At 42.6% G+C, this 288,358-nt stretch overlaps 4 protein-coding genes and 1 pseudogene across 6 annotated transcripts; 2 read left to right on the forward strand and 3 right to left on the reverse strand.

The window, feature by feature from the left end:
• Window positions 1-3,212: 3,212 nt before the first annotated feature.
• On the reverse strand, window positions 3,213-83,306 carry LOC137095395 (ubiquitin carboxyl-terminal hydrolase 7-like). 2 transcript variants are annotated; one of them, XM_067462013.1, is made up of 31 exons: window positions 82,464-83,306; window positions 62,761-62,865; window positions 62,378-62,576; window positions 61,241-61,379; window positions 60,417-60,505; window positions 59,518-59,626; window positions 52,852-52,982; window positions 52,044-52,098; window positions 51,634-51,714; window positions 51,456-51,546; window positions 51,263-51,345; window positions 51,021-51,130; window positions 50,488-50,644; window positions 48,220-48,364; window positions 46,644-46,774; window positions 37,692-37,826; window positions 37,480-37,581; window positions 36,243-36,348; window positions 36,029-36,121; window positions 35,446-35,513; window positions 32,676-32,776; window positions 31,596-31,749; window positions 20,584-20,651; window positions 14,180-14,282; window positions 13,646-13,723; window positions 12,811-12,911; window positions 12,177-12,276; window positions 11,904-12,023; window positions 10,986-11,057; window positions 5,821-5,911; window positions 3,213-4,940 (listed from the first exon to the last, which is right to left on the reverse strand). In XM_067462013.1, the coding sequence occupies exons 1-31, from the start codon at window positions 82,555-82,557 to the stop codon at window positions 4,834-4,836; spliced, it is 3,318 nt and encodes a 1,105-aa protein (XP_067318114.1). In that variant the 5' UTR covers window positions 82,558-83,306; the 3' UTR covers window positions 3,213-4,833. The 2 variants fall into 2 exon arrangements, with proteins under 2 accessions (XP_067318114.1, XP_067318113.1); XM_067462012.1 differs by having other exon boundaries at window positions 14,180-14,288.
• A 28,816-nt stretch (window positions 83,307-112,122) lies between these two features.
• Window positions 112,123-150,408, forward strand: LOC137095139 (HUWE1-associated protein modifying stress responses 1-like). Of its 2 annotated transcripts, none has more exons than XM_067461439.1 (4): window positions 112,123-112,561; window positions 115,848-115,928; window positions 134,883-135,170; window positions 147,115-150,408. In XM_067461439.1, the coding sequence occupies exons 1-4, from the start codon at window positions 112,279-112,281 to the stop codon at window positions 147,357-147,359; spliced, it is 897 nt and encodes a 298-aa protein (XP_067317540.1). In that variant the 5' UTR covers window positions 112,123-112,278; the 3' UTR covers window positions 147,360-150,408. The 2 variants fall into 2 exon arrangements, with proteins under 2 accessions (XP_067317540.1, XP_067317541.1); XM_067461440.1 differs by having other exon boundaries at window positions 112,124-112,561; window positions 134,883-135,158.
• Window positions 150,409-153,731: 3,323 nt separating this feature from the next.
• LOC137095565 (tektin-4-like) lies at window positions 153,732-216,872 on the forward strand. The gene is made up of 7 exons (XM_067462349.1): window positions 153,732-154,265; window positions 167,020-167,083; window positions 177,868-178,015; window positions 180,497-180,719; window positions 206,361-206,514; window positions 206,785-206,909; window positions 216,648-216,872. Exons 1-7 carry the CDS (start codon window positions 153,732-153,734, stop codon window positions 216,870-216,872), a joined length of 1,473 nt encoding a protein of 490 aa, XP_067318450.1.
• Window positions 216,873-253,283: 36,411 nt separating this feature from the next.
• On the reverse strand, window positions 253,284-254,841 carry LOC137095333 (uncharacterized). The gene has a single exon (XM_067461850.1). It carries the CDS (start codon window positions 254,643-254,645, stop codon window positions 253,284-253,286), a length of 1,362 nt encoding a protein of 453 aa, XP_067317951.1. The 5' UTR covers window positions 254,646-254,841.
• Window positions 254,842-259,744: 4,903 nt separating this feature from the next.
• Window positions 259,745-277,978, reverse strand: LOC137095566 (somatostatin receptor type 5-like; annotated as a pseudogene).
• Between the last annotated feature and the right edge of the window lie 10,380 nt (window positions 277,979-288,358).

Consider the following 288,358-nt stretch of genomic DNA (forward strand, 5'->3'; position numbering starts at 1 on the left):
AAGCCATTGAAATCCACAAGCATGTGGACAATTTCAACAGAAAGGAAGAGACCATGAAAATGAACAAAATCTGGCTACCAGTATTAAAAAACTCTAAAATTACAACAGCAAAACAACCAGGCACAGATTAACACCTCCCAGCAAGAGATTTTCCCAGGCTCAGGCAGGCCTTCAAATGCTAATGAAGGTGATCAGCTGAAACATTCACACCTAACTGCAGCAGGGAAGAGCTCCTTGCCCCACCCCAGGCATTCCACAGATATATAAACCCATTGTCCTAATTCCAACAGACCTCACTACCTCTGAGGATGCTTGCCATAGATGCAGGTGAAATGTCAGGAGAAATGCCTCTAGAACATGGCTCTATAGCCCGAAAAAACCCACAAGAACCTAGTCTCCCCTCTGTTTGAAGATAGGCTATTCCCATTCCGTCAGGCCTGGTCTAGTATCACCACAGATGGCTGGGTACTTTCCATCATTACTCAAGGTTATGCAATTGAGTTCTTTGACCTACCCAGGGTGGGCCATGTCCGGCATATGGTGCCATCGGGTCCCCTGTTGGATGAAGTTAAAATGTTATTGGACAAAGAGGCGATTTCCCCCCTGTATCCTTCAATGTTCCTGTACTGTTTCTTCTCCAGTTATTTTCTGGTCGCTAAACGCGGAGGTGGACTGCGTCCCATCCTCAATCTCAGACACTTGAATAAACATATTCGACCAAAAAAGTTCAGAATGGTCACTCTTGCGTCCATCTTACCTTTATTGTCTAAGGGTGTATGGTTTGCCACTGTTGACTTAAAGGACGCATACTTCCATTTATCAATTGCATATCACCACCGCAGATTCCTCGCCTTCATGGTGGGGAACAAGGCATACTGTTTCCATGTCCTCCCCTTTGGGCTGTCCACAGCCCCTGGGTGTTCACGAAATGTCAGTGGTGGCCGCATACTTGCACAAAGGGGGCCCATCTGCCAGAACCCTGGGCAGGGAGGAGGGGCCATAGAGGGACGATGCCAGCGGGAGGACCTGGAAGCCCGAGATCGTCTGCTCCGCCTGGAGTAAGCTGAGGAGCAGGAGGATGAGGAGGATGAGGTCGAGGAGGTGCGCGAACATCTGGAGGCTGACCGACGGCGGCGGCGAAGTAATCTCCCACTCCTCCTAGATGGAGACCTCGACCGCCTAGGCCTCACGCTGTGGCGATGCAGGGAGCGCTGTGGCCAAGGTTGGTTGGGGGGCACTGGTACTGGCACAGCGGGAGCTCCTTTCCCAACAAGCTCGCCCCCTCCGGGGGTATCCCCATTATCCAGCTGGGCGCGATGGAGATTCCCCTCGGCCGCTTCACCCAACCCCGACGGGGGTGGAGTGGTGAGGGCTCCCTCAGACAGGGGAACCAGCAGGAGGGGTAAAGGCACTGGAGCCGCAGCAGCAGCCCCTGCCAACGCCGGTGGCATCGGGGACTCCCGAGCTCGGCTCAGAGGTGGGGGCGAGAAGATCGGCATCGGCGCAGCGGGCAGCGTCTGGCAAGCCTGCGCCATGGTGGGCGCATGCGCGGACAGAGGAGTCGACATCGAGAGCACCGCCAGGGGTATCTCAGCCGCTTGTAGGGGGAGCACGGCTTCAGTCAGGCCCTCCGGAGTCAGCAGAGGCGCAACGGCACAACGGGCCTCCAGCGCTCTTCCCACTCTTTCTTCCAAAGTTTTCTCCTGAGCAGAGTCCTGGCGGCCATCTTGAGCCCCTTTGGGCTTGGGCCTCTTGGCCTTTTTCTTGGCCGGGCTAGTGGAGGAAGCCAGAAAAGGTAAGTCCGGACGCTCGATGGGCTGTCCTGGGGGGAGGGCGGCATGAGGGCCCTCTCATAGAGGGCCGCCCTGAGCCTAGACACCCTGTTTTTCCTCGTTTGAGGAGTAAACGAGAGGCATATGGCACAGGATTGGGTCAGATGGGCCTCTCCTAGGCAAGTGAGGCAAAGGGTGTGGCCATCGGTGTCTGGTAAAATATTTGGACATCTAATACACTTCTTGAATGATGTGGTCATCATAACTGAAGGCTTGTTGAGGGAGGGTAGTCGATTCCGGTCTGGGGTCAAAATACCTCAAAAATCAGTCCAATCCAGATCTTAGCAAGAGGGTTTAGCAGAAGAATCATCAAGAAACAGTCCAAGTTCAAAAAACCAATAGCAGAGATAAGATAGAAGATCGCAAGTCACAGAAGGTTCTGAAAGCTGCTCAACACGCGAGCGGATTAAGAGAACTGTCGGCTAGTCCCGCCCACGGGCTATATATACTTGGGAGGAGGGGGGGGCGGGCCTAGCTGAGGGCTGAAAGTGTTCTTACTTTCTAGAAGGTTCCGAAATGTACGATTCACAGTGACTATGACAGGAAATTATCATCATCATCATCATCATCATCATCATATACAAATATAGCAACCTCTATAGCAGTGGTTCCCAACCTATGGTCCACCAATGGTCCACAAGAACTAAAATATGGTCCGCGGTTTCACTGTTACTACACTGTTGCAACAAGAGCAATTGGTCTCGCAAAATCCTCTTATAACAAAATCCATGGAGAATAACACAGCCCAAACAAAAAACCTTTTTTTCTTGGTATCCTTGTTTTTAGGCCTGCTCCTGGGGTTATCTGGGGAGCTGATTCAGAGAATTGCATTGGATAGTCCTTGAATTGACTGGATTGACCTTGAAGGAGCTGGGGGCGGTGACAACCGACAGGGAACTCTGGCGTGGGCTGGTCCATGAAGTCATGAAGAGTCGGAAATGACTGAATGAACAAACAACAACAAGTCCACATGAGCTCTAGATTATTAAATATGTTTTCTATGGGCAAGCGGATGGCCGCTATGGGATGGTATATGTTCTTTATTGAAAACTAGAGCTGATATGGTCTATCCAATGCAATTTTCTGAATCAGCACCTCAAATAACAAAACCAAATCTAAAGTTGACCAAAAACTGATTCGGAACCCTTTTGGTACTAATGTTGGAGAGTGATCCCTGATCAAAGTGATCCCTGGTCAAAAAAAGCTTGGGAACCACTACACTATAGTTTCAGATAAAAATAGCAGATGACTTTTACCCATTGTCCTTTAAGTCAAACCCACATTTCACAACTGGATAGTGGCCAGATGAAAAGTCCTATCTTCAGAAACCTTGCAAGGAGAAGAGTCTTCTTCAACACCCAGGCTATCAACTCACCGAAGTACAATTTTATAGAAATTTTTTATTCAACATACAACATTTCTTTTTTTTTCCAGCAAAAAAGGCAATATACAGGAAGAATCATTGCACAGGGAGCTACAGAAACAAAAACAAAAAAAAAATTTAAGTACTGAGGGGAAGAAGATAAAGAATGTGAAAATTTTTAAAAAAGGAAAAGAAAGGGGAGTGTAAACTGCAGGTTCTATAGTTTTACTGCACTCCAAAAGGGGGAAAGAAAACCTGATATAGACACAAATGGGCTGCCATTAGCTCCAAACTAAAATGGGGGGAGGGGGGAGAGCCGCCTGGGGAACTACACACAATGAATAGGAATATTGACATCTGTGAAATCCGCTTGCAGGCAATGGCACCCCCTCAACACCCCCCGCCCCCCCAAACACCGCCTCTGAGCATCCAATTGTACACATCCTCCCTTAAATATACATTTTCTGTGCCCCCCCAAGCCCCTTGCTCTCATTATTTTATACAAAGTCAACAACTTACTAAAACACTAGTGAAAATCATGCCTTCAGTGCTAAAAAGGCCTGTGTCGCTTCTCCCATTCCCAGATTTGCTAATTTCCACTATGAAGCAAATCTTCAGAGGTGTCAGGTTCATCTTTATCCTCAGGGGCTATTAATGCATAAACCCAAAGTCTTTTTATACATAACACCTCAAGGGCTTTCAATGCACAACCCCAAGGGTTTTTAATATAAAACCTCAAGGGTTTTCAATGCATGACCTCAAGGGTTTTAAATGTTTCGCCATCTCTAAAAGGGAATTCAAAAGACCACGGATCTTCCTCCTTCCCTCTTTGAGGATTCTGACTTATTTCCTCAGGGAAAAAAAGTGAGGTGTGGGAGGGAAAAAGAAAGCCCAATGGTGACTCCAACTCCACTTATTTTAAAATTAATAATAATGGTATTTTTTAAAGGAGATAATCCACCCAAAACGCAACAAAACGTGTCCGAATAAGTGCCAACAGTGTACATCATGAAGTAGAGATTGCTATTTATTGATGATGTTGAGTTTTGTCTTTTCTCTCTCTCTGTTTGCATTTACAAAGGCGCCCCCCCCCCCCTCAAAAGAAATCAAAGGATATAACAGGAGGAAACAAAACAGGAAGGGAATGTGAGCCTAACCATAGTCATACTGCAGTTGATGGCAGGGGGAAAGGGAACTGCGGGGGAAAGGGAAGGCCAGCCCATTCAACGCATTACGGGTTGAGTCCACCGTCGATAACATTGCCTCGCCTCTCCGCCCCTTTGTGACGCCTCCTTTCGATCCCCCATTAAAAACTCTCGTTGGCACCCAAAGCTTGATCGTTTTGTTTTATAAAACACCTTCATTTTTTTTGCTCAAAAAACAAAACAGAAAAAAGAGGGCAGTCAATAAAAGATACAGAGAAGCCAAAGGGAGCAGCCTCCAAATAAAATTAATTCCACCGGCAGCGAAGCTCCTCTCGCTGGAGACGCCGGGTCGTGTGCATGTGTGCCGGAAAAATCCTACAGTTGGTTGTTAAAAAGGTGCGCACACACACACGCCACACACACACACACACTTATGGTTGCCTCCCCCCCCTCTTTTTTTCCTCGTCTCAAACAAACTTGGGAGAGGGGTAAGTCAGTTATGGATTTTAATAGCTTTTTCAAGGTACGTGTAGCGACTTCTCTTTGGAGCTTTGTTGAAATGGTCAAGTCCTAGCCATGGCCTTGGGTGAGACATGTTGCCTAGAAAGAGAGAAAGAAAGAGAGAAGGGGAAAAAGAAAGAATGAATACACAACTAAGATGTGGAGAAACAAATGCAAGAGCTGCCTGTCTGCCTGAAGTGTCTGCAACTGACAAGCTTGACCTCTGCCTTGGGATGCTGGGAACTGGAGTCCAATGACAACCTAAGAATAGCTCCATAATCTTGTCTCTAAACCTTTTGCAACCCCTTTTACACTAGAGAATTATTTGTTCATAACCCCAGACATAAAGGTATATTAAAAAGTTATAAAAGAAATAAACATCTACTGATATAAACAAGCATCCACAAGTCATGATAAAAAGGGACTGCCCCATTTCCTCCCCTTTTATGGAGTACAGTTCAAGCATCTTCTGCAGAGTTAGCTGTAAATCCTACACAAAAGATTCATGTAATCCCTAAAGTGGTCACTAGGTGGCAATCAGAAACCTTTTTCCTGTTGTCATTTTCTTTTTGGTGAAGGGGACCCCCATTTTGGAGTCAGGACTTTGAATCACTTCCTGTTGTGGGAGGAGTGAATGTAGCCCCTTCCCTTGGTTTCTGTCATTCTTGAACCAGAACCCATCTTCCAAAGCAGGAAAGCGAACCATGTGGCCCCTTGGGACCTCCCTTCACCAAAACAGCAATTCAACCCCCTTCTCTGTGTCCAAATTAAAATTAAACACCTTGAAATGATGTGACCTTGCCTATGGTTGTCCAAAATGGGACCTATGAGGATGCAAAGCGATCCTATGGAGATGCGGCAACATCAAAAATGGGGTAGGCTTCATTTGGCTGACCTAAACCCTAAATAGCATTATGACATGGCCGTCCCACTGAGATCGAAAGGGGAAAAAAAAACAAAGCCAATGGACGATACTCACCGGGTTGGGGTTCGAAATCTTTTAAGTTCACTTCATATTCGTCTTCGTTTAGATATTGGTGCCGACCCATCATTACAATGGCAAATTTAAACTTTGGGGAGAAGAAATTGAGAGATATGAATTTTAAAAAAGAACCCAGAGTTCAAGTACACATTTATCAAGGAATTTACAAAAAAAAAATATTCCTGTGGAACTTCAATCTTGCCTCAGCTGGAATTTTCCTTGCTTCACAATCTTTCATGGGAAATGGCCTCTTGTATCCATCAGGTAATTAGTGCATTATCATCATCATCATCATCATCATCATCATCATCATCATCATCATCACCACCACCAACATTATAGTTATTAATAGGTTTTTAATCCATTTACCATTTTGAGTCTCTTTTGGGGGTGTGTGGAAAAAAGTGGGATATCTATATCTATATCTATATCTATACATATAATAAAAGTCAAAACTTGTATGCTGAGGACAAAAGTGTGGCGGTGTATGTGCCAGCATTCTGATTGGCCAGCCTGAAAGTTCCAACATTCTGATTGGCTGCCGCAGTGGTGCTATTTGCATATGGTCTCTGATTGGCCAGCTTCAATAGGAGCCCCTGGTGGAGAAAAGAGTTCGTGGCAGAAACGGGGACATGAGAAGGAAATTTGCATATGGTCTCTGCTTGGCCAGCCTCAATTCCAAGATTCTGAGATGACAAAAGAGGAAAGGAAAAGGCCAGAGGGGGCTGAGTCAGACAATTACCAATACAGACCAGTCTTGGCACACAGAGCCTGCAAGACCCACTCGACATCCTACTGCAGTTTGGAGGAGGATGAACCATGGATGATGGGACTTGCGGTATCATCACTCACATTCTGAGACAGCTGTTAACCTCATCCAGTGACTGATCAGGACCAAACTTGGCACATAGACCTCTCATAACCCACTTGGTCCTGGTGTAGTTTGGCCGGGAATGGACCATGGATTATGGGACTTGCAGTACCTTTGCTCAATTCTTGAGACCACTGCAACCCTCATCCAATTACCGATAAAGACCAAACTTGGCACACTGAGTCTCCATGACCAACTCTACATCCTGGTGCGGCTTGGAGGAGGATGCACCATGGACGATGGGACTTCCAATACCTGCACTCCCTTCCTAAGACCATTACAACTGCCAGCAATGATGGATCAGGACGACAATTTACACAGAGAGCCCACATGAACCACTCTACATCCTGGTGCGGTTTGGAAGAATTTGACAATGGATGATGGGACTTGCAGTCACTTCACTTACTTCCTGAGACCACTGAGACCCACGCCAATGACTGATCAAGACTAAACTTGGCACACAGAGTCCCCATGACCCACTCTACATCCTGGTGCACTTTTGAGGAGGACAGACCATGGATGATGGGACTTCAAGTACTTCCACTCCCTTCCCAAGATGGCTGCAACCCTCATCTAATGTCCGATCAAGACCAAACGTGGCACACAGAGCCCCCATGACCCACTCTACATCCCAATGCTGTTTGGAGGAGGATGGACGATGGATGATGGGATTTCCAGTACCTTCACTCACTTCCTGAAACCACAGTGACACTTATCCAAATACCAAGAAAGACCAAACTTGACACAGAGAGCCCCTTGGCCAACCCTCCACAATGACTGAACAACACCAAACTTGGGACATAGACCTCTCATGACCCACTTTACGCCATGGTGTGGTTTGACTGTGGATCGAGCATGGATTATGGGACTTGCAGTCTCTTCGCTCAATTCCTGAGACAACTGCAACTATCATCCAATTTCCGGTAAGGACCAAACTTGGCACACCGGGTCTCCATGATGCACTCTACATCCTGGTGCGGTTTGGAGGATGATGCACCATGGACGATGGGACTTGCACTTCCTTCACTCACTTAGTGAAACTACTGAGACCCTCATCCAATGACTGATGAAGACCAAACTTGGCACACAGAACCCCCATGGCCAACTCAACATTCTGGTGAGGTTTGGGGGAGAACAGACTATGGATGATGGGATTTCAAGTACCTCCACACACTTCCCAAGACTGCTGCAACCCTCATCTAATGACCAATCAAGACCAAACTTGGCACACAGAGCCCCCATGAGAGACTCTACATCCTGGTGCTGTTTGGAGGAGGAAAGACAGTGGATGATGGGACTTGCAGTACCTTGACTCACTTCCTGAAACCACAATGACATTCATCCAAATACCAATAAAGACCAAACTTGGCACAGAGAGCCCCCATGGCCAACTCAACATTCTGGTGATGTTTGAGGGAGACTATGGATGATGGGACTTGCAGTACCTTAACTCACTTTCTGAGACTGCTGTGACCCTCATCCAATGACTGATCAAGACCAAACTTAGCACACAGAGCCCCCATGACCCTCTCTCCATCCTGGTGCAGTTTGGAAGACGATGGACCACAGATGATGGGACTCACAGTACCTTCACTAACTTCCTGAGACCACTGCGAGCCATATAAATAATTGATAAACACCAACCTTGATATAGAATTCGTTTCTCTAATAACCCGGGCAGCGCCGGGTCCCCAAGCTAGTATATAATAAAGGTGAAAGTTTATATGTGGAGGACAAAAGTGTGGCGGTGTATGTGCCAGCATTCTGATTGGCCAGCCTGAAAGTTCCAACATTCGGATTGGCTGCCGCAGTGGTGCTATTTGCATATGGTCTCCGATTGGCTAGCATCAATAGGAGCCCCTGGTGGAGAAAAGAGTTCATGGCAGAAACGGGGACATGAGAAGGAAATTTGCATATGGTCTCTGCTTGGCCAGCCTCAATTCCAAGATTCTGAGATGACAAAGAGAGGAAAGGAAAAGGCCAGAGGGGGCCAGAGGGGGCTGAGTCAGACAATTACCAATACAGACCAGACTTGGCATCAAAGCCCCCATGACCCACTCGACATCCTACTGCAGTTTGGAGGAGGATGAACCATGGATGATGGGACTTGAGGTACCATCACTCACATTCTGAGACCGCTGTTAATCTCATCCAATGACTGATCAGGACCAAACTTGGCACATAGACCTCTCATGGCCCACTTTCTTAGTGTGGTTTGGCGGGGGATGGACCATGGATTATGGGACTTGCAGTACCTTTGCTCAATTCTTGAGACCACTGCAACCCTCATCCAATTACCGATAAAGACCAAACTTGGCACACTGAGTCTCCATGATGCACTCTACATCCTGGTGCAGTTTGGAGGAGGATGCACCATGGACGATGGGACTTGCAATACCTGCACTCCCTTCCTAAGACCATTATAATGATGGATCAGGACCACAATTTACACAGAAAGCCCGCATAACCCACTCTACATCCTGGTGCGGTTTGGAAGAATTTGACAATGGATGATGGGACTTGCAGTCACTTCACTCACTTCCTGAGACCACTGAGACCCTTGCCAATGACTGATCAAGACCAAACTTGGCACACGGAGTCCCCATGACCCACTCTACATCCTGGTGCAGTTTGGAGTACAGACCATGGATGATGGGACTTCAAGTACCTCCACTCCCTTCCCAAGATTGCTGCAACCCTCATCTAATGACCGATCAAAACCAAAGTTGGCACACACAGCCCCCATGACCCACTCTACATCCCGGTGCTGTTTGATGGATGGACGATGGATGATGGGACTTGCAGTACGTTCACTCACTTCCTTAAACCTTAGCGACACTCATTCAAAAACCAATAAAGACCAAACTTGGAACATAGAGCCCCCATGGCCAACTCAACATTCTGGTGAGGTTTGGGGGAGTACAGACTATGGATGATGGGACTTCAAGTACCTCCACTCACTTCCCAAGACCTCTGCAACACTCATCTAATGACCGATCAAGTCCAAACTTGTCACACAAAACCCCCATGACCAACTCTCCATCCTGGAGCAGTTTGGGGGGGGGGGGGGATGGACCACAGATAATGGGACTCACAGTAACTTCACTAACTTTCTGAGACAACTGCGAGTCATATAAATAACTGATAAAGACCAACCTTAATACACAATTCTTTTCTCAAATAACACGGGTAGCGCCTGGTCCCCAAGCTAGTAAATAAATAAAAGTAATAATAAATAGTATTAACTTTATTGATGCTGCAAGTCACTTCTGGTGTGACAGAAACGGCGGTCTACAAAGATGTCCAGGGGATGCTCAGATGTGTTATGATCCTGCAAAGGAGGGAGCTTTCACTCTAACAGCTCTCAGAAGCTTTAGGTGCTCTTACTGCCTATTACAGGGAAAACCAGCTGATTCCAAATCCATCTAAAATGCAGACGTGTGCTTTCCACCTTAAAAATAGATAAGCATCTCATGTTCTGAGGATTACCAGGGAAGGCATCCCACTGGAGCACTGCAGCATACCCAAATACCTGGCAGTCACTCTGGAGCGTGCTCTGACTTATAAGAAGCACTGCTTGAGTATCAAGGGAAAAGTGGGTGCTAGAAATACTATTGTACAAAAGCTGACTGGCACAACCTGAGGAACACAACCAGACACAGTGAAGACATCTGTCCGTGTGCTTTGCTATTCCCCTGTGTAAGCCGCATCGAATCCCTTGGGGAGATGCTAGCGGGGTACAAATAAAGTTATAATAATAATAATAATAATAATGCATGCCCAGTGTGGAATACATCTCACCATGTTAGAACAGTGGGTGTGGCCCTTAATGAGACATGCCGCATTATCACAGGATGTCTATGCCCAACATTGCTGGAGAAATTATACTGTTTAGCCGGTATTGCATCTGCCAGCTGCAGAAGGCCACCTTACTGGGATCTGCATGCATTATTCGCCAATACATCACACAATCCTAGACACTTGGGAAGTGTCTGATGTGTGATCCAATTCAACAGCCAGCAGGGTGACCTTGTTTGCTGTGGATTCATCTTGTGTTTCAAATAATAGTAGTACTAATAATTTATTACCAGCCTCTCTTCATAGCTCGTGATGAGATACATATAATAGATATACACAGGAAATTTAAAAGCAAGGCACTGTCATTGAGTTTTAGGTTGAGATGGTCTGCTATGATGGTTTCTTCATAGCAATAATACAAACACAACCATCTATTCAATTCAAAAGCTACATTGTGCTGAGCATGACATCTGCCCTGGCCCCAGAGCCATACCTTTTCAAATTCCTTCTCCTGAATGTCCAGAACAACTTGAATCCTCTTCATCACCTCTCGAAAGTGTTCACCCTACAAAAGGAAGAAAAAGGAGAGGACTTCAGGTATGCTGAAAACAAAAGTCAATGGGGTTCTGAAAAGGCTGGCCCTGAACCCTTATGGGACACTGAACAAGGCAAGCAGAGCAAAGAAAGATGTGACAGACTCTGCTAACCCAAGACAACAACACCAACTGCAGCAGCATTGTTTACTGTCACCATGCCCTAAGAATTAGCCTACCAAAGCTCAAAAGGCACAAGAAGAAATTTTAATAATAATAATAATAATATATTTATATACTGCCCTAGCTCTCCAGGGCAGTATATAAGAGTGGTTTACAACAAAAGTAACTGAGTGACAAACAGGGTGGTTTACAACAAAAGTAACTGAGTGACAAACATTCAATGCCAAATTCAATGAGACCACTTAAGATTGTAGGGAAAAAAGACAGAGAAAAGGGGACATGAAATCATGTTTAAATATCTAAAAGGAGAGGCTAAAGAAGAGACTGAAGTGGCCATCTATTGGGAAGGCTTTGACTGTGTCTTATGGCACAAGGGAGTTGGACTGCATGGCCTTTGGGGTCCCTTCCAACTCTAAGATTCTATAGTTTTATTATCTATCTATCTAGTATCTATCTATCTATCTATCTATCTATCTCTGAAAGGGTTGGATGGCCCTTGGGGTCCCTTCCAATTCTAGGATTCTAGGTTTTATCATTTTATCATCTATCTACATATCTATCTATCTATCTATCTATCTCTGAAGGGGTTGAACTGGATGGCCCTTGGGGTCCCTTCCAGCTATAGGATTTTATGATCATATAATCCAATGCTGCGTACTTCCAGAACGACATTTCCGAGGCACAATGGGACGCACCTGGTGTATCCTTAGCAAGAAAGGAATGCCAAATGTCCCAAAGACCTCTTTCTGGAAGTGAGCCACTGTAATAAGCATCTCGTTCTCCTTATCGAGGTCAACCTGGTCCAGAGGGATTTCCTGCAACGCAAATAGGGGCATCAGGCAGATATTAGAAAGAAGGGGAGAGAAATTGTTTGTTATGGGGGGGGGGGGGGGGACTTAAAAAATATGAAGGCACCCAGCAACTCACCAGGGAAGGGGGAAATGTAAATTCAAAAAAATCCCGCTTACCTCTATTCGAAACGTTCGACTTGTCGCTGGCGATAAACACTCTAACAATTCATCTTCCTGATGGACCCCGATTATTTTGTAACTTACAATTTCTAGCAGCCTGAACAAGAGGAAAAAGGGGGTGTAAAAAGCTTTATAACAACATGCAAAAACAAGAGAGGGAGGTGGTCCTTTAAAAAGGCAATTGTGTCCATGTTAACTTCCTTTTGCTTTTAGTGGAAAGCCAGTAGAATGGGGCAGTTTGGGTTTTGCATGGGGTCTCTGGGAGACAAAGGCAGGAAAAGCACAATCAGAGCCCTCCCAAGAGATGGCTATTGAGCCTCACAGACATCAGCAAGTTCATGGAGAAAACGTCTATAGAATCTCAGGATCCCAGAGTTGAAAGAGATAGCTAAATGCCATCCAGTCCAACCTATGCCTGCCTTCATGCAGGAAAAGCACAATCCAAGCCCTTCCGACAGGCAGGATGTTCTTCCTAATGTTCAGGAGGAATGCTGGGAAAGTTCCTCAAACTTAAAATACTTTCTCAGACCTTCTGTTTTCATTTCTCCTCCAACTAATTCAAGTTGGCAAATGACTGGGATTTGCTTTCAAGAAATGCTGCACACCTAAATAAGCAAAATCAAATACTTGCCTTAGTTTCCCTGAACCTCTCTCGGCAAGTTCTACAGCTTTTTTACATTCATCTAATAGATCCCGGACGCATCCATGCTTGTCTGGATATAGTGTTATTTCCTGAACAGAGGCCAAAAGGGAAAGACAGGAAAATTAAATAAAATGAAATGAGTAAGACAAGCAAATGAAGGTGCGAATTCCTGTTACACGCCTGGCCTGAAATGTACAAACTTTGCTCTCTGTCCCTCTATGAACAAACATCAGCTTCCATTATTTTCAGTGGGGCTAATAATAATCACCATCATCATAATCATAGTAATATCATAGATGTTGGGGGGGGGGGGGGGGGGGAGGGAGGTTGTTGTGTAATTACGCCAGTGGAAGAACTCATACAAAAACCATGCAATTGCAGCAGTAATAGATAATAACAAGGCAAGTAAATAATTTAACCAGCAAGTTATTGGTCCTGGTAATATTGTGTAATGAGATGTCAGGATCTGATTATTTTCTCATCTCTGCCCTCTACAATTCTTAAATGGAGAGGTTTTTATGTGTGATTAAATCTGAACTAACCAAATAATAATAATAATAATAATAATAATAACAATAATAGTTAATTAATTTATTTCCCTCCTGTCCTTGTGGTTCGAGATGGGGGTACAACATGGCGAAATCAGCGAAAGCAAAACACTGCTAAAATACACAGGGGAAATGCAGACTGAAGTTCACAGATAAAATGCAGATTAAAATTCACAAGTTAAAAATGGACTGGAAATTAATACAGCTTCTGCCAGTCTAAGAAGCTCCACAGTTTTCCCATCATTGTCTTCTCTTGACATGCAAAGTTAACTTACCTCTTCCCTAAACTGGCTGTTCAGCCATATGCACTTGAAACTCCTCCGGTTTTCAAAGTCCGTGATTTTCATTTTGAGCTATAGAGATGTTTGAGGAAGGAAAGAGATTTGATTTAGTCCTTCTGCAAATACACCGAAGCCCTTCCCTCCCTGCATCATCCCCTTATATTGCTATCATATTATTATTATATACAGTATTACATTATTATCTTATAAATGATTACTATATGGTCATTATAATTTGTATTCCACATATTATTCTTATTTTATATTATTTTATTATTGGCCATCTGTCAGGGGTGCTTTGAATGCAATATTCCTGCTTCTTGGCAGGGGGTTGGACTGGATGGCCCATGAGGCCTCTTCCAACTCTTATGATTCTATTCTTATTTTATATTCTTCTTCTTCTTCTTCTTCTTCTTCTTCTTCTTCTTACTACTACTACTACTACTACTACTAACTATTATTATTATTATTACTATTATTATTATGTCTACTTTTCTTTTTTCTCTCTCTCTAAAGAACACCCCTTACCTGCTGATAGTACAGTTTCTTAGGTTGCCTCGGCTTGAAGAATTGCAGGAGATCCCTCAATGTCCCATCGTAATTATGTCTAAGTGGGTTGCCTGGGCCATCTCTGTAACTGAACAAGAAGAGAAATGAGGGAGGAATTGCATTCTCCAACATACATCGATGTATACAATCACCACTGTAAAAGCCATGGTGAATTTAAATCACCAAATGCTCAGGAAATATTGTGGAGTTAATAAACACATAACAATAACAACACATAAAGGATAAAACTAGAATCACGAAGAAGTCATAGAAATATAGGTTGCTTACCTGTAAACATAGTTTCCCGAGTGGTAGCCTGTGAATTCACACATTTGGTAACTCCTGCGCGTGCACAGGCAGCAACAGACCCTCATGAGCTTGTTCACTCCAACTGACCGTTAGAGCAGCCCCGCCCTTTTCTCCCCACTCCTATAAATAGCCCAACCGCGGGGCTGCGATCCAGTTCTTCCGCCTCAAAAAGCAGCCTGAAGTCCTGGGCATGACCATATGAGTGGGGAAGATGGGCGGGGATGTGTGAATTCACAGGCTACCACTCGGGAAACTATGTTTACAGGTAAGCAACCTATATTTTCCCCGCGTGGCTAGCCTGTGAATCGCACATTTGGTAGAGTGAGCTTTCACCTGCAAAGGTAAGTCCCTTCCTGCCAAATTATAAGCTTTATGAATTGTCAAAACTATCCACGATGATAAGCGCTGGGATGAGTGAGCTTTCATCTGCAAAGGTAAGTCCCTTCCTGCCAAATTATAAGCTTTATGAATTGTCAAAACTATCCACGATGATAAGCGCTGGGATGACACTGGGAGACCTAAGGAGTTCCTCTGGTATTTTAAGAATAATCTCGGGGATTTCCTATTACCCGATGTTCTATCTAAATAAAAGGTGAGAGCCCTCCTAACATCTAATAAATGCAAAACCTTTTCCAAAGGTGAGGTCGGATTTTGAAAAAGGGCTGGCAGCACTATCTCCTGGGAGAGATGGAACCTCGTAGCCACCTTAGGCAGGAAAGCTAGATCTGTCCTTAGGACAACTCTGTCCTTATGCATCCGTAAATGCGGCTCATAACACCTCAATGCGCAGAGCTCACCCGCCCTACGGGCCGAAGTGATTGCCACTAGAAAAGCTGTCTTCCAGGACACAAAGGATAAGTCCACTGTTGCCCTCAGCTCGAAAGGTGGCTTCGTCAGTGCCGCAAGCACTATTTCAAGATTCCAAGCTGAAACGACCGGTGCAATTGAGGGCCTGATGTTCTTAAAACCCTTCGTGAATTGAGTCACTAGAGGATCACTAAAACAAGAAGGTAAGCCTGCTCTCCTGCGGAACCAAGTCAAAGCTGCCAGGTAGCACTTTAAAGATGATAGGGCTAGACCCTGGTTGGCAAGGTGCATAAGAAATTCTAATACTACTATGGTGGAGGCCGTACATGGGTCCGCATCCCTGTCCTGGGCAAATTTTGTAAATTTCGACCATTTATAAAGATATGATTTTTTCGTGGAGGCCCTCTGGGCGGCCTCCAAAACATACCTCACGTCTTTTGATAAAGCCAGGTCTAAACATCCTGGAGCGGGAATATCCTCCACGCAGTCAGTCTTAGATCCCGGACATCTGGGTAAAAGTCACAGTCGTTCTGTGTCAACAAGAGATCCGTTCTGAACGGAAGCCGTCTGTACTCCCCCCTGGACAACTGCAGAACCAGCGCAAACCATGGTTGATGAGGCCACCAAGGAGTGATCAGAATCCCTCTGGCCCTCTCTCGGCACAGCTTCGACACTACTCTCAATATCAGGGGGAACGGTGGGAACGCATACACTTCCTGAGTCCCCCAATGTATTGAGAAAGCGTCCCCCATGCAGTTCTGTGCTAAGTTCTCCTCCTGTCTTGCACAAAAAAGGTGACACTTCTTGTTGACCTGCGACGCAAACAGATCTATCGTGGGAGTCGACTACTCCCCAAAAAGTCGTGATGCTACTTCCACGTTCAAAGACCACTCGTGATGACCTAGTGGACTTCTGCTTAGGAAGTCTGCTAGAGTGTTTTGTTTTCCTGGCAGGTGGACAGCAATGAAATGAATGTTTCTGTCCACACACCAGCGCCATATCTTCAGTGTCAGAGTCAGTAATGTGGGGGAGTGTGTGCCACCGTTTGTTGATGTAAAACATGACAGTGGTGTTGTCTGTGAGAATCTGAACGACCCTGTTGGTGAGCACTAACTCGAAAGCTTTCAATGACTTCCCGACTGCTAGTAATTCCAACTGATTTATGTGTAGAATGGACTCTAGAGGAGACCACCTTCCCTGGGCTGTGAAGCCGTCTACATGCGCTCCCCACCCCATGAGTGATGAGTCTGTTGTTATGGTCTTGGTAGCAGCAACTTCTTGGAATGGCAATCCCGCACAGACATTGCTGCGCTCCAACCACCAAAGTAGGGAGGTCCGCACTTCTCCAGGTATCATTGGGAGTATGTGAGGTTTGCGTGTTAGTGGGTCGAATAACGAAAGGAACCATGACTGTAGCAATCACATGTTCAGTCTCGCAAGCAGGGTCACCACTGTAGTGGATGCCATGTGCCCTAGAATGACTTGGATAGTCCTGGCTTGTACACTTTTTTCCTGAATAATTTGAAGAATCATTTTCCTTAGATTTTCAAAACCCGAGGTCGTCGGGTAGGTACACCCTCTCCAACTCCAAATCCAGTATTGCGCCAATAAATTGAATTCTTCTTGTCGGCGTGAGCTGGGATTTTCCCCAATTCACGATGACACCTAGGGACTGGAGAAAACAGGGTTTTTTTGACATAGTCTTGTAAAATTTCCTTAGATCTTGCTACACCAATCATCTATGTACAGATAAACCGTAATCCCTGAGGTATGCAGGTAAGCTGCAACTACTGCCATACACTTAGTAAATACTCATGGCGCAGTAGCCAATACGAACGCCAATACATTGAAAGTGCAGGCCTTATCACCTACCATGAAAGCTAGATATTTCCTATGTTGCTTATTAATTGAAATATGGAAATAAGCTTCCTTAAGATTCACCGTTGCGAACCAATCACCTTTATTTAGTAACGGTAACAGGATTTTCAACGACAACATTCGAAACTTCTTAGGTTCTATGTAAGAATTAACATCTCTCAGATCTAAAATTGGTCGTTGACCTCCTCCTTTCTTAGATACCAAAAAGTACTTTGAGTAAAAGCAAAACTTTTGATCTCCTGGATGCAACGGGGAAATGGCCCCTTTTGAAAGGAGTTTGTCAATCTCTTCCTGCAGCAAAGGGGATTGAGCTGTAACTTTAACTCTCCCAACAGGAGGCAATTGCCTAAACTCAATGAAGTAACCGTATTTTATAATTTTCAAAACCCACTTATCGGTTGTTATACCGGCCCAACTATTGAAAAACGGGGCCAAACGATCGCCAAACGTGGCAGAACCATTACGTACTCTCTCATTCTCTTCATAAGTGAAACATTCAACATGTTTAACATCAACAACTTTACATAATGATTCAACCGCGGTTGTTTTGCCCGCTGAGTTATCATCAAAAACGCTGCTTCGGACCCCCAGGGCGGTTAGGTTTACTTTGATACGGTTGAAAACGATTCTTCACTCCATAACCCTGCTTCTTCGACACAAATGGTCTAGAATATTGTGTGGTATATTGGCGTTGTTGCATGTTTACATAGTTTCCAAAGCCTCTTCTGTAGTATGGTGAGGTGTTCTGCTATCTCGGTCGTTGCTGGTTTGTGTTCTGCTTTGGAAAACCATATATCTGTATTGTCTTCTTCATCTCTTGGTTATGTTTTAACTTCTCATCCGTGGCTGTGTTGAATAAACCGTCATGGAGCATGGGCAGTTCTTCTGCTAAGGATCTTCCTTCTTCAGACAGGTCTGATGCTCTCAGCCAAGCATGACGCCTAGTTGATGTTGCGATTGCGAACATTTTCCCTGCTGACTCCGCTAGATGTTTCGCAAAGTCTTTTTGATATTTCGATAGGAGCAGAGCCTCCATTGCAAAAGCTCTAGGTAAACGTTGCTCTTCATCTGGTAATATATGTACATATGGCATTACTTTGTTCCATAAGAAAATCTGATATGTGCTCATATGGGTCGCGTAATGAGCCATTCTTGTAATTAGGCCTGCTGCCATGTGCATCTTTTTTCCCATGGTATCAAGTTTCCTTCCTTCTTTATCAGCAGGTGTTGTTGCTGTTTTCCTAGACTTCTTCCCTTGCCCCACTTCTGCTATAACAGTGTTTGGTTTGAAAGGGCGAACCAACCAATCTGCATTAGTTAAGTCGATTCTATAAAGGCTATCTGCTTTCCTGGGCATGGCAGGTGCTGCCGCTGGTGACCCTTCTGGTACTTTAGTAAGTTTCAATAGATAAGGCAAAGAAGGCAATGCTGTAGTGGTAGGAACATCTTGTTCATCAGTAGGAAACATTGGGTCTTCCGCTGTTTCCTGTGGTTTGGCTGTTGGCAGGTCTAATGCTTTTATCATCCTGGACAATATGGCATTAAATCTTTTATATTCTTCAGCATTTGATTTATCCTGGTCTTTGTCTTTAGCTGCTTCCTGAAATAATGGGTTCTCATCTGATGAATCAGATAAGTCCATAAAAGTCTCTTGGTTTTCAGTAACGCTTAGTCTTGAGTGTGGTGTAGAGGGACCCTCCAAGGGATCCTCATATTCATCTCCAACCTGGCTTATTTGCCTTATGTTATGATTGCCCCTACTACTTGTCTTCATCACATATGGATTGGGGCCTGCACAATAAATCATTTGGCCCTGAGGCGTAAGTTGCCATAGCCTACACTAGGAGGCTTGGGGGGCCGCCAATGCTGGCCAGCATTCATCACTGAAGGAGCTTTGTTGCTGTGTTTCCTGCTCCTGTGCTTTCTTCCCCTTTTGGGAGAAGGGGAGGAACTAGAGGAGGAGTCGGAACTAGAGGAGGAGTTTGAGGAGGAGCTCTTCGAAAGGGACTGCCTCCCACGTCGGCGGCGTCCCGCTCTGTCAATCGGGCTGCGGGACGGAGGACGCGCCCTTGCGTGCCTAGGAGAGATTGTTCCACGTGGTTTGCCCAGCTTTACTGATACTGAGGACGTCGATATCGAGACCTCCACTGGATCGTGGACTCCATTCAAGGCCTTAGTTAAGGTAGGAGGGGAATCGGTGGACTCTGATTCAGCCACCTGGCCCTTTTTATTTTGTATATTGGGCATTGGAAGGGTCGCCCCTTCAGCCCGTTTGGCTTTCTTCCTGCACAGATGCTTCCTTTGCTGCGTGATTCCTATCAATCGCTGCCTGCGGCGCCATGTTTTCCTCCCGTGAGGGAAGTTGCGATTTGACTTTTTTCTTTTTCTTAAGTGCGGTTTGCAACTCCTTGGGTTGCATCACCACTTGCAATTTCTTTAAAGTCTTCATATTTGGTGTCCTCTCTGCTTCCTTCTGAGCAGGGAGAAGGGCCTGTTCATATAATGCGGCCTTTAGTCTCAGCTCTCTATTTTTCTTTGTTTGAGGAGCGAAGGCTCGACATATCTCACAAGCCTGGGAGAGGTGAATCTCCCACAGACAGGCCACACATTGCAAATGAGAGTCATTGTCCGGTATTTTAATTGGACAGGAAATGCATTTCTTAAAAGATGTAGTCATATTATCTTTAAAGTTTATCCTTTGCTGTCTTTATTGAGGCGGATTTAATGAACTGGATCGCAGCCCCGCGGTTGGGCTATTTATAGGAGTGGGAAGAAAAGGGCGGGGCTGTTCTAACGGTAAGTTGGAGTGAGCAAGCTCGTGAGTGTCCGTTGCTGCCTGCGCGCGCGCAGGAGTTACCAAATGTGTGAATTCACAGGCTAGCCACGTGGGGAAACTGACATAATACTATGTGATTAATGGGAGGTTTGAGGGGAAGAGTCAAGATGTGGAAAAAGAAGATGTGATAAGACAATTGTATTATGTTTTAAAATGTTTTGGAATTTTCAAAATAATTAAACAAAGAAACATTTAAAAAGTCAGAAAAATTAAAATTTTAAAATAAAAAGGAATTAAAAAAAGAATCGCAGGTGATCTCTCAAAGTCCCATCGTAATTATTTATGCCTTAAGAGAGTTTCCTGGGCCATCTCTGTAATGAGGGAGGGATTGCATTGTCCCTGGATTGACAAGATCTGAATTGGATTTACACTGTCCTTTGTGCTACAAATCCCGTTTTTAACCACATGTGAAGAGAGACGGTTATGAAGAATGGGTATCACATGGCTTTTTGGAAGACTTCAAACTACAACACTCAGCAAAGGGCCAACACCATTAGGGGCCCATTAAGTGTCTCTTCGTGATAAAGGATTCATTCTGACGAATGTCTCTTACCCTTGTGACTTGAAAAACTGTAGGAGCATAGGATCAGTATTAAGCCTCTGGGCGACAGTCTTGGCAACCTAAAGAGAGCAAAACGGAAGGTGAAAGATTACAACTTGCATTTCTGGTGTAAAGAGTGGCCCAACTCAGGGTTTCAAACCTGAGCAGCCTGAATCGAGCAAAACTTCACATTTGCTTGTTTGAAAGAAGACATGCTCCTACAAAATAAACCTTCTTTCACTAGAAATACACACACACACACGCATATACACAGGTGTTGGAAAAGTTGTTTTCCAAATTGACAGCCCCCAGATTCCACTATTCCACTACTGGCATTGAAAAAAGAGGAACCTTTCCCAAGTTTTAAGAAAGGAATGCTACCAGGAAAGTGCAGCTGACAATGATCTTACATTTATTTGATCTTACACTGCGGGGGGAGTTATCTGGTGGTAGCGTTTCATTACAGATATTTATTTCAGGACACCTGAGAGATGAGGCAACAGTCTTCAGTTACCGTATTTACTTGAGTCTAATGCGCCATCAACTCTAATGTGCACCTCAATTTTCAAAATGCTGAAATCAAAAAAAGTATTTGCTGCTGAATGTAAGGCACAGCAGCAAACAGTGTGTAACTGAGCCATTAAAGTTGCTGCCTGCTTAGAACTGCTTCCTTAAAGTATTTGCTAACTAATGTAATGTGCATCAGCAAAAAGCATGCTCTTAGTAATTTGTCCAAAAAAGGTGCGCATTACAGTTGCTGCCTGCTTAAAATTAGAGATAGCACCCCTAAAAAAAAAGGAGCTCTAGGTGTTCCTGAAGTGGCTTCCCTCTTGCCTTGGCTCAGCAATACAATTACTGTATGATGCAAATCTAATGTGCACCCTAATTTTTGCAATATTATTTAATGAAAAAAAATGTCAGCATTACATTTGTGTAAATAGGGTATCTATGAGGCAGGTGGAGGCAGATTTAACTACTGTATATACTCAAGTATAAGCAGAGTTTTTCAGCTCTTTTTCAAGGCTGAAAAAGCCCCCCTTGGCTTATACTTGAGTCAAAGTTTTTATTATCTCAATGTTATTATTTTTATTATTTTACATTTATTATTTTACTCTATTTATTATTATTACATTTATTGTTTTATTATCATTATTACATTTATTATTTTACTCTATTTGTTATTATTACATTTGTTATTTTACTTTGTTAATTCTGTTACTTTTACATTTCCATTATTTTATTCTATTATTATTATTATTATTATTATTACATTTATTATTTGTATTATTATTGGGAGGATAAGTAAGCACATTTACATTGAAGAAGGTTAGAATAATGGTTTAATCAGAGTTGGACAGTCTTATCTTAAAATACAGTTTTATGTAAAAATTGGAAAAGATTTAAACTACTGATGTCTCAAGAAATGTAATTGGATTAGTATCTATTTTTATTTTGAAATTTACCTGTAGCTGCTGCATTTCTCACCCTCTTCAATACATTTCTCCATTGGGGGGGGGGGGGAGGGGGTAAAATTAGGTGCCTCGGCTTATATTTGGGTCAGTTTATATCCGAGTATATACGGTAAATCATAGAATCATAGAAACAAAGAGTTTGAAGAGACCTCATGGGCCATCCAGTCCAACCCCCTGCCAAGAAGCAGGAATATTGCATTCAAATCACCCCTGACAAATGGCCATCCAGCCTCTGCTTAAAAGCTTCCAAAGAAGGAGCCTCCACCACACTCCGGGGCAGAGAGTTCCACTGCTGAACGGCTCTCAGTCAGGAAGTTCTTCCTAATGTTCAGATGGAATCTCCTCTCTTGTAGTTTGAAGCCATTGTTCCACGTCCTAGTCTCCAAGGAAGCAGAAAACAAGCTTGCTCCCTCCTCCCTGTGGCTTCCTCTCACATATTTATACATGGCTATCATATCTCCTCTCAGCCTTCTCTTCTTCAGGCTAAACATGCCCAGTTCCCTAAGCCGCTCCTCATAGGGCTTGTTCTCCAGACCCTTGATCATTTTAGTCGCCCTCCTCTGGACACATTCCAGCTTGTCAATATCTCTCTTGAATTGTGGTGCCCAGAATTGGACACAATATTCCAGATGTGGTCTAACCAAAGCAGAATAGAGGGGTAGCATTACTTCCTTAGATCTAGACACTATGCTCCTATTGATGCAGGCTAAAATCCCATTGGCTTTTTTTGCCGCCACATCACATTGTTGGCTCATGTTTAATTTGTTGTCCACGAGGACTCCAAGATCTTTTTCACACGTACTGCTCTCGATCCAGGCGTCACCCATTCTGTATCTTTGCATTTCATTTTTTCTGCCAAAGTGGAGTATCTTGCATTTGTCACTGTTGAACTTCATTTTGTTAGTTTTGGCCCATCTCTCTAATCTGTCAAGATCGTTTTGAATTCTGCTCCTATCCTCTGGACTATTGACTATCCCTCCCAATTTGGTGTCGTCTGCAAACTTGATGATCATGCCTTCTAGCCCTTCATCTAAGTCATTAATAAAGATGTTGAACAGGACCGGGCCCAGGACGGAACCCTGTGGCACTCCACTTGTCACTTCTTTCCAAGATGAAGAGGAAGCATTAGTGAGCACTCTCTGTGTTCGTCCACTTAACCAATTACAGATCCACCTCACCGTAGTTTTGCCTAGCCCACATTGGACTAGTTTCCTTGCCAGAAGGTCATGGGGGACCTTGTCGAAGGCCTTACTGAAATCCAGGTACGCTACATCCACGGCATTCCCCGCATCTACCCAGCTTGTAGCTCTATCAAAGAAAGAGATCAGATTAGTCTGGCATGACTTGTTTTTGATAAATCCATGTTGACTATTAGCGAGGATTGCATCTGTTTCTAAGTGTTTGCAGACCACTTCCTTAACTATCTTTTCCAGAATCTTGCCCGGCATCGACGTGAGGCTGACTGGACGGTAGTTGTTTGGGTCATCCCTTTTTCCCTTCTTGAAGATTGGGACCACATTGGCCCTCCTCCAATCTGCTGGAACTTCTCCCGTTCTCCAAGAACTTTCAAAGATGGTTGCCAATGGTTTCGAAATGACTTCCACTAGTTCCTTCAATACTCTGGGGTGTAGTTGATCTGGCCCTGGGGACTTGGAACTCATTAAGAGCGGCCAGGTATTCCTGGATGCCTTCTTTCCCAATTTGGGGTTGGATGTCCTCCAATCCCTCATCCACTCCGTCTTGCTGAGGTTGAAGACTCTCTTTTTGTGAGAAGACTGAGGCAAAGAAGGCATTAAGTAGTTCTGCCTTTTCCCTATCCCCTGTCAGCATTGCCCCATCTTCTCCTCGAAGAGGTCCTATCGCCTCCTTGTTTTTCCTTTTTCTACTGACATAAGAACAGAAGCCCTTTTTATTGTTTTTAATGTCCCTGGCAAGTCTGAGCTCGTTTTTTGCTTTAGCCTTGCGGACCTTTTCCCTACAGGAGTTGGCTATTTGTTTGAATTCTTCTTTGGTGATTTCTCCCTTTTTCCACTTCTTGTGCATGTCTCTTTTGTGTCTTAGCACAGTTAGTAGTTCTTTGGACATCCATTCTGGCTTCTTTGCACTTGTCCTATTTTTTCTCTTTGTTGGCACGGTTTGCAATTGCGCCTTGAGTATTTCACTCTTGAGAAATTCCCATCCATCCGTAACTCCCTTGTCTTTTAGTATCTGTGTCCACGGAATGCTGCTCAGCGTTTCCTTCATTTTTTGGAAATCAGCTCTCCTAAAGTCCAAAATGCGGGTTTGACTTGTCTTAGTTTCGGCCTTCCTTTGTACCTCAAATTGCAGGAGCACATGGTCACTTGCCCCTAAGGATCCTACTACTTCGACCGCATCGATCAGGTCCTCCGCATTTGTTAGGATGAGATCAAGAGTAGCCAATCCCCTTGTTGCCTCTTCTACCTTCTGGACCATGAAATTGTCTGCAAAGCAAGCGAGGAATTTGTTGCACCTTGTACTCTTGGCCGAGTTTGTTTTCCAGCAAATATCGGGATAGTTGAAATCGCCCATGACTACTACATCTCTTCTCTGTGCCTGTTTGGTCAACTGTTGGCAGAAGACTTCATCAAGTTCTTCCTCCTGGCTTGGGGGTCTGTAGTAGACGCCTACAACGACATCTTTTTGAGTCCCAGTTCCCTTGATTCTTATCCAGATGATTTCAAGCTGGTTTCCCAGATTGCTGTCTTGAATCTCTTCTGCAGCATAAGAGTTTTTGACATATAAGGCTACTCCGCCTCCTCTCCCCTTTGTTCGGTTTCTGTGAAAGAGGTTATACCCCTTGATACCTACATTCCAGCGATAGGAGTCATCCCACCAGGTTTCAGTGATCCCTATGATATCATATTTGTGGTGTTGTGCTAAAAGTTGGAGTTCGTCTTGTTTATTTTCCATGCTCTGTGCATTAGTGTAAAGACATGTGAGCCCGTGAGATCTTCCCTTGAGCTGTTTAATTGGGATTATTGTGCTTTTGGTACTTGGTCCTTGTGTTTGTGCAGCCCTCCGTTTAACCTTCTGGCGATTCCCAGACATTATGGGTAAAGTAGTATTCACAAGGCTGTTGTCCCCCTCCCCCCGTGGACCTAGTTTAAAGTGCGTCTAATGAGGTTTGCGAGTCTGTGAGCAAAAAAATGCAGGTTGCTTACCTGTAACTGCGTTTGAGTGATAGTCTGTGAAATTCGCACATAATGGGTTTTATTCTGTGCATGCGCGGCTGTTCGGAACCTTCTAGAATTCTAAAATAGAAACTTTTTGGCGGACACCCCACCCATTATCCCCAATACTGTAAGTACCCAAGGCGGGAGCCTCGGCTCAGTTTCGCAGCCGCCATCAGCAGCTGTAGAAACGAGCATGACCATTGCGGGGAGGACGGGTGGGGATGTGCAAATTTCACAGACTATCACTCATGAAAATGCAGTTACAGGTAAACAACCTGTAGTCTGTGAAAGACGCATATAATGGGTGACTAGCAAGCTACCAACCTTTGGAGGTGGGGTCATGCGATGCAGGAAAACAACACCACTTCACCGAAGGCAGCATCCTTTCTCGCCCTGGCATCCAGCCTGTAGTGGGTAGCGAATGTCGAAGGATTGGACCAAGTTGCTGCCTTGCAGATGTCGTCAAAAGGGATACCCCTCAGGAAGGCCTGCGACGTTGACACTGCCCTCGTAGAGTGGGCATGGATCTGTTGAGGTGGATGTTTCTTTTCAAGAAAGTAAGCTAGTCTGATGGTTGAGACGATCTATGAAGCAAGGCGTTGGGATGACACAGGTAAGCCTAGGGAGTCTTTATAATATTTTAAAAATAATTTTACCAACTTCCTATGAGGAGCCGTTCTATTGGTGTAGAAGGCTAGGGCATGTCTAACATCCAGCAAATGCAGAATGGCTTCCAGTGGAGAAGACGGATTCTGGAAGAAAGCTGGGAGTGAGATATCCTGTGACAAATGAAATTTAGAAACAACCTTTGGCAGGAATGCAGTGTCCGGTCGAAGGACCACTTTCTCCTTGTAAAATTGCAGGTATGGTAGGTCAGCTCTCAAGGCACAGATTTCACTCACTCTCCTGGCCGATGTGATGGCCACAAGGAATGCGGTCTTCCATGAAAGATGTGACAAGTCACAGGTGGCCATTGGCTCAAATGGTGGTTTGGAGAGTTGCGATACAACCAGCTCCAGGCCGGGGGGGGGGGGGCATGACGGGTGGGTGTAAGTTAGCGTATTCTTTAAGAAAAAGCCGGATCATAGGGTCGTGGAAGCATGACGGTCTTCCTGCCTGCCTCCAGCGCCACGAAAGTGCTGCCAGGTAGCATTTGATCGATGACAGGGACAGTCCTTTGCTGGGGAGGTGTACCAAAAAGTCAAGGATTATCTAAGTCGGGGCTTTCAAAGGGTCAACATTTTGTGGTTTGAGATATTCAATGAAACGTGACCACTTGTAATTGTAGGCTCTCTTGGTCGTAGATTTTTGCGCTGCTGCAATTATGAGCTGCACCTCCTCCAAAAGTGGAGCTTGGGCCGAATTCTCCATGCTGTGAGCCTCAGCGAGGCTAGGTCAGGATGGTGCACCTGGCCCTCCTGGATGGATAGGAGGTCTGGTCTGTTCCGCAAGTGGAGATACTCGTTGCCAGAGGTCTTGAGGAGGGGGGCAAACCAGTGCTGGCGTGGCCACCATGGAGCAATTAGTATGGCGTCCGTGTTGTCCTCGATCATCTTGGCCAGTACTCTGGGGATCAATGGGATTGGAGGAAAGGCGTATAGCAGGCCCAAGTGAATAAGAAGGCGTCTCCCATGCAGCCCGGTGCTGATTTGGGGTGAAGTCTGGCACAGAACATGTCGCACTGTCTGTTCTTTGGTGACGCAAACAGATCCAATCTTGGCCGGCCCCAGTGACGAGTTAGGAACTGGAACTCGTCCTGATGGAGCCACCATTCGTGTGTCGATGACTGAGTCCGGCTGAGAGCGTCGAGAAGAGTGTTGTCGTCTCCTGGAAGGTGTATCGCTGTGAGGAGGATCTCTCGTGGAATGCACCATTCTCAAATCTCTGTGGACAGGTGGAGGAGATCGGAGGAGTGTGTCCCACCCTGCTTGTTGACATAACATTTCACCGCCATATTGTCTGTTATGAGTTGGACGGTGTGTCCGCTGACTTGGGACTCGAATGCTCACAGGGCGTTTTGGACAGCTAAAAGTTCAAGATAGTTGATGTGATAGGTTGCTTCCTCCTGGGACCACTTTCCGTGTATCGTCAGGTCTCTGAGGTGGGCCCCCCATCCTTGCATGGATGCATCCGTCGTAAGACAATGGGACGGGTGCGGATGTCTGAACGGCATGCCTGCAAGGACATGCTGTTCTCTTGCCCACCATCGGAGGGATGAGAGTACATGACGTGTGGGGGGGGGGCATAGCTGGGTGTTTTGACTGTTCCAGTGGGGCTTGAAAAAAACCGAGGAACCAGTGTTGAAGCGGGCGCATATTTATTCTCGCGAACATGACTGATGTTGTCAAGGCCATGTGTCCAAGCAGAGACTGAATGACCCATGCAGTGGCTTTCTCTTGCGTGCAGATGTCGTCTATAAGAGATTTGATGGCGTGGAAGCAGTCTTCTGGCAGGAAGGCTCTCTCTTCGATGGAGTCTATGGTAGCACCGATGAATTGGATGCGTTTCGATGGAGTCAGGTTGGATTTTTTGAAGTTGACTATGAGGCCAAGGCTCTGTAAGAGACAGAGTGAGGGTAAGATCTGATTGGAGTTGAGATCTCGATTCTGAAGTAATCATCCAATCGTCCAGGTACGGAAGGATTGTCACCCCCCCCCTCTGTCTCAAGTGAGCAGCTACTACTGCTATGCATTTTGTGAAAACACAAGGCGCTGAGGCCAGTCCGAATAGGAGTACGTTGTAAGAGTACAGTTGGTTGCCTAACACAAAACTGAGGAATCTGCGATGATCTGCCCTGATTGAAAAATGAAAGTATGCATCTCGGAGGTCCAGTGTCACAAACCACGTTCCTGGTCTCAGGAGCGGGAGAATGGAGGCTAAGGTCACCATGCGGAATTTGCGGGGCTTTATAAAGTAGTTCATGTCTCTTAAGTCCAATATGGGGCGGAGGCCACCGCCCCTTTTCGAGATCAGAAAATATCTTGAGAAGAAGCAACGTCCCGCTTCCGCAGGGTGGATTCTGGAGATGGCTCCCTTCTGTAAGAGGGTGGTAATTTCCTCTTGCAGTTGTGGGGAGGATGGTGTAAATTTCAACACCCCCACGGGGGGGGGGGGGTGAGTCAAATTCTATGGCATAGCCATGCTCCACGATGGAAAGGACCCAAAAATCTGTGGTTATTCTTCTCCAAGCATGCACGAAAGGGGCTAACCGGTCCCGGAAGATGCCCTGGGAATGTTGTGGCAGGTAACTATTGCAGGATAAGGAAGCATCAAACAACGAACTTAGCTCAACGGAGCCAACTGTGGAACTTTGAAACTGTAGAACTGATGAGGTAACTGGTGATTAGCTTCTAGCCTGGGGGGTAGAAGCAGCGCTTCTGGCGCTCTGGCTGTTTACCTCCACCACGCTGCTGGTTCTTGCATGGCAGAGATGGTTTTCTGGTAGATGCTGGTGGAGCAGTAGGGCGTTGATGTCCTCTGAAGTTTGGAGGGCTATACTGTCTACGATGTTGTTGAAAACGATTCATCCAGTACTGCGACAGGTAGGGAGAGAAGCCATATTTGTGAGCTGTCTGTCTCATTTTCTGGGTGTGTTTGAATTGTGAGTCCGTCTCCGGGTTAAAGAGACCCGACTCATCCATCGGGAGGTCTTCTATCACTGTTCTGGCCGACTGCGATAGGCCAGAGGCCCTAAGCCACGCATGACGACGCAAAGCAACAGCCGTTGCTAGGAGTTTGCCCGCTGTGTCTGCGGTGTGCTTGGCTAGGTCTTTCTGAAAGGAGGCCAATAGTGAAGCTTCTTGGTGAAAAGCTCTTGCTAGCATCTGTTCATTTGGTGGGAGCATGCCCAGGTATCCAGCTACCTTGCTCCATAGGTACTCTTGGTAGCCTGCCATATATGCTCCATAGTGCGCCATTCTGGACGCAAGGCAGGCCAAAGCATAGATCTTTTCCCCTAGATTCTCTAGCTTTTTGCCTTCTTTGTCAGAGGGGGTGCTTTGAGACCTTTGAGAGGGTCGAGGTTGGCTGACATCTACTACGATAGAATTTGGCTTAGGTTGTTTGGCCAGCCACGGGGCAGCGGAGAGGTCCACTTTGTATAGATTCTTTGCCCTTCTAGGTGTCGCAGGCACCGCTGATGGTGCTAAGCCTTCAGCTTTGCCGAGTTGGAGCAGAAAGGGGGGAAGGTAGAATAGTCACTGGAGGATCATGTTGTTTAGAAGAGGGGAACATCGGGTCCTCCACTATCTTTGCTGGTTTTGGCAGCGCTAGCTGAAGGGCCTTAGACAATCTGAAGATTGGAGATGAGAATCCTCCCATGTCTTCCGTAGGGAGTGCCTCCGATTCAGGCTGAGGGTCAGAGGGGGAGAGAGGGCGGTCCTCTGAGTCTGAGGGGCCCGAAAGATGGTTTGCGTCAGCCACTGGGGTTGCCATTCTCGGTGCCAAGCCATTTTGTGTTGGAACCGAGGGCCCAGCAGTAGGTGGCGCTGTTGCGGTGCTGGAATGAGTTGTCTGCACCAGTGCCAACTCGAGCCTCGGGGGCTGGCTGACGGATCTAAGCTGGAGAGGGGCCGGAGTAGCAGCCTCTGGATGGACGTGGCCGCCGTGGCTCCTGGGAGAGGGTGGGTGTGGTCAGCGTACCGGCAGCATTCAACATGGCGGCAACAGCCTCTCTCAGCGTGAGGCATGGCATATTTGTATTGGGTATAATCCCTATAGTATCTGGAGTGGTGGCGCTCCGGGGAGTAGTCTTCCTCATAACAGGATCCCACCAGGCTTCAGGAGCGAGAGCTCCAAGAGCTAATAGAAGGGGACCTACGTCAGTGCCATGGCACGTGGCGCGATCGGCGGTCTCGGGAGCGACCTCTGCCCTCTTTTCTTCTTTGCATGGCCGTTGCTGAGGGCAAATTTTGGGATTGTTAGGGCAATCCTGGTGGAGTAGAGGAGCTCGTCATGCCCTGAGCTCCCGCAGATAAGTTTTCTGGCGAGAGAAATCCCATGGCTGCTGGCTGGGCGCGAAGGGTGGGCCGCTTGGGCGAACGTTCTCTGCGGGGGAGAGTGTTGGCAGGTTTAAGCGCCATTTCCTCTGGTTGGGCAGTTACGAGTCGTCATTTGCTGAGCTTCCCCCAGCTCTGTTGATTCCTCAGGGCAGGCTTGGGCTGGTCCTTCTTGGGCCGTGCCCCTTGTGGAATGGGGACTCGGGGGCGAGTTACCGCCGAGTTGCCCCTTCTTTTTCCCTCTTTTAAGCCCTTCCTTATGCTTATGGGAAGCCTTTCCCCGCTTGGGAGGCTTGGGTTTTTTTGTGGGCCCCGGCTGAGGCTCGTCCTCCACCTCCCTCTCAGGAGGAGGGAGATGGGAGGAAGCTAACCCCTCTTCTTGAGGGTTGGAGAGCCCATCAGGGTTAGGGCGCTTCTCCACTTGGCTGGTGTTTGGGACTAGCGCTCTCTCATAGAGAAGGGCCTTAAGCCTAGACTCCCTGTCCTTGCGGGCCCTGGGAGTGAACGCCAAGCACACTTGGCAGGATTGAGGGCGATGGGATTCCCCCAGGCAGAGCAAGCACATTTGCTGAGGGCAAATTTTGGGATTGTTAGGGCAATCCTGGTGGAGTAGAGGAGCTCGCCATGCCCTGAGCTCCCACAGATAAGTTTTCTGGCGAGAGAGATCCCATGGCTGCTGGCTGGGCGCCAGCAGCCATGGGATCTCTCTCGCCAGAAAACTGTCAGAGTCGGGCACCTTGCCACCACAAGAGCCGCATTTCTTAAAAAAAGAGGTGCTCATACCGAAAGGAAAAACTGGCCTGAGAGAAGTCAAAAGGCAATCCGAGGTCGTGGGTAGGAGAAAGTCCGGTAGTGGATGGGATTTCCAAGTCAAAAACCAAGTCCGTCCGTTAGAAAAAAACTCGCTAGTAGAGAGGTTCCAAACGCTGCTGATTGCGGAAAAAGGAACTGAGCCGAGGCTCCCGCCTTGGGTATTTATAGTATTGGGGAGTATTGGCGGGGCGTCCACCAAAAAGTTTCTATTTTAGAATTCTAGAAGGTTCCGAACAGCTGCGCATGCGCAGAATAAAACCCATTATGTGCATCTTTCACAGACTACACAAAGGGGAAACGCTAAATGCCTGTTTGTATGCACTGCTTTATACAGTGGAACAAATTGCCTTGGAAAGCGAAGGCCAACCTGTCACCCAAAGCAGAGGCCAAACAGTCATCTGTTAGCGACGTGTCTGTTTTTCCCAAAGCAGGTCCACTAGAAGGCCTCAGAAGTTGTGTTCAACTGTTGTTGCCCTTTTCAAAAAGACATTGTTGCCCTGTCAATCTGGCCCTGGCTGCTGACAGGACATTTGAAGCAGAGGAGGCACCTGGAAATAGTTCATCCTGTTGGACAGCGTGACCACGAAGCCGGGATCATTCAGGATGGTTTTGTCGCAGAAGATGACGTCGACACGGTGGTACAAGTCTCGGAAGTACTCTTTTGCCGTGGGTAGTTCGCTGTTGTCATTCTCGGGGTCATCTCTATTCAGAGGAAAAGACCAAAGAGGAATTAGGTTGATGGCAAAAGGGCCATGAAAGGGTATGGATAGTTTCTGCGCATATAAGAAAGAGAAAGAAGGAAAAGAAAGAGGAGAAATAAGAAGCCACAATGGAGGGAAGATGACTTGAGTTTTGTTTAGGGTGGCAATTGGCCAGCCCTTCAAAACAGCTGCATAATCAGCAATGGCATGGGTTCAAAGTGCCCCTTTGGGTGCTTTAGGACAACCATGATCCACAGGCTGCAAAATCTGGGGTTTGAAGTTTAGTGAAGCCCAGGACCACTCTGGCTGAGCATTTTAAAAGACCCTTCTTAAACTAAACTAAATCCTGGTAGCACAGCGGGGAAAACCGTTGAGCTGCTGAACCTGCTGACTGAAAGATCAGTGGTTCAAATCCAGGGAGCAGAGCGAGCTCTCAGCTTCTGTCAACCTAGAACTTTGAAAACATGCATAAGTAGATCAATAGGCACCACTTCTGTGGGAAGATAACGGTGCTACGTGCAATCATGCTGGCCACGTAGCACAGACTCTTCGCCTTAGAAATGGAGTGTTGGACACAAATACTTAATATCCTTTACCTTCAAACTATAAAACTAACAATTCTGAAGACAGCAAAAAGGATTTAAAGTGGACAGATGTGCTAGTGCAGGCATGGACAAACTTTGGCCCTCCAGGTGTTTTAGACTTCAACTACCACAATTCCTAACAACCTGTTAGGAATTGTGGTAGTTGGTAGTCCAAAACACCAGGAGGGCCAAAATTTGCCTATGATGTCTCTAGTGTGCTGAGGTCCTAAGAATGGTATCAAAGGATTTATTTTAGGATAATTATAATTATGATTATGGTTTATCTGTACCCCACTTTTTCTCTTAAAACATGAGACTCAAAGCGGCTCAGTGGGTTGCCTACTTCTGAAACACGATGATGTCGCCGTCCATGAGTTCGTCCAGAGCTTTGTCGAGGGAAACGTCGTAGTCTTGAATCCGCTCCGTTAAATTCGGTTTAACTTCCTGAATCCAAATTTGGGGGGGGGGGGGGGGGGGAGAGAAGAACTCAGGAGGAACAGACAGGAACAAAATGTCTTTCCAATCCAAAAATACAATTCATTATGTAGCTTTCATTCAGGGAGTCATATACAGAGGAAGACAGCTTTGTTTGACTCTTGGCCATGGAAACCACCAGACTGGCCTCAGGCAGGTCACACTCTCTCAGCTGCAAAGTGGAAGAGGAGGAAAAACCAGGCCAAGAACAACCTCATAGCTACAGCTTAAGGTCAGCCTATTAATTTACTATACTTGTATACTGCCTTTCTCAGCCTTATCAGTGACTCAAAGCAGTTAACAACAAGTCAGTACACATAACAAAATACAAATTAAATAGGTCAGAAAAGGCCTGAACACATCGAAACAGGCTTGACTATCCAACATGTCTACCCAGCAAACACTGCAAACGACAGCCATTATGAAGAGTGCAGATACAGTTTGCAGGAGCCAAACCAATTTGCATTTAATGTATTTATTACCCCCAAAGGGGCCAAAGTATGGAAGCATGTGAGCAACAGATAGATTTAGGCCTGCCTCCGGAATAATTGCCCGTCCTGGACAACTGCTCCCCCTTCTCAAACACATGCATTTACTGTGTTGGATGGAAACAAATGCTGGAAAGGTTACCCAAATGACAGACATCCTGTGCAATGCATGAAGCAGAAAGAATCCCTTTGGCTGCCATGTAATGCATGGGACTGAGCTGGCCGATTCTGAGCAGCAGTCCACAAGTAAGAATGAAGAAGGCTTGCTATGCATTTCTCATACAGACCCCATAAATGCATAACACAGAAACATTACTAGATTGTTAAACAACCCAAAACAGACCCCCCCCCCATTTTTTTTTACTTTGTCAAGCTGCCTTTAAAGGAATCCAATTCCAACCAACTTTCTCCACTCCTTCGCTTAAGATGTTACAGATTCGGGAATGTTTCTTTCTTTCCTTCCACGAATCATTTCTTTCATTAAATATTAGACCTCAAAGGCACTTGAAATGATTTATTTCAAAAGGAAATGTGCATGCATCTAATTCAAAGTCATGCTGTTGCAGACTTTTGATTGCAACTATCTATGGGTTTAATGCAATGCATTTGAAAGCAATGTATACCCAAGAGTTTGCATAATTTGAGACTATGTTGTGCATATCTCACAGCAATATTATAGTAGAGACATTATTTGATATATTTTACATTGTACTGTCGGAGGTTTTCATAGATAGAATCACTGGGATGCTGTGAGTTTTCTTGGCTGTATGACCATGTTCCAGCAGCTTTCTCTCCTGACATTTCGCCCACATCTATGGCAGGCATCCTCAGGGGTTGTGAGGTCTGTTGGAAACTAGGCAAGTGGGTTTAAATATCTGTGGAATGTCCAGGGTGGGAGAAAGCACTCTCACTTGAGACAAGTGTGCATGTTGCAATTGGCTAGCTTAATTAGCATTGAATAGCCTTGCAGCTTCAACGCCTGGCTGCATCCTGCCTTGGGGAATCCTTTGTGTGTGTGTGTGTGTGGGGGGGGGGGGGGGGGTATTAGCTGGCCCTGATTGTTTCCTGTCTGGAATTCTCCTGTTTTCTGAGTGTTGTTCTTTATTTACTGTCCTGATTTTAGAGAATGTGGACAATTTCTACAGTAAGGAGAAAACCATGAAAATGAACAAAATCTGGCTACAGTATTTAAAAAACTCTAAAATCATGACAGTATCATAAAGAAGAACCCTCTGAAAGCAGAGGAATTCCAGACAGGAAACAATCAGGGCCAGCCAGAAGATTCCTCCAGGCTGGATTCAGCCAGGCTTTGAAGCTGCAAGGCTATTCAATGCTATTAAAAGTGGCAAACTGCAACATTCACACTTGCCTCAAACAGGCAAGAGTTCTTTCTCCCACTTTGGACATTATTTCACAGATATATAAGTCCCACTTGCCTACTTTCCAACAGACCTCACCACCTCTGATGATGTGGGCGGAACATTAAGAAAGAATGCTTCTGGAATATGGCCATACAGCCCAGAAAACTCACAGCAAGCCAATAATTTACATTGTATCTTCTTCCTGGAAAGTTTGCTAAATGATTGGCTATTGCAAAGATAATCTAACTTTTATTTCCTATTTTAAAAGTTTTTAATTATATTATAAGTCTTCCTTAATTTACAGATGTATTTATTCAATCCCTTCTCCTTCCCACCCACAATCTGAGTTAATAAACCCTATCTATCTACCTACCTATCTACCCATCCATCCATCTACCTATGAATGTGTTATCACAGTACAAAGAATGCATCTTCATAATCCTAACAATTGGGATATATGATACTGTGAAAACCCAAAATACATTTCTTCAAATGGAAGTTCAAACAGAGTTAAATCCTGCATTTGCAAAAGCAAAATAAAGTTTCTGGTTGTTTCCTATGATTTCTCTAATGCGAATTACCTATGAAGTCTCTAATGATTTCAAACCTGCGTGATGTAAACAATGTTTTATTAATTTTACGTTTTAATTACTTTTATCATTTATTGCCTGTTGTGAAGCCGCCCTGAGTCCCCCCTTCCGGGGGTGAGAAGGACGGGTTACAAATATGCAAAATAAATAATCTGGTAAAAGAATGACAGAAAGCTTAAAGAACAAGAAGTGCTCCAAACCTCATAGAGGATAAGATTAGATTCTTGGGGAAATCCTGCTCTTTCACACATAACTGGCAGCAAGTCACCTTTGAAGAAAGAACAGGTAAACGAACATCATTATTGCTTTGGTAATGACTCCAAAAGATTGCTTCTAGAAATCTTTCCAAACATGGCACCTTATCATGATTGCAGAAATTACATAATGAAATTACCCAGTTATCGGAATTTGGGATGCTGGGAGATAGAAGAACACTAGACATAAAATAGTGGAGTACTTTCCACAACCTTAAAGAACTAATGCACAAATACTGCTTTTTCCAGAATCTGGATTCAGTGCCACATGCTGCTGTTGACACTTTGTGCTAAAATGAATCTAGGTAGACTTTCAAACAATTATATTTATTATTACCATTACCATTATGATTATTATGATTACTCCACTTTTCTCTCCAAAAAAGAGGCTTAACAGTAAAACCAATACAACACAATTCAAAACCCCCCAAAAACATACCAACATTAGAATTTATACAGACTCCCTTTGAGGACATATAAAAACTATCCATGGCACAACTCTCTAATGTAGTTGATCTCAGGACCTTACGTATTTTGCAGGATATAGGTGTGTAGATATGTCCACAGTAGTTCAAACTCCGAGTCTTTGGGTCATACATTTTCAAGAATAGCATGACATCATCTGAAACAGTGAAAAAACAAGATGTGTTTTTTCTCTCCATAGAAGAAAGCCGGTCCCCAGATCCCTCACTTTGCAAGCTCCTCCTCTGGAGCCACATCGACATCCTTAAGCGCCTACTTACGGTCTTTGTCAAATTTGGGCAATGTTGCTCCTGTTGCAGCCATTTCTGGGTCGACTGTCTCCAGGAATATTGTCCATGGATTTTCATTGTCACTGAGTTCAATCATCTGCATGATCAAAGAAGGGACTCTACATAATTACTCAATCCCAAACACAGTACAACCAATCAAGACTACCTGTATTTCACTGCACAATAGCTGCTACCATATCATAGTTGCACCACCATTTTTGGAGGTGGCAAAAACTGTATTTTTGTCGTCTCCAGACATTTGGGGCTGATTACCCCTTCCTTCCTTCTCTGAAGGCCAGGCAGTTTAAAAAACCTGGAGGTTCCTGGAGCTGTTTTTCCCTTCTTCCACCTTTCTCCAAAGAGCTCCATTTAAGATTTTGTAAAATGTCTTTTCTTTGGAGAAGGAAGGAAGGAAGGACCTTCCCCTTTCTTCTTCCTAGACAAAAAAACAAAGACTTTGGATCCTCCCCCTCCTTGTCCTTCTGTCTTCAAGGTAAAACTGGAAAATCAATGTGGCAGATTTTTTATTCCTCATATAATAGTCCCTTTTCTGGTTAGTTAAGAGGGAGACAAAAAGTGTGATGATAATGTCATCAAATATGGTATCAATACAAACAGTTTTTTTAAATAGTTCTAATTACATTTTGCCCCTGGTGGCACAGCAGGTTAAACAGCAGAGCTGTTGAGCTTGCTGACTGAAAGGTTGAATCCAGGAAGTGGGGTGAGCTCCCGCTGTTAGCCCCAGCTCCTGCCAACCTAGCAGTTCGAAAACATACAAATGTGAGTAGATGAATAGATACTACTTCTGTGGGAAGGTAACAGTGCTCCATGCAGTCATGCTGGCCACATGACCTTGGAGGTGTCTATGGACAATACCAGATCTTCAGTTGAGAAATGTAGATATGCACCACCACCCCCAGAGTCAGACACGACTAGACTTAACAACAGGGGAAAACTTTACTTTAATCACATTTTGAAGTGGAAGATAAAATGGGATGACAATCCAATTAAACCGTACAGTTAAGCTAAAAGTTTGTTTAAAGTTTTATGCTAACATGACTTGACTGAAATCTGCAGTGAGAAATGGGCCTTAAGCAGGCCAAGTTGGGGACCCTAAGCTGAGCAACTAAATCCTTATATGGAAGCACGTATTTCATTGGCAGCTGTTTACATCAGAATGCAAAACCCCACACTGAAATGTGAGAATATCCCCCTAATGCACACTCACGGTTTTATTGCCATCAGCTTCGTTGTCTAACATAGCCGGTCTCTTTGTCCCATTGCTTCGTGCCTGCATGGGCCACAGTCGTATTTGATCTTGCGGAAAGCCCTGCAAAAAAGGAGGTCAGGGAGAAACCCTAGTTAAAAGCACATGGAAAAGAAATGGCATCACACAAAGGGAACACAAGCAGAAGGCAGAGCCGCACAGAAAACACTCACCGTGGTTTGAGAAAGATTCTGGACAAACTCTGCAAGTGTTGAGTTCTTCAAGATTTTGAACACAGTATATTTCACTTTTTCTTCATCATACATGTCGTTGCCTTGGTGGCCACAGAACTGGTCCTCTGTTATGATCTGGAAGAAGATGGGCTTTTTGTTAATGGAATTGCTAAGGAATGAACGTGGCTTCACAAGTGGGAGTTTTACTCACCATCCTTAAAATACTTGGCCTAAGAGCCGCCGCAAACTAGGTTCCTGCGGGAGAAAACCTTGCTAGCACGTCCCTGACGTCATGAGCCTGCGCCTCTCTCCCCGCCCCTTTCTCCGCCCCTTTCTCTTTGCCCGTGTGGTTTTTCCTTTGCTAGGGCAGCATTGCCCGCATTTTCTCTCAGTTGAATTCTGCCAACTGAGAGAGTACGCTGGCAATGCTGCCCCAGCAAAGGAAAAACCACTCTCGCACGGAGAAAGGGGCGGAGAAAGGGGCGGGGCGAGAGGCGGAGTCTCGTGACATCAGGGACGTGCTAGCAAGGTTTTCTCCCGCAGGAACCTAGTTTGCGACAGGTCTTACAGCCACTATTTACACCAATCCAATGCTCACCATTTTTGGCTAAACAACCTCGCCAAAATTAGGGTGTGCATTAGATTCGCATCACACAGTAATCTTAGTGCTGAGCCAAACCAAAGGGAAGCTGCTTCAAGAGCTGTACTTGGAGCTCCTCTTTGAGGGACCTTATCTCAAGTTAAATGCCCAGAGCTCAATGCTATGGAACCCTGTGATTTGTAATTTAGTGAGGCATCAGCCTTCTTTGGCAAAGAGGACTCAAGGACTTGTAAAACTACAGCCCCCATGACTCCATAGCATTGAACCAAGGCAATAAAAGTGGATTAATTCCTAGATGCATCCCAACGTTTTCCTATCCATTGTTGGAAGCTTTAGTGCTATAACACTTTTGTTTTTAAAGAAGGAATTCTAAACAGGCAACAACTGTAATGGCCATATGATAAAGAGCGCACTTTTTGCCGCTGCAAATTACGTTAGGCAGCAATTACCTTTTTTTGGTTTCAGGGTTTTAAAAATTGAATGGTGCATTAGATTCGATGACATATGAGACTCCAGTCAATGTGGTATATATACCACTAAGTACATAAGTACTAACAGTACTAATTAAGAGGAGCCAGAATGGCACTGTGGCTTGTGTGGTGGACCCAGGCTTTGGGGGCCAGGGTTTGAATCCTCACTCAGCCATGGGTATCTAACTAGGTGGCCTTTGGCAAGTTACATTCTCTCAGGGTAACTTCCATCTGAAAAAATCTTGCCAAGAAAACCCAACAATTTCCCACTCAATCTCTCAGAAGCTGAAAATGACATGATGACACACCACAGCAATAAGGCTTTGAGGGTCAACAAGGTGCTTGGAAAGGACTCCAAAACAAACCTCCATGACTGGTTAAATGCATTGTAAAGTAGCACCAACACAAACCAGGAGAAAATGGATAAAGGATTCTTGGCAGCACATTTTGGAACATTGAAGTCTTCTGCCACTCATTCTTGAGTTTGGAATAGAGCAACTGCTTTGGGAGATGGTGGTCAGGCATCTGGACAATGTGGCCGGTCCAGCAGAGTTGATGGCGGAGGACCATCACTTCAATGCTGGTGGTCTTTGCTTCTATGGAGGGCGGTGAGCTGTAATTCAGTATTTCTCATCATTGGCTCTGCTGGGAGTTGCATCCCAACACCTAAAAGGCCTGACAATCCTAACCCTAACTGTAGTAACACATATCACCATACTAATGTATATAGTGTTATGTTCATGATCCATATGGTTTGAGGCTTCAGCTGTCATTGTTAACAAGAACATGGTACCATACTAACACAATACCAGAGAGATGTACTTTGAAAGGAGGACTAAGCACTTCATCACACTAGAGAAAAAATCCACTTAAAATCTAGTTCTGCCTCCTGTAGAATTCTGGGGTTTGTAGTTTAGAGAGGCTGTTAAAGGCTCCTCCCTAAACTAGAAACCCCAAAATTCTGCAGGAGGCAGCAACCAGTGGATTTTTTATTTATTTTAAACATTTATACCCCGTCCTTCTTGACCTCTGCGGAGGGACTCAGAATGGCTTCCAAACAGGCAACAATTTGCTACCAAACATAATATAAAATACAGGGTTAGTCAAAATGAATAGGCCAATAAGAAAATTAATTGTACCCGAATGTATGTTTACTGTAACCAAACCACAGCTACGTAGCGACAGATAAACTATCAAAGTTTTTTTTGAGCAACACACATGTACGTTAATGCCGCTAGGCGTCGCTAGGAGTCGCTGTTTTCAAAATGGCGGAATCAGGCAAAGAGAAGGCGTTTTGTGTGATGACATTTGCTAAAACAATGTCAGTAATTACGGTCCAGTGAGAATTTCGAGCCAAGTATGGCAAGGAACCACCTCATCGACATTCCATTGCGAGGTGGGTAAAGCAATTTGAGGAGATGGGCTGCTTATGCAAGGGTAAAACCACAGGACGACCGCGTGTCTCCGAAGACACAGTGGAATCCATTCGTGCATCCTTTCAACGAAGTCCCCAGAAGTTGACAAATCGTGTTTACATGGAATTGAACGTTCCGCAAAAAACTGTGTGGCGCGTGTTACGCAAACGTTTGCAGTTCAAGCCGTATAAATTGCAAATGGTGCAGGCTTTGAAAAAAGGTGACTATTCGAAACGACACGATTTTTGCGAATCAATGCAGCGAAGACTAGAGGAGGAAGGCTTTGCCAACAGACTGGTCTTCAGTGACGAGGCAACGTTTCACCTGTGCGGGAAGGTCAATAGGCATAATCTCCGCTTTTGGGGATCTGAAAATCCTCATGCCGTATTGGAACATGTAAGGGATTCGCCGAAGGTAAACGTTTTCTGTGCAATAACCAACCGTCACGTGTTTGGCCCATTCTTTTTCGCGGAGAAAACCGTAACAGGCATAGTGTACGCTGACATGTTGTCTGAATGGTTGATGCCACAGTTAGAAGAGAAAGTGCCCGATTTCGTATTCCAACAGGACGGTGCCCCTCCGCATTGGCACAACAGTGTACGCGAGTACCTCAACGAACACCTTCCCAGACGTTGGATTGGTCGTGCTGGAGTGACTGATCTTCCATTCCTCCTGTGGCCCCCCAGGTCCCCCGACCTCACACCATGCGACTTTTCTCTCTGGGGGTATGTGAAAGACACTGTGTTCCGACCTCCATTACCGCTGACCTTGGACGACTTAAAACAGCGCATATGTGCTGCATTCGATGCCATTACGTCGGATGTGCTGCAACGGATGTGGAATGAACTGGACTATCGCTTGGACGTCTGCCGTGTCACACGGGACGCCCATATCGAACATCTCTGAAGGTGAGACAAAACTTTGATAGTTTATCTGTCGATACGTAGCTGTAGTTTGGTTACAATAAACATACATTCGTCTAAAATTAATTTTCTTATTGGCCTATTCATTTTGACTAACCCTGTACATAATAAATACATCCACAAAATTAAAATAATTCTAAATATGCATTAAGAATCTGCTCGCCAGATTAAAATCACCAGATTTTTTTCTCTATTGTGACGAGGCCCTAAGAAAGAACACAGAGCTCCCAAACTCAGTGATGTCAATCACCGCCAACAGGGAATAGAACAGCATCATGATTTAATTGAATAACATTGGTTATAATTGAAGAGACAACTTGGTTTTTAGCACAAAAGGATCCTTGGCTTTGGCCTAAGTCTTGGGTTAATAAAATGTTTCAGTCCTTTTAGATACAGCATGTCAGGATGTGGCCTTCGAGTTATGAAAACACAGCCAGAGCCTCGAAGCCTGCCTCCTGACAGAGTGGTGGTTTATGGTTTGATTAGGGGAGCCATCTGGCAGAAGAGGATCCTTTGTAGATGTGGGAATGGAATGTAGCCACAACTTGAGATAAGGGGGGAAGAAGGGGGGAGGAACCCAGGGAGATGTATCACTGGACTTTGGCCGGAAACCTTCAGATCTCTCTTTCTCTGAACCCTGTAAGGACTAAATAAACCCGTATTCAAGAAATCTGTCTTGTGAGCGTGGCTTTGTTCTAAGATCCAGCAGGAACTGACATAGAGATCTCACAAACTTCTTGCTCAATCCGTGAGGAGCAATCTATCCGGGAAGCAAGCTATGTTCGGGGACGAGCCATTCATGGGGGCCGAGGCCAACGCGGATGCCTCCCCACCGGCGGGGCTCGCGGACGAGTTAGAGGACGAGCCATTCCCCAGAGAGGAGAACCTGGAGGAAGGGGCCCCTGCTGCTTGGCCACCGATGACCTCCACGCAGATGCCGGCTCGGAAAGACATGATGGTGATGCGCAAGCTGCCCATGTCGGGGCTTCAAGAACCCTTCGGGGCGCCCTCGTCAGATACGAAGCGACGAGAGGAAAAGGTCGATGCCATGGAGCGAATGCTGCAGACCTTCTCCTTCCAGCTGGATGAAATGCGAAAGGAAGTAGCGGCGTCATGGAAAGCAGCCCTAACGGAGAGAGAGCAGAGGCGCTCACAGACGCAAGGTACAGGCTATCGACCCTCGGGGAGAGTAGGGTTTGTAGCAGAGGGAGAGCAGCCTTACCCCCCTCCCAGGACATCAGCGTTCACCATGGGGCTACTGGGGAGAAGCCAGCTACCTAGTGGCCCCGGGAGAGGAGAGCTGCGCGTCAAGTTTAATGGCGACCCGAAGCAGCTGTCTTACTTTATAACTAATGTGAGACACTTTATGGAAGATTACGGGGATACCTTCCCCTCGGAGGGAGCCATGATCCACGCAGTGGGAGCCGACCTGAAAGACGCAGCAGCTGACTGGTTGATGCAGATGTATGACACTCGAGCGCCCGAGTTGAGGAGATTGAATGATTTTCTCAGAGCGCTCCGAGAGAGGTTCCAGGACCCTTTAGCTGAGGAGAAAGCGAAGGGGCAGCTAAAAAAGATTTACCAGGGAAACAAGACTGTGTCTGAGTATGCCCTGGAATTTAAGGCGATAGCCGGCAGAATCAGAGACTGGTCCGAAACCACCAAATTGGAATACTTCTGAGCCGGGCTACGCACCGACGTGTTGGAGTGGGCGATGCATAGAGACAACCCCGACAATTTAGAGGACTGGATCGTCTTGGCCGGGAGGGTCGAATGCGACCAAGAGCAGATGCCGCGTTGAGCTAGAGAGAGAGGGCGAACCCGACACCCTGCAGCAGGCCAACCCGGGGGAATGAGGCGCCCCTCACCCAGGGGAAGATCATCCAGCCACGAGAGGAGAGGAAATAGAGGGGCCTGCTTCACCTGCGGCCAAGAAGGACACAGAGCCGCAGAATGTCCCAGAGGGGCCAGCGCTCCCAAGGTCGACAGAGCCCTTCCCCAAAAAGCGACGCCGGGGACTAAAGCCACAAAAGGGAAAGCCTCCACCGCCGTGGAATCGGCGCTAGCCCTGTACCAGCTCCCTGCAGAGGAGGTTGAGCTGGAGGAAGCAGATGATGAATCTTACCCGGCGGGAAACGGTCGAGATCTCCTGTAGACGCCGCCAGCAGGCAGATCGAGGACTCCCAAAGCGGTGAGTTAAAAAAGCCCAATTGTGATGTAATTAAAATGGCCATTGCTTTAACCAACCCAGAGTCGGGACTGAGAATAGAGACTGAGGCCATGTTGGACTGTGGGTGCACCCGGTGCTTGATCACCCCAAGGCTAGCAGCCCAATTAGGAGTAAAGCACCAGCCCCTAAAAACTCCAGTTGTCTTGTCTCAGCTAGATGGGTCCTCCGCCCATGGGGTCCCTGTGAGAGAGAAGACGGGCTACTTGCACATGGAGATGGGGACCGATAGAGAGACTTTACAATTTGTGATATCTCCCAAGGGTCACCAGCCTGTCATCTTGGGAATCCCTTGGCTGAAATGGCAAAATCCCCAAATCAACTGGGCAGAAGGGACGTTCATCTTCACAGATGGGAGTTACAACCCCAGAGGCCCAGTACAGGCATCCCATGTACCCAATAACCGAGGGGCCCTAGCAGAGACCTCCCCTGAGGACCCGGGGGACAGCATCCCAAGCGTGTATCGGGAGTGGGCTGAGGTCTTTAGTGAGACTGAAGGCAACTAATTGCCGCCCCACCGGAAAACAGACTGTGCCATCGAGTTTGAACCAAATGCCAAGTTGCCAAGCCCAAAGCTATATACCATGTCAGAACCCGAGAAAAAGGTCCTCCGGGAATTTATTGACAAGAACCTGGAGAGGGGATTCATAGAGCCATCGAGCTCCCCCATGGCAGCACCGGTGCTATTTAGGCCCAAAGCTGATGGATCGTTAAGGCTGTGCGTAGACTACAGGGGCCTGAACGCCATTTGCACTTCAAACCAGTACCCTCTCCCCCTCATGACAGATATCTTGGCTCAGCTGGGCAAGGCACGCATCTTAACCAAACTGGACATCAGGGAAGCCTTCTATAGACTGCGGGTGAGAGATGAAGACTGCTGGAAAACGGCGTTTAATTGTCATCTCGGGCAGTTTCAATTTAGTGTGTGTCCTATGGGTTTAAAGGGCTCCCCCCGCGTATTCATGCAATTCATCAATGGCATCTTCCACGAACTGTTATATAAGGGGGTGTAGATTTATTTAGATGACCTTTTGATATACTCAGACTCCCTAGACCAGCACATAAAAACAACCCAAAAGGTGTTCCAAATATTGAGAGAGAATCAGCTATATGTCAAGCTCTCTAAATGTGAATTCCACCGAACTGAACTCAATTACCTGGGATTCCGTATATCCACTAGAGGGCTTGCTATGGATCCGGCTAAAGTACAAGATGTGTTGGCATGGGAGCCGCCCCGCACCAGGAAACAGCTTCAGGGTTTCCTGGGGTTTGCGAACTTTTACAGGCAGTTCATAAAAGACTTTGCCAAAATAGCCCTACCACTGACTGAACTGCTTAAAACTAAAGGGAAAGGGGAGACAAAAAAGGTAAAAACCCCTGGGGCTAGGTTACAGTGGTCACCTGAATGCCAGAAGGCTTTCGAAGAGTTAAAAATAAGATTCACTAGTCAGCCCATTTTGATTCATGCACAATTGGACAAGCCGTTTGTATTACAATGTGATGCCTCTGAGGCTGCTTATGGGGCAGTGCTGCTACAGGCGGACGAGAAAGGCCAGCTCAAGCCTTGCGCTTATTTGTCCAAAAAGTTTTCTGAGACTGAGCGGCGTTGGCACGTATGGGAGAAGGAATCCTTTGCCGTGCGGGCGGCACTAGCTCACTGGCGTCACTTCCTGGAGGGGACTACAATTCCCTTCGAGGTGTGGACAGACCACAAAAACTTGCAAGCCTTACAAACGCCACAGAGATTAAATGCCAAACAACTCAGATAGGCTCAGTTTTTCCAAAGGTTCAATTTCCGCCTCAAGTTTGTTCCGGGAAAAACAAACCAATTGGCGGACACCCTTTCACGTATGCCCGCAGCTGATTGTTCGGCGCCATCGGAAATGGGAACCGTGTTCTCCCAACAACAATTGGGGTTAGCTATATAGACAGGGGCCAAACTTAGAGAAAAGCCGGGGCCCGTCAGTCAGCCTCCTGATTTATTAAAGAAATTGCAGGAAGCTTCGGGAGAAGATGGATGGTTAAAGGAACATAAAGGTGACCTGACACAAAATGATGGGCTTTGGACATATGGGTCTAAGTATTATGTGCCTGCTCCCATGCGAAAGGAAATTATGAGGGCTGGACATGACTCTAGGTTGGCTGGACACTTTGGCTTCACGAAAACCCTTAAATTACTGGCCCGCCAATTTTGGTGGCCCTCTATACGCAAGGATGTGAGGGATATATACAGGAATGCCCCACCTGTGCTAAACACAAACAGAAAGTGGGAAAGCCCACAGGACTGTTGCAATCTCTAGCAAATCCTACACAGCCATGGACTGACATAGAGATGGATTTTGTGGTCGAGTTGCCGGACAGCCAGGGATACAATACCATTTGGACTATTATTGACCTGTTTTTCAAACAGGCCCACTTTATAGCCCTTAAGAGGCTTCCCTCCGCTCCGGAGCTGGCAAGACTGTTCCTGCACCATGTGTTCAGGCTGCACGGCTGTCCTCAAAGAATAATAACAGATAGAGGCACTCAATTCACCTCAAAATTCTGGAAATCTTTTCTGGCTGTGTTGGGGACAGAGCATGCACTGAGCACACCTTTCCATCCTGAAACTGATGGGGCCACAGAAAGGGTTCAAAAGACCCCACAGCAATTCCTGAAATGTTATTCTACATATCAACAAGATCAATGGGCCTCCCTCCTAGACATAGCAGAATACTGCTACAATAACAGTGACCACGCTTCCACCGGGGCCTCCCCTTTTAAAATAGTGGGAGGTAGAGATTTCCCTCCCTTCCCAGGTTTAACCCCACCCGGGCCGGGGAGTGATCCTCCGAACGAATGGGGGCAAAAGATTGCAGCATCCTGGCCTCAAATAAAAGAGACTCTTGACTCAGCGAAAAGGGAATACAAAAAGTTTGCTGACAAAAAACGGCCTGCACAGCCTACCCTGAAAGCGGGGGACATGGTTTATTTGTCTACCAAATACCTAAAGTCCACTCAGGCATCCCGGAAGTTGGCGGCTCGATTTGTAGGTCCGTTTCCGGTCCGGGAAGTGATAAACTTGGCTTTGTTCTAAGATCCAGCAGGAACTGACACAGCATTTCTTCTGGATGAAGACCCTATTCCCACCAGAGTGCAGGGCTTTGGCTGTAGAGACTGCTCAGGCACCCTGTCAGCCAGCCATTCTCTTCTGCTGACCTTTGTCCCTAACCATGAGCCACCCCATGCTTTGCAGATAATGGTTAGAAGGGAATTAAATCATTCAGAGGAAGCAATGCAGCATTTGGAAAATAGAAAACTCCTTGCCCAAGCTGACCTGCACTTGCATGTAGAGATGAGCCTCCTGCCTCTCCTTCCTCTTTTGAGCCTCTATTCGCTTCTCTTCCTGAAGCCGTTCCACAAGTTGCTGAGGAATATCATGGTCAGTGACAGCCTGCAAAACCTCACCTAGGAGAAATAAGCCATTAAAAAAAGAGTGGTATCCTTTGAAAAACCCTTCATCCCCATAAAGCCGAATTTTATGGAAGAAGGAGAGATGGGATGTTAACAGCAGTCAGGACTGACAGGATTACTACCCTAACGCAAAGGATGGTATCATTATTGAATTTTTGTTTCTTCCTGCATTTCTATTACTTTTGACCCATGGAATCATAAAGAAGTTGGAAAAGACTGCCTGGGCCATCCAATTCGACTCCAAGCCATGCAGGACAAGCACAATCAAAGCACCTCTGACAGATGGTCATCCAGCCTGTGCTTAAAAACCTCCAAGGAAGGAGCTTCCACCACATTCTGAGAATTCCACCGGTGAACCACTCTTCTTATGGTCAGGAAGTTTTTCGTAATGCTGAGGTAGAATCTCCTTTCTTTGTAATCCTAGCCCATTGCTCCATTGAGTCCTAGTCGCCAGGGAAGAAGAGAACATGACCTGCTCCCTCTTCCTTAGGACATATTTTCAAATATTTAGACATGGCTCTTATGTCTCCCCTCAACTTTCTCTCTTGTGGGCTAAACAGACCATTTTCTCATAAGGATTCATGGTCTCCAGACCATGAATCCTTTTAGTTGCCCTCTTCTGGACATGTTCCAGGTTAGGATCAATATTCCTCTTGAACTGTGGGACCCAGAACTGGACACAGGGCTATTATTGCAGGGTGTTTTGGGGGGGGGGGGGTAGAGAGTTCATGTCAGGAGTGACTTGAGAAACTGCAAGTCGCTTCTGGTGCAAGAGAATTAGATGTTGTCTGCAAGAACATTGCTCAGGAGATGCCCGGACGTTTTACCATCCTGTGGGAGGTTTCCCTCATGTCCCCACATCAGAAGCTGGAGCTAACAGACAGGCGCTCACCTCGCTCCTTGGATTTCAACCACCGACGTTTCAGTCAGCTGTCCTGCCGGCACAAGAGTGTAACTCACTACACCACCAGGGACTCCTATTACTGCAGGTGAGGTCTGACCAAAGCAGAAGAGAGTGGGACTCAATCTAGACACTATACTATTGATGCAGTCTAGGATTGCACTGAGTTTAGCTGCTGCATCACACTGTTGTCCACTATGATTCCAAGCTGTTGTCCACTAAGACTCCTTTCAAGCCAGGCATCACCCATCTTGTATCTGTGCATCTGTTCTAAGTGTAGCACCCTCTATTTCTTCCTGTTGAAATTTGTTTTATTAGTTTTGGGCAATCAGCTCTCTAATCTGTTACGGTCATCTCCAGGTAAACTGTTATCCTCTGGTTTTTACCCATATTTCAAACATCAACAGTTTTCCATGTAAACACTTATTAACAGAGGGTAGGAAGCATCTGCTAAACACATACATATACAACACTAAGACAGTTTGGTTTACATTTCAACAGACAAGCACATGCATATGTAGTTTATATGTATACGTACTTAATTTTGACTCCCTGATATAAACCAACATATATGCATTCGTACAGTGCCGTACAGATAGGTCATCATCGTGGCCTCCATAGTTATGCTCAATGGCTTCTTCTTTTGTACACCGAGACACGACGTCGTCATCAAATTTACACCACTGTGGGGGGGGGGGGGGGGGAAGGCAGAGTTGATATTGTACCTCAACTACAGATACAATACACTGCTGAAATAAAGTCCTGACCTGGATACTTCCACCCTGGTAGTGACATTTATGACATTTATTACCGCACCTCTAGCTGGAAGGAGAGCTGGATATAAATTTTATTTTTCTTATTATTAATTACAACAATAAAATTAATAATGGCAACATGTAATTATGTTGTTGTTTCTATATTTAACATGGTTTAATTTAATTTATAGTTATATGTTACAATTGCTTTTATACTAGTTTTTTATATGTTGTAAGGCATTGAATTTTTGCAATGAATTTACTGGAAACCACTTTGTGTCCCCCTACCCAGAACCATTCAGTTGGCTACAAAATAGTCTCCAGGTTGGAGAAGAGTGCTGCTGAATTAGACAGCGAATAGACCTGATTGATTGTGTGTTACGTGTTGTTTTAATGTCTTATAATTTGTAAAATAAGTAAACAAATAATAACAAATTAATTATGATGATAATGATAGTATAACAACAACAACAGTGATATAATGATGGTATAATACTAAATACTACTACTGTACAGGAGTTGATTATAAATTGTATGATTTTAACTGTATTTGTGTTTAGATTGGCTGCAGTAATGCTGGAGCGGCCTAAGTCAGAGGAGTCCTCCATGTGCATTGCCATGGAGACCGATGCTGGAGAGAGGGAAGTGGGAGGAGCTTAGAGGGGAGAGTTTGAAGAAAACGACAGTTAAAAATCAGTTAGGGTTTAGGTTTAGAGGAGTGAGCAGTCAGGAATTAGGTTCAGAGGAGTGAGGAGTTAGGAGAGAAGGAAAGGAAAGGTGGCGGAGTGACTTGTGAAGCAAAGCTTTGAGGCTTTGAAAAGCTGGGTTTGGCTATTGGAAGTTTCTCAGGCTAGTGCAGCCGAATGGTGAAACATAGCTGGAATTCTTTTAGTCTAAGGAGAGGCTAAAGAATAGTTTACTTAGTATTTGATCTAGGGAGGATCAACTAAGGGAAACATCCCTGTATGGAAACTTTGTCTGAAACAAGTGCTCTACGTCAGAAAGATACTGTGTTACTTGAAATAATGAACTGTTAAAGTTACAAGTATTATTCCAAGTGCAACAAGGAAAAGTTATGTCTTGCAACCACACGCTGTGTACTTAATAAAATTGTTAACTTTTATTTGAAGATTGCCTCAGCTCCATCTATTCTGTGTACAAAGTGCCATTTCTCACAATATTACAACTTACCTTACGTGGTGGCAGAAACGTAGGGAAAAGTAACCAAATAAATCTACATTCTTCTCTCCAGTCACGCTACAGTATATACAGTGTAATTACTACTAAGTTATTACTTTCTTAATAAAGGAGGAGGTGCAATTGAACAGCCTCCCTTCTAACTTGATGGTATATTTGGTTCCTAATCGGCAACCTCCATTGCAAATCGGCTAAGTCTTTTTAAAATTGGGAACTGGGGTAAAATCTCCTGAATATTGGTTCCTTTCAAATTGGTGGCAACAATAAATCATCCCTCAGCTCCCCTGCTTCTTTTCAACTACTACTACTACTACTAATAATACCTTCTATCAAGAATAACAACAACTATTTTCCCTGGTATGCTTGACCAAATGGTAAAAAAATATCTACCAAATGGTAAAATAAATTACAGAATTCTACACAAACTCTTCAGTAGTGATTTCAATTCTGACATTTCAGAGATCACCTATTCAATGCCGCTTTGCAATTTCAGAATCAGCTTCGGTTTTGAAACTCAAGTTAATTCATTTGAGATAGAGAGTGTGTGAGAGAAAATCAAACTTTCCTCTTGTTGACTGAAAAAGGAATAAGAAGAGTGTCCTTTTGTTCCTTTTAATGTTTTTGATTTTAAATGGGAATGGCCACTTTTGAAGGTCAAACTTCTTTTAAGAAGTGTCGAAGTTGGCCTGGAGGATCCAGAGATTCCAAAACAGGTGATCTCTCAGGCTTTTTAAATTTGGGTTTTTCCATTGTTGTGGGTATCCTGCATTCCTAAGTGGTGGTCCTACTGTATTAAGGAAGCATATAAGTCAAATCCCACAAGGAACATGGCTTTCTCCTTCTTCAACACTTACTTTTCCATCCCCTTTGGGGTTCAAGTACACGACGTAATGTCCACCATGGTTATCCCCGCTGTGTACAAGCACAGCGTGAAGGATGTAGTTTGCAGCATCTTTCGGATCTGTTTTTTGCAAGAACTCATCCAGAGGCAACTGGTCTGGAAATTCAAACCTGAAAAGAGGAAAAAACAAAACAGAAAAGAAAGTAGAATGTAAGAATAAGGCTTTCATGAGGCTACTATCAGGTATGGGTAAGTAGTGGAAGTAGAAGTCCAAAACACCTGGAGGGCTGAAGTTTACCAATGCCTGGGTTACTTGATATCTCAAAGAGAAAATAGGTTGGAAGGGGTCTCCAACGACCACCTAGTCCAACCCCAATCTCGCAAGCAGGAAAAGTATAATCAAAGCACCACAAGAGATGGCCATTCAGCTTCTGATTAAAAGCCTCTACAGAATAAACTGAAATACCCTGATTTTAAATGGCAGCCATCTGTTAGATTTTCAAAATATCTTGTTTTGGGCTGCAAAACAATATGGCATTTATTTACCTGTCATTTATCTTGATGTTCTGGTCGGTCTGGGGATCGTACATGAACCTCATGAGTTGCAGATGCAACACCGGTGGCAGTGTTATGAACTTGACGCCTTTCTCAGCTTCCTGCGTGAGATTAGGGGGAGGGGGGGAAAAAACCATCGACAACTGAACTCCTGTTAGCCAATATACTTTAGTCTCAAAATTGCAATGTAGTTCATTTAACAAGAGAGAGACTGGTAATTAGGCACATCCCACCTGCAAACCGTGTTCCCCTGCGTCGTATTTGTTGTCTCCATCCAGCTGTTCCACCGCTACGTAATCGATGAAGGACTCAAATACTGAAAGAGAGAGAGCAAGATACATTTTAGTTACTTGGAAATATCAAAAAGAAATGGTGCTGCAATATAAGGAAGGCAAAAAGGCTCCCAATAGAGGAGGGTATACTTACTATTCTTCTTTCCCTTTATACTTAATTGGATGTCATAATAATCCTCTATTCGTTCAGACCGGTAGTCTACATGTTTGCACTGGATGTAAGACTACAAATCAAATAAAAAGAGCAAGGTATTTGTTGATGCCAACTAAAACCAGAGCATCTCTGTCCCCGAAGGCAATAAAAAACTTACCACCATTTTGCCCCGGAATAATTTTGGGATCGTGCCTTCGACACAGGTGCCTTTCATTTTATTTTCAACGTTGTCAAGCAGCTGGAAGAAAACACAAGGCTTGCATTAGTTAGGGAGATATGTGTTATGTCTGTATCTTTCTGTGTCCCTTTGAAAGCCCAGAGGAGGGAGAATCCAGTAAACTCCAGTTTCAAAGTAACTATAGTTTTGGCTGGTTTCGATATTTGGGCTGAAGAAAATTAAAATACAGTATTAGGGGTTTTTTTTAATGATTTAGTTGTGGGGTTTTTTTTAAATAATTTTGTTTTGTTTTTGCAGGGGATCTTCCCACTGGATTAATCTATTGCTGAAATGGGAGGCAGAAATACATAACAAAGAAAAATAGTGGAATGATAGGAAACAATACGTACCACTCGACAAAGCTCCTGGACGTCATGTTGCATGAAGCTGTCTAGCGTCTCCCATCTTTATTTAAAAACCGAAACAAAAATGGCCATTTAAGAAATAATCACATTTTGGGGGGAAACACTGAGAAGTATCAGAAACATTTGTTCAAAACTAAACAATGAAGGTGCAATTAACGAAAATGAGGAATTCTTTCTAGTGATAATTGTAATCGTTCCATAACTGGGTTTGTCTTCAGTGAAGCTGATAGTTCCCTAGAGTTCCCCCTTAAAAGAAAAAAAAAAGGGGGGCGGGCGGTAGGATAGAAATGAAGTAATATAGAATCTTGTGATTTAGGTTTTGTCAAAACACTTCACCATTTTTGTTTGTATGCCCCAAATATGATAAGATACGGATGAAACAGGTTATAAAATTCCATACCACCTGAACAACTCTGATGCATTCTTTTGCAAGACTGTTGCAAGTTTTATTCTCTAGATTAATAATTCTTAATCATGTTTTTCTTTTTGTATCTGTGGCCTCTTTTTGTTATACATATCAGTGTTGTGATCTTGTTAGTGTATGCCAGTAAAAGATGTTGTAATATAGAATCAAGAAAATGTACAGTGCTTCCTCAGGAATGGATTATACCTCTATGAAGACATAAAATGATTCGTAATCACAGAACAATTAACTAAAAATGGGCACTACTCAGAATAAAATGTAAACACAACGGAGTCCATACCTAAATTCAACTGCTACAAAAACTAGTTTTAAGATGCTCAGGTGAAACCTTTGCTCCAACCTGATATATCTTGCCATAAAAGTACTTACCCAAAAGATTTTGTTAGCTTCTTTGTTCCTACTGGCTTGTCGCTGTGCTGAAGCTCATAGAACACCCTTTGCAAGGCTAAAGGGACACTTTTTGATGAATCATCCCCTTCTGTGGGCATCATATACACAGCCTTTAAAAAGGATTGGTTCAATTAGAATGACTTGGGGGGGGGGGGGGCATCCCATACCTCCATTCGTTTCTTCCTGGATTCAAACAATGGTTGCACAGAACAACATCAGTTAAAATACTTTGCAATAACTGCCCAAAGATTCTTTTGAAGTCTGGCATAGAATACCTCAGAAAGAAATAGTGCATATAATGGAAAATTGCTTGGAAAAGAAGTGAGTGAGCGGCAGCCCCGCCTACTGACTATATATACTATCGGGGGAGCATGGGTGGGGCCACCATCAAAAAGTATCCTACTAAGATTCTAAAGAGTTCCGAAACTGTCTGCACAAGCTCAGAAAACCCATATGTGTGTATTTCACAGTGACCACGCAGAGGAAGCATGTGTTTTCCTTGGAAATATTTTTAAAAGCATGTTGCTCCACAAGAAAGGTTATGCGTTGAAATAGTGTACTTCTTGGGTCTGTGGAGGGACAGTCAGATTAAGCGTGCGCCTTATTTGTATTGGGTGGCTGTAGAGAAATGTTTATTATAGAGTGTTAAATGTACTGTGTTTTAAACTGTATTTATGTATTACATTTATTGCCATGGCCTAGCTGTGAGGGATAGGTTGCCATGGTGACAAGACAAAGCCTCAGAGGAGGTGGGCGGAGCTTAAGGAGGAAAAGGTTTGAAAGTGGCAGTTAAGCTCCAGTCCGGTGGAAGAGACCCGGGGAAGAGGATAGCCAGTTAGGGCTCTGTTGTGAAGCTGTGAGAATTCAGTAGTTCCTAGAATTTGTGAATATTTCTTCAGCAAGAGAGCTGAAGGTGTTACCTTGTTAGATTGCTTAGGTTAAAAGAATCTAACAGAGGGGGTCTTCAGGATTGCCAGTAAGGAAAGACTGGTGATCAGTGGTTTGTTCCGAGTATAGGGCAAACAGTGTGGACATTCACAATAGGGAACTCTGAAGTAGTATAAGCACTTCACTAAGAAGAAGTTTGTAGAATTGTATCATCAGAAGCATGTATCTCAAACCAGCCATTTTGTAACATCAAGCCTTGTGCCAAGTTCAAATTCTCAAAACTGCAACAATTACATTCTGTTAACAATAAAACTTGTTCTCTTTATATTTCAAACCTGCCTCTTCGATTGCTGTCATGCTTGGTGCATTCCACACTACCAAAGTCACCTCACAACACAACTAAAGATAAACAGAGACCTAAACCAGCGTCTCTAAACATATTGGTGGCAGCTTAATTGATATCTAAAAGAAGGTTCCTCACAGAATATTAGTGGCTATAAAGAAGATTAATACTTCCTCACATAATATTGTTGACAAGCGGTGGGATTAACGCTTCTTTACATAATTTGGTGGCAGACGACGGGATTCGTGTAACAACTAATCGAGTGCCTTAAGTTTAATTTTAAAATAAGTTGTGAGGTAAAAGTTGTTGAAAACATGGCTACCAGGCGGCAGAGAAAGCTGGCTGAGGAAAGAGAGGGAGACCAAGGGGAAAGCTCGAGCTCTGAGTCAGAGACAGAGCCAGTGCCTATGACAGAAATGGCTTATAAATACAAACTGGAAATGGAGGAAAAACGATTAGAGATGAAACGATTGGAGATGGAGAGAGAGGCGAAACAAAGAGAATTTGAGGAAAGACAAAGAGAGAGAGAACTGGAGATGGAAGAAAGACAAAGAGTGAGAGAATTAAAACAGGAGTTAGAATTGAAGAGAATGGAGTTTGAGCTAGAGAAACAAAGATTGGCTTTGTCTCAAACATCCAGTGATGTTCAGGAAGGGAGATCTGGAGGGGATACCCCAGATTTGATGAAGAAATTCCCAAAATATACCAAGGAGGATTGTCCAGAGAAATTCCTAATATCTTTTGAAAGATGTTGTCGTGATTTTGGAGTGGCTAAGGAAAAATGGATGACATACCTTAGGCCACAGATAAGTGGGAAACTTTTGCAGATTTATGGACAGATGCCGGAGGAGTCTTGTAGAGACTATGATCTGTTTAAGAAACAGGTTCAACAGGAATATAGATTGACTCCTGAATATTATAGATTTAAGTTCAGGACGTTGAAGAAAGATAAAACACAAAGTTTTGCTCAGGTGGCCTCTAGATTGTCTCAACTGTTCGATAGTTGGATAAAGACGTCTGAGGTAGAAGATTATCAACAGCTGAGGGAACTTTTGAAATTGGAACAATTTTTCCAATTAGTTCCTTATGAAATTCGTTGGGTGATTCAAGATCGCAAGCCATCCACGATTGTAGAGGCAGCGGGTATGGCAGATCAAATAACAACCTTGAAAGAAGGATTTAAAAGGGAAGATCTGCCAGGGGACAAAAGAACAAACAGGCAGCCATTTTATCCACAACAAACGCGCCCACAGCATGAAAAGGGCTCTGAGATAGAAAACACCATCTATAGGAGGCAGGGTGTAATAAGACCAAGTGCTCCTGAGGTAAAACGTCGGTGCTATCAATGTGGAAAATTGGATCATATAAAATATCAATGTCCTCTGTTAAGGAATGAGAAAACAACCCTCTTTGTGAATAAAATGAAAGAAACACCAAGGGCAGAAGCAGATACTGTTTCAAAGGAGAGTTCAAGCTCAGAGCCTCAAGAGAAACAATGTTTGTTCATCCTGTCAGGCAGCCCATCTAAGGACTATTTAGAAACCATTTCTATTGATCACAAAGACAGGAAAGGACTCAGAGATACAGGTTCCGAAGTATGCATCGCGCACCCTGAAATAATACCTCAGAAATTTCAACAGCCAACCTCTGAAATAAAATTAAAAGGTTTAGGTCCCGCGATCCCGACACCCGTGGTGACCTTGCCAATACAATATGAAGGATGGAAGGGTGTGTGGGATTTTGCAGTCAGTCCTGACATACCATACCAATGTTTAATTGGAAATGATTTGGCTGAGGAGATTAAATACTGTAAGATGGCGTGTGGGGAAAAAAAATGTATCAACAAAAGCCCTGAACAGGAAGCCCTGTGTTTTGCCATCCGACAAGATGGGGATGAGAGCCCAGAAGCCAGTGCTACAGTTGCTAAGGTTGTTAAGAAGACAGGAGGAGTTGAGGAAATTCAACAGGAACAAAGAGCAGAAGAACGACCCTATAGATTTATTGCTGGAGGTGGTGTTCCAAATATAAAGTCAGAAGTGTACAGCCAGGAGAGACCATGCAAACGAGGAACAAGCCCTGCAGCAGAGCCGATTCCAGTGGCTGTTTATTTGAGAACCTGTGAAGAGAGTATAGAAACAATAGGTCTGGAAAGACAAGTGATAAACTCTGAGGAGAAAGAGGAATCCTTGACCTTAAAAGATGTATTTCCTTCAGCTCCACATAAAGAAATTACCTCAGCCGAACTTTTCGACAAAAACAATAAAATAAAAGTAAAAGAGAAAGCTAAAGGAAAACAAACTCTGGATGTGACAGTAGGAGCTGATGCGAGTTCAGAATATCCAGGGGTCTTCTGTGAAACAAAGATCCATACATCTGAAGAGAAAGTGAACAGAAAAAGAAGATTTGGCCATGTGTCGGAAGAAAGATCTCCTTTATCCTTGAACGGAGAGGAAGGAGAGAGTGGAGGCCGAGCTGATGGACTGTCAGGAGAGCTGATGTACGCAGACTGTAATGGTGGTGATAAAAAGAAAAAGCTGCAATTTCTAGCTTTAGAAGTTTGTCCAGATAGCAGTGATGAGCTTGCCATGAAGAAGGACAATATTCGTGTTCGTTCTTCTAATGACAGTGAATTCTCTTCAGTGCCAAGAAAAGATGCTAGAGGAATTCCAGATTATTCACTACAACCTGATGCTTCATGGAAGCAAGCCATTGTTCAAGCCCTGAAAGTCGATGGAAACAGAACTGTTCCTGATAATTGGAAGGTTAGATTAAAAGAAGATACCCCAGCAACAAAAAAGAGAGGAGAAAAGACTTGCAGACATCGTGTGAGGAAGAAAACCATATCTCCAGGTAATCGAAAAGACATCAAGAGACAAAAGAAGAAACCTAAAAAGAAGAAACGAAAAAGTGGGAAAAAGAAGCTAAAAGATCATCATAAAGAGACATTGCTGTAGACAGTTGGTCCAGTACAACCGAGGTTGTGTTTGAACCATGGGACATTGGACACTAAGACATCTATGTCGATGATCAAATGTGGAAATTTAACTATTGTGTGGGCTATTAACAAATTGAGACCATATGTATGGAGAAAAGTTGTGGTATGATATATAGATAAATGTCTTATAAATTAACCAGACTAGGTAGAAGGTCAATTATATATGTTAATATAGAAAGGTAATAGATGTGTAATGTAGTGTAATATTTTAAAAATGGTTAACCTGTTTTAATTGCAGATTTGTGAAATGTATGATGTTATTACAGTGGTGAACTGTATATGTTTCATAGCATAGATATAAGATATAATCCCATTATAATAAAGTGTGGTAGGTATATATGTTTTACAATAGGCAATAAATATTTACAACTATATATATAAATATAGAAATGTTTAGATATATTGTTTATGTATAAATATAAAAATGTGAGACTTGGATACCACATCCATAGATGATATTAGAATTTCGTAGGTTAAAGGTTTGTATATATGTGTAATTGAAATGTATTTAACCCTAATATGTTTTCCTTTCAGAATTGGTGTATATGTATTTATTGTTAAATGATATGTAGGATTATTTTTGCCATTCTAGGATTAAGAAATGTGCAAAAATATATTTCTGGGGAGGAAGGTGTAGAGAAATGTTTATTATAGAGTGTTAAATGTACTGTGTTTTAAACTGTATTTATGTATTACATTTATTGCCATGGCCTAGCTGTGAGGGATAGGTTGCCATGGTGACAAGACAAAGCCTCAGAGGAGGTGGGCGGAGCTTAAGGAGGAAAAGGTTTGAAAGTGGCAGTTAAGCTCCAGTCCGGTGGAAGAGACCCGGGGAAGAGGATAGCCAGTTAGGGCTCTGTTGTGAAGCTGTGAGAATTCAGTAGTTCCTAGAATTTGTGAATATTTCTTCAGCAAGAGAGCTGAAGGTGTTACCTTGTTAGATTGCTTAGGTTAAAAGAATCTAACAGAGGGGGTCTTCAGGATTGCCAGTAAGGAAAGACTGGTGATCAGTGGTTTGTTCCGAGTATAGGGCAAACAGTGTGGACATTCACAATAGGGAACTCTGAAGTAGTATAAGCACTTCACTAAGAAGAAGTTTGTAGAATTGTATCATCAGAAGCATGTATCTCAAACCAGCCATTTTGTAACATCAAGCCTTGTGCCAAGTTCAAATTCTCAAAACTGCAACAATTACATTCTGTTAACAATAAAACTTGTTCTCTTTATATTTCAAACCTGCCTCCTCGATTGCTGTCATGCTTGGTGCATTCCACACTACCAAAGTCACCTCACAACACAACTAAAGATAAACAGAGACCTAAACCAGCGTCTCTAAACATATTGGTGGCAGCTTAATTGATATCTAAAAGAAGGTTCCTCACAGAATATTAGTGGCTATAAAGAAGATTAATACTTCCTCACATAATATTGTTGACAAGCGGTGGGATTAACGCTTCTTTACAGTGGCAAAGAAACAATGGCTGATTAAAATATGTATAAAAGACAATGGAACTGAATCGATTTTATTGCTCAGTGTCAGCCATTAGTGCTGGTAGAAAAACAGTTTGCTTGCCCCTTTTCTATGAGGCAGAGTGTGACTCAAGGCTGAGAGAGTGTGACTCCCTCAAGACAACAATTTATCAATAACTAGCTTTTGTACCCGGCGTTATCCGAGTATGCATTTTGCATTTTCTAATACCAATTATGAAAAACACTCATTATTAGCATGTTATGATGGCTACGCAGCACAAACCTGAATGCAATTTCCAGGTTTTTGTACTGTTTACATTTAGTAAAGAAGCCCCACATTTGGTTTTTTTCCACATGAATGTAATTTCATAATAAATAAAACATTTTAATTAATATTAATGGAAACTTCCCCTTTTTTATACACATTGTTTATTTACCCAATTGTTTATTCATTTATTATACTTTTACCTGGAAAATGATGTGCTAAAAACCCATCTGCGGCCTGAAGACTGTTTCACCTATTTGAATGTCATCCCCTTGCTGCTGCCAAGTCGTGCAGGATTGCTCTATGACGTTCTTTTGCTACTGTCAACGCTTGCCTTCCAGCACCTGGTCTAACCCTATGTGAGATCCTCCCAGAGCATGGGCTTTTGGCCCAGTAGCACAGCAGCAATGCACAACCATGGTCACAGCTGCAAAGGAAGGCACAGCCCAGCTAAAGGGAGATATAGCCTAGCTACTAGAAAGCAGCAGCAGCAACTAAATGAGAAAGCATCATTCTGACAATAAACCTGCACACACTGCAGGGAACTGGGAAGCCTGCTTTGGGGATAAAACACATTCCTTCCTGACTCAGGTCATATCATCTGTAAACCACTGCAGTTGAACAATAGCTAAAACAATTTAGTTGTATATTGAGAATAGGGGGATAAAAACCCTTCCTGCTTACCTTCCGTAGCTGGTTTGTGAAAAATAGAGTCTGTAACAAACTGTTCATGTAGCAGGTTGCTCCCTGGTTCTTCAGCCCCACGTAGCCTGTGTGCTTCTTGGAATCCCACCTACGACAAAAATGGGGTCGAATTACAAGAACGACAGATAGAATAATTTAAAACCTATTTCCAACAATGGGATTCACAAGCAGCTCAGAGTTTCCAGCTGTCTCTAACTGAAGTGATAAGAGAATCCTTGTCAGCCTCCTACCTATAGATTTCAACCTTTTTTTCTTATGCCATAGTTGTTCCTTTCTGCTTTCCTTGGCTAAAAGACTTCTAGCCATGGCAAAAGAGCTCTGGAGTGGAGCCTTGCCTCTAAAGGTGCAACGGTCACTACTGTTAGTTTTGTTCCTCATGAAGTCCTGGGATAAAGGAACTCTTCCCTGGCACTCTGAGGGCTGGGCTGTCCTCATCCGAGTTTGTAATGTTTAATGAAACCAGAGGGGGATACCACAGATTTATTTTCATCATTCTAGGAAGCTGTTAAAGGATTTCTGGAGCATTATACTGACTGGAAAGGATACTCTATTTTCTAAAATAGACCAATCCACATTGAGTAATGTTCAACATGGACAAAAATTCCAAAGCACTTATCTTCTCCACTTCATGTTTATTCTCCGTCCACAACAATTAAACTATGTGAACATGGAAAGAGTATGGGATCTTGGATTCAATGCAAAAGATTCTCGCTTTTCTAACATTCTAGGCAAAAACTAACAGCCAATTTGAGATTTTAGAAATATTTATAATCCAAGTAAAAGTGTAATTTCAACTACAACATATTAAAGCTGGACAGGGAAAATATAGCACCCATATAGTTGTCAGACCTATCTTTCCAAAAGCATATGCTACTTACGCCACACCATGCGGAGCGTCAGCTTGAACAGAAACTTCAAAAGTTACTTTATCATCTTCTGTATAACCTTTATCAGGGTCAGTAACTTCCTACAAAAGAAGAAAAATGGACAACAAGAGCATTACAACCAACTACAAAAACGTCTCTTGGCTCTGCATGCTTCTGTTCTATTTGCAAATCAAAACCTGACAGACTGGAAAGTCTTTCTGTGAAGCTTTCTGTTAAACCTTACAAAAGAATTTTATAAATTACTGACTGAATGATATCAACACGACTCAAGTGGCCAAACAAATCGCAATTAGATGTGAACTTGACAACTGTATACACATAAGGAGAGGGGAGAGACACATATTTGCTTCCCTACAGAAACGAATTGGAACTAACTCTCAATTTCTAAGACAAGTTGATATGATTGTGAAACTGGTAGAACAGTGGGCATATCTACATGCAAAGGCTGTATTTTTCCATGTAATCCTGTCCAAGTTTTGGGATTTGTTGTAGAAGTCCCTTTCTCAGTCTTGCAATCGTCAGAGGCATGTTTGGTGCAGATCCAGGAAAAGTGCCTTTTGGTGGTAGAATTAGGAGGACAATGCCTAAAAGCTTAATGCAATGACCATGGCTCTATACCATTTTTATGTGAATTTATTTTATTTTGGCGACACACTGTTCTCCCTCTTTTACACCCCTGTTGTCTTCATAAGAACCCTACGAAGTAAGAGGCTGAGGAGAGGGAGATCATTTGGCCTAACAAGTTGGAGCCCAGCCTTTTCTTCTGTTGGCAAATGTCACATAGACATTTCAAGAGGCTCAGCCCTATCACTTACGCTCCATGACATGAAGTTGGAAAAGCCCCAGTCATTCTCCTTGTGAAAGAACAAGTGGCTGATGCGGCGGCTGAAAGATTTCTCATCGTCCTTGTAATTGATGATCTTGAGCACCGCTTGGGCATGACAAGACCACGACCTGCAGCAATTAGGAGAGAGAACACTTGACATACAAGAAGCAGAAGGGGCTTTCGTAAACTACGCTCTGCCAAGCCCTGACTATTTTGCTTCTTGTCATATTTCAGGTTTAAAACTTTGCCTGCGCACTCCTGGGGGCATTAGTAATTATTAATACAGAAGAAGACATTTAGGAAGAAGTTCTGCCTCTCAAAGAGCTGCTTTTATGGATTGTTTCCCACAGAAATTTTCCATTCCATTGGACTGTGTCCTCTGAGATTCCAGAGAATACTGCAGCCCTGAAGCAATGAGGAATACTCTAGACGAGGCTTAGAAAGTTGTGGTTTTTCCCTCTGTAATTTGTTCTTGTTACAAAGCAGTGCCTTAAAGCAGGCTTCTTAAACTTTTCCCACTCACTCACAATGCCTTTCGACCTAAGAAATTTTTACATGACCCCAGTATACAGGTGTATAAAATGGATTAAAAACCAGTTGCTGGTGATAATACAGAAGCATGTGCAAGACTTGCTAAACAGGATGATTTCCTTGGATCGTATGGCTGAAGCCACTGTAAGGACGGCATGTTGTTGTTCACAGATTTGAGTAAATGGATGGCGTTCTAAACCTTGCAATATTGCTAAATTTTTGGTGGCCCCCACCACTGAGGGAACCCTATTTGGAATTGGGACCCACAGTTCAAAAAGCAGTAACTTAAAGGATAACAAGTTACTATGATTCATTACATTTTTTTTTTAAAAAAGTAATGTGTTACACTATTGCATTACAGGTGTCAGCAAGTCAATGGCCTCAAGCCAGGCCTACTCAGTCTTCCCAATGGGTCTCACAACCCATTTCTCCCCTCACCGCATTGGAACACACTCTAGGCTCTCCCACAATACTATTCCTAGCTACTGAAATTCCTCTCATGTTGTTTTATTATACAGGAATATGCATCTTAAGGAATTGGAATAGACAAAATGGAGGTAAAATAAAATACACAAATTGATCTGAAGGGTCTTACGTTGAATCAGATTCAGCATTGCACTGAAGAAAGAATCCTACACTTTTTTGGTGTGGCCGGTCTGGGTAAAGCCGCGGCATCACCATGATCTTCCAGGGCAGGTTTCGGACAAAGCAAGGGGGGCTCAGGACTGACTCGCTCAGCCGGTTAAAACGCTCGACTGTGAACTGAAAGGTTGCTTCTGACCGCCAACTTGTGTCTGTGGAAGAAAAAGAGAACCATGAAGCAGGTTGGTTCCCCCAAAACATCAAACCCTTGCCCCAGTATTGGGTTGGCAAAACAACCCAATAATACAAATGTACCAAAGGGCTTGCAAAACGCCTTTGGCAACAACGCACTGTTCATGGCAAAGGACAGGCAAAGGAAGCTGGAGGATGACTCACCGTCTTCCATGTCTTCTTCTGTGTTGTTGTGGCCATCAGCCATTGCTACATTCCCATTGATGACTGGATTTTGAGTAATTCTTGGTGGATCATCAGCATCTCCAGCTGGTGAAGTCAAGGGGAACAGGAGACATATAATTACCTAGTGCAGGGGTCCTCAAACTAAGGCCCGAGGGCCAAATACGGCCCTCCAAGGTCATTTACCCGGCCCTTACACAGGGTCAACCTAAGTCTGAAATGTCTTGAAAGCACACAACAACAACAACAACAACAACAACAACAATCATATCTCATCAGCCAAAAGCAGGGCCACATTTCCCATTGAAATATTAATAAGTTTATATTTGTTAAAATTGTTCTTCATTTTAATTATTGTATTGTTTTAAGTGGTTTTTTTACATTACAAATTAGATATTTGCAGTGCGCATAGGAATTCATTCATGCTTTTTTCAAATTATAATCTGGCCCTCCAACAGTTTGAGGGACTGTGACCTGGCCCTCGGTTTAAAAAGTTTGATGACCCCTGAGCTAGAGTATCCCCAGCAGCACAGAATGCCAAAACAGATTCAGAACATACCATTTAAAATGGCATTAAAAATAATACTCCAAACTAAGATGAGAATTCATCATACTGACCTAAATGAGGTACTTTGCCTCTTCACATCAGCCAATACAAGATGATGTATTGCATGCCAAATCAATCTACTGGTTAATATTTTATTTGCCTATTAAATTCTAATTCAGTCTGTTTTAATTGTTCTTTAGATCCCTGGTTTTTCTTTTCTTTTCCCATTAAACCGACAGAAGTAGATTTGAACGTTCTGCCACTCCTCTCATTTAATAGTGTTGTTATCATTTCAGGACAGTATTTGTTTATTGAGAAGCACTGATAACACTAAAATAACATCAAGTCACCTATCCACACCCGTTTCCCTTCTGACAGTGTGATCCAGCAACTGATATTAAAGAAGTTGTTACCTTTCCACAATTTACATGAACAATATGGCTTATTCAGCACCCAGGACAGAGCCTCAGCAGGACTAGTGCAGAAGCTACCACTAATTCATGGTACACTGATGGTGCTAAGACAGCGCTAAGATAGATGAAGTCTAATTGGATAAAATATCCAGAGAAATGGATGATAAAAGGAATATCTCCGGTCACAGAAACCAATTGTCAAGTGGCCTGAATCCTGCTATCGGTGAAAACTAGAGAAGACCTGTCAGATGTATAGAACTGATCTATATGTTGAATCAATGTTCAACAGTTGACTCAATGGGTTGACTCTATCCGGGGACTAACAAAAGTAATCAGATTTATGCCAAGCAGCAAACAACTGGGGCTCTCTGATCTGCTTCAAGGCTACAACACCAGTCCATCCTTGGAGTCCAATAGCAGTCCTAGGATCAATTTTCATCAGGATAGTAAAAAAGCAAGGAGTGAAGAATTCAAGTACGCTCTCCTCACGCTGCAGTCCTGATCCAGATTGGTCAGACATATGCACATATGACTCATTTGGGGTAGGGCATAAATTACTGTCCCCCACCCTTCACTTTAAAGGGAAGCAGCTGGAGTTTGACCATATACTGCACTTGCTTGATATAAGGTTTTAGCCATTGTGATCCACAGCGCCACAGCGCCAACATAACCTAGATCAGTCATAAACCAGGCCTCCAGAAGCATCAGTTTCAAAAGTCCAGTAAATACCATAGCTATGTCACTAACTCCATTACTATCATCATAATAAAATAATGTGAAAACTCTTCTGTAAATAATAAAAATTGCAATAAGAAAACCCTGAAATGTGAGTGAAGACGATAGCAACAAACATGAAAAGGAGAAGGATCCTTAACTTCAAAAACCCCACATATGACTTTTATATGTATCCCATCCACACTGCAAATGAATACAGAAACGCAGTGCTACTCACTGAGTGACACACACATTCAGGAAATTTTAGTAAAGGTGGGTACATATAGAGTGGAACACAAGTGGCATTATTGAGGCATAGGTTTGTAATCTGAGGGCGGATGTTGGTTTGCAACATCACAATTGTGTAACAACACAGAGCATGCCAAATAAAGGCCTTTCTTCATATGATGGTGCCTATACCTCCGAACATAGTGGGAGTGACATCTTTCACATCCAGCCATTTCAGTTCTGTTGAATTAAATTGTAGCTAGTGCATTTACATTTTACCCTTAGATTGGCACCAAGACAGGGGAAGCAATCATTTGAGAAACTTCCGGTTGTTGGGGAAAAGCAGAAGGCATAAGAGCTGAACTAGGCTCCTGCTGATTTAAAAAAAATAGCAAGTGCAATAATGAAGCAGTAAAAAATTGTATAACATCTATCAATTGTGTCCAACCAGCTGGATAATCAGCTACATTGTTGAGATTTGTACGAAAAATGATTAACCTACCCAAGCAATGGCCATGCTTCTCAAGATATAAAATAAGGTTCCTGAAGAATGCATTGTTTCATTATATAGATTTTTTCCCAGTATTAACTGGTCAGGCTGAGGGTGCTTTCTTCTAATTCAGTGCTACGCAAAATGCGTAGACTGATGCCGATCTATGAACTGCTGCCTGTCTTTAGATAAACTTGCAGGGAAGTAAGAAGTGATAGCCAATAGGTATGAATATGTTGCTAGTCCTTTGACACATTGAGTAAAAAAAGCCCTGTGGGCCATTCCTAGAGTATAATTTCCTTAAAGAAAGTTAACTCACATTTATATCTATCTGATCTTGTCTAGAACACAGCTTGCTTGTTTTCAATTTACCTGGTGCTTTCTCATAAAATTATATAAAATGATTAAATTTCTTACAAATAACAAAACTGCATGAACATCAATACCACATGAATATAAATATTTCATGCTACACAGTATCGTGGTTTTAAAAGGGACTGCTGCATAAAACAAATCCAACAACATTTAGGTTTGACATGCTAATATAGCTATGATTAACGTGTTATTGGTGCTCAAAGTAAGAAACAAATACCTCAGAATTCTCATAATGTATCCATCGGTAAAGGCTTGCTGTTTTGCATTAATTACAATACTTAACAAGCAACATAGCTTGCATCTTCTCCCCAATTAGGACATCCTTCAGAATCAATGTATTGACAGCCTTTGCTTTAAAAGCAACGCCTTGCAAAAAACATGAAGTGTCCCTATATTTCTCCTTCTGTCAGGAGGACCAGCTCAGAAAGCCTGTGCTCTAGCAAGATCAACGAAACAAGAAAAGCTCAGTTGAATAGCTAGACCAGGGCTGTGGTCACTTCTTCCAAGCAAGCCAAGGATACTACAAGAGCAATCTGTGTTGTGGCTTTGTTGGGAAGGGGTGCCAGCAGAGGCAAATGGGCTACATGTGTCTCCCGGGTGGTATCACATCTCTAGCCTGATTCTTACTTCTCTACTATATAGAATCATAAAGTTGGAAGAGACCTCATGGGCCATCCAGTCCAACCCCCTGCCAAGAAGCAGGAAAATTGCATTGCACCCCCGACAGATGGCCATCCAGCCTCTGTTTAAAAGCCTCAAAAAAAGGAGCCTCCACACTTCTTTATAAACCCTATTCAAATTTGTTTTTTCAAGTAATCTTTGCTAAAGTAACTATTCAAAAAATGTATACAACTTTCAGATTTATGTACTCAAGAGATTACAAACAAAATGAATTTATGAAGGTGCAAAATCTAACTATCTTCTTGTGGTACACGGATGAAAAAGTCTTTGAAGGGGAAGTGTTGAAATGTTTCAAGTGAAGCATAATATTTTTTGAAAAAATAATTGGAATGGCACGAAATTGCAAAAAAACATACAAGCAATAACATCTGGAGCGGGACGGGCCATCTATAATAGTTCTTCTGCTCTCTAACAAGAATTAGCATAAAAGAATGAATGCAGTAGGCCCTTGATATTCACTGGAATTTGGTTCCAGGGCTCCCAGTGGATCTCAAAATCTATAGATGCTCAAGTCCAATTATGCACAATGACATAGTAAAATGGCATCCTTATACAAAATGGAAAAATCAAGGTGTGTTCTTTTGGGTATTTTAACTTGTGGATGGCTGAATGAATGACTACAGAATCCATACATCCGAAGGGCCGGGGCATAGCTGGCAATATATTTTGGCTGTTCTGCACTTCTATAATAAAGTTTCAGAGCTTTTTAAAAGGTCAAACAGCCAAGAGCTCAATACAGACTCACCTCTTGCCTTAATTCCCAATCTGCTTCATTTCCAATTAGATTTATATCACAGCCCAAAGGTCAACAAGGCCTAAAATGAAGCACAACGGCCAACTTAACATAACCCAAATGAAGGCACCCGTCAATGCCCACAATGAGTACATTCACAGCCAACCTTTGCCCCCAGAAAACATTCTGAGCCAATGTTTGTACAGAAATCCCTCTGTTCTTTCTCTTAATGATCACCTATTAAAGGGCCTTATCTTTAAAAACACAAAGCCCCCTTCATTCACAAGCCAGAAACTATTCTTGCCTAAGTATGATATTGCCCGACATTAAAATTGTTATCCCAACAAGCAAAGGCTGCACGTGCATCTTTCACCAGCTGCATTTCTAGTTAATGAGTTTAATGAGTCATTTGCCTAAGTTTTCCTTCAAAATAATAGACAGCAAAATTAACATGAAGTGCAAAGGAGGAGCAGGAGAGATGGGATTTCAATTTAAAGGAGAGTTTCAAGCCAGAAGACATGGTCTTAAATAAGAAATGTTGCCATATGGCCATGAATATGTACACTCGTTATATTTACAGAACCTCTTTTGATAAATAAAATATGGGCAGTAGAATTATAGAGTTGAAATGAATCTCCAAAGACCATTCAGCCAATACCCTTACTACCACACAGGAACACACAATCAAAGCTCTCCTGATGGATGGCCATCGAATCCCTGCTTCAAAACTTCCAGAGAAGGAGACTCCCAGGCAGCATATTCCACTGTGGAACAGCTCTGACTATGAAAAAGTTCTTTCTAATATTTAGGTAAGGCCTCTTATCCTGCAGTTTGAATCCATTGCTCTGTGTCTTAGTCTCCAGAGCAAAAGAAACAAAGCTTGCTCTCTCCTCAATGGGACATCCTTTCAAGTACATAAAATGGTTATCAAGGGCCCTCTCAAACATCTGACTCCTAAACTGCTCCTCACCGAGATTTATTTGCACCCATTCCTGGAGAAGTCAGATCTGGCCACAGTGGTGCATGTCTTGATTACATCCTGGTTTGTCTACTATAATGTGCTCTATGTGGGGCTGCCTTTGAAAAGTGCTTATAAACTTCAGTTGATCCAAAGAGCAACAGCCAGACTGCTAACTGGGGCTGGCTACAGTCACAATTCAAAGTGCTAGTTTTGACCAACACAGTTCCATACAGCTTCAGTCCAGGTTATCTGAAGGAACGTATCTCTTTCTATGAATCTGGCAGACATCTAAAATCTACTGAGAAGGACCTTCTCTCTGTCCTACCACCCGCGGTTGGTGGAAATACAGAAGAGGGCCTTTTTGGTGGCTGCTCTCAGATTGTGGAACTCTCTCTCAAGGGAGACTAGGCCTCATCCCTGCTGGCCTTCCACTGGCAGGTCAAGGCCTTCTTCTACCAGCAGGCATTTGGATAAGGATAAGAGGCATGCTGCTGGGGAAGTGAGGGTGGGCTTCAGGGGGATGGGGGGGGGGGGCTATGAGTTTTAAAGGCTATTTTAAGTGTATTTTATGTTTTTACCACACTGTACTATTTCATAGTTTTTTTTTTACTTTTGTATTATGTTTTTTAAACTATTACTAAAATGTGGATTTGTTAGCCGTCTTGAGTCTCAACAGGGAGAAAGGTGGGATATAAATGAAATTAATAGCAGTAATAATTTACAGTTTTCAGACCTTTGACCATTTTGGTCACCCTTTCCAACTTGTCTGTTCTCTCTATTTCACCCTCATCACTTACAACAGGTAAGAACATGGCAAAGGGCCTTTTTGGTGTCTGCTTCCAGGCTCTGGACATTCCTTCCTAAAAAGGTCAAGCTGTTGTCTTTGTTGACATACCTTCTTAGGCACCTGAACATTTTATTGTTTCAGCAGGCCTTTGAGGACTAATCACTTAGGGGAGAAAGGACCTTTCATGTTGTCATTCTTCGTGTCAGAAGATACATTTTGATCAGCTTTTAATGTATTGATGCTCTAACTATATTTCAAGTTAGAGCATCTTGAAATTATACATCTGTTTGTGTGTGTTTATGTCTATGCCTGTGCATCACACACACAAGCAGATGTATAATTTCATTTGATTTAACTATTGCAAACTGTATTGTCGAAGGCTTTTTATTGCAAGCTGATTTGAGTCCTGACTGGAAAAAGTATGAGATACAGCTATACTGTATCTATGTCTATCTGTCTATCTATCTATCTATCTATCTATCTATCTACCTACCTATACACATAATAAAAAGTGAAAATGTGTATGTGTGTATAAGGCGGATGTGTCCACTTACACAGATAGCATCCCACCTCGACAAACAGCTTTAACCCACAGTACTGAAGATCTATCAAAGCTCTCCCTTCAAGGACATTTCAGGGTACAGAGAGCTACAGAGGACGCCATGAACATGTCTTCCAACCCCTGCTAATGCCTTCCTCAAACACCATACTGCCCATCACCCAAAAAATGCTTTCATTCAGGAAAAATTTCATCCTAGATCAGCATTTCTCAACCTGTGGGTCGGGACCCTTGGTGGAGGGGTCGCGAGGGGTGTCAGAGGGATCACCAAAGATCATCAGAAAACAGATTTTTCTGATGGTCTTAGGAAGGCCTTTTGCAGAGAAGGCTGAAGATCTCTTCATCTGTCCTTCTCTTCCTTTTTGGTTACAGATAGTGAATCTTCATTGTTTGAGTCTACAGTGCTTTCTGGATGTAGGTAAACTACAACTCCCAAACTCAAGGTCAATGCCCACCAAACCTTTCCAATATTGTCTGTTGGTCATGGGAGTTCTGTATGTTGGTCATGGGAGTTCTGCCACGTCGTCAACAAGTCCGATCTGAGTGGCAACTGAATGCAATAGCTGCCTGCAAGTTGGAGCAGAGTGACACACCATGGTGTGATGAGAATGCAATCGACCTGCTCTGCTTGAAGATGAGAGACCACTCTGGACAGCAGTGGCAGTAGTGGAAAGATGTACAGGAGGGCGGATGTCCAATCCAGAAGGAAGGCATCTCCCAAACAGCATGTCTGGTGGTGGTAAGATGTGCTCCAAAGAACTGGCACTTAATGTTGGCGGGGAGTTCTTGGGTCAAACTAATAGTTGTTTTAGGAGAGAACATCGAGTTTTTGCTGCTTTCGCGGACAAAAGGAACTAAGGCCTCAAGCCCCGCTGCCTGGCTTTATTACTGGAGTGGATGGGCGGGGCTGGAGTCTCTGATTTGGCAAAAGCTTTTCAATAAGGATCCGAATCAGCTGCGTGGACGCAGGAAATACCACAGGTGTGGGGATTTCACAGTGACCACGCTGAAGAAACAGGAATTGATCAGCAACTGAACAAGAAATTTGGGGGGAATTGACCTTGATTTACAGGCGTTGTTCAACGATGGATCTGCACCACACTTTCCACAGATGATGGGATTTGCAGTACGTTCACTCACTTCCTGAGACATTGTGACTCTATAAATGATGGACCTGGACCAAAGTTGCCACCCTCCCAATGACCCTGTTTACCTCCCGGTGCGGTTTGGGGGAGTACAGACCATGAATGATGAGATTTACAGTACCTTCATCCACATCCAGAGACTACTGCAACTGCCAAGGATGACAAACCTGGACCATACATTCCACACAGACCCCCATGACCCACTTTAAATCCTGATGCGGGTTTTGAGGGACCACGGGTGATGGGATTTGCAGTACATCCATCCACATCCAGACTACTGCAACCCCCACAAACGATGGACCTGGACCCATCTTGCCACATACTCTCCACTTTCTGTCCTGGTGAGGGTTGTAGTACAATGGACCACAGACAATAGAATTGAGGTACCTTCATCCACTTTCACAGACCACTTCAACCCTCATGAATGACAGGCCTGGATCAAACTTTGGATACAAAACCCCCATGACCAACAGAATATACTGCCGGATTTGTGGGGGGACCGGTCTACCCACGTGGGAGTTCACCCTGCATCCACAGCACTTTGAACCCCACCAATGATGGATCTGGATCAAACATGGCACACAGAACCCTGGTGACCAACACAACATACTAGAAGAGCTTGAGGGAGAACTAACTCACCCACGTGGGAGTTATAGTTCACCCTGCATGCAGAGAGCATTCCAAAGCCCCCAATGGCATATTTGGAACACACAGGGCACACAGGACTCTGGTGGCCAACAGAACATAGTGGAGGGGTGGGGAATGACTCACCTACGTGGGAGCTGTAGTTCACCCTGCATCTAGAGCACTCTGAACCCCAATAACGAATTTTGACCACACTTAACACACAGACCCAACATGCCTAACTTTGAATACAGACGGAGTTTGGGAGTGACTGCTCTCGGAATTTGGGAGTTGTAGTTCACCTGCATCCAGAGAAACTGTGACCCCCAATAACAATGGACCGGTACTACACTTGGCACAGATTAGTCTCATGATCAACTGAACATACTGCAGGGGTTGGTGGGAACTGACCTTGATTTTGGGAGTTGTACTACACCTGCACCCAGAGAGCACTGGACCCAGCCAACATTGGATCTGGACCAAACTTGGCACACAGACCCAACATGGCCAGCTATGCATACAGGGAGGGTTTGCGGAGGACTGACCCACGATTCTGGGAATTGTAATTAATCAACATTGTTACGTATTTTCTAATGGGAGTGTTCATAAACAACAAAATAAAAACTGGCTTTTTTCTAATAAATAGTGTTACTAATTAACTAAATGATATAAACTAACACCCCAAAAACAAACCATGCCTTTTTCAATAACCCAGACATTGTCGGGTACCCAAGTTAGTCTATAATAAAAGTGAAAATATGTATGTGGGTGGGTGGGTATGTATGCATCTGTTTGTGGGTCATTTCCAAGATGCCCCCCACTTTCGTAAAGTCCTGTGATTCCCACCAATGACAGATCTGAACCAAACTTGGCACACAGACCCCCCATGACCAACAGAAAATACTGAAGGGGTTGGGGGGGGGGGTGTTGACCCTGGATTTTGGCCATTATAGTTCATCCAAACCAGAGAGTCCTGCAATTTCCGCCAACAACAGATCTGTACCAACTTGGCACACATATCAAACATGACCAACTTTCAGTAATGGCCTGATCTGGAGGAATTGATCTTGGATGCAAGAAGTTCTAGTTCAGTCACATCCAGAGAACATTCTGAACCCAATTAACAATGGATCTGGATCAAACTTGGCATACCAACCTAACATGGCCAGCTTTAACAACTGATGTGGTTAGGGAACAATGACAGATTTGATGGGAGTTGCAGTTACACACTGTATGACATCGGCATGTCTATTTTTCTAGCCATCATACATGTTAATTTAAAAAAAATCCAGAGACAGGACAAGTTGGAGCTCATTCCCAGTTTACTCCTGCCTCTGCTGCAACTTCCAAACATCCTGCTGTGCTGCTGAAGCAAATCTAGCCAAACAGATTCAACTATTGCAATTCTGAGACACATCACACAGTTCAACTGGGACAGGATGAAACCAAAGGCCAGTTGCCCATGAGAAGGCCACAAGCGTTAACACATGGGCAACTGAACCTCCCCGGCAGATCCTGAGAGATAATATGCATCGGATACAGGTGGCAACATATAGTCATTGTGACTAGTAGCACTGAGAACTTTACCCTGCATGAATTAGTCTAATCCTCTTAAAACCATCCCAGTGCTGCGTCTGGCAGGAGAAAAACCCATAGTTTAACTATGCCCTGAATGAAGTATACCTTTTCTCCCTCAAGAGAGTTCATTTCAAAGTTTAGACCTGGCAAATAAAAGTTGCTTTGACCTCCAGTAACAACAATGCATGTAACCTTGAGGAACAGCAATGTAGTGTCAAAGGCTGCTACAATAAAACTGAATTTGACTGTACACTAAAATTTCAGTTTATTGTTAGCAGTGTGAGACTCAGTTTGCTATAGTCACAAGCTTCTGCCCTTTTCAAACAACTTCTTGCTGTGGTTATATAGGTCTCCAAATAAACTGTAATGCTTTTAATTGTTTACTAAATCATTTGACTAGAAAGCTTCGTAACACTTGGAACCAGAATAATTGTGTGCAAGACATGCAAGGCTGAAAAGTGATTTGGTTTCAGCTCTCAATAATAAATATTGAGTTGCAATATTTATTATTCACCTTTTGCCTAGTGATTAGGAGTGGGGTCCAAATCTAAGTGGAGAGCAAAGTTTTGCGATGATAGTATGAGTGATGTTCCTTCCTGCTTTCCCCCTACAATGCTACCTTGCTTTAATCCTCTCCCCCTTTAAAAAGTTCAACATGAAAGTAAAACTCTGGTTCTATTTTAAGGAAACATTTTACTTATTTCTAAAATGCAGCCACTTCAGTTGGTGCCACAAGGCGTCCAAGCAATACACATCTAGGGCCGAGCCAGCCAAAGATAATCTTTACGACCAGCACCACACACAAAAGCAGCAGAATCTATTTTTGACAGTTCAATCTAAAATAGGTTGTGAAACAAGAATAGAATAGTTTCCCCATAGTATTTTCACTTCAGCTGTGAAGTGAGGGGGTGCTACTGTTCTTGAAATGATGACATTAGTTTTGGAGGGTCAGACAACTCTCAGACATGTGTGGGATGAGAGGAGTCATTGCTGCAACACAGTGAGCCTTCCAGTGGGTGTCAATTCTGTGGGCTTTAGGATTTCTAGCAGTCAACTGTTTTGCTCTGATATGCCCCAAAACTATCTCTAAGAGTGTAGGATGTATATGTGTGTGTGGGGGGGGGGCAACTCCACTACGCTTGAAGCTCCCCTGCGTCAATTTTGAATCCCCCCGCCATGCCTTAAAGTCATCTGTGTATGGGTCTAAAAGACTCCAGAACATATCCCGTGTCTCTGAGGGCTAAACAGCAACAGGCATAACCAGGTGTAGTGAGAGGGCAAAGTCCTCCAAATTTGTTTGGAGGGCTAATATGCCCCAGTTCCCCAAGTTCAGTTCCTCTTTCGTGACCTAGAGATATGCACATGGTCAAATAGTACGAGAATTGTCAGATTATTACGCATGGTAGAGACTCCGGGGCCATCCTAGGAACACACAAACAAAGCATCCCTGACAGATGGCCACCCAGCCTCCAGAGAGGGACACTCCACTAGACTCCTAGGCAGCAAATTTTACTGTGGATCAGCTCTAACCATCAGGAAGTTCAAAACAATGCTACTGCCATAAGAACCATTCAAATTGAATTCTTTACAGTTAAGAAAAATTCTGCTTTTTTGACAGCATGTTCTACCTGTCATCAGCAAGACGAAGGCTAAAAGGTCTGACCTGTTGTTAGAAATCATTAGCTGATGTTCAACATTTGGTCTTTGTTCTAGGTATTCACTAATACTTTGTGGTGTTATTCTATTTTGTGGCACTGCAAATGTAAATTGCTAAATCAACAAACTGCCTCTTTATTTAAAGGTGAATTGAATGACAACAAGAAATTAAGGACATCAGATGCAGTCTAGAACTTGGCTGACACCTGACTGAGGATAGCATCAGGCCCTACAAAGTAAGGACCTCAGTGTCAAAAAGAAATTTCCTACTGTCCTAATGGGAAAAAGGAGTTTGAGAAAGATGTCCAGAAAAACATTAAAAATTTACTAGGCAAGCTTTGTAGTATAAACTGCAGGAAAACAGTGTGAAGATTCCTACATACTGTAGCAGTTTGAAATCCCAATGTATTCCATACTATGTATATTCTTTGATCTTTATAAAAGAAGTCCCAAATGTCATCAGGATGGATGACTTCTTAGTTTGTGTAGCACTCTCACATGAGATAAAAAGCCCTGATGAGCTCAGATGCAAATTATAAATGCCTTTACTCACTTCTTTGATGAAACTGAGAACTTTGTCTTGCCCAAACTCCTGTTTCACCCCACATCTCTGCAATCCTGCAATCTTCTCCCATCTTCTCCAGCTGTTTTTTCAATGTTTCATAGGATGAAGCCCTTCCTTTGCTTCTCCCTGCCTCATGCTACTCAAGTTCCTTGAAACTCTGTTCTTGGCAATTCTCTCTCTGTGCATTCTATGAAAAGCCCTTGTCCTAACCTGTTAAAATTAGCTACACTGCTATAACACTGCTACACTGCTATAACATACTATCACCCCTTCCTTTCCGCTCCCTCACCCATATTGTGCTTCAATAGTTATATTTATATTTTTAATGTACCAAACATACCAAGTTTGTTTGAAAACGTGACTCTATTTCCTGTACTGGTCAATGACCGAAATAAATGATTTGATTTGATACTATCACCAGATTCAGAAGAAAAGGCATGCAAAGGCAGTTATGACATATGAGAATTCATTGGCCCTAACATGAAGTCCAAAAGCTTTTTAAAAGGATTAGACAAATTCATGGCAGAATATTATTGCTATATAAAGAAACCTCTATGTTCTGAAGTTGTAAACCTGAATATCGCCCTTGACAACAACTAGCATATAGAAACTACATTCCATTTCAAGCCCTGCTCCAAGCACCCAAAGTCACCTGTACCTGACCCATATCTGGAGAGCCAATGCTGAATTGCCTGTGCCTTGACAGGGCCCAACTAAATGTCATTTTATCATTCACTACAAGCAACAGCTTAGAAATGGGCAAATAATATGTGTTCCCTAAATACACTTCTTGTTTACCAACTACACCTTTATAAGACTTACAGTAGAAATTCAAGTTGGAACACTTAGTTTCAGGCAAAAAAAAAAGTTTGTATAAGAACACAAGATGGAACTCTTGACATTTTACCATATGGCAGTGTCACCAGTGGATTCAGGGTCTGGAAACATGAGCCTAGATAAAAGTTGATGCTTCAAGATGCTCTGAACCTTTTTTCTTTAGCTATTAAAAGTATTAACCAAGCCACTCAACCCTACGTCCAGTAGAAAGGGAGGTGAGGAAGAATAACCCACTAAGGTCCCACTCTTTTTCTGGATAATATAAGGATATATTTATTTATTTCCTTACTTACTATATTTATATCTCACCTTTCTCAACCAAGACAGCTTACAATAGACTGCACAAATTGAGTCTACATTATCACACTATGTAAGAAATATCTTTGGACAATATCTCATACAAACCTCTGAATATGTTGCAAATTAGTGAAAGCCGAAGTCTAACTTGATACAGGGAAACTCCATCTTGGGGCAGAATCATTTCAGAACAGCTCATATGATAAAATGCTTCTCTAAACAAAACTCACTCCACACAGAGACAATTGAGTTGCCTCTTTCCCACATTATGGGAAAACTATTTTGTTTTAATGGGGAAGCATTTTATGACATGAGTCCACCACCCACCATTTAAAATGGTACAACCCACTTTTAGTTCTTTTAATCACACTACAAATATAAGTTCTCATTATATATAAACTCACATGTAACATTTCTACATACGATATGTAAAAACACATTTAAATCCAAACTTGATTAATAATAATGTTGATGATGGTTGCATTGTTGTGGTTTAAATAGAAAGAGTCACTGAAAAGTAGAAGTTTCACGTTTACAAAAGCATCCTAAAAGCTCTTGCACAAAGCCATATACTGCAGAATAACAAGGCAGAAAATCCCACAACATCTGCTTTGAACTGGGTTATCTGAGTCCATATTGTCATATATTCCAGTTCAAAGCAGATAATGTGGGATTTTATTCAGCTATGTGGAAAGGGCCTCATTTTTTCCAATAAGTGGCAAATGTTAGTTGGCCAGCCTGCAATTTGTAGAGCTTACCCTAACTGCACAAAAATTAACCAAGATATAATTCTTAAAGCCACTGCTAACCTATTGCTTTTACACAGGGATGCTTTTGATTTTCTGATCCCTCAAGTCTATAATCTTGTTACTGGACAACACAGATAAAGAACAGGAACTGATTTTAAAACCTGGCAGTTTCTAAGAAAGCAGCGGAGGCCTTCCCAGTGGGAAAAGAAAAGGAAAACAAACAAAATTTGTCAACACATTGGCTTTCTGTGGCAGTTGTAAAAAGCCAGAGGTGGTGGAATGGCTGGGAGGTCCAGCGTATATTTTAGGGAGGAGGGTTGTTCCCCCCTTTCTCCTCCTAGGATGACTGCGCAGGATCAGTGCCCTGGTGACTATTTAAGAGCATTACAGGCAGCTAGGATTTAGCCGACACCACCATCCCTTCCCCTCCCCACCAAAGGTGGATGCCTTCTCTGTAAATAACCCTGAGTATGAGGCACAGTTGTGCTGCTGCCCCAATTAAAAATGGCGATCTCATCCAACTGTCTTTCTGCAAGAAGATACAATGGGAACAAGAGGCTGGAGGCTTTACACAAAAAATGTTTTAAAAACTGCTGAGTGTGTGTGTGGGGAGGACATGTAGCAATCCTAAGCTATCAGCCTCCTTCCTATCAGAGGTTGCTCACATCAAGAGTCAACTCTCTTCAACAACGGCCCCCATACACAAACCTTTACTATTACAATTATACATCTACTGCATGCATCTCTCCTGCTCATTCCATTCTTAGATTGTCATGCAAAAAAGCAATCACCCCCCCCCCACCTCCCAAAGCACTCTCTATGGCTTTCTGCAATGGAAGTAACCCCCCAATTTTGAAAAGAGAGAGAACTGATGCTAACACAGCATTATTCAAAGTGGGAGTCAGTGGCCAAAGACTGGCCACTGAGTCTTTGGTTGTTACTCTTTTCTCCCATATACTTTCTTATTTACAAAGTCTCCAGCATATTAGCCTGCCTTTCATAGCCACACATGGCCAGGAACCATTGACAACAACCCAGCAAAACCCACCTACAGCATCCCAGAAAAGAAGAGGAATGTCATCTATTCTCTTAAAAAAAAACTTTTGCCTTCACTGGGTAGAGAGGGAGCCAAATAATAATGATGCTTCTCTGGGGGAAAATTAGCTGCAGGTTTCTCAAAAGACCCTTCAAGCAAGCAAACAAATAGACAGACTGGAAGAAGGTGGTCAAAAATGAAATTCAATTTTGATTCCGACTCAAGTAGCCCTGTTGCAATTCATGGGGTTTAAGTATGTGGGAATTAACAAATTCTCAGTAATTTCAATGGGATTTAGTTCTGTGGGAGGAGGCCCTCTCTTGCTTCTACCAACATGGCAGTGGGTTTTCTTCTCCAAAGAGAGGAAAACAGAATATTCTATGGCCCTAGACAAGGGGGCAATGAAGTATGATTTCAGCTACCTTAATTTATCTAGCTTGACCAGGAGAGTGGACATCAAACTGAGTCTTGTGATCTAAGCCTTACTTTAGTTTTACAATTTAAAGGGAGGTTTACCGAAGGGATTGCAGGGAATGATTAGTGCAGAACTAGAGTCATTAAAGATCAGAGACTGCCATGCTGCAATAGTATAGAAGAGTGCAATGAAAACTGAGAGGGTTTGAAAAAGGGAGGGCAGAAGCTACAAAAATGAGGAGAATTAGGAAGGAGAGCTCTTCATCCCATGAGGAAACCCACTGGGTGACCTTGGGCAAGTCGCAGTCCTCTAGCTAAGGAGAAGGGAATAGCCAAACCTTCTCTAAATAAATCCTGCCAAAAAAAAAAAAAAACCTCCAAGAGGATTGCCAGAAGTCAGCATCAATCTGAATGCAAAAAGATAGCAGAAATGTGGCTTCATTGGACCTATAAAAAGGACAATCTGCATAACATTCACCTATAAAGGTAAACAGAAGGAAGTGGCTGCGCGGTTCAGGCATGGGGCTGAATGGAGAGCTAAACATAGAGCTATGGTAAGATTACTGGGAAGGGACACTGTAAATTAAAAAAGGCGGAGGGACTTGCAGAGAAGGGATAATTGCATAGTCAAAGAACAAGTGTCTAAAATGCCTCCAAAATTGAGATGGTAGCAGAAGGGAGGAAGGACTGGGCCTCAGATTAGAGGTAGGGGCTACAAAGTTGGAAAATCCTAATCCTGAAGTAGGGCAAATGAAGAGGGGAAATATGCAGAGCTGGCAGTTGCCAGGCAAACGCTGGTGGTGACTGGAAGGAAGGAAATGCCATGAGAGAAAGACTGCAAAGTGAGAGGGGGGCTGGAAAGGATGTGAAAAGCCTCAAGGCAATCAATGCAAGGAGGAAGCAAAGCATTTACATATACACCATACAGAAGAGTGAAAACGCATAAGAAAGCAGACCACTATCAGATTTGGGGGAGTTGGTGGTGGAAGAGTAAAGACTGGAGCTGAAGGAAAAGAAACAAAGTCTAGTTTATAAGGAGACTGAAAGGATGTTGCAAGAATCAATGGAGGCAGAAGGGGCCTGCAAATGCAAGGTTGTTGGAGAGGCTTTTCCTGTGTTGGGAGAAGTGAAATTACAGTTTCAATTAGAAGGAAGACTGGGCTGTGAAAGGAAGAAAAGGGTCTGCAAGAAAGATCCTGGAAATTGGAGGGGAGGAGCCTGAAAGAAAGAAAGAAAGAAAGAAAGAAAGAAAGAAAGAAAGAAGCTATAGGGAAAAGGGGGAAAGTGGGTGTTGCAATATTGAACTGGAACAGGGGGCAGGAAAATAGGAGGGGGGTTAAGCTAGAGACTTGGAATGCTTTTGTAAGAATGAGGAGGGGAAAATGCAAAATCCAAAAGTAGGAGAAGAGGGTGAAGGGCTGGGAAAAGATGCTGGCGGTTGCAATATGGGGGAGGGGGGAGAGAAAATGTGAAATTGGGGTGCAGGGAGGAAGAAATTGTGGTAGTTAATGAGGAAACCCAGACATAGAGAAATGTGTAAGGGGAGTATGTGGGAAGGGGAAAGGGATGCTAAAATTAAGGCACGGGGAGGGAAGGAAGAAACTGCTGCAATTGATAAAAGAATTTCTCAAACTGTGCTCCTCCAGATGTTTTGGACCTCAGCTCCCACAATTCCTAACAGCTTGTAAACTGGCTGGGATTTCTGGGAGCTTTCAGTTTCTTTTGTAGAGCAATAAAGCAGACTAGAAACAAACACAAACATAATATAAGAGGTCGCCAAAAAGGGCTGGGGAAATGACTAGGAGCATGTAGTACAGAAAGAAACCAAAGGATGACAAGGAAGACATCACACTCGGGAGCCGGGATTGAAAAGGGAGGAGTGACTGCAGCAATCCATGAGGGGAAATCTAGGCCTGGAAGAAAAGTAGATGGGACAAGGAGGTACTGCGTTGGAGGGGAGAACTCAAAGAGAACCTGAAACCCATGTGCATGGGAAAGAGGAAACTATGGCAAGGGATGACAGAACATCCAGGCCTGGGAAACCAGGTAATATCCTGGGGAAAAAATAGACTGGGGGCAGCAAAAGATGGCCAAAGAGGGTCTGAAAGTAGAATGATGAGAGGGAAAGAGGGGGGCAGGGAGAAAAGAAGCTGCAGCAAGGATGAGAGGAAATCCAGGTCTGGAAAACAAGTGTATAAGGGGATGCACAGAGACTGGGGGCAAGAAGAGAAGAAGCTGAAAAGAGGTCTAAAATGGGGTGATGGGAGGAAAAGCCAGGAAGGGAAGACACTGCAGCAAGGGATGAGAAGAAACCTGGGACAGGGAAAGGAACGTATGTGAGATTTCAAGGAGGGGGGGAATTGGGAGCATTTGGGGGTGAGGAAGGTCTTAGGTCCCCTTTACACTGTCATATAATCTACACATTATCAAAACATATAATCCACACTATCTGCTTTGAACTGGGTCATATGAGTCTACTAGGCCTGGGTAACAACGGAAAAATTTGTTTCTAAACTCGTTTCATTTTTAGGGGGTCCATTGCATTTCGTTTTTTAAAAGAATTCCAAATTTTTCTTTTAAAAAATTTCGTTATTTATGAAATTTTGTAAATTTCAAATTGATTCGTTAATGGCGGACGCAATTGCGCAATATGCTAAAAAACCTCCAAATGGGACAGGGGGGAACTTCTGAAGCTTCCCTCTCCCTCTGTTGTTGACTGTTGGTGTGATAATTTATTTATTTTTTATCACTGATAAAACAAACAACAACTATAAAACTTGCACCAGACATATGGAAATAATAACGAAACAATTTTGAAACGATTGCGAAACTATTTCGAACCAATTACGAAATAAATTGAAAAATTTGTTTCGATTTTTAGTTGCTCCTGCATGGCTCAATATCAGATCGTAAGCTAATTTAAATACGAATCAATAACGAATTACGAAATTAACGAACGAAACCGCTCAGCCCTAGAGTCTACAGTTCCATCTAATCCAGTACAAAGTAGAGAATCTGGATTGTATTATGGCAGTACAGAAGGGGTCTAAAAAGTTGTAAACTTTTAGAGAGAAGGGAAACGTAGATGAGAGGACTTTTAGAGAGAAGGGAAACGTAGATGAGAGGAAACCAAGGCCTGGGAACTGAGGGCCCTTCTACGCTGCCATATAAAATCCAGATTTTCTGCTTTGAACTAGGGGCCCTTCCACTCAGTCCTATAGCCCAGAATATCAAGGCAGATATTGGAAGGGGTCCAGATTATATGGCAATGTAGACTCATATAATCCAGATCATGTGGACTATCTGCTTGATAATCTGGATGATATGGCTGTGTAGAAGGGGCCTGAATTTAAAAATCTGTGGTTGGGGGGGGGGGGGGGGGGAGAGAGAACAGCAGGCTGAAAGGAGGCTTAAAATGGGATGAGAGTAAAAGTGGCAGGGGGGACAAAACTGCACCCAGTGAATAAGAGTGTGAGGCCCCTTCCATCTGAATAAAATCTCGTATTATTTTCTTTGAGTACGGTTATATGGAAGTGTGGACTCTGATAATCCAGTTCAAAGCAAACATTGAGGATTAACTGCCTTGACATTCTGAGTGGTATGGCTGTGTGGGAGCCTCCCCCTCCCCCAGAGATTGGGAGCAGGAGGAAGAAGAAAAAAGAGCCAAAAGAGGACCTCAATTTGGGATGAGGGGAGGCAAAAGAGGGGAGGGAGGAAACTGCAGCCATGGCTGAAAAGAGTCAGCGAATAAGTGATTGGGAATCAGAAAGCGAGAAAATGGGGGTCTAACAAGGAGGGAAGATTCACTGTTAGTTGAAAGGATTAAGAAAGAGTTTTAAAGAAAACCTGAAATCTAGGGGGGGGGGGGGATCCATTGAGAGTTAAAAGGGTTAATTACTCTATTAATTTTATGTCAAACTAACCTTTGCTGTTTCTGTAAATTGTTCTCCATGTCAATGTTTTTTGTGTTGAGTTAAGTTACTTGATGGGCTATGTTATCATTGAATTGGAGGTTGGTTTATTTTGGGACTTGTTTGGATTGTTATTGTATTTGCAATGGTAGTTGAATTTATGGTCTTGTCAAGGCATGGAATGTTTGCCATTTTGTTTGTTGGAATCCTCCCTGAGTCCCCTTGGAGGAAATAAGACGGAATATAAATATAAAGTTTTGATTATTTTGATTTTATTTAAGGAAAAAACCTTTGGAAAGCGTGAAATGGGGGGGGGGGGGGGAGAGTTGAAAGGATTAAGACGTCTTAATGAGAAATGGGGGAGGGGGAGAGTTACAGGGCCCACCTTCCATCTCCATGTCCTCGGGCTCGCTTAGCTGCTGCTCCCCGGGCTTGGGCGGCGGCGGTGGGGGCTGGGGCTGCTGCTGGTGGTGGTTCATGGCGGGGAAAAGCTGCTCTTCCCCTCGAGGAGGGAGCGGCGGCGAGGAGCGGCGGAGGAGCAGTAGGAGAGGCGGCGGTGGCGGTGGGTGGAAACGGCGGGAAGGAGGCGGCGGCAAGGCCGAGGCCTGCTCCGGCGGCGGAACCTGCTGTCGACTCTCCTCTTCGGCCTGATGCTGCGGCGGCGGCGGGAGGGCGACGCGCACGTATTTGCTGGCTATTCGCCCAATGGCGGCGGGGGAGGGAGGGCGAGGGCGGGAAGTCGGGCCGGAGAGAAGGGCCTCCTCTTCCTCCTCACCGCTGCGGCCTACTCCTGACACTGAGGCCTCTCCTCCTCCGCCTCCTCCCGTGAGGAGGGCCGTTGAGGCAGGGCTTCCTTCCCTCCGTCTTTCGTCGGGCCTTCTCCTTCTCAAACGCCTCAGCTCTTCTGTTTCTCTCCCTCTCGCTCCGACGGCAGGCGTGCGGCCTAGTCCGCCGCCCTCCTGCGCATGCACCGCCTCCTCCTCTTCAGGGCTCTTCAAAATGGCCGTCCCAAGTGACACCGCCGCATGAGGGGAAATAGCAAGAGGCCGAAAAAGGAGAGGCACACGCAGGCGGGCCAGGAGGCCTTCTCTTTTTCCAGCCTCCCCTCGCCCCCTCCCTCCGCTCGTCCTGCAACGGAGGAGGAAAGCGACCAAAAAGAACGAGGAGAGAGGAAGGAAGCGACGCAGCGACAGCAGCCGCCGCCGCCGCCAGAGTGAAGGGGCGGGGCTTCCCATGCCAAGGGGAGGAGCTGGAACTAAGGGGCGGGGCTTCCCAGGCCGAGGGGGCGGGGCCATTGCGAATAATAATAATAATAATAATAATAATAATAATAATAATAATAATAATAATAATAATAAATGTGTTGTCGAAGGCTCTCATGGCCACAATCACTGAGTCGCTGTATGGTCATGTTCCAGAAGCATTCTCTTCTGACGTTTCGCCCACATCTGTGACAGGCATCCTCAGAGGTTGTGAGGTCTGTTGGAAAACTAGGCATGTGGGGTTTATATATCTGTGGAATGTTGTCCAGGGTGGGAGAAAGAACTCTTGTCTGCTTGAGGCAAGTGTGAATGTTGCCATTGTCCAGCTTGATAAGCATTGTGTGATGGTCAAAAAAGAAGCACAACCATCACCCAGGTTAAAAAAAAACCACAATTAAAGCCCTGGCACAACATGCAATAAGAATCTGCGAAGCCCACCTCCTCCAAGGTGAACTGAATCACCTAAACTGGGCTCTACAGGCCACAGACATCAGAAGAAGAAGCTGAAGACCTTTCTTTTTCTACCCCACCTCCATCTCCCCGAGGGGACTCGGGGCGGCTTACATAGGGCCAAGCCCAAGGCAACATAAAATTAAATAAAGAACAGGACGCGGACGCGGAACAATGGACGCGGAACAATGGCTTCAAACTACAAGAGAGGAGATTCCATCTGAACATTAGGAAGAACTTCCTGACTGTGAGAGCTGTTCAGCAGTGGAACTCTCTGCCCCGGAGTGTGGTGGAGGCTCCTTCTTTGGAAGCTTTTAAGCAGAGGCTGGATGGCCATTTGTCAGGGGTGATTTGAATGCAATATTCCTGCTTCTTGGCAGGGGGTTGGACTGGATGGCCCATGAGGTCTCTTCCAACTCTTTGATTCTATGATTCTATGTTAAAATAGCACAAATCAGCATAAATAATAATAAACAAGCTTCATAATCAACAAAGGAGATTCCATCTGAACATGAGGAAGAACTTCCTGACTGTGAGAGCCGTTCAGCAGTGGAACTCTCTGCCCTGGAGTGTGGTGGAGGCTCCTTCTTTGGAGGTTTTTAAATAGAAGCCAGATGGCCATCTGTCAGGGGTGCTTTGAATGCAATATTCCTGCTTGGCAGAGGGCTGGATGCCCATGAGGTCTCTTCCAACTCTAAGATTCTATTATTCTAACAGACTCATTTTGGGTGGGGAGGGAGGGGGCCAATATGCGAAACTAGTTAAAGGATAGGCTGGTCAATAAAGTGGATAGAACATATAGTAGCATAGGAATAGAGGAATTAAACAGGATCATTTCTTCGCTACCTCTGAGGATGCTTGCCATAGATGCAGGCGAAACATCAGGAGAGAATGCCTCTGGAACACGGCCATATAGCCTGAAAAAACCTATAACAACCCAGTGATTCCAGCCATGAAAGCCTTCGACAATACAAGGATCATTTCAGCTTAACTTAAAATGTGGTAATCAAATATAAGAAAATGGATTCAGGTCATGATTAGAGACCATCTGTCAAAGGAGTCATCAGTCAAATGCACAACAAAGCATCCACGTCTTTAGTTCCTTACAGAATGTGGATAGGGAGGGTACCAGCCTAATCTCCCTGGGTAGGGAGTTCCAGAGACGAGGGGCCACCACTGAGAATGCTCTTTCTCTCGTCTCCACCAACCATGCCTGAGATGGGGGTGGGAGCAAGAGAAGAGTATCCCTGGAAGATCTTAAGGACCATGTGGGCTCGTAGGGGAGGATGAGATCATGAAGAAGAGCTACAAGACCGAGAAAAAGCCATGAGAGTCAAGATCTACCCAGAGGAAAAATGTTCTTACCATACATCAAGGGAACCAGTGACCAAATAGGGAAGCTGATAAAGAAACACAACCTACAAACTATCTACAGACCCACTAAGAAAATCCAACAAATTCTACATTTAGTAAAGGACAAGAGGTATCCTCTCATATCTGCAGGACTCTGCCGTATACTGTGCAGCTGTGGGCAACTTTACATAGGGACCATCAAATGCAGCATTATCCAGACATGAATTAAGGAACATGAAAGGCACTGCAGACTAAGTCAACCTGAGAAGTCAGCCATAGCAGAGCACCTGATGAAGCAACCTGGACACAGCATATTATTTGAGAACACAGCAGTGCTGGACCACTCTGACAACCACCATGTCAAACTACACAATGGAGCCACTTAAATCCACAAGCATGTGAAGAATTTCAACAGAAAGAAGGAAACCATGAAAATGAACAAAATCTGCCTACCAGTATTTTAAAAACATCAGGACAATAAATAAAGAGCAACACTAAAAGAAAACAGGGGAATTCCAGAAATGAAAGAATCATGGCCGGCTAACACCTTCCCATAAAGGATTCCCCCAGGCACGAAGCAGCTAGGCTTTGAAGTTGCAATGGTATTCAATGCTAATCAAGCTGGCCAATGGCAACATTCCCACATGCGTCAAACAGACAAGAGCTTTCCCCCCCCCCCCCAAACCTGGGCATTCCACAGGTATATAAACCCCATTTGCCTAGTTTCCAACAGGCCTCACAATCTCTAAGGATGCCTGCCATAGATATAGGTGAAACATCAGAAGAGAATGCTTGTGGAATATGGTCATATAGCCCAGAAAACTCACAACAACCCAATAAATGCACAGGTTAATTTTTTTACTGGGTTTAAAAACATATTGCACTGCACTGGAGGCAAAACCAGTTAAAAATCAATAGGTATTTATAAGACCATTATCATAAAGAAAAGTAGCTAACCGATTTCCAAAGCCAGCTTCCACATCCAGGTTTTTAGTTCTTTCCTAAAGTTAGCTAAAGAGGGTGCCTGTCTGATTTCTTTAGGGAGAGCATTCCAACGCTGGGTATCCACCACAGAGAAGGCCCTTTCTCTCTTTCCCACCAGCTGTGCTTGTGAGGGTGGTGGGACTGTGAGAGGGGCCCGCCTAGAGGACCTTAAGGCCCAAGTTGGTTCATTGGGCAGGGGGACACGGTCACACAAATAGGCTGGACCCGGACAGTAAAGAGCTTTATAGGCTTCATGGGCTACTGAGGAAGGGGAGGATTAGGAGAGGGACAAGCATTGAAGACCGCACTTTGCAAACTCTGAAGATGCCTGTCATAGATGCAGCCTGCCAATGAAACTTTCAAGAGCGAATGCTTCTGCAACATGGCCAAACAGCCCAGAAAACTCACAGCAACACACTGTGTAAGAAATGCTTTCCTCCACAAACAAAGCTTACCCTGAGGAAGAAGAAGAGGGCTCTAGAGGGATAGCAGGGCTAAGGAAGGATGCTTGGCGTATTGATTCAGGAAGCAGAAAAGGGGATTAAGAATTAGGGGTCGAGGACAAGGAATTATGAAGGATGATAGTTAATGGGGGCAGAGGTCAGGGGCAAAAAGAGGTAATTAAAAGTGTTAAGAGGAGGTTAGGGACCTCTGGCCTTAGAGATGGAGATAATTGGAGTCCTCCTCTAGAGATTTAGATACTTCTTGGAGTACAGCCTCCTATAGAGATGGAGTTAGTTATGGCATCCCATAGAGCTGGAGTTAGATATGGAGTCTACGGCTTCCACTTGACATGGAGCAAGTTATAAGAATCTATGACCTCACTCAGAAATTGTGTCAGTTATGGTAACGTATGGCCTTCTCTAGATATGGAATTGGTTATGGTAATGTATGGCCTCCTCTAGATATGGAATTGGTTATGGGAATGTATAGCCTCCCCTTGAAATAGAGTAGGTTATGGGAATGTATGCCCTCCCCCCGAGATGGAGTTTGGTATGGGAATGTATGGCCTTCTATAGAGATGGATTCAGTTATGGAAATGTATGGCCTCCTTTAAAGATGAAGTTGGTTATGTACGGGAATGTATGGTCTCCTCTAGAGATGGAGTCGGTTATGGAATGTATGGCCTCATCTAGCAATGGAGTTGGTTATTGGAATGTATGGCCTCCTGTAGGGATGGAGTCAGTTATGGGCATGTATGGCCTCCTCTAAAGATGGTTGTGGGAATCAATGGTCTTCCCTAGAGATGGAGTTAATTATGGGAATCTATGGCTTCCCATAGAGATGGAGTCAGTTATGGAAATCTATGATCTTCCCTAGAGATGGAGTATGTTATTGGCAGAGGCGGCCCTAGGTAATTTTCAATGGTAAGCAAACAGTATTTTGCCCCCCCCCCCCCAAAACCAATCACTATCTATCTATCTATCTATCTATCTATGGGGGCATGGACAAATTTTGGCCCTCCAGGTATTTAGGACTTCCTACTGGCTGTTTGGAATTGTGGGAATTGAAGTCCAAAACACATGGAGGGCTGAAGTTGGCCCATGCCAGCCATACATACACACACACACACACACTAGTCATCCCCTGCCACGCGTTGCTGTGATCCAGTCTAGTGATCTTGAAAAGAAAGTAATAAGAAAGTTGGTTTCTAATATATGTAATTTCTTAATGCTTGTGGGTAAATAGTATTTCTTGTTATTTCTTTGTCAGTGTTGATGTAGTTCCAACACAAAATACTGAAGGGATTTGGGGAAAATAGACTCTGATACTGGAGGGGTTTTGGGGAAACATGTACAATAATTTAGATTTGCAGTACCTTCAGTCACTTCCGTTCATGAAGAGGCCTCCTTGCCGCCCTGAGAGGGGTGATGGCACAGCTGCCTGGAGAGGCACTTGCAATGCTGCCCCTCTTCACACAGGAGAAGAGGCCCTGTGCTCCATCGGCTCCTGGGTATGCGCTTTGCATTCTCTTCCCCCACACGCTTTGCAACTCCGGGAGAGGGACACGCGCCGGCATTACCAGGCGCACGGAAAAAGAGCCCTCATGCAGGGAGCATGCTCTCCCTCCATCCTTCCCTCACAAGTGCGCACGTTGTCCTCCTCTCCTCCTCCTCCTTGCAGGCCAAGGGAGACAACAACGCCAATGTGCATCCTTCTCCCAGCGTTAGGAAGTGCATGGAGAAGGAGGGCGATGCAGGGCGCACATTTCCTAATGCCGAGAGAGGGATGCGCAGCGGCATTGCCGGGCACGTGGGAAAAGAGGCCTCGTGCATGCCTCTTTTGTGTTTCATCTTGGGTGCTATCTTTGAAATGTGTCATTGTGTATGTAAACAGCTATCCCATGATCCCAAACATTTTTATTTATTTACAGTATTTGTATACCGCTTTTCTCACCCTCAGGAGGACTCAAAGTGATTTACACACTTCTAGTTCAAAGCACTTTGGATCAGGGATACTCAACCTGTATTACATTACAAACTGCTAGACCGGCTGTTAGGTATTGTGGGAGTTGAAGTCCGAAACACCTGGAGGGCTGAAGTTTGCTCTTGCATGTGCTTGACCCAGAAGCAGATGAAGAGCCCTCCTTCCATCCAACTGCCACTGCTTTGGCCTTGGAGAAACAGGTGGCATGTGAAGCCATGGAGCCCTTCCAGACAGGCCCTATGCCGCATTATCACAGGGTGTTTACGCCCTACACCACTGGAAAAATTATACTGCCTAGCCGGTATTGCGCCACCTGACATCCGCCGGGAAGTGGCGGCCAATAGTGAAAGGACCAAGGCAGAGACATCTCCAGCTCATCCTCTGTTTGGGTATCAGCCAGCACGTCAACGACTTAAATCTAGAAATAGTTTTCTAAGATCTACAGAGACACTCGCTGGAACACCTCAGCAAGCGAGAGTCCAAAAGTGGCAGCCTCAAACCCAGCACCTCAGCCCATGGCTGATACCAGATGAAAGACTCCCCCCTGGGCACACAGAGGACTGGGCGACTTGGAAGGCGCTGAACAGACTGCGCTCGGACACCACGAGATGCAGAGCCAACCTTCAGAAATGGGGCCACAAAGTGGAATCCTCGACGTGCGAGTGTGGAGAGGAGCAAACCACTGACCACCTGCTGCAATGAACCCTGAGCCCTGCCACATGCACAAGGGAGGACCTTCTTGCGGCAACACCAGAAGCACTCCAAGTGGCCAGATACTGATCAAAGGACATTTAATCAACTACCATACTCACAAATTTTGTAATCTGCTTGTTTTGCTTTGTTCTGTTAGAAATGTAACATAATTTGACTGGTTGTTCTGACATGACAAATAAATAAATAAATCCCAGGTTTTCAGCTTTAAACTGGATCATATGAGTCCACTCTGCCAGATAACCCAGGATAAACAGAAAACCTGCAATCACATCCTGGGATATAGGGCCTGTCTGGACAGGCCCTTCATCCCTTCCCACACTGGCATCCCTTTGCCTTTGTGTCATGTTTTAATTAAATTATACACCTAAGGGCAGGGGAGCATTTTGTTGTTGCTTTACTCGTACAGTGACAGTGTTACACAGTTGGTGTTCTGCAACCACTGCTTCAACCATCCATGGTTTGAAAACATTTTTTTTAAAAAAAAATCCCAAAGCAGTCTTTGATTTTGCCACTTTGTACTGTGGAAATATAAATATAGAGCTCCATAGTGTCTCGTCCAACAGCAGTTGGGATTGAGCCCTGGAACTGATGGAAGGATAAGTGGAAGGACAAGAGTTAGCAACCCAAAAGACACTGCTGCAAAATGTAATTGCTAAAATATCAAAGTCAAAATATTATCCAAATTTAAACTATTCGGCCAGCAATGAATCATAGAATCATAGAATCAAAGAGTTGGAAGAGACCTCATGGGCCATCCAGTCCAACCCCCTGCCAAGAAGCAGGAATATTGCATTCAAATCACCCCTGACAAATGGCCATCCAGCCTCTGCTTAAAAGCTTCCAAAGAAGGAGCTTCCACCACACTCCGGGGCAGAGAGTTCCACTGCTGAACGGCTCTCACAGTCAGGAAGTTCTTCCTAATGTTCAGATGGAATCTCCTCTCTTGTAGTTTGAAGCCATTGTTCCGCGTCCTAGTCTCCAAGGAAGCAGAAAACAAGCTTGCTCCCTCCTCCCTGTGGCTTCCTCTCACATATTTATACATGGCTATCATATCTCCTCTCAGCCTTCTCTTCTTCAGGCTAAACATGCCCAGTTCCCTAAGCCGCTCCTCATAGGGCTTGTTCTCCAGACCCTTGATTATTTTAGTCGCCCTCCTCTGGACACATTCCAGCTTGTCAACATCTCTCTTGAATTGTGGTGCCCAGAATTGGACACAATATTCCAGATGTGGTCTAACCAAAGCAGAATAGAGGGGTAGCATTACTTCCTTAGATCTAGACACTATGCTCCTATTGATGCAGGCCAAAATCCCATTGGCTTTTTTTGCCGCCACATCACATTGTTGGCTCATGTTTAACTTGTTGTCCACGAGGACTCCAAGATCTTTTTCACACGTACTGCTCTCGAGCCAGGCATCCCCCATTCTGTATCTTTGCATTTCATTTTTTCTGCCAAAGTGGAGTATCTTGCATTTGTTACTGTTGAACTTCATTTTGTTAGTCACACAGGATCATATTTTTGCAGTCCATTAAGTGTGTTGATGACAAATCAGATAAAGGAATACTGGGGAAATTAATATAAAGCAGTGTGTATGAAGGGACATTACATTTGGTAATCTAATGCAGGCTTTAAAAGGTTTTAAAGATCAAGTCAGGGTCTGCTGCAGTTTTTAGTTTTGGATATGTTTTTTATGGATTTTAACTGAATTTTTAAAATACCAATGATATTTAATTCCATTTTAATGTTTGCATATTTGTGGATTTTAAACTGTACTGAAATGTTTTTAATCTAAGCCAACTTGAGTCTTCTTGGGGAGAGAAAAAGCAGGGTATAAATAAACATAATAATGTGTTGTGGAAGGCTTTCATGGCCAGAATCACTGAGTTGCTGTGAGTTTTCTGGGCTGTATGGCCATGTTCCAGAAGCATTCTCTCCTGACATTTTCCCCACATCTATGGCAGGCAACCTCAGAGGAACAAAATCTGGCTACCAGTACCCTCTAAAATAACCCTCTAAAATCAGAACAATAAATAAAGAGCAACACTAAAAAAAGGGGGGGGGGGGAATTCCTGACATGAAGCAATCAGGGCCAGTTAACCGCTCCCAACAAAGGATTCCTGGGCAGCAACTAGCTCGGCTTCGAAGCTGCAAGGCCATTAAATACTCATCAAGATTACCAATTGCAACATTCACACTTACCTCAAGCAGACATGAGTTCTTTTTCCCACCCTGGACATTCCACAGATATACAAACCCCACTTGCCTAGTTACAAACAGACCTCACAGCCTCTTGAGGATGCCTGCCATAGATGTGGGTGAAACATCAGGTGAGAATGCTTCACCAAGCACCAAAGAGCATTCTGAACTCCACCAATAATAGAACTGAACCAAACTTGGCATACAGGACTTCCATGACTAACAGAAAATACTGGAGAGGGGGTTGGGAAAAATAGACCCTGACATTTGGGAATTGCAGTTTACCAAGCACCAGAGAACTTTCTGAGCTCCACCAACAATAGAATTGAACCAAGCTTGGCATATAGGACTTCCATTACCAAATACTAGAGGGGTTTGGGGGAGGCATGTACAAAAGATGACATCTGCAGTACCTTTTGACCAGGCCTCCTTGCTGCCCTGAGAGGGGTCCAGGCTCAGCTGCAGGGAAGGAAAGGGAAAGCGAAAGAGCCTGGCTGCCTCCCTCCTGGCAGCACGTGGAGGGAGGACTTCCCTCTCGCCTAGTGGGCGGGGCCTGCGCTTCTCCATTAGAAGGCTGTTGAGGGCGCATGGGGCCTGCAGGAGGAGGCGTGGCCTAAGGACAGAACAGTGCCCCCTGGCAAAAAAAGTATTCCGCCACCGCTTACTTCGAGTAATGGACGGGCCGCCCCTGGTTATTGGAGTCTCTAGCTGAAATGCAGTTAATTACTGGACTCAATGGCCTCCCTTTGAAATGGAGTTGTTATTGGAACCAATGGCATCACCTCAAGATAGTTATGGGAATCTATAGCTTCCCATAAAGATGGAATTATGGGGATTTCTAGATTCTCCTCAATGTGGAGTCAGTTATGCAAATTCATGACATCCTATAGAGATTCGGTTATACGTATGAATTGCCCACTATATTAGTCCCATTGTGGTCCCTTGTGGTACTGCACCTTTTTTTGTGCCGTACCTTTATGGACAAGTGGGAATTGGATGGATAATGGCTTCAGTTTATGTGTATTTAGTTTTAACTATATCCAAAGTGTTGAATATATTTTAATATGTAATGTGTTCTATTATGGTCTAACTGCTTTATTATGTTTCAATTGTATTGTTTATCCCTATGTACCATGTATGTTTTATGTCTTGTTGTTAGTGGCTTTGAAGCAGGGGAAAATTACAATGGAGCCTCTGCCTTCCCAATTTTTCAGCGGTTTTTAATGCATCCCAGTTTCTCTCTTCCCTTCCCTTCCTTCTTGACTGGTTTCCAAATTGCTGCAAAAGTTGTTTGCATTCAGTCCATTCTGACAATAACAATTTCTCCTCCTACACTATTGACTTACTTGATAGGACACCCTTAATGTCCCAGTCATCTGCAGAGAGGGCCATGTGGATCAATTTCCCAAACATGAGTACGCTATCCGCTTGTCATCCAGGAGGAAAGATTCCCTGCAAAGTTCAATAAGCAAATCAATGCAAGCCATCCCCTGCAGATAATAGAAGTCCTATATTTGAGTTGAATTAATGAGACCTAATAATTTGGGGCATCACTGAAAGGGGAATGGATAGTTTTTTCCAGTGACATTGGCCCTGTCTACACGGCCCATTTAATGCAGTTAGAAAATGCGGCATTCAGACAACTAACTCCCCACTAAAAGTGCAGCTTGCTCCAGGATTTCTTGTTTTCTTCAATATGGGTTCGAAACCGCATCAAATGGTTAGTGTAGATGGGGGCATTGCATTGTAGGGAAAGAGGAAAGGAGAGATTGGTATCTGCCACCTTGAGGCCATCTGAGGTAATGCAGCTGCTAGAGTCAATTCTATTGGCTTGAGTGTTGGACTTTGAAAGGTTGGGATTAGGTAATAATAATAATAATAATAATAATAATAACAATAATAATAATAACAACAACAACAACAACAACAACAAACAACAAATATAATAATTATAACAATTATAATTATAATAACAATAACAATAAATGTATTACCCACCTCTCCTTGCAGTTCTCAAACTACATCTCCCAGATCCCATAGCATTGAGCCATGGCTGTTAAAATGGTATCAAACTGCATTCATTCTATGGTGCGGATCCACCTTGGGTGTCCATAAGGCAAGCTATGCTCTGTCAGCCAAGCCAATAGCATGCCATAGCATAGTGCAAGAGATACGCCATTTTAGGACTAAATCTTGAATGTAAAGAGGTATCTCAACAACATCCATAGTGTACACGCAATGAAATTGAAAATTAAAAACTTTTACCATAATATCTTAATTTATTCTCAACTAAATGCTCATGATATTATCAAAACTTCACTGTAGATAAAAAGTCTTCCAAAGTTCAAGAAATCAAACCATTTGTGTTACAAAAGAACTAAAGGGCAACAGTAGACCTAAATTAAGACATACCATAAAATAACCTGCAAACCAGAGCTTTCCAAATGTTTCATTTTGCTGCCATGCTTTTGAGAAATGCATCCTTTGGCAATATGGTCATTCAGTTTCACTTGCAAACCGGAGGTTTTTTAAAAAAACCTTATAAGAGTTTCATCCACTATATCATATACTATGTGTGTGTGTTTCATATATGAGATCTTTGCTGTGGAAACAAGGTTTAGAACTATTCCCTTTACATATATCCTCCTATTAATTCTAGTGTAGTTTCTTCTAGAGCTGCTTCATGGGGTTCATCACAAACTTGATTGTCAAAAGATTTTCTTTTCTAAATGAGAAACTGATCCAGTTTAGTGGTAATTGCTGCAACAAAGTCAACAAATCATGCAAATTATAAATATTAATACCTACACTGGAACCCCCTTCTGAAAGACAACAGGATGGCCCCCTTCCTACTAACTTTCAGGCACCAGATACAAACTCTTCTCTGGAATCAATCCTTCGATTGAGAATAATACAAGAGTGATAGATGCCATAGAAACATTTAGGCTGAACGTATTGACGAAGGCTTTCATGGCTGGAATCACTAGGTTCTTGTGGGTTTTTTCGGGCTATAGGGCCATGTTCTAGAGGCATTTTCTCCTGACGTTTCACCTGCATCTATGGCAAGCCTCAGAGGTAGTGAGGTCTGTTGGAATTAGGACAATGGGTTTATATATCTGTGGAATGGCTGGGGTAGGGCAAAGAGCTCTTCTCTGCTGGAGCTAGGTGTGAATGTTTCAACTGACCACCTTCATTAGCATTTGAAGGCCTGGCTGAGCCTGGGAAAATCTTTTGTTGAGAGGTGTTAAGATGTGCCTGGTTGTTTCCTCTCTGCTGTTTTGCTGTTGTAATTTTAGAGTTTTTTTTAATACTGGTAGCCAGATTTTGTTCATTTTCATGGTCTCTTCCTTTCTGTTGAAATTGTCCACATGCTTGTGGATTTCAGTGGCTTCTCTGTGTGGTCTGACATGGTGGTTGACAGAGTGGTCCAGCATTTCTGTGTTCTCAAATAATATGCTGTGTCCAGGCTGGTTCATCAGGTGCTCTGCTATGGCTGACTTCTCTGGTTGAAGTAGTCTGCAGTGCCTTTCATGTTCCTTGATTCGTGTCTGGGCGCTGCGTTTGGTGGTCCCTATGTAGACTTGTCCACAGCTGCATGGTATACGGTAGACTCCTGCAGAGGTGAGAGGATCCCTCTTGTCCTTTGCTGAACGTAGCATTTGTTGGATTTTCTTGGTGGGTTTGTAGAATGTATATTGTGTTTCCTCATCAGCTTCCCTATGCGGTCAGTGGTTCCCTTGATGTATGGCAGGAACACTTTTCCTCTGGGTGGATCTTCATCTTTACTCTCGTGGCTTGTTCTTGGTCCTGCAGCTCTTCTGATGTCTGAGGTGGAGTATCCATTGGCCTGGAGAGCCCAGTTGAACCTTTAGGCTGAACCTTTTCTGTGCAGTACCTTTATGGACAAGTGGGAATTGGATGGATAATGGCTTCGGTATATGTGTATTTAGTTTTAACTATATCCAGTGTTGAATATATTTTAATATGTAATGTGTTCTACTATGGTCTAACTGCTTTATTATGTTTCAATTGTATTGTTTATCCCTATGTACCATGTATGTTTTATGTCTTGTTGATAGCGGCTTTGAATCCCTAATGGGAGATAAAAGTGGGATATAAATAAATAAATAATATACGTGAACAGCACCAGCACTCCACTTCTGTAGGGATTCAACTTCTCTGGAGGTTTTCAAATGAAGACAGGATGGCTGTCTGCTGGGAGGGCTTTGACTGTGCTTTTCCTGTCTGAAGAGGGGTTGAACTAGATGCCCATTGGACTCCCTTCCTCCTCCTTGCTCTCCTTGGCTCTGACTTTGTTTGTGGAGTGGAACATTTCTCAGGGGACATGCGATTGCAGGCATGGGCAAACTACTGGCTGTTAGGAATTGTGGGAGTTGAAGTCCAAAACACCTGGAGGGCCAAAGTTTGCCCATGCCTGCAATAGTGTCTCTCGACACAGTTTTAAAAGCTCTGCTTTAAACATTTAATGAGATGAATGTTGCTGCACAGTGGCAGAACTCAACTTGCCAAACATAATTTAAAGCTTCCTTACTTCCTACTTCCTACTTTTTGCTTCCTACTTCCTACTTTTTGCTTCTTCTTCTTCTTTCATTCCATTTTGCTTATTTAGTTTTCCTAGAGCTCTTGGGCAGGGCCACCACTGACTAGGGACAACTTGAAGGCCCAGAACAAGAAACAACCGGGACAAATCCTTGGCAGTAAAAGGGATTTAAGCCTAAAGCTTCACCCGGGCATCTCCAAAATCAAATCTAGGTGTGATGGGACCCTGTTTACCTGGAGCACACCCCACTGGGAATGCTCTCCGGTCTCTGTTCTTCGCAACCGCTATCCCGAAGCCGGTTGATCAGAGAAGTGGGCATTCCAAGGGAGGGATCCACAACAAGGTGGAGGGAGCATTGGAACCTGGTTCCAGGCTCCGATTGGCCCTGGCAGGGCTCAGGAGAAGGCAGCCTGGCAACAGAATCCTGGGCCTGGCAACCAGCAGGGCAAACAGAGCAAGTGGGGGGCCCCAAGGATGTTTCCCGCCATTGGCATGGGAGGAAATGGCTCTCCAGAGCAACCACCTTACCTCTCACCTACCTCTCTCTATTAAATTTAAACGATTTAAACGTTAGCTGTTGAGTCTCTTGTGACTTCTCTCTCATTGGGAATAGTGAATCTGCTCTGGGTTATAGACTGAACTTTACAGAGCTGTTGTTGAGCATTGACAACCCCTCCCCCCCCCCCAGATCAAATTAATAAAAATACATAATTGGAACAATGGCAGAGATATCAGTGGAGAGAGGGAGCTCGAAGCCCGGCTGGTCGAACATGTGAACAATAGGAGCAGCGGAGGAATTAATAAATGAAACATTATTTATACCCAGCCACCATCTCCCCAAAATGACTCAGGGTGGCTCACAGTGCAATTGATAGCAGCAGCTACCAGCGCCCAGGATACTTTCTAGCCAAATCTCTTTCCTCCTTTATTTCAAAATAACCACTTTAATAAATGTGCACTATGGTGTATATTTTATTCTTTGTGTCCTCTTTGCATCCTGTGTCATTCTCTCTCCTTTTCACCTTCAGCTGGCTCCAGTAACCGCCTGACCCCATAGCCCCCCCCCCCCCCAATCCTCTGTGATGGTAGGTGAACTATAAATCCAGGGGCGGCCCGTCCATTACTCGAAGTAAGCGGTGGCGGAATACTTTTTTTGCCAGGGGGCGCTGTTCTGTCCTTAGGCCACGCCTCCTCCTGCAGGCCCCATGCGCCCTCAACAGCCTTCTAATGGAGAAGCGCAGGCCCCGCCCACTAGGCGAGAGGGAAGTCCTCCCTCCACGTGCTGCCAGGAGGGAGGCAGCCAGGCTCTTTCGCTTTCCCTTTCCTTCCCTGCAGCTGAGCCTGGACCCCTCTCAGGGCAGCAAGGAGGCCTGGTCAAAAGGTACTGCAGATGTCATCTTTTGTACATGCCTCCCCCAAACCCCTCTAGTATTTGGTAATGGAAGTCCTATATGCCAAGCTTGGTTCAATTCTATTGTTGGTGGAGCTCAGAAAGTTCTCTGGTGCTTGGTAAACTGCAATTCCCAAATGTCAGGGTCTATTTTTCCCAACCCCCTCTCCAGTATTTTCTGTTAGTCATGGAAGTCCTGTATGCCAAGTTTGGTTCAGTTCTATTATTGGTGGAGTTCAGAATGCTCTTTGGTGCTTGGTGAAGCATTCTCACCTGATGTTTCACCCACATCTATGGCAGGCATCCTCAAGAGGCTGTGAGGTCTGTTTGTAACTAGGCAAGTGGGGTTTGTATATCTGTGGAATGTCCAGGGTGGGAAAAAGAACTCATGTCTGCTTGAGGTAAGTGTGAATGTTGCAATTGGTAATCTTGATGAGTATTTAATGGCCTTGCAGCTTCGAAGCCGAGCTAGTTGCTGCCCAGGAATCCTTTGTTGGGAGCGGTTAACTGGCCCTGATTGCTTCATGTCAGGAATTCCCCCCCCCCTTTTTTTAGTGTTGCTCTTTATTTATTGTTCTGATTTTAGAGGGTTATTTTAGAGGGTACTGGTAGCCAGATTTTGTTCCTCTGAGGTTGCCTGCCATAGATGTGGGGAAAATGTCAGGAGAGAATGCTTCTGGAACATGGCCATACAGCCCAGAAAACTCACAGCAACTCAGTGATTCTGGCCATGAAAGCCTTCCACAACACATTATTATGTTTATTTATACCCTGCTTTTTCTCTCCCCAAGAAGACTCAAGTTGGCTTAGATTAAAAACATTTCAGTACAGTTTAAAATCCACAAATATGCAAACATTAAAATGGAATTAAATATCATTGGTATTTTAAAAATTCAGTTAAAATCCATAAAAAACATATCCAAAACTAAAAACTGCAGCAGACCCTGACTTGATCTTTAAAACCTTTTAAAGCCTGCATTAGATTACCAAATGTAATGTCCCTTCATACACACTGCTTTATATTAATTTCCCCAGTATTCCTTTATCTGATTTGTCATCAACACACTTAATGGACTGCAAAAATATGATCCTGTGTGACTAACAAAATGAAGTTCAACAGTAACAAATGCAAGATACTCCACTTTGGCAGAAAAAATGAAATGCAAAGATACAGAATGGGGGATGCCTGACTCGAGAGCAGTACGTGTGAAAAAGATCTTGGAGTCCTCGTGGACAACAAGTTAAACATGAGCCAACAATGTGATGTGGCGGCAAAAAAAGCCAATGGGATTTTGGCCTGCATCAATAGGAGCATAGTGTCTAGATCTAAGGAAGTAATGCTACCCCTCTATTCTGCTTTGGTTAGACCACATCTGGAATATTGTGTCCAATTCTGGGCACCACAATTCAAGAGAGATGTTGACAAGCTGGAATGTGTCCAGAGGAGGGCGACTAAAATAATCAAGGGTCTGGAGAACAAGCCCTATGAGGAGCGGCTTAGGGAACTGGGCATGTTTAGCCTGAAGAAGAGAAGGCTGAGAGGAGATATGATAGCCATGTATAAATATGTGAGAGGAAGCCACAGGGAGGAGGGAGCAAGCTTGTTTTCTGCTTCCTTGGAGACTAGGACGCGGAACAATGGCTTCAAACTACAAGAGAGGAGATTCCATCTGAACATTAGGAAGAACTTCCTGACTGTGAGAGCCGTTCAGCAGTGGAACTCTCTGCCCCGGAGTGTGGTGGAAGCTCCTTCTTTGGAAGCTTTTAAGCAGAGGCTGGATGGCCATTTGTCAGGGGTGATTTGAATGCAATATTCCTGCTTCTTGGCAGGGGGTTGGACTGGATGGCCCATGAGGTCTCTTCCAACTCTTTGATTCTATGATTCTATGATTCATTGCTGGCCGAATAGTTTAAATTTGGATAATATTTTGACTTTGATATTTTAGCAATTACATTTTGCAGCAGTGTCTTTTGGGTTGCTAACTCTTGTCCTTTCCACTTATCCTTCCATCAGTTCCAGGGCTCAATCCCAACTGCTGTTGGACGAGACACTATGGAGCTCTATATTTATATTTCCACAGTACAAAGTGGCAAAATCAAAGACTGCTTTGGGATTTTTTTTTAAAAAAAATGTTTTCAAACCATGGATGGTTGAAGCAGTGGTTGCAGAACACCAACTGTGTAACACTGTCACTGTACGAGTAAAGCAACAACAAAATGCTCCCCTGCCCTTAGGTGTATAATTTAATTAAAACATGACACAAAGGCAAAGGGATGCCAGTGTGGGAAGGGATGAAGGGCCTGTCCAGACAGGCCCTATATCCCAGGATGTGATTGCAGGTTTTCTGTTTATCCTGGGTTATCTGGCAGAGTGGACTCATATGATCCAGTTTAAAGCTGAAAACCTGGGATTTATTTATTTATTTGTCATGTCAGAACAACCAGTCAAATTATGTTACATTTCTAACAGAACAAAGCAAAACAAGCAGATTACAAAATTTGTGAGTATGGTAGTTGATTAAATGTCCTTTGATCAGTATCTGGCCACTTGGAGTGCTTCTGGTGTTGCCGCAAGAAGGTCCTCCCTTGTGCATGTGGCAGGGCTCAGGGTTCATTGCAGCAGGTGGTCAGTGGTTTGCTCCTCTCCACACTCGCACGTCGAGGATTCCACTTTGTGGCCCCATTTCTGAAGGTTGGCTCTGCATCTCGTGGTGTCCGAGCGCAGTCTGTTCAGCGCCTTCCAAGTCGCCCAGTCCTCTGTGTGCCCAGGGGGGAGTCTTTCATCTGGTATCAGCCATGGGCTGAGGTGCTGGGTTTGAGGCTGCCACTTTTGGACTCTCGCTTGCTGAGGTGTTCCAGCGAGTGTCTCTGTAGATCTTAGAAAACTATTTCTAGATTTAAGTCGTTGACGTGCTGGCTGATACCCAAACAGAGGATGAGCTGGAGATGTCTCTGCCTTGGTCCTTTCACTATTGGCCGCCACTTCCCGGCGGATGTCAGGTGGCGCAATACCGGCTAGGCAGTATAATTTTTCCAGTGGTGTAGGGCGTAAACACCCTGTGATAATGCGGCATAGGGCCTGTCTGGAAGGGCTCCATGGCTTCACATGCCACCTGTTTCTCCAAGGCCAAAGCAGTGGCAGTTGGATGGAAGGAGGGCTCTTCATCTGCTTCTGGGTCAAGCACATGCAAGAGCAAACTTCAGCCCTCCAGGTGTTTCGGACTTCAACTCCCACAATACCTAACAGCCGGTCTAGCAGTTTGTAATGTAATACAGGTTGAGTATCCCTGATCCAAAGTGCTTTGAACTAGAAGTGTGTAAATCACTTTGAGTCCTCCTGAGGGTGAGAAAAGCGGTATACAAATACTGTAAATAAATAAAAATGTTTGGGATCATGGGATAGCTGTTTACATACACAATGACACATTTCAAAGATAGCACCCAAGATGAAACACAAAAGAGGCATGCACGAGGCCTCTTTTCCCACGTGCCCGGCAATGCCGCTGCGCATCCCTCTCTCGGCATTAGGAAATGTGCGCCCTGCATCGCCCTCCTTCTCCATGCACTTCCTAACGCTGGGAGAAGGATGCACATTGGCGTTGTTGTCTCCCTTGGCCTGCAAGGAGGAGGAGGAGAGGAGGACAACGTGCGCACTTGTGAGGGAAGGATGGAGGGAGAGCATGCTCCCTGCATGAGGGCTCTTTTTCCGTGCGCCTGGTAATGCCGGCGCGTGTCCCTCTCCCGGAGTTGCAAAGCGTGTGGGGGAAGAGAATGCAAAGCGCATACCCAGGAGCCGATGGAGCACAGGGCCTCTTCTCCTGTGTGAAGAGGGGCAGCATTGCAAGTGCCTCTCCAGGCAGCTGTGCCATCACCCCTCTCAGGGCGGCAAGGAGGCCTCTTCATGAACGGAAGTGACTGAAGGTACTGCAAATCTAAATTATTGTACATGTTTCCCCAAAACCCCTCCAGTATCAGAGTCTATTTTCCCCAAATCCCTTCAGTATTTTGTGTTGGAACTACATCAACACTGACAAAGAAATAACAAGAAATACTATTTACCCACAAGCATTAAGAAATTACATATATTAGAAACCAACTTTCTTATTACTTTCTTTTCAAGATCACTAGACTGGATCACAGCAACGCGTGGCAGGGGATGACTAGTGTGTGTGTGTGTGTGTATGTATGGCTGGCATGGGCCAACTTCAGCCCTCCATGTGTTTTGGACTTCAATTCCCACAATTCCAAACAGCCAGTAGGAAGTCCTAAATACCTGGAGGGCCAAAATTTGTCCATGCCCCCATAGATAGATAGATAGATAGATAGATAGATAGATAGATAGTGATTGGTTTTGGGGGAGGGGGGGGGCGCCAAAATACTGTTTGCTTACCATTGAAAATTACCTAGGGCCGCCTCTGTATAAATCCCAACAACTACAACTTCCAAATGTCAAGATTATATTTTCCCCAAACTCCACCAGTGTTCACATTTGGGCATATTGAGTATTTGTCTAGAGTTTGGTCCAGATCCATCATTGTTCTTCTTCCTCATCCTGTTTCTCTCATTCTTTTTCTTCTTTTTCTCTGTCCTTTCTTCTCTTCCTCTTCGTCTCTTTTGTTCTTTCTCTTTTCCATCTCATCTTTTCTCCTCCTCCTTTTCCTTCTGCCTTCTTCTTCTTCCACATCCTCTCTTTCTCCTGTTCTTCTTCATCTCATTCTTTTTCCTCCATCCTCCTCCTTTCTCCCCCTTCTCCACATTTTCCTCTCCCTTTCTTTCTCCTGCTCCTTCATCTCGTTTTTCTTCTGCCTTCTCCTTCCTCCTGTGCTCCTTCTATTTCTCCTGTTTGTCCTCTTCTCCTTCTCTCGTTCCTAAATCACTTTTATAGATTCACTTTCTCTTGAGTGTTGCTTTGGTTGAGAGGCGGGGCTCCCTGTGTTTAAAAATTAACTGCTTTGAGTGTTGCTTTGTTGGAGAGGCATGGCTTCCTGAGTTTAAAATTTGCTGCCTTGGGTGTTGCTTTGTTTGAGAGGCGGGGCTTCCTGTTCTACTTCCTGGTTACCCTATATAAACCGGGGCCTGAAGTCAAGGGGCAGTTGGGCTCCCACAGAAGTTGAGGAAGCAGAATCCTTTTTGTTCCCTTCTGCTCCAGGAAAAGCTTTGTCTTAGAGGGCACTAGAATTCTGAGTGAGTGTTAAAATTAACTGCTTTGAGTGTTGCTTTCTTTGAGAGGAGGGGCTTCCTCTGTTTAAAAATTAACTGCTTTGAGTGTTGCTTTGTTTGAGAGGCGGGGCTTCCTGTGTTTCAAAATTAAATGCTTTGAATGTTGCTTTTTCTGAGAGGCGGGGCTTCCTCTGTTTAAAATTTGCTGCCTTGGGTCTTGCTTTGTTTGAGAGGCAAGGCTTCCTGTGTTTAAAATTTGCTGCCTTGGGTGTTGCTTTGTTTGAGAGGCGGGGCTTCCTGTGTTTAAAAATTAACTGCTTAGAGTGTTGCTTTGTTTGAGAGGTGGGGCTTCCTGTGTTTAAAAATTAACTGCTTTAAGTGTTTCTTTGTTTGAGAGGCGGGGCTTCCAGTGTTTAAAAATTGACTGCTTTGAGTGTTCCTTTGTTTGAGAGTAGGGGCTCCCTGTGTTTAAACATTAACTGCTTTGAGTGTTGCTTTGTTTCAGAGGCAGGGCTTCCTGTGTTTAAAACTTGCTGCCTTGGGTGTTGCTTTGTTTGAGAGTCAAGGCTTCCTGTTCTGCTTCCTGGTTACCCTATATAAACCAGGGCCTGAAGTCAAGGGGCAGTTGGGCTCCCACAGAAGTTGAGGAATCAGAATCCATTTTGTTCCCTTCTGCTCCAGGAAAAGCTTTGTCTTAGAGGGCACTAGAATTCTGAGTGAGTGTTAAAATGAACTGCTCTGAGTGTTGCTTTCTTTGAGAGGAGGGGTTTCCTCTGTTTAAAAATTAACTGCTTTGAGTATTGGGAAGAGTGTGGAGGTACTTGAAATCCTATCATCCATGGTCTGTCCTCCTTGAAAGTGCACCAGGATGTAGAGTGGGTCATGGGGACTCTGTGTGCCATATTTGGTCTTGATCAGTCAGTGGTCTCAGGAAGTGAGTGAAGTGACTGCAAGTCCCATCATCCATTGACAAATTTTTCCTAACCGTACCAGGATGTAGAGTGGGTCATGCGGACTGTCTGTGCAAATTGTGGTCCTGATCCATCATTGTTGGCAGTTGTAATGGTCTTAGGAAGGGAGTTCAGGTATTGCAAGTCCCATCGTCCATGGTGCATCCTCCTCCAAACTGCACCAGGATGAAAAGTGCATCATGGAGACTCAGTGTGCCAAGTTTGGTCTTTATCGGTAATTGGATGACGGTTGCAGTGGTCTCAGGAATTGAGCAAAAGTACTGCAAGTCCCATAATCCATGGTCTATCCCCAGCCAAACACACACCAGGACGTAAAGTGGGTCATGAGAGGTCTATGTGGCATGTTTGGTCCTGATCAGACATTGGATGAGGTTAACAGCGGTCTCAGAATGTGAGTGATGGTACTGCAAGTCCCATCATCCATGGTTGCAGTAGGATGTCGAGTCGGTCTTGCAGGCTCTGTGTGCCAAGTGTGGTCTGTATTGGTAATTTTCTGACTCAGCTCCCTCTGGCCTTTTCCTTTCCTCTCTTTGTCATCTCGGAATCTTGGAATTGAGGCTGGCCAATCAGAGACCATATGCAAATTTCCTTCTCATGACTCCGTTTCTGTCATGTACTCTTTTCTCCACCAGGGGCTCCTCTTGAAGCTGGCCAATCAGAGACCATATGCAAATAGCACCGCTGCCCAGCCAATCGGAATCTTTGAACTTTCAGGCTGGCCAATCAGAGACCACAGTGGCAGCCAATCAGAAAGCGAGCACATACACCGCCACACTTTTGTCCTCCGCATACAAGTTTTGACTTTTATTATATATATAGATAGATATGAATATAGATATAGATAGACTAGCTTGGCGCTGCCCGGGTTATTTGAGAAAGGAATTTTGTATCAAGGTTGTTCTTTATCAGTTATTTATATGGCTTGCAGTGGTCTCAGGAAGTTAGTGAAGGTACTTCGAATCCAATCATCTGTGGTCCATCCTCCTCCAAATTGCACCAGAATGGAGAGTGGATCGTGGGGGCTCTGTGCACCAAGTTTTGTTCTTGATCATTCATTGGATGAGAGTCACAGTGGTCTCAGAAAGTGAATTTCGGTACTGCAAGTCCCATCATCCATAGTCTGTTCTCCCCCAAACCTCACCAGAATGTTGAGTTAGCCAAGGGGGCTCTCTGTGCCAAGTTTGGTCTTTCTTGGTATTTGGATAAGTGTCGCTGTGGTTTCAGGAAGTGAGTGAACGTACTGGAAGTCCCATCATCCATCGTCCGTCCTCCTACAAACAGCATCGGGATGTAGAGTGGGTCATGGGGGCTCTGTGTGCCAAGTTTGGTCTTTATCGGTCATTAGATGAGGGTGGCAGTGGTTTCAGTAAGTTAGTGAAGGTACTGTAAGTTCCATCATCCAAAGTCCACCCTCCTCCAAACTGAAACAGGATGTAGAGAAGGCCGGTATAGAAAACTTCCAAATAAATAAATAAAATAAATAGATAGGGTCACGGGGGCTCTGTGTGCCAAGTTTGGTATTGATCAGTCATTGGTTCAGGGTCGCAGTGGTTTCAGTAAGTGAGTAAAGATACTGCAAGTCCCATCATCCATGGCCCATCCCCCGTAGAACTGCATCAGGATGTAGAGTGGTCAATCAGTACGCTGTGTGCCAAGTTTGGGCCTGGTCTCTGATTTGTAGGGGCTACAATGTTCTGTGGAAAGTGAATCGGGTGAAGGTACTGCAAATCCCATCATTACTGGCCCATCCTGCCCTGAACCGCACTGGAAGTCCCATCATCCATTGTCCCTCCTTCTCCAAACAGCATCGGGATGTAGAGTGGGTCAAGGGGGCTCTGTGTGCCAAGTTTGGTCTTGATTGGACATTAGATTAGGGTTGCAGCAGTCTTGGGAAGGGAGTGGAGGTACTTGAAGTCCTATCATCCATGGTTTGTCCTCCTCAAAAGTGCACCAGGATGTAGAGTGGGTTATGGGGACTCTGTGTGCCATATTTGGTCTTGATCAGTCATTGGCGAGGGTCTCAGTGGTCTCAGGAAGTGAGTGAAGTGACTGCAAGTCCCATCATCCATTGTCAAATTCTTCCAAACCGCACCAGGATGTAGAGTGGGTCATGCGGGCTCTCTGTGTAAATTGTCGTCCTGATCCATCATTGTTAGCAGTTGTAATGGTCTTAGGAAGGGAGTGCAGGTATTGCAAGTCCCATCGTCCATGGTGCATCCTCCTCCAAACTGCACCAGGATGTAGAGTGTGTCATGAAGACTCAGTGTGCCAAGTTTGGTCTATCGGTAATTGGACGAGGGTTGCAGTGGTCTCAAGAATTGAGCAAAGGTACTGCAAGTCCCATAATCCATGGTCCATCACCGGCCAAACCGCACCAGGACATAAGATGGGTCATGAGAGGTCTATGTGCCAAGTTTGGTCCTGGTCAGTCATTAGATGAGGTTAACAGTGGTCTCAGAATGTGAGTGATGGTACTGCAAGTCCCAACATCCATGGCTCATCCTCCTCCAAACTGCAGTAGGATGTCGAGTGGGTCATGGGGGTTCTGTGTGCCAAGTCTGGTCTGTATTGGTAATTGTCTGACTCAGCCCCCTCTGGCCTTTTCCTTTCCTCTCTTTGGCATCTCGGAATCTTGGAATTGAGGCTGGCCAATCAGAGACCATATGCAAATTTCCTTCTCATGTCCCCGTTTCTGCCATGAACTCTTTTCTCCACCAGGGGCTCCTATTGAAGCTGGCCAATCAGAGACCATATGTAAATAGCACCACTGCGGCAGCCAATCAGAATGTTGGAACTTTCAGGCTGGCCAATCAAAACGCTGGCACATACTCCTCCCGTCGCACCGCCATACTTTTGTCCTCCACATACAAACTTTCACCTTTATTATATGTATAGATATAGACTAGCTTGGGGACCCGGCGCTGCCCGGCTTATTAGAGAAAGGAATTGTATATCAAGGTTGGTGTTTATGAGTTATTTATATGGCTCGCAGTGGTCTCAGGAAGTTAGTGAAGGTACTGTGAGTCCCATCATCTGTGGTCCATCATCTTCCAAACTGCACCAGGATGGAGAGAGGGTCATGGGGGCTCTGTGTGCTAAGTTTGGTCTTGATCAGTCATTGTATGAGAGTCACAGCAATCTCAGAAAGTGAGTTAAGGTACTGCAAGTCCCATCATCCACAGTCTCCCTCAAACATCACCAGAATGTTGAGTTGGCCATGGGGGCTCTCTGTGCCAAGTTTGGTCTTTATTGGTATTTGGATGAATGTCACTGTGGTTTCAGGAAGTGAGTCAAGGTACTGCAAGTCCCATCATCCATTGTCCATTCTCCTCCAAACAGCACCAGGATGTAGAGTCTCTCATGGGGGCTCTGCGTGCCAAGTTGGGTCTTGATTGGTCATTAGATGAGGGTTGCAGCAGTCTTGGGAAGTGTGTGGAGGTATTTGAAATCCCATCATCCATAGTCTGTTCTCCCCCAAACCTCACCAGAATGTTGAGTTGGCCATGGGGGTTCTGTGTGCCAAGCTTGGTCTTCATCAGTCATTGGATGAGGGTCTCAGTAGTTTCACTAAGTCCCATCATCCATGGTGCATCATCCTCCAAACCGCACCAGGATGTAGAGTGCATCATGGAGACCCGGTGTGCCAAGTTTGGTCCTTACCGGAAATTGGATGATGGTTGCAGTGGTCTCGGGAATTGAGCAAAGATACTGCAAGTCCCATAATCCATGCTCGATCCACAGTCAAACCACACCATGGCGTAAGGTGGGTCATGAGAGGTCTATGTGCCAAGTTTGGTGTTGTTCAGTCATTGTTGAGGGTCGCAGCAGTCTCGGAAAGCGAGTAGATGTACTTCAAGTCCCATCATCCATGGTATGCCCTACTTCAAACTGCAGTAGGATGTAGAGTGGGTCATGGGGGCTCTGTGTGCCAAGTTTGGTTTTGTTCGGACATTAGATGAGGGTTGCAGCAGTCTTGGGAAGAGAGTGGAGGTACTTGAAGTCCCATCGTCCATGGTCTGTCCTCCTCGAAAGTACACCAGGATGTAGAGTGGGTCATGGGGGACTCTGTGTGCCAAGTTTGGTCTTGATCAGTCATTGGCAAGGGTCTCAGTGGTCTCAGGAAGTGAGTGAAGTGACTGCAAGTCCCATTATCCATTGTCAAATTCTTCCAAACCGCACCAGGATGTAGAGTGGGTTATGCGGGCTCTCTGTGTAAATTGTGGTCCTGATCCATCATTGTTGGCAGTTATAATGATTTTAGGAAGGGAGTGTAGGTATTGCAAGTCCCACCATCCATGATGCATCCTCCTCCACGCCACACCAGGATGTAGAGTGGGTCATGGAGACTCAGTGTGCCAAGTTTGGTCTTTATCGGTAATTGGATGAGGGTTGCAGTGGTCTCAAGAATTGAGCAAAGTACTGCAAGTCCCATAATCCATGGTCCATCCCCCGCCAAACCACACCAGGCGTAAAGTGGGTCATGAGAGGTCTATGTGCCAAGTTTGGTCCTGATCAGTCATTGGAAGAGGTTAACAGCGGTCTCAGAATGTGAGTGATGGTACTGCAAGTCCCATCATCCATGGTTGCAGTAGGATGTCGAGTCGGTCTTGCAGGCTCTGTGTGCCAAGTGTAGTCTGTATTGGTAATTGTCTGACTCAGCCCCCTCTGGCCTTTTCCTTTCCTCTCTTAGTCATCTCGGAATCTTGGAATTGAGGCTGGCCAATCAGAGACCATATGCAAATTTCCTTCTCATGTCCCCATTTCTGCCATGAACTCTTTTCTCCACCAGGGGCTCCTATTGAAGCTGGCCAATCAGAGACCATATGCAAATAGCACCACTGCGGCAGCCAATCAGAATGTTGGAACTTTCAGGCTGGCCAATCAAAACGCTGGCACATACTCCTCCCGTCACACCGCCACACTTTTGTCTTCCACATACAAACTTTCACCTTTATTATATACATAGATAGATAGATAGATAGATATAGATATAGACTAGCTGTACCCTGCCACGCGTTGCTGTGGCCTATGGTAAATCTTTTCTAAGTAGAGGTAGATATCTAGAGTATTATGAAAGAGAGGTACCAATCTATTCTTTCCCCCTTTTTCTCCTCCTTTCTCTCCTTTCTTCCTTCTCTACCTCTTTCTTTCTTTCTTTCTTTCTTTCTTTCTTTCTTTCGCTCCTTGGTTTCATCCTTCTCTCTTTCCTTCATTCCCTCCCTCTTTCTGCCTTTGCCTCCTTTCTTCCCTCCATGTTTCCTTCCTTCTTTCATTTTTAATTTCCTTTTCTCCTTCCTTCTTTACCTCTTTCCTGCCTTTCCTTCCTTTTATTTTTCTTTCCTTTCTACTTTCTCTTCTTCCTTCCTTCAGTATGTCTTTCTTTCCTGCCTTCCCTCCTTCCTTTCTTCCCATTGCTTACCAAACCCTTCTTGTGCTTTATGTTGGGTCCTCCCCTTTCCCTGCCACGCGTTGCTGTGGCCCACCTTACCTCCCTCTTTCTCTCCTTCTTTCCCTCATTCCCTTTTCTTCTTTCCTTCTCTCCTTCCTTCCTTCCTTCTCTTCCTCTTTCCTTCTTCCTTTTTTCTTTTCCTTCCCTTTCTCTTTTTTCCTTCTCTGCCTCCTTCCTTCCTTCCTTCCTTCCTTCCTTCCTGTGGTTTTTGTTTCTATTCCTTCTTTTGTCTGTCCTTTCTCCCCCCCCCCTCTTTCTCTTTCTTTCTCTTCTTCCTTTGCTCCTCTTTCCTTCCTTTTCTGTCCTTCTCTCCTTCCTTCTCTTCCTCTTCTTCCTTTTTTCTTTTCCTTCCCTTTCTCTTCTTCCTTCTCTGCCTCTTTCCTTCCTTCCTTCCTTTGGTTTTTGTTTCCATTCTTCCTTTTGTCTGTCCTTCCTTCCCCCCTCTTTCTCTTTCTTTCTCTTCTTCCTTTGCCCCTCTTTCCTTCCTTTTTTTTCTTTATCTCCTTCCTTCCTTCTCTACCCATTTCTTTGCATCCCTCTTCATTTCCTCTTTCTCTCTTTTCTTCCTTCTCTACCTCTTTTCTTTTTTTCCTTCACTCTTTGCATCCATGTTTCCTTCTCTGTTTCCGGGCGTCCCCTGGGCAACGTCCTTACAGACGGCCAATTCTCCCACAACAGGAATGACTCCTGACACGACAAAAAAGAAGAAGAAAGTAATAATATATATTAGTAATAATATATTATCACTAATATTAATAATAATATATTATATTGTTAGCAATGAAATAATATAATTAATAATAAAATAATAATAGTAATGATGACAACAACAATATTATTATTGATAATATTATTATTATATTTAAGGTTATGGCTTTTCCTTCCTTTCTGGGCCTTAACAATATTGTGTTTTCCCTGAATTCAGCATCTAATAATAAATATATATAAAGTAAATATTTTATATATATATATATATATATATATATATGTAATATATTATAATTATTATATTATTATTAGTAATATACTAATAATTCACAATAACATTATTATTATTAATAAAATATTACTATACTTAAGGTTTAGTAACCTACGGATGTGAGAGCTGGACCTTAGGGAAGGCTGAGCAAAGGAAGATAGATGCTTTTGAACTGTGGTGTTGGAGGAAAGTGCTGAGAGTGCCTTGGACTGCAAGAAGATCCAACCAGTCCATCCTCCAGGAAATCAAGCCCGACTGCTCATTGGAGGGACGGATACTAGAGACAAAGTTGAAGTACTTTGGCCACATCATGAGGAGACAGCAAAGCCTAGAGAAGACAATTATGCTGGGGAAAGTGGAAGGTAAAAGGAAGAGGGGCCGACCAAGGGCAAGATGGATGGATGGCATCCTTAAAGTGACTGGACTGACCTTGAAGGAGCTGGGGGTGGTGACGGCCGACAGGGAGCTCTGACGTGGGCTGGTCCATGAGGTCACGAAGAGTCGGAGACGACTGAACGAATGAACAATATTTAAGGTTATGTGTTTCCCTGAATTCGGCATCTAATAATAAATGTATAATAAATATATTAATAATATACATAACTAAATGTAATATATTAATATAGTAATATTAGTAATAAATTAATAATAATTTCTAACACTTACATTATTATTCAGGGCATCATCACCCCTCCTCGCCTTTAAGAAAAGGGTGAAGACTTGGTTATGGGACCAGGCCTTTGGGCACTCCGGCAATTAAATCAGACAACCAGGTGAGTAAGACCAGCAGGATTGATGAAGTGGAACGTAAAACTAGATCTATGAGTAGCGAACGCTGACCATGTAAGAGGAGAAACTGGGTTTGTATTTGGTTTTATTGATTTTATTGATTTTATGGTTATAATGTATATTTGGTGTTAACTGTGTATTGATGTAATTTTGTGTTTGATTGTTTTTATGATGCAGGCATCAAATTGTGCCTTGCTTTTGTAAGCCGCCCTGAGTCCCCTTCGGGGTGAGAAGGGCGGGGTAAAAGAATCCCAAATAAATAAATAAATAAATAAATATTTATAATATATTTAAGATTATGTGTTTCCCTTGAATTCAGCATCTAATAATTATATAATAAATAACTCTATTAATAATAATATACATAAAGTAATATATTATGATAGTAATATTAGTAATAAATATTAATTAACAATAACATTATTAATATATATAAGGTTACGTGTTTCCCTTGAATTCAGCATCCAATAATATATAATAAATACATATATTAAGAATAATATAAATGCAATATATTATGATAGTAATATTAGTAATAAATTTATTATTATTATTAACAATAACATTAATAAAATATATTTAAGGTTACGTGTCTTCCCTCAATTCAACATCCAATAATTTTATATTATTTTTAATATAATATAATGAGTAATAATTTAATAATTATAATATTTAACAATAATCTTATTATTAATAATAGCAACAATATTATTGTAAATTATTATAATTATTACATTATTATTACTAATTATAGATTAATAATATAAAATTATAATATATTTAAGGTTATGGGCGACAAAGCAACATTTCCCCACCTTCCCTTCCTTTCTGGGCCGAATAATAATAATAATAATAATAATAATAATAAAACTTAATTTCTTTCCCGCCCTATATATTGAGAAACGTATTGAGAAAACGAAAAGAGGACAGAACAGGAGAAACAAGGGTGTAATATAGCCAACTGCGCATGCGCGGCTGGCTACAAGCCACTCTGCTGGAGATTCCACCTCCTTCGCCTGCGCAGAACATCTTTGACAGCGTTTCCAATTGGAAAGCGTAACCAACCATGCTTTTTTGAGGGAGGAAAAAAATGGAGGCGTTTTGTTTCTGCCTCCTTTGTGACATTGATGGGCGCGATAGGTGTCCAATAGACGCGCGGGGGCTTCCAAAAGGCGGCTCCTGAGCGGCGGGTGAGAATTAGGGAAAAAGAGGCGGGGCCAAAACGTGCTGTCCCGGCCTCCTTTGTGACATTGATGGGCGCGACGGGCGTCCAATGAGAGCGCGGGGGCGTCCAAAAGGCGGCTCCTGAGTGGCGGGTGAGGACTGGGAAAGGGGCGGGGCGTGGAGGGGAGGAGAGCGATCAGTTCGGTTGAGAGTTTTTTTTTGTTTTTTTTTGGTGTGTGTGTGTCTCCGCCTCAGTGTGGTGCGAGGCAGGCGAAGGAAGAGGAAGGAAGGAGGGAAGGTAGGCCGCGCGCGCCCGTCCATGGCGGCGCGGAGGTAGGCCCCGTCCGCGCCATGGAGGACAAGGCCGGCAAGGAGGAGGCCGAGGCGGAGATCCAGGAGCTGCACGGGCCCGAGCACTGGTTTAGCAAGTGGGAGCGGCAGTGTCTGGCCGAGGCCGAGCGCGACGACGAGGGCGCCCTCCCGCCGGGCCTGCAGGGCGACGAGGACGACGAGGAGGAGGACGACGACGAGGCCGCCGCCAGCGCCGCCGCCCCGCAACCCGAACACCGCAAGCAGCAGAAGCTCTGGCACCTCTTCCAGAACTCCGCCACCGCCGTGGCCCAGCTCTACAAGGGTCAGTCAGCCCGCCGCCTCAGGGAGGGGCCCAAGATGGCCGCCGGGAGGGCAGAGAACGCCGGAAGGGGCCCCCAGCCCGCTGGGTGGAGGGGAAGTGACGTTTCGGGCGCCCCCCCCCCGCCAAGGAGGAATAGGGCGGGGCTTCTCCCCTTCTGGCCTCCTCGCCACACACGTGTATGCACTTACAGACGTCCGCAGACACGCGTGTCGCCCTCCACAGGCCTGGAAACATATTTTAGGCCTGTTTTTCAGTAAGAGTGTATATGGGTCTCTATATACATATCCATATATGGATATAATTATATATATATATATATATATATATATATATATATATAAAAAGACATGGGCAAGCTTTGGTCCTCCAGTGTTTTGGACTTCAACTTCTATGATTTCTAACAGTCGGTGGGAGTTGAAGGCCATAACACCTGGAGGGCCAAATTTGCCTATGCCTGGTCTATATATACATATCCATGTATGTATATAACGGTGTTTGTATGCATGTGTAGTGTGTGTTAATGTATGTATATAATGATGTGTGTGCATATATTTTATCTATACACGCACACACATATATATAGTGTATGTGTGTATATATATCTACTTCTAGGCATAGTGTGTGTGTCTGTATATACAGTATCTATAAAAATGTGTGAATATTATACAAATGAATATATAACTATGCTTGTAGGCATGTATATCCATATGAGTTTGTATGTGTGTGTTTATGCATATCCATGTATGTATACAATGATGTGTGTGTGTGTGTGTGTGTGTGTATACACACACACACACACACATACACATAGCCAGTAGGCTGTTAGGAATTGTGCTAGTTGAAGTCCAAAACACCAGGAGGGCCAAAGTTTGCTCATGTCTGGTATATATATGTGTGTGTGTGTGTAAAACTATTCATATTTATATCTAAGCAAGTAGATATATATATATATATATGTACATGCATACATTAATACATATCTGTAAGTGTGTGTTATGTATTTGCATGTGTTTTATATGTGTATGTTTTACATACCTGAGTATTCAGTATGTTTATGTGTGTGTATATATGCACAGATATTTCCATACATGTATGTAATGGTTTATATATGTAGGTGTATATATAAGTATAAATGCACACTTATATTGCCATCTATATCTATATATCTTTGCCTTTTACATATGTGTTCAGTACACATACACACATAAATCCTCTCTTTATATACATACACATATGTTGGTGTATGTGTATATGTATATACTCACATATGTATCGAGAGAGTATGGATTGAGTATGTTGTCATGTAGTTATATGTATATGATGGCATATATGTAGATTTTAACATATATGTATGTATCTGTATATTTATATGTATTCAACTTATTTCTGTATACACACATTATTTATCCATATATGTGTGTATTTATAGAAACATGGTAAAGACATGTATGTAGCAACTTACATCGCAAAAGATGTGTAAATATATAGGCATACATATATACATGTGTGTACATGTGTATATACATAAGTCATTATATACAAAAAGGCACAGCAATATACTCAATATCCTCTACATATATGGACAGGTATATGTAATGTGGAAACCATTATATATATAGAGAGAGAGTGAGTGTGTTTGTTTGTGTGTGTTTATACAAAATATACACATACTGTACATATATCCTCTCGGTCTTCATATATACATATACACACATACATGCATGTATACTTGTTCTCTTTGTTTGTATATATGTATTTTTTGTGGGGGAGTTCTCTTTCCCTCCCCAACTTTCCTTTCCTGAAAGGAATGTGGGGCCTGTGAGGGGTAAGCGGCCTCTGCCCACTGACTGATCACACAAAATGGCGTGCGGAAGCTGCTTCCTTCTCTTCCCAACAATACAAATGGCAGGAGGACAGGACTGTTTATTTTGTTAAATGTGTGAGGCGGGGGGGGGGGGGATGGCTGAGGTTCCTTTATGCCCTCTGATATATTCTTTTGTTGACCCCCCCTCCCCCTGTCCACCATTTTTGTTAGTCTGGATTCCTCCCTGTGCATTCAGCCCTTCCCTGTGGGGCCCTTCCACTCACAAAATGGAGGGGGAGAAAGGCAGTAAAAAGGAGGGAGGTGGGTTAAGTCTGTGTGTGGGTATATCTCTCTGTATTTGAGTATTTCTAAAAGTGGATGTTTTAGATGCATATTAAATGGTGTCTCCCTCCCCTCCTCCACCCCCCCCCCCCCCTGCACAACACAGGACTGTTTATAAGCTCCCCTTCATTCAGTGAGGCACATGGGAGCTTCCACTAGGCTGTCATTTCCCCCTTTTCCTCCCTCTGAGACTTAGTTGAGTCAGTGGTGGCTTTGTGACCCTCTTACTTCCTTCGGTAGTAAAACCTCCCATTTCCCCCACTTCCCTCCTGGCTGGCGGTTGAACAAAATGGCGAAGCTCAATATGGCTGGGGGGGGGGGGAGACTAGATTTCCATTGATTCCAACTGAGAAGTGTTTTTTTAGGGGAACTTCAACTCCCAGAAGCCTCAGCAGCCTTGGCCAATGGATGGGGATTCTGGGAGCTGAAGTCCAAAACACCCGGAAGACCAAGGGCCTTTATTTGAGAGAGGAAGGGAAGGCTCTGAGGGAAACTGCGAAATGCAAAGGCAAACATGAAAGACAAAAGAGTTTTAATGTATGTCTTTTGGGACTTCAACTCCCAGCAGCCTTGACCCATGGTCAGAGATTCTGGGAACTGAAGTCCAAACCACCTGGAAGAATAGGGTTTGGGAAGTACTGAACTAGAAGCTAGCATGACGAACAAAAGCAGACATAACATACAAAGGTTGTCATATTTTTTGGACTTCAATTCCCAGAAGCCTCAGTTGCCTTGGACAGTGATCAGGGATTCTGGAAGCTGATGTCCAAAACTCCTAGAATGCCAGAGTTTGGGGGAATAAGCTGGTTGAGTAAACACTCATGGAATCAAAGAGTTGGAAGAGACCTCATGGGCCATCCAGTCCAACCCCCTGCCAAGAAGCAGGAATATTGCATTCAAATCACCCCTGACAAATGGCCATCCAGCCTCTGCTTAAAAGCTTCCAAAGAAGGAGCCTCCACCAGACTCCGAGGCAGAGAGTTCCACTGCTGAACGGCTCTCACAGTCAGGAAGTTCTTAGCAAAAGAACTTAGCACTCATTAGCAAAAGCAGGCCTGTGTTCATGTGTTTTATTTCTCTCTCCACTTTTCTTTCGTTTCTTCCACTCCCTTCTTTTAACCCCGCCCCCCCTTCCCACAGACCGTGTTTGCCAGCAGCCGGGCCTCTCGCTTTGGGTTCCTTTCCAAAATGCGGCCACCGCTGTCACCAACCTCTACAAAGGTGAGCGGGGATTTGGGGTGGGAGGAAAGAGGCATAGTGCCATGGAAGACTTTGATGGGACCTTGAAGAGATAAGAAAGGTCAAAAGAAGGCTGCAAAAGTGCAACAGGGGTTGGAGAATGCAGGTTGGTAGGCCAACTTCATCCCTCTTTGTTCCTGTCTGGCAAAATGGGATTAGACTGAACGTCCTTGTGGTCTCTTTTAACCCATTCTCTGATTCTCTTCCCAACTGTAAACCCTGTTAAGGAATAAGGCAAATAGCGGGCCTTTGGGCATGTTCTCTTCCATGTGCATGTCTGTCTTGAGTATTATTTACTGTGTTTGTAGTTGCACATTACCAGCTACTTATGTTTTCCTAATCAATGTATTTCTGGGTATTTTTTAAATAACCAGAATCAAAGTGGTTAGACAGTTCTGCTTCCTCCCTATTTTGTGTTGATATTGCATGCAGTTGCTGTATACCATATTAAACTCAGAAGCAAAAGGTGATGGAAGTTGGAGCAGGCAAGGTCCAGGTCTTCAAGTCATCTGAGTGAGGGTGGCCCCGAGAATTTTGTGTATTTTTCTTGAGAAAACTTAATTGGTTAGCCGTTAACTGGTTCACATTATAGTTTGTAAATAAAGTAGTGTTGTACAGGCCGTCTCATGGAGGAGGCTGGTAATTACGCCTTCCAAGTCTGCCAGGGATTGGCTTCTTATTGGTGTCCACTTTTTCTCTGGAAACTTCTTTCCTGACAGTGGGGATCCATTGCAGACATTCAGTGGCATTAGAATGATAGCAGCACTTTAGTTTCTCTTTCTGAAGAGTCCCCTATGGAGCACTGTAATGCAAAGTCAAACATCTTCATGGAGATTGAATCAGTAGAATTACTTGACTGCTCAGTTGTCACTTATAGTAGCAGCCTTTAGCATTAGCCCTCCTTAAGCTCAATTGTCTTTAGCATCCAATGCTGGTAGTCTAGCAACTCCTCCCCAGCTCAAGTATTATTTAGGGTCAGTGGTGTTGAAACACTTAAGATGTTACACTTAAGATGTTATTATAGAAAGCCATGGCCTGAATCCCAGTTGTTGGTCTTCACTAGGGTAGACTCATGGAATCAGTTGTTGAATGTTGGCTCAATGCAGGTAAATCCCATTGATTTGTTGGGTCTACTGTAAAGGTGGGTGTGTTGGAGTACATGGAAGGCTAGAATAGAGGGATATTATGCAGTCTCAGATACTCCCTATTTCCTATTTCCTTCCTTTATTCCTTCAAATCTCGTTGGAATGCTTTTTGTTTTATAATTCATGCCTTTGTCTTTAAGTGACATTTTGGTTTAGTGTTTCCTGTTTGTATTTCTGACCCTTAAGATTAATCCTTCTGTTGCTCATCTAAAGAATGTAAAAGTGTGCAGTTTTTGCAGATTACTGAATATTTTGAGGTTGGGATGTTCAGTTAAAGTGGTACTTGGACCTTGCCTTTGTCTTGGGATATCCATTCTTCTAAGAAGCATAAACACTGTTGTCCAATGTCCTTACTCTTGTAAGACAACTCTCAACTTAGAGGTAGATGTTTCTGTGATATATGTGTTAAAAGTAGGGTATTCCAGGTTGCCTAAAAATTGGGGACATTAACTCCCTAGAATGGGGTCCAGCTTGGACTTCAGAGGGAAACAACAAGTTGCTTTGGTTTCCTAGAGAGCAAAGTGGCCTTTAGAGCTTGGTGCTTGCTCTGTGTCCAGACTGCAGTGGGACACCAAGACTAGCACAGTGCTATTTATATTGACTTCTAAACGAATGTTGGTCTTCCTAACACCCAGTGAACTATAAACTGGTTTGTATCTACAAAGCACTTAATTATTTCTAGCTGTTGGAATGATAGAACCTACTGGAAAGGTTGGAGTAAATAAGACTTATTAGAACTTATCTTGGTATTGGGTTGCTAGGCTTCAGTGGATCCATTTGTGATGGACTTGGCTTGCACATAGAAGAAGAGGGACATGATTTTTTTTGTCCAATGAGAAAGCTGTGTCTGTTTCATGAGAGACAGGGAGATTTTTGGTGTTTGAGGACTATTTCAAGACAGGACCTCATGAGCTTCAGCCATCTTCATGCTCCTGAGGAAATGAGCCCATGAAGCTTTATGCCGAAATAAATTAGGTTAATGTATTGTTGAAGGCTTTCATGGCCGGAATCACTGGGTTATTGTAGGTTTTTTTGGGCTATATGGCCATGTTCTAGAGGCATTTTTTCCTGACGGTTCGCCTGCATCTATGGCAAGCATCCTCAGAGGTTGTGAGGTAAATTAGGTTAGTCTTGTAGATGCCATGAGATAGTTTTCCTTCCCTTTCTATGACAACAGGAAATAGATATTTTCTTGACATCATCTTATTAATTACCTGGAATGTATACACTTCCAAAATAGAACAGTGGTCCTTGCAAGTCCTAGTTCATGCTCCCCAAAACTGCTTGAGACATTCAGATATCATTCCACTTCTGTCAGAAAAATCTTAAAAGACAAAAGTATCCCATATGATCTTGGAAGAGAGGCAGGGTCAGCCCTGGTTAACACTTGGATTGGTGACTATTAGGAAATACAAGGTGCTATAGACTGAATTTCAGAGGAAAGTGGGGTTTCTTCCACAGATCAAACTCTGTTAGAGCAGAGTATTTAGCAATAGCCTTTTAGATGCTCTTGGCTCACAGTTCCTATCATCCCTTGCCAGCATTACTGACTCATGGGAATTGTAGTTCAGACCATTTGAAGGCCACAGCTTCCTTTCATGTTTAATGAGTTTGTAGAAGCATTTCCTCCCATCTCATGCGTAACTTTGTGTAGAGCACTAGGTGTAGCTATGCAGCCGAGATTATTCTTGTGTGTGTAGTAGCTGGAATGGAATGCAGGGTTGAAAACAGCAAGCCCTTAGTTATCGCAGGAGGTGTTTGCCAGATCAGCTGATTGTATTCATCAGTGCTGTTTTCCTCATTGGCGCTGCTGCCATTTTGCTGGCTTGTCTCGGAGGAAGGGGAGGCTGATTCACAGAAGTCCGTAGTGGCTGCAGCTTTGTGCCTCTGGATGGAAAACATGAGAGAAGAGATGTAGTAGTCATGGGCGATTTCAACTATCCCGATATTTGCTGGAAAACAAACTTGGCCAAGAGTACAAGGTCCAACAAATTCCTCGCTTGCATTGCAGACAATTTCATAGTCCAGAAGGTAGAAGAGGCAACAAGGGGATTGGCTACTCTTGATCTCATCCTAACAAATGCGGAGGACCTGATCGATGCGGTCGAAGTGGTAGGATCCTTAGGGGCAAGTGACCATGTGCTCCTGCAATTTGAGGTACAAAGGAAGGCTGAAACTAAGACAAGTCAAACCCGCATTTTGGACTTTAGGAGAGCTGATTTCCAAAAAATGAAGGAAACGCTGAGCAGCATTCCGTGGACACAGATACTAAAAGACAAGGGAGTTACGGATGGATGGGAATTTCTCAAGAGTGAAATACTCAAGGCGCAATTGCAAACCGTGCCAACAAAGAGAAAAAATAGGACAAGTGCAAAGAAGCCAGAATGGATGTCCAAAGAACTTCTAACTGTGCTAAGACACAAAAGAGACACGCACAAGAAGTGGAAAAAGGAAGAAATCACCAAAGAAGAATTCAAACAAATAGCCAACACCTGTAGGGAAAAGGTCCGCAAGGCTAAAGCAAAAAACGAGCTCAGACTTGCCAGGGACATTAAAAACAATAAAAAGGGCTTCTATTCTTATGTCAGTAGAAAAAGGAAAAACAAGGAGGCGATAGGACCTCTTCGAGGAGAAGATGGGGCAATGCTGACAGGGGATAGGGAAAAGGCAGAACTACTTAATGCCTTCTTTGCCTCGGTCTTCTCACAAAAAGAGAGTCTTCAACCTCAGCAAGATGGAGTGGATGAGGGATTGGAGGACATCCAACCCCAAATTGGGAAAGAAGTCGTCCAGGAATACCTGGCCGCTCTTAATGAGTTCAAGTCCTCAGGGCCAGATCAACTACACCCCAGAGTATTGAAGGAACTAGCGGAAGTCATTTCGGAACCATTGGCAACCATCTTTGAGAGTTCTTGGAGAACGGGAGAAGTTCCAGCAGATTGGAGGAGGGCCAATGTGGTCCCAATCTTCAAGAAGGGAAAAAGGGATGACCCAAACAACTACCGTCCAGTCAGCCTCACGTCGATACCAGGCAAGATTCTGGAAAAGATTGTTAAGGAAGCGGTCTGCAAACACTTACAAACAAATGGGGTCATCGCTAATAGTCAACATGGATTTATCAAAAACAAGTCATGCCAGACTAATCTGATCTCTTTCTTCGATAGAGCTACAAGCTGGGTAGATGCGGGGAATGCCGTGGATGTAGCGTACCTGGATTTCAGTAAGGCCTTCGACAATGTCCCCCCATGACCTTCTGGCAAGGAAACTAGTCCAATGTGGGCTAGGCAAAACTACGGTGAGGTGGATCTGTAATTGGTTAAGTGGACGAACACAGAGAGTGCTCACTAATGCTTCCTCTTCATCTTGGAAAGAAGTGACAAGTGGAGTGCCGCAGGGTTCCGTCCTGGGCCCGGTCCTGTTCAACATCTTTATTAATGACTTAGATGAAGGGCTAGAAGGCATGATCATCAAGTTTGCAGACGACACGAAATTGGGAGGGATAGCCAATAGTCCAGAGGACAGGAGCAGAATTCAAAACGATCTTGACAGATTAGAGAGATGGGCCAAAACTAACAAAATGAAGTTCAACAGTGACAAATGCAAGATACTCCACTTTGGCAGAAAAAATGAAATGCAAAGATACAGAATGGGTGACGCCTGGATCGAGAGCAGTACGTGTGAAAAAGATCTTGGAGTCCTCATGGACAACAAGTTAAACATGAGCCAACAATGTGATGCGGCGGCAAAAAAAGCCAATGGGATTTTGGCCTGCATCAATAGGAGCATAGTGTCTAGATCTAAGGAAGTAATGCTACCCCTCTATTCTGCTTTGGTTAGACCACATCTGGAATATTGTGTCCAATTCTGGGCACCACAATTCAAGAGAGATATTGACAAGCTGGAATGTGTCCAGAGGAAGGCGACTAAAATGATCAAGGGTCTGGAGAACAAGCCCTATGAGGAGCGGCTTAGGGAACTGGGCATGTTTAGCCTGAAGAAGAGAAGGCTGAGAGGAGATATGATAGCCATGTATAAATATGTGAGAGGAAGCCACAGGGAGGAGGGAGCAAGCTTGTTTTCTGCTTCCTTGGAGACTAGGACGCGGAACAATGGCTTCAAACTACAAGAGAGGAGATTCCATCTGAACATTAGGAAGAACTTCCTGACTGTGAGAGCTGTTCAGCAGTGGAACTCTCTGCCCCGGAGTGTGGTGGAGGCTCCTTCTTTGGAAGCTTTTAAGCAGAGGCTGGATGGCCATTTGTCAGGGGTGATTTGAATGCAATATTCCTGCTTCTTGGCAGGGGGTTGGACTGGATGGCCCATGAGGTCTCTTCCAACTCTTTAGATTCTATTCTATGATTCTATGAGGCCGGCTTGCAGCGAACCGATTGGGGGAGCCCCAGGGGCCTTGCTGAGCAGTACAATGCATTGGAATTGAATGGGCAGGATGTGGAGCATGGAAATGAACTGTGGCCTAGAAAATCTTCCATTTCTAAAGGAAATAAATGAATCAATTCATGAAGTTGATGAGTGAATGTCAATACAGTCTAGAGCCAGCAAAGACATCCATGTATTTGTTGTAAGCAACGCTGAAGTCGGAGCTGAGGTTAGGTGGGTTCTAGCTGTTTTGAGATGATGATTTTTCAGGGAATTATCCTTAGGAAATGTAAGTCTCCTTGTATGCTTTTTTGATTTCTGAAAGGGGATCACAGCTACAACAGCTTAGGCCATTCTAAAGTGAAAGCCTATGTTTTGGCTGTACTGGTGAAATGAAATGATTCATGTTTCATGCTCAGCAAAAGTGAGCTTAGGAACCTTTTATCATTATAACAGTTCTGGTGAGTTGTCTAGTCTGACACACAGGCAATATATTCAGATATTTCAGCTCAGATACTGATAGGGCCAATTGAAATTTATTTTAGTATTTTGCATATATGTAAATATACTTTATAAAGAAATTTTATATATATTAATCAACACGGGTGGAACGAAAGGCTGAATGTACCAAAAATTAGACCTGTTAATTTTGGACAAACTTCGATCAATACTTGTCTGACCTGGGTCTCAATAGCATGCACTGTCAACATGCATATAATATCTAGCTCTTGTCTACAGAAAGTGTATATCTCTCTGTACATAATGAGTATCAATAGCCTGATTGTTTTGTATTTGACTTTCTAACATGAGTACCACCAGAACACTTAGAATAGCAATAATAGCTCTATTTTAACCACACACACACTATAATGTATGGGCCAGAAATGCTAAGTGAAAAAAATCCCATCAAGCTTCACTATCTTTTTTAGGCTCTGCTCCCACAACTCTTTCCTTTTCGGGTAGAAACATTATTTAACTAAGTAAATAGTTAATTCTTTATATACAGAACATGCAATAGTATGGTGGTATGTAACTGTATTTCGATAGATATTGAACTAGTCTTTCCAACTTTCATTAGCAAGAGGGATGCAAGTCACAGTGCATCAACGCCTAGTGAGCTGAAATGTTCGATGTCCTTGTGCTGAGTGTACAAAAGAAAAAAAAGTGAGGGAATAACTCATCACTCCTTAGCCAGTTCCATCTTTGTGCAAGCAGCTTGGTAAACAAAATATTAATGGACAGAATGATAGATATACAAAAAAATACATGTCTAATTCCTGTACAAGATTAACAATTAATGAATGGATCTTTCTTGTTTGAAATGTCAAAGACTCTTTATATTTTGACTTCATATGCCGTTTCAGAGGTGAAAAGTTAAAAGAGAAGTAATTGATCTTACAATGATCTCCCTCACTCACTTCCTACTTATGTTTGACTTAAATTGCTGGTTTTCTTCTCCATATAGGCACACTGGTAATATTACAGTGGTACCAGACAAGAAATTCTTTCCCTTCTGTTTTTTTTTTTTTTTTTGGTGGGGTGGAGGTGGTGGGGAAGAGTTAGTACCATTATGTCCACTTTATGTGTGGAAAAGTATTGGGCCTGTGTGTCAGAGGTGTTGGGGTTTATTAGTCTATACGGAAGCTATAGACAGAATGATTGATAGAGTGGGACACAGGCCAGAAAACTCTCCACTCTGGGTATTGAACCAGTGTATATAACTTCCCTGATTTTTAATATAGAAAATAGCCAGTAGTTGCTTAAGTGTCTGGAGTTTCTTGGGGCTTGCTTTCTTGAGCTGGGGCTGCACTGCCAGTGAGCTCCAGTAAAAAGTTCTAATTGCGCCAGAGGAGACTGATCCAGTAACCTATATTAACCGCGATGTTTTTCATTGTGAGTCATCGCACTTGGCACCATCCTGGTGCCAGCTGAAACAGCAAAGTGTGTTGTCTATAAGAGAGGGTGGTTTCGTAATAAAATGCCAGTTTCTCACAGACATCCATGAGCTAAATATGTGAGTTAAAGATTTTCCAGGAAGAGGTGGCATGTACCCCAGTAAAGGGCAACACTGAAGTCATACGACTGTAGTGATTAAATTGGTAGAATCCAATTGCCACCTGATAAGAATGATGCAGAATAGGAAAGCTTTATGGGGAATTCTGATAAAAAGGGTTGGTGGCAGTCAAGTTCACTGGTTCGCTTGGGGGGGGGGGGGATATGCTCATGAAAATAGGAATTGTGCTTGTTCTCAATGGAGGGGAGAATGTTCTTGTGCTGAAATACTCTAACTGGGCCCTCTGAAGGGCTTGTTTTCTCTTCCATCATCTTGAAATGGCGCAGGACTGTTTGGATAGTTTCCTTGCCATTGGGGGTGTGGAGTGTCGTGTGTCACGCGGCCCTCAGAGCTTGTTGCTTTCCTCATGTCAGACGCTGAGGTTGCAGTGTGGGTGGCATCCAGGGATGATTGCGCACTCAACCGTATAGGATGCGTGAGTCAGAAGAACTTCATTTTGTTAGCTGGCTTTGGCAACTCCTGTCCTGCCTCAAGAGTAGCTCATCTTGCTTAAAAGCCACTCAGTAACACTAACGTCTAGCCAAAATAACTAGAACATGTAGCTGATGGCACTGGCGGATAGGCAGGGGGATTATGCTGTCGTTTTTTCCAGGCAGTTGCTGGATAGTAGGCACATATTTAATATATTGAAATAGATATCAGTAGAGTGTTAATGCCTTGGTTGGAGAAGTCATAGAGAGTTGTCTGTCAACCGATATGCACTCCCCACATTGCAGCTTTGCAGCCTTGGTTCCTTTTCCTCTGGGCTCTTACTGTGTTGGACTATAGCAGTGGTTCCCAACCTGTGGTCTGTGAACCACCAGTGGTCCCCAAGAACTAAAATATGGTCCACAGCTTCACCATTACTTACACCACTGCAATAAGAGCGACTGGTCTCGTGAAACCTTCTTACACTGCTGAGGCAACTGGGATGTCGGAAGGGGAGAGGCTGACTACTAACGAAAGGCGCGACAATATGCCTCCTGACTGCTGTTTCTCCTCCTCCTCCCTCCCCCTCAGCAGAGCGGGTGGGGGGGGGGTTAGTGTCCTCGTTTTTAGGCTTGTGTCTGGGGTTATTTAGGGTGCTGTTTCAGAAAATTGCATTGGCTAGACCACATCAGCTCTAGATCATTAAATATGGTTTTCTGTGGGCGAGCAGATGGCAAGTACTGGATGCATATGTTCTGTGTCAAACTAGAGCTGATGTGTCTATCCAATGCAGTTTTCTGAATCATCACTCAAAATACCCAAACCAAATCTAAAGTTGACCAAAAACTGATTTGTAATCCTTTTGGTACTATTGTTGGAGAGTGGTGCCTAGTCAAAGTGGTCCCTAGCCAGAAAAAGGTTGAGAACCATTGGACTATAGTCACCATCTTCATTGGCAATCATGGGAACCAGAGTCCCAAAACCCTGAGCGTTTTTTTCATGCTCACTCAGTATTATGAACCACCAATACTCTTGGCCCTTAGCGCTTCCTGTTCCCTAGGAACTGTGTCTCGCAGCCAATCCCCCATCTCCAGCTGCCCCTCTAAGGTTTCTGCAATGGTTGCTTCATCATTGTCAATGTGTCAGAGACCCCTCCCCCCCCCACCCAGCAAAAATCAGATTTCCTCTTTCTCTCCTTCCCTTCTCTGTATTCAATGCATTGCCACATTATATTGTGTCTATTGTTGCATTACGAAAATAGTGTGATTTGTTTTCCTTTCACTTCCCTGACCATATTTCATTTCCACAATTTTCTTCCCTCAGAGCCTCTTCTCTTTGTCTCCCCTCCTCCTTAATTCTGCCTGCTGTTCTGATCATGTGACATGGCTCTGTAAATGATGTCATTGGCTTCTGTCTTTTCAGTCTCTTGCCAATGCCTTTTCCTTCCTGTTTCTTCCTCTTTGTGTGCGGTTTTGCCAACACATCCTTTGTGACCTTTATGGCCTAGTCCTTGCTTGCCCTTGTCCTCCTTTCCCCCATCATTCTGCAAATGTCCCTTGTTATGCACAGAAAATCTTCCAGGAAGACAGTCCAAGTTTTGGAAAATTCGGAGGAAGAACGTTATTTTAGTCCCTTTCCTAGGTTGAAAATCACTTTGTTGCTTCAGGAGCTTTAAATGTGTCCAGGTTGAAATGTTAGCAATGTAACATTATAAATACAATGTTCACAATCTTAAAACTAACGTTTACTCAGTAATTACAAACAGAATGTACTTTTTGAAAGATTTTTTTCTTTGTTATCAATGGGGTGACAGTGTCTTGATATTTGACAAACATTTTTGTTCATTGTTTTTGCTAATTTAATAAGTGGCAGAGGAAAAAAAGGAAAAAATCAGTATAGCAAAACAAATGAATCTCTTTTGTCTCTTCTAGCCTATGTAGGAACAAGCAGACATCAGACACTGGCACCCATAAGAATAACCAAGGAAAGGAAAACAAGGCCAGGAAATGCAATGATCCAATGCTGTGTAATTTTAAGAGAAAGTCTTCCTGTTATATAGCTTTTAGGAATGATTTTGAGGGAATAATATAGGAATATTTTGCCTTAAAATGTATATCATTCCAGTTCATTTTCCTCTATTGTTCCAGGGAAAGGTTGAAGGAACTCATTTTTATCTGAATTTTTCTGAGTTTTTTGAGTATCTATTCATAAAGATACAGAAACTTCCCATTCATCTCATTGGTTGCCTTGCAAAGAGATCTTGCAGGATTGTCCTTGGAAGTGGTGTGTGGTTAATATCCTATTGTGGCTTTGTGCTCAAAGGCACAATGTGGTGTTTACTGGTGGCAGATAGTCCTCCTTCCTTCCTCAAAAGCATGCAGGTGACTGGCAGATTATACCTGTTTGCTGCTCACTTGTCCTTCCTCATCATTCATCCCTGCTGCTGGTGTGACACTTCTAAAGCAGGACTTCACCTCTCCTGTGATCTTCCTGCAGCAGCTTTGCTAGAACTGCAGAGAGAGAGCTCCTTTGACTGCTGACTTTGTCATTTGAAGTGTTCATATCCAGCCTTTCCTTAAGGCAGCTACTGACAATATAGGAAATAAATGTACAGCAACTAGCTGGTGATATGCACTTAAGCTGTTGCCTCTCATTTCTAGATATCTGCTGGAGTGAATGGGAATTACTGCATCCCTATAAATTACTGTTTGAATTTGCAAGAGTCACCTCAGGTTGCCTCTTGCATTTCAGGGCATACTTTGCAGGGAGGGATTGTTTCTGTCAGCCATTTTAGAGTCTGTGATAGGACTATATTGGCAAGTCATTTTGAGTCTACTGTGGAAAGAAAAAGCGGGTATAAATAAACAGAAGAAGAAGAAGACGACGACGATGATTTCAGGGAAGAAACAGCTCATGCTGGCACAAATCATGATTCAGTGATAAAATTTTTGTTTTACCAGTCCAAAGATGCGTTATATTTCAAGGTTAGCTGTAGAAATGAGTGCCATTAAGTCCACAACCTTGTATGCTCTGTGTAAACCAGTGGTTCTCAACCTGTGGGTCCTCAGATGTTTTGGTCTTCAACTCCCAGAAATCCTCACAGCTGGTAAACTAGCTGGGATTTCTGGGAGTTGTAGACCAAAATACCTGGGGACCCACAGGTTGAGAACCACTGGTGTAAACAGTCGCATGATCATGTTTTAATAGCCTGTTGATATTGCCTAGACTTTCTGATCAGTTGGATCCAACTGATGCTTCCAGAGGATACTTGCATATAGAAAGGTGGTTTTTGTGTTCAGACCATGGAAAAAGTGGGCAGCTATTCTAGAGTAGTGATACTCTACCCATCTCATGTGAGGAACCAGCAGTATTTATTTTCTGCACTCAATATGTGCCCATTGGTTACCATTATCTATTCCTTACATTGGAATTTGCCTGGGTCTGGCATTTTGAGATTTGCTGTTCTAGAGCTCTTTGAGAAGATACATGCCCAATTCCTGTAAAATTGTTTCGATAGGGCACCAAATCGATCTGAACAAATTTTACAGATATTGGGAAGAAAAAAGTGCTGAAGATATGCATTCTCTTGCTATAAAATGCAATTTTACAAGCCCTGTACTGAAGCAAGTGGATACTTTTTGATAGTTTTGGTTTTATACATTATATTCTAGCCAACAAGATGCTGCCACCCATGACTCATTTTTCAATTTTATTTGGATCTGGTACCTTTTAGAAACAAATTCTGTGTCTTGGGAGGAGGTGAAGGTGGAGGAGGCGGAGAGCGAGGTGTGGAGGAGGAGAAGACGCAACGTGGAGGGCGAAAGCGACGCGGAGCGCAGACGACGAAGATAGCGCGATAAAGAGAGACATCGCGAGAAGATAGAACGGAGAGACGAAACCCCACAAAGCCCCATGAAGTCCCGCGAGAAGTGGAAAATAAATAAATAAATAAATAATAATAATAATAAAAGGACCCAGATAGCGCGAGAAAGCACGAGAAGAAAGAGGGGAGAACGAGAATGAGAAGTAAACAAAGTAATAAAGCGAAGGACCACGAGAGGGCGAAAAGGAGATAGCGAAAAATAAATAGAAGAAGCAGTGAAACAGAGAAGACAAACAAACGGAGGGAAATAAACAAATAATAATAACAATAAATAAATAAACAAAAATCGGGAAAAATAAAGGAAAATAAAAGAAAAATAAAGGGAAAAGGACAATAAAGTATATATATTTTATATATATATATATAACCAATATAAGCAACCAAATAAACACAGTAAAAATATAATAAAATTCAAGGAAAATAATAAAAATACAATAAAAATACAACAAAAATAACAACAATAAATAACAAATAAGAACAAACAGAAGACAATAAAACAAATATTGATACATCAACTAAGAAAATAGACGAACCACTCCAACACTCACGCCAATCTGAATAAATAAAACCACCCAAGAAGACGACATAAAACACCACAACAGACCATATACCCAAATACACTACTCAGCACAGCGAAAGGGAAGAAGAAGAACCTAGCCAAAAGGTAATAAAATAATAACAAGGCAAAAAGCAAATAAGCCAATCCTTCCAAACTCTCTTAAACTCTCAATTCTTTCAAATCCTTTCTAGACACTCCAGACAAAGCAAAGAAAGATGGCAACACCAAAGATGAAAGAAGGAAAAGATACTAAAGGAATAGCGAGAAAGGGTTCGGTCTCAGAAGAACCAAGTGTGAAAGCGATGCTAAAGGAAATCATCAAAGAATTACAAACAGTAAAAGAGAACCAAGAAGCACATCAAGAAACAACAAAAGAACAAACAAAAAGCCTGAAAGAAATAAAAGAAGAAATGAAAGGAATGAAGATAGAAATAGCATTGCTTCAAAGAGAAATAAAAACTCTAAAGAACAAAAAAACAGATGCAAAAAAACGCAAGAATCCCTAGAGAGAAAAATAAAAATCCTAAACCTAGAAAAAGAAAAAGCAGAAGAAAAACAACTACAAACAGAAACAAAAGAGATGGAATACCAACTAAGACTTAAGAAATATCCAAGAAGAACAAGGTGAGAATATAAGAGAAAAAGTAAAAGAGATCCTGGGTGAATTGATGGAAAGAACGAACCAAGAAATCGATGACCAAACAGATAGAATCTTCAGAATAAACACTAACTACGCAATAAGAAACAGAACAGCGAGAGATGTGATAGTGCACTTTGTTAAAAAGACGCAAAGAGATGAGGTCCTGAAGATAAATAGTAGAAGAACAGTATTCTACAAAGGAAAAAAGGTCATAATACTGAAGGAAATACCAGGAATCATACTAAATAGAAGAAAGAAATATAGCTCTCTAGTGGAAGAACTCAAAAGACAGAAAATAAGGTTCAGATGGGAATGCGGAGAGGGCTTAATGGCTACATACCAAGAAAAAAAATATTGGATTACAAATGAGGAAGTAGCAAAGGACTTTTTAGGAAAGATCATAAGAGAAAAAGGAAAGAAATCAGGAACCGAAAGGGAAAGTGAGAAGGAAAGAAAACGAGGCAGCACAGAATCGCCAGAGAAAGAAAATTTAGATGCCACAATCTATAGGATGGACATAAGTAAAAGACATGACACAATAAACCTAAACAAGGTAGAAGAGGAAATAGAAGAAGAAACAGAAGGAAAAGAGGAGGAGGAGGAAGAAGAAGGAAGTAAAGGAGAAAAGGAAGAGGAGAAAAAAGGAGAAAACTAAGGAAGAGCCAAAGGAGGGAAACTGGAGTCATTAAGAATCTACTCGAATAATATTAATGGTTTTAACTGTAAAAATAAAAGGAATAAAGTGTTTAATAGAATAAAAAAGAATCGGTATCATGTGATTGCATTCCAAGAAACCCATATCATGCAGAAACACACTGCCCACCTAGACAATAAAGGGTTAGGAAAAACATACTACTCTTCAGCGCCGGAAAAAAAGAGAGGGGTGGTTACCTATATAAACAAAGATATCCCATCACATCAAACATTTAGAGACGAGGATGGCAGATACATAGGAGTTATAATAGCAATAAGAAACAAAAAAAACCTGATTTGTAACATATACGCGCCTAACGACTCAAAAACCAAATTTACAGAGAAACTAAAAGCAAACATCAACGATCAAGAATTTGACCACCTGATTATTATTGGTGATTTCAATGGAGTAATAGACGCAACATGGGACAGAAGTAATAAGGAAAACAACGGGGAAAGAGAAGGGAAAAAGAGAGGAGGAACACTCCCCAAATCATTAATGAATACAATGAAAGAGATGGATCTAGAAGACATATGGAGAAGGAAGAATGAAGAAACGAAAGACTATACATTTTATTCGACAAGACACAGAACATGGTCAAGAATAGACATGGCATGGGTCTCCAAATCGCTAGCCACCGAAATCAACGAAATAAATATCTTGCCAAGAATGGAGTCAGACCACTGCCCAATCGAAGTAAAAATAAGATTCGAAGAGAAACCCAGAAGGTGGAGATTGGATGATTATCTATTAGGGAAGAAAGAGGATGTGGAAAAAAACAGGAAATTATTGAAAGAATATTTCGAAATAAATGAAAACCAAGATACACACCCATTCACATTGTGGGAAGCAAGCAAAGCAGTAATGAGGGGGAACTTCATTCAACAGAAAGCTATAAAAAACAAAATAAAAACCCAGAAAGAAAAGGAAATATTGGATGAAATAACTAAAGAAGAAACCAAATTAAAAGAAAACCCCAACAATAAAGAAGCCAATAAGAATTTGATAAATCTAAAAAAACAGAGAGAATTCCTAGAGCAAGAAGAAAGAGCGAAACAACTCAAATTCCTACGTCAAGATAACTTTGAAAACGCAAATAAGCCGGGAAGATGGCTCTCAAATAAATTAAAGAAGAAAAGAGAAGCAACATTTATAACGAGACTAAAAGGAGAAGGAAAGGTATACACACAAGGAAAGGAAATAAAAGACCAATTCGAGAAATTTTATAGAAATCTATACAAAGAAGAGGAAATTGAAAAAGATGAAATTTACAAATATCTAGGAGAAAAGAGGATTACACACATCACAGAAGAACAAAGAGAAGAACTAAACAGGGAAATATCAGATAGAGAAATCCAAAAGGCTATAAATGACCTGAAAAGAGAAAAAGCGCCCGGGCCAGATGGCCTCACAGCCACATACTACAAAACGTACCAAGAAGAACTAATACCACACCTCAAGAAGGTTATGAATACAATCAGAGAAAAAAGGGTAATGCCCCAAACATGGAATCAAGCAATGATAACCCTAATACATAAAGAGAATACAGACCCTGAAAATGTAAAGAACTACAGACCCATTTCATTACTAAACCTGGATTACAAATTATTGGGAAATATCATCTCGGAAAGACTGAAAAAAATCTTAATAAAAAGAATCAAAGAAGAACAAGCGGGCTTTTTACCTAAAAGATCACAATCAGAAAATGTAAGAACAATAATAAATTTAATAGAATATTATGGAAATAACATCCAAAAGAAGGTAATGTTCTTAGCATTAGATGCTGAAAAAGCCTTCGACAATGTTAATTGGAATTTTATAAAGATTTTATTAAGGGAAATGGATATGGGCTATCACTTTGAAAATATAATTGGCGCAATATATGACAAACAGGAGGCAAAAATAATAGTGAACGGACAACAAACAGATACAATCAATATTCAAAAGGGAACAAGACAGGGCTGCCCCATCTCACAACTAATCTTTATATTGACCCAGTATTATTGGATAGAATAAGGGAAGATAAAGAGATCGAAGGAGCATGAATACAAGGCCACAATTATAAGATTAGGGCATTTGCGGACGACATTATAGGCGTAATAGAAGAACCAAACAAAAATCTGGGAAAATGGCTGAATACAATAAATCAATATGGAAAAGTAACAGGATTTAAAATCAACCTGGATAAGTCAAAAGCGATAACAAAAAACATAACGAAGAAAGAACAAGAAGAATTAAGGACCAAATGGAATATACAAATTACCCAGAAAATAAAATATTTAGGAATAATTCTAACAGCAAAAAACTTGCAATTACTAGAAAACAACTATACTGGAACGTGGAAAAAAAATCAAAAAAGACTTAGACAAATGGGGATGTATGAAACTATCTTTATTAGGAAGAATTGCAACCATAAAAATGTCAATACCCCCAAAATTGGTCTTTTTATTTCAAAATCTACTGATAATAAGAAGTCAAAAAACACTAAATGATTGGAAAAAAGACATAATGAGGCTCATTTGGCAAAGAAAAAAACCAAGGATAAACTATAAAAACATGATAGAAGGGAAAAGCAAAGGAGGTCTAGCAACCCCAGACATCAAATCGTATCACGATGCCTGCGCACTGATTTGGGTAAGAGATTGGACTAAACTAGATAAGGAAAAAAATCTAAATTTGGAAGGAGAAGGGCTAAGATTAGGATGGCATGCGTATGTGGGATATGAAAAGGAAAAAACAGAAAAAAAAATTGGAAATCACTTTATTCGATCTTCCCTAATAAAAATCTGGATCAAACACAAAAATAAATTTTTCAAAAAAACACCAATATGGCTCTCACCCTTAGAAGCGTCACAAAGAAGAATCACGGGATGGTACGATTGGCCCAAATATAAAGACATAATAAGAAAAGAGGGAGGAGAATTCAAGATGAAAACACAAGAGGAGCTAAAGAGCCTAAACGACAAGATATCTTGGTACCAATATGCACAAATTAAAGAACACTTTAAGAAAGACAAGGAAAAGGGCTTTGAAGAGGGGAAAAACTTCTGGGACAAAATAATGCAAACAGAAAACAAACTAATATCTAAAATATATAAGAAATTGGTAGAAGAGGAATGCAACAAAGAAGAAGGGAAAAACTACATGAAAAAATGGAAGGAGAATTTGGGAAGAGAAATAAAGAAAGAAGAATGGGAAGAAGTTTGGAACAAAAAATTAAAATATTCAAAAGCAACTGAACTAAAAGAAAATTGGGTAAAGATGGCGCATAGATGGTACATCACACCGCATAGATTGGGTAAATTTAGTAAAAACGCAAATACAAAATGTTGGAAATGCGGAGAAAAAGAGGGGACGTACTACCACCTATGGTGGACCTGCCCAAAGGCAATAGCATATTGGAAGAAAGTACATAAAACACTACAAAGAATATTAGAGACAAACATACCACAAAAACCAGAAACTTTTCTACTTGGCATACACAATATGAAAATGGAAAAAAAAAAAAGATAAAATTCTATTCCTGCTGACAACAGCAGCTAGAATAACATATGCAAGATATTGGAAAAAGAAGGATCCCCCGGAAGAAGAAGAATGGTTAACAAAAATATTAGACATAAGAAATATGGATAAATTGACGTATCTACTATCAAAAAAGAAGGGCATACCGATAGCCGAAACAGATTGGAAACAAGTAACAATGTACCTGATAAAAGAAAAGAATATGAAAATAGTTATCTAAAGACATAAGATAGAGGAAAGAGAATTAGGGGTGAGCAAGACACAAGTGAAAAGGGAAACGAAGAAGGAAAAGGATCAGAAACCTCCAAAGATACCAGGAAGTCAACGCAACGACCACAAATCATCTCCCTTCACTATCCCTCACTACTCATTCCAAAATTTCTTTTCTCACAACATCTGCACCACAGGAAAACAGTGCCTCATAAGACGCCGAGTTTTAAGACAGCAGAACACCCCCTACTATATCTTTATCTCTATCTCTACCCCCTCTTTCTCCCCCCTCCCCCCTACTTTATTGACACTCCTCACAATGAGAAACTTTTACAGACTTAAAAGTTTCCAACACCTCTATCTGTATACTTGTATATTTTAAGAAAAGCAATAAAGATTATTTTATATATATAAAAAAAGAAACAAATTCTTCATATCAGCAGTTTGGCCGTGATCTTGAACTCCATATTGATATCTGGTGCCAGTGGAGTTGGATCCGTTTTTTCTTGCTTCAGCTATTAACACCTAGTTTAGGTACCCAGTGATACCCCAGTTAAGGATTTTGTAAGGATAAACATAAAAATTATTCATTGTTAGGTTTTGGATGTTAAGAATTAACCCATTAGAAAATGTAAAAGATGTGAGTAAATTATATCTCCCAACATTCTGAGTCAAACCCATCCCATCCTTTCAGTACTTAAAGTTGACCATGATGTGTTTGTATGTCAAGTTTGGTCCAGATCTATTTTCAGTGGGGTTCACAGTGGTCTCTGGATGTGCTTCCTGCAACTCTCATCATCTTGGGTCTATACCCCTCGAACCTCCATAGTATTTTCTGCTGGTCATTGGGGTTCCATGTGCACAGTTTGGTTCAGATGTGTCATTGATGGAAGTCACAGTGCTCTCTGGAAAGTGGGAGAATGGTGCAAATACCTCTCAAATTGCAATTGTTATCCCTACATATGATTGGCAGGTTTAAATATTTCGAAGGCTGTTGTAAGGAAGAGGGAACAGGTTTGTTTTCTGCTGCCGTGGAGACTAGGACTCAGTGGAGCCATGGCTTCAAATGATGGGAAAGAAGATTCCACATGAACATTAGGAAGAACTTCCGAAATGTGAGAGCGGGTCAAAGGTGGAATTATCTGCTTTGGAGACTGGTGGAAGTTCCTTCTTTGGAGACTTTGAAGCAGAGACTGGGTGGCCATTTTCGATTGTGCTTTTCCTCCCTTGCGGGGGGGCGGGGGTCGACCTAGATGGCTCATGCAGTTTCTTCCAACTCTATGATTCTACCTGGCCACACCAGCCGCAGGCTTCAAATTGTGACATTGTTCTAGTGGAATCCCTTTGTGCCTTTTTAAAGCCAATGGATGAATGCATCCCTTTTGGAGAGGTCCCCTTTAACAGTATCCTTTCTCTCCTTCCAGAAAGCGTGGATGCCCACCAGCGGAGTTTTGATGTGGGAATACACATCGGCTACCAGCGTCGCAACAAAGACGTCTTGGCGTGGGTTAAGAAGCGCAGAAGAACGATCCGCCGAGAAGACTTAATCAGCTTCCTGTGTGGGAAGGCTCCTCCTCCACGAAACTCTAGAGCTCCCCCAAGACTGACTGTAGTATCCCCTAGCCGGGCGGCTTCTACTGAAACAAGCCCCTCGGTCGAGACGGACTTGCAGCCCTTTCGAGAAGCCATAGCTCTCCATGGTAATGTTGCTGGTATGGCAGGGATGGGAGCTGGGGAAAGGCTCAAAATGGCCACTGTAGGGATGGCATGTTGGGGCCACTAAGAGGCTAATGTGGGATACAAAATTAGAGGCAGTTCAAGGGGCAAAAATATAGAAATACCTTTGAGATGAACTGGTTTTCATTTTAGCATGAGCTATTATGACTCTAAAGTTCTGATGCTGTATTTCCTCTTATGTAACAATCTTCTAGTTACAAGCTTTTTAAAAATGCTTCTGAGGCAAGAAAGATACTCACATTGTGTCTTAGGCAAGTTACTCAGGATTCTAGAAGAAATTCACCACTATCCATTTTCTTTTCTTTTTTTCTGAGGGAAAAATGCATCTCTCTTGACCTGATTTTATCTTTCTTTCTGGGCCTTAAGACCTTCCCAAAGCCATCCCAGAAGAACAGTGCATTTGTATAAGAAGTTGGCATGCTCAGTGGGTTGCAAATTTGGATGGATATGAAGACTGCCTTTTGGTTATTCTTAGACTTTCACACAGCCTTCCCACAAAGAGTTTTGGGATTTAGTTTGAATGTAACTTGTAAGCCGAAAGCTCCAGCGTCTTGGGGATGCAGCATCCACTGACGTGGGTCGCATTCAATAATAATTAAAATAATAATTTTATTTGTATCTTCCCCTGTCTCCCCAGAGAGGCTGGGTGGTTTACAAGTGCAGCTCTTATCCGCGCCCTGCTTGCTGATGGAGTGCTTGGTTCCTTAGCCATGCATTTGGGATCTGGCATTGGCCGGGAAGAATTGAACGCTTATGCCATGTTCTAAGGCAGGGGTCCTCAAACTTTTTAAACAGAAGGCCAGGTCACCGTCCCTCAAACTGTTGGAGGGCCGGATTACAATTTGAAAAAAGCATGAATGAATTCCTATGCACACTGCACATATCTTATTTGTAGTGCAAAAAACACTTAAAACAATGCAATAATTAAAATGAAGAACAATTTAAACAAATATAAACTTATTAGTATTTGAGTGGGAACCGTGGGCCTGCTTCTGGCTGATGAGATAGGATTGCTGTTGTTGTTGTTTGCTTTCAAGTTGTTTCAGACTTAGGTTGACCCTGAGCAAGGTCCAGGGAAATGACCTTGGAGGGCCATATCCGGCCCATGGGCCTTAGTTTGAGGACCCTTGTTCTAGGGGCATCTTGGATTTCATTGTTAAATGGGAAAGCTGCTTCCCTTAAAATACTGCTCTTTATTTGTTCCAATGCAGAACGATAGTGAAAATAGCTAATTGTTGCTGGCTGTGCCCACTGAAATAGAAGAGTAGAAATCTTTCATATTCAGTAATATAAATTGTTATTAATAGAATAGTTTGTGTAGAACAGGTTTGCACTGAGAGCTGTGCAGTTCAGGAATAGACATTGCCAAACTGTTGTTGGTGTAATAATTAGGTCCCTTTTCAGGAAAAAATAGGTTTAACTTGCATGGCTTGGACTTGGCATAAACTGGATCCTCACGATAGCATTGGCACCCAAACCCTCTAGAAGTAGAATAGACTGTTTAATGGTTCCTGCAGTGCTGGATTTACCATTCTGTTTAGGGGGGCTAAGGAGGCCCATATTTCTGCCAAATTCTAAATGTGAAGGTGTTCTGTTTTGGAGTGATTCCAGACATAATGATAGAGTTGATAGTCTATGGGAGTGCCACAAAGCAGGCAATGTTGGTCTACCAGACTTACCTCCTTTAGGACCCAAGTAAAGGGCCTTGTAACTTAACTAGAACAGGGCCTCATTTGTCTTAAATCCAGCACTGGGTGCTTGTTTTCTATGTTAATGGAGTTTCCCCCCATGAGATGCATTCTTGGTTTCAAACTCTTGCTGGGCCAAGGAAGAAGTGAGAAGAGCATCTCAGATAGGTACTGCTTCTCTTTTTATTTGGTTTGCCCTCTGGCTCTATGGCTTCAATACCTTAAAGGCAGCAAAACCCATTTTGATCTTGGAAGCTAAGTAGGGCCATTGCTGTAAACTATATTTCAAGAGCAAGGAGCTGGCACTATTCATTTCTTAAGTATTTCTTGTCTTTAAAAACACCTAAGAAATTAGTGGGGTGATTGTAAGCCAATGTGAGACTTGAAGGCACACACAGATATGCTCTACTTTGTGGACTAAGTCTAATTGTTCAATTAAGTTCAATCCCTGGGGAATTAATGGACCTGAAATCCTCACTTATGTTCCCATTGATTTGTTAGGTGAAACTCTTGCTGGGTCTCACAGATCTAGTTGTGCATGATAAGGAGCAGTGTATCCCTGGCAGAACGTCCTCTTGTGCCTTCCTCTCCAGTCTTCTTGAGGTCTGATAAGAATGGAAAAAAATCTTAGGAATTGCAAAGCTAAGGCTTCTCTGGGTGCTTAGAATGGCAGAGTGCCCTTCTGGTCCCATACGGAAATGGGAGGGCTGGAAGAAATGCCCCTCACAATCAAATGAGGGCTCTTGAGCAAATGCTGCCCTACTCTTGGTTGCGTGTTGGGTATGCGTTTCTTCTGAAATAATGGAGAGGCACAGGGGTGGATCTTAACATCCAGCAGAGAAGAAACCATAAAGTTTCATTTTCCTCAGGATTTCCGAAGCAAGGTTCAGCACTGCCAGTCTAGTACTGGATTACTACTTTATTTAAATTTTGACTTAGCTCATGGAGACATACCTGTGTCCGGATGGCCTGTTGTTAACTGTATGGATTGTTTAAAATGTATTAATTACCTCTGACCATTATTAGTCATTAGAGAAATGTGTCGCAATTATTTTACTTTGTATATTTAAATTTCTCACTTGCTATTGAGTTGTTTTATAAATATATTCTGATCTTGTCTATTTGATTGCTTATTATTTGAAGTGCTTTATTATGTTACTAGCTTGGGGAGCCGGCGCTGTGTGCTAAGTTTGGAATTGAGGCTGGCCAATCAGAGACCATATGCAAATTTACTTCTCATGTCCCCGTTTCTGTCATGAACTCTTTTCTCCACCAGGGGCTCCTCTTGAAGCTGGCCAATCAGAGACCATATGCAAATAGCACCGCTACCCAGCCAATCGGAATCTTGGAACTTTCAGGCTGGCCAATCAGAATGCTGGCACATACACCGCCACACTTTTGTCCTCCGCATACAAACTTTGACTTTTATTATATACCCTTTGGACCCGGCGCTGCCCGGATTATTAGAGAAAGTGGGTAATGACGGTTCTGTATGCCAAGTTTGGTCTTTATTGGTCATTGGATTTGGTCTTTATCAGCCATTGGATGAGGGTGGTAGTGGTTTCAGTAAGTGAGTGAAGGTAATGCAAGTCCCATCATCCAAAGTCCATCCTCCTTCAAACAGCAGGATGTAGAGTGGGTCATGGGGGCTCTGTGTGCTAAGTTTAGTCTTGATCAGTCATTGGATTAGGGTCGTAGTGGTTTCAGTAAGTGAGTAAACATACTGCAAGTCCCATCATCCATGGTCAACCCTCCTCCAAAACTGCAGCAGGATATAGAGTGGGTCATGGGGGCTCTGTGTGCCAAGTTTGGTCTAGATTGGTCATTAGATGAGGGTTGCAGCAGTCTTGGGAAGGGAGTGTAGGTACTTGAAGTCCCATCATCCATGTTCTGTCCTCGAAAGTGCACCAGGATGTAGAGTCGGTCATAGGGACTCGGTGTGCCAAGTTTGGTCTTGATCAGTCAATGGCGAGGGTCTCAGTGGTTTCAGGAAGTGAGTGAAGTGACTGCAAATCCCATCATCCATTCACAAATTCTTCCAAACCGCACTAGCATGTAGAATGGGTCATGCGGGCTCTCTGTGTGTGAATTGTGGTCCTGATCCATCATTGTTGGCAGTTGTAATGGTCTTAGGAAGGGAGTGCAGGTATTGCAAGTCCCATCGTCCATGGTGCATCCTCCTCCAAACTGCACCAGGATGTAGAGTGCATCATGGAGACTCAGTGTGCCAAGTTTGATCTTTATCGCTAATTGGATGAGGGTTGCAGTGGTCTCAAGATTTGAGCAAAGGTACTGCAAGTCCCATCATCCATGGTTCATCCCCGGCCAAACCACACCAGGACGTAAAGTGGGTCATGAGAGGTTTATGTGCCAAGTTTGGACCTGATGAGTCATTGGATAAGGTTAACAGCGGTCTCACAATGTGAGTGGTGGTACTGCAAGTCCCATCATCCATGGTTCATCCACCTCCAAACTGCAGTAGGATGTCGGGTGGGTCTTGCAGGCTCTGTGTGCCAATTTTGGTCTGTATTGGTAATTTTCTGGCAGAGCCCCTGGCCTTTTCCTCTCTTTGTCATCTCGGAATCTTGGAATTGAGGCTGGCCAATCAGAGACCATATGCAAATTTTCCTTCTCATGTCTCCGTTTCTGTCATGAACCCTTTTCTCCACCAGGGGCTCCTGTTGAAGCAGGTCAATCAGGGACCATATGCAAATAGCACCACAGCAGCAGCCAATCAGAATCTTGGAACTTTCAGGCTGGCCAATCAGAAAGCCGGCACATACACCGCCACACATCCGCCGCATACAAGTTTTGACTTTTATTATATACTAGCTTGGGGACCCGGCGCTGCCCGGGTTATTTGAGAAAGGAATTGTGTATCAAGGTTGGTCTTTATCAGTGATTTATATGACTCGCAGTTGTCTCAAGAAGTTAGTGAAGTTACTGTGAGTCCCATTATCTGTGGTCTATCCCCCTCTAAACTGCTCCAGGATGGAGAGTTGGCCATGGGGGTTTTGTGTGCCAAGTTTGGACTTGATCGGTCATTAGATGAGTGTTGCAGAGGTCTTGGGAAGTGAGTGGAGGTACTTGAAGCCCCATCACCCATAGTCTGTACTCCCCCAAACCTCACCAGAATGTTGAGTTGGCCATGGGGGCTCTATGTTCCAATTTGGTCTTTATTGGTTTTTGAATGAGTGTCGCTGTGGTTTAAGGAAGTGAGTGAACGTACTGCAAGTCCCATCATCCATTGTCCATCCTTCAAACAGCACCAGCATGTAGGGTGGGTCATGGGGGCTGTTTGTGCCAAGTTTGGTCTTGATTGCTCATTAGATGAGGTTTGCAGCAATCTTGGGAAGGGAGTGGAGGTATCAGTAACTGGATGGGGGTTGCAGTGGTCTCAGGAATTGAGCAAAGGTACTGCAAGTCCCATAATCCATGGTCCATCCCCGGCCAAACCACACCAGGACATAAAGAGGGTCATGAGAGGTCTATGTGCCAAGTTTGGTCCTGATCAGTCATTGGATGAGGTTAACAGCAGTCTCAGAATGTGAGCGATGGTACTGCAAGTCCCATCATCCATGGATGCAGTAGGATGACGAGTCGGTCTTGCAGGCTCTGTGTGCCAAGTCTGGTCTGTATTGGTAATGTTCTGACCCAGCCCCCTCTGGCCTTTTCCTTTCCTCTCTTTGTCATCTTGGAATCTTGGAATTGAGGCTGGCCAATCAGAGACCATATGCAAATTTCCTTCTCATGTCCCCGTTTCTGTCATGAACTCTTTTCTCCACCTGGGGCTCCTCTTGAAGCTGGCCAATCAGAGACCATATGCAAATAGCAATGCTGCCCAGCCAATCGGAATCTTGGAACTTTCAGGCTGGCCAACCAGAGACCACAGTGGCAGCCAATCAGAAAGCTAGCACATACACCGCCACACTTTTGTCCTCCACATACAAACTTTCACCTTTATTATATACTAGCTTGGGAACCCGGCGCTGCCAGGGTTATTAGAGAAAGTGGGTAATGGCGGTTCTGTATGCCAAGTTTGGTCTTTATCAATCATTGGATGAGGGTCTCAGTAGTTTCACTAAGTGAGTGAAGGAATTGCAAGTCCCATCATCCATGGTGCATCATCCTCCAAACCGCACCAGGATGTAGAGTGCATCATGGAGACCCGGTGTGCCAAGTTTGCTTCTTATTGGAAATTGGATGATGGTTGCAGTGGTCTCAGGAATTGAGCGAAGATACTGCAAGTCCCATATTCCATGCTCGATCCACAGTCAAACCACACCATGGCGTAAAGTGGGTCATGAGAGGTCTATGTGCCAAGTTTGATGTTGTTCAGTCATTGTTGAGGGTTGCAGCAGTCTCGGAAAGCGAGTAGGGGTACTTCAAGTCCCATCATCCATGGTATGCCCTACTCCAAACCGCAGTAGGATGTAGAGTGGGTCATGGGGGCTCTGTGTGCCAAGTTTGGTTTTGTTCGGACATTAGATGAGGGTTGCAGCAGTCTTGGGAAGAGAGTGGAGGTACTTGAAGTCCTATCATCCATTGTCTGTCCTCCTCGAAAGTACACCAGGATGTAGAGAGGGTCATGGGGACTCTCTGTGCCAAGTTTGATCTTCATCAGTCATTGGCAAGGGTCTCAGTGGTCTCAGGAAGTGAGTGAAGTGACTGCAAGTCCCATTATCCATTGTCAAATTCTTCCAAACTGCACCAGGATGTAGAGTGGGTTATGCGGGCTCTCTGTGTAAATTGTAGTCCTGATCCATCATTGTTGGCAGTTATAATGGTTTTAGGAAGGGAGTGCAGGTATTGCAAGTCCCATCGTCCATGGTGCATCCTCCTCCAAGCCGCACCAGGATGTAGAGTGGGTCATGGAGACTCAGTGTGCCAAGTATGGTCTTTATCGGTAATTGGATGAGGGTTGCAGTGGTCTCAAGAATTGAGCAAAGGTACTGCAAGTCCCATAATCCATGGTCCATCCCCAGCCAAACCACACCAGGACGTAAAGTGGGTCATGAGAGGTCTATATGCCAAGTTTGGTCCTGATCAGTCATTGGATGAGGTTAACAGCGGTCTCAGAATATGAATGGTGGTACTGCAAGTCCCATCATCCATGGTTCATCCTCCTCCAAACTGCAGTAGGATGTCGAGTGGGTCATGGGGGCTTTGTGTGCCAAATCTGGTCTGTATTGGTAATTGTCTGACTCAGCCCCCTCTGGCCTTTTCCTTTCCTCTCTTTGCCATCTCGGAATCTTGGAATTGAGGCTGGCCAATCAGAGACCATATGCAAATTTCCTTCTCATGTTCTCGTTTCTGCCATGAACTCTTTTCTCCACCAGGGGCTCCTATTGAAGCTGGCCAATCAGAGACCATATGCAAATAGCACCACTGTGGCAGCCAATCAGAATGTTGGAACTTTCAGGCTGGCCAATCAAAACGCTGGCACATACTCCTCCCGTCGCACCGCCACACTTTTGCCCTCCACATACAAACTTTCACCTTTATTATATGTATAGATAGATATAGATAGATATAAATATAGACTAGCTTGGGGACCCGGCGCTGTCAGGGTTATTTGAGAAAGGAATTGTGTATCAAGGTTGATTATTTATCAGTGATTTATATGGCTCGCAGTGGTCTCAGGAAGTTAATGAAGGTACTGCGAGTCCCATTATCTGTGGTCCTTCCTCCAAACTGCACCAGAATGGAGAGTGGGTCGTGGAGACTCTGTGTGCCAAGTTTGGTCTTGATCAGTCATTGGATGAGGGTCACAGCGGTCTCAGAAAGTGAGTTAAGGTTCTGCAAGTCCCATCATCCATAGTCTCACCAAACCTCACCAGAATGTTGAGTTGTCCATGGGGGCTCTCTGTGCCAACCTCACCAGAATGTTGAGTTGGCCATGGGGGCTCTCTGTGCCAAGTTTGGTTTTTATTGGTATTTGGATGAGTGTCACTGTGGTTTCAGGAAGTGAGTGAAGGTACCGCAAGTCCCATCATCCATTGACTGTCCTCCTCAAAACAGCACCAGGATGTAGAGTCGCTCATGTGTGCCAAGTTAATAAATAAAAAAGGGGAGCCAGGAGGACATTGCCATCCTGTCCCCTGTAACATCAGCGCCCCTCCCTCAACACCAACGGCCACTCTGGGACCAGAATAAAGACGGGGAGCCAGGAGGACATTGCCATCTTTTCCCCTGTGACATCAGCGCCCCTCCCCCAGCACCAACGGCCACTCTGGGGCCAGAATAAAGAAGGGGAGCCAGGAGGACATTGCCATCTTGTCCCCTGTGACATCAGCGCCCCTCCCCCAACACCAACGGCCACTCTGGGGCCAGAATTGTTTTTATACTATGTCTTGAATTTTGTTGTTCCTATGTTGTACACCGCTGTGAGTCGCCCCTGGGCTGAGAACAGCGGTATATAAGCAAAGTAAATAAATAAATAAATAAATAAATAAATAAGTTTGGTCTTGATCGGTCATTATATGAGGGTTGCAGCAGTCTTGGGAAGTGAGCGGAGGTACTTGAAGTCCCATCATCCATAGTCTGTACTTCCCCAAACCTCACCAGAATGTTGAGTTGGCCATGGGGGTTCTGTGTTCCAAGTTTGGTCTTCATCAGTCATTAGATGAGGGTCTCGGTGGGTCATGGAGACTCAGTGTGCCAAGTTTGGTCTTTATCGCTAATTGGATAAGGGTTGCAGTAGTCTCAAGAATGAGCAAAGGTACTGCAAGTCCCATAATCCATGGTTCATCCCCGGCCAAACCACACCAGGACGTAAAGTGGGTCATGAGAGGTCTATGTGCCAAGTTTGGTCCTGATCAGTCATTGCTTGAGGTTAACAGCGGTCTCAGAATGTGAGTGATGGTACTGCAAGTCCCAACATCCATGGTTCATCCTTCTCCAAACTGCAGTAGGATGTCGAGGGGGTCATGGGGGCTCTGTGTGCCAAGTTTGGTCTGTATTGGTAATGTTCTGACCAGCCCCTCCTGGCCTTTTCCTTTCCTCTCTTTGTCATCTCGGAATTTTGGAATTGAGGCTGGCCAATCAGAGACCTTATGCCACAAGCAGTCCCACACTTCCCATTGAAATACTAATAAGTTTATATTTGTTAAAATTGTTCTTCATTTTAATTATTGTATTGTTTTAAAGTATTTTTTGCACTACAAATAAGATATGTGCTGTGTGCATAGGAATTCATCTGTTGTTGTTTTTTTCAAATTATCCAGCCCTCCAACAGTTTGAGGGACTGTGACCTGGCCCTCAGTTTAAAAAGTTTGAGGATCCCTGATGTAGAGAATAGTTTATACTTTAAGTTTGACGAAAATGTCTCTGTTTCAATTAATTTCCCTGGGGTTCTGCCTTTCCAGATGTGTCCCCTTTATTTTCCAGACCTGCCATAGGCCTGGGTAACAACGGAAAAGTTTGTTTCTAAAATCGATTCGTTTTTTGGGGTTTTTTGCATTTCGATATTTAAAAGATTTCCGAAATTTTCCTTTTAAAAAGTTTGATATTTACGAAATTTCGTTATTATTAACGAATCGATTCGTTAAGATGGCGGACCCCCGCGCCAAAGGGTTTTCTTTCTTTTTTTTTGAATATTTTTTAAGAAAAGAAATATTTAGCAGAAAAAGTTTAAAAATAGAAAATTAACAAAATGCTTGCCCTGTAGTGGGGCAAAAACAGCCACAACAACTGGGTGAAACAGGGACAAACAAACACACACACAGGCAGAGCAGCAAGCAATGCCTCCCCGCTGCTCCCAGCTCCTTAAACCGCCCTCGCTCTCCCGAGTCCCAACACACAGCAATGAATGAATGCAAGCAAGCAAGCAAGTAAGCCTCCCACACCAAAACAGCCACAACAACAAAGACAAACACACACACACAAGAGCAGCAAGCAAGCAATGCCTCCTGCTCCCACCCTCCTCGCTCTCCCTAGTCCCGACTCCCAACAGCAGCCAGCCAGCAACGCTTTAAAGCCTCCCGCACCTCCCGGCTCCTCGCCTCAGCCCAGACTGAGCAATGTGGCCACGTGGAGCCGCTTTTAAAGGGCAGCCTGCCCAATCAGAATGAGACACGGTGCTTGGGAGCGCCGGATTGGCTCCCGGCGCACCCAGCATCCTCCATCCTTAAACGTCATTTCCGAAACGGGCGGAAGCTCGTAAAAAAGACGGAGGATGCCGTTTCGGTATTGAAAAACACTTCCGGGTTTGAAAATATATTTCAATATCATTTTGTAAATGAAAAAAATAACGAATAATTAACAAATTACAAAATTAACGAACGAAACCGCCCAGCCCTAATAAATAGGTGACCCAAGTGGAGCATCTCAGGTATTTCTAAGTAAACAAATTACTGCAGGAGCTTCTTTGGGCAGCTCTCCATCAAGTGTCTCTGACTACATCTCTACCCAGTGACTCAGGTTTCTTCTTTCCTTCTGTTATGCTTTTGGATTCCGGTCCAGCACATGTCTTTGTGTTTGGTTCTGCCTGTATCTCGTTTCTTCATTGTTGGCTTGCGGGGATCTTGCAGGCCAGCTACCATTGGCACCCATTAAGTACCATTGTGGCAGCTGTTAGACAGGACAATTCAGCTATTTAATGGAGCAGGGTTTTCCGAGCCCTACAGTGCATGCTGGCATGACACAATTTCATCCCAGTGTTTTTGGACCTATGAGTCAGGTTGGAATTCTTGGGAGAGCTCAGCCAAACCCATTCTGTGCATAAATCATTCCCTGATTTCAGGACAGCTTTGGGGAAGGGTAACAAAAGGAATGGCGCCCAGATAGGTGACGCCTGAGCTGAATCTGGCTATTGACAAACTGAGCGTGGAGCCCCACTCTGTTGGTGAACTGTTAGATTGGTATGTTGAGGGTCATCTGGAGTATGGGGTTTGAGCTGTCATCGGCTGGGAAGGCATCCACTTTGCTACTGTTCTGGCAGGAAATAACATAGTGGAGCAGGTTATGCAAGCTGTTTGTGCCAAATGCTTCCTAAGGCAGCTCCTTTCGGTTATGTCCTTTGCTTTGCTCAGCCAGCAGTGAAGAGGATGGTCCCGGTTCCTTTCTTTGCGTTGTGCCAGCCAGTTTGTGGTTGTTTTCCTTGCCTAGTCATCAGTGTTCTTGTTGAAGATGTACCCAGTGGGTTGCCTTTCTTTTTGCAATACCACATGACCAGAAAAGTCAACTTTTTATCTCTCATAAGAATTTTCTGCAGTCTTAGGGAGTGTTTTGGCTGCAAATCATTGATGGGCATGCAATGGGTTTTACAAATGGCTTGTTTTTCTCTAGTCTAGACCAGAAACTGAAGTCTAGGGAACTCAAACATCTACATCAGTTTTGGCTGCTTGGCATTAAATGATTGTCCTGACCTACCTTGGGGGGAGGGGGGCACTTCTTTAGCTTCGTGTTTTCTCTTCACTTCTGTGTTCTGGCATGAGGGTGACAGTGGGTAGTTTCCAAAAAGGAGAAACTGTTAAAAAAAGATAAAGTGGCAACAGCATTAGCAGCAGATCAGGAGCTGCTAGTGCCAGCTTAAACAATTCAGGAGCAGAGTCAAGCTTTCAAAGTTATTAAATACTTTCTTTAAAGAATTATGTAACTTAACAGGTAAGTAAACAGGGCCTAGTTATTTAACTCACTCACAGCAGACATCTTGTCTGTCTCCATGCTCACAGGAGAAGAACAAAACAGAGGGCTCAGGCTTGCCTTGTGCTCAGAAAAGGAAGCGTGTCCCTGAGAAGTATCAGTTTTATCAAGACAGGTGATATAACGAGAGAAAGGAAGACAGGCAGACAAATACACCCTATCTAAATCATCCACTCATTTAATTCCTTGATGAGGATTATAACCTTGTGCAGGATGTGGTTGAGTTCCAATATCATTTTCCCAAAATGAAAAGTTTCTGGCCCTTAATGCCTCTAGGAAACTTGCTTATTATCTTATTCCCTTTTCACACAACATCATTATAATGTCATGATTCCACTTCAGCTGCCTTGACTGCATCCTAGGGGAATTCAGAGACTTGCAGTTTGGTGAGACACTAGAGTGCCTAAATGTGTCCCCCTAAATTGTAAATTCCAGGGTTTAATAGCATGGAGCCATGGCAGTTCAGGTGGGATTGTCCTAGTCTATAGTTGTGTTTTGTGAAAGGGCCCTGAGGAATGGGTTCTGAAAATCAGTGTTGCTGCCCTCCTAACGTATGCTTCTCTTTCTCCTCCCTCTCTCCCTGTAGGTCTCAGTGGTGCGATGGCGAGCATCAGCGTGCGCTCCAGCACCCCAGGCTCTCCCACTCACATGAGCAGTGGCTCCAGTGGGAGCAGGAGGAGAAACGGACTCCATGACGTTGACTTGAACACTTTCATATCCGAAGAAATGGCACTCCATTTGGACAATGGTGGAACTCGAAAGCGTACCTCAGCCCAGTGCGGCGACGGCATTACGGACTCTCCGACCCATAAACGCAACCGGATGATCTAAGCGGCAGACCCTTTCTGTGCCCCCTCCTTGGCCCTCCTCCTCCTCTTCTTCCCCTGACCCCTCCGTCATGCTTCTTGAAAGCCACCGGATCCTCAGCAGCCTGCTGGGAAAGCATCACAACCTGAGGCTCTCTCCTCCCAAGTCATAGAAAAAGAAAGAAATAGAGAAAGAAATCAATACTTGCCATAAAGGAAAGCTTGCCTACTGAGTCTTTTCCTGACTTCGGCTTCCTTCAAATTAGATTTTTTAGCAGAGGACATCCAGCATCGTGTCGTGGCTGGCGAAGCCCATTGCAGGCAGAACGGGCACCTGTACCAAAGCGAAAAGTGACCTTGTTACTCTCAAAGGGAAAAAAAGGAAATATCAGACATTTATTTGGTAGTAGACATGCTTTTTTGTCCTTTATTTCTTGCTGTGTTTAAGTATTTGCTTCAGCGGTATGGCCCTTTTGGCAACAGTGTCAGAAACATGATTTGGCGTGACAGAACCTGTGGGCTTCCTTTTTAAAAAAGTGTATACACACACACACACACATATTATATAGATAGATATGCATATTATATGTAAGTTATAATATGCATATATATGTGTGTGTATATATGTATATATATATTCCCTAAAAAGCTCTACTAGGCACATGATTTCTTACATAGTAAGTGTGAATTATATACTAAGTTCTGGCCAGTTGCTTCTTCCACAATTTGCAGCAGTTGGTTGTAAAAGATGGCTGTGGATCAGATACTAAACTAGGCCAGAAGTTTAGTATTGGGTTTGTTTTGTGCGCGGTCACGTTGAAGTTGCGGCACCGGTTTATTCCTCCCAGCATTTTTAAATTGCAGCTTACTTTTTGGTTGATACGTCTTTATCACCATTTCAGTCTTCTCTTGCTAGCAAACGTCTGAACTCCTTACAAACGCCAGAAAGAGAAGGAGAGATTGAGAAAAACCTTGGAGACCCATAGTAGTTCTGTAGCAGTAGAACGTGGGCTTAGGTATGACAGATATGTATTGTATGTTTCTTTTTAGGACAAGGAATTCACTTGCGCGGAATCAGTGGATAGGAGAAAGGATGGGTGGAAGCAGAGAAAAACATTGGGTGTTGTTTTTTCTATTGTTTTTGAGCTGCTTTCATAAACAGCAGCTGAGGCTTGTGCGGTGCTGCTTTCTTTTGTGTTTGGGGGCATTTTGCAGTCCCACGAAAGGAACGGCACACATGGGGTCGCTTTGGTGGAAGATGTCCCAAAGGCTTAGCCAGGAGGAAGAAGAAAAGACATAGTCCCCTTGGCCTTTGCTGGCTGCCTCTGGCCAAGCTGGTTTGGGAAATCTCCCTTTATTCTTTCGGAGGCAGACATGGACTCAATAAGAAGGTGTAAATGTGCAGCCAAGGTAAATAGGCCTTGACTTTGAACCCTCCACTTTTTGGGAAACAGGGAGAGCACAGAAGAGATAGGAGCATTAGGGACACAGACAGAGACTGGAAGAGGAGCTGTACGAATGCTGTTTTGAGTTTGCTGCCCTGCAACTGGATAGTCAACCTTAAGTGGTCCTTGTCATTGGACTTGGAGCATAGGGATAATCCTCCATCTTTTGAGGCCAAAAACACACATTGAGAAAAGCACCTTGTTTCTCCCCTCCGTTGGCTTCACATAGCTTTTTAAAGTCTTGCTTTTGGGGAAGTGCCAGAACAGCTCTGGGGTGGGTCTAGTTGTTTGTGAGAAACAAGAAACACTTCACATTCCTGGCACATTTTCAGAAGGATAGGGCCAGCCGGTTGTCCACCAGGAGACATTTGTAGTTCTTGGGTCATAGACTTTTGAATCTCTCTGGATTTGCACTGAAGTTTGCTGTGTGCCGCAGTGGTTTTAAGGCCATGGGTTGCCCCCAAGAAAGTAACTCCTTCTGCCAAAAGAATATGGCAGAAGGGAATCTGGAAGTCAAAAAGAAAAGGTCTTCATTGAATGGAAACCAAATGAAAGGCAAAGCAGCTCATGTTTTTGATAGTGGTCGGAGTGGAAGGGACAGATAGTTTCCTATTCTTCCTTCTGTTTTTCCTTTGAGGAACTTCCTAGGTGTACAGAATGTGAGTAGCAGGTGAGTTTTGGGGGGATTTCAATAAAGACTGGGGGTGGGGGGAGCTTATTTCTTCCCAATCCGTGATTGGTTTATTCTGCCATAATTCACACTAGACAATGGGATGAGATAAAGTCCCTGGCAAAAGTAGATCTTGTCATGTTGGAGTCGTCCTCCTTCAGAACCTCCCAAATAGAAATGTAATACTTCCTGTGTTCATTCGTGGCTTTGGAAGCTTTGCTTTTTTTTCTTTTTAGTTTTGTCTCTTCTGAACAAAAGTTTTGGTCGAGTGTTTTTATATCATTTTTGTGCCATTGATTTTTTTGTTTCTGTTTGTAAAGAGAAAAACGAAACAGGCTTTGGTCTCTGCTCATGGTTTGCTTCTGAGCCTGCAACAAGGTTCATTTTTACTACCCCCCCCCCCCCCCTTAAACCACCGGATAAAACATGCTGCTGGAAATGACCAGCCTTCTGCCAAAATCCAGCTCGGATACAGATGTCAATAAAAGCTTGGATGTGGGATATTTCCTCTTTAGGTCACATCGGTTTTGACTTGTGGAGGAACCCGTTCTTGGTTTAGTGCTTCAGGTTTGGTTTGGGGCCGAATAAGTCTGCCGTTCTGCTATTTTCTTTTCTCTGAATCTGACTCGATTGAATGAAATGCCTTCTGGTGATCCTTTGTCTCATCTCTTTCCCCTCCCTTCTCCAATGTAAACCAAACTTAACATGAATGTGGGGCAGATTTTTACATAATAGTGTATCCTGCATTGAAGCTGAGCTTGGCTTGCAGATTACTAAAAATTCAATTTAAAATATTAAAAATAAAAAAACACTTGAGCTATAGTGAAGTAATGCAAAGCTGATCCCTTTCTCCTCCCTTTGTCTGGAACTGAACTGCAAATCCTCAAATGTGACTTACCCTGCTGGAGAAATAGATACCTTTTTAAATCCCCAATAAAATCAAATCAAATACAACCAAATGCTTGTTGGCTTGTTTTAATTCATAATTCCTCCCCTCCCCGCTTTGTTCTAGCTTTTGTGACATCACTGGAAAATAAATAAAAGGAGTAGGGAATTGTCTGCAATTTGCATAGAGGTGAAGGAGCAAATTTCATTTGTAGATTGTTTGGCTCCTGAGCGAAAACAGGCATGGCTGGTTCTTGAGTCTCAGTGTCACAAAGACGTCTCAATCCCAGGATACGGTTTTTCAGGTTTATACCTTGGAGATAGTTCTATCCATTTTCATTGAGGGATGCAAAGGGATTTGTAGCCCTCAACCATCCCTGGACAGTTCATTTTGAGGTATGTTTCCTCTCCTGCAAGCATCCGGGAACAGCACTACTACTTTGTGATTTGCAGGACTCTGCCTTTCAGCAACCAACTAACCATTTGCTTTCTAGTGCTGTCTGGTTTTTATTGGTGGAAAATGGACTCCTGCAGTTTGCTCCTTTGTCTTAAAAATGAATTAGAGTCAACAGTGGGATATGGGGCATCTATGATGAAAGGATTTAGGAGACTGGAGCCATAATCAAGAGCATCTGTCAGCAAAAGAACAAGGAGAAAAAAAACTTCATATAAAATGTGATGTTATCTTTTTTATGGACAGAAGACCCCCAAAGATCATTTCCTTACATAAATCTCAATCTCTCTGTGTAGTCCCGTTTCAAAAGGCTGCCTCAACCATTAGAAGGTAGTTGCATGGACTTGGTAGATTGTTATAGCTGAAGAATTCACCTTTGCTTGTTTTCATTTTTTGTACTGTGGATTGTCTCTTCACACAAACAGGTAAGTTGAAACCTGAATGCAAGTCCTTCAAGTGTTTTGGACTGGAGCTCCCAGAAACCTCTGTGGCCTTGGCTGATGGTCAGGGATTTGGGAATACGATGTCCAAAACCTCTGGAAGGCCAGAGTTTGGGAAGCTCTGATCTAAATGGACATAATTTGACTAAACCGTGGAAGGTATGTGGGGGAGCACCACGTTTAGTTGCTTATGATTTCCAATAGTGCAGTGCAGACCTTTCCAAACTGTGTTGGGACACATTAATGTGTTGCGTCAAAAATGCTTTCCTCACAAATGAGCAGTGCTGAGGAGGAGGAAGATGGGTCCCTCAAAGAGCATCCTGTCTACCCCCTTCAGCCAACCAGGCCGGAAGGCACAGTCAGAGCACCCCAGATAGATGGCCACCCAGTCTCTGTTTAAAAACTTCCAGAAAGCGTTAATCACTATAGAAGTGGGAGTGCTGATGCTGTTCAAATGTAGGTCCTGTTACGATGTTTATAATTAGCACAATTAGTTTATAGACTTTCAGGAATATCACTAAAAGGAATCAGTTTCAAATTAAGAAAATAAAATAGGTTTGCAATGATGCTTGTGATGAATCCCACAAAATAGTTGTAAAGGAAATGACACAAGAGTTGTTCTCACGGCAGGACGTAAAGAGTTCAAGAGGCAACACTTTCAATCAGAAATTTGCATTATCAATTCCACAAAAGTCCAGCCCACAGGTGGTCAATGGACTCCAGCAAAGCACTCCAGCAAAAGCATGCGGGGAATGCGTAAGTACTTCATCAGTGTTGCAGATGGACGATGAAAGCGACAGCTCCCCTGGCGGCCAGAAAAAGTTAAATAGCCTCTGTGTATGTCTGTATACGTTGTATGTCAAATCAGCATTGAATGTTTGCCATGTATGTGTACACTGTAATCCGCCTTGAGTCCCTTGCGGGGTGAGAAGGGCAGAATATAAATACTGTAAATAAATAAATAAATAAATAAATCCTCCTGGAAGTCTGGCGGAGCAGAGGCTGGATGGTCATCTGTTGGGAGGGTTTGGGTGGTGTCTTTATAGCAAAAAGGAGTTGGACTGGATGGCCTATGGAGATTCCCTCCAACTCTATAAAAGTTCAATTGAAAACCTGGAGTAGGTTATCCATTGCTCTGATGAACTGGGATCCCCCTGCGTGTCTGAAATGCACCGTCAGTGGTGCAGAACAATACCCAAAATAGATCCTGGGAAAACATTTTGGTTCAAGGGATGGCATGATTTGAGGAGGAAGCATCCTTCCTTGCATTGGACACAAGGCATTGCAAATAATTGCTTTTTTGGTTGCAAGGAGAGCCGATCAGCACCTTGGGTGACAAAGAGGGAGGCGGGTTGAAGCCACTAGAGCAGGCATGGTCAAATTTTGGTCTTCCAGATATTTTGGATTTCCACTCCCACAATTACTAACAGCCTCAGGCCCCTTTCTTTTCCCCCTCAACCGTTTAAGTGGCTGAGAGGGAAAAGGAAAGGGGCCTGAGGCTGTTAGGAATTGTGGGAGAAGAAATCCAAAACACCTGGAGGACTGAAGTTTGACCATGCCTGGTCTATAGAATACTAATCTACTAACAGTTTGAATTAAATAGGCAATTTATTTTTTAAGATAATAATCAATAGATAGAGAAAAGATTCAGATGAAGTAACCTGTCCAGAATAATTAAGAGTAACCTTCAACAAAGAAGAGCTGGAAGAGAAAATAAGAACATGCAACAAGGAGGAATACGAAGATACAGCGACTAGACTTAAACTAGATTTATTGGTGTCCTCGAAATCTTATGGAATAGAGATTATTTAGTTGTAACCATGATAATATTGTATAAAAACCCTTCCCCTTTTCAACAACCCATACTTTTTGCGTTCTTTCTTTGTGACATCTAGGTTGTGACTTTTCTGGGCTGTATGGCCATATTCCAGAAGCATTATCTCCTGACCTTTTGCCTGCATTTATGGCAGGCATCTTCACAACCTCTGAGGTTGCCTGCCATAGATGCAGGCGAAACATCAGGAGAGAATGCTTCTGAAACATGGCCATACATCCCAGAAAACCCATAACAACCCATTGATTCCGGCCATGAAAACCTTCGATAATACATCTGTAAAGGTGTAACTAACTAATAATAACCCTACTTAATTTTATTTGGAAAGGCTTAATAAGTAAAGAAAAACAAAGAGAACACTTTCCTCCTTTCTGTTGCCGTGCAACTTGAACCCATTTGCTCATTGGCTGGGAAGTGTTGTTCATAGCAACCGAGAGACGCTAAGCAGTGTCAACAGCAGCAGCATCAATTAAGCTTCAGGAGCTTCCGCCTTATTGACTTTATTTTGTATTGAGATACATGTAATGTAAGATACTGAAGCCTAGTTTTCAACTGCTTGGCATTGGGATCCATAGGATAGGCATTGGAATGCAGAACACCTGGTGTTGAGACTTTTGTAGGTGGAGATCCTAAATGTATTACTGTTTGGATCCGTTCTGCGGCCTAGCCATGTCTTACCCTTCGGTTCTTCTGACCCAGGAGCTTGCTCCGCAAACTGTCCCCGTCTCTGAGCTGCCCATGAAGGTGTACGAACCGGCCTTCAACACTGGCCTGGACTCCTCCTCAGGTTTGACCACAGCAGGCTTCCGCACAGCCAAGTATCTGCTTGAGGAATGGAACCAGCACAATTACACCCGTTATTATGAGGCCTTTGCCGATCGGGACCATTCAGAGTGGTTGCGACAGGAGTCGCAGAGCCTGGCGGCCTACACGGGTAAATTGGCTGAGCGGACCCAGCAGGACTCCACGGCCAAAGTGGGCAAGCGGCTGCAGGACATCCACTTCTGGAAGTCAGAGTTGCAACGGGAGATTGAGGACCTGGTGACCGAGACGGATCTGCAGGTGGCCCAGAAGCAACGGCTAGAGCGGGCTCTGGATGCCACCAAGGTGCTCTACAGCCTGGCCATGGACAACCTGCAGTGCCGTGAGTGGAGGCAGCACCCAGACCTGGTGCGCGACCAGGTGGAGGCTGAGCTGCTCAAGGTAAGGAGCATGGATCATTTACTTATTTGGGCATTTCTATATTTATTATTTATTTCATGTATTTCTGCACCGTCCTTCTCCCCCGAAGGGGATGCAGGGTAGATTCTCACAAGCACCATACAAACAATCAAAAAAATACATTTAAAAAGGCGAAAGATTTATACGATCTGAAGAGAAACCAGAGTACATTTAAGACTTCCGGTTGGTCACCACTCAATGGAGGACACGCTTCTGTAAGCTCTCCGAGCTAGACACAGAAGCGGCTTGGTTTGGACTGCTTTGGGGCCACAAATGCAACCCAACCTTCACTGATGGACTGAGGTCGGGAAGGCGAAACCCCAGGGCACTCTCGGCCGACGGCATCTGAGTGGTATCCCCCTCAAGGGGACACCCAAAGACGCCCGGCAACGGGGTGCAAGGGGTGAGCACAAACCAAAGCCGGAGCGGCAGCTCCCAACGCTTCATGGTGACCGGCACAAACTACAAGAAAAGGCAAAGATCGAAACTCCACCAGCAAAGCAGCGGTCGGACAAGAGGCACTACTGACAAGAATAAACAGGAGAAGCAAAAGAAGAAAGAATATCCACGGGCAAAGAACCGGAGAAAGGAAGGAGCACGTGACAACAACCTAAAGCAAAGGTAAAGGAAAAGACAATCCAAAAGTAAATAATTCAAACAGATAGAGCAAAGCCCAGGGGCAAGGGGTAGGAATCTAAAGAAAGAAAGAAAGGAGCAAGGAAAAGGAAGGACGGGAGCCCCAATCCCATTCTAAACAGCCGGGTAGAGCCTCCATAAGGCTCCCTCCCAACGGGGACAGCATAACCCAAACCCGGCGATCGATCCCCTCAAGGCTCGATCGGCCGGGGGAGGCAAAGGGTACAGCGGGCTGGAAAAGGGGCCAAATGCCTTAATCAAGAAAGAACCCAAGACACTTTAAAGTGCAAAGAGGCGCCAAAGCTCCCTCACCAAATTACCCCACCCCAAAATTACTGTACAAAGAAATTCTGATAGAGAAATAAGGTTTAATTACTGAAGAAGGGGGGGAAAAATACTCTCGTTCTACATTGGGAATATCGGGCTGACCTTGAAGAAAAAAACCCCCAGAATTGGCTCGAAGTCAGGGAGCGTCCTTGGGAAAGCGGAGGAGTAGCTGATAAGGACGAAGGACACAAGGCGACGCAGGACAGCCAGAGCTCCAACCGTGCAGCAGCGTGACTGGAAGAAAACCCGCGGAGGACATCTCGCGAGACCGGGACAAAGACCCGGACGCCAGACGCTGGATCTTCATGTGGGAGAAAGAAAGCACGTCGAGACGCAACTGACGCAACTGACGAAGAGACGCAGCGACGTAGCGACGTCCAGACTCTAGCCCGGAAGACCAAAAGCGGAAGGAACGAAAGGATAGTAAAACAGAGAAGGTAAACAAACAGTCACAGGCAATAGTTAAAAGACAAAAAGAAAGGAGAAAATAAGAACAGCCTGCAGGAGCCTGAAGGAGTCTAAGGAACATAAAAGGAGAGGAAGGTAAGATTTAAAGATTTAAAGACTTAAGTGAACAAAAAATAATCATAACATTACAGAGGTAACGAAGAAGAATAAAGACAACTGAAAGCAATTAGAAATAAATCAAAAAATAAAAATAAATAAAACAAGATTAGCTAGTCAGAATTCACACACAAACATCAGGTGAAAGGAATTATATTCATCACAAACTACAACAAGGAGAATACAGAAACAGAAATAGAACAAAATAAACCAATACATACATATTATAGACACACATAGGAAATTACTAACAAAAAAGAAAAAGACAATCCAAGAAGAATAAGAACATGACAACACAAAGCCAAAAAGGGAAAAGTAAAGACCCAAAATCAAGCAAAGAAGGACTCTCTAACGGAGGAAAATGCACTCAGCCAGATATTGGCAGAAATCATTAAGATTTCAACAAAGCAAGACACACAACATAAAGAACTACAAGATGAAATTAAAAGCATGAAAGCAGACATCAAAAAAGATATGAATAAACTTCAGGAGGATTTAGACAAAATGAAGAAAGAAAATCAAAAAATAGTTACAGAACATGGAAAAATGGAAAGTAAAATGAATAAACTGGAAAATATAAGTCAAAAAATACAGCAACAAACTGAACTGATTGAGAACAGAGAACTGGAATTTCAATTGAGAATTACGAATCTGGAAGAGGCCAAAGGCGAAAACGTAAAACAAATATTGATTGAATTGTTAGCAGACCTTATGGATGTTAGCACTGAGATAATAGGCAATGACGTAGACAGAGTATATTGAGTCCCCACTGGTTACGCAAAAAAACACAATACAGCGAGAGACATTGTCATCACCTTCTGCCGCAAGAGCACTAGGGACGAAATATTGAAAGAAAACGCCAAAAAAACCGTATTTTACAAGGAGAAAAAAGTCACAATAATGAAGGAAGTATCTCAACAAACTCTGCTAAAAAGAAGGAAATATGCCTTCCTAACTGACGAATTAAAGAAGAGAAAAATAAAATTTAAATGGGAAAGAGTAGAAGGCATTACTGTCACACTACAAGACAAAAAGTACTGGCTCAACACAGAGGAGAAAGCGAAAGCCTTTTATACAGATCACATCAAAGCCAAAAAATACGAAACTCCGCAAAGAAAATTACAGGATAAATTGATAACGAAAGACCTCAAAAGACAAGAGAGATCAGAAACAAATCAAGAAAGGCAAGATGAAAGGGAAGAAAACATAGAAGAAGAAGGAGAGGATGAAGAAAACAATGATGGGATCTCATGGAGAGAAAAAAATGAGAGAGAAAACAAAAGACTAAGGGAGTTTTCTCCGGAAAATTACCAATTAATACCTCAGGAAATTCTCCATTGGGAAATGACAGAGAACAACCATGAATAGGGACTTAAAAATATACTCAAACAACGTCAACGGGATTAACTCGCCAAACAAACGCCAAAAAATCTTTAACCTCCTAAAACAGAAGAACATGGACTTAATAGCCTTACAAGAAACCCACATTTCAAGCAGACATACAAAGCATCTTACGAATTTGAAACTAGGCAAAGATTTTTTTTCCTCACACTGTGGGAAGAAGAAAGGAGTTGTAATCTACGCGAGAGACTGGCTAAATCCAGAGTATGCATTTAAAGATATGGAAGGGAGATATGTAGGAATATTAATTGAAATAAAAAATCAAAAATGGCTCATTTGTAACATTTACGCCCCAAATGGGGCAAAAGGTAAATTCATAAAAAACTTAAAAAGGGAAATAGACAAACAAAGATGGGATGAACTAATAATTCTGGGTGACTTCAATGGGGTAGTGGATATTAATCTAGACAAATCAGATAGAGCAAAAGGGAAAAGTACTCAAAATAAAACTAGCCAATTGCCCAAGGTCTTCACACAACAACTGGAGAGACTCAATCTACAAGACACATGGAGACAACATAATGAAATGGCAAGAGATTACACATACTTTTCAGGAAGGCACCTTACGTGGTCCAGAATCGATATGGTCTGGGCAACTAAATCTTTAAACTTAAAAATTAAAAAAATAGACATCCTCCCCAGAACATTATCGGACCACTGTGCAATAGTATTTATAATTAAAGGAAAGAAAACAATATATAGGTGGAGACTAAAGGACTATCTCCTAAAAAATGAGGAAGATATTGAAAAAAATAGGTCACTCCTAAAAGAATATCTTGAACTAAACAAAGGAGAAGATACATCCAAATATACACAATGGGAGGCCATGAAATCCGTCATGCGAGGATATCTCATGCAACAAGAGGTGAGGAAAAAGAAAAAGAAAAATAAAGAAATGGAGGAAATCTTAAAAAAATTATCTGAAAATGAGAGTTTATTAAAACAAAAACCCAAAGAAAAAAAAGGACCCTCATTATTGATACACTAAAAAAACAACTGCAGCTACTACAAAACGAAAACTTAGAAAAACAAATGAAATTTGCAAAACTAAATTACTTCCAAAACGCAAATAAAACGGGTAAATGGTTAGCAAATAAGGTTAAGAAACAAAAACAAAAACAATTAATAACTAAGATACGAATTAAAGATAAAATTTACACTGAGAATACTAGTATCGTTAATGAATTTATTACCTTTTACAAGAAATTATATAAGGGAACCGAAGTAAACACAGAAAACATTACAAAATACCTATGTGAGCTCAATATGACAAAATTAACAGACAAAAAAAGAGGCATATTAAATGGGAAGATAACAATGTGCGAGATAGATAAGGCCATTAAAAAATTAAAAAATAACAAGGCCCCTGGCCCGGACGGCTATACCGCTGTCTTTTATAAGACATTTCGGAATGAATTAGGCCCCCTCTTTCAGGAGATCTCAAATAGCATATTAGAAAAAGGAACTATTCCTAAATCTTGGGAGAAAGCGAACATAGCTTTAATTCATAAAGACAATACAGACGCAACCGAAATTAAAAATTACCGGCCGATATCACTTCTAAATAATGACTATAAAATTTTTGCACTTATCATAGCCGAAAGACTCAAAGAATTCTTAAAAGAGTGGATCTCCAAAGAACAATCTGGCTTTTTACCCAATAGACAAATTAAAGACAACACTAGAATTCTAATAAATATAATCGAATATTATGAAAAACATAATGAAAAGGAAATGGCACTACTCTTCGTAGATGCCGAGAAAGCCTTTGATAAGGTAAATTGGAGATTCCTGAAATCATTAGTTAAAGAATTAGATATGGGTTTTCAATTTAGAAATATAGTAGAGGCAATTTACCAAAACCAAACGGCCACCCTTATAATCAACGGGCAAGAAACAAAGGAAATGATCCAGATCTCTCAAGGGACGCGTCAGGGGTGTCCTTTATCTCCATTGTTATTTATATTCATAATGGAAATTTTAGTAAGGAAAATAAATGAAGATGAAAACCTAAAAGGGCCAAAAATTCTAAAGCAACAATACAAACTGAAAACCTACGCAGATGATATAGTATGCTTTATTGAGAACCCAACTGAAAAGATTAAGAGCTGGATAAAAAAAATTCAAGACTTCGGAACCCTAGCAGGATTCAATCTAAATAAACAAAAAACCAAATTATTAGTCAAAAATATGAACAAGGAAACGGAAAACAATTTGCAAAAAATAACCGGAATCCAAACGGTAGCCAAGGTAAAATATTTAGGAATAAATATCACTAAAAGCAACGCTGCCTTAATAAAAAACAATTACATAGCGTTATGGGAGAAAATCCAAAAGGATATGGAAAAATGGGGGAAGAAAAATTTCTCCTTCCTAGGCAAAATTGCACTAGTGAAAATGAAAATATTACCACAGTTGCTTTTTCTTTTTCAAACCATCCCGGTCATTAGGAATAATTTTCTTTTCAAAAAATGGAACTCAGATATCTCCAAATTTATATGGGCAAATAAAAAACCGAGGGTAAGTCACAAGATATTAACAGATGACAGAATACGGGGAGGCCTGGGTTTACCAGACTTACGAAGTTATTACGAAGCGTGCAACTTAGTAGCCATTAAAGATTGGACAACACTCCAAAACAACCATATACTAACCTTAGAAGGCCACGACCTAAGAGCTGGGTGGCACAGTTATATTTTGTATAATCAGAGGGAAAAAGAAAAAAACTTTACAAATCATTTCATTAGGGCGGCCTTAATCAAAACGTGGGAAAAATACAAAAATAGATTCTTTAGACATACCCCACTATGGATCTCGCCTGTGGAGGCGAAACATAAAAAAGAATTAGGGATGGAAATTTGGCTAACCTACAAGCAAATATTGAAGAAGAATGAAGAAGGTAATATAATAACAAAGTCCCACGAAGAACTCCAAAAGCTAAACCCAAAAATTACATGGTTAAATTATTTCCAAATTAGGGAGATTTTCAAAAAAGATGAAAAAATAGGTTTTGAGCAAGAAAAGGGAATATAGGACACAGTGATGGAAAAAAATAAAAAAATAATAAAATTGATATACAAACAATTACAAATATGGAACACGGAGGAGGAACAAGTCAAAGAATGCCAAATAAAATGGGCGCAAGATTTAGGACACAACATTATGGCGGATCAATGGGAAGAAATTTGGAAAACCAAAATTAGATACACTATGGCCAGTGACTTAAAAGAAAACTGGTTTAAAATGTTCTATCGATGGCATTACACGCCAGAAAAAATAGCAAAATTCCAAAAGAGAAATCAAAACATTTCGGATAAATGCTGGAAATGCGAAAAGAAATTGGGCACATTCTTTCATCAATGGTGGGAATGTGAGGAAATTAAAAAATTTTGGAAAAAGGTCCACCAGGCTTGTCAAAAAATTTTAAAAATGAAATTCCCACAAAAGCCAGAGACTTACCTATTAGGGATTACAAACGAAATCAAAATGAGTAAAAACCAAGACAAAATCTTATTTCTATTAAGTACAGCAGCTAGAACAGTGATAGCCAAAAAATGGAAACAGAAAGATATACCAACCCAAGAGGATTGGATAATAAAGGCTTTTGACATTATCCAAATGGACAACTTGTCACAAAGAATAAACGGAACGATCAAAAAAACAGATTGGGAGGGCTTTAAGGACTACTTGAAAACAAAAGAAATCTCAGTAATAATAGATCTAACTAATTTTTAGAAGGAAGACGGAAAACAAACATTGTCAGTTATGACTTGAAGAGTTGAAATACAACGAAGAGGAAGACCCTTGGGAAGACCCTGGGAAGTCGCAGCTACGGACAGAAATATTGGTGATGGGCCCCATTAGACCCCTTTCCCCTTCAACCTTTCCCTCCCCCCCATACCCTCTTCACTCCCACCCCCCCCCTCACACTATCCAACAACTCTTCTTCACAACCCTCCCCTCACATTGATGTAAAAAAGGAAACTCAATAAAAACTTATTTAAAAAAAAATACATTTAAAACATTTAAAATAATTAAAAACATATTATATTGTATAATTCATTTTATATTATACAATTCATTATATCAAGGACTCAAGGTGTTTTATCTATTGTTTTACAACAATAGATAAAACATAACAGTATAAAAACTCATTAAAGTAATCCCTGGTGGGGCAGTGGGTTACACCGCTGAGCTGCTGAACTTGCTGACCGAAAGGTCGGCGGTTCAAATCCGGGGAGCAGGATGAGCTCCCACTGTTAGGCCCATCTGCTGCCAACCTAAGTGTTCGAAAACATGCAACTATGAGTAAAATATAGATACTACTTATGCAGGAAGGTAACGGTACTCCATGCAATCATGTTGGCTGCATGACCTAGGAGGTATCTATGGGCAACCTGCACTTTATGTCAGGGGAAACCTTTACCTTTTAAATTAATCCTAAATCAGGGATGATTTATAGGGATGATTTATAGCATTCTAAAATAATATAAAGTGCAGGTCCTAGGCTTCTTTCACCTTAGTTAAAAGCTATTCCACATAGGAAAGTTTTCAAGTTTTTCCTAACGGCCAAGAGGATGGGGGCTGTTCTTATCGCTTCTGGGAAAACATTCCTCAGTTTTGGTGCCGCAACTGAGAATGTGCCTCTAGCCAATTTTAAATGACGGCTGTGAGTAAACTGAGTTGATAGGAGCATTTCACTACTCAATCTTCATAATCTACCTGGCTTATATGGTAGGACATGATGTTTAATGTATCCTGGACTGAATACCACCTTAAATTGGGGCTGGAAAGCAATCAGTGCAGCTGTCTCAGCAGGGGTGTGGTACGCTACCTGGAGTCAGCTCCAATTAGTAGTCTGGCTGCCGTGTACTAAACCAATTGGTATTTCCTGACACTTTTTAAGGGCAGTCCCACATAGAGCGCATTGTAGTAGTCCAACTGGGATGTAACCAGTGCGCATACGACAGTAGATTTCTAGTCCAAAGTCAGATTTCTCCAGGAACGGGTGCAGTTGGCTTATGTACCAAAGCAGCAGACCAGAAAGTTGCAAACCTACCAAGTTGCTAAAGATCCCCATCGCTAGATGAGACTCTTCATCCAGGGGAAGAAGACCACAGAACTGCTTAGAGCAGTGGTTCTCAATTTGCGGGTCCCCAGATGTTTTGGCCTTCAACTCCCAGAAATCCTAACAGATGGTAAACTGGCTGGGATTTCTGGGAGTTGTAGGCCAAAACACCTGGGGAGCCCCTTGTAAGAGTTTCACATTGTAACATGTAACACATATATAATAAATGTTGTCAATTTTGTGTCATTTCCTCTGTAACTGCTCTGTGGGGTTCATCGCAAACATCATTGTGAACAGATTTTCTTTCCTTAGCTAGAAACTAGGCCTGGGTAACAACGGAAAAATTTGTTTCTAAAATCGATTTGTATTTGGGGGTTTTTTTTGTTTCGATATTTAAAATAATTACAAAATTTTTCTTTTAAAAAGTTCGATATTTACGAAATTTCGTAAATGGTAAAAAAATTAACGAATCGATTTCCGAAACAATAACGAATCGATTCGTTAATGGCGGACGCGACCGCGAAATACGCTAAAAAACCTCCAAAACCTTCTGAAGCTTCCCTCTCCCTCTGTTGTTGACTGTTGGTGTGATATTATAATTTTTTTTCACTAATTAAACCATAAAACTGGCCCAGACATGCGGAAATAATAATGAAACGACCTCAAAACAATAACGAAACGAATACAATATCAAAATACGAAGCATTTACAAAACGTTTTTGAAAATTCGTTTTTTAAAATAATTGCTCCAGAATGGTTTGTTATCGTTTTGTAATTGAAAAAATTAACGAATTATTAACGAATTACGAATTAACGAAATGAAACCGCCCAGCCCTACTAGAAACATATACATTTTTGCTGCAAGTCAAATTAACAAATCGTGCAAATTCTACATGTTTTACTTTAATCTTGCTTGAACAACATCAGCATTCCACTTCTATTGGGATTAAACCTCTTTGAAGGTTTTAAAAGAAAGGCTACATGACCATCTGTTGGGGTATTTTGACTGTGCCTTCCTGCCTGGCTGAAAGAAGCTGGACTAGCTGCCCTTTGGGGGCCTCTTTGGAGGTTTTTAAAGAGAGACTTGGGTGTATTGGGTGTATTAGCTGTAATACACCCAAATGCACAAACAAATAAACAAAGGTACTAATAAAAACCAACAAAAACAAATCAATAACAATATAAAACATATATACCGTATATTCCGGCATATAAGACAACTGGGCGTATAAGACGACCTCCAACTTTTCCAGTTAAAATATAGAGTTTGGTATATACTCGCCGTATAAGACCACCCCTCTTCCATCGCACACCATATAAAAATAAAAAATAAAAACATCAGATTTGATTTCAAATCCAAGACTATCAAAGCAGTATCCAGCTCTTCGGCTTAGAAATGGAGATGAGCGCCAACCCCCAGAGCCGGACACGACTGGACTTAACGTCAGGAGAAAACCTTTACCTCACCTGTAAACTCCTGTATGTTTATTATTTATTTAACAGTTGTGTTTCCATGGAGCATAATAAAGTTCTATAAATTTTTACCTTACCTTACCTTACCTTACCTTACCTTACCTTACCTTACCTTACCAAGAGTGAGACCAGGGCTGGGTCCAATGTCCTTTCCCCAACAACAACAACAATAATGGAAATCTAGAATTGGAAGGGACTCCAATAGCCATCCAGTCTAACCCTAATTCTGCCAGACAGGAACATATGTCCAAGCCCTCCCGACAGATGATAACAACAATAATAGCAATAACAACAGCAATAATAATAGAAGGGAGCTCAATGACCATTCAGTCCAACCCCATTCCTACCAGGCAGGAAGACACAATGCAAGCCTTCCTAACAGGTGGCCATGCAACTCTGCTTAACAATAACAACAACAGAACGCTAGAGTTCTCCAATGGCCATCCATTCCAACCCACTCACTCCTGCCAGGCAGGAAGACACAATGCAAGCAGCTAGTGGTAAGCTGAGGGGACAGAAGTTGTCATAAAGCCATCTTGTGCAGCTTCCAAAACCCAACATGTGAGAACATTTTGCACTGCAGCCAGATATTTCCAAGGTCATGCCCAAAGGGTTTGATGAATATACCCTTTTTGAGATAGATCTAAATCAGGCATGGGCAAACTGTAGCCCTCCAGGTGTTTTGGACTTCAACTCCCACAATTCCTAACAGTCAGTATTTGAGAACACAGAAATGCTGGACCACTCTCACAACCACCATGTCAGACTCCACAGAGAAGCCATTGCAATCCACAAGAAGCATGTGGACAATTTCAACAGAAAGGAGGAAACCATGAAAATGAACAAAATCTGGCTACCAGTATTTTAAAAAACTCCTCTAAAATCAGGACAGTAAATAAAAAACAACAGTCAAAAGCAGGGGAAATCCAGACAATAAAAAATCAGGACCAACTAACACCTCCCAACAAAAGATTCCCCCAGGCAGGAAGCAGCCAGGCTTTGAAGCTGCAAGGCCATTAAATGCTAATCAAGGTAGCCAATGGCAACATTCCCACTTGCCTCAAGCAGACAAGAGTTCTTTCTCCCAGCCTGGACATTATTCCACAGATATATAAACCCCACTTGCCATGTTTCCAACAGAACTCACAACCTCCAAGGATGCCTGGCATAGATCTGGGCAAAACATCAGGAGAGGACACTTCTGGAACATGGCTATACAGTCTGGAAAACTCACAGCAACCCAGCCAGTAGCTGTTAGGAATTGTGAGAGTTGAAATTCTAAACAATCTGATAGAAAACTGGGACTTGTAGTTTGGTATGGTGCTGGCTCTCTTAAACAGGGAAGGCTAAGGACCTTGTAAAACTACAACTCCTGTGATTCCATGGCACTGAATCTGTGGCAGTTTTTTTAGGGGGGGGGGATTCCCCTTTAAGAGTGGATGGCCCTTGCACTGGGACTTCCCCTTTAAGGCTGCCTCGTTCTTGGCTGCAGAAACAAAACCAAATGGGGAAAAGAGACCTTTTTCTTCCTCCCTCTGCAGGCTATTGAAAACTTTTAAAACTGAAGAGCAGCTGTTCTTTCAGAGGGAGCTGAGCACAGAGACAGGAAAGAAACCCCAAAGAGGGGAGGGAGAAAGAAGTTTCTGCAGCAGGAATTTCTGGGAGGTGCCTTTGTTCGGACTCTCCTTGAGTAGCACTGTTTGAGGAAGGAGAGGAGAGGAAGAAAGAGGTCGGGAATGGAAGGCTTGGGGGCAGCCTCTTCTGCCCCTTTTTCCTTCAGGAGGAGGGCGGGGAGGAGGAGGAGCGGCAGTGCTGCCGGGGGCGATGGCCAGCTGGGCTTGTGCAAGGGCAAGAGCAACAGGCTGCGCTGCTTGGGGATGGCGAGGGGGGAGGAGGAGGAGGATCTGCAGGTCTGCCGGGAGTGCTGGCCAGCTGAGCTGCGATACCAGCAGGCTCCCTTTGGCCTCTAATGGCTGCTCACGTCCCTCGCTCTCGGCATCCTCAAGTGGTGGAACTTATAGCCGGCACACAAGACGACCCCCCCCCCCCCACTTTTAAGATGACTTTCTTGGCTTAGAAAGTCGTGTAGTATGCCGGTTTTTATGGTATATACATACATCATAATTAATACACCCTAGTACGGACATTTAATATCCCATAAGTAAGGGATAAGTCACATAAGAAGAAGTGAAAGAAGAAGAGTAAGAAGCGTAGTAAAAAAAGAAAAGAAAAAAAGAAGAACGAATCTAGACACAAATAATTAAATAAATAAATAAGTAAAAATATAACAGTAAAATCAACAATAACAATAATAAAGTAGAAAATAATAAACAAACAACATTAAACAAAGCAAAACAAAATGCAGAGCAAAAAGGAAAAAGTACTGACACAAGTGGCGCAAGCAGCGCAAATGCCACAAACAACACAAATAGTGCAAGTGACACAAGGAATTAAGACACAAGCCAAAAGAAACCTGGCAACGGAAGAAACAGTGCTAAAAGAGATCCTAGCTGAAATTTAAAAAATATCAGACAAACAGGATGAACAGCACAAAGAGCTGCAAGAAGAAATCAAAAGCCTAAAGACGGATTTAAAAGAGGATATCAGGAAGTTGCAAGACGATGTAGACAACATGAAAAAAGAGAACCAAAAAATAAGTAAATTACAAGGAAAATTAGAGAATAAAACTAACAAGCTAGAAAACATCACCCATAAACTCCAACAACAAACAGAACTTCTGGAAAACAGAGAATTAGAATACCAACTTAGACTCAGAAACTTGGAAGAATCAAAAAATGAAAATATAAAACAGACCATAATTAACTTACTAGCAGATCTGCTAGAAGTAGAAACAGAAACTATAGGACAGGATGTAGATAGAGTGTACAGGGTCTCGACTGGATTCTCCAAAAGAAAAAAGACGTCACGGGATGTGGTGGTCAGCTTTTGTAAGAAGAGCGCAAGGGATGAAATCCTAAAGGTCAATGCAAGAAAACCAATACATTACAAGGAACAAAGAGTAATTATCATGAAGGAAGTGACCCAACAAACCTTAGCTAGAAGAAGAAAATACTCCTTCCTAACGGAATAACTAATTAAGAGAAAAATAAAGTTTAAGTGGGAGAAGATAGAAGGCATCACGGTCACCCTCAATGACACCAGGTATTGGTTAAATATTGAAGAAAAAGCTAAAACTTTCTTTGCCAATCACATAAAAAACAACAATGCAAAACTCACACCCAAAAAAGACACCCGGAAATAGAAAAGGAGAATACACCAAGGAACGTGCAACACATCAAGAAGAGGAAAATGACGAAGGGGAAGATGGAGACGACAAAGAAGGTATCAAGCTTAGAATCAAACAAAGGGAAAGGGAACTGAAACGACTAAGGGAATTCTCGCCAGAGAATTACCACCTGAAGTCGTACAAGAAGTTGTCCAATGGGAAATGCAGGAAAACCCCAATGAGTAAAGACATTCGTATATATTCTAATAATGTTAATGGGTTGAATTCTCCGTGTAAAAGGAACAGAATTTTCAACCATCTCAAGCAAAAGAACTGTGACCTTGTAGCTCTGCAAGAAACACACATATGTGGTAAACATGTAAAATATTTAACTCAAGCAAAGTTGGGTGTGGAATTCTATTCGGCAAGCAACGAAAAGAAAAAAGGAGTTGTTTTATATATCAAAGACTGGTTAAATCCAAAACAAGTCTTCAAAGATAATGAAGGCAGATATATTGGGGTTATTATTGAAATAAAGAATTGAAAAAATACTAATTTGTAACATTTATTGCCTGAATGGACCGAAATTAAAGTTTATGAAGGGATTAAAAAAAGATATTGACAAACAGGAATACAATGAACTCATATTGTTGGGAGACTTTAACGGGGTACTAGATCTAAACCTGGACAAATCCTACAGAAATCAAAAATAAAAACCATCAGCCAAAGGTAAAACTTGCCTCCTGCCAAAAAAAGTCACATCACAATTAGAAAACTTAAATTTGCGGGATATTTGGAGACATATTAAAGGGACAGCAAAGGATTTCACATATTATTGAGACAGACATAAATCTTGGTCCCAAATTGATATGGTCTGGGCAACCAACCAAATACTACTAAATATTAAAAAGATAAAAATTACACCTAGGACCTTCTCCGACCACTGTCCTATAGACTTTACAATTAAGGGAATTGACATCACATACAGATGGAGATTAAAAAAACTTACTAAAAACAGGAAAATACATTGAAAGAAATAGGAAACTATTGGGAGAATATTTTGAATTAAATAAGGGAGGAGAAACGTCAAAAAATATGCAATGGGAAGCCATGAAAGCTGTAATGAGAGGATACTTCATGCAACAAGAAGCTATTAATAGAATTAATAAAGATAAAGAGATCAAAAAAATTCTTGAAAGTCTAAATACAGAAGAATACTTATTGAAAAGGAATCCCAAAGACCAAAAAATAAGATTAAGATTAGAAGTGCTTAGAAAACAGTTACAATTAACACAAACAGAAAAATTAGAAAAAGAATTAAAATACATGAAAGTAAATTATTTCCAAAACGCAAATAAGATACGCAAATGGTTAGCCAATAAGTTAAAAAAAGCATAAACAGAAGCAATTAATTACAAAGATACACGTGGAAGGGAAAACCTATACGGAAGGGAAAAGCATTATAAATCAATTTACAAACTTCTATCAAAAACTGTACAAGAAAACTGACACTTCTGAGGAAGAAATCATGAAATATATATATGTGAACTAAACTTATCAAAACTGACAGAGAGGCAAAGAGAAATGCTAAATGGACCAATCACCACATATGAAATAGACAACGCAAAAAATTAAAAAATAGCAAGGCACCTGGACCAGATGGCTTCACGGCAATATTTTATAAAACATATAAAGATGAGATAACTCCCCTACTAAAAGAGATTATGAATAACATATTCATAATAAAATAATAAAATAATCCCCAAATCCTGGGAAAAGGCAAATATCACCCTAATACATAAAGAAGGTACAGACCCACTAGAAATGAAGAATTATAGACCCATATCTTTATTAAATAACAATTACAAAATATTCTCAATAATCATGTCAGAAAGACTAAAAAACTTTCTGAAAGAATGGGCATCAAAAGAACAATCAGGTTTCCTACCCAACAGACAAATCAAAGACAATACTAGAATTCTAACTGACACGATTGAATACTTTGAAAAACACAATGTAAAACAATTGGCATTACTCTTTATTGATGCCGAAAAGGCCTTCGATAAAGTTAATTGGAAATACCTAAAACTGTTACTACAAGAAATAGACATTGGCTACAATTTCAAAAATGCTGTGGACGCAATATACAAAACGCAAGAAGCCACTTTAATACTAAATGGTCAGGAATCACCCCCTTTCAAGATTACGCAAGGAACGCGCCAGGGTTGTCCACTCTCCCCACTTCTTTTCATTCTAATCATAGACACCTTAATAAAAGACATTAACAAAGACAAGAATTTACAAGGAATGAGGATCCAAAAACAACAATATAAATTAAGAGTCTACGCTGATGACGTAGTATGCATCATCGAAGACCTGCTTAAGAGCATTAATGATTGGCTGACAAAAATTGAAAGATTTGGGAACCTAGCAGGCTTCAAACTTAATAAACAAAAAACAAAACTACTAGTCAAAAATATAGATAAAAAACAAAAGAATTGCTACAATAAAAAACAGGTATAAAGATTGAAAACAAAATCAAATATCTAGGAGTAACCATCACACAAAGTAATACAAAATTATTAAAGAATAATTATGAACACCTCTGGAAAAAAATCCAAAAAGACTTAGAAAGGTAGAAATATGAAAACATATCACTGTTGGGTCGAATCGTAATAATAAAAATTAACATCCTTCCAAAGCTCCTTTTCCTCTTTCAGACATTGCCAATAATCAGAAATGACCACTTATTCAAAAAATGGAACTCAGATATCACAAAATTCATCTGGAAGAATGGGAAGTCAAGGATAATTTCAAAGTTTTAACAGATGATAGGAAAAGAGGGGGCCTAGGACTCCCAAACTTTAAGATATATTACGAAGCATGTAACCTGGTTGGAATCAAGGAATGGGCTACCCTTGAGAATAAGGCTCTACTAACATTAGAAGGACATGATTTGAGAACCGGTTGGCTATCTTTGGCATAACAAAAGGAAAGTTGAGAAAAATTTCAGCAATCACTTCATAAGAACCGCACTAATCAAAACCTGGGAAAAATACAAATTAAGATTCTATAACAAAACCCCACTATGGGTATCCTCAATCGAAGCGAGACACAAAAGAGAACTAGGCGAAGAGAATTGGTTAAATTAACCTGGCTACAGTATTTTCAAATACAACAAGAATTCAAGGAGGATAGAAAAACAGGCTTTAATCAAGAAGAGGGACTATGGGAAACAATCTTACACAAAAATAAAAAAACTGATTAGAATCTTATACCAAAAATTATTAACTTGGTCCACGGAAGAAGATCAAATCAAAAATTGTAAAATACAATGGGCAAAAGACATAGGGCACAGCATTCTCACAGATCAATGGGAAGAAATATGGAACAAAAAATTGAAATATACGGCAGCCAATGATCTTAAAGAGAATTGGTACAAAAAATTTTACCGATGTTATTTTACCACGGAAAAAATAGCCAAATTTAATAAAGGGATATCAAATGTTTGTTGGAAGTGTAAGGAAGAAAAAGGGACTTTCATACACACATGGTGGACATGCAAGCGAATCAAAAAATACTGGAAGGAAATACACTCAATGTCTCAAAAAATACTTAAAGCCAAGTTCTCCTTAAAACCAGAGACCTATCTATTAGGGATAACAGAAACAAAATTAAACAAAAACCAGGAAAAGATGCTCTTCCTGCTCAGTACGGCAGCCAGACTATTATTAGCAAGATTTTGGAAACAAGAAGAAATACCCAAAACAGAAGAGTGGATAATTAAAGTATTTGACATAGTACAAATGGACTGTTTAACACAAAAACTGAATAACGTATGGGGGAAAAAAACAGACTTTATTAAAACAAAGAAAATTCCACTCCTGATAGATCTGTCCAACTTATGAAGGAATTAAGAGAGTGACTTTGAGAAGATTAGACTAAATAGCTTTGAAAACCAAACAAAAGTTAATTAACCTCAGAGAACTTTGGGAAGTACAATCACTAATTGATGTTGGGTGGTGGTGGTGGTGGTGGGGTGGATATTACTGTCTCTATGTTTTGTCTCTGCTACACTTGGCTTTATGGTGTTATGTTATTTCACTATTTGTGTTTGTATATATCCTAAAATACACAATTAAAATTATTACGAAAAAAAGAGAGACTTGATGGCCATCTATTGGGGGTGTTTTTACTGTGCCTTTTTGTCTGGCTGAAAGAAGCTGAATTAGATGCCCTTTGGGGATCCCTCCCTTAAACTATAGTGAAGTGTAGATTGCCTGGGGGGACAGTGGAGTCTCCATCTGCAAGGCTTTTTATCTGAGACTTTGACTGTCATAGAATCATAGAATCATAGAATCAGGGGCGGCCCGTCCATTACTCGAAGTAAGCGGTGGCGGAATACTTTTTTTGCCAGGGGGCGCTGTTCTGTCCTTAGGCCACGCCTCCTCCTGCAGGCCCCATGCGCCCTCAACAGCCTTCTAATGGAGAAGCGCAGGCCCCGCCCACTAGGCGAGAGGGAAGTCCTCCCTCCACGTGCTGCCAGGAGGGAGGCAGCCAGGCTCTTTCGCTTTCCCTTTCCTTCCCTGCAGCTGAGCCTGGACCCCTCTCAGGGCAGCAAGGAGGCCTGGTCAAAAGGTACTGCAGATGTCATCTTTTGTACATGCCTCCCCCAAACCCCTCTAGTATTTGGTAATGGAAGTCCTATATGCCAAGCTTGGTTCAATTCTATTGTTGGTGGAGCTCAGAAAGTTCTTTGGTGCTTGGTAAACTGCAATTCCCAAATGTCAGGGTCTATTTTTCCCAACCCCCTCTCCAGTATTTTCTGTTAGTCATGGAAGTCCTGTATGCCAAGTTTGGTTCAGTTCTATTATTGGTGGAGTTCAGAATGCTCTTTGGTGCTTGGTGAAGCATTCTCACCTGATGTTTCACCCACATCTATGGCAGGCATCCTCAAGAGGCTGTGAGGTCTGTTTGTAACTAGGCAAGTGGGGTTTGTATATCTGTGGAATGTCCAGGGTGGGAAAAAGAACTCATGTCTGCTTGAGGTAAGTGTGAATGTTGCAATTGGTCATCTTGATGAGTATTTAATGGCCTTGCAGCTTCGAAGCCGAGCTAGTTGCTGCCCAGGAATCCTTTGTTGGGAGCGGTTAACTGGCCCTGATTGCTTCATGTCAGGAATTCCCCCCCCCCCCTTTTTAGTGTTGCTCTTTATTTATTGTTCTGATTTTAGAGGGTTATTTTAGAGGGTACTGGTAGCCAGATTTTGTTCCTCTGAGGTTGCCTGCCATAGATGTGGGGAAAATGTCAGGAGAGAATGCTTCTGGAACATGGCCATACAGCCCAGAAAACTCACAGCAACTCAGTGATTCTGGCCATGAAAGCCTTCCACAACACATTATTATGTTTATTTATACCCTGCTTTTTCTCTCCCCAAGAAGACTCAAGTTGGCTTAGATTAAAAACATTTCAGTACAGTTTAAAATCCACAAATATGCAAACATTAAAATGGAATTAAATATCATTGGTATTTTAAAAATTCAGTTAAAATCCATAAAAAACATATCCAAAACTAAAAACTGCAGCAGACCCTGACTTGATCTTTAAAACCTTTTAAAGCCTGCATTAGATTACCAAATGTAATGTCCCTTCATACACACTGCTTTATATTAATTTCCCCAGTATTTCTTTATCTGATTTGTCATCAACACACTTAATGGACTGCAAAAATATGATCCTGTGTGACTAACAAAATGAAGTTCAACAGTAACAAATGCAAGATACTCCACTTTGGCAGAAAAAATGAAATGCAAAGATACAGAATGGGGGATGCCTGGCTCGAGAGCAGTACGTGTGAAAAAGATCTTGGAGTCCTCGTGGACAACAAGTTAAACATGAGCCAACAATGTGATGTGGCGGCAAAAAAAGCCAATGGGATTTTGGCCTGCATCAATAGGAGCATAGTGTCTAGATCTAAGGAAGTAATGCTACCCCTCTATTCTGCTTTGGTTAGACCACATCTGGAATATTGTGTCCAATTCTGGGCACCACAATTCAAGAGAGATGTTGACAAGCTGGAATGTGTCCAGAGGAGGGCGACTAAAATAATCAAGGGTCTGGAGAACAAGCCCTATGAGGAGCGGCTTAGGGAACTGGGCATGTTTAGCCTGAAGAAGAGAAGGCTGAGAGGAGATATGATAGCCATGTATAAATATGTGAGAGGAAGCCACAGGGAGGAGGGAGCAAGCTTGTTTTCTGCTTCCTTGGAGACTAGGACGCGGAACAATGGCTTCAAACTACAAGAGAGGAGATTCCATCTGAACATTAGGAAGAACTTCCTGACTGTGAGAGCCGTTCAGCAGTGGAACTCTCTGCCCCGGAGTGTGGTGGAAGCTCCTTCTTTGGAAGCTTTTAAGCAGAGGCTGGATGGCCATTTGTCAGGGGTGATTTGAATGCAATATTCCTGCTTCTTGGCAGGGGGTTGGACTGGATGGCCCATGAGGTCTCTTCCAACTCTTTGATTCTATGATTCTATGATTCATTGCTGGCCGAATAGTTTAAATTTGGATAATATTTTGACTTTGATATTTTAGCAATTACATTTTGCAGCAGTGTCTTTTGGGTTGCTAACTCTTGTCCTTCCACTTATCCTTCCATCAGTTCCAGGGCTCAATCCCAACTGCTGTTGGACGAGACACTATGGAGCTCTATATTTATATTTCCACAGTACAAAGTGGCAAAATCAAAGACTGCTTTGGGATTTTTTTAAAAAAAAATGTTTTCAAACCATGGATGGTTGAAGCAGTGGTTGCAGAACACCAACTGTGTAACACTGTCACTGTACGAGCAAAGCAACAACAAAATGCTCCCCTGCACTTAGGTGTATAATTTAATTAAAACATGACACAAAGGCAAAGGGATGCCAGTGTGGGAAGGGATGAAGGGCCTGTCCAGACAGGCCCTATATCCCAGGATGTGATTGCAGGTTTTCTGTTTATCCTGGGTTATCTGGCAGAGTGGACTCATATGATCCAGTTTAAAGCTGAAAACCTGGGATTTATTTATTTGTCATGTCAGAACAACCAGTCAAATTATGTTACATTTCTAACAGAACAAAGCAAAACAAGCAGATTACAAAATTTGTGAGTATGGTAGTTGATTAAATGTCCTTTGATCAGTATCTGGCCACTTGGAGTGCTTCTGGTGTTGCCGCAAGAAGGTCCTCCCTTGTGCATGTGGCAGGGCTCAGGGTTCATTGCAGCAGGTGGTCAGTGGTTTGCTCCTCTCCACACTCGCACGTCGAGGATTCCACTTTGTGGCCCCATTTCTGAAGGTTGGCTCTGCATCTCGTGGTGTCCGAGCGCAGTCTGTTCAGCGCCTTCCAAGTCGCCCAGTCCTCTGTGTGCCCAGGGGGGAGTCTTTCATCTGGTATCAGCCATGGGCTGAGGTGCTGGGTTTGAGGCTGCCACTTTTGGACTCTCGCTTGCTGAGGTGTTCCAGCGAGTGTCTCTGTAGATCTTAGAAAACTATTTCTAGATTTAAGTCGTTGACGTGCTGGCTGATACCCAAACAGAGGATGAGCTGGAGATGTCTCTGCCTTGGTCCTTTCACTATTGGCCGCCACTTCCCGGCGGATGTCAGGTGGCGCAATACCGGCTAGGCAGTATAATTTTTCCAGTGGTGTAGGGCGTAAACACCCTGTGATAATGCGGCATAGGGCCTGTCTGGAAGGGCTCCATGGCTTCACATGCCACCTGTTTCTCCAAGGCCAAAGCAGTGGCAGTTGGATGGAAGGAGGGCTCTTCATCTGCTTCTGGGTCAAGCACATGCAAGAGCAAACTTCAGCCCTCCAGGTGTTTCGGACTTCAACTCCCACAATACCTAACAGCCGGTCTAGCAGTTTGTAATGTAATACAGGTTGAGTATCCCTGATCCAAAGTGCTTTGAACTAGAAGTGTGTAAATCACTTTGAGTCCTCCTGAGGGTGAGAAAAGCGGTATACAAATACTGTAAATAAATAAAAATGTTTGGGATCATGGGATAGCTGTTTACATACACAATGACACATTTCAAAGATAGCACCCAAGATGAAACACAAAAGAGGCATGCACGAGGCCTCTTTTCCCACGTGCCCGGCAATGCCGCTGCGCATCCCTCTCTTGGCATTAGGAAATGTGCGCCCTGCATCGCCCTCCTTCTCCATGCACTTCCTAACGCTGGGAGAAGGATGCACACTGGCGTTGTTGTCTCCCTTGGCCTGCAAGGAGGAGGAGGAGAGGAGGACAATGTGCGCACTTGTGAGGGAAGGATGGAGGGAGAGCATGCTCCCTGCATGAGGGCTCTTTTTCCGTGCGCCTGGTAATGCCGGCGCGTGTCCCTCTCCCGGAGTTGCAAAGCGTGTGGGGGAAGAGAATGCAAAGCGCATACCCAGGAGCCGATGGAGCACAGGGCCTCTTCTCCTGTGTGAAGAGGGGCAGCATTGCAAGTGCCTCTCCAGGCAGCTGTGCCATCACCCCTCTCAGGGCGGCAAGGAGGTTTCTTCATGAACGGAAGTGACTGAAGGTACTGCAAATCTAAATTATTGTACATGTTTCCCCAAAACCCCTCCAGTATCAGAGTCTATTTTCCCCAAATCCCTTCAGTATTTTGTGTTGGAACTACATCAACACTGACAAAGAAATAACAAGAAATACTATTTACCCACAAGCATTAAGAAATTACATATATTAGAAACCAACTTTCTTATTACTTTCTTTTCAAGATCACTAGACTGGATCACAGCAACGCGTGGCAGGGGATGACTAGTGTGTGTGTGTGTGTGTATGTATGGCTGGCATGGGCCAACTTCAGCCCTCCATGTGTTTTGGACTTCAATTCCCACAATTCCAAACAGCCAGTAGGAAGTCCTAAATACCTGGAGGGCCAAAATTTGTCCATGCCCCCATAGATAGATAGATAGATAGATAGATAGATAGATAGATAGATAGTGATTGGTTTTGGGGGAGGGGGGGCGCCAAAATATTGTTTGCTTACCATTGAAAATTACCTAGGGCCGCCTCTGTGTAGTCCAATACTCGAACCACGTTGGCACCAAGTTTGTTTATTTATGGGCATTTGTTATATCTCCAAATAGCATTCAGGGTGTCTGGGATCCAGAGAGTTCCCAAAGGTCAGTCTGTCTCTCTTAACTACACTATGGAATGTATTCTACTCTATACCACTTAAACTGCCATGGCTCAATGCTACGGGATCTGGGGAGCTATAGTTTGCGGAGGCACCGGCATTATGGGCAGAGAAGGTAAAAGATCTTGTAAAACCACAACTCCCAAAGCATGGAGGCTGCCCTACTTTAAGTTGTCCTATTTAAAAGACAAATAAAAAGGGAAAGAGGTCATGCTTTCCTTAGCCTGTTGTTGCCACCAGATGGTGGCATAGACTAAGAAAGTCAAAAACATTATAAAGCCATTCTGGAGAGTCTAATACGCAAACTGGTTGATGATGACGATAATTATTATCCTCCTCTTCATAATATTATTATCATTATCATGTTATTATTATGTTGTATTATTATATTATATTATTATTGTTGTTATCTTTAACACAGCAAACTGGGTGATGATGATCATTATCCTCCTCCTCCTCATCATATTATCATCATCATCATGTTATTATTATATTGGATTATTATATTATATTATTGTTGTTGTTATTGTTACCTTTAACACAGCAAACTGGGTGATGATGACGATCATTATTATCCTCCTCTTCATAATATTATTATCATTATCATGTTATTATTATGTTGTATTATTATATTATATTATTATTGTTGTTGCTATCTTTAACACAGCAAACTGGTTGATGATGACGATAATTATTATCCTTCCCTTCCTCATCATATTATTATCATTATCATGTTATTATTATATTGGATTATTATATTATATTATATTATTATTGTTGTTATTGTTATCTTTAACACAGCAAACTGGGTGATGATGTCGATCATTATTATCCTCCTCTTCATCATCATATTATTATCATTATCATGTTATTATGGAGCCCCTGGTGGCGCAGTGGGTTAAAGCCCTGTGCCGGCAGGACTGAAGACCAACAGGTCGCAGGTTCGAATCCGGGGGGAGGAGGATGAGCTTCCTCTATCAGCTCCAGATCTTCATGCGGGGACATGAGAGAAGCCTCCCACAAGGATGATAAAACATCAAAATCATCCGGGCGTCCCCTGGGCAACGTCCTTGCAGACAGCCAATTCTCTCACAACAGGACACTCCTGACACAACAAAAAAAATCATGTTATTATTATTTTGTATTATTATATTATATTATATTGTTGTTGTTATCTTTAACACAGGACATCATCATCATCATCACCATCATTATATTTTTATTATTTTATATTGTTGTTATTATTTATATACAACTTTATTCTCTCTTAAAGATACTCAAAGCAGTTTACTTTGAACCGTGCAATAGCTGGGTTGCTGTGAGTTTTCCAGGCCGTATGGCCATGTTCCAGAAGCATTTTCTCCTGACGTTTCGCCCACATCTATGGCAGGCATCCTCTGATTTCACAACCTCTGAGGATACCTGTCATAGATGTGTGCGAAACATGGCCATACATCCTGGAAAGCTCACAGCAACCCAGTGATTCTGGCCATGAAAGCCTTTGACAACATACAGTTCAATAGCTTTTTTGTTTTGTAATCTTGTCTTAGTTATTTCTTTTCCTTTGGAATTGTTTCCATTGTTTTATCCCTTTGCCATCCCTGACCTCAAGAATGAAAAGAACAGAATTGAAATATTTTATATCAGTTAAAAATATAAGCTCTGGATTCCTGCCCCTTCGAAGTGATTTGTAATGCCTTGTGCCTTCAGGTTAAATCGGGATCACAAGGAGGTCTGCGAAATGGATTGGTCCGACAAATTGGAGACGTACAACATTGACGAGAAGTGCGGGAGGTACAATAACCAGAGCACCAACATCCGGTTCCACCCAAGCTCTTCTAAGCTGGAGGACAGGTGAGATCACCCCGAATGGCCTACATCTGTGGATAGAAGCTGGCAAAGCCTAATCGGAAATGTAACAAAATGTTACAGCATAGAGTTCCTTCTCTCCAGAATTCCATATACTCCGTTTGTCCAGGTTTTCCATATCCCACACCAGTTGAACAAATGCAGGAAAACAATTATATTATCAAGAATCTGTGAATACTGTAGGAAACAAACTGAAGTTTTATTGTAGGAAATCAACAGCAATGATTTCTGTATTGTGTTGCTCTGAGTTTTTCAGGCTGTTTGGCCATGTTCCAGCAGCATTCTCTCCTGATGTTTCGCCTGCATCTGTGGCTAATGAAGTCTTCAGTGGTCTGTTGGCAGTGAAGCAAATGTCCAGGGTGGGAAAAAAGACTCTTGTCTGTTTGAAGCAAGTGTGAATGTTGCAATTAGCAAGCTTGAATAGCATTGAGGAGCCACAAAGTTGCAAAGTTAATCAGTGAGGGTATCTGTTGTTGCCTGGAGGCACTCCCTGTTTGGGAGGTGTTAACTGGCCCTTAGAATAATAGAATCATAGAGTTGGAAGAGACTTCATGCGTCATCCAGTCTAACCCCCGCCAAGAAGCAGGTCCTTGATTGCTTACTGTCTGGAATTCCCCTGTTGCGGAGTGGTGTTCTTTTTTACTGTCTTGATTTTTGGTGGGTTTTAAAAAAATACTGGTAATAATAATATTTTTATATATTTTTATATATAAATATTTTATTTATATTCTGCTCTATCTCCCTGAGGGGACTCAGATTGGATTGCAAGGACATATATGGCAAACATTCAATGACATTATTCAATAGACAAAGACAGACAGTCTGTGAACAGAGATGTGGCTTGACTTGGCCATGGGGAGGTGCTGTTGTTTCATTTTTCATGCTGAGGGGCCAGTCATCCATGGGCGCCTTTCATGGTTGGATTTTTGCCGGAATGTTTTTTCAGCGTGGCTTTTACCTCCCTGCCAAAGCGGTACCTATTTATCTACTTACATACTTGTTTTCTAAATGCTAGGTGAGCAGAAGCTGAGCTGATGGTGGAAGCCCACCCTGACCTGGGCTTGAACTGAGCTACCAACCTTTCAGTCAGCAGGATCTTCTATAGTAGGTGGATTAACCCACTCCACTGTACTACCCCAACACACAAACAAAATCTATTCATTTCATAGTTTCCTCCTTTCTGTTGAAGTTGTCCACATGCTTGTGGATTTCTATGGCTTCTTTTTGTAGTCTAACACGATGGTTGTGAGTATTTCTGTGTTCCCAAATAATACAGGGTTAGTCAAAATGCATAGGCCAATAAGCCATTCAATTGAATGGCTTATTGGCCTATGCATTTTGACTAACCCTGTATTCTGTGTCCAGGTTTGCTTCATCAAGTGTTTTGCTCTAGCTGACTTCCCTGGTTGGATTAGTCTGCAGTGCCTTGCGTGTTCTTTGATTTGTGTCTGGCCCAGGCATGTAGCCGGGGGGGGGGGGGGGGGGGGGGACTTGAGGGGCTTCAGCCCCCCCCCCCCCGAAATTTTCATGGTGGTTCATGAAAAGGCCTTACTGGTGCATTATTTAAACTGTTATGTTTATTCATATCATGATCTGATCACCATACTCAATATATCCCATATGCATGGGGATATTGGGGTAACGATACAAAAGGTTTGCTAGGGTAGACCCTCTTTCACTCAGACTCAGCCCCCCCCCCCAAAACAAACTCAGCCCCCCCCCCCCCCGAATCGAAATCCTGGCTACGGGCCTGGTCTGGGCTCAATTCACAGGCATGTAAATAAATAAGATATCTTTCTTTCTTTTCCTGCCTGTGAATTGCGGTGTGGAATAACATCCGACTGAAAGATTGCAAGGGTTTGGACACATAACACCAGTTCAAAACATGTAGTGCCAGTTAAAATAAACTTCAATAATATAACTCGCTGAAAGAAACTGGGTTTTACCACAGATTTGAACGCTGTAGGTTTGTCTTGGAGGATCTAAAGATCCCTATTAGTAGATAAGACTCTATTCAAGAAGGAAGGGTACCATAGAATCACCTAGATCCCTCCAATGCAACTGTATGGTAATTTCTAAGGAAATGATACCATAGAACAGGCATGGGCAAACTTGGGCCCTCCAGGTGTATTAGACTTCAACTCCCACAATTCCTAACAGCTTAAGTGGCTGAGGGGGAAAAGGAAAGGGCTTGAGGCTGTTAGGAATTTTGGGAGTTGAAGTCCAAAACACCAGGAGGGCCCAAGTTTGCCCATGCCTGTCATAAAATCACTTAGATTCTCCAATGCAACTCCTTAAGCTGCTTCTCCTACCTGGCAGGGGTGTTGTTTCTGTTTTATTCTCTCTCTCTTCCACCCCCATGAATAGACAAGACTCCTTTTGACGCAGCCTAGAATCGCATTCGCCTTTTCTGTGGTTGCATCATGCTCTTGGCTTATCCCAACTCCATTGCCCCTCTTTCTCCAGTGCTTCCACGTCAGAAACCTGGGCCAAGCACAGTCATGACAACATCTACAGGGCCAAGCGGGAGAAGCTGGCCTCCGTCAACCTCAGGGCCTTGATTGACAACATCCTGCATGACATAGCCGAGGACCTGCACACCCAGAGTGACTTGGTCAACCAGGCCTTCGCCAAGCACTGTGAGATCCTGGAGGACACCAAGCACAAGCTGGAGCACCACCTCAAGAAAGTACGTGCCTTGGGTCCGTCCGCAATGTCTCACAGCCTAAGCTTCCTCCAAAAAGGAAACCGAATGGCTCCTCAAAGCTAAGGGAGATTGAAACTCCCCTTAGGAGCCAAGGCAGTTTAACTAAGGCTGTTCTGCTTTGGGCATATCTTGAGAAGACAAGACTCCATAGAAAAGGCAGTCATACCTGGTAAAGTAAAAAAAAAAAAAAGCTGCAAATCACAATTATAGCTACATAAGACTCTAATAAGAAAGCCACCGATTCCTGACTTTGCAAGACTGCAATTTATTAGTAGAAGTAGTATTTATTAGGCCTGGGTAACAACGGAAACATTTGTTTCTAAACTCGTTTCGTTTTTAGGGAGCGCCAGCGTTTCTAAATTTGTAATACTTCCGAAATTTCCGTTTTAAAAACTTCCGAAATTTACGAAATTTCGTAATTATTTACGAATCGATTCGTTAAAATGGCGGCCTCGTTTGCACATGCACAAAGTACTTCCGAATTTTTCGTACTTAATTACGAATCAATTCGTTAAAATGGTGGCTGCGTTTGCGCATGCGCAAAGCACTTACGAATTTTTCATAATTAATTACGAATTGATTCGTTAAAATGGCGGCCGCGTTTGCGCTATGCAAACAATGCAAACAAAATCATTTCATACTAAAATAATCAAATAGAATAAATCAAATAGAATAAGAAATTAAATAAAAAAGTAATAAAATAAAGTAGCAAAACAAGAAGGTAAGAAATTGATATTAAATGACTTAAGTTTGTAATAAAATATAAATTATTAATAACAAGTTATAATGTAATTTATAAAAATTTAGAAAGTAAATATAAGAAAAAAATAAACAAAAAGTAAAAAAAATTGCGCTTTGAAACACACTATGAATATTAAATTATGGCCAAATTATCTGGCAAGTGTATTAATTATAGTAGTACTGCAAGTTGAGTAAGGACGAATTTCCACTGGGAAGGAGGGAGGGAGGGAGGGAGGGTGGGTGGGTTCGAAATCAAATTCATTAAGTGAGTATATAATTTAGACTCCACAGAAATTAATTTATAAATAAAAAACCTTTCATTAAAAATAAACAAATCAATCAGCCGTCTCCCAGTGAGACAGCCTCTAAGACCTCCCGGAGGGGGGGGGGGGCTTGACCCTGTTCCCCCCGGGAATGGCTGCCTGCTGGATTGCTGGGTGAAGGCATTGGTCAGTGACCCCCCGGGAGTGTCACACTGCGCAGTTACCTTTCACTGCATATCAGCTGTCCCCCTGTGAGACAGCCTGTAAGTCCTCCCGGGGGGGGCATTGGTCAGTGACCCCGCGGGAGTGTCACGCTGCGCAGTTACCTTCACTGCATTACAGTCGTCCCCCAGTGAGACAGGGCAAATTTGTCTTTGGTGAAACAAAAGCAGTTCCAACCACTTTTGTGTGCCCTGTGGCTGTTTTCGCTCCACTACAGGGCAATCATTTAGTAAATTTTCATTTTTAAAATTTTTATTGTTAAATAATTTTTTTATTATTTTAAAAAAATAAAAAAAAATATTACTAAAAAAATAATACAGTGCACATTTGTCTTTGGTGAAACAAAAGCAGTTTCAACCAGTTTTTGTGTGCCCTGTGGTTGTTTTTGCTCCACTACAGGGCAAGCATTTAGTTAATTTTCATTTTTAAATTTTTTATTGTTGCCCTTTTGCCACCACAAAGTTCGAAAATACAGTGTTCATTTGTGTAGTTTCAACCAGTGCGGCCCTTTTGCCACCACAAAGTTCGAAAATACAGTGCTCATTTGTGTAGTTTCAACCAGTGTGGCCCTTTTGCCACCACAAAGTTCGAAAATACAGTGCTCATTTGTGTAGTTTCAACCAATGCGGCCCTTTTGCCACCACAAAGTTTGAAAATACAGTGCTCATTTGTGTAGTTTCAACCAGTGCGGCCCTTTTGCCACCACAAAGTTCGAAAATACAGTGCTCATTATTTGTGTAGTTTCAACCAGTGCGGCCCTTTTGCCACCACAAAGTTCGATAATACAGTGCTCTTTTGTGTAGTTTCAACCAGCGCGGCCCTTTTGCCACCACAAAGTTCGAAAATACAGTGCTCATTTGTGTAGTTTCAACCAGTGCGGCCCTTTTGCCACCACAAAGTTCGAAAATACAGTGCTCATTTGTGTAGTTCCAACCAGTGCGGCCCTTTTGCCACCACAAAGTTCGAAAATACAGTGCTCTTTTGTGTAGTTTCAACCAGTGCGGCCCCTTTGCCACCACAAAGTTTGAAAATACAGTGCTCTTTTGTGTAGTTTCAACCAGTGCGGCCCTTTTGCCACCACAAAGTTCGAAAATACAGTGCTCATTTGTGTAGTTCCAACCAGTGCGGCCCTTTTGCCACCACAAAGTTCGAAAATACAGTGCTCTTTTGTGTAGTTTCAACCAGTGCGGCCCTTTTGCCACCACAAAGTTCAAAAATACAGTGCTCATTTGTGTAGTTTCAACCAGTGCGGCCCTTTTGCCATCACAAAGTTCGAAAATACAGTGCTCTTTTGTGTAGTTTCAACCAGTGCAGCCCTTTTGCCACCACAAAGTTCGATAATACAGTGCTCTTTTGTGTAGTTTCAACCAGTGCGGCCCTTTTGCCACCACAAAGTTCGAAAATACAGTGCTCTTTTGTGTAGTTCCAACCAGTGCTGCCCTTTTGCCACCACAAAGTTCAAAAATACAGTGCTCATTATTTGTGTAGTTTCAACCAGTGCGGCCCTTTTGCCACCACAAAGTTCAAAAATACAGTGCTCATTTGTGCTCATTTTAAAAAAATAAAAAAAATATTACTAAAAAAATAATACAGTGCACATTTGTCTTTGGTGAAACAAAAGCAGTTTCAACCAGTTTTTGTGTGCCCTGTGGTTGTTTTTGCTCCACTACAGGGCAAGCATTTAGTTAATTTTCATTTTTAAATTTTTTATTGTTGCCCTTTTGCCACCACAAAGTTCGAAAATACAGTGTTCATTTGTGTAGTTTCAACCAGTGCGGCCCTTTTGCCACCACAAAGTTCGAAAATACAGTGCTCATTTGTGTAGTTTCAACCAGTGTGGCCCTTTTGCCACCACAAAGTTCGAAAATACAGTGCTCATTTGTGTAGTTTCAACCAATGCGGCCCTTTTGCCACCACAAAGTTTGAAAATACAGTGCTCATTTGTGTAGTTTCAACCAGTGCGGCCCTTTTGCCACCACAAAGTTCGAAAATACAGTGCTCATTATTTGTGTAGTTTCAACCAGTGCGGCCCTTTTGCCACCACAAAGTTCGATAATACAGTGCTCTTTTGTGTAGTTTCAACCAGCGCGGCCCTTTTGCCACCACAAAGTTCGAAAATACAGTGCTCATTTGTGTAGTTTCAACCAGTGCGGCCCTTTTGCCACCACAAAGTTCGAAAATACAGTGCTCATTTGTGTAGTTCCAACCAGTGCGGCCCTTTTGCCACCACAAAGTTCGAAAATACAGTGCTCATTTGTGTAGTTCCAACCAGTGCGGCCCTTTTGCCACCACAAAGTTCGAAAATACAGTGCTCTTTTGTGTAGTTTCAACCAGCGCGGCCCTTTTGCCACCACAAAGTTCGAAAATACAGTGCTCATTTGTGTAGTTTCAACCAGTGCGGCCCTTTTGCCACCACAAAGTTCGAAAATACAGTGCTCATTTGTGTAGTTCCAACCAGTGCGGCCCTTTTGCCACCACAAAGTTCGAAAATACAGTGCTCTTTTGTGTAGTTTCAACCAGCGCGGCCCTTTTGCCACCACAAAGTTCGAAAATACAGTGCTCATTTGTGTAGTTTCAACCAGTGCGGCCCTTTTGCCACCACAAAGTTCGAAAATACAGTGCTCATTTGTGTAGTTCCAACCAGTGCGGCCCTTTTGCCACCACAAAGTTCGAAAATACAGTGCTCTTTTGTGTAGTTTCAACCAGTGCGGCCCCTTTGCCACCACAAAGTTCAAAAATACAGTGCTCATTATTTGTGTAGTTTCAACCAGTGTGGCCCTTTTGCCACCACAAAGTTCGAAAATACAGTGCTCATTTGTGTAGATTCTAGGCCTGGGTAACAACAGAAAAATTTGTTTCTAAAATCGATTAGTTTTTTGGGGGTTTTTGCGTTTCGTTATTTAAAATAATTACAAAATTTTCCTTTTGAAAAGTTTGATATTTACGAAATTTCGTTATTATTAATGAATCGATTTGTTAAGATGGCGGCTCCCCGCGCATGCGCAAATCACTTCCGAAACTTCGTTATTAAAACGGGGTCGATTCGTTAAGGTAATAACTAATCGATTCGTTAAAATGGCGGACGCGATTGCGCATGCGCAAAAACGACTTCCGAAACTTCGTTATTAAATACGAATCGATTTGTTATTAAGATGATAACGAATCGATTCGTTAAAATGGCGGACGCGATTGCGCAATGTTAAATGCTCTATAAACAAAATTATTTCATAAAATAAATCAAATAAAATAATCAAATAGAACAAGATATTAAGATATTAAATAAAAAAGTAATAAGATAAAGTAGCCAAAACTGAGTCAAATAATATAATGAAATAAACAATTATATAATAATTAAATTTAAATAAATATAAATAATAATAAATAATAATAATTTATAAATAATAATAATAAATATTAATAATAAATAATATAAAATTATATAATATATACAATATAAAATAAAATAAAATAAAAATATATTATTATATATATAAATGAAATAAATAATAATATTAAATATAAATATTTAAATAAAATATAATTAAATTTATAAAATATTTATAAAATATAATTATAAATAACAATAAAAATAATATATAAAATTAAATTATAAATTATTAATAATATATAAAAATAATGTTATTATAAAAACTTAGAAAGTAAATATAAGAAATAAATAAAGAAAAAGTAACAAAAAGTAACAGAAATTGCACTTTGAAACAACTCTGAAAATTATCTGGGAAGTACTGCATACATACTAATTTCTGTAGCAGTATTGCAAGTTAAGTAAGGACCAATTCCCACTGGGTGGGTGGGTGGGTGGTGGTTGGTTGATTGGTTGTTTGGCTTCAAAATCGAAATCATTAAGTATATAATTTAGAAATTAATTTATAAATGAAAAAACATTACATATCCATCCCCTAGTGAGACAGCCTCTAGGACCTCCCGGGGGGGGGGGGGGCTTGACCCTGCCCCCCACCCCAGGGTTGGCTGCCTTTTTGCCTGCTGTGAGAAGGCCAAAACCCTTTCCCGGCCTGCCCCCCCCCCCCCCCCCCCCGGGATTGGCTGCCTGCTGCTTGATTGCATGTTGCCTGGGAGAACACAGTCATTCCCGCCTCGAACAATCATTCCCGCTTTGTTCGAGGGATGCAAGCAACGTCTCAGAACCCTGTTGAACAAATCACAACCCGTCCATGTACATTTCACCTCAGACATCTGGACGAGCACGGGAGGAGGGCATTCCTATTTGTCCCTGACCGCTCACTGGTAGGAGACGGAGGGTTGCCTAGACTCGGGTCATCGTTGGGCACTCCTGTCACTGGAGGTGATCGATACGGATCACAGGGCCGACACCATTTCTGAGTACTTGCGAGAGATGATGAGAGACTGGATGCGGCATACTCATTCCGGTGGTACTAACTCGGGATTCATGGTCACAGACGCAGGAAGGAACATGATCCGGGCAGTCGAAAGTGCCGGCTTCTCAAACGTAACATGCATGGCGCACTTGCTGCTTAACTGCGTAAAAGATGGCTTCAAGGGGCCCGATTAGAACAGTGCCACCGCCGTCACTCAACTCATTGACCGCTGCCGCAGAATCGCGGGCTTCTTCCACCGTAGCTCTAAGTCCGCAAAACTGGAGTGCCTCCCACAACACCGGTTACTGCAGGATGTCTCAACCCGCTGGAACTCCACCTACATCATGTTGGAGCGCATGGTGGAGCAACAGAGGGCAGTCCACACTATCTCACTATCAATTGCGGCTCCGATAAACAAGCTGGTTCCCAACAACCAGGAGTGGATGACCATCAGTCAGCTGGTCGAGATCCTAGAACCATTCAAATTAGCCACCGAAAATCTTTCAGCACAGAAAGCACTACTCAGCCATGTGGTCCCTGTCGTCCTGCGTTTGAAGAGGCATTTGGAGTCGCTGGGTGGACAAAGTACATTGCAATCGTCACCCTCCAACGTAACTCGCTCGACCCCCTTGCTGTGGAAAAGCTGGTCTTCTTGAAGGCCAACTTGCCAGTTTTGGGCTATCCTCAGATTGATTTTGATAGCACGGACCTGTAGATCACTACAGCCTTTTTTTTTGTAAGTCGCTGGGTGGACAAAGTACATTGCAATCTATGGCTGGGCCCTTGTTGACTCCACAGGCTCAGGAGGTGGTCAGAAAGTTGACTTTCGCCATCCGTAAACGTCTTCACATTTGTCTTTGGTGAAACAAAAGCTGTTTCACCCAGTTGTTGTATGTCCTGTGGCTGTTTTTGCCCCACTACAGGGCAAGCATTTTGATAATTTTCTTTTTTAAAACTTTTACTGCTAAATATTTCTTTTATTCTTAAAAAAAATTTAAAAAATATTTTTAAAAAAGAAAACACTGCTGCACACTTGTCTTTGGTGAAACAAAAGCTGTTTCACCCAGTTGTTGTGTGCCCTGTGGTTGTTTCGCTCCACAACAGGGCAAGCATTTCATTTGTGTAGTTCCAACCAGTGCGGCCCATAAGCCAACACAAAGTGCTTACAGTGCTCATTATTGTGTGTAGTTCCAACCAGTGCGGCCCTTCTGCTGCGACCCCCAGTTGGAGACTTAAGGCCAAGTTGACACACATATTAACCACAATGACACGGTCCGGTTTATTTTCTTGCAAGATTTGGGGGAGGACAGACAATGACTTAAGGGAAGTTTACTAGGGCTGGGCGGTTTCGTTCGTTAAAATTGTATTTCGTAATTTTTTCGGGGTTTTTTTTATAAAGAATTGATTTTGGTTTCTTTTATCACTCTTCTGCTCTCCCCTGTTTGTTTACTTTCATCTCTTTTCATGTAATTATTTTCATGTTTTTTTCTTTTGTCAAATATTGTTACTTGTTTCCAGTCTATTTCTGTTGATGGAGTGCCCTTTCTTTTTGAAAGTATGTAAGTTAGTTTGTCCATGTTCCTTATATCAAGGATCTTTGTTAGCCATTCCTCTTCTTCCGGGGGTTCTTTATCCTTCCAATGTTTTGCATAAGTTATTCTGGCTGCTGTCGTTAGTAAAAATAAAAGTTTATCCTTATTTTTTTCCATTTTTAAGCTATGAATCCCTAATAGGAATATTTCTGGTTTCCAGGGTATATCTATCTTTAGTATCTTTTGTAGTGATTTTTGTATATTTTTCCAATAGTATTGCGCTTTCGGGCAAGACCACCACAGGTGGTAGTATGTCCCCTCCTGTTTTCTACACTTCCAGCATTTTGTGTTTGTATTTTTATTGAATTTTCCTAATCAATGTGGTGTTATGTACCACCTATAGGCTATTTTAAACCAATTTTCCTTGAGTTCCATTGCTTTTGAATATTTTAATTTCTTATTCCATACTTCTTCCCATTCTTCTTTCCTTATCTCTCTTCCTAGATTTTCTTTCCACTTTCTCATATAGGTTTTTCCATTTTCTGTGTCCCCTTCTTCTTCTAACAGTTTTTTATATATCTTTGAGATTAGTTTGTTTTCGGTTTGCATTATCTTGTCCCAGAAGTTTGTACCTTCTTCAAATCCTTTTTCTTTGTCTATCTTAAAATGTTCTTTAATTTGTTCATATTGGAACCACGAGATTCTGCTATTTATGTTTTTTAATTCTTGTTGGGTTTTAATCTTAAATTCTCCTCCTTCCTTTTTTATTATGTCTTTGTATCTGGGCCAATCGTTCCATCCTAGTATTCTTCTTTGTGAGGCTTCAAGTGGTGATAACCATAATGGGGTTTTCTTATATAGTTTGTCTTTGTATCTGTTCCAGACTTTAATTAAGGATGATCGCACGAAATGATTACCGAAATGCTTTTCTTTTTTTGCTTTGTCATAACCTAGATATGCATGCCAACCTGATCTCAATCCTTCCCCTTCTATATTTAAAATTGTCTTCTTTTCAAGTTTTGCCCAATCACGTATCCAGATTAATGCACATGAGTCGTGGTATAATTTGATGTTTGGGGTCGCTAGGCCTCCTTTATTCTTCCTTTCTGTCATATTTCTGTAGTTTATTCTCGGCTTTTTCTTTTGCCAGATAAAGCGCATCATATCTTTCTTCCAACTATTTAGTAATTTTTGGGACCTAATTATTGGTAAGTTTTGAAAAAGAAACATTAACTTTGGCAATATTGACATCTTTACGGCTGCTATCCTTCCTAATAAGGATAATTTCATGCTGCCCCATTTTTCTAGGTCTTTTTTTTTCTTCCATTTTTCTATGTAATTGTTTTCCAATAATTGTAGGTTTTTTGCAGTAAGAGTGATTCCTAGATACTTTATTTTTTGTGTTATTTAGATGTTCCAATCTTTCCCTATTGTTTCCTGTTCTTTCTTTGTAATATTTTTTGTTATCGCTTTAGTTTTTTCTAAGTTTACTTTGAATCCCGAAACTTGACCATATTCGTTGATTGCTTTTATCCATTTCCCTAGGTTTTACTTTGGCTCTTCTATTATCCCAATTAAGTCATCTGCGAACGCTCTTGTCTTATAATCATGACCTTGAATGCGTGCTCCTTTAATTTCCTTGTCATCCCTTATTCTGTCCAAAAGAATTTCTAATGTTAAGATGAAGATTAACGGAGAAATTGGACAGCCTTGTCTTGTCCCTTTCTGAATTTGGATTGTCTCCGTCTGTTTGCCGTTTATTATAATTTTCGCTTCCTGTTTATCATATATGGCTCCAATTATGTTTTTGAAATAATAACCCATGTCCATCTCTTTTATTAAAATTTTAATAAAATCCCAATTTACATTGTCGAAAGCTTTTTCGGCATCTAATGCTAAAAACATTACCTTCTTTTGTATATTGTTCCCGTAGTATTCTATTAGATTTATTATGGTTCTGACATCTGATTGTGATCTTTTGGGTAAGAACCCAGCTTGTTCTTCTTTGATTCTTTTACTCAGTATTTTTTTGTCTTTCTGCAATGATATTTCCTAATAGTTTATAATCTAAATTTAGCAGTGAAATGGGCCTATAATTTTTCACATTTTCTGGGTTTGTATTTTCTTTGTGTATTAAGGTTATATGTGCTTGCCTCCATGTTTGGGGTATTTCTCTTTTTTCTCTAATTATGTTCATCACTCTCTTGAGGGAGGGGATTAGTTCGTCTTGAAATGTTCTATAGTAGATGGCCGTTAAGCCATCTGGACCCAGTGCCTTGTCTTTTTTCAACTCATTTATTGCCTTTTTAATTTCTTTTTCAGAGATTTCCCTATTCAATTCTTCTCTCTGTTCCTCTGTTATATGCGTTATGTTCCTTTCACCCAAGTATTGGTAAATTGCATTTTTGTCTATTTCTTCTTTTTTGCATAGTTTCTGGTAGAATTTTTCAAATTGGTTCTTTATCTGATTTCCTTGCGTGTATATCTTTTCCCCTTCCTTTAGTTTTGTTATGAATGTTGTTTCCCTTCTCTTCCTTAGCTTATTTGCTAACCATCTCCCTGGTTTATTTGAGTTTTCGAAATAGTCTTGTCTTATAAATTTTAGTTGTTTCGCCCTTTCTTCTTGTTCTAGGAATTCCCTTTGTTTTTGTAGTCTCTTCAAGTTCTTGATGGTTTCTCTGTTCTTTGGGTTTTTCTTTAGATTGGCCTCCTCTTGTGTAATTTTCTTCATTATCTCTTTTTCTTTTAGTTTCTTAATTTTATTTTTTATTGCTTTTTGTTGTATGAAGTTGCCCCGCATCACTGCTTTACTAGCCTCCCAAAGTGTGAACGGGTGTGTTTCCTGAGTGTTATTTATGTCGAAATATTCTTTTAATAGTTTCCTGTTCCTTTCTACGTCCTCTTCATTTCTCAGTAGATTGTCATCTAATCTCCATCTTCTATCCTTCTCTTCTAATTTTATTTTTATTTCTATTGGGCAGTGGTCTGACTCCATTCTTGGTAGAATATTTATTTCTTCAATTTCTAAATGTCTAGCTTGTTTTTTTATTGCTACTCTTCTTGCTAGCCACTTTCCTATTTTGTTAGCATTTTCCAAGTGACATTGCTTAGCAAATTTAAGTTTCTTTTCCATTTCCCCTAGTTGTATCGTATTCATTTGTTTCCTTGATATCTCAAGTTGATAATGTACTATTTTATCTTGAGGATTCTTTTTTGCTTGTGTTTCTCAATTTGTTATCTCTTTCTCTAATTTATCTTGCTCCATATTTCTCAATTTTTTTGCTCTCACCCCTTGTTCTATTAGGTGACCTCTTATGAATGCCTTACTGACATCCCATATAACACCTATTGATGTATCTTTCTCTGTATTAAATTTAAAAAAAATCTTGTAATAATTCTTTGTTCTTTTCTTGTTTGGGATCACTTAGTATGTTATCATTAAGTCTCCAATTAAATATCTTTTCTCTTCCATGTTCTTCCTGCATTATTATTAGTAGTGGGGCGTGATCAGAATTTACCATTGGTAATATTTTGGATTTAGTCACCTTATTTAATATCATTTTTGTTCCCCAAAATCATATCTATGCATGTCCATGTTTTGTGCCTATTCGAGAAGAAAGTGAAATCCTTTTCATTTCCATGCTGAAGTCTCCAAATGTCTTGTAAACCTAGTTCCTCTTTTAGGTCCATAAATCTTCCAGGTAGGCCCCCTGAGGGTCTATGCTTTGTCTTATTGTTTCCTTTAGATTTGTCTTTCACCACATCTATCACCCCATTAAAGTCCCCCATAATCAACAACTCATCATATTCTTGTTCGTCTATTTTTTTCTTAGTTTATCAATAAATTTACTCTTAGAATCATTAGGTGCATATATATTACACATTAATACACTCTTATCCTTCAAAGCTACTTTTACACCCAGCATCCTTCCTTCCTGGTCCTTAAAGGCTAAGTTAGATGGTATTTTCTCATTTACATACATCACCACTCCTTTTTTTTCTTAGGGCCTGATGCATAATACATCTTCCCCAATGCCTTGTGTTCTAAATGTGCAACATGTTTATGAGTGATATGGGTTTCCTGTAGAGAGATCACATCATATCTACCTTTTTTTAGTTGATGCCATGTTTGTCTTCTTTTATTTGGGGAGTTAAGTCAGTTTATAATGTTAGATTATATTTTAATTTCCCCCATCATGATCTTCTTGTATTTCTTTCTCTGGTGCCGTGTCCATCTCCATCATGACAGGGTCTTCCTCATTGAGAATAGGTGATTTTTCTCTTGGTCTTTTCCTTCTCTTTTCTTGTTCTTCCTGGTCTTCTGTCTCTTTTTTCCTTATTTTTTCTTCCTTAATAAGTCTTTCCCAAAATTCCTTTGCTTTCGCCTCGGATGTCAGCCAGTACCTGGTTTCTCTCCATGTTACCATTATTCCCTCTAGCTTTCCCCACTTAAACCTTATGTTTCTCTTTTTCAATTCATCTGTCAGGAAATAGTATTTGTCTTTTTTCTATTATTGTCAGTGGGTATTCTTTCAGTATTGCGATCTTGTTACTTTTGTAGAATGATGATTTCGTATTTTCTTTTAATATTTAATCCCTTATGAATTTTCTTGTAAAGCATACAATTACATCTCTTGGAGTGTTATTTTTTTTTAGTAGTTTGTCTGGATTCTGAAGACCCTGTCTACTTCTGTCTCTATTACTGTTTTTTCTTTGATGAGAATATGTGCTACCATATCTATAATAACCTCTCTGATATTTTCTTTATCTTCCTCTGTTATATTGCGGAACCTTAGTTGGAATTCTTTCTCTTTAACTTCGGCCGTCTCTTGTTGATTCTGCATTGACTTAACTGTGTCTTCCAAATTTTTAATCTTTTTCTTCATATCTTCTTGTTGAGACTTGATGATTTTGTTCTCATTCAATAACTCCTTGTTTTCCTGTTTTAGTTTTCCTATTTCTTCATTCATTCCTCTCATCTCCTCTTTGATAGTTGTCTGCATTTTTTCCTTTAATTCTTTTCTCTTTTCTTGCATTTCCTCCTTATAGAATCATAGAATCAAAGAGTTGGAAGAGACCTCATGGGCCATTCAGTCCAACCCCCTGCCAAGAAGCAGGAATATTGCATTCAAATCACCCCTGACAAATGGCCATCCAGCCTCTGCTTAAAAGCTTCCAAAGAAGGAGCTTCCACCACACTCCGGGGCAGAGAGTTCCACTGCTGAATGGCTCTCACAGTCAGGAAGTTCTTCCTAATGTTCAGATGGAATCTCCTCTCTTGTAGTTTGAAGCCATTGTTCCGCGTCCTAGTCTCCAAGGAAGCAGAAAACAAGCTTGCTCCCTCCTCCCTGTGGCTTCCTCTCACATATTTATACATGGCTATCATATCTCCTCTCAGCCTTCTCTTCTTCAGGCTAAACATGCCCAGTTCCCTAAGCCGCTCCTCATAGGGCTTGTTCTCCAGACCCTTGATCATTTTAGTCGCCCTCCTCTGGACACATTCCAGCTTGTCAATATCTCTCTTGAATTGTGGTGCCCAGAATTGGACACAATATTCCAGATGTGGTCTAACCAAAGCAGAATAGAGGGGTAGCATTACTTCCCTAGATCTAGACACTATGCTCCTATTGATGCAGGCCAAAATCCCATTGGCTTTTTTTGCCGCCGCATCACATTGTTGGCTCATGTTTAACTTGTTGTCCACGAGGACTCCAAGATCTTTTTCACACGTACTGCTCTCGAGCCAGGCGTCCCCCATTCTGTATCTTTGCATTTTATTTTTTCTGCCAAAGTGGAGTATCTTGCATTTGTCACTGTTGAACTTCATTTTGTTAGTTTTGGCCCATCTCTAATCTGTCAAGATCGTTTTGAATTCTGCTCTTGTCCTCTGGACTATTGGCTATCCCTCCCAATTTGGTGTCGTCTGCAAACTTGATGATCATGCCTTCTAACCCTTCATCTAAGTCATTAATAAAGATGTTGAACAGGACCGGGCCCAGGACGGAACCCTGCGGCACTCCGCTCGTCACTTCTTTCCAAGATGAAGAGGAAGCATTAGTGAGCACTCTCTGTATTCGTCCACTTGACCATTACAGATCCACCTCACCATAGTTTTGCCTAGCCCACATTGGACTAGTTTCCTTGCCAGAAGGTCATGGGGGACCTTGTCGAAGGCCTTACTGAAATCCAGGTACGCTACATCCACGGCATTCCCCGCATCTACCCAGCTTGTAGCTCTATCGGTGAAAGAGATCAGATTAGTCTGGCATGACTTGTTTTTGATAAATCCATGTTGACTATTAGCGATGACTGCATTTGTTTCTAAGTGTTTGCAGACCGCTTTCTTAATCTTTTCCAGAGTCTTGCCCGGTATCGACGTGAGGCTGACCGGACGGTAGTTGTTTGGGTCATCCTTTTTTCCCTTCTTGAAGATTGGGACCACATTGGCCCTCCTCCAATCTGCTGGAACTTCTCCCGTTCTCCAAGAACTCTCAAAGATGGTTGCCAAAATGACTTCCGCTAGTTCCTTCAATACTCTGGGGTGTAGTTGGTCTGGCCCTGGGGACCAGGGCCAGATCAACTCATTAAGAGTGGCCAGGTATTCCTGGACGACTTCTTTCCCAATTTGGGGTTGGATGTCCTCCAATCCCTCATCCACTCCATCTTGCTGAGGTTGAAGACTCTCTTTTTGTGAGAAGACCGAGGCAAAGAAGGCATTAAGTAGTTCTGCCTTTTCCCTATCCCCTGTCAGCATTGCCCCATCTTCTCCTCGAAGAGGTCCTATCGCCTCCTTGTTTTTCCTTTTTCTACTGACATAAGAATAGAAGCCCTTTTTATTGTTTTTAATGTCCCTGGCAAGTCTGAGCTCGTTTTTTGCTTTAGCTTTGCGGACCTTTTCCCTACAGGTGTTGGCTATTTGTTTGAATTCTTCTTTTGGTGATTTCTCCCTTTTTCCACTTCTTGTGCATGTCTCTTTTGTGTCTTAGCACAGTTAGAAGTTCTTTGGACATCCATTCTGGCTTCTTTGCACTTGTCCTATTTTTTCTCTTTGTTGGCACGGTTTGCAATTGCGCTTTGAGTATTTCACTCTTGAGAAATTCCCATCCATCCATAGCTCCCTTGTGTTTTAGTATCTGTGTCCACGGAATGCTGCTCAGCGTTTCCTTCATTTTTTTGGAAATCAGCTCTCCTAAAGTCCAAAATGCGGGTTTGACTTGTCTTCGTTTCGGCCTTCCTTTGTACTTCAAATTGCAGGAGCACATGGTCACTTGCCCCTAAGGATCCTACCACTTTGACCGCATCGATCAGGTCCTCCGCATTTGTTAGGATGAGATCAAGAGTAGCCAATCCCCTTGTTGCCTCTTCTACCTTCTGGACCATGAAATTGTCTGCAAGGCAAGCGAGGAATTTGTTGGACCTTGTACTCTTGGCCGAGTTTGTTTTCCAGCAAATATCGGGATAGTTGAAATCGCCCATGACTACTACATCTCTTCTCTGTGCCTGTTTGGTCAACTGTTGGCAGAAGGCTTCATCAAGATCTTCCTCCTGGCTTGGGGGTCTGTAGTAGACGCCTACAACGACATCTTTTTGAGTCCCAGTTCCCTTGATTCTTATCCAGATGATTTCAAGCTGGTTTCCCAGATTGCTGTCTTGAATTTCTTCTGCAGCATAAGAGTTTTTGACATATAAGGCTACTCCGCCTCCTCTCCCCTTTGTTCGGTTTCTGTGAAAGAGGTTATACCCCTCGATATCTACATTCCAGCGATAGGAGTCATCCCACCAGGTTTCAGTGATGGCTATGATATCATTTTTGTGGTGTTGTGCTAGAAGTTGGAGTTCGTCTTGTTTATTTCCCATGCTCTGTGCATTAGTGTAAAGACATGTGAGCCCCTGGGATCTTCCCTTGAGCTGTTTAATTGGGATTATTGTGCTTTTGGTACTTGGTCCTTGTTGTGTTTGTGCAGCCCTCCGTTTAGCCTTCTGGCGATTCCCAGACATTATGGGTAAAGTAGTGTTCGCAAGGCTGTTGTCCCCCTCCCCCGGTGGACCTAGTTTAAAGTGCGTCTAATGAGGTGAGCAAAAAGGTGTTTTCCTACTTGTGTGAGATGCACCCCATCCCTTGCCAGTAGGCCATCCTCCTGGAATAACAGGCCATGGTCGAGGAAGCCAAAGCGTTCCTCCTGACACCATTTTCTAAGCCAGTCATTGACCTGGACTATTTTTCTGGCTCTTGTGGGTCCGTGTCTTACAACAGGGAGGAGGGATGAAAAGACCACCTGTACATTACATTCTTTTAGCATTGCTCCTAGAGCTCGAAAATCATTTGTGATCTTTTGAAACGTATGCCTTGCAGTATCATTGGTTCCTACATGAATCAACATGAGGGGAGGACGGTGATAGGGCTTGAGGAGCCTGGTGAGCCTCTGAGTGATATGGTGTATTTTTGCCCCCGGTAGGCAGCATATTTCTCGAGCCATCCCATCCGGTCTGGAAATGACAGCTTCCGTTCCTCTAAGGAGGGAGTCGCCTACTACCAAGACCTGTTTACTTTCAGGAATGACAGGGCCCCTTTTGTGCAATGTAATGTGTAGGTCTCCAGAAAAGTGATCCTGTTGGTGTGAATTGTGTAGGTGAAAAGTGTTGTCCTCCTCCTCGACATCCCCGGTGCATTCGTCAAGGACAATCCATTGAGATTCGTCCAAGAGCCTATGGTTCTCCTGTATGTGTTCCTGTTGCTCCTGGTCTATGGTTGGGGATGGTACCCCTGCAGGATTGTGCAAGTGTGAATGTTGTGAAGTGTTGTCCCAGTCAGGGCTATCCCCTGCACACTGATCAAGGATGAGCCACTGATCAGTATCTAAGCCATTCTGGTCTTCCCCAATATGTTGTGTTTCTTGGTCAGGTGCTAGTTGTGTGAGAATTTGGAATCTATTGTGTAACTGCAGCTGAGCGGAAGTATTCTGAGGAGGCTTCCGGGTCCTATGTGTCCTTCTAAGGGTGACATTTCTCCAAGCCTGAGGGTTGTCCACATCTGAGGTGCTGTTCTGTTGAGCCTCCCCGTAATGTTGGTGTGATATGGGCTGCGTGTCTAGGCCAGTGTGGTGTGTGGTGTCTAAGAACAGCTCAAGTTCCTGAATGTCCTTAAGGGTCTTAATACTGTCCTCGAGTTGTCGTATCCCGTGTTCCATGCGAGTGATCTGTGTAGACTTGGGGCAGATGTAATTGAGTAATTGTAGTGTGAAAAAGCTGAACATGCCACAGCTTGTGCATGAGACGGGAAGTTTTCGTGTTTGTTCCATCTGGAGGTTGCTAATGACCTCCTCTTGGTGTGTGTTTGATGTTGTCTGTATGCAGGGGTGAAAGTATAGGTTACTGAGTGTACGAGTTCGCGCGCGCCTCATGGCGCGCGCAACACTGGTTTATATAGGATAACCAGGAAGCCCCGCCTCTCAAACAAAGCAGTTAATTTTTAAACTCAGGAAGCCCCTCCCCTCAAAGAGAGCAGTTAATTTTTAAACACAGGAAGCCCCGCCTCTCAAAAGAAAGCAGCGCTGAAAGCTGTTAAATTTAAACAAAGCTTACCCTGAAGCAGAAGGAAACAAAATGGGTTCCTGCTTCCTCAACTTCTGTGGAAAGCCCAGCTGCCCCTTGGGTTCAGACACTGGTTTATATAGGATAACCAGGAAGCCCCGCCTCTCAAACAGAGCAGTTAATTTTTAAACTCAGGAAGCCCCTCCCCTCAAACAGAGCAGTTAATTTTTAAACTCAGGAAGCCCCGCCTCAAAAAGAAAGCAGCGCTGAAAGCTGTTAAATTTAAACAAAGCTTACCCTGAAGCAGAAGGAAACAAAATGGGTTCCTGCTTCCTCAACTTCTGTGGAAAGCCCAGCTGCCCCTTGGGTTCAGACACTGGTTTATATAGAATAACCAGGAAGCCCCGCCTCTCAAACAGAGCAGTTAATTTTTAAACTCAGGAAGCCCCTCCCCTCAAAGAGAGCAGTTAATTTTTAAACACAGGAAGCCCCGCCTCTCAAAAGAAAGCAGCGCTGAAAGCTGTTAAATTTAAACAAAGCTTACCCTGAAGCAGAAGGAAACAAAATGGGTTCCTGCTTCCTCAACTTCTGTGGAAAGCCCAGCTGCCCCTTGGGTTCAGACACTGGTTTATATAGGATAACCAGGAAGCCCCGCCTCTCAAACAGAGCAGTTAATTTTTAAACTCAGGAAGCCCCTCCCCTCAAACAGAGCAGTTAATTTTTAAACACAGGAAGCCCCGCCTCAAAAAGAAAGCAGAGCTGAAAGCTGTTAAATTTAAACAAAGCTTACCCTGAAGCAGAAGGAAACAAAATGGGTTCCTGCTTCCTCAACTTCTGTGGAAAGCCCAGCTGCCCCTTGGGTTCAGACACTGGTTTATATAGGATAACCAGGAAGCCCCGCCTCTCAAACAGAGCAGTTAATTTTTAAACTCAGGAAGCCCCTCCCCTCAAAGAGAGCAGTTAATTTTTAAACACAGGAAGCCCCGCCTCTCAAAAGAAAGCAGCGCTGAAAGCTGTTAAATTTAAACAAAGCTTACCCTGAAGCAGAAGGAAACAAAATGGGTTCCTGCTTCCTCAACTTCTGTGGAAAGCCCAGCTGCCCCTTGGGTTCAGACACTGGTTTATATAGGATAACCAGGAAGCCCCGCCTCTCAAACAGAGCAGTTAATTTTTAAACTCAGGAAGCCCCTCCCCTCAAACAGAGCAGTTAATTTTTAAACACAGGAAGCCCCGCCCCTCAAAAGAAAGCAGCGCTGAAAGCTGTTAAATTTAAACAAAGCTTACCCTGAAGCAGAAGGAAACAAAATGGGTTCCTGCTTCCTCAACTTCTGTGGAAAGCCCAGCTGCCCCTTGGGTTCAGACACTGGTTTATATAGGATAACCAGGAAGCCCCGCCTCTCAAACAGAGCAGTTAATTTTTAAACTCAGGAAGCCCCTCCCCTCAAACAGAGCAGTTAATTTTTAAACTCAGGAAGCCCCTCCCCTCAAACAGAGCAGTTAATTTTTAAACTCAGGAAGCCCCGCCTCTCAAAAGAAAGCAGCGCTGAAAGCTGTTAAATTTAAACAAAGCTTACCCTGAAGCAGAAGGAAACAAAATGGGTTCCTGCTTCCTCAACTTCTGTGGAAAGCCCAGCTGCCCCTTGGGTTCAGACACTGGTTTATATAGGATAACCAGGAAGCCCCGCCTCTCAAACAGAGCAGTTAATTTTTAAACTCAGGAAGCCCCTCCCCTCAAACAGAGCAGTTAATTTTTAAACTCAGGAAGCCCCGCCTCAAAAAGAAAGCAGCGCTGAAAGCTGTTAAATTTAAACAAAGCTTACCCTGAAGCAGAAGGAAACAAAATGGGTTCCTGCTTCCTCAACTTCTGTGGAAAGCCCAGCTGCCCCTTGGGTTCAGACACTGGTTTATATAGAATAACCAGGAAGCCCCGCCTCTCAAACAGAGCAGTTAATTTTTAAACTCAGGAAGCCCCTCCCCTCAAAGAGAGCAGTTAATTTTTAAACACAGGAAGCCCCGCCTCTCAAAAGAAAGCAGCGCTGAAAGCTGTTAAATTTAAACAAAGCTTACCCTGAAGCAGAAGGAAACAAAATGGGTTCCTGCTTCCTCAACTTCTGTGGAAAGCCCAGCTGCCCCTTGGGTTCAGACACTGGTTTATATAGGATAACCAGGAAGCCCCGCCTCTCAAACAGAGCAGTTAATTTTTAAACTCAGGAAGCCCCTCCCCTCAAACAGAGCAGTTAATTTTTAAACACAGGAAGCCCCGCCTCAAAAAGAAAGCAGAGCTGAAAGCTGTTAAATTTAAACAAAGCTTACCCTGAAGCAGAAGAAAACAAAATGGGTTCCTGCTTCCTCAACTTCTGTGGAAAGCCCAGCTGCCCCTTGGGTTCAGACACTGGTTTATATAGAATAACCAGGAAGCCCCGCCTCTCAAACAGAGCAGTTAATTTTTAAACTCAGGAAGCCCCTCCCCTCAAAGAGAGCAGTTAATTTTTAAACACAGGAAGCCCCGCCTCTCAAAAGAAAGCAGCGCTGAAAGCTGTTAAATTTAAACAAAGCTTACCCTGAAGCAGAAGGAAACAAAATGGGTTCCTGCTTCCTCAACTTCTGTGGAAAGCCCAGCTGCCCCTTGGGTTCAGACACTGGTTTATATAGGATAACCAGGAAGCCCCGCCTCTCAAACAGAGCAGTTAATTTTTAAACTCAGGAAGCCCCTCCCCTCAAAGAGAGCAGTTAATTTTTAAACACAGGAAGCCCCGCCTCTCAAAAGAAAGCAGCGCTGAAAGCTGTTAAATTTAAACAAAGCTTACCCTGAAGCAGAAGGAAACAAAATGGGTTCCTGCTTCCTCAACTTCTGTGGAAAGCCCAGCTGCCCCTTGGGTTCAGACACTGGTTTATATAGGATAACCAGGAAGCCCCGCCTCTCAAACAGAGCAGTTAATTTTTAAACTCAGGAAGCCCCTCCCCTCAAACAGAGCAGTTAATTTTTAAACACAGGAAGCCCCGCCCCTCAAAAGAAAGCAGCGCTGAAAGCTGTTAAATTTAAACAAAGCTTACCCTGAAGCAGAAGGAAACAAAATGGGTTCCTGCTTCCTCAACTTCTGTGGAAAGCCCAGCTGCCCCTTGGGTTCAGACACTGGTTTATATAGGATAACCAGGAAGCCCCGCCTCTCAAACAGAGCAGTTAATTTTTAAACTCAGGAAGCCCCTCCCCTCGAACAGAGCAGTTAATTTTTAAACTCAGGAAGCCCCTCCCCTCAAACAGAGCAGTTAATTTTTAAACTCAGGAAGCCCCGCCTCTCAAAAGAAAGCAGCGCTGAAAGCTGTTAAATTTAAACAAAGCTTACCCTGAAGCAGAAGGAAACAAAATGGGTTCCTGCTTCCTCAACTTCTGTGGAAAGCCCAGCTGCCCCTTGGGTTCAGACACTGGTTTATATAGGATAACCAGGAAGCCCCGCCTCTCAAACAGAGCAGTTAATTTTTAAACTCAGGAAGCCCCTCCCCTCAAAGAGAGCAGTTAATTTTTAAACACAGGAAGCCCCGCCTCTCAAAAGAAAGCAGCGCTGAAAGCTGTTAAATTTAAACAAAGCTTACCCTGAAGCAGAAGGAAACAAAATGGGTTCCTGCTTCCTCAACTTCTGTGGAAAGCCCAGCTGCCCCTTGGGTTCAGACACTGGTTTATATAGGATAACCAGGAAGCCCCGCCTCTCAAACAGAGCAGTTAATTTTTAAACTCAGGAAGCCCCTCCCCTCAAACAGAGCAGTTAATTTTTAAACACAGGAAGCCCCGCCTCAAAAAGAAAGCAGAGCTGAAAGCTGTTAAATTTAAACAAAGCTTACCCTGAAGCAGAAGAAAACAAAATGGGTTCCTGCTTCCTCAACTTCTGTGGAAAGCCCAGCTGCCCCTTGGGTTCAGACACTGGTTTATATAGAATAACCAGGAAGCCCCGCCTCTCAAACAGAGCAGTTAATTTTTAAACTCAGGAAGCCCCTCCCCTCAAAGAGAGCAGTTAATTTTTAAACACAGGAAGCCCCGCCTCTCAAAAGAAAGCAGCGCTGAAAGCTGTTAAATTTAAACAAAGCTTACCCTGAAGCAGAAGGAAACAAAATGGGTTCCTGCTTCCTCAACTTCTGTGGAAAGCCCAGCTGCCCCTTGGGTTCAGACACTGGTTTATATAGGATAACCAGGAAGCCCCGCCTCTCAAACAGAGCAGTTAATTTTTAAACTCAGGAAGCCCCTCCCCTCAAAGAGAGCAGTTAATTTTTAAACACAGGAAGCCCCGCCTCTCAAAAGAAAGCAGCGCTGAAAGCTGTTAAATTTAAACAAAGCTTACCCTGAAGCAGAAGGAAACAAAATGGGTTCCTGCTTCCTCAACTTCTGTGGAAAGCCCAGCTGCCCCTTGGGTTCAGACACTGGTTTATATAGGATAACCAGGAAGCCCCGCCTCTCAAACAGAGCAGTTAATTTTTAAACTCAGGAAGCCCCTCCCCTCAAACAGAGCAGTTAATTTTTAAACACAGGAAGCCCCGCCCCTCAAAAGAAAGCAGCGCTGAAAGCTGTTAAATTTAAACAAAGCTTACCCTGAAGCAGAAGGAAACAAAATGGGTTCCTGCTTCCTCAACTTCTGTGGAAAGCCCAGCTGCCCCTTGGGTTCAGACACTGGTTTATATAGGATAACCAGGAAGCCCCGCCTCTCAAACAGAGCAGTTAATTTTTAAACTCAGGAAGCCCCTCCCCTCAAACAGAGCAGTTAATTTTTAAACTCAGGAAGCCCCTCCCCTCAAACAGAGCAGTTAATTTTTAAACTCAGGAAGCCCCGCCTCTCAAAAGAAAGCAGCGCTGAAAGCTGTTAAATTTAAACAAAGCTTACCCTGAAGCAGAAAGAAACAAAATGGGTTCCTGCTTCCCTTCCTCAACTTCTGTGGAAAGCCCAGCTGGTCTTACTTTGCACCTCTTGATTTTCTTGTATCTTTTGAACTTCTGTAGTTTCCAGATTTTTTTCAAGACATCTTTAATGCTTAGTTCCTCTGGAAGTGAGTCCTTTCTAGCTGTTCCAGTACCTTTTTTTTCCTTGTCCTTTTCCCTGTCTCTCTCCATCTTCCCTTTTTGTGTAGACATCGTCCTTGTGTATTTATAGTACGAAGATTTTTTCCCCAATTCACACTGATTCCTTGTTCTTCTTAAGTTGAGTAATCCTTTGTTCTTAATTTCCTAACTACTATTTCACTTTTGATGTTACCGATGAATTGACAAGATGTTCTATGTAAGATATATATGTTATATTTACCTAATGGTAACCCTTGGTTATCCTTATACCTAAGTTCTTGAGTTACTCAATTAATTACTACTTCAATTTTGATGTTGCTAATGAGTTACAATGTATGTCATATGGTATATGAGTTATCTATGTTATATATGCTGTTCCTTATATCTTACATCAGTCCATTCCAAGTCCAAGTCCACTTCTTTGTTAATCAATTATTGTCCTATAAATAGAGTCCATGTATCTTATACCTTATATCAATTCATATGGCTCAAGTCCACTTCTTTGTTAATTAATGTCCTATATCAACCAGTATTCCGTTCTATCATCTAAATTGATAAATTAACTGATCTTTCCTAAGTAGCAATTATTAATAAATAGCTAATAGCAAATAGATAAATAAATAAATAGCAGATAGTAAATATCAAATATACGTGATACCTGTTTCCTATGTCTGTCCAGTCCAATCAAATCCTAGTTCAATCCATTATCCACATTCTAATCCATTCTAGTCTATTTCATTAACAAGTAATTGTCAAGTAATTCCAGGAGTATCCTTTTTGAACCTTTCCCTCTTCTATTCTCTCCATCCAGTTCTTTGCCGTTGTCTTAATTTTCTTTTATTGTGTCTTGTTGTTTTGGCTTTTAACTCCTTGTTTGATGTTCTCTCATTTTTCACTCTACTCCTCTACCACTCTCAATCACTCTCCTTCCCTTATTTCGGATGTTTCCTCCACCTTCTTTCTTCCTTCTTCCGCCCTTTCTCGTGCCTCCTCGCTCCATCACTTCCACCACTTCCGCCCAAGCTCTCCATTTCTCCTTCTGACTTTGTTCTCTTCACTTCACTTCATAGTGAAGAAAACCTGTTGATAGACTCTAAGCCAGCTGGCATTGCCCCCCCCCCCTCAAATGTGCAATGTGAAGTTGCTGCCAACTGAGAGAGAAATAAGGATGAACACTGTGAAAGCCACCCAGTGAATGGCTATCAGCCTCTTCCCAGTAGGCTCAAATCAAGGGAAAGTTTCATGAGAACCATCATTCCTCTTAATGTTCCTCCAGCAACAGCAGGAGTATACCTCTAGGTAGCTAAACCAGAAAATCCCAACTGAATGGCCCCCCACAAGGGTCTTCCTCCAGGGGCAAACCAAGAATGGGCAACTTGGAAATCCCTGAACAAACTCAGAAGTGGAGTGGGCAGATAAAAAGACAACCTGGAAAAATGGCACTACCAAGAAGAATCCTCCACCTTGTGCTACTGTGGAGCAGAACAAACAACTCCGCATCTGTATGCTTGCTCACAATGTCCTGCCTCATGCACAGAGGAAGAATTGTTTAAAGCTACAGACAATGCAATAGCTGTTGCCCGTTTTTGATCTAAAATTATTTAGCCGCTTGTGCTCCCTCTATTTTATCAGTTTTATACTTATTTATGCAGTGTGCTTGACATGAAATAAATAAATAAAATGGCAGTTTAGAGATGTATGATTCAGCTGAAGGCATTGAGGACTATCCGCTGGAGAGCTCTCATGCCTTCCTAGGCTGCAGCCATAGCAGTTAAAAGCAAATTTCTAACACTATAGTTTTATCAATTTTGGGTGGCTGCTAATTGACTTTGCAACTCCCTTCTAGAGAAGGTCTTTTTGGACCCTCCTTCCTTCCTTCCTTTCTTCCCTCCATAATCATCATCATCATCATCATCATCATCATCATCATCATCATTTGCTTTATCTTCCAAAGGGGACACAAAAGCATTAGCACAGAATTTAAAATATATGAATATATAAAAAATAAAACAGAATTAAACACAAACAGCAGTAAAAAAATTCATTTAAAATCCTTCCTTCCTATTATTGTATTCATTCAGGTCTTTGAGATTTAAGATATGTGGCAGTGACCAACATGGGGTTCGAATCCCACAGAAACAGACATTGCACTGTTAGATAGAAAATGCATTGTTAGATAGAAAGGCATTGGCAGTGTAAAATACAGTTCTAATTGACATGTGGTCACACACCTGTGGAATGATTGTGGGTAGTGATGTATTACTTAAAGGACATGCAGAAAAGACTGAGCCATAATCATGTGATATATATGTATATGTATATGTATTTGTGTCAGTTGTGACTTGAGAAACTGCAAGTTGCTTCTGGTGTGAGAGATCATGACAAGGGATTTCATCACTCATTTGTCCCTTATGGATGATGGGCCAGCAGATGGGTCTGAAAGAAGTCAGGAAATGCTTGTTCTTTCTCTTGCTTGCTGAAATCTCTTGCCATGCGTCTGTTGCCAACATCTCTTGCCCGTATATTTCACTCACTGTTTGTTGCCTAAGTCATGAGTATATTGCTGTATATGCCATTGACTGACTGTGGATCAGGGGATCCTGATCTGTGTGTGTATATCTGTATCTAGAGCAATGTATCAAGATTAACAGCCTCCTGAACTTGGATAAAAATTGAATCAATGAGTTTTTCTAAACTGAGCAGCACAATGTCAGGCGGTGCAGTTATACTCTGCAGATAAGCACTCTGCTATATGTGTTTTTGCTTGCCTCTGCAACATCATCCATCCCTCCTTCCACCCCAGGGTCCAAAGAGCCTTTCTCTCCATTTGGGTACAAGTCCTCGGCCAGGTCTGCACATGAGAGATTGTCTGTCCTTGGGGGATCGAATTGCACTGAAGTTTTTGAAAAAGAGGCAAGACCTCTAAAAAGGTGGTCCATTTTCTTGTTCAAAATCTTAAGTTGAAGCAACAAAAGATTGAACGATTCACCCAGAAGGTCATATAAATGCGATAGGTCGTTCTTCACACGGGACTCTGTTTCAGCCATTCCTATGTCTATAATAAGTACCACTCACACCACTAACACCCATCCACGCTTAGCAACCCTCACTCACAGCCAACTTCTGTCACAGTCAGTCATTCCTCCAGTTTCTCCACGAATCCCATAGTCTCCTCCACACTACAACACCACTCTACATTTACCAAACCACACTCACAGCCAACTCACATCACAGCAACCATTCCTCAATCACTCCCCAGCTTCACTCGCTCCCCACGTTCTACCACAGATTCTCTCACCGACAGACACAACCTTCGCACTCTCACCAACATACACAACCAAATATCATTCACAAACCTTCCTATGCCTTCCTGCCTTCAACAGTCAGTCTCGTGTACCCTTGGGCTCACTTCACTCAGATCTCCTATCTAGTTTTGTCCTATGCTATCAATCTCCTATGTATCATTCCCTATTTATTCTCTCCACCTCCTGTCACAAACAACAACCAATACATACAACAACATACAACATACAGCAACTATACTACCATACAGCTAATCAAAAAAGAAAGAAAAAGACATCCAAATAAAAATAAAATAAAATAAAATAAAATAAAGAGATAGAGCAAGATGGCACAGTGCTACGAGATTGTTAGCACCATACTGCGGCAGATCCTCCCCAGGCTGACCCAATGGAGTGGTCAGCAGGCAAGCAGCCAAGGGTCCTTCGCAATTGGCATTCTCCTTCTCTCTCCTTCCCCGATGTAGTGGGAGGGGGCTAGGCGGCGTCGGCGCCGATACACACTGTGGCGATGGGGCCTAGCAGGCCCGATATCATTGTTATGGCAGGTGGGGGCCTTCGCCAGATGATATTGGCATGAAAGCATGTCGCGGCAGTGGGGCCTTGGCTCTCTCTCTCCCTCTGCCGATGTAGCGGGGAGGGGGTCAGATGGTGTTGGCACCGAAGCGCACCGTGGCGGTGGGGCCTAGCAGACCCGGGGTCGACGGTGCGGCTGGCGGGGGCCTTCACTTCACTCTTTCTCCCTCCCTCGATGTAACAGGGAGGGGCGGATGGAGTTGGCGCCGAGGTGCGTCGCGGCGGTGGGGCCTAGTAGGCCCGATGTCATCACCGCGGCAGAATGGGGAGGCCTACTTCTTCCCTCTCCCCCCCGATGTAATGGGGAGAGAGGATGCGCCACGGCAGGGCTTAAGTGGCCAGATGGTATTGCTGCCGCAGTCTGATGGACCTTCTCCCACACTCCCTTTCCCCAGATCGACAAAGAGGGGGGGGGGGCAGGCGGCGTTGGCGCGGCAGCAGGTAGGCTTTCTCCTTTCTCTTCCCTCCTTTGCTGTGATAGGAGGGGTACACGGCGGCGGAGTCTATCGGGCCCTCAGCCTCCCTGATTACTATGTGGGGGGTGCGCAATGGCGGTTGGGTGGCCGGGAGGCGTTGCCACGGCAGCAGATGGAACTGCGCGCTAAGGTAGGGCCTGAAGGCCTTCTCCTTCACTCCTCTTCCCCCGGTACGGCGGGAAGGGGGGAGCGCAGTAGCGGCGGGTCCTAAGGGCCTTCTCCTTCACTCCTCTTCCCCCAGTGCGGCAGGAAGGGGAGGCGCTAGCAGCGGATCCTGAGGGCCTTCTCCTTTTCTCCCCTTCCCCCAGTACAGCAGGAATGGGGGGCACGCAAGCAGCGGGTCCTAACAGGCCTGGTGGTATTGCCGCGATAGGGCCTTGCGAGCCTTCCACTCACCACGCCTAATTGCCAGCGATGTAATGGTGACGTGCTGGGCCGCAAAGGAGTAGTGGTAATTGCAGTCGTTCTGCGTCCCTCTACCTGCGAGGGTCTTTTTAATATATATATATATATATATATATATATATATATATATATATAATTGATTCTTTTTGACTTATACAGTGAAAGAGGGGGAACACGACTGTGGATAGAAAGGATGGGAAAAAAGAGCGAATAGTGTATGGTGGGGAGAGAGAAGGGAGGGAGGGGAAAAGGAGTTGGGGAGGGAGGTAAGAGGGGGAGGGAAAGGGGGGGTGTCGAAGTATTTGACTCCCATTCAGTCCGCAGGGCAATAGCCAACAGTTTTTGCAATTCCTCTTATGTTTGCGATAATCTGTGTTCAATCTTTTACGTAGCATCTTAAATGTCGTTTAACTTGTTTTCTTATGTAATTCCCAAAATGTTTCCAGTTTGTTTACCTTTATTGTGTTCTTCTAATATTTGCGAAAGCTTATCCAAATCCCTAAATTCTATTATCTTTTTGATCCACTCCTGATTGGATGGGGCTTCTTTGTTTTTCCATTTTTGTGCTATTAGAATTCTTGCTGCCGCCGATATATAGAAGAAAATCTTTTCTTCATTTTTCTTTAAGTTTAGGTCTATTATGTTTAGTAGGTAATACTCCAGTTTCATATCAAACTTTGGTTGAATTATATTTTGGGCGTGTCTGTGTACCAGCCGCCAAATTTTTTTGATCTTCCTACATTCCCAAAATTGATGATAATAAGGTCCAGTCTCTTTCTTACATTTCCAGCAGGTTCCATCGTAATTTTTATTGAACTTGGAAAGTTGTATCGGTGTTAGGTGCCATCTGTAAAATACTTTTTGCCAATTCTCTATTACATTCATGGCCCTTATGTGTCTTAGTTGTGTTTTCCAAACCTGTTCCCAGTCTTTGAATAATATGGAGTGTCCAATGTCTCTAGCCCACCTGATCATATTTTCCTTTATAAGTTCTTTCTCATTGTTCCATTCCAATAGGTTTTGGTATAATATTCTGATCAGCTTCTTCTTCCTTCTCATTATAATGTCCCAGCATGTATCTTTCTCATTAAACCCTACCTTTCGGTCTATTTTAAAACATTCCTTTATTTGTAAATAATGGAACCAACTCATTTCCTTGTCCTCTTGCTTAAGTTCTTCCAAGGATCTCAGACACCACTCATTATTATTTTTTTACAAGCAGTTGCTTATAACTAAGCCATCTGCTTTTTGGGATCTCCCTCTTATGGTATAGATAGGCATGCCATCCCCTTCTGATGTCATGCCCTTCCAGGATTAAGATCTTTTTCTGTTCTAGAATGGCCCATGTTTTTGCCCATAATAAAGCACACACTTCATAATATGTCAGCAGGTCTGGTAGAGCCAGTCCCCCTCTGCTTTTTGCATCTATAAGGTTTTTGAATTTGATCCTTAGCTTTTTCCCGTCCCAAATGAAGTTTAAGATGTCTTTATTCCATTTTTGAAGCATTTGCCTGTTTTTATAATTGGAATCATTTGGAATAGGAAGATCATTTGGGCCAATACACTCATTTTAATAGTTGAAATCTTCCCTAGTAATGATAGGTTTAAATATTTCCAGTTTTTGAGGGTTTTTTTTGTATTTTGTCCCATACCTTTTCATAGTTATCTTTGAATAGGTGCCTATTCGTTGCTGAGATTGTAATACCTAAGTATTTGATTTTTTTTGACCACTTCTATCCCTGAATCTTTTAAAATCTTATCTTTCCCTTCCTTGTTCACGTTTTTGGTTAGAACTTTAGTTTTGTTTTTATTTATTTTGAGTCCTGCAAACTTTCTGAAATTTTTGATTTTTGATATCCATTTTGTGATGGTCTGAGCTGGATTTTCTATAATGCACACCACATCATCGGCAAACGCTAGGACTTTATATTCCTCCGATCTAATTTTTAAGCCTTTAAGTTCTTTATCTGTTCTGAGGTCTTCTAACAAATTTTCTAGTACTAATATGAACAGCAGGGGGGATAATGGACATCCCTGCCTAACTCCTCTTTGGATTTTTATTTCATCTGTGTGTAGGCCATTCACTATTACTTTCGCCGATTGGCTGGTGTATATAGCTTTTATGGCATTTAGTATGGGATATCTAATATCAATTTCTTTTAGGATTGTTGTTAAAAAAAATCCCAGTTCGGGTGGTCAAAGGCCTTTTCGGCATCTTACTTACTTCTTTACTTACTTAGGCGATCCCTCGTTGGACGAGTAAGATGGTCTTCCATCATGGGTTTCCTTGTGGGTCCGCATGTGGCTGTGGAGCCCTATTCTTGCTCTGCATCTTCTTCCGCAGTGAGGGCATTGGTTTCCAGGTGGAAGGCGGTCCCGGTCGGGGTTGGCTTGACGCGCCTTCCTCCTGGCACGTTTCTCTCTTTCACCCTCCACTCGTGCCTCCTCGAATTCTGCAGCACTGCTGGTCACAGCTGACCTCCAGCTGGAGCGCTCAAGGGCCAGGGCCTCCCAGTTCTCAGTGTCAATGCCAGAGTTTTTAAGGTTGGCTTTGAGCCCATCTTTGAATCTCTTTTCCTGCCCACCAACATTCCGTTTTCCGTTCTTAAGTTCGGAGTAGAGCAACTGCTTTGGGAGACGGTGGTCAGGCATCCGGACAACGTGGCCTGTCCAGCGGAGTTGATGTTGAAGGACCATTGCTTCAATGCTGGTGGTCTTTGCTTCCTCCAGCACGCTGATGTTTGTCCGCTTGTCTTCCCAGGAGATTTGCAGGATTTTCCGGAGGCAGCGCTGATGGAATCGTTCCAGGAGCTGCATGTGACGTCTGTAGACAGTCCACGTCTCACAGGCATATAGCAGGGTTGGGAGGACAATAGCTTTATAGACAAGCACCTTAGTATCCCTACGGATGTCCCGGTCCTCAAACACTCTCTGCTTCATACGGGAAAATGCTGCACTTGCAGAGCTCAGGCGGTGTTGTATTTCGGCGTCGATGTTGACTTTGGTGGAGAGGTGGCTGCCAAGGTAGCGGAAATGGTCGACATTTTCTAGTGTTACACCATTAAGCTGTATCTCTGGCATTGGAGAGGGGGCGGCTGGTGACTGCTGGAACAGCACTTTGGTTTTCTCAATGTTCAGTGACAGGCCAAGCTTTGTGTATGCTTCTGCAAAGGTGTTGAGAGTGGCTTGTAGATCTTCTTCTGTATGCGCACAGACGACATTGTCATCAGCATACTGGAGTTCTATAACAGATGTTGTTGTGACCTTGGTTTTGGCTTTCAGTCTGCTGAGGTTAAATAGCTTGCCGTCTGTCCGATAGATGATTTCCACTCCGGTGGGAAGCTTCTCATCAACAAGGTGTAGTATCATGGCGATGAAGATGGAGAATAAAGTTGGGGCAATAACACATCCCTGTTTGACACCCGATTCCACCTTAAATGGGTCACTTTGGGAGCCATTGCTGTCCAAGACTGTTGCCATCATGTCATCGTGGAGGAGCCGCAGGATGTTCACAAATTTGCTTGGGCACCCGATTTTTTGGAGGATGGTCCAGAGAGCGCTGCGATTCACTGTGTCGAATGCCTTTGCAAGGTCAATGAATGCCATGTACAGAGGTTGGTTTTGTTCCCTGCATTTTTCTTGGAGCTGTCGTGCAGTGAAGATCATGTCCACGGTTCCTCTGGAGGGGCGGAAGCCGTTCTGGGATTCTGGGAGGGTGTCTTCTGAGAGGGGCAGAAGGCGGTTTGCAAGGATTCTTGCGAGGATTTTTCCAGCAGAGGTTAGAAGGGAGATACTTCGATAGTTTCCGCAGTCTGTTCTTTCCCCTTTTTTGAAGAGGGTGATGATGGTGGCATCCTTGAAGTCTGCTGGGATTTTCTCGGTCACCCACACTTTTTCTATGAGCTGGTGGAGTTGGTGTGTCAGCGCAGGTCCTCCCTCTTTAAAGATTTCAGCAGGGATCCCATCCGGTCCGCTGGCTTTGTTGTTCTTTTGTTGGCTGATGGCATTGCTGACTTCTTCCAAACTAGGCAGTGCTGCAAGCTCATCCCTGGTTTGCTGTTGCGGGATTTGTGAGAGGACCTCTTCGGCCACACTGGAGCTGCGGTTTAGGAGGCTTTGGTAGTGTTCTTTCCAACGTAGTGCAATTGACTTTTGGTCCTTCAGGAGTTTGGTTCCGTCTGATGAGCGTAGAGGCTGTATGCCATGGTTTCTTGGCCCATAGATGACCTTTGTGGCTTTGAAAAATCCTTGAGCATTATGGGTATCTGCCAGGTGTTGGATTTCTTCAGCCTTCTTTGTCCACCAGATGTTCTTGAGTTCTCTTGTCCTTCTTTGGACCTCAGCTTTTGCACTGGCGTAGATCTTTTTCTTAGCAGCACAGTTGATGTCTCTCTGCCATGTTTGGAAGGCTTTCCTTTTCTTGTCGATTAGCTGTTGGATCTCGATGTCATTTTCGTCAAACCAGTCTTGATGTTTCTTGGCTTGGTATCCAATAGTTTCTTCGCAGGCTTGGATGATGGAGATCTTCAGTTTGTTTCAATGTTCCTCAACATTTTCGGGGTGTACTGTGGGTAGATGGTCCTTGAGTGCTGTTTGGAGATGGGCTCGCCTGGAGGGCTCCTGAAGGGCTTGGGTGTTCATTTTGCGCCTTGTCTTCCTTCCTTGGAGTCTGCGCTTGGGGGCGATCTTGATAGCCATCGTGGATCGGATTAGCCTGTGGTCGGTCCAGCAGTCGTCAGCACCTGTCATGGCTCTTGTGAGGAGTACGTCACGGCGGTCTCTGGCACGTGTGATTACATAGTCTAAGAGGTGCCAATGCTTTGACCGGGGGTGCTTCCATGATGTCTTGAACTTGTTTTTCTGGCGGAAGAGCGTGTTGGTGATGACAAGGTTGTGCTCCGCACATTTGGTGAGAAGCAGGATGCCATTCGAGTTGCTGTTTCCAACCCCGTCTTTTCCTATGGTGCCTGGCCACAGGTCGAAGTCTCGCCCGACTCTTGCATTGAAGTCCCCCAGGAGAATGATTTTGTCCTCCTTAGGTATCCCCGATAGGACAGTGTCCAGCTGACAGTAGAATTTCTCCTTGATGTCTTCATCAGCGTCTAGTGTTGGTGCATAGGCACTTATGATGGTTGCCCGTTGGTTTTTGGCAAGATCAATTCGGAGGGTGGAGAGTCGTTCGTTGATGCCAGTGGGTGCTTCGGACAGATGTTTCATCAGATCATTTCTTATAGCGAAGCCAACTCCGTGCATTCTTTGGTCTTCTTCGGGCAGTCCCTTCCAGAAGAAGGTGTAGCCTCCTTTTTCTTCCTTCAGCTGTCCCTCTCCTGCTCTCCGGGTCTCCTGAAGGGCTGCTATGTCGATGTTGAAGCGTCCCAGCTCCCTTGCAATGATGGCAGTTCTGCGTTCGGGGCGTTCACTGCCGCTGTTGTCCATCAGTGTCCGTACGTTCCACGTACCGAAGTTCATTTTTCTTTTTTGGCCGCAGGATGGTGACCCCACTGGACGCGGCAGTCCAGTCAGGGATAAGTGAGGCAGACTATGTTTAGGGCACCTTTTCTAGCCCCCTCCCCGTGTGGGGTGAGCAGAGTGGGTCCTCAAAAGGGCTGCTCAGTCGCGGATACAGCTGCCGAACTACTCAACTGCCTCGGACCTTGAGGTAGAACGACTGAGTCCATACCCACCGCCCATGTGCCAGTCTGTGACTAGGGGCTTCCAGATTTCACAGTCCTGCCCCCGTCGCCACTCGCTGATCGCCATGGGACTTTGGTTGCTTGGTTTTTATTTTCTTTGGAAGACGCCTGTGCGTGGGTTTTTTTAATGTGTGGAGGTCAGTGCACAACTGAACAACACACAGTCTTCACAGATGAGGTTCCACTGGTGATGTAGTTTAACACAATGACCGTGGCTTCTCAGTCTGTTGCAGCCTTCTTCCGCCTTCGCAGCCGTTGTAACATGTGCCATGTTATCCTCCGCCTGCTCCGCCGTTGAGGTCTTTGGGTCTTCGGACTGTGCTTGGTCTGGAACCTCCCCCGCGGCCACTCCTGGGAGTGCACGACTCCAGTTGTTGTGCCCACAGGTTCATCGGAACACGCAAGCCCCCTCACCACGACAAGGTGACAGTCCATCGAGGACATCAAGAAATAGTAGTCCCAGATCTTTCTGTGGATTCTTTTCATATAATTCTATGATGTCTAGGATTATCCTTACATTATCTCTCATTTGTCTGTTAGGTAGGAACCCTCTCTGATCTTCTTTTATTCTTCCTTTTAGGAGTCTTTTAAATCTTTCTGCTAGTATGCTCGTAAAGATTTTATAATCATAGTTCAGGAGGGAAATGGGTCGGTAATTTTTTCGTCTCTCAGGTTCTTTTTTTAAAAAATCATCTTTATTGAGAGTTTTTCTTAAAATATGCATATAGGTAAAATAAAGAAAAAGAGAAGAAAAAGAAGAAAAAAGAGAGATAAAAGGGAAAAAAGGAAAAAATAAGCTAGTAATCGTTCAAAGAGAAATAGAATAAAAAAAATAGAAAAAAGAAAAACAAAAGAAAACAAAACAAAAAACAAAAACAAAAGCAATTTCGACCTCCTGGTGTCTTCTGAGGATCTTCTGTCCTTTCTTTTCCTGGAGAAAATAAAATTATTTATTTTCCTTCTAATCTCTTAGTTCTTTCCCCTCTTTTCTTCTCTTTTTGAATATTATTTTCATTTTTCCCTACTTTTTCAGATCAATGTCTCTTTTTTCTTTTCCCTTAGATATTCGATGACATCCTTCCAGTCTGTTTCTTTTCTTCCTGTTTCTTTGTTTTTCAGTAATAAAAAGGTCAGTCTGTCTAAGTTGCTGATGTCCAGCATCTTTATTACCCATTCTTCTTCTTCTGGTATCTCTGTTTGTCTTTTTTTGCATAGCACATCCTTGCAGCTGTAAGTGCTAGAAATAGTATTTTATTTTTTTATCTTTTTATTATTATTATTATTATTATTAACTTTATTTGTACCCCGCTAGCATCTCCCGAAGGACTCGATGCGGCTTACACGGGCCGAAGCCACAAAACACAATACAATATTTTTCTATATTGTTATCATACATTCCTAGTAGGAACAGCTCTGGTTTCATTGGTATTTTTTATTTTTAACATATTTTGGATTTCTTTTTGTATTTTCCTTCAGTAGTCTTTCGCTTTTTCACAGGTCCACCATAAGTGGAAGAAGGAACCCTCCTTCTTCTTGCACTTCCAGCACACCGAGCTTGTATTGTTATATATTTTCCCTAGTTTTTTTGGCGTTAAGTACCACCTTAATGCCATTTTTATCCAATTTTCCCTGAGCTCAGTAGCGTATATGTATTTTAATCTTTTTTTTATATATATAAATCTTTATTGACATTTTCCATACATACATTAAAAAGAAAAATCATTGCAGTAAAACAAGCCGGGAAAAGAGGTACAGAGGAAGGAGAATGGGAGAAGATGAGGTAGGGTTGGGTATTGGGGGGAGAGGGGCTTGGGAGTCAAAGGGGGGATAGATAAGTGCGGGTAAAGAAAGGAGGTGCAACAGGAGTGCAGAAAAGATATATGAGTGTTTAAAATAAAAAAAAGAGAACCACAAGATGAGGTTCCCCTCCTCCTTCGGTCTGTCTTCCTGGTGTCTTTGGCGGGAGGCAGCCTTTTCTTTCATTCCTCCTACATTGTCTATTTTTGGTTTTCAGATTCTTGTTCTTTGGTTGTGGGATCTTTATTCCTCCTTCTTTTGGTTCTAAGTCATTTTTGTTTAAAGTACTCTTCTACTAGTGACCAGTCTGTTTCGTTTTCTGAATATCCTTTGTTTTTCTTTATTAGGTATCCTAACCTGTCCATATTTTTCACTTCCATGAGTTTTATTTCCCATTCCTCGACCTCTGGGATCTTCTCCTTTCTCCAGTACCTCGCATAACAAATTCTTGCGGCTGTTACCGCCAGAAATATAAGTTTGTCCAAATTTCGGTCTATTTTCTCATCTGTAATCCCTAGAAGGAATAATTCTGGTGATAGGGGTATTTTTATTTTCAGTATATCTTGTAATCTTTCTTGAATTCCTCTCCAATAAATTTTCGCTTTTTTGCAGTTCCACCACATGTGATAATGAGTGCCCTCGATCTCACCGCATTTCCAACACTTAGTGTTTAGGTGTCTATAGATTTTTCCTAGTTTTTGTGGGGTTAGATGCCAACTATAAAATAGCTTGAACCAATTTTCTTTTAATTCTTGTGCTTTTGTATATTTTAATTTCTTTATCCAGATGTTCTCCCATTCCGCCAATCCTATAGATCTCCCAAAATTTTTGGCCCATTTTATCATGCACTCCTTTACTTTCTCCTCCTCCGTGCTCCACTCTAATAGCTTTTTGTAGATTATTGATATTGTTTTCTTTCCCGTTCTAATGATTTTGTCCCATCCATTTTCCTCTGTCATGAATCCAATTTTTTTGTCCATCGTGAAGTATTCCTTAAGTTGTCTGTATTGTAGCCAGTTCACATTAGGGTAGAGTCTTTTTATTTCATCTTGGGGCTTCAAGTATAACTCTTGGCCTTTTTTACCCAGTATTTCCTTATAGCAGGGCCAGTTCGTCCAGCCCAGCTCCCTTCGTTGACACGCTTCAAGGGGGGACACCCACAATGGGGTTTTGTTATAAATTCTTTTTTTATACTTTTCCCATGCTTTTATGATCGCGGCTCTGATAAAGTGGTTGCCAAATTTTTTTTCTATATTTCTTTTCTCATACCAGGCATAGGCATGCCAGCCTTTCCTAAGGTCAAATCCTTCTAAATTCAACTGTTTCTCATTCTTTAGTCTTATCCAATCCAGAACCCACGATATCGCACTTCCGGTGACTTCCGGTGCGCGAGCATGGCGGAGAGACGGGCACCTTAGAGCTCTGCTAGTGTGCCAGCCTCGACCAGGCGACTGGGTAGAGCACAGGCTCCCTTCCCACCCGAGGATTGAAGAGGGGGGAACTGCGAAACCGGGGGTCCCGCCGATGGTCTAGAAGGTGACCCTCTCCTCAAGAGGGGGCCGCCAGATAGACCCGGCAAGGGACCCTAGGTACGGCGAGTCGCGGCGAGGCATCTGGGGGATAACCCCACCATATCTCCGGCCACGCGCTATTTTAAAGAGACCAAAGCCTGCGAAAATAAGTAAGTAACCCGAAAGGTGTCGGGCGAGGAGGGAAGAACTCCCCTAGAAACGGGAAGGAATAGAGAAGAAAGGACTGGTTACGTGGATATAACCCAATTAACAAGGGTAACTACGAATACAGCGGATAAGATAATGAGTATAAAGAACCCCTGAAGAGGGAACTTTGGTCTTAATCGTACAGAACTGAAGGAAGTTTGATATTGAACAAATACTATTGGACAAATACTAATTAACAAACTAACCGTCCGGTTGTTTAACAACAAATAGAACATACTTAATAAGCTTCTACAGAGAATAAGGAAAAAAACGGCTGACCTTGAAGAAATATTGTTGCGTCTACGGGAGCAGCAGACACTGCGCAAGCGCCAGAGACACGAGGCAACAAGACGCGAGACCACGCGAGATCTGCGAGGGATCGCAAGACCCTGCGCTCCCGCGAGACGGGGGAAAGAAATCCCGGAAGACTCTAGAAGTGCCGCGAGAGCTGAAACAACGCGCGACCTGGAGCGAGAGTGACTGGGGACTCAAACAACGCAGGATTGGAAACGAGATCTTGAACTCCAAATAACCAAAACTACTCGCCAGGGACACAAGAGTGGAAAGAGCTCAGTGAGAGGAAGAGACACAAACCCGAGGGGGAAACGGAGTGAAGGAGACGAAGTCAGGAGAAAGAGAGCAGCTAACAGGTATATAATAAAGAATTAAACAATTAAATAAATAACAGAGGGTGTATGAGGAAATCTCAGGATAGCACAGAATAAAATAAGGTACAGCCCACATAGCGGAGAGAAACGAATAAAGGCAAGGCAAGGATATATATATAAGCATATAACGCATAATAAATAAGATAAACAAAATAATAAGAATAATTATAAAGAGAAAATATAATAAAAGAAATACAAAATAGCTTCATTAAAATAAATGTAAAATAAAAGTTTAAAATAAAAAGTAAATGTGGGCTGACCTTAAGAACCTAAACCTGTTCCAAACAGGATCACCCAGACTGAAGGAAGAAATGGCGACAGGGAAAACAAAGAATGGAAGAGAAGTGAAAGAAGTGAAAGAGGCAAATAAGGAAACAAGTAAAGAACCGAACAAGGAATCAAATAAAGATCTACCCAAGGAACCAAATAAGGAGGGAACCAACACCCCACGGAGATTATCTATAGGTGAAGGTGGAGGCTTGAGAGAACTACTAAAGGAGATCAAATTAATAGGCAAGGAATTAAAAACGATGAGCGAGAAACAAGAGGAATACCAACAAGAATTAAAAGCGATGAATGAAAAACAACAGGCGTACCAGCAGGTGGCTCAGGAACAGATGGCAGAAATAAAGAATGAGATCAGAGCTGAACTGGGTGCCATGAGGAAAGACACAGAAGAAATGAAGAAGGAGATAGAGGAAATGAAAAAACAGAAAGAAGAGCAAGAGAAGAGACAAGACAAGACTGAAGACAAAATAGAAGTCTTGGAATTACTTCACAAAAAAATACAATCAAAACAGGAAAATATAGAACGAAAGGAGATGGAATATCAGATAAGAATGAGAAATGTATACGAAGAAAAGGAGGAGAACATAAGGGACATCGCAACAGAAACACTCGCAGAACTACTTCAATGCACCAAACAGTACATGGAAGAACAAACGGACAGAATCTACAGAATTAATACAAACTATGCAAGAAAGAACAAAACTGATCGGGATGTGATAGTCCAGCTAACAAGAAGATCAATGAGAGATGAGATCTTGAGAGCTAACAGCGGAAAATCAATATTTTATAAAGGGAAAAGAATTGTGATTCTGAAAGAATACCCGATGACGGTAGTAAATAATAGAAGGAAGTACGCATTCCTAACAGACGAATTGAAGAGGCAAAAGGCAAGATTCCGCTGGGAGAAAGATGAAGGCTTGATGACAACCTATAAAGGCCAAAAATACTGGATTAAATCAATTGAGAGAGCAAGACAATTCTACAAGGGAATCAGAAAGGAGGAACCGGATGAAGAAGAGGAAGACGAGGATGACGAACCAAAAAGAAAACAAAATAAGAGAACACGCTTCGTCTCTCCCAGTAAAGAGGAACTTGAGTTGAGAAATTATAATCTAAACCAGCAAATTCAAAGATACATTACAGAGGAAAGGATCAGAAACCAAGGAAAACAAAAGGAGGAGACACCAGAAGAAGAGGAACAAATAGAGGAAGAGGAACAAAAGGAGACCACAGAAGAAGAAGGAGAAGGAACGGTACAGTAGAAGGAGATAAAGGACCCCATCAAAATGTATTCAAATTTTAAATTTTTTTGTAATAATGTTAATGGTTTAAACAGCCCCAATAAACGAAATAAAATATTTGATAAATTAATAAAAAGAAAGTTTCAAATTATTGCCCTCCAAGAAACGCATATAGCCAGCAAACATGTCGCCCACTTAGAAAATAAAAAATTAGCGTATATGTATTTTAATCTTTTTCTCCAAACTTCCTTCCATTCTGTTTGTTTGATATTTCTTCTTAAGTTTTCATTCCATCTTCTCATATAGTTTTTGTCTTCTTTAGTTTCTAATTGCCATTCTAGTAATTTTTTATATATTTTTGTTATTAATTTCATTTCTGTTTCCAAGATTTTATCCCAAAATTCTTTCCCCTTTGAAAAGCCCAATTCTTTATCTATTTTATATTTCTCTTTGATTTGCCAGTATTGTAGCCATATTTTTTTGTTGATAGTAATTAGTTCTTGCTTCTCTTTTAATATTAGTTCTCCCTGATTATTTTTTTTAAATTTCCTTATATTTTGGCCAGTCATTCCACCCCATGCATCTCCTTTGGCTTGCCTCAAGCGGTGATACCCATAATGGCGTTTTTGTATAGAATTTCTTTTTATATTTTTCCCATATTTTTAGGATTGCGGATCTCACAAAGTGATTTACCAATTTTTTTTCCTTTTCCTTCCCTTTATACCAAGTGTAAAGATGCCACGCTCCCCTAAGATCTATTCCTTCCAAAGTCAGTAACTTCTTCTTTTTTAACAATGCCCAATCTCTTGCCCACACTAATGCACTTGCCTCATAATAAAGTTTAAGGTCTGGGACTGCTAGTCCTCCTTTATCTTTTTGTTTTATTAAATTATTATAATGAATTCTTGGCGTTTTGTTGTTCCAGATAAATTTCGTTATATCCCTATTCCATTCTTTAAATAATTTCATATTTCTTATTATTGGTAAGTTTTGAAAGATAAATATCATTTTCGGTAATATCTTCATTTTGATTGTTGCTACCCTTCCTAATAATGATAAGTTTTTGTTTTTCCAATTCTCCATCTCTTTTTTTATTTCCTTCCATTTGTTGAGATAATTGTTTTGTAACAAATGTAGGTTCTTCGCTGTCAGGTTAATTCCCAGATATTTTAATTTTGTTACTATTTGTACATTCAATTTTTTTCCTATTTCTTCTTGTTCTTTCCTATCTATATTTTTTTGTTATTGCTTTCGTTTTTTCCAAATTAATTTTAAAACCTGCTACTTCTCCAAAACTTTTTATTTCATTTAACCATTGATCTAATTTATTTTTTGGGTTTTCTATTATACAAATTATGTCGTCTGCGAAGGCTTTATAGTTATAATCTTGTCCTTGGATTTTCGCCCCAACCAGATTTTTTTCCTCTCTTATTTTTCTCAAAAGCACTTCCAGTGTTAGTACGAATATTAGGGGGGATAGGGGACACCCCTGTCTTGTTCCCTTCTCTATTTTTATTATTTCTGTTTCCTGTCCATTTACTATAACTTTAGCCTCCTGATTTTCATATATCGCTTCCACTGCATTTTGGAAGTAAAAGCCCATATCTATTTCCCTAATTAAATATTTGAAGGAATTCCAGTTCACGTTATCAAACGCTTTCTCAGCGTCTACTGCCATAAACATTACCTTTTTTTGATGATTAATTTCGTAGTATTCAATTAAATCTATTATAGTTCTGACATTATCTTTTTGTTATCTGTTGGGTAAAAATCCCGCCTGATCTTCATCTATATATGATGCAAGTACCTTCTTTAGTCTTTCCGCTAGTATATTACTAAAAATTTTGTAATCCACATTCAATAACGATATAGGCCTGTAATTTCTTACTTCTTCTGGATTAGAATTTTCTTTGTGTATTACCGATATGTTAGCTTGTTTCCATGAGCTAGGGATTTCTTTATTTATTCTTATATTATTCATTATCTCCTTTAAATAGGGCACTAGTTCTCTTTGGAATATTTTGTAATAACCTGGGGATAAGCCATCGGGGCCTGGAGCTTTGTTAGGTTTTAAATTTCTTATTGCTGTTTCTATTTCTTGCTCAGAAATTTCTTTATTCAGAATTTCCCTTTGTTCATCAGATATTTTTTGTATTTTCTGCTTTCCTAAATATTGGTGGATCTTTTCCTGATCAATCTTTTCATCTTGATATAATTTTCTATAGAAATCAAAGAATGGTTTTCTTATTTCCTCTTCCTGTGTGTATACCATGTCTTCGTTTTTCAACTTTTCTATATATGTTTTTTCTTTCTTTTTCCTTGGTTTATTTGCTAGCCACTTTCCTGACTTGTTTGCATTTAGAAAGTAATCTTGCCTTATATATTTTAGCTGTTTTTCTCTCTCTTCTAGCTCTAAGTGTTCTAATTGTTTATGTAAATATTCTAGTTTTCTTATTATTTCTTTTTTCTTTGGGTTCTTTTTTAGGTTTTCTTCTTCCTTTTTTATTTCCCCCATGATTTCCTTAATTTTCTGATGTTTTTGCTTATTCTTTATTGCTTTTTGTTGTATAAAGTTCCCCCTAATCACTGCTTTACTTGCTTCCCATAACGTTATTATATTTGTATCCCCATTGTCATTTAATTCAAAATACTCTTTTAAAATCTTTCTGTTTTTCTCTATATTTTCTTCTTTTTTATTAAGTTTTCATCAAGTCTCCATCTCCTTATTTTTTCTATCCATTCTATTTTTAATTCTATGGTACAATGATCTGAATCTCATCTGGGTGTAATTTGTATACTAGTCACTTTCCCTAAAATTTGCGGTGACGCCCATACCAAATCAATTCTTGACCAGTTTTGAAACCTGGCCGAATAAAATGTATAATCATTTTTATTCCCATTCTTGATTCATCCTTTAAATTTAATTTTTCTAGTAGCTTTATCAATATCTTTGGGAGGTTTCCTTTATTTTGTGGCATAATTTTGTTTGCTTCTATCTAGATCTCTATCAATTACCCCATTAAAGTCTCCTAATATTATTAATTGGTCATAGGTTTGGTCCTCTATATTTTTCTTAAGCTTTTCTGTAAATTTTATTTTCGATTCATTGGGAGCATAGATATTACAAATTCGTATTTTTTTATTTCTAATTTTGATATTAACTCCTAACATTCTGCCCTCTTCATCTTTAAAAGCAAGTTCCGCTGGGATCTTTATATCTATATATGTCATCACCCCCCTTTTCTTTTCTTGAGCTGAGGCTATAAATGCTTGTCCTAATCCTTTATTTTCTAAATGTAATATGTGGTCTTGTTTTATGTGTGTTTCTTGTAAAGCCACAACATGAAACTTTTTCTTTCTTAGTCTATTAAAGATTTTATTTCTTTTTCCCGGCGCATTAATCCCATTAATATTGTTCGAATATATTTTTAACTCATTCACCCTTGTCTTTCTTGTTCTTGTCTTTTTTGTTCTGTTGCGTCTTCCTCTCCTTCTTCTCCTTCTCCTCCCTCCTCCTCCTCTTCTTCTATCTCCTCCCCGTCCTTGCCTTCTTCCTTCTCTTTCTCTGTCTCTCCACCTTGTGCACCTCCTTTTGTTTGTCCTTCTTCTCTGTATTCCTTTCCTTCCGATTTGCTCTGATTATTGTTGTCTTCATTTTTTCTTTTTCTCTGTTCTTTTTGAAGTCTTCCTTCTGACTTTCTCCTTTCCCTGCTCTCTCCTCTTTGTCTCTTTTCTTCATTTTTTCCCTCTTCAACTCTCTATCTCTCTCTGCCTCCTCTCTTCTTATCTTTTCCAGGAATTCCTTTGCTCTTTCTAGGTTTTTAATCCAATATCTTTGGTCTTTGTATGTGACCATTAGGCCTTCTTCTCGCTCCCACCTGTATCTTATCCTGTGTTTTTTAAATTCTTCTGCCAAGAAATTGTATTTTCTCCTTCTTGATATCACCGCGTTTGGGAATTCTTTTAGTATAATAATTTTCTTCCCTTTGTAAGTTGTTTATCTTTAAATTTTCATCTCTTGTCATTTTTTTTGCAAAGTGTACCACCACGTCTCTCGCTACTGTGTTCACCCTATATACTCTATCTGTTTGGTCTTGCATTTCTTGGTCTGTGTACTCTATTAATTCCGCTAAGATTTCTATCACTTTGTCTCTTATATTCTCCTTTGGGTCCTCTTCTATATTTCTTAGTCTCAACTGATATTCCAGTTCTTTTGTTTCCATTCTTGGCATTTCATCTCCTCTCTTCAAGTCTTGTGGTTTTTGTTCTAAATTCTTCATTTTCTCTTGTAGACCTTCTTGCGTTTTTAATCTCTTTTTTCCATTTTTAATTCCTTTAACTCTTGTTGCATTAGAGTTAATTCTTTCTTTACTCCTCCTATTTCTTCTTTTATCTCTTTCTTTAGGTCCGCCATTTGTTCTTTGGATGCTTTTTGTGCCAGATCTTGTTTCTCTTGAACTGTTTGAATCTCTTTCATTACTTTTTCTGTCATTTTTTCCAAGAGTTCCTTCAGGTTATGTTCCTCCAGTAGTGATGCTCTTCTAGCTGAGCCTTTTATGTATTTCTGCTCCTTTTCTGTCTTTTCCGTCTTATCAGTCTTATCTGTCTTGTCCGTCTTGTCTGTCTTGTTCCTTGTATTGTACATTTTGTTGTTTTTTATGTACTTTGTTTGTCTTTGTAATTATCTTCAACTTCCACCCTTCCAGATCTTCTCTTGAAAATTCTCTTTTTTGTTTTTCCTCCTTTAATATAAATATATTATTTTTATTATTCTTGTTGCAGAGATTCTATCAACTTATATATTTTATCTTTCTTTTAATTCTTTTGATTTATTTTTATTATTATTTTTAATTTAATTTATTATTATTATTATTATTTACTATTATTTTTATTATTTTAATCTTATTGTTTGTATTATTGTTTTGCTTTGACGTTCTTCCTCTTACTCTTCTTTTCTTCTGCTCTTCCCCTTTTTGCGTGTCTTCTTTCCAGCCTCCTTTTCTTCCCCTTTCCTCTCCTCCCAATTATTCCAGTTGTTATTTATTTATTTATTTATTTCCCACTGTCTTACTGTCTTTGGTTGTCTAGGTTCCTCCTGGGTTCCTTTTCTTTCCCGTTCCTTTCTCTCCTTTTACTTTCCCCCTCCTCCAGTTCGTTTTATGCTTCTCGCCTCGGCTCCTCTGCGTCGCTTTCGTCTTTTATCTCTTTTGTACTCTTTCTCCTTCGTCTCTTTCTTTCTTACTCACTTCCTTGTTTGGCTCCTTGCAGGCCTTGTTCCTGTTCTCGCGCTATCTTCTTGTAACCCGATCTCACGATGTCTCCTCTCCTCTCGCGCTATCTCCTCTCCTGTCGCGATCTTGCGCCTTCTTCTCGCGGTACTTCCTGGTTCCTAGTTCTTCTCTCGTCTCTGATCTCACCTTCCTTTCGCCCTCTCGCGAGATCCACTCTTCCTCTCGCAAGATCCACTCTTCCTCTGGTTCCTGGTTCTTCTCTCTTCCTCTGATCTCGCTTCCCTTTAGCCTTCTCGGGAGATCCACTCTTCCCCAGCTTTTCCTCGACTTTCTCCTCTTCCGACACCCCCTCCTTCCTTATAATTGTTCTTAGCTCCTCCTCTCCTTTTCTCCTTATTTAAAAGAGCATGCGGCCGGAGATATGCAGGCTTCTGTCTGCTGCGTTTGGGGCGATCCGCCGTACCTCGGAGTCAATACCGGGTCTTTTCAGGGATCTCCTCTTGAGGAGAAGACCCCCTTTCAGACCATCGGCTGACCCACCCGGTTTCGCTGTTCCCCTCTGCCTCGATCCACAGCGGGGAAGGGAGCCAAGCTCTACCCGATCAGCCCCATCGCTCACACACTTTTGCAGAGCTCTAGTGTGTGCGTCTCTCCGCCATGATCATGCACCCGGAAGTCCCTTTTTTAGTATCTCAGGTTCTGTACCTTCCTTATGGATTAGCGTAATGTATGCCTCATGCCAACTGCTTGGCATTTCATCTCCTCTCATGATGTTATTATTTCTTTTAGATGGCTGAGTAGTTCTTCTTTGAATGTTTTGTAATATTGGGCTGTAAGGCCGTCTGGCTCTGGAATCTTATTGATAGCTAGTTTGTTTATAGATCTTATGCCTTCTTCCTCTTCTATAGGTGTGTTTATATATTCCCTTTCCGTGTCAGTGATTCTTGGGATGTTTTGGCCTGAAATGAATGCGACTATATCGTCTTTTGCTATTGTGTCTTTTTTATAGAGTTTTTGATAAAATTCTCTGAATTGCGCAGCAATATCTTTTTCCCTAGTGTAGTTTTTTCCTTCTTCTCTTATTTGTGTTATGAACCTTTGTTGTCTCCTCTTTGCTAGTTTTTTGGCCAAGTATTTCCCTGGCTTGTTAACTTTGACAAAGTGCTGTGCCTTGAGATATTTTAAGTTTTTGGCCATTCTGTCTATCTGTGCGGAGCTTAATTCTTTTCTTATTATTTCTATCTCTAGTTGTATTTTCTTATTTCCTGGCCTCTTTTTAAGTGAATCTTCTTTTCTTTTTATTTTTTTTCCAATTTACTTAGTTCTTCTCTTTTTTCCTGTTTCTTAAGGCTCCTTGTTGGATAAAGTGGCCTCGTATGACTGCTTTTCTGGCTTCCCAAACTGTTTCTAGCTTTGTTCCTTTGTCCAGATTGTTTTTTAAATATTCTTGCAATATTTTTTTTGTTATTTTTTATATCTTCTTCTGATCTTATCAATAAGTCATTTAGTTTCCATCTCCTCATGTATTGGCCAGTTTGTATCTCAATCTTTAATGGACAATGGTCCGTATGTGTTCTTGGTAAGATTTTCACCTTTTTGGTTTTTACTGCTAGGGGATTCAATGCCCAGCACATATCAATTAGAGACCATGCCTTATGTCTGTTTGAGTAGAAGGTGTAATCTCTAGTTTCGGGATTCTTTGTCCGCCAGATGTCTTGTAGTTGGAATTCTTGTTGGAGATGTAAAATGTTTAGTTGCAACCTCCCTCCTTTATGGTCTCCACCCCTTGTCCTTTCTTTGGATTTGTCCATCTTACCGTCTAACACGCCATTGAAATCTCCTATTATTATCAAATTGTCGTGTAGGTGTTCTATTATTTTCCTTTTCAGAAGCTTTATGAAGTTAGATTTAGCGCCGTTTGGAGCATAGATATTGCAAATAAGTATATCTAAATCATTAATTTTAATTTTGACCCCAATTATTCTGCCATCCTCATCCTTGAAGGCTAACTCTGGATTAAGGTTCTCCTTTATATAAATTGCGACTTTTCTTTTTTGGGGAGGAATAGTAGTATAATTTCCCTAATTGTTTATTTTCTAGGTGTGCAGAATGTTTTTGCATAATGTGTGTCTCCTGTAACGCAATTATGTTACATTTCAAGCTTTTGGGTTGGTTGCTTATTAATTTCCTTTTATTGGGGCTGTTTAGCCCGTTTACATTATTAGATACAATCCTTAATGTCATCATCAAGTTTCAAGTCAATTAAGTCCTTTGTTGTTCTATTTTTGTGAGTTTGTTTGCCATAGTCTTCTGGGGATATTTGTCTAACTCCCGTTCTCCCCTCCAGCTCTCCTCTGCCTCGTCGGCTCCCGGCTCGTTATTCTCCCCGCTCTGTGCTCCTTCCCATCTGCCCTCAAAGCCATACTCCAGTCTCCGTCGCCTTGTCTCCTCTCCTCTGTCGCCACCTCGTCAGCCCACCAACTCGTCTCCGTCCCTCCGCCTTTCGTTGATATTACTGAGCCATGGCAGTTGAAGCCAAGGTGCCAAAACTTCATCCATTTTAGAATTTGGATGCACCCACAGATAGTTTATATACAGTTCATACTAAAACCTGGATCGGATGCATCACACATTAGCCAACTTTATGGAAGTTTCTAGAAGCATTAATTTCCCCATAAATCAACCTGTTCTTATCTAGCATTGTGTTTCCTTTGTATTTCGAGCCCATCCTGTTGCTATGTTTCCCAAAAGGGAACCAATTTAGAATTCATTTCTTGCTCCTGAGACTTCTTTCCCTTCCACCAAACAGAATTTTGCATTCTGCTCATATATATATTTTTCTTCCAAGTCAGATGTCAAATGCTCTTTGGAAAGTGAAAACGCCTTCCGCCTGAAGATTTGCACAAACTAAAATGAAGATCTCTCTGCCTCTCTCTCTCTCTCTCTCTATTTCCCAGTCACAGGAGAGACGGATAAGCTTCTCATATTTAATTAGGCGCAACATTACCAATTTCCCCACACAAGTTTTATTAAGCCAAGTTGAATAAAAACCACATGTTAAATCTAATTAAATGGTGAGCAGTTTGGAATAGGACGGGAAAAGAAATCAATTGCCTGAAGCAATGTGGGCCAAAGGCGAAAAGTTTAAAGTCCTTCACTTATTTTATTTTATTTACTATATTTTTACCCCGCCCTCTCTCACCCTGAAGGGGACTCAGAGTGGCTTCAATTCAATGTCACATAAACAAACATATAAATACAATAAGCATATACCTAAAAACCATAAAAGTTAAAAAATCATAACATCAATACATTAAAAATCAAGTATTAAACCCACACAGATCCAAAGTCATAGTCCAGTTTCACCTTAAGAACAGACACGTATCTCGAGCTCTGAGGATTACCTGGGAAGGAATCCCACTGGAGCATTGCAGCACACCCAAATACCTGGAAGTTATTCTGGACCGTGCTCTGACCTACAAGAAGCACTGCCTGAATATCAAGCAAAAAGTGGATGCTAGAAACAATATCATACAAAAGCTGACTGGCACAACCTGGGGATCACAACCAGACACAGTGAAGACATCTGCCCTTGTGATTTACTACTCTGCTGCTGAGTAAGCATACCCAGTGTGGAACACATCTCACCACGCTAAAACAGTGGATGTGGCTCTTAATGAGACATGCTGCATTATCACAGGGTGTCTTCATGCTGCACCACCTAACATCTGTCCGGAAGTAGCAGCCTGTAATGAAAGGACCAAGGCGTTGACATCTCCGGCCCATCCTCTGTTCAGATAGCAGCTAGCACGCCCATGCCTTAAATCAAGAAATAGTTTTCTAAGATCTACAGAGACACTCGCAGGAACACCTCAGCAAGCGAGAGTCCAAAAGTGGCAGGCTCAAGCCATGGCTGATACAAAATGAGAGACTCCCTCTTGGGCACACAGAAGATGGGGCAACTTGGAAGGTGCTGAACAGGCTGTGCTCTGGTATCACGAGATGCAGAGACAACCTTAAGAAATGGGGCCACAAAGTAGAATCCATGACATGCGAGTGTGGAGAAGAGCAAACCGCAGACTACCTACTACTATGCAGTCCGAGCCCTGCCATATGGAGGATCTTCTTATAGCAACACCAGAGGCACTCCAAGTGGCCACCTACTGGTCAAAGGACATTTGATATAATGCCAAGGTTTTAAACTGTATATATATTTTTAAAAGACACTATCAGTCCCTTGCCACATGTTGCTGTGGCACAGTCTGTTGATCTGGCAAATAAAGTAACGAGAAAGTGTTCATTTCTAATATATGTAATGTCTTTATGCTTGTGGGTAAACAGTATTTCTTGCTGTTTCTTTTTCAGTGTTGATGTGATTGTCTGGTTTGCTTACTCTGGAATATGCAACATATCATTGCCCTTCTGTAGGGGTCCCTTTCAAATCTATGATACTATATCTGTGTGTGAATCATATCTATCTATATCTATTAGGCCTGGGTAACTACAGAAAAAATTGTTTCTAAAATCGATTTGTATTTGGGGTTTTTTTTTGTTTCGATATTTAAAATAATTACAAAATTTTCCTTTTAAAAAGTTCGATATTTACGAAATTTCGTAAATGGTAAAAAAATAACGAATCGATTTCTGAAACAATAACGAATCGATTCGTTAATGGCGGACGCGACCCCGAAATACGCTAAAAAACCTCCAAAACCTTCTGAAGCTTCCCTCTCCCTCTGTTGTTGACTGTTGGTGTGATATTATAATTTTTTTTCACTAATTAAACCATAAAACTGGCCCAGACATGCGGAAATAATAACGAAACAACCTCAGAACAATAACGAAACGAATACAATATCGAAATACGAAGCATTTACAAAACGTTTTTGAAAATTCGTTTTTTTAATAATGCTCCAGAATGGTTCGTTATCGTTTTGTAATTGAAAAAATTAACGAATTATTAACGAATTACAGATTAACGAAATGAAACCGCCCAGCCCTAATATCTATGGCTGGATGGCTCTTTGTTGGGAGGGCTTTGATTACGTTTTCTTGTTCTTGTGAAGGGAGTTGGACTGGATGACCTTAAGTATTTTCTGTTGTTCATGGGAGTTCTGTTTGGGAAGTTTGCCCCAATTCTGTGTTGGTGGGGTTCAGAATGCTCTTTGTAGGTGAACTATAAATCCCAGTAATTACAACTCCCAAATGTCAAGGTGTATTTCCCCCAAACTCCATCTGTGTTCATATTTGGACATATGGAATATTCATGCCAAGTTTGGTCCAGATCCATCATTGTTTGAGTCCCCAGTGCTCTCTGGATGTAGATGAACTACAACTCCAAAACTAAAGGCCAATGTCCACCAAACCCTTCCAGTATTTTCTGTTGGTCATGGCAGTTCTGTGTGCCAAGTTTGGATCACTTCCATCATTGATGGAGTTCAGAATGCTCTTTGTTTCTAGGTGAACTATAAATCCCAGCAACTACAACTCTCAAATGACAAAATCATAATTTTTTGCGTGATGGTCACTCCTTGTGTTGTGAGACGTTTTGTTTCCAAATTTGGTGTGATTTCCTTCATTGGTTCTTTTGATTAAAAGGCACTCATTATGCACAGAGCATTTTTAGATAGATAGATAGATAGATAGATAGATAGATAGATTACAGCTGCACCCTTGGTTCACTCCTGATACGATAAATAAAATAAGTCCAGGATCCATTCCAGTCGTGTTGCACTTATTTCATATTTGCTTATTGCACCGAATTAGTCTCCAAAGTCTTGGTCTCACAGCCAAGTTTTTAATTTCTTTCTAAAGGTCTGGAGGGAGGGGCTGATCTGATTTTACTGGGGAGGGTGTTCCACAGCCAAGAAGCCACCACTGAGAAGGCCCCCTTTCTCATCCCCACCAGTCACACCTGCGAAGAGGTGGGACCATGCGCAGGGCCTCCCTGGACAATCTTAACCTTCGAGATGGTTTATGGAGGGAGATACATTTGGACATGTAAGCTGAACTAGAAACTGTTTAGGGCTTTATAGGCTAGAGTCAGCACTTTGAATTGTGCTCGGTGGCAGACTGGCAGACAGTGGAGCTGACGTAACAAGGGGGTTGTGTGCTCCCTGTACGCTGCACTGGTGAGAATCTGGCTGCTGCCCCTTGGACTACTTGAAGCTTCTGAACAGTCTTCAAAGTCAACCCCACTTAGAGCATGTTGCAGTAGTCTATTCAAAATGTTACAAGAGTGTGGACCACTGTGGCCAAGTGGTTCAGGACCTGGACAGCCTCCTTAGCAGCAGGTGGAAAGGAGTGATAGAGTTTGACGTCATCTGCTGCATGCAAATGGCATCAAACTCCAAAACTCCAGATGATCTCTCCCAGTGGCTTTTTGGTTTATTGACTTTTGTGTATGGACTGAATTTGAGAAAAATGCTTATTTTTATTGCAGCCTGTTTAACTCTATGGATCAGAATCAGGCCACCGGAGTGGTATTGAAAGTGCGTCTACACCAGGTATGAGCACACTTTGGCTTTCCAAGTGTTTTGGATTTCAACTCCCACAATTCCTAACAGCCTACTGGTTCCTTGCTTCTCTCACCAAGGACGTGGGACCACGAGGCGCGCTCCCCGGAAGAGCCTGAGCACCAACCGGAAGAGGCGAACCCAGTGGAATACTGGGAGAGGGGAGAAGGCGGAAGTGGTCAGAAGGAGCAGAGAGAGGAGACAGAAAACTGTGCGGGTGGAAGCTAGAGATGCTAGAGATAAGAAAAGAGTAGACAAACCTTTCAAACACAAATTGAGAGTCCACTAAAGGGGGGGGGGGAGCTAGACCTGACAGAGAAGAACGAAAGAGAAGAGGCAAGCTAGACAAAGGACGAAGAGGAGGAATCAACACCACAAGGACTAATTAAAGACATAAATAACGGAGAAAAAAGTGAGTAAACAAATATAATAATAGTAATAATAATAAATATAAATTAAATAAATGAATAAATAAATCTTTCTGAGGTTAGAGTTCCCTGCCTCAGGGCTCGAACAACCAACTTCTGGTACAACTTCAAAGAATCCTTATTTTCAGGCCCATTCGGGTCCCAGCGGGGGTCCGTCCCCACTGGGAATACCTTTTGACCTATCTACAGAGCTTTTCTAAGAATAATTTAAACACCTCTTGATTTTTTTCCTAGCGTTTGGGGAAGGCATTCAAAGTGGTCACATTTGAATTTACCCTTTTCCCAAAGGCACCTGAGTTTCTAATCATCTCTTTTATTTTCTGTAAACAATTCTCTTCAACACAGAGCATACAAAACACTCTTTTTAGTTTGACAACATTTATAGACGTACATCTCTCTTTCTCTCCCGTTCAACATAACACACAAACCCCGAGTCATTTAACCCAAAACTGGATGTTTTTCAAATGGGGTGAGTCTAAGTGATCTCTCCCTCTAATCTTTTCCTTTCACGCTCCAAGCTTCTATGTAAACATCACACTTCCTCTTTTTCACTCTCTGCCTGGAAGAAACCACAACTGGCTTGAAGCCGGAAAAGAAAGATTCACAATCTCAAACTCAGCCTTCAACTCATTTATGCATTCTCTGTCACCACACATTCAATTCGGAAAGGATCTCATTCTATCTAAGCCTGCGTTTTCTCTCAAGCTTGTTTTTGGGACCTTGGGGTTCATTCACCTGTTCAGGGCTTAATCCAACCTCCATCTGTAGCTACATGGGACAGTAGCTGGGGCTCCTCAGCCGAATATTCCCTGAACATGAGATTTTCCCTTTTTGGGCTCCCAGAACAACTGCCTAACGCCACCTGCTAATCAAGATCCTTCCTCTTTCTTTTTACAACAAGCAAAAACTCTTTTTCACACTATGGATCTATGGATATTTTACAGACAAGGGAAAAGGAATCAATGGAATTTTCTATTTATCTCAATCTCACCTAAGAAGGTAAGCCTTTTTCTTGTTTAGTTTGCTTTTTCTTCTTTTCAGATGACTTTTTCCTCTTAATGTATTCAGATTTAACTGCCAACCTTTGTCCAAATGGGACCATAACATAATCATCATTAATTTTTATCATTCCTGGGAACTCAATTCCATCTTTCCTCTTCTGTTCCATATCACCAATGTACTGTCCTGAGGGAACAACACAAATCAAACATAACTCATTATCATTTCCTTGTCTACTACTGTCTCTTTTTCCCAAAATCACACTCATTCACACAATCATGTTCTTCCTAGAACAGATCACTCAACAACAGTGTTTTAAACTCATTCCAACCTGGAGTGTCTATTCTGGACACCTGCCAGGCTTCTCTAACATCATTTCTTTTCATCTGTTTCTTTCTACCTTGCATTTTTCCTTGCATTTTTCCCTTTTGTCTTTCTCTAATGTTTCTTGGGCAACAAGATTTCCAATGTCCATGATGACCACACAGAAAACACTGATCCAGTCCCAGAGAGGGCCTAAAGCGCCTCTGAGCTCTTAGATGCTCCTGAGCCATTTCCATTTGACTTTCTTTAAATGCCCTTATCTTCAGCTCTACATCTCTACACGTTCTTTGTGTGTGCCTCAAAGTTAATTCTGCTTCTAGAATCTTCAATTCTAACCTCTTTGCCTTCCTCTCCGCCCTTTTAATGTAAGACCACAAATCTGAGGAAGTCTCATTTCCATTATCTGGGGGCAAGGCAAAGACATCTTCTTCAGCCCAATTAGCTATTTTTACTATCTTTTTCTTTCTCCATGTGTCAACATACAGCCACACAGACTTTTTAACCAGCCATATACAGCCAAATATAAGACAAAGGCACATAGCTGTTTCAATCCAACAGCTGTCACTCACACAATACATTCTTTTCTGTCTGAATTAGCAGCAATCCGGCACGCGTTACCTTGTAGTGTACCTTGTAGTAGTGTTTTTAGACTATACACAAAACATAAAACATAAACAGACGTCTAACACTAACCTGGTCCTAGAGATTTTTCTTATTTTCTCCAATTACAATCTTTAGAAAGGAAACAGAAACCCAACTCTGTCTTGAATATTGATCAGAGTTTGACTAGTGTATAGGGAATCTCCCAGCATAGCAATCGAGGTCCAACCAGGACCCAAAAATCAATCTGAATTCAACCAGTAATCTCACCTCAACCAATCACGGGAGGGAGTCCATTGGAATGGATTCAGAGCCTTAGCCAATGTCTTGGGAATTTTTCCTCTACACTTGTCAATGTCCTGGAAGCTTTTCTCACTCTCTGGGAGTCTTCCCCTTTCTTTGGCAAACCTTTGGAGCGTCCCCCACACCCTCTCTGTCCCGAAGGGCCGGGCAGCTCCTCAGTTCAGGAGATCAGCAAATTACATTCTTGGGGAAAACAAGGGTCTCATCTAAGGAGTGTTCTTGGCACAAGCCTCACACCCCAACCCGACGGCCTCAGCCTCCACCTAGAGCTGTCTATTTGGGGGGTTCCTCCAATGCTGAGCTAAAGCCTAATTTCTCACTCTCCCAGCTTCCTTTTTTTTTGTAGCCGACTTTGCCAATTGCTTGGTCTTGGACACCCTCACAAGCCCCCTAGGACCTTTCTGAACGTTCAGTACCAGGCGCCCGGCCCCGAGGATTTACCACAGACTATATGCAACCCCAAAGAACTATCCCAACCACGAGAGCTCTCTTTACTACCCCTGCGGATTTACGATAGCTAATATACCAATCCCAGAGATAGCCTAGACCCCGCGAATTAGCCTAGCACACACCCTTTGGCCAACTTTGTACTTCTCTCACAAGCATCCCGCAAAGCCCAAACAATGCATGCCAAGAAATTCTACTTGCCTGATCCAAGCCTCTCAGGATCCCGTGGCAAGTGGTCCAGGTCCCCACGGCCGTCTCCTCGGTGGTGTTTGTCTCAAAAACTCCCGCTTTGGAAGAGAGAACGCTTACCCTGCCCGGGTGATGCAAAGAGGAACCGCCGGTCTTTTAGTCGCAGCCACTTCTCGGCGCAAACCGTTTGCAGCACCCCAGAAGGGGCAATGCCCGCTCTCAACTCCCAAGAGCAGCTATGAGGCGAAGTCACAGTGGAAACTTAGCTTTTCTAAAATTTCCTGTCAGGGAACCAAATGAAGTAGTTACAGAAAGGCTGTACCTTAAACTTACCAACCGGGATCTTTGCTAAGCCACTTTGGAAGTCACGCTCGTAGCCCAAATGAGTTTGAAAGCAAACACCTTTATTGTACTGCAGTAGAATAGGCGGACAGAGTGACACTGAGCACAGTGTCACAGCAAAGCTGTCTCGCATCAAGCCCTTTGACTCGGGGCCTCTTATAGGGGTGATGTTTACGACAAGTAAGTTCCTCTTTTTCCCCATGGATGGTTTAAGTTGAGCAATCATCTCCTTCGGTGTAAACGCCCCAGGGAGTAGCCCACCCCAAGCCGTTACATATTTAGCAAGACACTTTTCCGTACTTGTCAACATCTCCCATATACTTTCACTTATTTGCGTAACTTATTACATATATTTCTTACAGTAACTGATTAACCACATCAGCCGACCACAAGCTTCCTGTAACAAGCTACCAAGCTGCTGCGTATTGCGACACCTTTTACAAGGAGTCAGAGAGGCAGAAGCTGCATTTTAGATTGAGAAGCTGGAAATATGCTTTCTCTGTCACCTTTTAGATAGATAAGCCCAAAAATGGAGAGACCCTGGTTCATTGCTTCTCTCACCAAGGACGTGGGACCATGAGGCGCGCTCCCCGGAAGAGCCTGAGCACCAACCGGAAGAGGCGAACCCAGTGGAATACTGGGAAAGGGGAGAAGGCAGAAGTGGTCAGAAGGAGCAGAGAGACAAGACAGAAAAGTGTGCGGGGGGAAGCTAGAGATGCTAGAGATAAGAAAAGAGTAGACAAACCTTTCAAACACAAATTGAGAGTCCACTAAAGGGGGGGGGGGGAGCTAGACCCGACAGAGAAGAACGAAAGAGAAGAGGCAAGCTAGACAAAGGATGAAGAGGAGGAATCAACACCACAAGGACTAATTAAAGACATAAATAACGGAGAAAAAAGTGAGTAAACAAATATAATAATAGTAATAATAATAAATATAAATTAAATAAATGAATAAATAAATAAAAATAAAAATAAAATAATAACAGAAAAATAACAATATAAAGAAATAAAAAATAACTACAACAAACACAAATATATACATACACATACATATAAATAAATGCATTATACAAGAAACATAAGGAAAGACAAAGGAAACAATCCAGCGCCACAAACAACAAATATAAGTGAAGACAAAGGAAGAAGCTCAACACTAAGGAAGAAGGCAGCAAAATAGACGAGCGAATAAAGAAGTGGATCGGAATGGCCAACTCAAAGAACAAATTGGAACAAAGGAGAGGATCCTTACCAGGATCTCTACCAGAAAATCCAACCACACAAACACCAACTCCAACTAACCCAATGGCCAAAGACATCCTGAAAGAAATTCAAAAGATACAGGAAAAGTTGGAAGCCTCACAGGAAAAGCAAGACGCATATCAAAAGATACCGGAAGATCAAAGGATGAGTTTAAAGAAGGACCTAAAGGAAGAAATCACAAAACTGAAAAATGAGATCACAGCAGAACTGGGGGAAATGAAAAAGGAAATGAACCTAATGCGACAAGAAACAAAAAGTAATCAAGCAAAAATAGACAAGGTCGAAAGGAAGCAAGAAGAACTAACGAAAAAAGATGAAAATATGGGCTTGGCAGAAGCCAAATTGGAAGCCAAACAAACACAACTAGAGCAGAAAGAACTGGAATAATTTTAAGGTTCAGAAGCATACAGGAAGATGCTAAAGAGAACCTAAGGGAGGTAATAACAACAATAGTTGCAGCAGTACTCGAGACATCAGAAGAGGACGTGGAATCAAACATTGATCGTACATATAGGGTATCAACGAATTATGCTAAAAGACACAAGGTGGACAGAGGCGTGGTTGTCCAATTTGGGAAAAAATTTGTAAGGGATGAAGTTCTGAGAAAGAGCAACCAAAACCCACCATATTTCAAAGGAAAGAAGATAACTATCTTAAAGGAACACGCACAGTCAATAATACAAAAAAGAAGAAAATACTTAACACTTACAGAAGAATTAAGGAGACGCCACATCAGATATCGCTGGGAGAAAGAGGAAGGACTGATGGCCACATACAAAAACGAAAAAATCTGGATTACATCAGAAGAGAAAGCACACGACTTCCTAAAGACATTGAAAAAAGGACAATGAAGATCAAGATTTCCAATATGTCCCAGGCATGAAGATGCAAGTCAAAAGGACAAGGACTGAGTCACCGGAAAAAACAGACATGGCAACAGGTTTTACACCAATGGCACTGGAAAGGGTCCCAGAATCACTAGACAATGATGGAAAGAACAATTAGCTGCCACTCCCAGAATGTGAATGGTCTGAACTCACCGAACAAGAGAAGGAGGATCTTTCACAGATTAGGACAAAAACATTATGATATCATAGCAATTCAAGAGACCCATATTGCCCAGAGACATTCGGCGTACCTATCTCAAAAAAAAAAAAAAAGGAAATGAATTCTTCTCGTCAGCACCAGAAAAGAAAAAAGGGTTGGCATTATATATAAACCCTAATTTAAATCCAAAACTAACATTCCGAGATAAGGAGGGCAGACTCGTTGGCGTCACAATAACAGTGGATAATGAAAGAACACTGGTTTCAGCTTCATAAAAAAGCTGAAAAATCTAATACAACAAGAAGAGTACGACCATTTAATCATTATGGGAGACTTCAATGGCATAATGAATAGTCAGTGGGACAGGAAGACTGAAACCAATAACATCCAAAAAGCAAACACCTTACCCAAAACAGTAACCAACCTGCTAGAAGAATTCAGCCTCCAAGATGCCTGGAGAGAACACCACTACAGGGAAAGGGACTATACTTTTTTCTCTTCCCGACATAAGAGCTGGACCAGGATCGACATGGTATGGACCACACAATCATTGACTTCAAAAATAGAAAAAAATCGATATTCTTACAAGACAAGATTCGGATCACAGTGCCATAGAAGTAATTTTCAACCACAAGAGAAAACAAAGAAACTGGAGACTCAACGAGAATCTATTAAAGGATCAGGCAACCCAACAACTAATTAGAACACAAATACAAAATTTCTTTGACAGTAATTAAACAGAAGAAGTAAACATCCAGACGGTGTGGAACGCCGGAAAAGCGGTTATAAGAGGAATCTGTATACAACAAAACACAATAAGAAATAGAAAACGGAAGGAACGAATGCAAAAAATATTACACAATCTGGAAGCAGCAGAAAAAAAGCTTAAGGAAGATCCAAGTGACAACAAGACTCAAAAAGAAATAGAGATACTCCATAGACAAAGGATTGAGCAAGAAACGGAACAGCTTGCAAAGAAAATTAAATATGCAAAACAGAACTACTTCCAAAACGCAAATAAGATCGGACCATGGCTGGCAAGAAGAATAGGGAAAAAGAAGCAAAAGCAATTCATCACCAAATTCATAACAAACAATATTGAATACAACAATGACAAAGAAATAATAAGCCAATTCAACAAAATTTATAAAGAACTATACTCGAAAGGGCAAGTTCAAATGGAAGAAATCATGCAATATTTAGGAAGACAAAACTTACAGAAAATAACAGAGGAGCAAAGGGAATATCTCAATAGAGAAGTCACAGATCAAGAAATAAAAACAGCCATTTCCAGACTGGACGCTACTAAATCGCCAGGCCCAGACGGATTCTCAGCAGCCTTTTACAAAGTTTTTGAAAAAGAATTGACTCCGAAAATTAGGACATTGATAAATCAAGCCTTAGAAACGCAAGTAATCCCCAACACCTGGAAACGCGCCACGATTACAATGATACATAAAGAAAACTCGGACAGTACTGACGTGAAAAATTATCACCCTATTTCGTTATTAAACATGGATTATAAAATATACGCAGCTGTGCTAGCAGAAAGACTAAAACAATTTTTGAGAACCTGGATCCGGGAAGAACAATTCCTACCCAATCGTCAAATCAGGGATAATGTAAGAAACATCATTAACGTAATAGTGCATTACAAAAAAAACATCGCCTCCTGGCGATTGACGTGGAAAAGGCTTTCGATAAAGTCAATTGGGAATTCTTCTTGGCGATAATGCAAGAACTAGATATGGGCTACCACTTCACAAATGCGGTAAGGGCGATTTATAAAGAACAGGAAGCTAATATATGTATAAATGGACAAACAGCCGAAAAAATACAAATCCAAAAAGGAACACATCAAGGGTGCCCACTGTCCCCACTGATTTTCATAATGACATTGGAAATTCTGCTTAACAACATCAGAAACGACAAAGAACTCAGAGGAATCAGAATATGGAAACACTCCTACAAAATAAGAGCATTCGCAGACGATGTTATCTGCGTTATAGAAGAGCCATTGGAGATCATACAAAACTGGATAAAAAATAGAAGAATTTGGAACTTTAGCGGGCTTTAAATTGAACAAAAGCAAAACAAAAATACTACCAAAAATATAACAAAAGAGAGACAAAACAAGCTGGAGGAGGAAAGCGATATCCAAGTAGTGAAGAAGATAAAATATTTGGGGATAACATTAGCAGAAAAAAATCTGCATTTGATGAAAAACAACTACGAAACAAAATGGTGCGAGATAAACAATGAAATATCTAAATGGAAGAATCTAAAATTATCATTATTAGGAAGAATTTCCACCATTAAAATGGTAGTACTGCCCAAACTCCTCTTCCTTTTCCAAACTATCCCCATAATAAGAAACCTCCAAACAATCAAGAAATAGAACACAGAAATCAAAAAATTCATATGGGCAGGGAAAACTCAGATTCAAATACGAACACCTAATTGATAGGAAAGAAAAAGGAGGGCTGGGACTACCGGACCTGCAACTTTACCACGACGCTTGTGGCCTACTGTGGGTAAAAGAATGGTCTAATATAAACAAGATAAAAGATCTGATGTTAGAAGGCCATGACTTGCGGTCCAGTTGGCATGCATACATGTGGTATGCAAAAAAATTGATTGAAAAATTTTTTGGCAATCATTTTATTCGGTCCTCCCTGATTAAAATATGGGAAAAGTATAAAACGAAATTCCATTCAAAAACTCCCCTCTGGGTGTCACCGCTCGAAGCAACACAAAGGAGGGAATTAGCCTGGGAGAAATGGCCTCGCTACAAGGATATTTTAATGAAAAGCAGAGAAGAATATAAAATCAAAACCCTAGAAGAAATAAGACTAACATATGGCGAGATCACCTGGTTCCAACATAGACAATTAATAGACAAGACAAGAAAACAAAGACAAGAAAGTGGGCTTTGAGCAAGAAGAAAAACAATGGGATAAGATTATGTCCACAGAGAGAAAAGGGATCACCAAAATTTACAGGATACTATTGGAATGGAAGACAGAGAAACATCAAAACAAAAACTGTCTTGTGAAATGGACAAGAAATATAGAAATACACAAGAAATACACAACAAGAAATACACAATTCACACCAATAGGATCACTTTTCTGGGGACCTACACACTACATTGCGCAAAAGGGGCCCTGCCAATCCTGAAAGTAAACAGGTCTTGGTAGTAGGCGACTCCCTCCTTAGAGGAACGGAAGCTGTCATTTCCAGACCGGATGGGATGGCTCGAGAAATATGCTGCCTACCGGGGGCAAAAATACACCATATCACTCAGAGGCTCACCAGGCTCCTCAAACCCCATCACCGTCCTCCCCTCATGTCGATTCATGTAGGAACCAATGATACTGCTAGGCATACTTTTCAAAAGATCACAAATGATTTTCGAGCTCTAGGAACAAATCTAAAGCAATGTAATGTACAGGTGGTCTTTTCATCCCTCCTCCCAGTCATAAAACACGGTCCTACAAGGGCCAGAAAAATAGTACAGGTCAATAACTGGCTTAGAAAATGGTATCAGGAGGAACACTTTGGCTTCCTTGACCATGGCCTGCTTTTCCAGGAGGATGGCCTACTGGCAAGGGATGGGGTGCATCTCACACAAGTAGAAAAACACCTTTTTGCTTACAGACTCGCAAACCTCATTAGGCGCACTTTAAACTAGGCCAACTGGGGGAGGGGGACAACAGCCTTGCGAACACTACTTTACCCACAATGTCAGGGAACCGCCAGAAGGCTAAATGGAGGGCTGCACAAACACAAAAAGGACCAAGTACCAAAAGCACAATAATCCCAATTAAACAGCTCAGGGGAAGATCTCAGGGGCTCACATGTCTTTACACTAATGCACAGAGCATGGGAAATAAACATGACGAACTCCAACTTTTAGCACAACACCACAAATATGATATTATAGGCATCACTGAAACCTGGTGGGATGACTCCTATCGCTGGAATGTAGACATCGAGGGCTATAACCTCTTTCACAGAAACCGAACTAAGGGGAGAGGAGGCAGAGTAGCCTTATATGTCAAAAACTCTTATGCTTCAGAAGAAATGCATGACAGTAATCCGAGAAACTAGCTTGAAAGCATCTGGATAAGAATCAAGGGAACTGGGACTCAAAAAGATGTCGTTGTAGGAGTCTACTACATACCTCCAAGCCAGGAGGAAGAACTTGATGAAGTCTTCTGCCAACAGTTGACCAAACAGGCACAGAGAAGAGATGTAGTAGTCATGGGCGATTTCAACTATCCCGATATTTGCTGGAAAACAAACTCGGCCAAGAGTACAAAGTCCAACAAATTCCTGGCTTGCCTTGCAGACAATTTCATGGTCCAGAAGGTAGAAGAGGCAACAAGGGGATTGGCTACTCTTGATCTCATCCTAACAAATGCGGAGGACCTGATCGATGCGGTTGAAGTGGTAGGATCCTTAGGGGCAAGTGACCATGTGCTCCTGCAATTTGAGGTAAAAAGGAAGGCCGAAACGAAGACAAGTCAAACCCGCATTTTTGACTTTAAGAGAGCTGATTTCCAAAAAATGAAGGAAACACTGAGCAGCATTCCGTGGACACAGATACTAAAAGACAAGGGAGTTACGGATGGATGGGAGTTTCTCAAGAGTGAAATACTCAAGGCGCAGTTGCAAACCGTGCCAACCAAAAAAAAATAGGACAAGTGCAAAGAAGCCAGAATGGATGTCCAAAGAACTTCTAACTGTGCTGAGACACAAAAGAGACATGCACAAGAACTGGAAAAATGAGAAGGAGAAGCCTTGCGAACACTAGGAGGAGAAGATGGGGCAATGCTGACGGGATAGGGAAAAGGCAGAATTACTTAATACCTTCTTTGCTTCGGTCTTCTCACAAAAAGAAAGTCATCTTAAACCTCAGCAAGATGGAGTGGATGAGGGATTTGAGGACATCCAACTCCAAATTGGGAAACAAGTCGTACAGGAATACCTGGCTGCTCTAAATGAGTTCAAGTCCCTTGAGCTTATTTGGAGGTTCTAGCAGGGAAGCGCAGCTATCGTAAACCCGGGACCGAAGACTAGAGACCTCGGTACACTCCTTCTATACCTGGGACGTCGTCCTCTTCCACCGAGCATGCAGCTTCGGGAGGGACGCACATGGAGTGGTGAGGGAGGAAGGGGACACCCGCCTAGCCAGCCAGATCAGCCGAATCAACCCTGGCGATCAATGGGGTGACAGATGTCGCAGCCAGATCGCCCTCACAAGTCCTGGGGACTTCCAGTAGTGGCAAAGATGGTGGACGCAGCAAGCTTGAGACGCTCATCGTAAGCTTGCCCCCTCAGAAAGCCTCTGGGTGAGTTGTTCTCCCCCTGCCCCGTGGATTAAACAGGGCAGTCAAGACCACCAGACTTGCACCCCTGGGGGTGCCACCCAAGAAGTCTGAAAGGTTGAGGTCAAGAGTGGGAGGGCTGGCCAAGGCCGAACCAGGCCGAGGCCAGGCCAGAACGCCGGCCACTATTTTAACCCACAGCACTGAAGGAAAAGAGAAACAAAGAGGTCTGTGTAAATGAAAATTAGAAGAGAACAGGGGGAAAGAAAGAATAGACACAAATGAAGACGGAGAAGAGAATATAACACAATATAAGAATATAAGACCAACAACAACAATAGTAAGAACAATAATAAGAATAAGAGGAAATGTCAAGTCGAAATTAAAGTTAACGCGGCAAGGAAGGAAGGAAGGAAGGAAGGAAGGAAGGAAGGAAGAAGGAGAACAGAGGATAGAGGAAAATAGAGGAGAGACCCTCTTCCCCCACGTTTCTCCCTCCGGCTCAGCCTCCCCCCCCCCCAACCGACGCAAGCCGCTGCAAGGAGACCAGAGAAGCCCTGTAGAGAAGCAGAAGTGGCAGAGGCATCAATAACTGAACCTCCCCAGCTCTCCGCCCCATCCCCCAGCAATATCCCTCAGCGCACCTTTGGCTCACCCATAGATCTCTCAATCGCCGCAGACCCGGGCAGACCCTGGCGAAGCCCCGTCGACCACCCTTCCCTTGAGGTCGGGAGGGAACGGCCTCCACCCTCCTTGAAGGCCAGAGGGAGACTGCGAGAGGGAGAGGAAAGGAGGGGACGAGCCAGGAAGTCTCGCGAGAGGAGGCAAAGAAGACGAGAGGAAGCGAGGGAAGGTGAGATTTCGATAATATCGCGAGAAAACATAACCAAAATAAGGAAGTAAATATAAAGAGTAAATAATAGAAAACGCCGAGAGTAGCGAGGGATAGAGACTACAGAGGGATGATTAAGGAGAAGTAAGGAATAAAACCACTGATTGAAGAGAGCCTTTTGGAAAGGTAGAAGAAAGGAGGAGAGAAGCAGAGAGAAAAAGAGGAAGAAAAGTTGGGAAAGGTGAAGAATCTTGTTAAGCAGAAGCGGAGAAAGAACAAGGGGAAAAAAAGAATAAACAACTAAGAAACAAGGATCAAGAATATGAGAACAACAAAAGATAACCAGAAAGGATACACAACAACTAGAAAACAGTCAGAAGAAGACCAAAAGGGACTCAACCACCCAACAAAAGAGATGTCGGCACAAAAAAAACCTGAAAGGGACAAAGATAAAGACAAAAAAGACACCCCAGCAGAAGAACCAAATACTAAAGATGTACTGGCAGAAATAAATAAATTATACCTTCTGGTGCAAATTATGCAAACTAACCAGGACACACAAAATGCCGCTCTGAAAAAAGAACTAAAAGAAGAATTAAAAGAAATGAAGAAAGATCTTAAAGAAGAACTACATGTAGCCTTCAAGAATGAATTGAAAGAAACGAGAGAGGACATCACAAGACTGACACAAGAAAACAACGATCTTAGAAAGGAGAATGAGAACATAAAGGACCAACAACTAGATTTAAGAAAGAAGGTTAAAACCATGGAAGGAACAATTGCATCTCTAAAATTACATCAAGAAATACAAGAAAGTAGACAAAAAGAACTACAACTCAGATTCCGTAACATACAAGAAAGTGACCAGGAAAACATCAGGGAATTAATTACGGACCTAATAGCCAACATAAGCAAGACCACTAAAGAATCAACAGAAAAAAACATTGATAGGGTCATCAGGATTAATTCTAACTATGCAAAGAAGAATAAAGTCCCGCGGGATGTGCTGGTTTTCTTCACAAAGAAAGCTACAAGGGATGAGGTACTCAAAGAAAACGCTAAAACTCCTACATTGTACAAAGGCAACAGAATTGTGATTCTCAAAGAGTTACCAATAACAATATTAGAGAGACGAAGAAAATACCATTTCTTAACAGATGAATTGAAAAGAAGGAATACCCGATTCAGATGGGAAAAAACAGAGGGACTGATGGTCACATGGAACAACACAAAACATTGGTTAACAACGGAAGAAAAAGCCAAAACCTTCTGGGAGAAAACATTTCAGAAGGAATCCCAAAAAGACCCAGGGAAAGGAGAAGGAGAAGGAGAAGATCCAAAATCACCAATGATGGAAGGAGGAATTAGCGAGAACGAAAGTAATGAGGAAACTTCCCCAACAGGGACAGAACAGAATAAAAAGAAAAGGAAAAGAGCGAGGAAAAAATCACCAAAACAACCTAACCAGGAGACAGAATCGGAGAGGACCAACCACAAGACTGCTGATAAGGTAATAAAAAATATTTTTAATGGATCTAAAGCTTAAAATTAAAATAATATCCCAGAATGTAAATGGAATGAACTCCCCGGGGAAAAGAAAAAGAGTATGGCATTATTTAAGAAAAGAAGGATGTGAAATAACATGTCTCCAAGAGACACACATTATTAAAAAGCATGCACAACATCTAGAGCAAAGCAGTCTAGGAAATCTATTCCAGGCATTTAGTACAGAAAAGAAAAGAGGTCTAGCCACATATGTTAAAAATGATTTAACATCCAAATTAGCCTTCAAAGATGGGGAAGGGAGAATTCTAGGGGTATTGGTGGATATATACGGGCAAAACATATTAAATTGCAACATATATGCCCCTAACGGTGGGAAATCTAAATTTTGTGAGAAACTCCGTAATTTTATACTGGGAACAGAGTATGACGAGCTGATGATAGTAGGAGATTTTAACGGAGTAATAGATACCGATAGGGACAAATAAAAAAAAGGGGGGCCAAACTCACCCCACTCCTCTGCACTTCCAAAAATATGTCTCCAAATGTTAGAAGAACTTGGAACAATAGACTTATGGAGAGTTCAACACAGGAATGAGGTTGACTACACCTTCTTTTCAAACCGTCACCAAACATGGTCACGTATAGATATGGTGTGGTGCTCCAAATCATTAGCAACAAAGGTGAGAAAATCAAAGATACTACCCATCCTAACTTCGGACCATGCTCCAATACTCACAATAATACAAGAAACCACAACCCCAGGAACATCATACACATGGAAACTAAAGGACTACTTAATTAAAGGAGAAAAAAAACATAAAAAGATATAAAGAATTGATAGAAGAATTTTTCATTCTCAACACAGAAAAAGAGACCCCTATAGAAACAATCTGGGATGCCTCAAAAGCCTATGTTAGAGGATTCCTTATAGAACAAGCCACAAGAATAAACAAAGGGAAAAGAGAAGAACAAGGAAAACTTAAGAAAGAGTTAGAAGGGAAGGAAAAAATAGCGAAGTTGAACTTAGATAATAAAAAACTACAGCACCAGATATCCATTCTAAGGAAAAAAATAACAACTCTACACTTGGAAGAAATGGAAAAAAATCTAAGATATGTGAAACAAGATTACTTTGAAAACGCAAACAAAGTGAGTAAATGGCTGGCAAGGAAACTAGCTATAAGAAGGCACTCCCGAATCATCACACAAATTGAAGAAAAGGGTAATTTTTTCAATCAAACACCAGAAATAATTGATCAATTTACGAAATATTATAGAAACCTATATGCTGACGACAACATCCCAAAAGAAAAGGTTATGCAGTTCCTGGGCAAACAAAAGATAACAAAGATAACAGAAGCCCAAAGAGAGATATTAAATAGAAAGATATCCAAAGAAGAGATAGGAAAGGTAATTAAAAACCTACCACACAATAAGGCGCCAGGCCCGGATGGCTTCACAGGAATCTATTACAAAACCTTCATAGACCAACTAATAACACCTCTTCTAAAAATAATGAATAAAGTAATGGAAGAAGGGAAAATCCCGGAAACATGGAGACATGCGAATGTGACCCTGATCCCGAAAGACAACACGGACAAGACCCAAACCAAAAATTACAGACCGATATCCCTCCTGAACCAGGACTACAAAATTTTTACCAACATATTAGGAAACAGATTAAAAGAAATTCTAAGTGAAAGAATATATGAAGAACAGAAAGGTTTCCTACCAAAGCGCCAACTAAAAGAAAACATACGCGTAATAATAGATGCAATTGACTATTATGAGAAGAAGATACAAAAAGAAGTAGCATTTTTATTTCTTGACGCAGAAAAGGCGTTTGATAACGTCAACTGGTTCCTATTCAAAGAAACACTCAAAGAAATGGATATCGGGTACAACTTTGCTAATGCAATAGAAGCACTATACTCCAAACAATACGCAAACCTACTAATAAATGGCCAAAAATCAGAAATAATCAGAATTGAAAAAGGAACAAGGCAGGGGTGCCCCCTATCCCCCTGATATTTATTCTCACTCTTGAATTACTCTTATGTAATATTAGAAGAAATGAAGAATTGAAGGGACTACGAATTGGAAAATACTCATTTAAGATCCGGGCATATGCCGATGATCTCGTCTGCATTATAGAAGATCCAATAAATAACATAGACAAATGGTTGCAAGAAATAACCCGATATGGAGAAGTGGCAGGCCTTAAGATAAATAGAGACAAAACTCAAATGCTTACAAAAAATATAACGAAAAAGAAGGAGGAAGAACTACAAAAAAGAACATCGATTAAGATAGTTAAATCTCTCCCTGATGGGAAGAATCGCGGCGATTCAAATGAACATCTTGCCAGATATACTCCACCTGTTCCAGGCAATACCAATAATAAAGACAAAAACAACCTTTAAAACCTGGCACAAAGATATAACAAATTTTATTTGGAAAAGAGGCAGGCATAGAATCAGCTTTATCAATATGTGTGACAGCAAGAAAAGAGGAGGCCTGGCGCTACCAAACCTACAGTTATACCACGATGCAGCCGCCATCTGTTGGATAAAAGACTGGATAGGACTTAAGGAGAGGAACCTATTAACCCTTGAAAGTTTTGATTTAATGCAGGGATGGCACAATTACCTATGGAGAGGAAAAATAAAAGGAGAGAGTAACTTCAGAAATCACTTTGTGTGGAACCCTCTAATTCAAATTTGGGAAAGATATAAAACAAAACTCTACCAAAAAACACCGCTTTGGTTCTCTCCTAACGAAGCAAGCCAAATTAAAGGAACATCTAGAGAGATATGGTTAACATACAAAGAAATATTAAAAAACTCCCCCCAAGGACCCTCAATTAAAACTCAAGAAGAACTTAAACAGTATGATCCTACACTCTCCTGGTTCCAATATCACCAAATAAATGAAAGTTATAATAAAGGCAAACTTTTAGGCTTCAAAAAAGAAGACACGATATGTGAGAAAATCTTAAAGACAGGAAGCAAACACATTAAAAAAGCATACCAGCAACAACTGACATGGGAAACGGAAAAAGAACAAATAAAAGACAACATGGTTAAGTGAGCCAGAGATATAGGCCGACCCATTAAACTAGAGGAATGGGAGGAATTATGGACAAAAAAGTTAAAACTTACCTATGCAAATGAAATCAAAGAAAACTGGTACAAGCTTTTCTTTAGGTGGTATTTAACACCGGAACAGATAGCTAAATTTAATAAAGGAAAAATAGAGGGGAGATGTTGGAAGTGCCAGAGGGCCAACGGAAGCTTCATACATATGTGGTGGAGCTGTAAGAGGGTTAAAACCTTTTGGCGCCAGATTTGTATAGAAATAGAAAAAATTCTCCAAATAAAAATTAAATTGAAGCCAGAATACTTTTTGCTTGGTATCCTAGACTTTAAATTGGAAAAAAATGAAAACAAGAAATTTTTTTTACCTTTCTACAGCTGCTCGAATTAAACTAGCACAATACTGGAAAACCAACAAGATACCGACAAGAGAACAATGGATCCTGAAAACATATGATATAATGAACATGGACTTATTGACGAATAAACTCTTAAGCAATTTAGACAAAGCAAAGACTACGGATTGGGATAGATTCTTGAAATATCTCAAGAATACAAAGAAATGAATGTAAAGAAGGCCCAACTTTGTCTACATAACAAGAAAACATGAAAGGAGATCAAGTAGAGACGAAAGTCAAGATATATTTATCTCATCTTCACAGACCTACTAGGAAGTCATCCCCCTCTATCTACCCCTGTATTCCCCCACACCCTAACCACTCCCGCTGGAGAGAATGTGGTAATCGGATATAGGATGCAGAAGTGAATGAATGCAAACCAAGCCCCCTCCCCTACCCTACCCCCCAGGCGTGGATGGATTGCCTCCCCCCTCCCCCTCCTTTACCTTCACTGTTTTCCACTCCCCCATATGCACCCCCCGTATTTTTTATATCTATGTATTTAAGAAAAGCCTAATAAAAATATTTAAAATAAATAAATAAATGAGTTCAAGTCCCCAGGGCCGGATCAACTACACCCAAGAGTATTGAAGGAACTAGCGGAAGTCATTTCGGAACCATTGGCAACCATCTTTGAGAGTTCTTGGAGAACAGGAGAAGTTCCAGCAGATTGGAGGAGGGCCAATGTGGTCCCAATCTTCAAGAAGGGAGAAAAGGATGACCCAAACAACTACCGTCCGGTCAGCCTCACGTCAATACCAGGCAAGATTCTGGAAAAGATTGTTAAGGAAGTGGTCTGCAAACACTTAGAAACAATAGTCAACATGGATTTATCAAAAACAAGTCATGTCAGACTAATCTGGGTAGATGCGGGGAATGCCGTGGATGTAGCGTACCTGGATTTCAGTAAGGCCTTCGACAAGGTCCCCCATGACCTTCTGGCAAGGAAACTAGTCCAATGTGGGCTAGGCAAAACTAAGGTGAGGTGGATCTGTAATTGGTTAAATGGACGAACCCAGAGGGTGCTCACCAATGCTTCCTCTTCATCCTGGAAAGAAGTGACAAGCGGAGTGCCACAGGGTTCCGTCCTGGGCCCGGTTCTGTTCAACATCTTTATTAATGACTTAGATGAAGGGTTAGAAGGCAGGATCATCAAGTTTGCAGACAACACCAAATTGGGAGGGATAGCCAATACTCCTGTAGCAGCAGGTTTGTTACCCAGGATCAGATGAATGCAATCAGGAAGGAAGAGAAGGGAGACAGCAACAGATTCCAGGCTTTTTATTCAATCAGGCCTGATCGGGTGTTCAGAATACAATATCTGACACACACTGGGAGTCAGATTTGCTCCAGCATTTATAGCATAATTCTCAGGGTTACACATGCGCAGAAAAGTCCTGACATTTACACAATCTAATCAACATCCGTTTGTCCTCGAGGAATCGCAGCCAAGAACATTTGTTGGCAAGATCCACTATTTTCCCTTCCATCAGCTGACTACATTCCCAGAGGACTTACATAATCTTTAGAATGAATCATCATTTCATATATTTCTCTTCATACATATGTCTTCATATATATCTCTTCAATTTATCCAAAACAAGCATTTTCCTTATTAATTCTCCTTAATTTCCCCCATAATACATTCACAATACATTCATAATATATTAGTTCTTTCAATTGATCCATTTAAAAGGTGTATTTAATTGCCTGCTATTTACATCAACCAGACAGGAGGTGGCGCTGTTATACCATATCTTCAGATGTTCGCTTCTTCCCTGGATTAATAATTATCAATTGTTCCTGGCACCAACCCTTGTAGGCTTCCACATATAGCTCCGCTCTGACCTCGGCTTATCCAAATATTGACATATGATAGAACAAGCCTGCAAGGTTTCTGAGTCATCTGTAAAATTCCCCTTCTACCAAAGACGCTGCTTTCCTTCTCAGAAACAAACAGGTAACCCCTCACTTCTCATTATTTTCATTTCAAATTATAATTATTATTTTTCTTCATACAGCCACCACATTCCCCCCTTTTTGCGAGCGAATGTTCCACAGTAGCATCGCAAACTCAGGATGTCAGATCCTTATTTTAAAGCAAGAAAAGAATAACAATAATTTTAACACAATCAAACAAAATCATTTATCACAATTATTGAAGAATGTCCCATACACGTCGGCACTTCCACAGTGCTCCTCAATCTTCTGTCTGATTTATTTGACCAGCTTCCAGGTATGTGGTCAAAACCAGAGCCGTAGTCCTCTTTCTGGGTCTCATGGCGCTGTTGGTTTGACGGTATGAAGTCTCAGGAGATCTTTCTGTTCAGGAGTCGCAGTCCACTCAGGTGGTGCCTTTTTTATTCTGGTGTAATGGATCCAGGCTTTGATTCCTTCCACTTTGACAGCTGTGGGAGTTGAAAGCAAGACAGTAAAAGGCCCTTTCCATTTTGGTCTTAACGGTTCTAGTCTCCAGTCCTTAATCAGCACTGAGTCCCCCGGGCGGAAGGAGTGTAAAGGAGTAGCTGGCCAAGGTGGTCTTAGTTCTTCAGTGTATTGTTGAAGTTGGGCTATGGCCAGCCCTAATGCTTGAACATCCCTTTTTAATGCTTGCTGTCCCAATTGATTAATATCTCCTTGAAGATGCCTCAATCCAAGGGGAGGTCTTCCATACATAAGTTCAAACGGGGACAGGCCCAAAAACTTAGTAGGTGTACATCTAATATGGAGCAAGGCTATAGGCAGTAACCTAGTCCATGGCAAGCGAGTCTCTTGACACATTTTTGATAATTTTCCTTTTAGAGTTTGATTCATCCTTTCTACTTTTCCTGAGCTCTGAGGTCGATATGCACAATGCAACTTCCATTTCGTTCCCAATAGTCGGACCAAGGACTGTAAGACTTCTGATACAAAAGCTGGTCCATTATCTGAACCAATGTGCAAAGGAATCCCATATCTTGGGATGATGTCTCTAAGAAGTGCCCTTGACACTTCAGCCGCCTTTTCAGTTCTAGTTGGATATGCTTCAGGCCATCCAGAATGAGTACATACAAACACAAGCAAATACTTATGAGGCCCACACTTTGGCATTTCAGTGAAATCTACTACTAAAGATTCAAAAGGTGTATTTCCTTGATATTGAACCCCTGGAGGTGGCAGTGGTCCTGTTCTGGGGTTATTTTCAGCACAAATATGACATCTGGCTGAGGCTATTCCCGTTAGGGCAGTGAGCCCATTTATGTAAAGTTGTCGTCCCATTAGTGAGGCCAAAGCTGTTTTTCCCATATGGGTTTCCTGGTGTGCCTCCTTAATCATTTCCCAAGCTATCTGTCTGGGTACAAACAGCCTCTGGTCAGGCAACACCAACCATCCATTTTTCCTTACAGCTTTCTCACGCTGGGCCCATTGTTCTTCCTCTGGAGTATATAACAAGTCATCTTTCCTTAACCAGTCTCTTACCTGCAAAGGGGCCATGACCGGCTCTTGTCCTCGTCCCTTCCGGGCCGCGGCCTTTGCGGTAGTGTCAGCATATCGGTTTCCAAAGGTCACAGGATCCTCGCCATATTGATGTCCTTTACAATGCATCACTGCTACTTTAGCAGGAATCCAGACAGCATCTAACAATCTCAGAATGGTCTCACTATGTCGTATTTCTTTCCCAGCAGAATTTAATAGACCCTTTTCTTTATATAAAGCTCCATGTGCATGCAGAGTAGTAAATGCATATTTTGAATCTGTATAAATGTTGACTGTTTTTCCTTCTGACAATTCAAGAGCTCTAATTAGGGCTATCAGTTCTGCCTTTTGAGCTGAGGTGTTTAGAGGAAGTGGTTCTGCTTCCCACACAGTGGTTGCAGTTACTACAGCATATCCAGCATACCTTTGTCCATTTTCAACAAAACTGCTTCCATCTGTAAAAAGAGTAGCATCCGCCTTAGGCCAAGGTTGATCTTTTAGGTCAGGCCTACTGGAATATATCTCATCCATAGTTTCCAAACAATTATGTTGAAGTAATTCTCCTTCAATAGGCAGGAGTGAAGCAGGATTTAATGTACTGCAAACCTGTAACTTGATTCGAGGGTTCTCACATAACAAGGTCTGATATTTCAACATACGGCTATTTGTGAACCAATAATGTCCTCTATATTCCATAATAGCTGTTACTGAGTGAGGAACCATAACTACTAATTCTTGTCCTAAAGTCAACTTATCAGCTTCTTGAGTCAGCAAGGCCGTAGCAGCTACAGCACGTAGACAAGATGGCCAACCCTTTGCTACCTTGTCTATTTGTTTGGACAAGTAGGCTACTGGTCTTGCCCAGGTTCCTAGTAGCTGGGTAAGCACCCCCACTGCTATTCCATCTCGTTCACCAACATAAAGGGTAAATGGCTTCTCCAAATCTGGCAGGCCCAATGCAGGTGCTTGCACCAGAGCTTGTTTTAACTGGGAAATGCTTGGGCACATTCGGGGGTCCAATTAAATGGTTCCTTTTCACCCCCCTTTGTAGCTTCATAAAGAGGTCTTGCCATGATAGCAAAGTTCGGTATCCAAATTCTGCAAAACCCCGCACTCCCCAAGAATTCTCGCACTTGACGCCTACTGGTGGGGGTGGGGATGGCACAAAATGCTTGTTTCCTTTCAATTTCTAATTGTCTCTTTCCTTGTGACACACGAAAACCCAAATATTTGACATCAGTTTTACACAGCTGGGCCTTCTTTTTAGAAACCTTGTATCCTTTTTCATAAAGTAGATGTAATAGTTCCTTAGTCGCCCTGTAACACTCTTCTTGTGACGTGGCTGCCAAAAGAAGATCATCCACATATTGTAAAAGCACCCTATTTTTAGGGTCAGATGGGAACCCTTGTAAATCCTGAGCCAATGCAGTTCCAAATATCGTCGGACTGTTCTTAAAACCTTGAGGCAAACGAGTCCAAGTATATTGGACTTTTGCTCCGGTTGTAGGGTTTTCCCATTGAAAAGCAAAAATGGGCTGACTATTGATTTCAAGGCGTATACAAAAAAATGCATCTTTCAAATCCAGGACTGTAAAATGAGTAGCAGCTGCTGGTATTAAACTTAAAAGTACATATGGATTGGGCACTACAGGATGTATGGTTACTGTAACTTGATTTATAGCTCTTAAATCCTGCACCGGACGAAAGTCTTGTGTTCCTGGCTTTTGTAATGGTAAAAGAGGAGTGTTCCAAGGAGACCTACATTCTCTTAGGATCCCATATTCAAGTAACTTATTCAGATGCAAATTGATCCCTTCTACAGCTTTTCGAGGTATGGGATATTGTCGAATAGCCACAGGTCCCATCCCTGGTTTTACTTCTATCTGTACAGGTGGAACACACCGGGCCAAGCCAGGTGGATTGTCTTCTGCCCATACACCTGGAACTCCATATTTCTTCCATTCTTCAGTACTTTCCTCACAAACAGTAAATATTCTCCATTCCTCTGACATAGGACAAATCAAAGTATAAAGTCCCTTTCTAACAGTCATTTCCATTGTCCCATTGTCTTCAAATGCTAATATTGCTCTCATTTTGCAAAGCAAGTCTCTTCCTAATAAAGAGATTGGGCATTCAGGTATATATAAGAATTCATGCATCACTTGTTGGTTTGCTAAATCACATTTTCTGCTTTGTAACATAGGATAACTTTGTCTTTGACCGGTGGCTCCAACCACATTAAGTTCTAGTCCATTTTCAGGGGCCACTGGCTTTGTTACCACAGAGTGGTCAGCTCCCGTATCTACTAGAAAAGTCATTTCCTGGCCCTCAACATTCATTTTGACCAGTGGCTCCCCCGGGCCTAGGCATAAGGGGGCCGGTCTGTCCTATTCCGTCCAGTCTTCTCCTAATCCAACCATCCCAACAAATTCTTCTTCTCTTTTTTCTCCATATCTAGCCCCAGGAACCAGGTTAGCATATCCCCCTTGGTGGCCTCCTCCCCGGCCTCTTCCTCTCCAATGTCCTCTCTGGGATGGCATTCCCCTTTGTATTCCTACCGTTCCTTGAGCAGATGGGCACTCGTTCTTCCAATGACCTTCTTGACGACAAATGGCACACTGGTGTCTTCCCAGGGGCATCCCTCGTCCTCCTCTTCTTTCCTTCTGCCACATTCCTCTTTTCCTTCTGTTTCCACTTTCAGATTCTTTCAATTTATCTCTTTCATCTAGAAGGTTCAAAAAAATCTTATGATCCTCCTCTCTTATTTTCTTTCTCTCTCTTTTTTCTGCTTCGTCCCTATGGATGAATACTTTGGTAGCTATTTCAATTAACTGGGACAGATTCATCCCTGCAAACCCATCTTGCTTCTGCAACTTTCTACGAATGTCTGGGGCTGATTGAGTAACAAATGAAGTATTTAATAATGCAGATCCATCTTTTGATTCAGGATCATAGGGACTATACTTTCGGTAAGCTTCCAATAATCTCTCTAAATAAGCACCTGGACTTTCATCTTTTCCTTGCATTACTTCCTGTATCTTCTTGAGGTTGATCACCTTTTGGGGTCCCTTCTTCAAAGCTTCCATTAAAAATTCCCTGTATCTGACTATATATTCCATCTCTCGGCTTATATTAGGATCCCAGTTTGGATTTGTCAAAGGAAATGCCCCTGCAGCCCATTCAATGGGATTATAACTTGTCTTTTCAGCAGCATATGTCTGTGCTAGTTGGGTTCCTTGATTAAGGATTCTTCTTCGCTCTTCAGATGTGAAGAGAGCCTGTAATAGCTGTTGGCAATCTGACCAATCTGGCTGGTGGCTAGCCATTATTGTTTCACACAAATTTATAAGTGGCTGAGGGTTTTCAGTATAAGGAGGATTATTAGACTTCCAATTTAACAAATCTGAAGTGGTAAAAGGCACATGCTGGTAAGTGGTTTTTGGAGTTAGGGTTAATTCTCCTTTGTTATCTATCTCTTGTACATATTGGACCATTGATCTTAAAGGCAATTGAAAAGTAATCTTTGGGTTTGGATTACTATGGCTTCTAGTTCTTCCAGCTATGGGACTATCTCGCAAAAATTCTTCTGTTATATTCTGAAGCCATCTGCTTGCAGATGCTAGATCTATTAAAGGTGACTTTTTAGATTCCCCAGGAGAGGTATCAGAAGCTGTTGGTGTGGTTAAAGAAGTTGCCTGAGGAACCAAGGTTGACCTTTCATTGTCAATGGCTTTTAACTGTGGGTACATAGGAACATAAGGAGGAGGGTTACTCACTTCTTCCTCAGGACAAGGAAAAATTCCAAATCTTCTTTTCTTCTTATCTGCCTGAGGCTTTTTCAAATTAGTTAAAGCTACAAAAACAGCACATTCTTTGTTTTGACATTTCTTTAACCATGCGGGCTGTGTAATGATAGCATTTTCCCATGCCTCTGCAGATGGAAATTGATCCGGATGAACCTCTGCTGTTATTCTCACAACTGCTCTGATATCTTTTAAATCATAACTTCCTTCACCTGGCCACCCGGTATTAAATTGCACCCAGTCTAGTTCACAAAGAGATCTCAATTTCTGGGGGCTATTACATCCTGGTGTTTGAGTTAATTCCCTAAATTTTGAGAAATTCTCCACCATGCATTCAAGAGCAGTTAAAGACTTTTTACTTGGTATACCACCCATTTTCTATATTTTTTTCTTCTTTTTTTTTTCTTTTTAAAACAAAGTATTTAGCACAGAAAGCATAAAGAATGGAAAATACAGAAGCAAAGAAGCAACAACACAATATTTCATAAACCAAAATACACACACAAAACAACCTTATCACTTTCCCCTGAAAGTGTGTTCCTTTAACCTGTGAGTGCGATTTCTGTGCGAAAACGTCACTCGAGGGGTTTTCACTTGATTTCTGCAGTAATCACACAGTGAAATATTCCCCAGGTACTTCCCATGTACCTTTTCCTGTTCCTTTAAGGCTAGCCTTTTTCCTTTACCTGTGCCGTGGAATCAATATACCCCAGTCTCAATATACCCCAGTCTAAAGGGCAGGGAAGGCAAGGATCAGCCGGGTCGTTTCTTTCAATGGGTACCCGTTTCGCCCCTTCTGATCGTCGTCTTACCTGGCCCGCTGAGTGGTGGCAATCAAGTCCTCAAAAGACTTCGTTTCTGTTCCTTCACTGTTGACTCAGATCCCGGAGAGCCCCCATTTGTAGCAGCAGGTTTGTTACCCAGGATCAGATGAATGCAATCAGGAAGGAAGAGAAGGGAGACAGCAACAGATTCCAGGCTTTTTATTCAATCAGGCCTGATCGGGTGTTCAGAATACAATATCTGACACACACTGGGAGTCAGATTTGCTCCAGCATTTATAGCATAATTCTCAGGGTTACACATGCGCAGAAAAGTCCTGACATTTACACAATCTAATCAACATCCGTTTGTCCTCGAGGAATCGCAGCCAAGAACATTTGTTGGCAAGATCCACTATTTTCCCTTCCATCAGCTGACTACATTCCCAGAGGACTTACATAATCTTTAGAATGAATCATCATTTCATATATTTCTCTTCATACATATGTCTTCATATATATCTCTTCAATTTATCCAAAACAAGCATTTTCCTTATTAATTCTCCTTAATTTCCCCCATAATACATTCACAATACATTCATAATATATTAGTTCTTTCAATTGATCCATTTAAAAGGTGTATTTAATTGCCTGCTATTTACATCAACCAGACAGGAGGTGGCGCTGTTATACCATATCTTCAGATGTTCGCTTCTTCCCTGGATTAATAATTATCAATTGTTCCTGGCACCAACCCTTGTAGGCTTCCACATATAGCTCCGCTCTGACCTCGGCTTATCCAAATATTGACATATGATAGAACAAGCCTGCAAGGTTTCTGAGTCATCTGTAAAATTCCCCTTCTACCAAAGACGCTGCTTTCCTTCTCAGAAACAAACAGGTAACCCCTCACTTCTCATTATTTTCATTTCAAATTATAATTATTATTTTTCTTCATACAACCACCACACTCCAGAGGACAGGAGCAGGATTCAAAACGATCTTGACAGATTAGAGAGATGGACCAAAACTAACAAAATGAAGTTCAACAGTGACAAATGCAAGATACTCCACTTTGGCAGAAAAAATGAAATGCAAAGATACAGAATGGGGACAATGCCTGGCTCGAGAGCAGTGCGTGTGAAAAAGATCTTGGAGTCCTTGTGGACAACAAGTTAAACATGAGCCAACAATGTGATGTGGCGGCAATAAAAGCCAATGGGATTTTGGCCTGCATCAATAGGAGCATAGTGTCTAGATCTAGGGAAGTAATGCTACCCCTCTATTCTGCTTTGGTTAGACCACACCTGGAATATTGTGTCCAATTCTGGGCACCACACTTCAAGAGAGATATTGACAAGCTGGAATGTGTCCAGATGAGAGCGACTAAAATGATAAAAGGTCTGGAGAACAAGCCCTATGAGGAGCGGCTTAAGGAGCTGGGCATGTTTAGCCTGAAGAAGAGAAGGCTGAGAGGAGATATGATAGCCATGTATAAATATGTGAGAGGAAGCCACAGGGAGCAAACTTGTTTTCTCCTTCCCTGGAGACTAGGACGCAGAACAATGGCTTCAAACTACAAGAGAGGAGATTCCATCTGAACATGAGGAAGAACTTCCTGATTGTGAGAGCCATTCAGCAGTGGAACTCTCTGCCCTGGAGTGTGGTGGAGGCTCCTTCTTTGGAAGCTTTTAAACAGAGGCTGGATGGCCATCTGTCAGGGGTGATTTGAATGCAATATTCCTTCTTCTTGGCAGGGGGTTGGACTGGATGGCCCATGAGGTCTCTTCCAACTCTTTGATTCTATGATTCTATAATTCTATGACATACAGTAAGAACAAGAGACTGGGAAGAGATTTGGAACAAAAAGCTAAGATGGATAAATTCATACGGTCTGCAGGAAAATTGGCTCAAGATGATGTACCGCTGGTACATAACACCCAGCAAATTAACAAAATGGTATAAAAATGTTCCTCGACTATGCTGGAAGTGTCAGAAAAAGGGGACTTTCTTCCACTCCTGGTGGGCATGTGATAAAATTAAAAGATTTTGGAAGGAGATACACGAAATATCAAACAATATACTGAACATAAAAAAAGAGATGAAGGCGGAATATTTCCTCCTGGGAATCTTCGACTTTGAAATAGAGGAAAATAAGGACAGACTTCTTTTTCACATGATGACAGCGGCAAGGATAGTAGTGGCCAAAAAATGGAAGAAGAGTGAAATACCAACGATCGACGAATGCAAATTACTAGACATAATGAATACGGACTGCTTAACAGAACATTTGAAAAGTACGCAAACAAGGGCGAAAAGTAAAGTTGACTGGTCCCCAGTCAAAACTTATTTTAATATCAGTTAAGAAGGAAAAAGAAGAAGCTCGCGAAGGAAACCCTGCAAGCACCTATACTAACCTGCACATCGGGCTCTAATCAATAGACTAATATCACAAATTCAGCCTACCCCTAACCTCCACCCCCTCCCCGCATACCTCCCCCCTACCATCCCCACTATCCAGCTACCCCCTCCCCTACCCGCCCTCGCCTTCACACCCCTGCCCCCCCCCACACCCACTCAAATACTTTTATCTTATGATACGTCGATGATTGACACTCTCTCGATGTCCCCCTTTTAAAATCTTCAATAATAATAATAATAATAATAATAATAATAATAATAATAGAACCTAGTGATTCCAGCCATGAAAGCCTTCGACAATTATTATTATTATTATTATTATTATTATTATTATTATTATTATTCATTTCAAGCCTGCCCAATGGGAAAGACTATCCTCATTTCTCTGGATGGAACTTTTTATATTTTTATAGAGAAAAGTAAACTCAAAATGGTGCCTTGGATATTTCGGGGGTACACAAGAGGCCTCAAGGGTCACAAAAGTGGGGTTCAAAGGGAGCCCATACATTGCATTTTCTCATCCCAGTCCTCCATAATGGCAATACCCACATTTCCTCAAATGCAAATCCTGTCTTTCTCACATTGGAGCCACTCCAGAAGCTTTGTAAGAAAGAAGATACCATTGCCCGTGCTAATACATCACAATAAGCCATGATCTGATCCTGACTTAAGCCATGAATTGCATAGCAGAAGAGCAAATAAACTCCACAGTTGGCTTTCCATGTGGCTGACTTGGTTCCAGGTTCAGATAAACCACATAAACCGAGGCTGAAATAATCTGAGACCCAAAAGCCAAGTGGCATATTGAGAGCCATCATTTCCAGAGTGAGCATCAAGCTAAAATTTTGGAGACTTTGGGATCAAATTCCCTTTGTTTGGCTTTGGAAACCCATTGTGTGAACTAGACAATATGACTGTGATGTAGATTTGTAATTGGTTAAATTACTTCTCACCAACTGTTCCTGCTTTTCATCCTGGAAAAGTGTGAGTCTTTGCGTACCATAAAGAAGGTCTCTTCCCGGGAATTTGTGCTGTTCAACATCTTTGTTAATGACTTGGATGACAGTCTAGAGCAGGTATGGGCAAACTTGGGCCCTTCAGGTGTTTTGGACTCCAACTCCCACCATTCCTAACAGCCTCAGGCCCCTTCCTCCCCCCCCCCCCCCCGCTCAGCCGCTTAAGCGGCTGAGGGGGAAAATGCATCCCAATGCACACTGGCCCCTACTTTGCATCAGGATGTGCAAATGAGAGTTACGCATTTGGGACAAGTTCAAATTCATAACCATACTCTCTGTTTTCATTTCTGGTAGTTCGGATGAAGAAGGAACAACTGGTCTCAGATAGGAGGGAAAAGCAACGAAGATGGAGCTTGAAAAGCCAGGTCCAATAACACCAGCAGCAAAGCATGACTTGGCTCCAGTACTGGTGCTCCAAGGAGCTGATGGCTTCTTCTCCTTCCTCATAAGGACAATGCCAGATCCTGGAAGCATCTCTCCATTTGCTTCTTGGTCACGAATCAGCTGCAAGAAGCATCTCGAAGAGTCATCCCATATGAGGAAAAGCAACCATCAGCCAGCTTTGTGCCATAATCATATTTGCAGACCTGAATGTTTAGAATGAACTTAAGAAATAAGACACAATAGCCTACCTGTGCAATATATATTTTTTCATATAGGTTAATCTTTCTGAAGCTTTTCACACCATCAAGAATGATTGCGTTACAATTATTGTTAACCGGAAAGGGAAAAGAAGGCCAATGTTTGCACATGGTGTCCCAAGATTGGTGACTCTCCTTCACATCATAGGTTGTTCTTGTCAAGTTTTTCTATCAAGACCAGTTTTCCCGAAAACCTCAAATCCCATTTAGACCTTACTGGTCTGCATGTGTCCATTGGATTCAACACTTCTCTGCAAAAGCATGGCTTCCTGCAAGCGGCTGCTCTTTTCTCGCTGCTGTTTGGTTGGATCTCCATCTTCAAGGCCATTGTCAGCATGGAGGCACAGGACCTTCTGAAAGCTCTGCTTGAAGTTATCAGATAGGAAGGCATAGAGGATAGGGTTAGCACAGCTGTTGGTGTAGGAGAGGATCACCACGAAGGAGAAGACCCTCACCAAGACTGGCTCCTCCGGCAAGATGAAGATCAAGTTGACAATGTTCAAAATGTAGAAGGGGAGCCAACAGAAGACGAACACCACTACGATGATGACCACCATCTGGGTCACTTTCCTCTTGGTCCGCCGGCGCCTGGTGGACCCGACTCGGATCCCGGATGACTTGACCTTGATGACAATGAAGCAGATAGCAGAGACAGATAACCAACAGTGGTCCGAAGAAGCCCAGAACAGAGGTGTAGATGATGAACACGGCAGACCATATCTCAATGGGGTCTGGCCAACTCATGTTGAAGGTAGGGAGGGTCTCCTGGACGTCAGCAAAGATGATCATGGGGAGGACCACCAACAAGGAGAAAGTCCAGACCGCCAGGCTGATCAGCTTGGCGACCCTTGGGTGGCACCATACGGTTGACTCTTTTTTGCCAGGTCATCTTCTGCCATTAACAAAAAGGGAAATAGAAGGCATGAACAATGACAAGATCCTCTCCAAAGCCACAGAGTTTGGGGATCATTCAAAAGAGACAATATGGGGATCGGAATAGACCAAGGGAGTGTTTGTTTACATTTCATGCCAGTATAATATGCATTCATTCATAAAATCTCACCCAACTTGAAAGAACAACAACAACAACAACAACAACAACAACAAATTCAAAGCATTTATGCATCTGTCTGTCAAACCTGTGAGCCCATCTGGCTAGTTACATGGGTATGAATCAATTTATATTCCTCTTTTTCCATCTTCTCCAGAGCCATTTCTGTGTGAGCAAAACAAAACAAGCCATTCAGTTGGACGGATCGGCCCATTTTGGAGTTTTAAAGAGCCATCCAACGTGCTGAAACATATAGGATTCACCCCTTTGGATAATGGATTACTAGAATCTTTCCCACTCAAGGAACTCCCCAGACCTCAATCGGACAGACACAAGTATAGTCATTTTGGCAACAGGTTGTCAGCCCTTGCAAGTAATCAAAAACATTGCAACAAGGCTCTGTTCTACACATTCAGAGCAGAAACCCTAAAAGCACCAGATTTTATCCGATTTTGGAGGCTAAGCAGGGTCAGCCTTGATTAGTCTTTGGATGGAAGACCAAGAAGAAATCCAAGGTGCTTTCAGAAAATTTTTAGAGAAAAGCACTGACAAAACAACCTCTATTCCTTGCCTAGGGAAATGCTGGGGCACTTTTAGTACCATGTCATAAATAGATCTAAATCTGGTCCCTTTCCTCCCACTCAAATGCTGCAGATGACAACATCCAGAACATGGGAGAAGTGGCTTTTTGGACAGCTGCTCCCAGCATCCCCAAAGAAAAACCTTTCCCAATCCCAAAAGGACCTCTAATGAATCCAAGGTAATATTTTAAAGGAAAGAATTGGCCACAGCACCTCTGAGTCTTCCTGGCCTAAGAAAAGCCATTGAAATCCATAGGTTTGCCATACATTCACAGACAACTTGAAGCCACAAAGAGAAAACATATATAAATCACCATCCCTGAATATGGCATGTTTGCTATATCTCCTGTAGTAATACTTAGGCAAACGTTGGAGTATTGTTATTATTATATTTATTTATACCCCACTATACCTACATTTCCCTATCCATAGTTAATATATTGAAAGGTAGGACTACAACTCTGGAGACCAGGGTTCGAATCCCTGCAATCCACTGGGCGAGTCATACTCTCTCAGCCTCTGAACAAACCTTGCCAAGGAACCCCCATAATACAGGGTTGCCATAAGTTGAAAATGGCTTGAAGACACACAACTAAAACATAAAAGGGAAATGGACTTAATGGAAGCTATGGTTTGCAAGATCTGAGTAAGGCAGTTGCAAACCAGGACTTTTGGAGGTCTCGCTTTCATTGTGTTGCTAATGGCAAACACAGCCAACCGACTGTAGCATATCCTATTTTGCAAAAATATCGGCAGGGAAAGTCTTTCAAATTTGGACTGACATTTGGAGTTTGACCATTATTTCCTTCTCACTTCCAGGATGAATAAATAATATACCTCAAGACAAAAAAGAAACCCTCTTAGTCCCATTAGATAGGTGGAAAATGGGAGAAGGCAGGGAGGATGAGAACGAGCATGTTGCATTTTGGAAATGCATCGCCTCATGCCTCTGTTTTGCAAGGATGTCCAGATGCCGACCTTTATAGACTGGCTTTCAAGAGCAATCGGAAACCTGCTCCAAAAGCTCAAAAACTGCAGGCAAGGCATAGGGTTGCATGGTTTAAGCAACCCTGAGTCCCTCCTGGGAGAGAGGGTGCATTATAAATAAATAAATAAATAAATAATAATAATAATAATAATAATTATTATTATTATTTAAAGGGCTCCCTGAAGGTCATCTACTCCAACCACAAGCCAATGTAGGAATGTCATACCACAAGCATCTCTAGAGTAACAAACAGAAAACCACAACCAGGGCCAGTGAACACCTCCCAACAAAGGATTCCCCCAGGCGGGAAGCAGCCAGAGCTTGAAGCTGAAAGGCAATTCAATGCTAATCAAGGTGGTCAATTGCAACATTCACACTTGCCTCAAACAGAAAAGAGTTATTTCTCCCACCCTGGACATCATTCCATAGATATATAAACTCACTTGCCTAGTTTCCAACAGACTTCACACCCTGAGAATACCTACCATAGATTTGGGTGAAACGTCAGGAGACAATGCTTCTGGAACATGTCCAGACAGCCCGTAAAACTCAGCAACCCAGTGATTCCGGCCATGAAAGCCTTCGACAACAGCACCAGTAATCATTTCCTACTTTAACCAGCTTGGGAGTTTCCCAAAGTCTTAAGCCATCTCAGCCCAAGATCTTGGGTGCCTCACCAAACTACAACTGCCAGAATTCCATAGCACTGAGCCATGGCAGTTAAAGGTGATGTCCCCGGTGGCACAGTGGGTTAAACCCTTGTGTTGGCAGGACTGAAGACCAACAGGTTGCAGATTTGGATCCAGGGAGAGCGCAATGAGCTTCCTCTGTCAGCTCCAGCTCCCCAAGCGGGGACATGAGAGAAGCCTCTCACAAGGATGGTAAGACATCAAAACATCCGGGCATCCCCTGGGCAACATCCTTGCAGACAGCCAATTCTCTCACACCAGAAGCGACTTGCAGTTTCTCAAGTCGCTCCTGACACGAAAAAAGGCAGTTAAAGTGCTGTCAAACTGCATTAATTCGGCAGTATAGATGCATCCCTTGTTATTTAAAGCATAACCATTGCTCTCATTGGCTCTCGCTCATTGTTCCAAAAGCAGAAGCAGAATGCAATCGCATCCCGATTATTTCCATCGTAACACATTGCGATGATGTTTAAGTTTTTGCTGCTTTTGAGTCTCCTTTGGAAGAGAAAAGGCGGGCTATAAATACAAATAGCAATCATCATAATACTACTAATAGTAATAGTTGCGTGGCTCAAGTATTTGCCTGAGGTTCCAAAAATCTCCATGGTTTTGGCCAGGCTTGGTTTTCTAACTAAGGTAATAATAATAATAATAATAATAATAATAATAATAATAATAAATTGCTTATCAACACAGACAACTCCCTTCCGAAATGGGGCATTTTTCCTTTTTACAAACAAGTAAACAACAACAACAACTTGTAAAAACAGCTTTCTTTCAAAGCAATAATAATAATAATAATAATTTGCTTATCAACACAGACAAATCCTTTCCAAAAGGGGGCATTGTTTCTTTTTTAAACAACAATAACAACTTATAAATAATAATAAGCTTTCTTTCAAAGCTATAATAATAATAATAATAATAATAATAATAAATTGCTTATTAACACAGACAACTCCCTTGAAAATGGGGCATTATTTTTTAAACAAGTAAACAACTATAACAACAATTTATAAAAAAAGCTTTCTTCCAAAGCTATAATAATAATACTAATAATAATAATAATAATAATAGTAAATTGCTTCTAAACACCCTTTCTATTTCTCCCTTCCCCTTTCCCCCCTCTTCTTTTTAACCCCCCCCCCCCCCCAATTCCATATGAGAGAAAAAGAAAATGAAGGATCACGCAAGCTTCCTTCTAAAGTCGTGGGCAATTTTCCCTTCCCACGCAGAATTCCTTTTCACGCGTGGATTCTTCCCTGTGGATTTTAGGTAAGGGGATTGTATTCAAAGGTACCTGGAATCGCTTTACCTAGTGAAAGGGCCCGATCTCTTCTCCCGCGGATGTTCCACGATCCTTCGCCCGAGTGGCGTGGAAAGAGGGAAAGGAACCCGAAGGGGCGGGGCCCACATGGAGATAGGCGGGGTTTGGGGAAAAGAGGCGGGGCTTGTGCCATCCACCCAGGGGTTCCTTCCTTCAAGGTATGCTTTGAATCCAAGGTGCATATTCTACACCAGGCATGGGCAAACTTGGGCCCTCCAGGTGTTTTGGACTACAACTCCCACAATTCCTAACAGCCGGTAGGCTGTTAGGAATTGTGGGAGTTGTCGTCCAAAACAACTGGACGGCCCAAGTTTGCCCATGCCTGTTCTACATTGTAGAATGAATGCACGTTGAACTGCCCTGGCTCAGTGCTATGGGATTCTGGGATTTGTAGTTTCAGGATTCCATCTAAAATACAGCCCCCAGGATTACTCTCCTGCAAACTCCAGCTCCCAGGAGCACACTACAAACTATAATTCCAAGAACCTTGTTGCAGTCTACAATTCCCACAATCCCATCACCTACTAAAACTCCAAGCATCCCATGGCAAACTGGAACTCTCAGGATCCTACCGCAAGCTACAACTCTCAAGAGCCTGCCACAAACTGCAATTCCCAGGATCCTGATGCAAACTACAATTCCCAGGACTATGCCTCAAAATACAATTCCCAGGATTCCACAGCAAACTACAACTCCCAAGACCCTGCTTCAAGCTGCAACTCTCAGGATCTCAGTGCAGACTATAACTCCCAGGATCCTGCTTCAAACTACAACTCCCAGGATCTCACCTCAAACTATAACTCCCAGGTTCCCGGCTGCAGACTTCAGTTTCCTGGCTCCTGCAGCCAACTAAAACTCCCAGGGTCCTGCAGCAAGCTGCAACTCAAAGGATCTCAATACAGACTACAATTCCCAGGATCCTGCCGCAAAGCACAATTCCCAGGATCCTGCTTCAAACTACAACACCCAGGAACCCTCCATAAATGACAACTCCCAGGATCTCAATGCAAACTACAACTCCCAGGGTCCTGCCACAGACTGCAATTCCTGCCCAATGACAACTCCCAAGATCCTGCCATAAACAATAACTCCCAGGATCTCACTGCCAACTACAACTCCCAGGGTCCCACCACAGGCTATAATTCCCAGGATCCTGCCACAAACTACAACTCCCAAGATCCTGCTGCAAACTACAATTCCCAGAATCTGGTGCTGCAAACTACAACTCCCAGGATCTCACAACAAAATAAAATTCCCAGGATCCTGGTGTCGTACCACAAACTACAACTCCCAGGATCCTGCTGCAAACTACAATTCCCAGAATCTGGTGCTGCAAACTACAACTTCCAGGATCTCACAGCAAAATACAATCCTCAGGAAACTGCTGAAAACTATAACTCCCAGGATACCACCATGAACTATGACTCACAGGATGCTGTTGCCTTGAGCCATGGCAACTGAAGTGAAGAATGCAGCGTGACACCTCTTTATCAGCCATGGCTCAATTGCTATAGGATCCTGAAAGTTGTGTGGTTTTGCAAGGTCTTTTGCCTTCGCTGTCCAAGACCGCTGGTGCCTCACCAATGCCCAGTTGATTGGCTCCCATCCAGCCCGGCCTCTCAAATTCCAACAGATAAATCAGTCTCTCTGTATTGCGGAACATACGTTACCCGAGATCATTTAGAGCACAATCAGGAAGGAAGGAACGGAGACAGCAGTTGATTTCAGGCGTTTACTATCAAGCTCGATAGGGTGTTCAGAAAGCAATATCTGACACAAGTTGGAAGTCAGACTTGCTTCAATATTTATAGCATAAAATCACTGGTTCATACATGCGCAGAAATGTCCTGACATTTATACAGTACAATCATTAACAGTTGTCCTTCATGTATAGTTGCCAAGAACATTCTTTTGGAAAGGTCATGATGACTCCAAACATTTGCCCACTCTATATAATTATTAACTTTTTACCCCTTATTTCCAGATGACATGTTCAATTGGTACTTAATTTCCTTGATCTCTTAATGATTTATAGTTTTGTATATTTATAACATAAAATTTTATTAAAACAATCTCCTTTTAGTTAAATTCAGCCTCAATTATTTAGTTGTTAATATGAAAACCAAGAGAATTTGTTTAAAATAAAAAATATCTAAAATTGCCTACTATTTGGTGTGCATTGATGTGGTCCAATCCAGTTATACATTATTTACTAGATTTAAGGACCTAACAATACCTGAATTAGATACTGTGTGATGCTATTTATTAGAAATAGTCATTGTTTGTTTTCGGGTTTTATGAACGGTCCCGTTATAGTAGTTCTCAACCTGTGGGTCCCCAGATGTTTTGGCCTTCAACTCCCAGAAATCCTAACAGCTGGTAAACTGGCTGGGATTTCTGGGAGTTGTAGCGCAAAACTCACAGGTTGAGAACCACTGCACTAGAAAGACATGAGTGAACTACAACTCCCAACATCCAGAGTCAATTCCTTTCCAAACACCAGTACATCTCCATTGTAGAAGGAATGCAGTTTCATACTCCTTTAACTTCCATGACTCTATGCTATGGGATCTTGGGATTTGTAATTTGGAAAGGCACTAGCCCTCTTTGGTAGAGAAGGCTAAAGGGTCTGAAACCGTGAGTCCCAAGTTCTATCTACACTGTGGAATGAATGCAGTTTGATGCCACTTTAAGTGCTATGGCTCAATGTTATAGAATCCTGAGAGTTGTAGTTTGGTGAGATGGCAGCTCTCTTAACACTTTATAAAGCTACTAGCTTTACCCGCCTCACATTGCTGTGGCCAACCTTCTCTCCCTCTTTCTCTCCTTCTTTCACTCCTTCCTTCATTTCCTTTTCTTCTTTCCTTTCTTCCTTCTCTACCTGTTTACTTCCTTCCTTAACTTTTTGCTCCCATCTTTCCTTCTCTTTATTTCTTTCCTTCCCTCCCTCTTTCTCTCCTTCTTTCTCTTCTTCTTTGCTCCGTCTTTCCTCCCTTCCCTTTTTTCTTTCCTTCTCTCCTCCTTCCTTCTCTTCCTCTTTCCTTCCTCCTCCCTTTTTATTTTCCTTCCTCTTTCTCTCCTTTCTTCCCTCTCTATCTCTTTTCTTCCTTCCTTCGCTCTTGACTTCCAGACTTCCCTTTCCTTCTTTCTTTTCTTCCCTCCCTTTCTCTTCTTCCTTCGCTTTTTTCCTCTCTTCCCCTTCCCAAATCCCCCTTCCTTCCTTCCTTTTGACACCTTCCCTTCCCCTCCCTTTCTTCTTTTTTCTATCATTCTTTCCTTTCCTCCTTCATTCCTTTCTCCCTTCTTTCCCATCCTCCTTCTCTCTCTTTATTCTTTCTTTCCTACCTTTCTTCTTTCATATACCTTCTCAACTTCTCCTTCTTTCATATACCTTCCCTCCCTCCCTCCCTCCCTCCCTCCCTCCCTCCCTCCCTTCCTTCCCTTCCTTCCTTTCTCCGTTCTTTCCCATCCTCCTTCTCCCCCTTTCTTCTTTCTTTCCTACTTTTCTTCTTTCATATACCTTCTCAACTTCTCCTTCCTTCATATACCTTCCCTCCCTCCCTCCCTCTCTTCCTTTCCTTCCTTCCTTTCTCCGTTCTTTCCCATCCTCCTTCTCCCCCTTTCTTCTTTCTTTCCTACTTTTCTTCTTTCATATACCTTCTCAACTTCTCCTTCCTTACTTCCTTCATACACCTTCCCTTTCCTCCTTTCTTCTTCCTTCCTTCCTTCCTTTCTCCCTTCTTTCCCATCCTCCTTCTCGCCCTTTCTTCTTTCTTTTCTTCCTTTCTTGTTTCATATACCTTCTCAATTTCTCCTTCCTTTCTTCCTTCCCATTTAGGGGCAGGGCGGGGGAGGGTGGGGGAGTGGTGTGAATGTGGGGGGCGTGGCTTGAACATGGGGGATGGGTGGGGGAACAAGAAGGAGAGGCAGGAGGTAAGGTTGGCGTATGGGTGTTTAGGGGTGGGGCGGGGGGGGGATGTGGCGTGAACGTGGGAGGGTGGGGGCATGGCTTGAATGTGGGGGGCATGGCTTGAACATGGGGGCATGGAAAGAAGAAGAGGCAGGAGGTAAGGTTGGCATATGGATGTGTAGGGGTGGGGCGGGGGAGGGTGGGGGCGTGGCATGAATGTGGGAGGGTGGGGGCGTGGCTTGAACATGGGGGTGTGGCTTGAACGTGGGGGGCATGGGCAGGGGAAGAAGGAGAGGCAGGAGGTAAGGTTGGCGTATGGGTGTTTAGGGGTGGGGTGGGGGAGGGTGGGGGCGTGGCTTGAACGTGGGGGGCATGGACGGGGGAAGAAGAAGGAGAGGCAGGAGGTATGGTTGGCCTATGGGCGTTAAGGGGCGGGGCGGGGGAGGGTGGGGACATGGTGTGAACACGGGAGGGTGGGGGCATGGCTTGAACATGGGGGCGTGGCTTGAATGTGGGGGGCATGGGCGGGGGAAGAAGGAGAGGCAGGAGGTAAGGTTGGCATATGGGTGTTTACAGGTGGGGTGGGGGAGGGTGGGGTGTGGCATGAACGTGGGAGGGTGGGGGCGTGGCTTGAACCTGGGAGGGTGGGGGCGTGGCTTGAACGTGGGGGGCATGGGTGGGGGAAGAAGGAAAGGCAAGAGGTATGGTTGGCCTATGGGCATTTAGGGGCGGGGCGGGGGAGGGTGAGGGCATGGTGTGAACACAGGAGGGTGGGGGCGGGCGGGGGTGGGTGGGGGCATGGTGTGAATGTGGGAGGGTGGGGGCATGGCGTGAATGTGGGGGGCGTGGGCGGGGAAGAAGAAGGAGGGTGCATTGGAAAGAGGTCGGGGTAGGGGCGGGGTGACAGAGGATGGGGGTGTGGCTTGCGCAGAAGTTGCGTTGGCTGGCCATGTGTGCACACCGGGGGACTTGTGGCGGGGAGCCTTTGCGCATTGCTCAGTTGCTTTTTGTAATTGTGAGTGTATGGAAATGTTGTTTGGAATTTTGATTTGCATTTTGCATACCTTGTGGGTTGAGGTATGTGCATGGCAAATTTGGTGTGTTTTCGTCGGGGTTTTTTCGTGTTTTGCTGTCCCGTTGAACGCCCTTTCCATTTTTATATATATAGATGACTCCCCTGATGCCATATAGCATTGAACCATGGCAGTTCCACTGGTGCTCAACTGCATCCGTTCCTCAATGTAGATGCTGGGAGAATAATAATAATATAATAATAATCTTAAAAAACAGTTGCAGTCCTAGGCGACAGCAGGATTGAAGAGAAATAACTGGAAAAGCTGACACAATATGAGGATTTAAAGATCGAACTGCAAAGACTCTGGCACAAGCCAGTAACGATGGTCCCAGTGGTAATTGGCTCACTGGGTGCAGTGCCTAAAGACCTTGGCCTGCACTTCAATCAAATCAAATCATTTATTTCGGTCATTGACCAGCACAGGAAATAGAGTCACATTTCCATACAAACCTGGCATGTTTGGTACATTAAAATATAAATATAACTACTAAAAGCACAATATGGGTGAGGGAGCAGAAGGGGAAACAGGGTAAAAACATACAATGCCCAGATCCATCACGAAATTGTAGATTCAGGGAAGATTACTGGACACACAGTTGACTTTTGGAACTAGTCATTCCCTGGCGTTTTGTATGCTGCTGCACAGAACTTTGTGACATTGTATGTTGTAACTGAATTAGTATCTGCCAATAGCAGGGAGGTATAAAATTGTTCTGATATCCCTGTAGAATGGGCACTGAAGGAGCACATGTTCTATTGTTTCTACATGACCCGAGTTACAGGGACAGAGCCTCTCTGGGAAAGGGATCTTCCGGTAGCAGCCTTTGAGTACAGCTGATGGGAGAGCCTGGCATCGGGCCAGGGTGAAAGCCCTTTGATGAATAGGAACCTCTAAGTTTGTTAAATATGCCATAGGGGAGGCAAGGTATCTGCTGTCTTCACTGATAAGGAAGGTTGAAGCCGAGGCCAGATCTAGTTGGCGCTCTGTGTCTATGATACGTTGTTTAATAAGTGCTTTGGCTTGATTGTAGTCCATAGCAAATAGTAGACCTGGAGAAAACCCCAATGAGGAGATTTTGGATGCTACCGCCTGCTTCCATGTGGATTGGAAGTCATCCTTCATCGTTAGTGGGGCAAGACCAAAGGGTGCATCTGAGCCCTGGCCTCCACTCTCATAAAGCCCATCTCTAGTCGCAGGGTGGCATTAGAAATGCATTTAGGGACCTGCAAGGCCGATCTCAGAAACTTTGACTGAACCAGCTCTAATGGGACAAAACTGGGGAAGGGGCCCAGCTGAGCACCATACAAGAGTTGGGCTAATGACTTAGCTTCAAACAGCTTGAGCGCTGCTGGTGTGAAGTGGCCCCCTCTTGTCCTAAGATATTTAAGAATGGCAATTGAGCTCCCCTGCGCGGTGTTGGATACTTGATCCCCATGAGCTCTTCTGCTACCATTAGATTGGAAAACTACACCTAGATATTTGAAGGATGTAACTTGTTCAATTTTATGTCCATCTATGCTTCAAGAGTAAGTCCTGGGCCTATTAGCGAAAGCCATGATTTTGGTTTTATTGTAATTAAGTTGGAGCTGATCTGTGTTGCAATGTTGTATTAATGCTCTCAGAGTTCTTTTGAGCCCAATGGGTATTCTAGAGAGGACAGCATCATCATCTGCATAAAGCAGGATGGAGATGTGTCTTCCCGCCAGCTTTGGGGGGTGGAAGTCCATGTTTTGAAGCTGGTCCACTATGGCGTTTATATAGAAATTGAACAGCAAAGGGGCCAGGACGCAGCCTTGCTTGACACCCTTGCCTCTTTCAACAGCCTGTGAGGTGGCCCTGTGGGTTGCATCTTGCTTTGAGTGTGGTCTTTTCATGAAGTTGGTGTATTAGATATAATAGACGGCGATCAAATGTAGAACTCTTCAGTTTTTCCCAAAGTTTAACTCGTGAGATGGAATCAAATGCTGCTTTAAAGTCAATAAAAGCAGCACATAGTGAGGTTATGTTTTGGGAAGAATATTTTTCCACAAGGTGTTGCAGCACTAGGCACTGATCTATGGTGGATCGACCTTCCCTGAATCCAGCTTGCTCCTCAGCTAATATGCTTTCTTGTTCCAACCAATCTTGGAGTTTCCATTGTAGATGTCTAGCATATAGCTTGCTGATAATGTTAAGGAGGCTGATTGGTCGATAGTTCGCAGGATCATCCTTTTTCCCTTTCTTTTATAGATGGGAACAATGATTGCAAGCCCCCAATCCTTGGGAATTTGGCCATGGTTGTCAATACATGTAAAAAGTGAGGCTAGGATGGGGGTCCAGAAATCCAAGTTGTTCTTGATGGCCTCTGCTGGGATAAGATCTTCTCCTGGGGCCTTGCCTGGTCGTAGTTGGGCAACCAGGTTTTTAATTTCTGTAGCTGATACAGGTGGCCATGGTGGAAGGTTCTCTGTATCGATGTTGGGACAGTCCCTTCCAGTAGAGGTGTCCATATAGAGATCCTGGAAATATGCCTCCCAAATCCCCGGAGGGATGTGGGGATTGTGGGAATCCACAATAGGTTGATCAGATCTTTGGGCATTTGATGTAATATGCCAGAAAGTGGCTGAGTCTTTCTCTTTGACAGCTTTAATAAGCTGAGCCCAGTTGTTTTTCATAGCTTCCTTTTTCTTATATGCGAGCATCTGCTTGTAATGCCTCTTTTCTTGAAGGAGGTCTTGCGCTGCTGATGGTGAGGTATTGGATATGAAGGCCTGATAAGTGGCAATAAGAACATTTTTAGAATTAACGTAATCTTTATCAAACCAGGGCTTGGAGTATTGCTGTTGCTGCTTCCTTGATGTAAAATTGTTAAACCTTAGGTGCTTCTGTATTTCTTGAGTGATGTTCATATAGTTGTCAAGTAGTATGTTGCGGGATGTTGACGATGTCAAGGCAGTCTGTAGACCCATTAGTCGATCAGAGGCCAGGAGCTCAGATATTCTTTGGTTCAGATAGGGAGTCCATTTGGCCCTGGCATGGGTTCCTCCTGGAGGTAGTAGGGAGGGTTGAAAGCATTCCACCACGTGCGTATTTTGGGTGAAATAATTTAGGTGCAGCAGGACAGGAAAATGATCACTGTCAAACTTGAGCTTAACTTCCAAGGTTTTGGCATATGGAAGAAGGTCCCTTGAGATGGCTATATAGTCAATGGCGCTCATTTTAGAGCCAGAAAGATATGTAAATTCCGCTGGGTGATCACCTTCCAGAGCACCATTTAAGATGTGGAGATTCAATCGTGATGTTGATTGAGCCAAACACAACCCTGCAAAGTTTGTTTTTTGATCTTTGGAGCGATGAGTTAGAAATGGAACCTCATATTCAGTGGCAGGAGGAAGGCCTTTGTAACATTTAAAGAGTGTGGGATCATGAGGTCCCATTTTTGCATTGAGATCCCCTCCCATAATTACAGAGGCATTTGGGTTCTGCACCATGAGGTCTGCAGCATAATTTTCCAATTCTGACCATAAAGCTCTAGTTTGGGCTTTCTTCCTCGTTGGAGGCAAATAGACATTTATTATCATCAAGGTATGATACTTAAGTTGAATTAGCACTGCCATTGCAGTTGTTTTTAATGAGGGAAGGGGCCTTGTTATGGCACGTAAAGTGGTAGAGACTAAAATCCCTAATCCACCTTTTGCTCTTCCATATGTAGCTCCTGGCTCTGCCCCTACACAATACGAGTGGAATCCATTAGCTATCAGATCACCTACTGCCCAAGATTCCTGGATCAGAATAATATCATAGTGGGAGAGAAAGTCTATAAAACATGGGTCTCTAATGGATGCGAGCCACCCAGCCACATTCCAAGTCAATAGGCTGACCCCGTGCTGGCCCTGTAGCTGTCATAGTCCCAAGGGATCTATGGCCTGGTCACGATCCTTCTGTATCAGGTCCGGGTCATTGTTTCGTGAGAAGGAAACTTGGCCTTCTGATGAAGGGGCTGGATGGATCAATGCCACATGAGTAATGAAATGTGGGTCATTGGCGAGTAGGGAGCCAAACTCATTTGCTATCTGCAAGCCCTCACCTATGACTGGTGAAGAGGCAAGCTCCATCTGGGGTTGAGGAGAGTCCATAGTGTGTGGAATATTTAAAGCAGCACCTGCAGGAGTGTCTTTGATCTGCTTTTCTGTTACTTGAGTCATTACTGGAATCACAGATGGATCTCTCATTGTTGTTTTCTTTTGTAACGGTCTTAGAGGGGGGGGGGGGGGCTTGACTTGGGAGGAGCCGTGAAAGAATCTGTATTAGGGTCTGATTGAAGTTCCAAATCAATGTAAGCAACTGCTGGGTGACAATTCCTGTCTTGGAGCTGTATTAACTGTGTTAGGTTTCTTTCTTGTACCCGTGTATCCAATGTACTTCGAGGAATGAGATGGTTGTCTGTCAGATCCTTAAATACCCTACTGATAGTTATGCCGTGCCTGTTCCATAAGATGTCCTTCATTTGAGCTAGGCGGTCTGGCATCTCAAGGGAGTTGAAGGTAAGGAGGATTCATTTTACACCATTCTGTGTTGGAAGAAAATTGTGATCTTTTAAGTCAATAAGTTTGGCCTGGGTTCTGAGCAAGTAAGCCAGTGATTTTACAATTTGTTGTTTATCGTTCCAGCCCAAAACATTTTGATTGAGCTGCAGAACTATCTGGGTTTTTTGCAGAGTGAGGCATGCTTTAGTTTCAACTGTTGGTTTATTACTGTGATTTACAGCAGCTGTGGTCAGAGGAGCACCCTCAGCATGTGAGCACCTGGGCGTCTCTGCAGGCTTGACTCCCTGAAAACACTGTGTGGAATGTAAGTCAAGTAGCCTTTGAATTTGTTGTGAAATTTGACCTAGTCTGTTCAAAATCAGCATCATTGATTCCACTGACAGCAAACATATCTCCCGATATTTCTGCATATCATGGTCTAGGGAGAGTTCAAATGACCATTATCTCCATTACCCTCTGGCATTTGTCCTGGGCTTGTCTCCTGGTCAGAGAGGGGGGAACCCACATTAAGTGAGTTTATCGAAGGTGTTATCAGTGCTCCACTACTCACAGTTTGTGATGTTGTTGCTATATCTGGAGAGTTCGGAAGGTAAGCATCCATTCTCATCTGTTTCCGTGCTTTTGGTGATTTATGAGACCCTGTTCCATTGCTGGGGCTGGTCCGGGACCTTTTCTTACCCTTGGCTGTTATTTTGGGTTATAAATCCTGGGGGAGTTGTGGAAAAACAGCTATTTCCAGGAGCAAATTCCGGAGCTTATTTTAGGAGCTGCTCGTTCGTCGCCATCTTCCCTCTCTCCCTGGCCTGCACTTAAACACAATCCGTGCTGACAAAATTGCCAGCTGCAAAAGGCCACCTTATTTAGATCTGCACGCATTATTCGCCAATACATCACACAGTCCTAGACACTTGGGAAGTGTCCGACGTGTGATCCAATACAACAGCCAGCAGAGTGATCTTGTCTGCTGTGGACTCATCTTGTTGTGTTTCTAATAATAATAACAATAATAATAATAATAATAATAATAATAATAAATCTTTATTTATATCCCGCTTTTAGAATCATAGAGTTGGAAGAGGTCTTGTGGGCCATCCAGTCCAACCCTCTGTCAAGAAGCAGGAAAATCGCATTCAAAGCACCCCTGGCAGATGGCCATCAAACATCTGTTTCAAAGCCTCCAAAGAAGGAGCCTCTAGCCACTTTTCTCCTTTAGGGGACCCAAAGTAGTTTCCCTTCATGGGACCCAAAGTGGGATTTGTAGTTTGGCGAGGCCTCAGAAGTCTGTGTCAGAGTGTGCGAAACTAAATTAAAAAAAATAATTTTATTGAAGAGAAGCAAAAGAAAAATTGTATAGTTACATAAAAGTAACATACAGAATATACAAACCAGTTGAGATAGCTTTCAAAACGACACAGCTATATTCAGCCGAATAGAACTACAAACACGACAACTGCCTACAAGTGACATAAAGAATGTCACTTGTGCAGAACATAAAATGAACAGACAAACAAGCAAACAAATAACCAAAAAACCTCACTAATCTGCAAAATGCAGTCTAAGGCAGGCATAGGCAAACTTCGATCTTCCAGGTGTTTTGGACTTCAACTCCCACAATTCCTGGCCTCAGCAAACTTGGACCCTCCAGGTGTTTTGGACTTCATCTCCCACAATTCCTGGCTTCAGGCCCCTTCCTTTCCCCCCTCAGCCGCTTAAGCATTGCAAAACTAACCTTTTAAGTGACATCATGATCCTCAATCCAAGTTTTTGCTTTTTTCAAATATAAAGATATGCGAGTCAAACTGCAAAATGTTCCAACCGTACATACACAAAAAAGCAAGTTACTTTGCTTTCATTGGGATTCCCTTTTCAGAGCTTTCCATGATTCCAATGAAGAAGAAAAAAACCCAAACAGAACTTGGAAGGATGAGAGATTCCAGCAGAAAGATAAATTTTGGCTGGCTTCAGGTTCCTTGGTGTTACTTCTCGAAAACAGAGAATTAGCGTCATTGCATGAGTGATGGGCCTGACTCTTCTGCTGTAAGACCTCTGATGGATGGGACTTAGCAACGGAGGCACTTAGCATGAAATAGTCCAGGCGCTTTGGCCATTTTTCAAGGTGCATCTACACCAGTGTTTCCCAACCTTTTTTAGACCAGGGACCACACTCCAACATTAATACCAAAAGGGTTCAAATCAGGTTTTGGTCAACTTTAGATTTTTTTGGTTATTTGGGGTGCTGATTCAGAAAACTGCATTGGCTAGACCACATCAGCTCTAGTTTCTGATACAGAACATATGCCATCCAGTCGTTGCCATCTGTTCACCCACAGAAAACCATATTCAATAAGACGAGTCACTCTCATTGCAATGGTGTAGTAACAGTGAGGTTGCGGACCATATTTTTGTTCTTGTGGACCACTGGTAGTCTGTGGACCACAGGTTGGGACCCACTGATCTACACTGTGGAACGAATGAAGTTTGACACCACTTTCTGGGCCATGGCTCAAGTCTATGGAGATTTGTGAGTTGTAGTTTGGTAGGGCACCAATGCTCCTAGGCAGAGATGGCAAAGGACTTTGAGGAACTACAGCTCCTAAAAATCCACAGCACTGAGCCAAGGCAGTAAAAGCTATGTCAAACAGCATTCATTCTACAATGTGTGGTGTAATGTAAAATAAACCACATGTAGTTCACATTTCATCAGTCCACATACTGCCTTGCCAGAGAAAGAAAATATGCCACGCAGATGAACAACAACAACAACAAACTTTATTTGTAAAGCCATAGTTTTAAATGTGCACTGTATTTGTTTAATGTGATGCTATTGGTGTATGTGTTTTATTTTTAATTGCTTTGTATTGTATCTGTTATTGCTTGTATTGCTTGCATTGTTTGTATTGCGGCCTCGCCTTATGTAAGCTGCACCGAGTCCCTTGGGGAGATGGTAAGGCAAAGGTAAAGGTAGTCCCCTGACATTAAGTCCAGTCATGTCTGACTCTGGGGTGTGGTGCTCATCTCCATTTCTAAGCCGAAGAGCCAGCGTTGTCCGTAGACACCTCCAAGGTCATGTGGCTGGCATGACTGCATGGAGCGCCGTTACCTTCCCGCCAGAGCGGTACCTATTGATCTACTCACATTTGCATGTTTTCGAACTGCTAGGTTGGCAGAAGGGGAGATGGTAGCGGGATATAAATAAAGTTTATTATTATTATTATTATTATTATTATTATTATTAATCCGCCACCATCTTCCCAAAGGGGACTTGGGGCGGCTAACATGAGGCCAGGCCCAAAATTATACAGCATAATAAATACACAATAACAAAATACATCATAACAAAATATAAAAAAACAAATAAAATCAACAATATAAAACAACATAATAAAATCTCTCAATATAGAACAAGTAGTTTGCTCTTTGTAGTTCAGAACAACATATGTACAATATAATCAGTTGTTATCAACTCACATAATATGGAGGAGAGAGTACACCCCCAAGAAACCAGAGCCTGGGACTCAAATATAAGAACTGTGGGCATAAAAGAGAGAGTGTCTTCCCAGTCTACGGGAGTTAAGAACCCATTCCAGCACTCTCAAGGGAATCTGGATCCGACATCTTCTAGATTATCCCCCCACCCACAATGCTGGCCGGGTGCTTTGGCCTTTACACCTGCTCCTCACCACTCTGAGGGCCCCACCTATGACCACTTGTTAATTGGCCATGCCCCATCCCCTTTTCAGATGGCCAGTCAAACACTGGGCACCTAATTTGTGCTGCAGAGCCTCCAAGAGAAGTAGGTCTATGCATGGGGATTCCTACGATCTCTGGGAGGGGGAGGTACGACGGTAGGTGCAGACCGAATACTAGAGGGAGGTTGAGTCGGCGGGAGACTCGCCCCCCCCCTCTAACCTGCGGCCTATCCCCAGGTACATCTGTGACAGGCAACCAGTTTCCTCCCCTCCTACTCTGGTGTTAGTGAATGCTAGGTCCATAAGGAACAAAACTGCTACCATCAGGGACTTTCTTAATGATCAGGGAGCTGACCTAGTGTGTATTACAGAAACTTGGATCCAAGAGGGGGATGAGATCCTATTCCAGGAAATAACATCTCCAGGTTATGCAATCACTCACCAGATGCGGACTGGGAGGCGGGGAGGGGGGGGGTGGTGGCTATGCTCGCCCGAGAAAGTTTTTCTCTTAGGGCAGTTCCTGTGCTGAGCATCTCTGGCATTGAAAGTGTTGGCCTGGTGTGGGATTCCTGTGAGAGCATAGCCTTTCTGCTGGTGTACCATGCGCCCAGCGCACCAGCGAACAGCCTATCCCAGCTGCTTGAGACTGTGTCGGAGTGGTCCCTGAGGTTCCCCAGACTTATCGTCTTGGGGGATTTCAATATCCATGCTGATGCTGACTCTTGTTCATTAGCGGCTGTGGACCTAGTGTCTACCATGGAGACACTAGGACTCTCCTTCTGTACTACTGGGCCCACGCATCGGGCGGGGCACACGTTAGATTTGATTTTCAGCGCAGGAATTCAAGTGACCCAAGCCTCCACAATAGAGGTTCCATGGTCGGATCACTGCGCCCTGAGAGTCCGGTTGGAACATGCCTACCCACGCTGCCAGGGCGCCGAGCCAATTTGGGCTCGCCCAAGGAGACTTATGGAACCCAGTAGGTTCCGGAATGCTCTGAGGGATCTGGAGCCTGCCAGCGACTCGATCGATGTGCAGGTGGACACATGGAACACACATTATCTGATTCCTTGCATGCTCCAACACAATGTACATGCCCTCTCAAAGTGGGATCAAACTTCATTAACTCTATGATGTAGATGCACCCTTAGAAACACAGCTGGCGCAAACCTTGCATCAGAACCCTTCCCACTGAGTCCAAGAGAGAAGCTACATCCTGGCAAACTGAAATGTAATACTTTCCATCCTATAGATTTTTAAATGGAAGAGATTCCATTTGTTGGCTTAGTTGCTTAGAATTACAAGTTGAACATCCCTTCTCCAGAGTTCCTAAATCCAAAATGCTCTAAAACTCAATGTTGTCTTCCATTTGTGGCTGAGAGAGTGACACCTTAGCTCTCCGATGGTTCAGCGTAAGCAAACTTTGTTTCAAGAGGAAGCATGGGAGATGAGAAAAGATGTTTTGAAACCAATATCCTTTATTCTCCTCAAAAAAAATTTCAAGTCACAATTTTTTTTAGTACAGATTGTGTATTCCAAAATCTAAAATTGTTCCCATAGATTGGCTGAGTTAGTGACACCTTTGCTATATGAAGAGCCAGCATGGTTTAATGGTTTGCGCGTTGCACTCACAGTCCCATGATAAGGTCGCCATACATTGGCAATGATGTGAAGGCATATTAAAACACAGGAATGCAGAATGTATATTTATAGGTGTGCCGAAATATATACCTGCGTCACTTGTTGGTGGCACCTGGCATTTGTGCAGCGGTGCCCATTCCTCCTTTGTGCCATGTTGCAATCCTCAAGGGAGTGAATTAAGAAGAAGGAGCAGCAGCGATGATAGGGACGGCTGATGATGATTGATCTGTTTACGTCTTCCGCTCTGAGGATGAGAGCCTTTCGTCTTGTTCCCTTGGCATGGAGTGGCAGCCAATGAAATGATAATAGCCTCTTTTGGGGGAGAATGTGCCCAATTATGTGCACAGAATTAACTCCAGGGAGTTTCAGGTGTCGCTCCCCCTGGCCCACATGCCAATCTCCACATTCCTTCTGGCATTATGAGATGAAGACTTGGAAGTCAATGGGACAGTACATTCGCTCCGGGTTTCAGTGCGAACTCTCTGATGGCAGAAGGAAAATTTGCAATGTGATCCATAAAGAACCCAGGATGGTGGCCAGCTCCAAAGTTAGTACAATGGCAATTTTAGAAGGAGCTAAACCCTTTGGGAAACAGCTTTCAGCAGAATTAATGCAGCTTAGCATCAATTTGAGGATGCATCTATACTGTGGAATTAATGTAGTTTCACATTGCTTTCATTGCTTTGGCTCCATACAATGGAATACTGGGAGTTGTAGTTTTGCAAGGTCTTTAGCTTGCTCTGCCCAAGACTTCTAGTGCCTCTCCAAATTACAAATCCCAAACTATGAGACCCTTCAAGTTCAGACTAAAACCCACTGCAGATGTATTTCCCTTCTGATGTAGAGATCCATGAACCACCACAAAAGAAGTGCTGTTTCTGTGGGTTTGGGATACCTTTGGGTTCAGCACTAAGGACAGCTCATGTAACGTTCGGACTAAAACCTGTATTGGATATGTTCTCCTGTTGAGATGGCGAGACATGCTTCGGCACAAAGGGACCTCAGGCTGATGTTTCCAGCTTCCAAATTGGATTTACATCTATAAATGCTTAATAGGAGTTGAGCAAATGCCTCGATCATTGCTAACACGCTTAGCAGGGAGGTGTCTGAGCAGAATGGGTTCCTGGGCTTAGCAGATGGTTGCTTTATTAACCCACATGAGCAAAATGCAAAAGGGATGCTGGTATGGCATCTAAAATGAACTAGGACAGCCTTTGCCATGCGATAAGACTTTGGCCCATTTGGGTCAGGGAGCATCAATCTCAATATATGAATTCACACCAAGAGTTAGCATGTTGTGCAAGTCCCCATAATATCATTGTGGAGTTCTGAATTCTGTACTGACCACATGGTAGTTTATTTATTTATTGTATCAGAAGTGAACCAAGGGTACAACTGTAATGCATTTAAAAAACTCATGAAGTTTAAAAATGTGGCATTATATTAGATGTTCTTTGACCAATAGCTGGCCACTTGGAGTGCCTCTGGTGTTGCTATAAGGAGATCCTTCATTCTTCATGTGGCAGGGCTCAGGCTGCATTGTAATAGGTGGTCTATGGTTTGCTCTTCTCCACACTCGCCTGTCGTGGACTCCACTTTATGGCCCTATTTCTTAAGGTTGGTTCTGCATCTGCCAGAGCACAGTCTGTTCAGTGCCTCCTAAGTCTTCTGGGTACCCAGGAGGGGAGTATTTCATTTGGTATCAGCCATGGCTTGAGGTTCTTAGTTTTGCCTGCAAGTTTTTGCCTGTAGATCTTAGAAAGCTATTTCTTGATTTAAGGCATTGGAGTGCTTTTTGATATCTGAATAGAGGATTGGCCTGAAATGTCACTGCCTTGGTCTTTTCATTATTGGCTGCTACTTCCCGGGAAATGTCAGGTGATCCAATATTGGCTAAACCAGTGGTTCTCAACTTACCTAATGCCACGACCCCTTCATACAGTTCCACATGTTGTGATGACCCCCAACCATAAAATTATTTTTGTTTCTACTTCGGAACTGTAATTTTGCTACTGTTATGAATTGTAATGTAAATATCTGATATGCAGGATGTGTTTTCATTCACTGGACGAAATTTGGCACAAATACCCAATATGCCCAAATTTGAATTGTGGTGGGGTTGGGGGCAGATTGATTTTGTCATTTGGGAGTTGTAGTTGCTGGAATTTATATTCACCTACAATCAAAGAGCATTCTGAACTGCATCAATGATGGGATTAAATCAGACTTGGCACATAGAACTCCCACTACCAACAGAAAATACAGGAAGGGTTTGGTGGGCATTGACCTTGAGTTTTGCAGTTGTAGTTCACCTACATCCAGAGAGCACTATGGACTCAAACAATGATGGATCTGAACCAAACTTGGCACAGATACTCAATATGCCCAAATGTGAATACTGGTGGAGTTTGGAGAAAATAGACCTTGACATTTGGGAGTTGTACTTGCTGGGATTTAAAGTTCACCTACAATCAAAGCATATTCTGAACCCCACCAACGATAGAATTGGCCCAAACTTTCCATGCAGAACCCCCATGACCAACAGAAAATACTGTGTTTTCTGAAGGTCTTTGGCAACTCTTCTGACACCCCCTCATGACCCTCCCAGGGGTCCCAACCTCCAGGTTGAGAAATACTGGGCTAAACAGTATAATTTCTCCAGTGGTGTTGGGCATAGACATCCCGTGATAATGTGACATGCCTCCTGAAAAGCCACAGCCACTGTTTTAGCATGGTGAGATGTGTACCACACTGGGCATGTATGGTCAGCAGCAGAGGAGCAAAGTGCAAGGGCAGATATCTTCACTGTATCTGGTTGTGATCCAGCTGTAGTTGTTTGCTGTCAAGTCATTTCGGACTCATTTCGGTGACCCTAAGATAAACCTATTAAGGGATTTTGCGGGGCTGTGAGTATGTGACTCATTAATTCATTCCTGGAATCCATTAATTCACTCGCTGGAACACTTCAGCAAGCAATAGTCCAAATGTGGCAGGTTAAAACCCAGCACCTCAATCCATGCTGATATCGAATGAGAGACTCGTCCTGGGTACACAAAAACTGAGCAGTTTGGAAGGTGCTGAACAGACTGCGTTCTGGCACCACAAGATGGAGAGCCAACCTTACGAAATGGGGCTACAAAGTGGAATTCTCGACATATCAGTGCGGAGAAGAGCAAACCATAGACCACCTACTACAATGCAACCTGAGCCCTGCCACATGCACAACGGAAGACCTTCTTGCAGCAACACCAGAGGCACTCTAAGTGGCCAGCTACTGGTCAAAGAACATTTAATAGAATGTCAAGTTTGCAAACTTTGTGTGTGTGTGTTTTAAAAAATATAATACAACTGTCTGGTTTGCTCCTGACACAATAAATAAATTAATTCATTCCAAACCAGTTGAAGGTCATCCATCCCCTTCCAAAGCTAGTCTTGATACTTCTACTTTTCTTTGCAATTCATATCAAAATGGTGGCAGTTTGTATCAGTTGCGGTCACCATTCTGAGAAAGTATGCAGAGGAAAATAGAGGTATTTGGGATAGTATGGGTTTTGGACTTCTTCGGGGGTATTTTAAGTCCTTTCATATCTTTGGGAGGTTTCTGACTGAATTGAGGGCAAAGATTGCTCCAGAATTGCGCCATATGTTTTCAAAGCATATTGGGAGTTTGGGATGGCTTTGGAGAATGGATTTAGATTTCAGAGGCCACATAAAATGAGTTCCAGGAGTTATATGCAATCTATATGCTGCATTAAACTCACCACTGCTGTGTGCGTATATATAGACAGACAGAAAGACAGATATACAGATAGATATACACACAAAAACACATACAACTAGTTGACGAAACACAAAAACTGCCATTTGGGAGCAAGAAAGCTCAGTTGCAGACTCCTGCCAAATTCCCATTGCTGAAATTACAATCCGTAGCAATTGCAATTAAAACTGGCGAGCGAATAACGACGCTTGCAAAATTTCCAACTGCAGGAAGAGGCCCTCTTTTTTTAATAGTCCCTTCTTTTCCCTTTGTATTTTATGCTGAAAAACCAGCAGAGATCGTGCCCAGAATGAGGTTGCTGATGCTCTCTGCCATCCACCACCATTTGTTGGGTGAGGAAATGTGGTTATTATCTCGGCTCAGGATGTGGAGATAATAACCATGACAATCCCATTATAAGGACTTTTCAAGAGAGCGACAACACACCAGAACACTGGGTAATTGGCACAAAGGGAGTGCTCTTAGCAGCTGTTGGCTCAGCTTCTAGAGCCTGAAAGCTGAACAACAGAGGGACAAATGAGCTGAAGCTTTTCAGGACCAGAACTGAAACCCAGGGGCCACAGATGAAGGTTCGCTGCATTGTAAAGTATATCTCATACCTGAGAAAAAAGGCCTTTACATAGAGAACATATTATCTGGTTGTTATATAATGAATTGAGGGAGGCATGTGTGTCTTCCAAACAAATGTAATTCCTTTATTGGTTTTTATTTGTCACGAATTCTTCCCCTTTCCAGCTCTTGGATCCAAAGAAAGAAAGAAAGAAAGAAAGAAAGAAAGAAAGAAAGAAAGAAGGGGGGGGGGGCGCGACGACACTAGGGCCATCCAGCCCAAGGAAGCAAGGGAAGGAGGGAAGGAGGAGGAGAGAACTAGATGAGACTACAAGGACCATCCCGTCCAAGGAAGTAATAAAGGAAGGGACAAAGGAATGAAGGAACAAAGGAATGAAGGATATAACTAGATGAGACCACAAGGACCATCCGATCCAAGGAAGTAAGAAAGGAAGGAACGAAGGAAAAAAGGAATGAAGGAACAAAGGATAGAACTCAATGAGACTACAAGTCCAAGGAAGTAAGAAAGGAAAGAATGAAGGAATGAAGGATAGGGCTATATGGGACCACAAGGACCAACCAGTCCAAGGAAGTAAGAAAGGAACAAACGAAGGAACAAAGGAAAGAAGGAATAAAGGATAGGACTAGATGGGACCATAAGGACCATCCAGTCCAAGGAAGGAAGGAAGGAAGGAAGGAAGGAAGGAAGGAAGGAAGGAAGGAAGGAAATGTTGATTCCTCCCTACAGAACATTATTCCATGGCAAATGTGATGTTGGCTTCTGCATCGTTCATATCCCTCCCAGAATGCTTCATTTTTTGTTTCAGAGCCACGAAACAAGCGCTTTATCACCAGAGGCAACCAATTACGCCAAGCCCATTATCAGGGTGAGATGCGCATGTTTTTTATAAAATATATGTTTATTGTAGTTTTGCTTACAAACATTTAAAAACAATAGAATTCTTAGAAAAAGAAAAGGGAAGATAGTGAATAGGTGTGAGGGTAGGCAAGGGTAGGCTTGGGGGTAGGGGATGGATGCATTCGAGCGTCAAGAATAGGGGGCAATGAAGAAGAAGGGGGATGGCGAAGAAAAAAAAGGGGAAGGATGAGAAACAAGGGGGGGGGGAAGTAGTGGGAGAGAAAGAAGGCAGAAAAGGGATAGATATATGACAGTTAAAAATAATAGTTTAGAAACTGTTTCTTTTTGTTGACTTCCGCCTTTATCTTCCCTGGGTAGTCTTGGTCATCACTCTGGTGCCGCATTTTTGTTTAATATTGGTCACTTCTTTTTTGGACTTTCCAAGTCTCTGATTTCTTGTTTTCATTTCTGTCGCTTGTACTCACTCAGGGGTAGCGAGTCTTCGTGGGTTTCATTGTGATTCTATGTAATTTTTGAAGAGGGTCCAGTCTGTTGGGTTTATTGGCTTGCCCTCTGGGTCTTTAAGATAGTATGTTAATAAATCCATGTCCATTGTTTCGGAAACCTTAGCTTCCCATCCTTCTTTGGTTGGCAGTTCCTTTAGTTTCCACTTCTTGGCGTATGTTGTCCTTGCTGCTGTTGTCAGGAAGGTGAATAGTTTGTCTTTATTTCTTTCGAGCGGTATATCTTCGTCTGTAATGCCGAGAAGGAAGTATTCTGGTTTTAATTGTATTGTTGTTTGCAGGATCTTCTGAGAGGCCTCCTGTATTGTTTTCTAATATTTTCTAGCTTTAGTACATGACCACCACATGTGGTAGTATGTTCCCACTTGGGTTTGGCACTTCCAACATTTGTTTTGGGTGTTTTTATACATTAGTCCAAGTTTCTGTGGGGTCATGAGCCATCGGAAGAACATTTTGTACCAATTCTCTTTCAGGTCAGATGAGTACGTGTATTTTGGTTTCAGTTTCCATGTTTGTTCCCATTCTCTTAGGTTTATTGATCTTCCAATGTTTCTGGCCCACTTGATCATATATTCCTTTATTAATTCGGTCTCAGTTAACCATTCTAGTAGTTTTGAGTAGATCTTGGTTATGATTTTCTTTCCGTTCTTTATCAGGGGTTCCCAGAAGTCTTCCTTATCTGTAAATCCTATCTTTGTTAAAGTGTTCTTTGATTTGTAAGAATTGAAACCAGGTCATGTTTTTGTGTTGAATTGTTATCTCCTCTTGTGGTTTTAGATGTATTTTCCCTTCTTTCTTCATTAGTAAGTCACTGTATTTTGGCCATTCCGACCAGCCTAGTAGTCTCCTTTGGCTCGCTTCTAGGGGTGAAATCCAAGTCGGTGTTTTTGTGTAAAAGTGGTTCTTGTATTTCTCCCAAATCCTGATCAGTTCTGCTCTTATGAAATGGTTTTTGAAGTTCTTCTCTACTTTTGTCTTCTCATACCAGAGGTAGCCGTGCCATCCAACTCGTAGGTCAAACCCTTCCAGAGCTAATACTTTCTCTCTTTTAAGCATAATCCAATCTTTTAGACAGGATAACCCGCACACTTCGAAGTATAGTTTGAGAACTGGCAGGTCAAGACCTCCTCTTTTTTGCTGTCTATCAGGTGTTTGATTTTTATTCTGGGCCTTTTCCCTTCCCATATGAATCATAGAATGTCCTTGTTCCATTTTTAAAATGTTTTGTTGTTTCTGATGATTGGTATAGTTTGGAACAGGTATAGGAATCTTGGCAAAATATTAATTTTGATTGTTGCAATCCTGCCCAGTAATCATAGTTTTAAACTTTTCCAGGAGGATAGATCTTTTTTTTATGTCCGACCACAGTGATTCGTAGTTGTTCTTCATTATGCTCAAATAGAGTTTTTGGCTGTAATTTGGATTCCTAGGTATTTGATTTTGGATGAAGTTTTCATGTCTGTTATTTTCTCTAGTTTTTCTTGGTTTGATTTGGAGATGTTTTTCGTTAAGATCGTTGTTTTTTTTCTTGTTTATTTTGAGTCCGGCCAGATTTTGATTTGGAGATGTTTTTCGTTAAGATCGTTGTTTTTTTTCTTGTTTATTTTGAGTCCGGCCAGATTGCCAAACTCTTCAATTTTATTCAGCCATTTCTTGATGTTGTCTCGGTTCTTCTACGAAGCAAAGGTTTTCCTACCTTTGGTCCTAACAGTTCCTGGTCTGTCCTTATATTTCTCATTAGTATCTCGATGGCAAGGATGAAGATTAATGGCGAGAGAGGGGATCCTTGTCTTGTGCCTTTTAATATTTGAAAGCTCTCCATCAGTTGGCCATTTATTCATAATTTCGCGTTTTGTGTTTCGTAAATTGCCTTAATTGCATTGTTGAAATGAAAACCAATGTCGACTTCCTCTATTAGGAGTTTAAAAAAATCCCAATTTAGGTTGTCGAATGCCTTCTCGGTGTCTAACGCAAGGAAGGCTATTTCTTTTTGATAGTTGGACTCGTAAAATTCTATTAGATCTATGACCGTTCTCACGTTGTCCTTAATGTGTCTCTCCAGTAGAAATCCGCTTTGGTCTTCTCTGATCCATTCTTTCAGCCATACTTTGAACCGTTCCGCTAGAATATTCGCAAAAATCTTATAGTCGATGTTGAGCAGCAATATTGGTCTGTAATTCCAGATGTCAGTCTCATCTGTATTTTCTTTGTATATCAGTGTGATAACAGCTTTTTTCCAGGTATCTGGGATGTTCTCTCCGGTTAGTACACGGTTCATCAATATCTTGAGGAATGGTGTTATCTCCTCCTTCATTACTTTGTAAATTCCTGCTGTCAGGCCATTTGGCCCTGGTGACTTGCTCCCATTGAGGTTCTTTATCGCTTTCTTTATTTCATCCTCGGTTATCTCTTTATTTAATATTTCTCTGTCGTATTCTGATATTTTGTCTAGTTTTTGTTTTCCCAGGAAGTTCGTGATGTTTTCTTTTTTTATTTGGTCTTTGCCATACAATGTTGTGTAGAATTTAAAGAATTCATCTTTGATGTCCTGTTCCGACCCTAGTGTGTTGTTTTCTACTTTGATTCTGGTTATAAAGTTCACTTGTTTTTTCTTCCTTATCTTCCTTGCAAGCCAACGACCTGGTTTGTTTGCATTTTGGAAGTTCTTTTTGTTTGATAAATTTTAATTCTTTGGCCTTTTGTTCTATCTCTAAATGATGTTTTTGCTTTTTCAGTGCATCCAGGTTTTGGGCTGCCTTCTATCGTTTGGTTTTTGTTTAAGTTTTTTTCCCTCCCTGTTTATTTCTGTTTGTATTTCTTGCAGTTTTTGTTGCTGTTGTTTGTTTTTGGCCACCGTTTGCTGGATAAAGTGGCCTTGCATAACTGCTTTGCAGGCGTCCCAAATTATCTCTGGTTTTACATCGGGTGTGATGTTTTTCTTGAAGTATTCTTTTATCAGTCCTTTGTTTTTTTTAAAATGCCTGTCTCTTTTTTCAGTAAGTTGTCATTTAGCCTCCATCTTCTTGTATTATTTCTGTGGTTAATTTTCATTTCTATTGGGCAATGGTCCGAGTGGTTTCTGGCCAGAAATTGGGTTATTTTGGAGGTTAGAGATTTTGAGGTCCAGGCCATATTGATCCTGGACCAGCTTAAATGTCTATTTGAGAAAAATGTATAATCCTTTTTTGTTGGGTTGTGTATTCACCAGGTATCTTGTAGGTCGAATTCATCTTTCAATTTTAGCAGAGATTTTGGGAGTGTGCTGATTTCTTCTTTTTTCCTGTTTTTCTTTTTGGGGGTTTTGTCTATTCTGCCTTCCTGATCTTTAAAGGCAAGTTCAGCTGGTATATTCTCTTTTACATATGTAACTACCCCACTTTTTTCCCCCGTTGCCAGAGAGTAAAATTCTTTACCTAAGTTTTTATTTGTCAGATGTGATGCATGTTTCTGTTTTATATGGGTTTCCTGTAACATCACTAGATCATATTTAGTTCTTTTGAAGTAATTAAAGACCTTTTTCCTTTTAGACAATGGGTTGAGTCCATTAATATTATTTGAGAAACACTTTTTTCTATTTGTATATCATTGATCATCATTTTTATTATTAAAAGTTATCTCCTCCTGGGTAATTT

Source organism: Anolis sagrei, chromosome Y, assembly GCF_037176765.1.
Source record: "Anolis sagrei isolate rAnoSag1 chromosome Y, rAnoSag1.mat, whole genome shotgun sequence".
Taxonomy (NCBI): domain Eukaryota; kingdom Metazoa; phylum Chordata; class Lepidosauria; order Squamata; family Dactyloidae; genus Anolis; species Anolis sagrei.

What these genes read in the sequence shown, in the direction of transcription:
- LOC137095139 (XM_067461439.1), top strand. Translation starts at nt 112,279, where the DNA reads ATGGAGGACAAGGCCGGCAAGGAGGAGGCCGAGGCGGAGATCCAGGAG. An exon ending in TGTCACCAACCTCTACAAAG is followed by an intron (nt 115,929 to 134,882) that starts GTGAGCGGGGAT and finishes CTCTCCTTCCAG; the next exon opens with AAAGCGTGGATGCCCACCAG. An exon ending in TCTCCATGGTAATGTTGCTG is followed by an intron (nt 135,171 to 147,114) that starts GTATGGCAGGGA and finishes CTCTCCCTGTAG; the next exon opens with GTCTCAGTGGTGCGATGGCG.
- LOC137095333 (XM_067461850.1), bottom strand. Translation starts at nt 254,645, where the DNA reads ATGTACCCACAGTTAAAAGCCATTGACAATGAAAGGTCAACCTTGGTT.
- LOC137095395 (XM_067462012.1), bottom strand. Translation starts at nt 82,557, where the DNA reads ATGAACCACCACCAGCAGCAGCCCCAGCCCCCACCGCCGCCGCCCAAG. An exon ending in AATGCTGAATCTGATTCAAC is followed by an intron (nt 61,380 to 62,377) that starts GTAAGACCCTTC and finishes TAATTGCTGCAG; the next exon opens with GTCGTGGTCTTGTCATGCCC. An exon ending in TATTCCGGGGCAAAATGGTG is followed by an intron (nt 51,547 to 51,633) that starts GTAAGTTTTTTA and finishes TTTGATTTGTAG; the next exon opens with TCTTACATCCAGTGCAAACA.
- LOC137095565 (XM_067462349.1), top strand. Translation starts at nt 153,732, where the DNA reads ATGTCTTACCCTTCGGTTCTTCTGACCCAGGAGCTTGCTCCGCAAACT. An exon ending in GACGAAGGGGAAGATGGAGA is followed by an intron (nt 167,084 to 177,867) that starts CGACAAAGAAGG and finishes TGCCTTGTGCCT; the next exon opens with TCAGGTTAAATCGGGATCAC. An exon ending in TGGAGCACCACCTCAAGAAA is followed by an intron (nt 180,720 to 206,360) that starts GTACGTGCCTTG and finishes CTGCCGATGTAG; the next exon opens with CGGGGAGGGGGTCAGATGGT.